The following is a 284,864-nucleotide window of genomic DNA, read 5'->3' as shown; positions in this document are numbered from 1 at the left end:
AGAGCTGCAGGATGGGATGGGCATGGAGCAGGATAGAGCTGCAGGATGGGATGGGCATGGAGCAGGGCAGAGCTGCAGGGTGGGATGGGCATGGAGCTGGGCAGAGCCGCAGGATGGTCCTGGAGCAGGGCAGAGCCACAGGACAGGCACAGAGCCCGGCGGAGCCGTGGGACGGGCACAGAGCCCGGCAGAGCCGCAGGATGGGCATGGAGCAGGGCATGGAGCAGGGCAGAGCCGCAGGATGGGCTGCAGCCTCTCCCGGCGCTCCCTCGCCTTGTCCTGGGTGCTGAGGGGGGCCCTCTCCTCTGCGGCCCCTCCCGCCGGGCGGGTCGGGTGGATGTGCCGCTTGCAGCGCCGTGAACATAATTTTATGCACTAATTTGTGTAATCATTAAAGAGTGGAGCAGGGCATTGTTCACATGAGTAATTACCTCTATATTCTAATAGCTCTAATTCATCCCTTTAGTGAGTTTCGTGTTTCAGTGACTCAGCCACGATTCACGCTTCGGGTCCTGTATTTTTTGAAGAAATGCCCGTTTCTCGCATGACTTGGTCGCCCTCTGCGCAGCTGATGACGTGACAGATCCTGACGAGCTCAGAGCACGCGGATGCCGACCTGGGAAGGTTTGCCAGTGTGGATCCGGGGCTCTGGGGCTGGCTGCATCCCACGGGGCGTTTGACTGGCTGGGATGCTGCGGAGAGCAGCTGCCAGCGGAAATTTGAACATGGAAAACTTGGCAGTTTGCTGAACTCTGGGTATTTTCCTTCTGACAAAAGGCAGTGTTGTATTTTTGTCGTGATTTTTGATACAAGAGGAAACATGGGGAAAAAAATTCTGCTGCGCAGGCTCTGGCTGCATTGATTCTCCATCCTCACACGTGCGTGTCTGTACAGTACACAGGGTGCAGGCAGGGGGGAAGGCGTGGGGAGCATCATTTTCTGCCTGATTTGCAGGATAACACGGGATATTTTCCCGACGGCACCGAAATTAATTTGAGGCAGAGCTGCCTGCTACCACCAAAGGTTTTGTTTCCCCCTTGGAAACATGGAGCAAAGTTGGTTCCTTGGCCAGTGAGAGCAGGGATGCTCTGCCCGAGGCTCCCGCCAGCGCTGGATGCTCATCCCTGTGGGATCAGCTGAGCGATGCAGATGAATGCACAAACATTGATTGTTTTGGAGACAATCCATAACTGCCAAATGAGATTAAACACCACCCAGGTCCCAGCAAAAAATAAAAGTAAATAGCAAAGAATAAAGAAAATGGGGCACGGCATTGGCAAATGGTCCTGGGGGACCAGCTAGCCGAGTATTAATCCCTGCCATCCCCATCCCTGGAGGATTTGGGAGCTCTCTGCTGCTGTTAATCGCAGCAGCCCTGCAGGGAAGGTAATGCAGCATTATCCGTGCTCTCCAGCTGTGGCTGGGGAGGAGGGAAGCAGCCGGCTTGGCCGAGCTTTGCCGTGTGTCAGTGAAAGATCAGGGATTAGCGTTAGGATTTCCTCGCTGGCTGGGCTGCTCTAATTCAGTGGTGGTGCTTTTCCCTAAATGCACTGACCTCGTGTGCCTGCTGCCGTACATGCCGTGCCCGGGAGAGGCTGGGGCAGATGGTGGGAAGGGGAGAGAGGCAGGAGCGGATGTTTGCCTGCAGTCCTTGGCCCCGCAGGAATTATTACTAAAAATGGTCACTGGTGATTAACCGGAGCAGTGCGCTGCTAAGGAATTGGTACGGGCTCTGGCTCGGGAAGTTTTTAAATCAAACTGGGAAACAGTTTTCCTGGAGAGCAGCAGAGTTCGGCAGGTTCAAAGGCAGAGTGCTGAGGGCAGCCCGGGCAGGGGGTGAGCAGGGGTCGTAGCACCTGCCAGGAGGGCTCTGAAGTGTCCCATGTGAGACAGAAAAAGCTGTGATCTCCTCGTGTCTGTGCACACCCTGTAAATCATAAGGACGCAGGAGCTGTGGCTGCCCCATCCATCCCTGGAAGTGTTCAAGGATGGGGCTTGGAACTACCTGGTCTAGTGGAAGGTGTCCCTGACCACGGCATGGGTGCAACTGGATGATCTTCAATATCGCTTCCAGCCCAAACCATTCCACGATCCTAGGGCTTGAGATTAAGTGTGGGCACCAGTGCCCAGCCCCGTGTGTGGCTGTCCCGGGGTGTCCCCACTGTGCCCCCACAGTGGCAGTGACAGAGATGGGCACAGGCAGTGACCCTGAGGACCACACCAGCAGCATCCCCGGGGCCGGTGTGACAACCGAGGGGCGGCCCTGCCCTCCGTGGGGCGCACATGACAGCGGCCGTTTTATGGGAAAAAAAAAAAAAAAAAAAGAAAAAAAAAAGAAAAAAAAAAAGTTGTGACGGAGATTACCAAAATAACAACAAAAAGCCGCTGGGCGCTGGCGGCGCGGGGCAGCTGCGGCACTCAAGGTGCCAAACAGAGATTAGCCCAGGCACGGCTGAGGACAAGGAGGTGGGAAGAGATAAGGGCACTTCCCGGCGTGCGGCCGCAGGGCCAAACACCAAACACAGCCCGGGGCTCGCTGTCCCTGCCCGGAGGAAGCTCCGAGCGGCTCCACGGCGTGTGCGGGGCCCGAGAGCCGCGGGGCTGCGGGGACAGCCGGGCTCGGGCTGGGCAGAGCGGCAATCCGCCCGCGCCGTGCCCCGGGGACAGCACACAGCCGCGGATTCACAGGGTGAACACGATTAGGGAGGATGGGGAAATCCCAGGGAGGCAGGAAGGGATTCCCATGGCAGCCGGGCTGAGGGGGGCCAGGGGGTGCAGGAGGGGCAGCAGGGAAGAGAGAGCTCGGGGGCACTGCAGGGAAGGGAGGGACCATGGCAGGGCGGTTTGCCATGGGAATGCTTTCACCAGGGAACGCTTAAAGCGTGGAGTGACCGCCAGGCTTTTCCTGCCTGGCGCTCGGGGAGCCCCGCCATGGTGAGAGCGGTGGGAGCTGGCACCCGGCTCCCAGCGGGCCCGGGGGTGTCCCTGCTGCCACAGCGGCGTGTGACCCTGGCACCGCAGCCCCTCTGCCCTGGGCATCCCCCTGGCTGCTCCGGCTTCCCTCCCTCCCTCCTCCTTACACATCACCGCAGCCACGCACCTCGGAGCTGGGGGCTAGAGCCAGGAAAGCAGGGCACAGACCGGGCCGTCCCTGCCGAGTCCCAGGGACAGCGCTCCGGCCCCTGGAGCAGCTCCTCGCTGCTTCCCCGCCGATCGCCGCCTGCCTCTCGGTGCTTCAGCCGAGCTGGCTGGTGTTTTCCTGCATCCTCTTTCCCTCTTTTGGAAAGCGAAGCGATGTTTCCCATGCGCTAATTACGAGCAGGCTCCGGCGCTCTCGGCAGCGGCAGCGCTCCCGCCGAGCCCCGGGCGGGCCGGGGATGGCCCTGGCCCGGCACGGGCAGGACGGGGCATCGCTGCCACCCTCGAGGGCGGGATGGACGCTGACTGTGGGCAGCCATCCGGCCAAAGCTTTTCCTATTCCTTTTCATTTCCCGTTCTCTTTTCCCATTCCTTTTCCCTTTTCCCATTCCTTTTCCCTTTCTATTCCCATTTCCATTTCCCTCTGCCTAGTTGTCTGTCCCTGCAGCACCTTCCGCCCTGTTTTGCTGCGGGTCAGGGATGCTCGTCCAGCAGGAGCTGGGCAGTGGGAGACCGTGGGATGCTCTCCTGAGGATGCTGGACCATCCCACGGTTCCTCCCAGCAGGCACACTCTTTTTCCACCCCTGATTCCCGCAGATATAATTCACTGTCTCTGTTTAGTGTCCCTGATCGCTTTGAGAGGGAATCGAGGCTGCAAAGAGAGAAACCAGAGAAGACAGAACTTGGGAAGCAGCTGAAGGGAAATTGCCTGCGGGGAGCACATTCTCAGCACCATCAGCACAGCTTATTTACACTCTCGAGGGCCCTCCAGCCCCACAGAACTGCGAAATTCAAAGCCTGCTGTGGCACTCGAGAGCATGAACAGAAAGGGGTTCCTGCAAAGCTGAAATATTTGGCCACAGTTTCTATTGTGAGCGGTGCAAGCACATGCTGGCCCAGCAGAACAGGAGCAGGGGCTGTCAGCAGGAGCTGACAGGGGGATCCGTGCTGCTGGCACTGGGCACAGCGTGGCTGTGGCACCGAGGGGCAGCTCCGGCGCTGGCCTGTCCCTGGGAGGCTTCCCGCAACCACCACCAGAGCTGGCACTGGAGGCAGGAGACACCCGCAGCATTCCCTTCCCTCCTAACGATGTGGGAAGCGCCGAGGGAGCAGGAGGGAAGGTCTGAGTTTGAACAGGCAGAAAGCGCAGCCTCGGGAGGGCGGTAAATGGGCCACAGGCTCCCGGTGCCCTAGAAATTCCCTGTGCCTGCACAGCGGGGTGGCTGCTGATGCTATCGCTGTCCCGGCTCCGTGACTAAGGGAGCTGCAAGGTATAAATTAAATAACACAACACTTCAAGCCGCCTGTTATGTGGGTTTGTCCTAAGCAGCGCTGCTTTAATTAAGATGGAGAGTTTACAAATCTAACCTTTGTTTATTCTGCTTTGGGGCATATATAATGTAAATATGTGTTTTCAAACACTGTGGCTTTTTAGACTTCCAGTTATAATTCTGGGTAAAGGAAGGTTCGTCAGGTTTGGCACGGACTTGCCCTTTCTAAATAGAGCTCCTGCGAGTCCTTGCCCCCGGGGACTCTCCCGGCTCTGGGCTGCGGGAGGTGTCGGGCTAAAGGAGGGGCTGGGAGGGCCCGGCCCGGCGCTGCCGAGAGGGAAGTGGGTTCCACTCCGTTTCCCTCTGGTCTGACTTAGCTGCGAGTCTTGCAGGTTTTGTTCCCGTGTCCCCTCTGGGAGCTCTAGCTGTGAAAACAAGAACAGAGTTTAGGCGGCTACGTGCTGGTCGGGATTTCTCCGATGAGTCAGTGATACGCTTGGGTAGTTTTCTTAGCCTTTAATTGAAGTGAGTGTGAGCCCTTAACAAAGAGCTCTCCCAAGTCTTCCTTAATAAGCGTTAACAAAAATAACCGAGCGGCCGGGAGGGAAACAACCAGGGGCGGCAGCGGTGTCCCCTGTCCCCGAACCAGGGGTTCCTCGGGGCTCTCCTGGGGCAGCGGTGGGGTCAGAACAGGGCAGGACGGGGCACGGGCTGCGCCGGGGTGATCCAGCTGATCCCGCACCACGGCTGGGAAAAACGTCCTGCATGAGCAGAGACCATCTCCGGGCGAGCCGGGCCGGTGGGGTGCTGCACTGGCAAACCCCCTTGGCTCCTTTTTTTGGTGTTTTTCTCAGTTAGGAGCTTCTGCGGAGCAAGGGCAATATTTTACAATTTCCAGCGCTGTGCATCAGCACGGAGCTCTGCTGTGGTGCAGACAGGAGGGTCAAACCAAGCAGGCTCCAGACTCCCTGGGGCAGACGGACCCTCGGAGCTGCAGGTGCTCCCAAGCAGGCTGGGCCACTCCAGGCAGCCAAGCCCACACGTAGTCACAAACTTCCCTCTGGGGTCACACGGCTGAGAAACTCTTTTTTGTTTCAAATGCAAACACATTTTGACATAACCACTTGACTCCGGTGCTGGAGTTTCAAGGAAAAAAGCCCGAGAGGCGTGAAAGAACCGCAGGCATCTCTCGGGACAGAACAAGGGCTGTTTTGCAATGCTCCGGGCAGGTGAAGAACCGCGCTGCAGGAGCCAGGTGCCCTGCCCACACTGAGCCAACAACACCACGGCTGAGCCGGCGGGCTGGGAGCCCGCTGCATGTGCCCTGGTCCCGGCTCTGTCCCCGCTGTCCCTCCTCCCCGCCGCGCCGAGCTGCCGCTCCGGGACCGGCCTTTGCGTTATCTGTAACGGGAGACAAGAAAAACCACGCGGGTGTCCCACACGGGAGGAAGTCACAGGGGCCAAATTTAGCCCTGCACGCCGCAGCCAGGGCGCCTCGGCCACTCCTTCCCGCCGAGGCCTCGGATGCTCAGCAGGGATCCAGGCCTGAGCAAAGAGGATTGACCAGAGCTGGGGAAAATAAATAATAAAGTGCTGTAAGCCTGTTCTCATCTCCCCAGCGGCAGGGAAGGCGAAGGCAGGGCAGGATTAAAACCCCCCTCCTGTGACAGCGTTAAACCTGCCACACTCAGGTGTCCAAGAAATGCTGGGTGTCCCTCAGCTGCCACCTGCGGCGGGGCACAGATGTGCCCCGCATCCCTCCCTGTCCCGGCAGCACCAGGGAGGCGCAAGGAGCCGTCCCTGGGCCCCGTCCTGCTGCCTGTCAGGGACGTGCTTGGTGTATGTAAACACGTAATTAACGGTACGTATGTATTTAATTGCTCGTGGCTACGATTTGCATGCATGTGCTGCGCCGAAGACGCCTCAGGTACGGGCGAATCCACTCAGCTGGCCCGGGGGAGGCGGCGGGGCTGCGCAGGGTCACGGCACCGCCCGAGCCCCCGCACGGCCCGGCCCGGCCCGGCCCGGGGGAGGCTGCCGGGGCCCCGGGCCGCGGGACAGGGCCCGGCCCGGCCCTCCTGGAGCCCGTCCAGGCGGGGTGCGAGGCAGGGCCGGCCCGGAGAGGCGGCAGCAGCCCGGAGGGCTGAGGGCGAGCCCCGGTGGGCTGGGGACGAGCCCGGCTGCGCCAAGGTGGCGGCGGCGCCGGGCGACCCCCGGGGCGGCCCCGAGTTCACACCCCCCCCCTCCGCCCCCGGCGCTGCCGCCCGCCCGCACCCGCGGGCGAAGCCGCCCCCCGCCGCCCCCGCGGCTCCCTCCCTCCCTGCCGGCGCGGCGGGCGGGGGCGGCGGGCGGGCGGGGAGGGGAGAAGGGGCGGGCGGGCGGCTCGGCGGCCCCGGGGCCGAGCCGGGGCGGGCGGCGGCGGCGGCCCCGGACACCTCGGCCGCTCCTCCATCTTCTCTCGCCACAGCTCGGCTTCCCCAGCCCGGGACCGGCCCATTGCCAGCCCCGCGGGGGGGGCGGCCGGCCCGCCGCGCCGCCCCGGCCCCGCCGCCCGCGCCGCCGCCTCGCCGCGCCGCCCCGGGCCCGCCGCCCGCCCCGCGGCGAGGGGAGCGGCGGGGGCGGCGCCGCGGCCGCCCGGGCCATCGCCGCCCCGCCGGGGCACCGCGCCGCCGCCTCCCCCCTCTGGGCCGCAGTGGTGCAGCCCGAGGTTAGCGGAAGCGGCCGCTCGGCGCTGCCATGTTGAGCCGCCGCCGCCGCCGCCGCTTTGTTGTCGGCTCCATGTAGCTGCGGCCCGGGGGAGGGAGCGACGGGGGGACCGCCCGCCGCAGCCGCCGCCGCCGCCGCCCGGGGCCGCGCCGCCCCCGCCATGGAGGCCAACTGGACCGCGTTCCTCTTTCAGGTGAGGCCCCGCGGCGGCGGCGCTGCCCGCGCCCCCCCTCTCTCCCTCCCTCCCTCACGGCCGCGGCCCCGCCGGTCCCCGCCGGGCCGGGCTGTCACTCAGCGCGGCCGCCCGGCCCCCGCCCGCCCCCGGCCCGGCCCGGCCCGGCCCGACCCGGCCCGCCGGGCAGCGCCTCACCGGCCCCGCGGCTCCGCTTCTCCCTCCTTCCCTCCTGCACTTTCTCCCTCCGCCGCCGCCCCGCAGCGCGCTCCCTTCCCGCTTTCATTACAAACCACCGATATTTATATTTATTTTTTATTTTTATTTTTTTCCCCGCAAAACATGAGATCGCGCTTTTTTTTTTTTTTTTGGTGTTTACTTGTTTTTCTCTCTCCCCTCGTACAAAGAGACAAACAACAACAGAAAAAAAACCACGAACAAAAAAAAAAAAAACCAACAAAAAAACAACCCCGAGCTTCCACCGGGCTCCAACAAAACCCCGATGGAACAAACGCCGTGTCTGGGAGAATAAATTAATCCCTCTTTAAACAGCCTGACTCAGGGCCGGCTGACGAGGGAGCTTGTTTTCTTTTAAAATAGGACGCGAGCGGGCCAGATTTCTGTAAAAACTGGCGAAATCCTAACGGGAATGGGGAGGAATAGGGACGGTGGAGCGTGCAACCCCTCCCTTTGCCAACTGAGTCACAATTTTCCCCCTTTCTGTCGGTGAAAGACTGACTTAAAAACATCGCTGTTTATGTAATTCCGAAGAAAATCCAATGTACCAGAAAAAAAACCTAAAAAAAAATCTTTGCCTGGCTTTTGTGAGCCTCGCGAACCCTTTCTCACCAGATTGTTTTCTCCTGGATTTTTTTTTTTTTTTTTGTGCTGGAAAACATAAAATGTGTGATTGCAGCAGCAGCGGAGGGAAAAAAAAAAAAAAAAAAAAAAAAGCGCCCAGCACATCACCTTTCTCAAGGTAAAATAATCCTCTTTGCACGTTCCCGGTGGCGGCCGCTCGCTTCCTCACTGTCCTCCTCGGAATTAAACCCAGACCCAACCCGTGACACGAGTTTGAAAACCTGAGTTGAATGAATAAATCCGCCAAGAGCGAGCACCATTCCTTTAGGGAGGAAAAATTCGTCCCTTGCAAGTACCAAGGGATGAGTCACTCGCTCGGGTTCTCTGCCTCGGAAAACACGCCGGGAATGTTCGGGGAGCCGGTACCGGGAGCTGGGCGCTGGGTTTTCCGCCTTTTCCTGAGGGATGCGGGTGATGCCATCGAGTTTGGCTGAGGTCTGGTGAATTATTTCTCACTCTAGTGGGCAGTTGTGATTCGCACGTAGGAAACTTCATGCTAAGAAGTTAATCTCCTTAGTTTAGGGCCATCTCCCTCCGAGCCGGGGCTGCTTTAGTGCCTTGCTGCCTCCCGGCTGAGCGTTTTCCAGGGGAAATTTTTCCTAGGCTGGCAGGACTGTATTGCAGCAGGCTGAGAAATGCCAAGTAATGCTTCAAGTACGTGTCCAGCTTCTTGCTGCTCGTCCGTGCTTTTCTGAAGGTGCTGAGTTTTGAAGTAGTGATGTCACACGCTGATTTAGGAGCCAGCTTTGCTGCTTTTAATTAAGGAGTCAGCAGTTCGCTTTCCGAACGTGCGACTCGGAAGCATCTTCATAAAACTGTGACGTGGAAATTTTCCTCTGATTTTTTTTTTTCTCGCTCTAAATAATAAAGCTTTCAGAGCTCCTGATAAATGCTGGATATTGTTTCTTGAGTGGTTTTGTTAGAATCAATGATTTGGGGTGCGAGCGTGCCAATGCACCCAGCAGAAAGCAGCACTGAGGTAGTCCTGATGTGACTTTCATTTTTCTTCATCCCATTCTCACAGCAGCACATCAGCCCTGATCCAGCTGATTAGTTAAAACTAGTTAAAAAGCGTGGATTTAAAGGCCTGTCCCCAGTGTCAGTTAAATAACAAATGGAAGTGACGGAATATTCACACTCGTTCTTCCTGGGGGGAGTGTTAAACCAAGTGTGCGTTCCAGCCGGGACAGGATTCCTAAGGGACAGTTTAATACGTGGAATATAAAGTTGTAATTTTTAGCCAAATGTTTTTAGAGGAAGTTTCGATGTCTTAATTTTAGTCCTGTGGCAGTGGGCTTGTGTGACTGTAAACCATTCCTTCCAAATAAAGTAGTTTTGATTGTTTTTAGGTGGCATTTTGATGAATTGTATCCCTTTCTAAAGAAACAATTGTGCTACTGAATAAGCAGTTCTTGTTTGCATCTTCTTAGTCCCAAAAATGCATAGTTGGAAAACCACTCTTAGGATGTGCTCGGGAAGCGAAAGTTGTATCTGTTAATGTGAGGAGGACTCATCCATCAGATGGAGTGTTCAAGATATGACTCATGCTAATTTGTTGCTCTCACATTAAGGCTGAAGCACAAAAATATTTTAGCCTCTGGCATTGGAAGTTCACAATGCCACATCCTACACTCCGGGTCATGAATTGCAGGGTTTTTTTGTTTACTGCCCCCCCAGGAAAGAAGGAATTAGTGACAGAACAAGGGGATTTTGCAGGAGACCCTGTCCCAGGCCATCAAAATATCTCCAGAATGTTGACTTGACGTTAACGCTGGGTGAAGTAAAACCGTGGTCGGAGCCTGCATAACTGCGCCTGCCAGAGGCGTGCAGCAGGTGCTGGCTTCCCTTCTCCAACGGAGAGTTAAAAAAAATGCTGCCTGATCCTTTTTTAAAAGGCTTTAACAGCCCTTGGAAACTGAGGAACACGGCTGGTGGCAGAGGGGCTGTGAGGAGGAGCACGGTGCTGTGAATAATGCTGGCTCCCTCGGAACAAGATAAGCAGACTTATATAAGCAGCAGCTCCATAGCCTGTCGCTTGATGAATATACATTGTTTTATGTCCACTGTCTCCATCAGATCTGTAGGAATAAGTGCATCATTACCTTGAAGTGCTGACGATTCTTTGAGGCTTAAAAATATCCATAAACTGCCTAAGTTTGAACCTTGTCCAAAGGATTTGGGCTCTCCATTATCCGATCTGCTAGCTCTGCCTTTGAAATTGTATCTCTGGAGCTATCATAAGGTGCTCTGCAGTGTCTTCTGGTGCAGCTTAACAACATTGTTTAATGCCAATTTGAAGTTGTAAAACATTTCAGAATTTTTTAAAGTTAAAATTGTGTTGAAGTGCGCAACTTGCTCAGTATTGTGTCGTCGGTGTGTATCACGCAACCTCTTATTTTCATGCAATGTAGAAGTGTCAAAACCTTTTTAAAAACATGGAAAATAAATGCTTGAAAGTCCACAATTGTCACTGAAGTCAGGGAAAAGTTTAATGGAGCTGCTGGGGCTTGTGCTGTGCCCTGATTTAGCAGCGTCGCCTCCAGGAGAGTTCTGGATGCAGCTCTTCAGCAGTTGCTCCCTGAAATAAAGCAGCCCCTCGGGCTGTTGTTTGAGGTGGCTGCTGTGGTCAGGCAGGTGTGCTAATATCCAGCCTACCTGTTGCATCCTGAGCCTCGGCACAGACGGATCTAAAAAGCAGATACAGATGGACAGCCTGGCCTGGCTCCTAATGATTCCCACAAGTTTTGTCTCCTGTTAGTGTCTGGAGTCCGGGCTTTCTCCTGTGAACTGTTTTCCTGTCAGATAGGCTTGGAGTGTTTGGGAGCTTGTATTCCTTCCCACGTGGGTTAGTGTTGGTATCCACCCATGGCTTTTATCCAAAGATCACCAGCATCACGCTCCCAAAAAGTGAGACTGGAGTGGTGCAGGAGCTGCCCCACAGCAAGGGAGAGATGCTCTGGGGGGCTGTAGTCCCTGCTGCGATCCAGGCAGGAAAAGCACCCAGGATACAACTAGGAAAAAGGCCCAAAGTGAGCTTCTAGAAATACTGGCTTGTCCAAAGGACGTGTTGAAATGGATTCCCATGGGAAGAGCATTAGCCTGAGTGTGCTTCCCAGTACTGTCCACCCCAACAGATGTAAAAGTAGACAGGTCAGGGTCGTGCACTGGCACAGTGTTTTATCCAGCTCTCACAGCTTTGAGTCATGTTACTTTGTGAGGAAAACCGTAGGAAAGGAGTCCTGGAAGGCTGCAGTACTGATGTAATGGGAATGCAAGTTTCCCCAAACTCAGCTTCAGGCCTGGCACACTGCGTTAATAACGAGCCTGATTCAAAACTAGTCTGATGAGACCGAGGCACATCTTGAATACAGATGCACTTAAACTGGCTTAAGGTGCTGGAGTGATTTATTTTAATGCTCCATTAGGCTGAATTGGTCTGTGTGGTTTCTAAACCACATTAAAATTGTATCTGCCAGGGTTTTGTCCCAGTCTAACTGGATGAGTTTTAATAACAGTGTTTCTGCCTTAGAATAACCACTCGTGGTGCAGCACAGCCCGTGGCAGGCAGGTTGCAGCTCAGCTGAGCGGTGCTGCCTGCAGGCCCCCCCTTCCCTTCCCTGTAGCTTCTGCCACACATTCTGTAGTTCAAAGTTAGTTGGTATTGGCTGCTTTCAGACAGCTTTCAGGGTTTATTCCCAACACCCCCGAACCGTGTTCTCCAGCATCTCTAGATGTCTCCCAGTGTGTATCGATCAGCTTCTCTTCCCAGCACAAAGTAGCTGCTGACGAAGAGAAAAAGGCTGTGCCGCTATTCTTGTTAGTTCTAGACGCGGAGAGCACAGTGGTCAGTGGATAAATGCATCAGGAACCTGCTAAATATAGAGATGTGGCTTTAGACAGCTCCCGATTCCAGTTGCTTTGGTTTCAGTGCTGGCACAGGGGTATGAACACACTGTTTAAATAAGACGCCTTATCGCATCCTGGCTCTCTGTGGCTGCGGTTCAATTCTCAGTGTGCATTAAGCTCAGCTTAAAGGTGGGGCCTTATTTTGCAACTCCTGTCAGTACCTTCATCCTCTCCAGAGATAGTCCTGATGTGCCATCTGATACGATCATTAGCAAAATGAGTTATCTGTTATGTAAAGATGAAATGATGTTATTAAAAGATCTGACAAGCACCTAGTTGTCTTCCATAAAAAGTTGCCCTCCAGAAACTTAATAATTCCTTGATTGTTGTGCTGTGTCCTACACTTACCACAGGGTCTGCATGGCCAGGGCGCTTACAGCATGAGCGGTTTATCTTGTCCAAAACCAGCATTATGTAACCTTCCCCTGTTGTTCCTTCCATGGCTTTTGGTCCAGAATGTGCTTCCCTGTCGTTTGTAAATGTTCTCACCGTGCCAGAGCAAGCACCCATCCAGAGAATTTAAGTGTGAATGTTTGGTTTTAGGCACACGAAGCCTCCCATCACCAACAGCAGGCAGCACAGAACAGTTTGTTGCCTCTCCTGAGCTCTGCTGTTGAGCCGCCCGATCAGAAGCCGATTCTGCCCTTACCAATAACGCAGAAACCTCAGCCTGCACCAGAAACATTAAAGGATGCTATTGTTGGGATTAAAAAGGAAAAACCTAAAACCTCCTTTGTGTGCACTTACTGCAGCAAAGCTTTCAGGGACAGCTACCATTTGAGGCGTCACGAGTCCTGCCACACAGGGATAAAGTTAGTGTCACGGCCAAAGAAAACTCCCACCACAATGGTGCCCCTTATCTCGACCATCGCTGGTGACAACAGCCGGAGTTCACTGGTTTCGACTATCGCAGGCATCCTGTCCACTGTCACTACGTCTTCCTCTGCCACCAACCCCAGCAGCAGCGCCGGCGCCACGGCCATGGCGGTGACGCAGACGGTGAAGAAGCCCAGCAAGCCCGTGAAGAAGAACCACGCTTGTGAGATGTGTGGGAAGGCCTTCAGGGACGTCTACCACCTCAACCGGCACAAGCTGTCCCACTCGGACGAGAAACCCTTCGAATGTCCCATTTGCAATCAGCGCTTCAAGAGAAAGGATCGCATGACCTACCACGTGAGGTCTCACGAAGGTGGCATCACGAAACCCTACACCTGCGGTGTTTGTGGAAAAGGCTTCTCAAGGTACCACGTAGCAAATCCCAGGCGTGCTCCGCCGTTGGCTTTTTGCGAGCAAGAAGGGTTAAGCTGTGGTAGTGAGGAGCTGGGAGAGCCAAACTTCAGAGGAGATTGGCGAGGGCATAAAGAGCCTCGTCTGCAGTTAGGGTGGGGGAGTGTCCATCTGAGCAAGGTTAACAGTGGCCAGAAGCGGTAACTTTTTTAGGAGAGTGGTTTGAAATGGTTTCTCAACCTCATCCAAGTCCCATATGATGTGTGTCTGTGTCACTGGGGGTGGGCACAGAGCCCCTTCACCAGCCTTTGCCATGGTCTGTGACCAAACGGGGCAGGGCAGGGAAACTGTCACCTGGTCTTACAGCAAGGTGGAGGGCACTGACAGCGCAGGGGGAGCTTGCAGTGCTGCCGGCGCTGTTTGCACCTGCGCTTGCAACAGAGAAAAACTTCAACCTTTAGAGCTGTTGCGCTGTCACCTTTACACAAGGTGTGACCAAACGTGCCATTTTCAGGTGTGTGAGGAGAACAGAGTTAAGCTTTAAACCGCAGAGTTAAGCTTTAAGCTGTGAGGTGTTGCAGGTGAAGCCCCTGGTAGGTGAGGGGAAGGGATTTATCCTGGCTGTCAGAGGGATGGGGGCTGCAGGGAGTGACCAGCTCGGTGTCACCAAGGTGTCCTGGCTCTGTGTTTGTAACAGTGTGCACTTTTCTCCTGTTCCTCTCTTTCTTGCAGGCCTGATCATTTAAGCTGTCACGTTAAACATGTTCACTCAACAGAGAGACCCTTCAAATGCCAAGTAAGGGCTAAAATGGTTCATTAAGAGCAATACCTTATTGTGTCAGTGGTACTCAGGTGAATCTTTCCACAGCTGTTTTTACTCCTGGACTTTTGAAAAGCAAGTTTAGGAGTAAAGCCGCATTTGCCACTACACCGGTGGTGGAGTTCTGGTGGAACTTTAAAAAGATACCGTGGTTGCTTTTTTAGGAAGATTAGAGGCTTTTTGCTTTCTTGGAGAACAGCATAGTTGCTCTGTTTTACCATATGCTTAACTTAGTAGTAGGATTGTAGCAGCATCCTCAGCTTAGTGCTCATTTCTGGGGTAATGTGTGCAGTGTGTTTCTCAGCATGTTCAAATGAAATGTCTTTCTCAGCACATCTATTTAAAATGGGTGGGAATGGTTGATTCTGGATCTGTTACTTTGCTGGAAGGGGAAAGCAAGTTGTCCTGAGTTGATGATTGAGTCTAGGAGAAATAATTTGATTGCCCTTGAACAATTAACTGTTTTGCTTGGAATATCCATGCTTATTCCAACCTGTTTTAGTGACTCATCTTATTAAATAGAAGCCTTGGGTAAAAAGAATAGTGTTAGGAAAAGGTTTTGTTTCCTTGTTCTGGATGGGAACAGAAGTAATTGAGCAGTGTAAGGTACCAAGTTCATATTTGTACAGTAAAATTACATTAGAAACCAACTTTGCCTATTGTAGGTGTTTTTTATAAGCTCCCTCTTGCACTGGTGGGTAAGGCAACCCATTGTTTTCAGAAAGTTCAGGCAGTGTAGAATATGATTTTTATCCTGATTCTCTCAGAAGCAAATTCCATTCTCAGTCTCTGCTGAGTAGTTTGATTTTTGTTTCTCTATAAATACAGGTAAAACTTAAAGTTGTCAATGCACTTAGGATACTGTTAGGACCTGCCAGGTAATGTGGGCTCCCAGAGGGCCTGTGGGTGATGCTGTGCTGCTCTGTCTGCCCCTCAAGTGTAACTTTGTCCTCCATCTAGACGTGCACTGCTGCCTTTGCCACCAAAGACAGACTGCGGACACACATGGTGCGCCATGAAGGAAAGGTATCGTGTAATATCTGTGGTAAACTTCTGAGTGCAGCATATATCACCAGCCACTTAAAGACACACGGGCAGAGCCAAAGTATCAACTGTAATACCTGTAAACAAGGCATCAATAAAAGTAGGTGAACGTTTTACAAACATTTCTAATAACAATGTGTTTGTGAAGGGAATTGCCTTTGATGACGTTAAACTCAGCTACTTGTCTGTCAGTCTGGGTGGTCACACCTCTTAAAAGTAGATCTTCAGTAACAGAATGTGCTTCAGCTCAAGAATTGGCATGTGTGGAGTTGGTTTGCTGCAAGACTGTGCTGTCATCCCTTGGGAATGCCCTGCAGTTCATGACAGTGACCCATCTCTTAAAGAAAAGAATTCCCAGGTTTTCTGACCTTTTAAGTTCAGTGCTACTTCCTGAAATGTGCAGGTCTAAAAGTCCAGCAGATAGTCTGGAGATTTTAGACTATTTAAGAACTGCTAAGATTTGCCAGGTTGCAGGTCTGAAGCCTCATCCAAAGCTCATCGAAATCAGGAGAAAGATTTCTCTGCTTTCTCTGAGCTTTGACCCTGGGGCTCAGTGTTTCCTCCCTCAGGCAGTAGCTGTCAAGAAAAGGATTTAAATCCAGCCCTGATAGGTTTTGGGCATTAATGGCATCTGACTGGTGTTGTGCAGGAGGTCAGATGAGATGTTTGTAATAGCTCCTTCTAGACTTAAACTCTGGACCTGGGAATGCCTAGCAAGCAAATGAAGACTTGACTTTCAATTTTCCCCTATTAAAATACCTGTAACTTAAGTTAACCCCTCATGGTTAGTAATATAAAACGCGTTTTCAGAGGAATAAAGAGGCAGAAGTAAGGAATGTCTTCGGAAACTTCGTCCTTAAAGCCTTTAAACTGTATTAATGTACAACATCTTTGCAGTTCCTGTTACTCCTGGATAATTTGAAGGTACTGGGAATGTCTGAAATGCCTGATTGTTGAGCTTAGTAGGAAATTTGGATGTGAAGTATTTTTCAAGGTATAGGGTTACAGCTCTGGCTTCCCAAGCCAGTTTGGTGGTGCTAAGCCAGTTCACGTGAGGCATTTTGAGCAGTTGTTAGAGGTGGAAATGATGAGCTGTACTGTGGCCAGAGAGTGGTGACAGGCTGTTCTCTGATGTAAGCTGCAAATTTTAAGTTATACTTGCAATGAAAAGTAAAAAGGCTTATTTTTATTGTTCATTCTTAAGCTGGAGCTAATGGTTAGAAAAAGTGGATTCAGTTTGAGTTCTAGAGACTAATTTGAGTCTTTAATTTCATTCTTCCTAAATACAAAGTAAATAATGACAAGAGAAGTCTGGTTTTGGCACTTAAAGTAGATATTCTTGACTTATGTTTTGGTTTTTAGTTCTTGGAAAAATAGTTTTATGAAGCACAGAATTAATGATACTGTTTTAAACATCTCCGTGATTTTGTTCTTGGAATCCTGTGAGATTCCACATGCTCTTTGTAGAAGTTGCCTTTGTGATCTCAGCAGAAAACAGAGTAACTTTTCAAGGTGAATTTGTGTTCTTACTTAATTGGCATAGCATGCATGAGTGAAGAGACCAGCAACCAGAAACAGCAACAGCAGCAGCAGCAGCAGCAACAACAACAACAACAGCAGCAGCAGCAGCAACAACAACAGCAGCAGCAGCAGCAGCAGCAACAGCAGCAACAGCAGCAGCAGCAGCAGCAGCACGTAACAAGTTGGCCTGGAAAGCAGGTAGAGACCCTGAGATTGTGGGAAGAGGCCGTCAAAGCCAGGAAGAAAGGTAAAACAAACCAATATTGACGTGGCTGGGTTTGTGAGATGGGAGTTCACAGTCATACAGGGAGTTTGAGGTGTCAGGAAGGATGTCTTACATGGCAGTTTCATTCTTAGAAGGCATAGCTAAGAGAGAACAGGAGGAAACAGGCCCAGAGAAGGGGGTGTTGAATGACCTGCTCATGACTTGCTCCCTTGGTCTCTGTGCTTGCCTGTGTCCCTACAGCCGGCAGTAGCAGAGGGAGCTTGTGTCTGCTCCAAGCAGGAGTGGGGGCTTTGACTTGCTTGTGGCTTTTAGCTGTGCTTGTGCTTATTTACCCTGTTCACCTGTCTGCACACACACACACACACACACACCCTCTGCCCTCCATCAGCACCTTGTGTGTGCTTTCTGTGTCTGTTCATCTTGTCTCCCCCAGTTTCTTCCATCTGCTCTATCATCATGACTTTGCATGAAGTTTTCTAGACCTCAGAGAACTTTCTCTCTCTGTGTTGCTTTGTTTCATTACAAAATGAGGTAATCAGTGATTCTGTTTCTCATCAGTGCTGGCTCACAGCTTACCTCTACCTGTGCTGCTGTAATTGAAGTGGGATTGCTGTTGTTGGTCATTGTGGCAGTTAGTATGGAACAGATTGCTTCAGTTTAGTGGTTTTAGGATACAGTAGTTTAAATTCTCCCATTCTGCTGCTTATTTGTTTCACAACACTTTGATTATTAATGCCCATCATGTGACTTCATGGATTACGTGTTTTAGAAGTTCTTAATGACCGCTACTTACTGTTTTTTGCTGGCTGTTTTTAGGAATGTTTTAGACTCACCTTATTTTTTCCTTTTCTCTCAATCTTCCTTTCAGTTCTTCAATCTGTTTTTGTTTTCTAGGTTCTTGTTTGTGTTTTAGGCTGCTTGCTTCCTTTCCCCTTGTTATGCCAGTAATTGAATTCTGTGATCAGACAGTGCAGAAACAGCTTATTCATGTTAAAATGCAGTGATAACAGAAACATTACATATCATCAGGCCACTAAATAGATAAAGCAAATTTTGTTGGATTTAGAAAATCACTGAGAATTATTTTCTGCTTGTTCTTTCCTATGACTTGTTTCCTTTTCCTTTCTCATTGAGAATGTTGAATATGCTTTAACAGAACAGTGGTTTGGGGCAGGAGGGGGATGAGGGAGGTGGGTGGGTGACAGTGGTGTCTCACACTGGTGCTTTTAGCTTAATTTAACTGGGGAAGGGGCAGGGGTGGGATGTGTCTTTGGGTGTGACTGTGCTTGAAGGTGAAGTTAGACCAGTCAGTGCCATGCTTGAGCTGCTCTTTCCATGCTGGTTCTCCTGTGCTAGTTCCACTTGTGGTGGCTTTACAACAAGATGGGATTTTTTTTTTTTTTTTGGTCTAGTACAATTTATTTTCACAATTTTTTTTTTTTTTTTACTCTTTCCCTTCCTCTCCACCCCTCCTAGCTATGGACTTTGAAGAACCAACAGTAACCCTTGAATGGGGCTAATGTTGCTTTCAAAGTTATATTTGTATTGCCCCAGAGGCAAAGTGGACTCTTTGCTCCTGGCTTACCTCTGACACGTGGGTGTAACTGAGCTTGGGGTCCTGCCCTACACATGTGGAAGCAGACACGGCTTAGTAACTCTGATGCAGAGTGTGTTTGCCCGTTTCTCTAGCAGCCAGCCCTTCCCGTTCCCTGCTCCCGGAGCCTCCCTCCCGGTGTGGGTAGCCGGCAGGTGGTGCTGATGGATGTGCAGTGATTCCCGTCCCCCCCGCGTCCCCGGCCCCGGCCTCCTGGGTCTCCCTTGCTCTGCACTTGAGTCCTGCTTGCTGCAAATCCCCCCAAACCCCCCAAACCAACATGGTGTGGAGCTGGAGCTTATGTGAAAGCTGAGGAGCTGATGGGGGTTGAGGGATGTGCTGCTGGGGTAGCCTTGAGGTAGATAGAGGTACTGTGAGCAGTGGAGCAGTTTAGTAGCAATAAGTAAGACTGAAATAAGCAGGTAAATATTGAAACGAGCTTTGCTTATCAGTCCCTAATAATGACTTTTTAAAACCTTCACAGAATGTCAGTTCACCTTTGAGAAGGCTATAGAGTACGTACCATTCGGTATGTACACTCTCTCCTCTATTTCTACTGTTCCTCTTGGGAGGATTTTTTTGATTGTACAGTACTGTTTTTATGAACATGGAAAAACCTTCTTGCTAAGACAACCTCACTTGACTTCTCAGGGAAAAAAAAAATACTCAATTGAAATGACCTGCATGAGAGTTTGTATTTCCTGTAGGCTATAGAATATTAACAGTTTTAACTTACTAATAATGCCTAAAGAAAATGATTCCAGAATTTGTACATGTTCTTGTTCGGTTTTTGGGTTTTTTGTTTTGTTTTGTTTTGTTTAAATCTTGTCCATGGTTTTTTTATGTGTTAAAAACTTTTTGTCTTTTTTATGTCTCATTTTTAGAAGCTGCTAACTTGTGCCAAACCTCCACTGCTGCTACTACGCCTGTGACTCTTACTACTCCATTCAATATAACGTCCTCTGTGGCTTCTGGGACTATCACAAACCCAGTCACAGTGGCAGCTGCAATGAGCATGAGAAGTCCAGTAAATGTATCAAGTGCAGTTAATATATCCAGTCCGATGAACTTAGGGCATCCTGTAACCATAACCAGTCCTCTGTCCATGACCTCTCCATTAACGCTCACCACCCCGGTGAACCTGCCCACCCCGGTGACCGCTCCAGTGAACATAGCGCACCCCGTCACCATCACGTCCCCCATGAACCTGCCCACCCCCATGACGCTGGCTGGTCCCCTCAACATAGCCATGAGACCAGTGGAGAGCATGCCTTTCCTGCCCCAGGCCTTGCCCACCTCTCCTCCCTGGTAAACAAGTTCTAAACAGTATTAAAAAGGATTAAAATGGAATCCTTACCAGCAGTTCTTTTTTGGGTTTTGTTTGGTTGGGTTTTTTTTTTTTGTTTTGTTTTGTTTTGTTTTGTTTTTTTTCTGTTGGGTTTTTTGTTTTGTTTTGTTTTAGTTAATAATAAATTCAGACTAAGACACTGGGGCAACACCATCAGAGACCACAATAGCATCTTCCCCTTGATTTGGCTCGCATGGTTCAGGCTTGAGTTTCACTGGAGCACTTCATTTAAAGTAAGTTTTACATTGTAGCTGACTGATGCTGAATTAGAGCAGATACTTATTTGCCAGAGTTAAAGAAAAAAAAGGAAAAAAAGACCAAAAAAAAAGGTAATTAAAAAAACCAGTTTTATGTTTTATCCCCTCAAATTATAACTTAGAAAATTATTTTAATCTAAACACTAGCGAAGACCCCTCTGTATCTGTGACAGGGTGGATGGCTCATTTTAACCTGCCAGGCAAGTCCACTGTTTCTGAGCTAGTGTAGAACCTTTGTCTGTGTTGATGTTTTGTTTTTTTTTTTTTTTAATGAGTAAATGCATTACAATGTTGTCATTTTTAAAAAAAATGCATTTTTGGAGAAAATATGCATTTTACCTTTGGGAATATGGTAATTTCAGGCAGCATTCCCTATGGGAAAGGTGATACCAGCTCTGATATGCAAAGCATATGATAACTTATCATTCTAACTTCAACATATAATAGGGATTGTGACCTGATATTTGGAGATGTAAATATTACCCAACATATTACCCTAAGGGAATAGAGCATTGTAGTCAACATTTTTTTAAAAAAACCTGTTATTGTTTGGTGAGAAACAGCCATGGCTGACAGAAGAGGAGTTGAAATGTATGTAAACATGGTCTCTGAACAGTCAGACCCCCATGGGACTCTTATCTAGGAGCAAAAGGAGTGCTTGGAAACTTAAGGAAAATTGCTTTAAGCTGGAAGATTCTGGAGGCCCTGGGTGTGATTTTTATGCCCTCTGCCTCCCAGTCAGAGCCTGCTGTTGTTTCAGCAGGGGACAGACGTGTTAGTTGTTCACTAGAAGTTTTGTCTTATATTAAATTGTATACAGTTTTTATTCTAACCACTAACTAGGTAGGATGCCCCTCCAGGACAAGCAGAGAGCGTCTTTTAATTTCTCCCCTATTTCTTAATCAAGTGTTGTGCAAATCTGTTCAACTTTGTAAATATTTGCAGACATCATCATTTTTACGTTATCCTTCTATTGTGTTAACACATTTCTATCAATTTGTGGGAGTTCTGGGGTGCTGAGCTGTCCAGCCCAGAACTGCTCATAAATGGTCACACATGTTTAAGCTACATGTGCTTTTTTTTCTTAACCTGTTTATCTGTACATAAAGTAGAAAGCAAAGTCTAGGAAAACAGATATACTTTTTAGACTATCATGTCACATATTCACATTTTTAAAACTTTGTTTAAAAAAAACCAACAAACCACCCTAAACCCAACCTCTACATTAAATAAAAAAAATAAAAAAAAGAGGAAAAAAAAAAAGAAATTACAGTTGAGATGTTTTTATCTTAATGAAGTTGAGAGCTCTGGAGATTAGCGTGTGCATTTTCACAGAGTGCTAGCAGGACTGCCCAGTCACACTGGACTGCTTCCGTTCCTCCCCGGCCGTGTCCGTGCGAGCAGTGATTGCCAGGCTGCTGGCTCAGGTGACAGGTATCTGTATCCTTACGTGAAACTGTTCTAGGGGCTTGGACTACATAGTAAAACAAAAACAAACAAAAAAAATAATAGAGCTTAGTGTAAAATAATTTTATAAATGATCTTTTGTACTTTAGGACATCAAATTGTACAACTTTTGTATATATAAAAGCTTAGGAACTTTCTGTTTAGCAGAAAGGAAACACATTCCTACACTTTTAATGTATATGTTTGTTATAATGTCCATGTAAACATATGCCCTATGTTTGTGCCTTTTAATTAGTTTGTCTCAATAAACAAAAATGTAGAGAAGAATATGTAGCTATGACTTTGTTACCACTGTTCTTACTCCAGGTGTGTAGAGGTCTTTGTTTTGGCCCTGTGTAGAGCCCGGCGTGCACGGCCAGCCCGCCAGCATGTCCCCAGCCCCGCTGCCCCGGCCCCGCTGCCACCTCCACACCGTCCTGCATGTTGGGACCTGTAGTTCCCCAGCCATCTCTGCCATCCCTGGCCACGACACCACCTCGCACCAGTCTCCCAAAGTAGGTACAGGGTCTGGGTAACCACAGTGATGACCCTTAGGTGAAATTTGGGTATCCCTGAGCTTAAAAAAAAAAAGAGAACAAAAGCATTAAAAGCCAATATGAAAATGTGTACTAGAAGTGGTTATCTATGAATTACTTACAATAAACAGGTGTGAGACTTAACTGTATGTTGTCAATTACTGCAGTATTGACAGTGGGTCCCTTGTACAGCCAGCTGTTATTTTTATCCCAGCAGTGTAGCAGTAGAATAAACACATTAAACACCGGCAAGGAAATTTTTCACCATGACAGAGGCTTCCCAAACCACTAACCACGGTGCTCTTAGCGTGGCGTAGGAAAAGGGCTGTTTCCTTTTTATTTTATGTTGGTTCTGCTCGACTGTACCTGGTTTATGTCCACAAAGCTGCATTAGCTAATTGTCGACCTGTTTCATTTGTACTTGGGTAAACATTTGCTTTGTACCGTGTATTAATGGGTCCGAGGTGTGCTCCTCTGCTGTCTCAGTGCGGACGTTGACTTCGCTCTGTAATGCCATCCTTGCAAATACATTAAGCTGTTTTTCTGACAAACAAAAGCTACCTGGTGCAGTAGTTTGTACGACGTGCATGCTCCCTGCTAATCCATGTCCGTGCCCGGCCGGGGATCCGCTGGCACCTCGCGCCGCAGCGCCGCCGAGTTCAGGCTCTGAGAAAATGGTGGACGTGAAGAACAGATGCTCCTGTTACACCGAGTTAGTTCCTATGCAGCTGATGCGCTTAGCCTAGTTTATTTCATGGAAACTTTTAAGCTGGATGGAATCCAACATCCAGGGAAGCCTATTGCTGCCGCTGGTTCGAGTGGGGTTTATATCGAGCCCATTCAGGTCTCCGATTGCACGGAGTTCAATAGGGGGTTTATTTTTTTCCTTCTGAAGTTTCCGTAAGCATTCAGCGTGAGGTGAATGGCTTAGACCGGCCGACAGCTTGAGAGCTGAATTTTGCCTTGGAAGGATGCGTGCTGTGGAAAGTCAGAGCAGTCAGATGGAGGGCACGGAAAGGCATCCTCCGGGCAAGGAGAGCGCGGGGAGGTGGCCACAGGGACGTAAGTATTGCAGCACAGCCAGCCATGCTGCCAGAAATGGGGTACAGGCTATAAAGGGGCTGGCTTTCTCTTTATCTGGAACACCCCAACACCTCCACAGAGTGTTCAGGGTGAAGAGAAATTTGGGATTCAACCTTTTTTTCAAACGTTACACCTGAGTATTGTAAATTGGGAAAGTTCTGTTCAGTCGTGATGGATCAGAGAGAAACACGTTTTAGTCTCAGCATACAAGTTTAATTCTATTAGCCATTGATACAGATAAAACACTTCTTTTTCCTCTTGCAACAATTTTTTCCTTAGAGAGGCAAAAGAAAGAAGCATTTCATGTGTTTGCATTTGTCCACAAGAGGTTTAAAGAAAACCACCCAGACCCCAGTAAGCTGTTGAGCTGCAGCAATCCCAGGTTACATAAAGGGGCCGGGGCTGCCGAGGATTAGCCGGGGCATTCCGGGTGCTGATAAGCCTCCAAGTTCTGCTCGCTCTTCCCTCACTTTTATTTTAGAAACAGCCACTCTGAGCCCTATCCTGAAAACTGCCTGGGGTTCATTTTCAAGGCTGTCAGGGTTAGATTACCACCAAAGAGAGAAAATTGGAATTTAAAGAATGCTCAGGTTGTTAAAGCATCGAGCACCGGGGTAGTTTTTATCTCAGGATCCGTGTACAGGAGCTGAGTTGTTGAGAAATGAATGACAGTTTCTCACTGCTGGGCCCTTCCAAAAACTCCTGCCCTGCTTCATTGGCAGCATAGTTTATCCATCTCAAAAATAGCTTTGACAGTAATTTTAAAAGGTAGCTATTAAAAGCTCTTCAAGTTTTTTATGCCATTGGGGTTTCAGTGCTTAAGTGGACCTTTTAACCAGTGCTTTTTAGGAGAAAAAGTGTAAGAATAAATCTCCTTGTCTCCTAACTGTCAGAGAATAAAACAAACCTGATCCTCTTCTACGTATTTGTATAATTCAGCATGTTTATACTTCTTGCTTATCTTTGGATTGTTCACTCACAGCTCCCAGCGCAGCAGCCGAGGGATGACAGAGGAACTACGTGCTAATTTTTATGTCAAAAATAGCTTTCACCTTTAAAGGCACACGCCTCAGTGGCTGTTTTCTAATTACAAAAGGAATGCCAAAGCTTCTCCCGCGAATCCATTTTACAGCTGTGTTCAGATTGGACTGTCAGCCCCTGCTTAAAATTGAGTGCTGAGGTCCTGACCTAGAAACAAACCTTTTTTGGTATTGCTTTGGAAAGAGTGTTTCAGTGCTGAGGAGCTGAGCCAGCCTGTCCAGCCAGCTCCCTCCACACGCCTGGCGACAGCCGCAGCCTCGCGTCCTTTCATCGGACTCTGCATCGCCCTGGAGGAGCCCAGATCAGGGCCACTGGGCAAGCCAGGCTTATGATCCTTACAAATAATACATTTTTTCTTGCTGTTCTTCAGGTTTCTGGGCTAGTCTAGTGGAATGTGTCCCTGCTCTGGTGGGGGTTTAGAGTGAGATGAGCTTTGAGTTTCCCTTCCAGCCCAAACCATTCCATGTTTTATGATTTTTAAAGTCCCATCTTTTTCTTTAGGGAAGCATCAGTGCTTTCTGAAAACCAGACATTTGGCATCTGCAGTTCAGACACAACCCTGTGCTTTCCTTGCAGAGCATTTACAATCACTGCCTCACAAACCGACCCATTTAGTAAAAAATAGGGCATTTTCAGGATGTGTGAAACCTTGCGTTTTCCAGAGAAGTCAGAAATATTCCTTTCACCTTTTCACCCAGTTGTTTTCACCAACTGTCAAGATGAAACCATTTCTGTTCTGTGTTTTCTGTGCAAAGTTTGTTTTTCAGGGAATTACCAATTTTGTTGGAATTGGCTGAATTAAATTCGCTATTTTTTAATTCTTCATAGTTGTGTATTTCTATGCCCATTTCTTTTTACTTCCTAGCATCATTAGCAGCTAAGACCCATATCAAAGGGATATAAAATCGCCTGTTTTCCCTGAAACAAGCCTGGATTAGGAGAAGATTGCAGCCACCAAAGCTCACAGCAAGGCGCTGTGCCTTGAAGAGTCGGATCTGCGCTAACTTGGGGAAGAGAATGATGAGGCACATGTTCAGTAGGCGCTGAAAACTGAAGGTTTGCCTCCAGTATTTCCACTCCTACTCTGTGTTCCCTGTCAGAGCCTTCCACATCTTTACCCAGGACTGCTCAGCTCCCAGACACAGATGAAACGATGGAGCAGGACGACTCTCAGCACGAAGAGCTGTCCTGTGAGAGCTCTGGACCATCCCACACCTGTGCTCAGGCTACAGCAGCCACAGCCATGCACCCGAGCAGTCTCTGGCTGTGGCAGGGTGCTGTGGGAGGCCCTGGTGCCCGGCGGTGTGGAGTTCTTCCTGCAGCATGTCTGGAAGGTTTGGAGAGCCTGGAGGGAAGTGGAGGCTCTGAGTGCTGCCGTTCAGTCTTGCTCTGTCTCTGTGGAATGGGAAGTGTCTGCCCTGTGTAAACGGGCTCCTGTAATTTGTAAGAGGAGATCGCTTCCCGTCCCGAGCTGTCAGCCAGAGCGTGCGATACAGGGACGGCTGTTTTCTGTCTGCTCCGAGTGATGCTTGCTTATAACCCGTCTGGGATGTTCAGCTGTGGGGCAGCAGGGCTGTCTCCCCTTCCTTAGCACGAGACTGGAGCTCCAGGCTCCAGAAGCCTGGGGCACTGCAAAGGTGTGCAAGAGGCTGAGAGCCAACCGGGAAATCTGGGATGGATCCATCCATCCATCCATCCATCCATCCATCCATCCATCCATCCATCCATCCATCCATCCATCCATCCTCGGGATGCTGTTCCCTTCACACACTGATCCCCACACCACTCAGGGCCAGAGGGGCTGACCCCATGGCTGGAGGCGCTGCGGAACCCTGGGGACAACGGGGGGGCCCCGAGATCCCCAGGACCCCGTCAGGGCTATCTCACCTCGGGGAGCGGCGGGGCCCGGGCGGTGCCGCCCCTCGAAGCCCCCGGCCCGGCCGAATCGAGCTCCGCGCTGCCCGCGGGGGGACGCCGGCCCGGGGGACACGCCAGTCCCGGGCGCCCCGCACGCCCCCCGGCCCCGCCGCCTCTCGGCGCGGCCCCGCTCCCCGCGCCCCCCCGGCCCGGCCCGGCCCCGGCCCCGGCCCCGCCGCGCCGCCCCCCGCTGCCGGGCACGGCCGCCCCCGCCCGCCCGCCACGTACGTCTCCCGTCCCGGCTCCTTTCCATGGTTCCCGGCGTGACTGGAGCCGCCCGCCGCCGCCCCCGCAGCGCGGCGCCGACCGCCGGTAAGGGGGGGGCGGGCCGGGGCTCTTTGTGCGCCGGGCCGGGCCGGGCCGGGGCCGGGCCGGGGCGGGCGGTGCCGCTCGGCCTGCGCGGGTCGGGCCCGGAGCCGCGCGGGCCCCGCCGGGGCTGGGGGGGAGCGGGGGCGCCGCCGGCTCGGCCTCCACCGGGGCCCGGGCGGAGCGGCGGCGGCGGGGCCGGGGCCGCGCCTGTTGCGGCCGCCCGGCCGCCGCTGCGGAGCCGGGCCGGAGCCGAGCGCTGGGGGCCGCAGCCCCGGCACGGCCCCGCCGCTCCTCCGGCCGCTCGGCTCCGCCGCGGGCCTGCGCGGGGCCCCGCGCCCGCCGCGCTCGGGAGGGTCCCGCGAGCGGAGCCCCCGGGGCGGCCGAGCCCAGCGGGCGGTGTGGGGCCAAGGGCCGTCCCGCGTGGGCCGAGGGCCATCCCCGTGTGTGGCCGAGGGCCGTCCCGCGTGGGGCCGGGCGCGGGCAGGCTGGCTCGGCCTGGGGCAGCACCCGCGTCCCGCTCAGCCCCGGAGCATCGCCGGTCCCCGAGCGCGACCCCTCCGTGCCACTGGGGCTTTGGATTTAGTAGCTTCCTGCTGCTGGACATCGTCCCCGTGCCCTGTGCCGCGTTCGTGGAGCGGCACACCCCGCCATCCCTGCCGGGTGGGCATCACTTGGTGCAGGAGCTGGCGGGGCCCTGGGGTGCCACAGCCCTGGTGGTCGCCTCCCGGGTGACCAGGGTCACTTGTGAGCCCCCGATCGGGTGCCCAGCTCAGCCGCACCTGTCATCCTCCGTGAGGATGGAGGGCACCATCCTGCCAGGCTGATCCTCACCTGGGGTTCCTGTCCAGCGCTGAAATTGCTGCCAGGGGGTTGTGGGCAGACAGCGATGGAGAAGGAGTCAAGTGCAAGTCACGGCTCAAAGCGGTGCTCTCCTGCACTGTCTCTCTCTTAGGCGGATTGGAAAGGCTCTTTTTTATTATTTTCTTAAAAAGCAGTGGAGTCGCACCTCCTCCTCACACCTCCTCCTGCTGCTGCCACTGACAACAAACACGGGGGCTGGAGCCGTGAGGATTTCCAGGGGGGAACCACCATCCTGGGCTGACCCCTGAGGCTGCCGCTGGGGCTTTGCTGGCGGGGCTGCCCTGCGGCTGGGGAAGCTGTGGCTTTCCTCACATCCTCCTCCTCCATCTCTAAGAACACAGGCTGGAGCGGCATCTGCTGCGCTGAGAAGCTTTTTGTGGTTTTCACAGAGGTTTTCCTGTGGAAGTGCTCAGCGGGAGTGCAGCACGGGGGCAATGAGACCCCAGGGGAGCCCTCTGGGAGCGCAGATTGCTGGTGCTGGGGTTGTGGGAAGCTTTTGGTGGTTGTCATGGCAGAGGAGACCCTGCCATCGCCTCCTGGTAGCTGTACCCCCGTGGCCTTTGCCCCTGTGTTACCCAGCCACGCCGTGGTGAGGCTGTGCCTGATGCTGGCAGGGCTTTGTGCACCAACCCCTGGCTGTCCACAGCCCTGGTGTCAGAGCCTCTGACAGCCAAAATTATTTCTGTCAAAGGTGCCCATCCTCTTCCCAGCCACAGAGTTCCTGGGAAAGTTCGAACTTTTCCAGCATTTTATTAAGAACCAGCTTTCAAATGAGAAGGAAATGAACGAAATCTGCCGACACCTGCCGGCGTTGGTGGCGTGGCTGAGGGGCTGTGCCGTGGCACCGGAGCTGTGGTGCCCGGGGAGCAGCACAGCCTGACGGGGGATGCTGGAGGTTACCTGCCTGCAGTAACACCCTCTGCAGGGGCACAGATGCTGGCATTGGGAGTGGGAGAGCCAGGAGGGCATCAGAGGGTCATTCATAGTCAGGGTCTGTGCCCTGAGGGTGAAATCCCAGGTGGGATGTGTGGGAAGGGGGCTCTACCTAACCCTGTGGGTGGGCTCACCTGTGGGGTGCTCGTGGTCAGAGCTGGGAGGCTTTGGGGCAGCACAAGGTGATGGTGATGATAATTGATAACTATAAAATAAGAAAAAACTTGAAATAATAGCACAGAGATGGGTCCCTCTTCTGTTGTGGTGGCAGCATCTCTGTCACCATGGCCAGGGGGTGGAGGGGCATTGGCTGGAGCCTCTCCTCTGCTCGGTGGCACTGCGGTGTGGGGACCGGCTTTTCCCGGGTCTGCTTTGCCTGTTCTGCCGGTTCCTGGGCCAGAACGGGAGCTGGATGGGCACAGCAGCGACCCAGACGGTCCCTGAATGGAGTGGGAAGCTGGAAGGAGAAAGCAACCCACCCAGCTGGGTGGAAAGCTGGCTGAAAACAACAGGAAATGAGAACAGGGGGAACATCTGGGTCCAGCTCTTGCACCACTTCCGACGGGCGCGGAGCAGCTGCTGCCTCCGGGCCGCGGCGGCTGCGGCTCCGCTCCTCCGGCTTGTCCCCACGGCTGCAGCCGCGGCTGTCCCGGCGCACCGGCACCGGCCGCCCCGGCCCTGGCCCGGGGTCCCCGGGGGTGCCGGGTGGGACGGGCTGCGGTGCCCCGTCCGCGCTGCCCCCGGCCCGCCCCGCCGGCCGCCTTTGATGCGGGTGAGTGGCAGGGCCATTGTGGCCTCTTTGTGCCTCCCTCGGTTCTCCAGGTCTGCACAAAACCTGCCATGGAAACCAGAGCCAGCCGCTGCCCCAGGAAACCCGCAGGCGCAATTAGGAGATGCAAATAGGAATGCAAATTCCTGCCTCGCCTTCCAGGGCTCGGAAAGTTGCCCCCGGGCCACCGATGTCCCCGGGCCACCGATGTGCCCGGGCCACTGAGTCCCCACCTGTGGGGATGGGGAAGGTGTCAGAGCGGGGCCGGGCAGGCAGAGAGAGCTGCAGTGAGCTGCTTTTGGGGTGCCTCAGGCCCTTTTCCGGTCTCCCCACGCTCGTGGTGGCAGGACCGGGGCATCTCGACCCGTGCTGAGCGGTGACTCATAGGTGACAATATGACATTGACATTTTTTCCATCCTCTCTGTTGCCCGGCGACGAACAAACAAACAAGTGTGTCTTCAAACCCACAGTAGCTGCCTTGCAGGGACTGTCCCCTGGCTGGGCCCAGGCCTGTCCCAGTCCCTGGGGTCTGCCTGGGTCTCTGGGGGTTGTTTTGGGGAGGTAGAACTGTCCCACACCCCTGCAGCCTGGCAGAGGCAAGGCAGGCTGCCCACTCGGCAGTGAGGACCCTCCACCGAAGCACACTGAGAATAGATGGGAAAGGAGATAAAGTCCACCCACAAATAACTCCAGGAAGCACAAACTCTCCAGGTCTGCCTTTCTAGGTGGCATTTATGAGCACGAGATGCTGTCTCTGCCTTGGTCCCCAGCGCAGTGTGTGTGTGTGGAGTGGGGATGATGGGGCTGAGGAGGATGGACAGCGGAGCAGTTAAGGGCAGATGCTGATCTGAGCCATTCCCCTCCCTGGAAGGAAGCAGTAAGGTTTTCTTTTCCATCTGCTGGAGGAGCCATAACTCAGAGCCAGGAGCTGAGACTGGCATGTGGAGGGCATCATCCACAGCAATAATCCGTGTGGGGAATGGCAGATCCTCTGTGCCCTGATCTGGGCCTAATCTACAGCTGTGCCACTTAAAACCAGGCCTTGTTGATGGCTTTTAGTTTTCCAAGCTGCAGCCCCTGGGTACTTTCCTATCGGCGGCTGGAGTGGTGTGGGATGTGCATCCCCATTAGTGGTACATTTTTCCAGCCCCAGCCTGCTTTTATTGCTGGGAAATGAGCTCTGAGTCCTGGAAGTGGTATTTCTTCCTTCTGCCTGACAGCTGGTCGATCCCTGGCCTGGCTCTCGCTTCCCCAGGGAAGGCACACGCCGGTGGGCACACAAACACTGCAGAGGGAGCCTGGCCCTGGCCTTGGCTCAGGAGAGCAGGGCTGAGCAGGGCAAACAGGGAGATCATCTCCAGCAGATGCAGAGAACGCCCCTGGAGCTCTCTGGGTCACTGGGAGCATGTGCTGGGCCCTAAGGCAGTGGTGGGGATGGGGGACAGTCTTTGGGGAGGATTCCCAGCTCCTGGAGCCTAAACTGTTCCTTCTAAACAGTTTGTGCCTTTTACCCTCCCTGGCTGGTGATTGCCACGATCAGCGCAGATCAGCTGGGATGGGGTGTATCTGAATTAGTCACGCAAACTTAAAATTGGTGAAAGAGGAGCAAGATGGGTTTTGAAGAAGAGCATGACCTGTTGTGGTGGCTGGGCCCAGCACATGGCTGTTGGCAAAGGGGGCAGAGCCACTGCTGGGGGTCTGGGTCCCTTTGCCACCCAGAACTGTGCTGGCACAGGAATGACTCTGCTGCTGAGGAGACCGAGAGTTTCTCTGAGCCTTGGCCTGGCTTCAAATCCAGGTTAGTGTCCCGTGTAATTTCTGTGATGTGCTGTGATGGAGCAAACCCAGCCTTCCTCCTTCCAGGGCTTTTCTCCGCCCCGCAATCTGGGCTGTGCCAGGACGCAGGAGCAGCCTGTGCTGGCTGGCAGGAGGGGCCTGACGTAGGGCCTTAATTAATACCTGTCCCTGGTGAGGTGTAGCCTTTCAAGCAGGTTCTCCTCTGCCGAGCAATGTCACCCAGCAGGAGGGAGGACAAAAGCCCGGTGCAATTCCAGTGTGACACTGCGTGCCCAGGACAGCGAGGGCGCACAGCGCTGGACTGTTGGCTCGGCACTTTCCTGGGATAGCTTGCCTCCGCCATATGGCTTAGTGACTCACGAAAAAACCCTCCTCTGTTTGTGTTTCATTAGTCCCCTTCTTCCCTGGCTCTTGGGGAGCGTGCTGCTGAGAGGCTCTGTGGGATGGGCTGGGCTGTGGCTGGTTCTGCCCTGAGGCTCATCCGGGGTGTCAGGGATGGATGAGTGAGCACAGGGTGGGCGGTGCGTGGCAGGTGGACATCAGGCAGTGACACTTTGTGCCCTCTATTACTGCTGTGGTGCAAGGGATGGGGGAAGCGAGGAGGAAGGCCCTTCTCCTCTCCCTGGGGACCCCGGAGGCTGGGGATGTGGTGAGGGAGGTGCCGGACCTTCCCACCACACACATGCCATGGAAACCCAGGGCCTTTCGTCCTCCCTGGCTGTGGTTTGGTCCCCGAGGGAAGGGGGATCACAGCAGCCGCTCTCTGATCACCTTTAAATCTTCTCAGCAGCCCCTCCGGCCAGGGGCCTGTCCTGGTGAATAATTCACCGTGTGCTGGCAGGGAGAGTTTTACTCCACTAATTTTGTTTCCATAGAAACTCGTGCGGTCTGTGCTCCAGAGCTCCGGGTGAATCAATACGGGATTTTTCCTTTGCACAGTGAGCGACAGCCCTTAAACCCTGATGGCAGGAGAGCAGCCCCAGAGAGGCTGGAGGCTGGGCCTGCTCTGCACAGCCTGTCCCTGCCTGTCCCTGCCTTTGTGGGGTGCCCAGGGCACAGTCCTGCAGAGATTCTCTGCACCAGCCTGGGGCAGGGTCAGCCCAGTCTCATCCCAGTCCGTTCCAGTATGTTCCTGCTATGCAGAGAGATGGAGGAGAAGGAAAAAGGCTCCCTTTTTCCCTTCTGTCCTTTAATTTCTGTGACCCTTGACCTATAATGGCAAATTAGCAATTGGAATCAGCCACACTAATTATCCAGGGAGTGGGGTTGGCCCTGCCCCCAGCCAGGTTCATGTTCCCCCACTCCCCTTTATTACTCACTGCCCAAACCTTACCCAAAAATTGCCCTGCAGAAAGTCCACCACACGCCCTGCCCTGAGCCCAATCCCCAGGGAATGCCGTGCACCTTTGTGTCCGCAGGAATTTTTATTTTCTTTCACTCCCAGCTGCTTCCCAGCTTTTGTGCCGAGCTGGGAGCACAAAGGGAGGAGAGGGATAAGCGGTTCAGGACGGGTTTGTGTGACATATGGCGCGAGGGCTTTGCGCGGTGGCTCTGGGGGGACAACAGCGGGCACTGGGGGCCTGAGCCTCCCTCCTGCCGGCCTTGGCATGGGTAAACTGAGGCAGGAAGCTTGGGATAGGCGTGGGGCTGTCCCATGGGACGGAGGTAGTGCTGGTTGCTGGTTGTGTGCGCCGTTCCAGCGCTCTGAGCTGATGGTTCAGCTGGGCCCTGTGTGTTTGATGTCGGCGGTGAAAGCCAGGGGAGGAAAGGTCACCGACACCAGCCACCTCCTGCAATAATCTTATATCAGCCTCTCTGCTTTGGGCAGCCTCGTGGATCTAATTTATTACACGTTGATGCAAGGTAGAGTTGAAGAGAGTCGCAGTTAAACCGTACAAAGGGATGCCGGGTCACTTTAATCGCTCACACTTGCTTGACCTATTTTTTTTTAATCCCTTCCTGGAAACCTTATTTCATGTTTGAATTCCCTCAACTATTTTAGGAATGTCGTCCTACCAAGATCAAATTACCTTCAATGAAACCAGTGCAAGGCGGCCTCGCAAGGCAGGCGACTTTTGGATGAGGATCTAGTGCTGCCTCATTAATGTGGGCTTAGTTCGGGGCGGGGGCTGCGCTCCTGACAGCAAACGTGTGAAAGCCCGGCCGGGGATTAGCGCTGCACAATGCCCGGCTTGGCACGGAGGGCTGGGGGCACCGGGATCCCGCTGCACCCCGGCACCGGCAGGGCAGGGGGGGTGCAGGGTGCAGCCCTGCCTGCCTCTCAGCTCAGAGTGTCCCCCCGGGTTTTAGCGGGGTGCTGTCGGTGGTTTAGGAGCCAGCTGCGTGCCGTGGAGGGCCACATCTGGCCGGCTCACAAAGGGTTCCCGTAAATCTGTCTGGAGGGAGAGCACCCAGCTCCGGTGGGAGTGCAGGGGGTGCCCCGAGGCAGCAGCTGCATCCCTTGAAGGTGGATCCTGAGTGTTCAGAGTGCTGCAGTGTCCGTGGGCTCCCAGTAAAGCAGGAGACCACCTGGGCAGGGGTTGGGATCACTCCGTGGCTCTCCCGGTTCCTCTGCACTTGCCCTCGGAGCCAAGAGGGGAATTTCCTGTTGCAGAGAGGCTGCACAGGTTCCCAAGCAGGGCTTACTTGTGCTCGCCTCCCTGATTGCTTTTGCTTTTGAAAAGGGCTTAAACCCAGCCATTTTAATACTCGGTAGAACAAGTATTAAAGGAGATCCTCAGGTGCTTATTTGTTTCCATGAAAAAGGATTTGCTTGGAGCAATTTTCCCAGGCTGTGGGCCCAGGAGGGGTGCACAGCATCCCCTGAGGCAGAGAGGAAGGTGACAAGGGGATTTAGGAGACACTGGTAGGGGCCCATCCTGCACATCCTTGGCATGTTTGGTGGTAGAGAATAGCATAATTTCTGTTCCTGATCATATACTTTTCATCCCAATTTCAGTCCTATTACAGTCACACCTGCAGCTGCTGAGCAGTCACGTTCCCAGACTTCTCGTTCCCACATTGAGCAATCCCCTTGCAGGGGCCTGGCTGCAGCAGAACTCAGCACATCTGCTCTGGACAGAGCCACTACTTCTAGTTTAACATCCTTGAATTTTGAGATTTCTTCCAAGAGTCTTCCCTCCAGGAACTGGGGGAGCTGTCAGCCCTTTTCTCCAAATAATCCTGTGCATGGAAATGCTTCTGCACGTCTGTTCTGCATCCCCAGCTGAGGCACCACAGGCCTGGGCTTGCAGCCACCACGGGATGAGTGCCCTGAGGGCTGGGGATTGCCAGGGAGACGGGGTGACACCAGTGGGGGACCCTGCCCTCGGTGGTGTCACCCCGTCCTGGCTGCAGAGGGGTCCGGGCTCCGGTGTGTTTTCAGGGGGATCCATGAGCACAGCGTGGCAATAGCAGGGGAGAAGGAGCTGGGCAGCGTTTGAGCAATCCCATCTGCTGTCTGAGCCACAGCAGACACTGGGGAAGGGAATATTCTGGTCTGCACTCGGTGCCAAGGCTCTTCCCTGAGCAGGGAGGGCTGTGAGCCATCAGTCCCAGTGCTTTTCCAGCTGCTGGCTCTCCAGTGGGGCTGTGCTCCTCCGTGCCGAGCCGAGCAACTGCTGCTCCCAGCACCACATTCCCGGTCAGACCCACCCCCGGCATTATCCAGCTGCTCTTCCTGGGCAGCTGAGGCCAGCAGCCTCTCCAGAGCTTGCCCTCGGGCTGCCCCTCCATGGAAAAGCCCATTTTTGGGAGGTACGAGTGCTGGACGAGAGCAGCCGTGCCCAGGCAGGATGCCAGGGGCACAGGAGGGTGTTCCTGCCAGGCTGTGAGCATTATCCCTCCCCAGGAGCCTGACTGAGGCCTTCTCCTGGCTCTGCTCTCCTCCTTGGCTCTGGCAAGGGTGGCTCTGAATTGTGCAAGTCACTGGCAGCTTGGGTGGCAGAAGAGCATGGTGAGCCCCTGGGCTGCCAGGAGGGAGCTGCCCCCCAAGGCCAGCTTGTGTTTGGTTGTGTTTTATGGGTTTGAGTGGTGAGCCAAGGGCAGGGGCTGCAGCCAGTGCCTGAGCACAGTGTGCATGCAGTGAGACAGCAGTCGTGGAGCTGTGTGGGAGAGTGTCCTGTGCTCTCCTGGCTAAGCAGTGACACCAAAATACAGCATTTTCAGTGCCAGCCCTGTCCCAGCATGCGGAGGCGCTTGGATAAAAGTTGGTGTGGTTGTGGCATTGTGGCACTGTGACAGCCTTCCTACCCAGTGCTGGCTCTGTGCCTGGCCCCAGCCTGGCACGGGATGTCACCTGTCACTTCCTCTGTGGCACAGATCAGTGCCAGGACAGCCACACCACTGCTGGATGCTGAGATGGCTCAGCTGAGGTGAGCCAGGACCAGGCACTGCTGGGACAGGAGGGTTTATCTGTGCTGCCAGGGCTGGTGGGGCACAGGGGCAGTGCCGGCCACACCAGTGTCCCTGCTCTCTGTGACCTGTGGGACGGGGACACGCAGACCAGGAGCTTGCAAAGCCTTTAAGCTCCTCCTGTGATGGGCGCAGCAGAAGGGTGAAGGATTATGCCTGTGCCTGGGTTTGGAGGATGAATAACAACATTCAGGTCCTTCTTCTGATAACAGGGGAGGAGCTGTTGTCAGGCAGATGCCAAGGAGTCATCCCAGGCTGGTTCTGCACGTGGGGCAGGAGGGCAGAGGGGCCCAGCCCCTGCCCCGAGCACCTGTGCCCGCCTGGGCTGCAGGCACACACCAAACTTCTTCTTTCCTTTTTGGGAGATCCAAAGGATTTTGCTTTCCCTGGCATCTCCCCAGCCCCTCACTGACATCACAGAAATAAGGGCCAGGAACAGGTTGAGCCCCTTCCCCAGCTGCCACCGGGATCCTGCTGCCCTCCCCACTGCTCACCTGAGCACTGCTGCAGGCAGCAGGAGCTGGGGAGGAGCTCAGGATACAGCTACCTGTTGGTCTTGGAAACCAGCTCCTGCCAACAGGGCCACTTGCTTTTCCCTGGATTTTAACTCATGATGATGTAGTGATTTGCATTTCTTTGGATTAGCAGCAGGACTTTGAAAAATGGGTTTTAAAGCCTTCAGGGCATGTGAACTGCCCTGGTCTGTGTGGCCCCTGCAAGCCCCAAAATTCCTGGGGTGTATCTCAGGGCAGGGAAGGTCCCAACACATTCCCTTGGGACTCTTTGAAGCCAGATGTGCAGCGGAGCCTTTCTGGTGTAAAATATCTTGCCCCATCCCTAATTTTGTTCATCTCCATGTCTCAGCACGTTGCTGTGCTCAGTGCCACTATCCAGCACTTCCAGGGAGCTGTCCCAGACTCTCAGGCAGTGTTGACTAACACCTCCCCTGAGTTGGTGTTGGCAACAGGGGGATTGCCAGTGCCTGGCACAGCCCTCGTGGTTACAGGGAAGCCTTTAAATACACACTCAAAGGTCAAATGCTGGGAGACAAAGATTCCCCAGCCCAGGTACTTTGGTTACTTTATGGAGATCTGGAGAATTCCAGCCTGATTTTGGGGAGTTATTGTGCTGTTTGAGGTTTATGGGCTGGCACAGCATTGCTGAGCCAATGGTTCTCCACAGAAACTCTCATATCCATCTGTGGATTGTGTGTGTGTATCCAGCATAAGCTGTGTTCCCGTGGGTGTCCAGGCTCTTGGAGTAGCCAAATCTTGTAAGGAGGTGTGTACCCTGTGAATGTGTTACAACTCAATTTAATACGTGACTAAACCAGCCATGCAATATTGCAATTAAAGTATAATTCCAGAGGTGTGAACAATGCTGGCTCTTCACTGGAATGAGTCAGGGGAGTGGAGGAGGAAGCGAGCAGCAGTGTTTTATTAATTGACTCCAGCGGATTTATTTGTCCTCAGTGAATAGAGCCGGGCAGAGCTGTCAGAATTGTTCCTGCTCTGCTCCATGCCTGGCTCCTGGCAAGCTGATCCTGGGGACTGAGAATTACTGGGATGGAGACAGTTCCTGGCTGAGTGACCAGTTAAATGGATATTATTAGTGAGCAGGAGCGAGCTGGGGGCTCCTGGTGCTGTTTGGAAACAGCCCCTTATGCCCGACAGTGATTCTGCTGCTGCTTTTCCCTGCGTCCTGTCCTGCCTGGGAGCAAATGCCACAGAAAGGTGGCACTGGATGGCCCCTGGCACTGTGCTCAGCCCGGGGACCAAGGTGCAACGACTGGTGTATCCAAATGCAAATGCTTCCAGGATTACAGAAAAGCCAGGGAAGGAGAGCAGAGTGTGCCTGGAGCAGGAATCATCCCTGTGATTCCTCTGGTCCCAGAGCAGTGCTGTCCCTGGGGATGAGGGTGGGGGTAAATTAGCAGCAGGGCAAAAAGTGAGCTTCTCCTTGATTTCCCCATGTATTGCAAGTGTGTTTTGTTCTCAGCAGCCTCTGGAAGCCCCTTGGAGCAGCTCGGGGCTGTGGCTGGCACAGGGGCCGAGCACTGGGGATGTGGCTGTCACACACAGTCTTGCTGGGCAGGGGAGAGCCCAGGTGACCTTCAGAGGTGACTGCTCCTCTTAATGGCCTGGAATCTGATTATACCATTTTGCTAAGAAATGTGCTTGGCACGTTCTTCTGCATTAAATACCATTTAGGGACAGTTATCCTGAACTCTCTGCCTGCCGCTTAGGAAAAAGCCTTTGAAAATGATATTATGGATCAAAAGTGTTCCTGGGGTAATTCTGTTTCAAACAGTGGAGTTAATCCAGAACTGAATTTGGCCCTGCATTTTCAAACGAGAAGCAGTAGCTGTATAATCTGTTTATGGTTTTAAAGTGAATGTTAATCTTGGATTTGGTAGCTTTTCCAAAAGGTCGATTTGCCGTGCTGCAGAGCATTTTAGCCCCCTGCCCTGACACTCTCTGAGCAGACTCCATGTTTTATTTTAAAGAGTAATTTTACTATGTTTATAAATACATGTCAAACCTGGAAACGTTAAATCTGGGCAGCCCTCAGCAGTGGAAGTAATGCCATTTTTCTTGCCTCACATTTTGCTGGTACAGCTCCTGGCACGGCACGTCCAGGCTCCGGCGTGCCAGGCCCGCTGCAGGGATGGCTCAGTCCCACGAGGATGTGGTGGGATGGGTGGAAGGGAACCGAATGTCCCCTGCTGAGACAGGGGATCCTCTGGGTGCCATCCCTGGGTGACTCTGTCCCCTTGGGTGACTCTGTCCCCTGGTGACTCTGTCCCCTGGTGACTCTGCCCGTGTCCCCTCTGCAGGTGGGAGGATGCAGCCGTGCGCCGGGGGCTGACGCGCGGAGCCGCCGGCCGCGGGGAGCGGGACCCCCGCCGCCCACCCATGGTCCCGGCTGGCAGCGGGGGCAGCCCCCCGTGAGGAGGGGCACGGGCACAGCCGGGACCGCGGGCACCGAGCCCCGCAGCCGCCCCGCCATGACGAGCCTCTTCCGCCGGAGCAGCAGCAACGGCGGCTCCCGCGGCGGCTCCTCCGCCCAGGAGCTCAACAACAGCCGCCCCGCCAGGCAGGTGCGGCGCCTGGAGTTCAACCAGGCCATGGAGGACTTCAAGACCATGTTCCCCAACATGGACTACGACATCATCGAGTGCGTCTTGAGAGCCAACAACGGCGCCGTGGACGCCACCATCGACCAGCTCCTGCAGATGAACCTGGACGGCAGCGGCTGTGACGACAGCTCGGACTCGGAGGACAGCATCCCCCCCGAGGTAACTGCCTGGGGCTCCCCTCTGTGGGCTCTGCCTTCCACAGCTGGCTCACCATCGGTCTCATCCTGCCTCCTCCTGCCCAGGCACGGTGCTACTCAACTGTTGCAGGCAGGCAGAGGTTTGAGTGCCTGGATCAGCTGGGCTGCTGCACCAAAGGTTCTCTTGGGCAGTGCTTCAGGCTCGAGCCAAGTGCTCTCCCCCCTCTCACTTCCCCCAAAAGCCAACAGAGACCCTTCTGCTGCTGTCAGAGAGACTCCCTGGGGCTGTGTGCACCAAGGGTAGGCTCAGCCACTCTCTTCCCTTGAAAGCAGTACCTCCAAACTCAACAAAAACCCCCCTGGGTGCAGGAGGCCCAGTGCCAGCAGGGTACCCCATCCTCCGCAGCACCATTCAGCCTGTGCCATCCCTGCTTTGCTGCTGCACGTGGGGCTCTGGCCCGCTGGGGAGCATTTCCCTGTCCTGCCCTCACCCCATCCTCTCACCCTGCAGATCTTGGAGCGGACCCTGGAGCCGGACAGCTCGGACGAGGAGCCCCCTCCTGTGTACTCCCCTCCTGCCTACGAGAGCCAGGCCTTGGGCAGCCGCTACCCCCGTGCCCCACCCACACCCCCGCCCAGGTGAGCCCCAGCCCCGTGCAGCTCCTGCTCCTGGGGCACCCTGTGCCAGCACCCGGGCTCAGGCTGCGGCAGCTGGCCCTGGCACGGCCGTCTGGCCCTGCTCCTTATAGGGTCCAGCGAGACAAAGCCAAGGGAGATGAATGAAGCTCACAGCTGGCTCAAAAATCCCTGTGAGGGTCTAAACCACCAACAGCTGAGGGGCCGGAAAGCCGCCCCAGCAGCGTGTGGAATGGCAAAAATCAGCTCCGGGGGCGGGGAGCGCTCGCTGCTGCTGCTGGAAAACACCAGGTGCTGGGCCAGCCCCACCCGGCTGCTCACCACACACCTCGGCTGGCTCACTTGGCCCCTGGCAGCACCGCTCTGGCCGTAGCTGTGGGGCTGTGGGACAGCAAGTGCGAGCCCTGGCACCTCTGTGCCAGCCCCTGCCCTCTGTGCAGGCTGGGTGTGACTCTGGGAGAAAGACGTTTGTCAGCTTCGTGGGCAAATCCCTGCAGTGCTGGGGCTCCCCCGGGCTGGTTTTTGGGAGTCTGAGTGAAACAGGGAGGAGAAAGAAAACCCTGCGTGCAGAGTTGCAGGGCAGGGCTTGAAATACAGCTCCCAAATATTCCAAACCCTCTGGGAAAGCTTTCACTCTCCAGAGCTGATGGTAAGGTTGGAGGTTCAGGGATGTGCTGGAGTTTCGTGGTTTCCACAGCTGGTGGAGCCGTGCAGGCCCTGCTGTGCCAGGCCCTGCTGTGCCAGGCCCTGTGCCACGCTGCCACAAGGGGTTGTGTTGGTGTTGGTGGGTTTCTCCTCAGCAGAGGTGCTGCCTGTGCTTGCCCCGCAGGACGGACGTGCCCAGCAGCACGGTGCACTACAGGAACTGGAACCCGCCGCTGCTGGGAAACCTCCCCGAGGACTTCCTGCGCATCCTGCCCCAGCAGACTGCCCCAGCTGGCACACAGGTGAGCTTGCCCACCCCTTCCAGCCTGCTCCGTGGGGTGGCATGCACACCATCGCAGTCCTCAGCCTCCCTGAGCTTGCAGCATCAGCACGCTGGAAGCATCTGGGTACCAGGTGTGGACTAACCCGAAAGTTTGGGAGCGTGTCCTGTTCAAGAGACTGAAGTGGGCAAGGTGTGACAGAGCTCTGAGCAAAGCTTTGGTATTTTTCCTGCATTATCCCGATGATTAGTGCCAGAAATGCCACTTGCCATAAGCGCCTAATATTTTCAATTATTTGAAAATCTTGCCCACTGTTCTGGTGAGGAGCAGCAGGACCAGTAATGCTCCTAAGGAGAGCAGCACTGCCAGGGCACTTGAGGGCTGCTGCAGTGGAATTTGGGTGGGAAACCTAGTACAAGCCAGAGGATTTCCCCCCAGGAAATCAGAGTCCACATGGTTGTTTTACGCCACAAAGTCTGGGTGCCAGCAGCAGGGCAGGCAATGAGCAGCATCCCATGGGCAACAAGCACCCCCAACACATGCTGGGCATCCTGCTCAGCTCCAGGCATGCCACGATTTGGGGCATCCCTTGGCCCTTTGCTAACACAGGAACCGCTAAATGGATCCAGCACCCTCCTGTCATGGAGAGGGCTGGGGGTGCTGCAGGCACCCTGCTCCTCGCTCTCGTTTCGTCTCCAAAGGCAGCCTGCCACGTTTTCATGAATGATTGCCCTGCAAGTTGAGCCTCACAGGCTCTATTACCTTTCTGGGAATAGGAGTGTGCCAATTCATTTGGGCTCAGGGGGAGGAGAGGAGCAGCTGCCCTTTTCTTTCCCCAGTAATTGTGTGCTTTTGCTTTTTATGGCTCTCTGGGAGCAGCTACAAATCAGATAAATATTGTAGGCAGGGATGAGGCTGTGCTGCAGCGTGTGGCTGTGCTGCTCCCCAGGTGTGAGGCGTGACGTGCCTCGTGCAGGGACGTTTGTCAGCAGGACACTGCAGGCTCTGCTCTTTGGAGATGGGAGATAAAGCAGCGGTGCTGCTGAGACCCTTCTTGTCCTTCTTGTACCTCCCACACCAGGTTCTGCTATGGCACAACCACATGGCTTAAAGTTAAAAGTCCCTGCCAGCCTGTGCTCTGCTAAAGGAGCTCCAAAAGGTTCCCACGTGGGATATCTGTCCCCTCTGCCCTGTCCCCCTTCCCAAGGGGCAGAGGCAGTGATGCCCTGTCCCCCTTTGTCCCCTTTGCCCCGGGCTGTTGGGCAGAGGAGGGAGGCACCCCTCTGGGAGCAGCAGCGGGTGCCCATCGGGGCTGGGGGAGCTGCGGTGTCGCAGAAGGGCAAAAGGCCGAGCTCAGCCCGAGGTGCTGCTGCAGGGGCCCCGAGAGCAGCGCCCAACGTTGCCTGTTTGCCTCCCCAGGGCTCCCCCGGCTGCCGGCAGCCCGTGCCCCGGGGGCTGGGGCCGCGGGGCTCGCTGGAGCAGGAGCGGCGCTGGAAGCAGTACCTGGAGGACGAGCGGATCGCGCTCTTCCTGCAGAACGAAGAGTTCATGAAGGAGCTCCAGAGGAACCGGGATTTCCTTCTCGCCCTGGAGAGAGGTGAAAGGGCCTTCAGAAACTTCTGCTTTTTGGGCGTGTGCCCTGCTGTGACTCTGGCTGCTGGCAGCAGTGCCCTGCCCGTGGGATCAGGGCTTGTGCCAAAGCAGAGCTGGTACAAGATGTGGCCAGGCTGGGGGCCGGTGGTCTGAGCTGCCCACACTGGTGGGCTGCTCCCTAGACTCCTGCTCTCCTCCCCCTGCCCAGCCCTCTGCAGCATCTCTGGCAGAGCCCAGCAGAATCCATAGCAAGAAGCTTTGGAAATGGCGTCTGAGCCCTCCCCAGCCCTGCCAATGGTGCTTTGCGGGGTCCTGGCAGCACTGTCACTGCAGGAGGCAGGAAAACCACGGGTGTGCTCGTCGTGTGCTTGTGGTGGGTGGGCAGTTCCTCCGCTGCTGCGGGCTCCCACCCAAGTGCTTGTGGTCACTGTGCAGAAGCAAAGCCCCAGCTCCCTCCCTTGCCAGCAGCCTGTCCCTCAGCAGCCATGGGCTGTGAGGGGAGAGGGGAGCAGAGCCATGTGCTCTGCCTCCAGGGTCTGATCGAGCGGGCGCTGCGCTTTTTGTGTTTCAGATCGATTGAAATATGAGTCAAAAAAATCCAAGTCGACTGGTGTTGCTGTCAGCAACGACTTTGGTTTCTCATCTGTATTATCAGGTAACTTCCAAGACATATGTCAGCATTGTCTCTCCACAGCAGGATCCCCCACAGCCCTGCATTCCCATCCTTCTGTCCAGCTGCCTCCAGAGTGGCTGTGGAGGGCGGTGGATCCCTCCCTGCTGCCCTCCCAGCACAGGAGAGGAGCTGGTGGGTCTCGAGGATGGGTGCTCCTGCCCTCCCCATGTGGAGGTGTTCCTGCATCCTGCCTCCATCCATCCCTGCCCTCCCTGCCTGGGCTGCAGCAGAGGATTGTGCCTGGAGGCATAATGACTGTTCTGGGTAATCCTGATTAACCTCGGAGCAGAGCAGCTGCCCAGAGTCAGAATTAGAACTGGTGTCTGTCGATGGCCCCACACAGGGTTGGGCGAGCCTGGGCAGCCTGGCAGGGCTCCAGCTGGGCTCACAGACCTGGGGAACAGGGACATGGCTCTGGGGTCTCTGGTTCCCTGACCCAGCTGGGCTTGCTCCTGATCCACTGGGTAGCATCATCCAATACCCAGAGCACAGTCAGAGCCCAGAGGAATTTGGAGCTGCTGACCCTGGAGGGAGGTGCTGGTGCTGGGACTGAGCACCTGCAAGGCTGTGCTGCCAGCCCACAGCTCTGCACCCCCAGGGGTTGTGTCCCCAGAGGTCCCCATCCAGAGCCAGCCCCACATGCCAGCACCCTCATCTCACCTGCTCTCCCCACTCTGCCGTTGGCTGATGCTGGAACTGGAGGTGATTTGTCACAGCCCCTCTCCAGGCAGGCAGGCACTCCCGGTGAGCAGCTGTTTGCCTTGCAGGTGAGGGAGCTCCCTCTGGAGCCAGCGAGGCCGGCGGGGCCGTGTCCGACGATGCCTTATTCCGGGACAAGCTCAAGCACATGGGGAAATGTGAGTGTGTGCAGGGCCCGTGCTGGCAGCCTGGCAGGGCTGGAGGGGACCTGGGAGTGGGGTGGGCAGGGGGAATGGCAGCAGTACCTGGCACTCTCCCAAACCCATCCTCTCTCCGAGAAGTCCCAGCCTGTTTTTCCCACCACAAACTAGAGCAAGGTCCTTGGGTGGCCCCAGCTGGGCTGCAGGCACCGGGGACACTGAGGGGGGGGCGTAAGGGAGGTCATGAAAATCCCAGAAAAAGGGGAAGACATGAGCACCTCCCACCAGGGACCAAGGTGTCCCTGTGTCCCTCTCAGATTCTGGGCATCACCACAGGGTGGTGGGTGCGGGTGGCGCTCACACCCTGCCTGTGCAGTTTTGGGAGAGGTTTTTGGGTGAGACCCTCACGCAGCTGCTTCCTTCCAGCCACGCGCAAGAAGCTGTTTGAACTCGCCAGAGCCTTCTCTGAGAAGACCAAGATGAGGAAATCAAAAAGAAAACACTTGCTGAAGCACCAGGTGTATCCTGAAAGGGGCTGTGGGGCTGGGGGGCCTCACTCAGGGGGCTCCCCAAGGGTTCCTCTGTGGCTGGAGCGTGGGCTGGGAAGGGTGGCTGTGGTCCATGGCCACATCCTGGCCCCAAAGTGGTTTTCCTTAGCGGAGGGTGCAGGATGGGGACAGCAGCTTCCACGGCAAATCTTCTGGATGATGTGGAAGGACATGCATATGGTAAGGAGTGCTGTGCCAGGCTGTGCTGGGTGTGCTGGGCTTGGCACAGCTGGCTCCCGTGGTGCCTGGCCCCACATCACCCCAGGGCTGGCTCAGGTGTGAACGCCTGACAGAAATACCCCTGTGGGCCAAAAGCCTCCATCCATATTCTGGGAGAAACTCCCCGAGTCCCCCTGAGAATTCTCTCTCTGAGCAAGGACACCCTGCCCTGGGGAAGGCTGGGCTGCCTTCCCTGGGCTCCTCCCCGGAGCTGGGACCGTGGTGCAGGGGTGCCCTGCTGTGGAGGTGGCTGCAGCCCCCGCCTGCCTCTGCCTTTCAGATGAAGAGTTCCAAGCACGGCGGCAGCAGCTCCGGGAGGAGGAGGAGACGCCGAAGGAAGGGCAGTAAACGGTGAGAGGCACCTGGGGATGGGTGGTCACTGGGGTGTGCATGACCCAGCCTGGCTGGAGGAAGAGCCACGTGCTTTAGGCTGAGTCCAGAGCGTGTCTGGGTGGGGACAAGCCCCATCAGTGGCCATGGGTGCCACGGCTGGGACAGCCCCGGGTGCTGTCACTGTGTGGCCGAGGCTGAGCACGTGCTGTTCTCTTCCCCTCCCTGCAGGTCCCAGCTCTGGGGTTTCTTGCTGGCGCAGGACGTGCTCAAGGCTTCATCAGGAGATGGCTGAAAAAGGAAAAACCCACCCAACAAACCACACAGATTTTGGCTGTTCCCCCTCTGCTGCTGTACTCCTCTGAAGTACAAGTATCGAAGTGAGGCACAATGTTTGCTTACCAGTGGTTTGAAAACAACTTTTCCTATTGAGAAGATCAGCCAAAAAGGGAAAAAAAAAGCAAAAAAAAAAAGCGGGCAGCTGCTGGGAGCGGCTGCGGAGGAGCCAGCGAGCTCAGGCTGGGGAGGGGCAGCCCCGCCTGCTCCCTCGGCCGGCGGCACGGGAGGAATGAAATCAGTCCTACTAACGAGGATCCAATCCCACGTGGGGCCTGCCTGGCCGGAGCACTCCTGAACATATCTGTAGTGGTCTGATGTAACTTCACTCTGCGCACACCAGAACAAAAACCACGTGAGAAAGGGAAGCTAACAGCCGTTGTCTATTATTGCTAGGAGTAATGAGCAGAGATTCAGATCAGGTAATAGTCAAATAATATAAATTGTTTATAAAGGAAAGGCCTTCTTTTCCTAGGCGTTTCACTTTGAATTAAACCTTTGCCTTCGGCATTGCTACAACTGCCTTGAAGTTGGGAAGCTTTGTGGGGCAGCACCAAGGGCTGGATCTCACACCAGTTTAACCCTCACTGATGGAGCAGGACATGTACCACCGGGTGTGGGGCGCTGGGGGTGCCTGGTGTGGTCCCTGGGAGCTCCAGGGGTGCCCCTGCTGTCGGTGAGAGGCAAAGCCCAAGCCAGGGGCTGGCAGGGCTGGTGGAGGTGTTTCCAGCACAGAGCTTGTACCAGGGCCCGCGGGCACTGCTGGGTTTGGTGCGGGGCAGGAGCAGAGCCCTTTCCTCGTGCCCGCAGCGCCGGAATCCTGCAGCTCTCGGAGATGCTGTCAGGCTAAAAATAATTACATAAACAAATTCCTTCGCTGTGTAAGTAATGAGTGACGAGCGTAAAGTCAGGATTCGCTACCGCCAGCACATTTTCTTCTCCCAACGCTCCCTGCCAAATGCAGGAGGTGGCTCTAGACGTGCCTGTTTCACTCCCTGGCTCCTGCCAACCAGCACAAATGTTGCAGGATTGGAGCTGTGAAGGCGGCAGACGCAGAAGCCCCAGCCATCAAACAGTCACGGAACTGTTTTCCCTGCCTCTCGGCAGGGTTTGGTAACAAAAGTCCCCCTTGCAGGCGCTGGCTCCCGGCAGGCTCCTCTTCAATCCCCACGGAGCCCATGTGCCTTTGAAGTGGACGCCAAGATTTCCTCTCCCGGCGGCGCTGCAGCTGCTGCACCTGTTGAGCGCTGCTGCCGTCCCCTCCAGCCGTGCTGGGGATCAGGGCATCCCGTGAGCTTCACTTTCCCTGGTTCCTGGCCAGGGCAGGGCTGTTTCCAGGTGTCTGGGGCTGCAGGGTCTGGGTGATGTCTCTGTAGCACAAATCTCTCCCACAGCACCGGCGCTCAGACAAGTTCTGGGGTGCCGAGGGCCAGGGCAGGTGCCGTGGGCTGGGAGCACCCTGGGATGCCAGCAAGCTTTGGGTTCCTAACATCAAAGCAGCAGAATTCCCAGCCCACCCAGCCCATACCAGTTTTGGTGTCCTCTCCTTTGCTTTTGAAGGACTGAAGGGCAATCCTGAGTCGAGGCAGCACCGTGACAGGTTAGAGCAGCCCCAAGCCACGCTGGCTGTCCCACACCATGGGCAGCAGCCCTGCTCCTGGTGCTGTGCACAACTGTCAGGAGGTGCTGCAAGGGCACAGAATGCCCCATCCTGCCCTGCCCTGCCCTGCCCTGCCCTGCCCTGCCCTGCCCTGCCCTGTCCAGGGTAGGATGTGGGTCTGGAGGAGCACCTGCCTCAGGGTGCAAGGGGCTAAGGGGGAATCGGGGAACAGAAAATCCTTTAGTCCCTGGGTGGGATTTCCATTCTGAGAGAGCTGAGGAGAAGGAGGGGCTCCTTCCCTGCCCTCGCTGGCCCTGGGGGCCCTGGGAGGCTGCTGTTACTCCCTCCCAGTCCAAAGCAGCTCTGCATATTTGGAAGAAAATCAAACTTGGAAGCGGATCAGGCTGTCACCGTTCCACGGTGGGCGGCGGTGCCAGCGCAGTTTCCATGAGCGCAGGAAGCACCAGCGACCGGGAGGGAAATTCTGGAATTCTGCTCTCCCGAGCCGGGGGCTGCTGGCCCCAGGGCTGGGCTGGGCTGGGCTGGTTTGGGTCCTGCTGGGGGGGCAGGGACGGGTTGAGCTTCCCTGGGGAGGCTGGCACAGAGCCACAGGCCAGTCCTGTGCACCGCTGGCAGCTGGGACAAAGAGGGGGACGCTGTCCCTCCGCCCAGGCTGCTCGATAAGAGACACCTGGGTCGCCTCTGTCAGCCAGCGTGGGCTGGTGGAGCAGCCCCAGGCCAGCAGCTGCCTCTGCTTTCTGCCTGAGCTCGTCCCCTCTGCTCCCACTGAGAGAGGGACAGCCAGGAAGGGTGGCCGGGGCTGGGAGCTGGGGAGGGGCCAGCACAGGTGGGTGCCAGCGCCCAGCCCTGCTGGCTCTGACCCTGCTGGAGTCCTGCCCCAAAAGCTCCATGGCCACCCAGGCCTGGCACAGGGCTCTGGGCACGGCTTGGCCACCACCACCCCCCAACAAGTGGCCCTTACACATCCCAGGCCAGGCACAGCCTCTGGGTGATGTCACACTGCAGCCAATATCCTGGAGGCACAAAGCAACATTTCAGTGGAGGTGGAGAGGGGTTTTTGTGTGCTGTGAAAAACAAAAATCAGGTCTATGGAGTGGAAAGGCCACAAACCCGGCTTGGGAGCCAAAATGCATTTCTTACATAAAAATGTACAATTCTCAGTGATGTTTGTATCATTTCTCTACAGAAGGGTTTCGAAAGAACAAAACAAACTGATCTGTGATGTTTGTGAGTGTGGCTATTTTAGAATTTATTTCCATGAGTGATTTTTTTCTTAAAGATGTTTAATAGTAATTCCTATAATAAAGTCCTGTTGTACTCTTAACACTGTATATTTGTTTTTAACACTGTGTATTTTTCTATTCTTTACAGGGGGGAAGAAGAAAGAAGGGGAGCTGGGGAGGGAAGGGGCAGCTCTGGCCCAGCTCCAGCTGTGCCCCTCAGATGCAAACGCCCCAATTCTGGTTTGCTGCTCCTGATGGGGCTGAAATTGTGTCCAGTGGTTCCCTCAGTAACCCAGGAGCCATCCCTGGGGAAGGAGCCCTGGGGGGCTGTGGCAGGGCCGGGGGGCACACGGAGCATCCCCCTCCCTTGCAGGTACAGCACAGAACCCCCCTGTCCTGTGCCAGCTTTCATTTCCCAGCAGGATCGCAGCTTTCCAGCTCGGGAACCTTCCCTGTGAAAGAAAACACTGGAAAAAGTCAAGGCATTCTTGCCTTAAACGTCCAGGCCGGCTGCCCTGGGGAGCGCGGGGCCTGCCCCGGCAGCTCCCTCTGGCACGGCCGCTCCGCTGGGGCTCTGCTGCCCGGCCGGGGATGGCGCTGGGCTCCGCCGGCCCCCGTGTGCCGTGGAGGCGTACTGCCCCCTTCCTTCGCCGGGCTGCAGCCGGGCAGCGGGCACGGGATGTGCTTTCCTTCCTTCCCTCTGCTCCAGTGCCCGGGAAAGGCTGCCAGCAGGGAGCATGGGGCTGCCGGGGCTGCACCCCGAGCGGAACGCACCCCGGGAGCCTCTGGGGCCGCTCTGCCTGCGGGGGCCGCCCGGGACGGGCTCCGGCCGTGGGGCAGCCCCCGGGCAGGGCGGGTGCGGATCGCACTGTCCATCCGCGCTGAGCCCGCTGTGCCTTGGTGTGGATCCCGCTGTCCCTGCGCTGATCCCGCTGTGGGGCTGTCTGTGGGGCTGTCTGTGAGGGGTGGCAGTGTCTGTGGGGGTATCTGTGAGGGGTGGCACTGTGAAGGTGGCACTGTGAGGGTGGCACTGTGAGGGGTGGCACTGTGGGGGTGTCTGTGAGGGACAGCAGTGTCTGTGAGGGGTGGCACTGTGAAGGTGGCACTGTGAGGGTGGCACTGTGAGGGGTGGCACTGTGGGGGTGTCTGTGAGGGACAGCAGTGTCTGTGAGGGGTGGCACTGTGAAGGTGGCACTGTGAGGGTGGCACTGTGGGGGTGTCTGTGAGGGACAGCAGTGGGACACGGCTGTGGGCCCAGCCATTCTGTGACACCGCACCAGCAAACAACAGAAGACGAGGCTGCCCCGAGCCGCGGGACTGCTGGCGTTGCCCGGGCGGGGGCCGAGGCTGCCGGGGCACCCCGGGGACGGTCGCGTCTGTCGCGACAGCGCCAAACGGATGGGAGCGACCCGGCTCGGCCATCGGCTGGCGCTGCCTGGGCACCTTCTCCCGCCGCCGCTCGGCACTCGGCCGCGTGCCCTGGCGGCCGCTCCGGTTCCGGTTCAGTTCCCGTTCCATTTCCGGTTCCGCTCCGGGTGCGCGGCAGCACCGGGCCGGGCTCCGGGGCCCGTCCGGCGGGGCCGCCATGGCCGCCACGGCCGGGAGCCGCACGCAGAAGATCGGGAGCGTGTTCAGCCGGTGCGGGGGGGTTCAGCCGGGCCGGTTCCCCGTTCTCCGTGAGCGCGGCCCGCTGAGCCCCCCCTGAGCCGCGTGTCGCCCGCAGGACACGGAACCTGGTGCGCATCGGGCTGCTGCGGAAGCCGCTGTGGCTGGACGTGTACGCCGCGTTCCCGCCGCTGCGGGAGCCCGTGTACCGCGTGCCGCGGCCGCGCTACGGTGGCGGGGACCCCATCGGCGCCGTGCTCTACCGGGAGGACACCGTGCGGGCGTGGGTGAACCGGGGGCGTTGGGTGAACCGGGGGTTTGGGGTAAATCGGGGGGGTTTATTGTTAATAAATCGGGGCCGTTTTGCGATAAATCAGGGTGGTTTTTTAAATAAACCGGGATGGGTTCTTTTTTTAATAAATTGGGGTGGTTTTTTAATAAATTAGGGTGGCGGTTTTTTTAAATAAATTAGGATGGTTTTGGGGATAAATTGGGGTGGGTTTTTAATAAATCAGGGTGGCTTTGGGGATAAATGGGGCTGTTTTTTCTGCCCTGCCCCGTGTTTCTAAGGGAGGTGGAGGCTGCTCTGACCCACGGCTGCTGTGATTAACCTGAATTCATTAACACAGTTTAAAAAGAAGCTCTGTGGAATCCCAGACAGGTTTGGGCTGCAAGGGACCCTGAAGGCCACCCAGTGCCACCCCTGCCATGGCAGGGACGCCTCCCACTGTCCCTCCAAGCCCATCCAGGCTGGCCTTGGGCCCTGCCAGGTGTTCATAAAGGCTCCTGAGAAAAGGAGGAACAGTTCTGTGCGTGCCCTGCTGCCCCCTCAGTGCTGTGACTCTGCTGCTGTCTGTTCACTCTTGACTGAGCTGCAAAATCTAAACAGTTTCCTTTTCTGGGCAGGAGGTTTTACAAAGTTTATGGCAATGGCCCCAAACCTTTCGACCTGACTCAGCTGAACTTCAAATCCACCTGCCAGAGGTAAGATGATAATCAAACCAGAAATGTTCCTGAGGCTGCCCCCTTCTCCCCTTCTGTCAGGGAACCAGAGCATCTCCTGTGAGTGTAAAAAAGCAGCTTTGCTACCCAGGTTTGTTGAGAAGTACAATGAACTGAAAGAAGAGGGGAAAATTGAAGAGGAGAGATTGTTTGAAGAAACAGGAAAAGCCCTTTTGGCCAGTGGGATCCTTTTACAGAGAAGAGGAGTAGACAAAGTGAGTATGAAATATCCACGGAATTCCTTGGTGGGTTGAGAAAACTCCACCCCCCGGCCCGCAGTGCTGAGTGGGTCTGAATGAAACCCTCAGCACGGCAGTCACACACCTGATGGTCTTAAAAGATGGTCTTTGCTGTGCAGAGAAAACTTTCCTCCTGGCCATGAACAGGTCTGGCACTTGGGGGCCAGAAAAGATGTTTTCCTGGAGATGAAACTGAGTAACCTTTCAAATAATCCACGGTGTATCTGTCTAAGGCATTTGGAACTTTGTGTATTTGCTGTTGTATCTGGAATTTTTCCATGTTTTAGCTGGAGGTCAGCAGCCTCTCTGGAAGTGTGGTGGCACTGTGTTGTGCCTCCACAACAGCAGGAATTAAACTCCTTTGGGACACACAGAGGGCTGCTGCTCCCCTTCAGAGGCGTTCCCCACCTGTTCCATGGGATCTTTGCTGTCCTTCCCTGCAGGGTGCTGCATCCAGGGACGCTGCCTCGCAGCCCCAGCTCCAGGCCGTGCTGGGGGAGCTGCAGGAGAAGAGGAAGGACGGGGAGGAGCAGCCACCAGAGCTGGCAGGGACACACAAGGAGAATCCCTGTCCCTCCTGACAGCCCTGTCACCTGCCAGGAGCCACCTCCAGCCTTCTTTGGGGACGTTGCCCTGAGGAACAGGGTCCTGGTGCCCTCCAGGCTCATCCATGGCACACGTGTTCCCCTCTGTCCAGCTCCACATTGATAAAGTCACAGAAAATCTTATTTCTTTTAGTATTCACAACTGTTTTCTGAAATCAAGTTGGAAAACACCGAGTGTAAAAGTGGAAAATTAAAACATTCTCTTTAAAAGCTGGAAGTTGTGCCTGTTCAGGTGTCTGGTGTGCAGTAGTGAAGATGTTTCCTGCTGGGGGAATGCAGATCCTGTTTGATGTGTTCCAGCAGCTGTCTGAAGTGCCATCTTTTTATAGCTGATTGAGGAAAACGGCTATTTATAGAAGTGCTATAATGAGCTCTTCCCATCCCATCATTTGCCTAAATTCAGAGCAGGATGAGTGGTGGTGCTACCAGAAAATTGGGAGCTTTGCAGTTGTTAGTGTCTCCTGATGAAATCGGCCACCTTGGAAGTGTGGAAATGGGATGTTACAGCTGTTTGCTGAGAGAAAGGTGACGCTGCTTGGGAAGAGTCACTGGAGCCCTGTCAGGGACAGGAATAACCACCAACCTTCCTGGGACTGGGAGGGAGTTCTGCCCTGCCTGCACATCCAGTGGCTGGCTGATCTCTTATTAAACACTTTGGCTCGGGCACTATGAAAAACAAGCAGTTTGTTTTGTGTCTTTCTTTGAGATTTTTGTTGTTTTTGTTCGTTTGTGATTCTTTAACATCCCGGCCTGGCACCACCCCCGCTCACAGCTGTGAATGATGTCCAGCCTCTCCCTCCTTGCCCAGTTTGGTGCTGCTGCTGCTGGGTGAGGTGCAGCAGAGCTCGGTGGCAGTGAAAAGCAGGGCGTGAAATGCCCCTGGTTTGGTTTCTGTGCCTTGCTTCGCTCCTGGCAGCGATGTGAGTGCAGCAGAATTGCTCCGTTACCCTTGGAAGGTCAAACTTTGCTCCCAGTTCTGCTCTTGCAGAAGAGCTAAACCCTCTCAGGGGTTTGTCACAAAGAGCAAAGAGCCCTCCTCTGTTTTAGCACTGATCTATTTCCAGGTCCAGCAATAACGTCGAGTTTAGAGCCCTCCGGTGCCCTGGGGTGTGCCCTGACCCAGCTGCTGTGCAGAGCACCCGAGGAGAAAGTTGGAATTGGTTTTGTTTTCTGTTGAAAAAAGTCAATCCCCTTGGATTTGCCCTCGGGGACAGCTGTGACCTGGGGGGATGAACTGAGGCCCCTCAGGGGCTTTTCCTGCCGGTGACCAGCTGGGGAGGTGATGGGGACCAGCTGCAGGTCGTTAATTACCATGGCCACAGCGATGGCCACAGGTGAGGGCGTTTTGGGGTGATTGCCTCGCGCCGAGGAGCCAAAGCCCGGCCGGGGAAGGGCAGGAGGCCGTGGCTGTGAGGAGCAGCCGGGGCTGGCAGGGTGCGGGTGCGCTCCACACCCTGCCCCGCTCCTGCCCCAGCGGTTCGTGCTGCCCTGCCGAGTTCACCCCGGGCTTCCGAGACAGGTACGTGGCCAAACGTGCGGGAGAACCTGGAAATGTGTGCGGGACGCTGTGTTTCCGTGGGGGGGAGAGAGAGTGGTGTCATGGTGTGAATGTGGGAATGCTCTGCTGGAAACTGCCGGGGCAGAGCCGGCCCTGGGCTGGGGTAGGGCAGGCTGTGGGTGATGGAGAAGTGGTTGGAACGTTCAGCGCCGTGGGTTTGCTGTGTCTGGTGGGTGCCGGGGATCCCACGGGGTCAGCGATGCGAGCTCTGGAGTATTTGGTGCAATTCGGACAAAACCATTGAAACCAGCGAGTCTGAACAGCGTTCGATGGGCGCGTTTGCCGGGCTGGAGGGCGATGCTGATGGTCGGGACCTGCTGCGACTGCGGGAATTTAATTAAGAAGTTGTGGGCAGTAGCCGGGGGGCGATTTGTCACTGTCGGGGCGTTTTCCCGGCAGCAGGAGCGGCCGGAGGGTCCCCGCAGCCCCCGGTCCCCCGGCGCTCCCCGCTAGGTGGGAGCCGCGCTCCGCTCCCGGCGCCGAGCGGCGGCCGCGGCCCCTCCCGAGCCCCGCGGGGCTCCACAGGCGAGGAAATCTGTGCGGGAGTCCCAGCTGCGAGTCCCGGCTTTCTCCGGGAAATATCTGAAAAGGCATCGCGGCTCCCCCTGGGAGGCAGCGGGGCGGGAGCTGCGGTGATGGAGAGCGCCGGGGTGCGGGATTGCTGCCCCGGGCAGGGCAAAGGCTGCTCCGGCAGCTCCAGGGCTGTGCCCCGAGCCGGGGGCGGCTCCTGCGGGCCGGTGATGTCCCCGCAGCCATCGGAACGCTCGTTCCTGCCCGCAGAGAGGTGGCGGCTGCCTGGCCGTGCCCAGCCCGGCCCGGTGACCTTTCCTGCGCCAATTCCCGACCTTCCTCCCGCGGGCTGCGGGGGCAGCTCCTCTCGCTGCCTGCCGGGCTATTTGCAGTCACTGAATGCCGGAGTATCGCTTACACGGAGCCCTGACTCCCGAGGCTCCAAAGGCAGCGGGCAGGGACACCTTCCACAGCCACGCTGAAGGCTCTCCAGGGCCAGGTCCCAAAAACTGGGCTGAGAGTTTCGGGGTGCAGAGCTGCCTGCCCTCTGGCAGAACGCAGGGGGTGACTGCAGGGGTCTCCCAGGGGTGCTGCTGCATTCCTCACACCGATGTTTCCCCAGACAGTGCAGAGGTGTCCTGCTGGAACAAACACCTCCAGTCCCACAGGTCAGGGCTGCAGAGCCGGGCTCTGAGCTTGGGCTCTGTTTTAACCCACGGGCAGCTGCTCCCAGAGCCCTGCTCAGCCTCTTCACGTGTTCCTGGGCCGTGGATTATCCACTGGTATGTGTTGAGGGCAGGAGAACTAAGGATTTAATAGGATCAGGTCTAATGTCTGGAGCGGCCAAAATAATTCATCAGCTTTGCTGGAAAAACAGGTGATGTGACCTTGCCAATGCCAAGCTTCACCGAGGCAGATAATAAAGGGTTTAGTGTTTAAAGAACATGGCTCCAAGTAAGATATAATATTGTTGGCATTGCCACTCTGTGGAATCCTCGGGGATTTGTCTCTGCCCAACCCTGCTGAACACACACATTTAGTCTTCAAACCTGCCCCGTTTTGAGCTTTGGAATATTCCAGAAATCTGTATCTGTTAGGAAAATGGCTGTGGAATCAGAGCAGGGTGCTGGCTCTGGTGTGCTGTGTTTCCCCACTGGACAGGGGATGGCACAGAAGCGGCTCCTGCTTTGCCAGACCTGGGCAGTGTCAGTTCTGCCACCTGCCTGGTTCTGGTTCTAAACTGGGGCTTTTTAACGAATTGGGTTTGGTGTTTCTTGTAGTGTTTTGCTTCTGCAGCACCAGCAATGTCCATGGCACAGAAATTCCTGCCCCGAGAGTTGTGGGCGGTGTGAGGTGCAGGGCAGGAGGATCAGAGCAAGCCAGTGAGAGCAGCAGGCTGAGCTCAGCTGTGGCTGGCGGAGCTGCTGCTGCTGTTTCCCCAGTAAATGTCGAGTCCTGGCAGGGCCTGAGCCCTGCTTGGTCAGTTCTGACCCAGGGAGGGCAGCCAGGCCCCTTTGGCCGGGTCAGCTGGTGGGGCTGAGTCCCCGAGGGACCCCGGCTGTGGGGTGAGCTCACTGTGGGCACAGCAGTGTGTTTAGTGAATGTTTAACCATCGTTCCAGGAGGGCCAGGCTGTGTGTGTCCCACAGCCCAGCCAGGCTGCCAGGGACTGCTTTGCTGCCAGGAGGGGAAGTGCTGCCCCAAGAAACCCCTGCAGCCCCTCCTGTGAGCTCCGGCCCCGGTGTCACTCCGGGAGCCAGGGTCACTCCCCGAGCCAGGGTCACTCCCCCGGTGTCACTCCGGGAGCCAGGGTCACTCCGGGAGCCAGGGTCACTCCCCAGCCGCTCCCCGGGGCCAGGGTCACTCCCCCAGCCGCTGCCCCGAGCCCGGGGTTTGCATTGTCCCCGGCCCCAGCAGTGATCCGGGCTGTCCCTGTGCCGGGGGTCCCGCAGGAGCCCGGTGGCTCAGCTGCCCTTGGCTCTGTGTGTCCCTGTGCTGCTGCTGCCTCTCTGCATATTGCAGGCTCATTCTGATGTGCGCTAATGCTATTATCCTCCAGAAATTGAAATCAAGTCTGAACCTATAATGTTTCACTGGGAGGGAATTGGGGTTATATATTCCTGTGTACAGCAGCATTCTATTTCAGTCATAGCATTTAATTATGATTGGTGTGTTAGTGCCCACCAGAGCATAACAAATTGTCATTATGTTATTCTGCTGAGTCTAATTTAATTGGCAAGTTGTCACAAAAGCAATTATCCATCATTTATTTTGTTGCCATAACCACATCTTGGAGAGCACCTGCTGTCTGAAGTGGAAAGGCTCTGCAGTCTCTTGGTCCTGGATTTCTTCCACTTGCTGACACAAAGACACCATTTCCTCCTCTTATTTAAAAACATGTTCCTGGTTTCCCAGCGTGGGCTGGGATGCTGGAGGGGATGCTCTGTGCAGGTAGAGCCCTGTTGGGACATCCTGGGGGGCTGTGACCCGGGGACACCTTGGGGACAGCCCAGGGCAGTGTCTGGGAGTGGTGCTCCGGTGTGGGAGCCTCTCCTCACTTCTGCAGAGCTGGGATGAACGGGCGAGAGGAAGGAAAGCTCTAAACGAGACGTTCCCTGCCTGGAGTAAATACAACTCTTGGTTTCTTGCAAATAATTTCGGGTGAAAACAGGGAGGGGGAAAAAGCCCCTGAGCTGCTGGTGGTTTGTTTGGTGTCTAAACACACAGAGGGGTTTGGAGGGGCAGAAGGGCTGCAGGCCCTCGGAGCCTGGCTGGTTCTGGAGCTGCTCAGCTGAGGAATAAACCCCCAGGTTTGGGGCTGGTGCTGTCCATGGGCAGCTGGGACAGCACGGGACACCCTGGGGCACCTCGGTCCCCTGGCTGCCCTTCCCTGGCTCCCGGGGCCGCTGGAATCCATCCCAGAGCCTGCCAGCCCGGGCTGCCCTCCACGGAGCAAGGCTCAGATAAGGCATCTCGGGGAGATTAGGAGCTGGCAGGGAAGATTAGTGGCTCTTTATAATCCAGCAGGCAAAGCAATCTCAGACTTCCCGAGACCAACCCCAAAGTGCTGATTTTCTCCTTCCTGAGACGGCACGTGGCTATGACCTGTTCACTTGTGAGATTTTGGAGATTGCATCCCAAAATCCTGCAAGGCTAATGCAGACTCATGAACTGAAAGCCTGTGACTCACTGTGATAAATGAGTAAATAAATGAAAATCTGTTCTGATGTCTGTATTTCTATGAGTTACTCCCCTCTCCGCCCTGTCTGTAATCTCTTCCCCTCTGGTAGTTCTGATTAGCTGCTAATGAGGAAAGATGATTTTGTAGTTAAAGCACAGAGAGAGGGTTTTGTTCCTAGTTCTGCTTTTTAAAAATTTTCCCTTCCATGCCTTGATTTTCCCAATCTGTGGGCCTGGATACTGTGGATTTAAGATGGTGTGAAGCTAAATTAACCCATATTTGCAAACCAGTTTGTTTCAAAGGGAGGGGTACAGTCACTTGGAAAGGAGGGATTGTCAATTTTCCCTCCTGGTGTTCCTGCTGAAGATGAGCACTGCCCCTGTCTCATTTCCCAGCAGTGACAGCCTGGAGCTGGCCAAGCTCTGTGCTCACAATCTCTGTCTCTGGGGGTCTGCAGGTGTCTCTGTGTCCCTCTCTGGTCACTGCCCAGGGCTGGAGCTTGTCCCTTTTCCCTGGGCTGGCTCTCAGCAGGGCTGGGAGCTGTGGGGCAGGGTTAAACCTGCAGCCATGCCAGCAGGTATTTGTGTGTCTGATTTATGGGTGAAATTCCCCGCCATGGAGGAGGCATCGTGGAAGGGCTGAGTGTGATAAATAACTCATTGTAATGTATTATTTAGCAAATTATAATGAAAAGCAGAAAATACACAGAGGGGAGCAGACAAATGCATTCCCCAGCTGGCAACTTACTGATGGTTTAGAGCCAGAAAATGGATATTTAAGAGCGTTTGGGAATTTCCATGGCTTCTCCTGGAGATAAATCACCTTTCTGCAGATGTATTTACTGGGTGTCCTGCTGCTGGGTTTGACCCTGGGGGAGGAAATCACCCCAAGAGCTGGGGAAAGGAGCGGACCCGAGCTCCGTGGCCTGCCATGAACCGGAGCTGCTCCCCAGGAGGGAAATCCCTGGATTCCCCTGGTCCCGCAGCTCCCGGCCGCTGGCAGCGGGGACGGGGACGGTCCCGGAGCAGCGGGTGTGTGCTCGGAGCGAGGCTGTGCTGGCTCTGCGGGGCATCCACCGGGGGTGTCCCTGCGGGGAGAGCGGGGGCGAACCCCAGCCTGCCCGGGCAGGGCTCTCCCGGCTCTCCAGCCTTCCCGGGCAGAGGTTTCCCGTTTCCCGGCCCTCCGTCCCGGCCGGTCCCGGTGCCGGTGCCGCGGTGGCACCAGGGGGTGCTGCCTGATCGCGCTCGGCGCTGCCACCGGCAGAGCAGCGAGAAGGTGACTCGGCTTTACCTGTTTGCTGGTTTTTTCGCTGTCGTTCCGGCTCGAGTGCTCCCGCGTCCTCCCCCGGCGGGACAGCGCTGTCGGGGCGGGTTTCCCGGGGCAGCATCCCGTGCGATGCTCCCTCTGCTCCTTGCTGTTGAGATATTTGAAAATCTGTGCTTTAGAGGGGGGAAAGCTCATCCCCGTGCGGATGAGCTCTGCCTGCCGGCCCGGGAGCACGGCAGGGCCGCTGCCTGGCGGGGCCGCATCCCCCGGGGCCATCCCGGGCGCTTTTCCCGGCGGAGCAGCTGCCCTGGCCGCGCTGCCCCGGGGCTCCGCAGGAAGCCCCAGACGCTTTTCCAGCCGAGCTGGAGCTGCCTTGGCAGGGGCCAGCGCGGGGTTTGAGCGCTGAATTTCCCGCTGGTGGCCAACCTGGGGCTTCCGAGGTGCCCTTTGGGCCGTGGGACCAGCGCGGTCCGTGGGCGCCAGGGCTGGATTATCCCGGCACCGAGCGTGGGGCTGTACGGAGGGGACAAGATAAGAGACTCGGAGAGAACTTGACTGGGTGACTAAGATAAATTCAGCGTGCTACAGGAAATCGAAATGTGAAATAAAGATCTCAAGCGAGTGAAATATTTAAAAAGGTGCAGAAGTTGGGTGTGCATGGGAGCCGTTCCGAGGCAGCCGCCGGGACCGGCCCTTATCAATCCATCACCGGCCTGGCTGGATTTTATAAAAGATAATAGGGTGGAGGGAGAATTGAAATAGAAACTATCCATTACCGGCGCCTGAATGACAGGTTCTCTGTGCAAAGTAAGATGATAATTAACAGCAGAGAGACTGAAAGTTTTCAGCTTTCTGCTGTTGTTTGTTTTCCTTCCTGGCACTGTGGGGCAGGGTGGGCACGTGGGGGGGCCCAGGGGGAATTTCTATAGTGCCACAGCCTCTTCTCCAGGTACTTTCCATGTGCTTTTTTGAGGGGCTCTCCAAAACAGCAGCTTTAAAAAAAATGTGCTTGATTTTGCAATTCCTTGGGTTAAAAAGGTTATTCGAGCTCCACCTTTTGCTGCTGATGGCTCTTTATTTTCTCCAGCCCCCAAAACCACAGCCAAGATGACCAGCCCTGCTCTGTGGGACACAGGGAGGGTTGGAAAAGCAAGTAGCATCTTCTTAATCCTTTTCTTTGCTCTGCCCCAACCCCCGTTTGCGATTCTCATGATGAAATCCTTGCGAACATCCTCAGGAGCCAGGTTGTGTTCCCTGCCTTTAAAACGTCCTTCAAAGCACAAAGGCTGGGTTGAAAACGTCTCCGAATGTTTTTCCTCCTGGCTCATTTAATTTGGAAGCAGCGGCAGGAGCGCTGCTGCCGTTGCTCCCAGGATTTGGGAATGTGAGATTGCGAGGCGAGGAGAGGAATTAGTGGGGCACTTGGAGTTGCAATAAGCGGAGATGGAGTGGATTGGAATGCTGGGGAGCTGTGAGCAGGCAGGGCAAGCCTGACAGGGAAATCATCTATGAAGGCTAATGGAAGACCTGAGAGAAAGGGAATGGCAAACTCAGGCTGGTGGTACTGGGAAGGAAATCGTCCTAATTTGCTTGTGTTTAGTAACCCGAGACATAATTAATGACATGAGAAGGGACGTTTGAAGAAATGCGTCTCGTGCCTGTTTTGCAAGGCTCCATCTCTGCTTGTGCTGCACGCAGTGTGATCCTACAGCTGGGCTCCAGAACTGCTGCAGGCTTGGTCAGCACCCCGAGCTGACTAAATCTGCATCCTCCAGGGCTCTGCCCCCTCTGGTGTCCCGGGAGCTCGGAGGCGTCGGGCAGGTCAGTGGGAGGGAGCTGGGTCAGTCTGTGACCTTCGTTCCTCCCTTCCCGGGAGGAATCCCGGCTGTTCCAGAGGGCTGGCAGTAGATGCTCTCTGATGTTGCTGTCAGCCCGAAGCGTTCTGTGGTTCTGTGACCTTGGAGCAGGCAGCGCCGGGCCCCAGCCTGTCTGGTGCTCCGCGAGGTGATGTGTGAACGCAGCCCCGCCATCTGCCCGTGGCTGAGAGGGCCCAACAGGTTGTCAGGCAGAACGCTGCAATGGGCTCATTTCTGAGATGAGGTGACTTAAAAACGCCCAAGGCAGAGGAAATGGACGCATCATTATTGTTATCTTCGTCTCTGCCCGCTGGAATGGGCTCCAGGACTGAGGGATCGGTGCAGATGTGTGGGGGGAGCTGCCCGGTGGCCTTCGGGGTTGGAAATGAGGCAGACAGGGCTGGTGCTGCTCCGACGCGTTAATTGGGCCCGTTAATTGGGCGGTAACCTTTGCACAACCTTTAGAAAACCCTCGGCTGTGCGGACCCACAGCCCTGGGTACAGAGCATCACTCGAGGTCAAGGTCCTTGGACTGGGGGGAGATGCGGGGGCCTGTCCGACCCGAAAACTTGTGTGACCCCTAAATTGTGCTTCCCCAAGTCGGTCTGGCTCCCTCCTGCTCCCCGGCAGAGCCAGGGCCGGGCAGGGGCCCCCGTTCCCCGGTGCTGGGCTCCTGGAGGGCAGGGCTGGGCTGGGCTGGCAGGAGCCGTGTGCCCCCCGTGCCCCCCGGCAGAGGATGCTCCCCTCCCTCGGCAGCCCCCTCGCCCTGGAATCAGTCCCAGCGCCCGCCGCCGCCAGATTGCCTTGTCCGTTCCAATGATCTTTAACTCCGCTTTTCCCCGAGCAATCAGAAGCGTTTTCTCTTCGTCCAGGTGGTCTTTTCCCATTTCGCTCTCCGCGGTCCCAGCACCCAGGGCAGTCACATCTCATCACGCCTTTTCTCGGGCCATTTGTAGCTGCAGCTTTTCCTGTTGCCATCAATTTAGCGGCGGCCTCTCCCCTGCTCCGCTCCCCCGTGCCCGCCGCGGCTTCTGGAACTCAACCTGGGGAGCCTCGGCAGCAGCAAATGCAAACCCCCTGCCCACCTGCTGCTCGTGCTCCCCAACTCCTTCTCCCTGAAAAAAGCTTCTTCCTAGAGACACTGTTGGAAGGCAGAGGCAAATGTGGATTTTTAGGAGAGACTTAGTGGCTGCTGAGGAGGTAAAGGCTGAGAACCTGCAGTAATACTGCTTTCCCAAGGGCTGAATAATAATAGTAATAAGTGGATATTAGGAAGGGATTCTCCCTGGCAGGGTGGGCAGGCCCTGGCACAGCTGCTCTGGGGCTGCCCCTGGATCCCTGGCAGTGCCCAAGGCCAGGCTGGACAGGGCTGGGAGCACCTGGGACAGGGGAAGGTGTCCCTGCCATGGCAGGGTGGCACTGGATGGGCTTTAATGTCCCTTCCAACCCAAACCATTGCATGATTCTGTGATAACAATAATGAGAATATATTCAATATCAGGCAGCATCCTTTGGCCACCTTTCCTCGTGTTCTGCCCTGCAAGCTCCCTCCTGCTCCCCTCTGAGCAAGGTGTCCCTGCTCATCCCTGGTGCTGGAGGTGATTTCTGCCCCCTCCCCATCCCAGGGGAGGATATCCCAGAGCCCCTTCTGCTCCCAGCCCCTTCTGAGCTCCATGCTCATTAAAACAGCAGCTTTTTTTCTGGTCCTCAGCTTACCCAGGCTTCACCCTGGACTGAAAATCATTGAGCAGCAGATTGCAAAACACAGGATTGTCTGTGCTGTGTATCAATAAAAAAGAAAAAATACCAGGATATGGGAATAAAAGATCACTTAATTGGGAGTGCATCCTGTCTCCCCTGCACTGAGCATCAACTCAGCAAAACACTTTAAGTGTGTGATTAAATATAAAGTGTCTCCTCAGCCCCTGGCTGTTCAGTGGAGCAGTTTAGCAGTGCTGAGGTGTTTGCTGAGCAGGGCTTTGCTGTCTCCCTGCTTTTCCTAGGGCACAAGAATTAAACCCACGTCGCTCTCGCCCATTAATAAGGCAGCAAGTAGCCACAGCAGCCCTTGTGCAGAGCAATCGAGCTCATCATTTTTCTATATAGGAGCAATTAAGCTGCACCAGGAGGCCTGTGTCTTTATATCATCACCTAATGGCAGTGCAGAACTATTCCAGGGGAGGAGAGGGGGGAAAAATCACATCCATATTTAATTGGTAAAGTTATCACCTTCGCTTCAGAGCCCGAACTTGCAGCCCTTTGGCCAAGTTCCAAGTCAGATCTATTTCCCCCGGCTGGGAAGCAGCAAAGTGTCCTTATATTGTGCTTCTGCAACAAAATAGCGTTTGAGAGCTCCTGAATGTGCTCCCAGCTGCAGTAAATAACTGATGGTCTCTGTTCTTTGCGGCAAATGAAGATATCTTTGAGCTGTTAGATTCCTTTCGGGTTTTTTTAAGGAAATTATTTGTCTTATTATTATTCTCCAGCCCCACACTTGCCTGTCAGATTAAATTTTTTATTGCACTAAACCGCAGAGCCATCTGGAGCCCCTCACATCCCAGAGCAGCCTGGCCCTTCCCTTCCCTTCCCAGCCCTCTGATTCCTCCCAGGCTCTTCGTTTTTGTGGTAAATCGTCCGTCCTGTTGTTCCCATCCAGGTGTCCCTGGGGGCCGATCCCTGGGGCTCTGTTTGTCACACCCCTGCCAGGCAGGTGGGGAGTGCCAGGCTCTGGCTCTCCTCGGCCAAATCCCTCCTTTTGCAGCTCCTGCATTTCCCCTGCCAGCCCCCAGGGCTCTGCTCGGGGATGGGGAGGGGGCAGAAATCACCTCCAGCACCAGGGATCAGCAGGGACACCTTGCTTGGAGGGGAGCAGGAGGGAGCTTGCAGGGCAGAACACGAGGATTAGGAAAGGTGGCCAAAGGATGCTGCCTGATATGGAATGTATTCTCATTATTGTTATCACAGAATCATGGAATGGTTTGGTTGGAAGGGCCTCAAAGCCCATCCAGTGCCACCCCTGCCAGGGTGGCCCCAGGGCTGAACTGGAGGCATTTCTGTCTTTGTGCCCTCCTCTCCTCCCCCCCCGGTGGAGCTGGGCATCCCCAGGTGCCCCCCTGTCCTCGGGGCTCCTGAGCCACCCGTGGGTGCCAGCAGAGCCCTGCCAGGGGCTGTCCCTGTCCCTGGTGGCAGCAGTGACAGTGACAGGCTCAAAGCCAGGGTGGCAGAGCAGTCTGGCCCTGGCTGCCTGACCCTGCTGGGGAGAGCAGCACAGGAGAGAGGGGCCCTGAGCAGCTGTCCCCACCTTGGCAGTGCCCTGTGGCAGGGGGTGCTGCCTGCCTGTGTTCTGGAGAGCCAGAGAAAAGAGAAAAAGGAGAGGGGAAATATCGATAACTTCCATCTCCTCCAGCCCAGTAACTAGTTTTTGACACTTCTCTGCCACTCCAGCTTCACAAAGCCCCAGCTCTCTGAAGATTAATTGATGTAGGCCACTCAACCTATTTTCAAATCCCTTTCAGTTACCATTTAAAACCTTCTGATTTATTTTTTTTGATAAAGTCACCGAGGCTTTTTATGGATTCTCAAATGATTGTCCAGCTTGACAAATTGGATTCTTAAAGCTGGTTCTTTCAAGAAAAGGATGTGGTTTGACAAGACAAGAAACAGCTCATCTTCGAGACAGGGGGATAAATAAAAAAATAAAATAAAATCCCATTCTTCCAGTCAGGTGTAGCTCAATGGGTGTCTTGCTCCTGGCTGATAATCTTATCTGGCAGTGATGGGAAGGGACCCACACAAAGGGGCCTGGCCGGGCTGCAGGGCTGATATGCTGCTGATTAATAGTTCTGTCCGGGCTGCAGAGCCGCGGCAAAGGTGATTAATGCCCGGGGGGACCGGCCCCGAGAGCCCTGCCCTCCCCTCCCTGCTCCTGCGTGCTGCTGGAGCGGCTCCTGCATCAGCCGGGCTGTCCTGACCCTGTGCTGCCTCTGTGGGGCTGTGTCTGTGTCCCCACCTGTGCTGCCCTTGTGGGGCTGTCCTGGCTGTCTGTGCCCCCCTGGCTGTGCAGGACCTGCGGTGTCACCTGGGCTCTGTGAAGGGTTGGCATCCCCAGGGCTGGGGCAGAGCAGCTGTGGGGATGAGCAGGGTGATGCTCTGGGCTTGTCACCCCAAACAGGGACAGGGCAGGATGGTGTCCCTGTCCCTGCAGGGCAGGGGGGGCAGGATGAGCTTCTCTGTCCCTCCCCCCCTCCCCATTCTGTGTCTGCCACACCTGCTCAGGGTCACTCAGTGTCCCTTGGAGAGCAGGGCCACCGTGGTGTCACCCTGCAGGGACCCCCTCAGTGCCACCAGCAGCCAGGGCACAGGTCGTGGCAGGCAGGGTGAGGTACAGCCCCTCTCAGTTTAAGAAATGCTTTTCATTTTTAATTGACTGCCTTCACTGCGAGCATTCCCCACCCGGCAGTTCCCTGAAGGATGGAAATGCATCCCAGCTCCTGCCTGCTCTCTGCTCTGAGCAGCTCTGGGTGATCCTTTAGATCTTATTATGGTTATTTATTATGATGTCCAGTCCGGTTCTGTAGCAGAGGGAGATCATTAACCTCTCCTGCAGTAAGGAGGGCTCTCCGTGTTGTTTTCAAAGCCATTAAAGCTTTGAAAATGCCTCTTTCTTATTTTTTTTTGAAGCTGGAGATCCTACAGGGCTGCATAACAAACTGCTGACACAGACTGGTGAGGGGAGGGAGCACAGACCCTCCTGCTGGGTCCCAGGAGCTGCAGGCTGCGCTGGGAGCAGCCAGGAGGGAGTTTTTGGTTTGTTGGATTTGGTTTGTTTGGGTGCTGGGCAGGTCCTGCTGGTGCTGAGGGAGGGGGAGAGGCTCTCAGGAGGGGAGGGAGATGCCACCTGGGGTCTGTCCCTGTGCCAGCAGCTCTTTGGGCTGGTCCAGGTGCACCACAGCAAATTCCCTGCTCCTCCACCAAGGCCCCAAACCCCATGGGCTGTTGGCACCTCGGGGTGCTGCTTTCCCTGCGCTGATTTTTGGGGGCTCCTTTCCCCCCGTGCCTTGGTGAGAGCCAGGAGCCTCCTGTACAGATTGCTGCTCTCAGAGGCTGCACATGGTCCCCTAATGTCTGGTTTTGGTCACTTGACATCTATTTATGGCCCCTGATGCCACGGCCAGGTGTTGTGCTGCTCGTGGGCAGCAGCTCTGTGCTCTCCTGGCTGGCTGAGGGCTCAGAGCGGGCTGGGTGAGGGCTCAGCTCCCTGGGAGCTCTAGTCAGTCCTGGGGGGAGTTCACCTGCAGAGGGATGGAAGCTGTGTGTCCCACCTGGGCAGGCCCTGCTGGAGGTGTGCATCCCCTCTGGAGCTGTTTTGCTCAGGACCTGGAGGGATCCTGGTTGAAATCCTGCCTGCAGCAGGAGGGACGCTCACGTCCCACAAAGTCACCTTGTCCCCGCCGTGCTCCTTCCCGCCCAGAAGCTGCTGCAATCAGATGTTCCCCATCTCCCTGTGAGCACAGGCCCCTCCAGCCTGATGGCTGCTGGTGACAAGGCCTGTGTGCATGTCCCAGTTTTTGGAAGCACATCGTGCTGCCCATATGGCTGGGGAAGAGAGGCTGCAGCCGGGATGGGATGCTGCTGATGAATCAGTGCTGCTGCCTGGCCTGTCTGTGCCTCTCAGAACCAAGAAGATGCTGTTCACAGAGCTCTTCTTGAAGTGCCATCACAGAGAGAAAAGTGTCCCTGGGTTAAAAAACAATGCAGCAGTTCCTTGTTGTTCCCTTCCCGGGTCTTCCAGGTGGAATCTGCCCCTGGGAACGCCAGGGTTGGTTTCCCCAGGTTTTCTCTGAGTGCCCTGCTCCTGCTCTGGCTGCACAAAGCTGCTCCTGTGGGGCTCCTGGGGCGGGTGAGTGTTGGCTTTGTGCTGCCCACACTGGGAATGAGGGGCTGCTCCCACCTCCCCAGCAGCTGTGGCTCCACTGCAGGCTCGTGGCACCCCCGGTGCCAGTGCCAGGAGCTCTGTCCCGTGCCAGAGAGTGAGTCCCAGCACAGCTTGGGCTGTCTCATCCCACCCTTGGCTGCAGCAGTGTTCTTGGCTCAGTCTGGCTGTGCAGGGACCCCAGGCTGGACCTTGTGGCAGCAGAGTGACCCCGTTTCTCCCCAGGAGCCTTCGGCCTCGGCCGCTGGGGCAGGTGGGCTGGGGCTCAGGGAGGGAAAGAACAGGAGCTGGGGAGCAGAAAGGAAACTAGGCCAGAAAATGCAGCAGATAGTTTGCAAAAGGATGATCCAAGCAGCTTTGATATGGATATGTTCCCTCCTGGAGAAGCTCTTTATCAGTGTCAGGAGATGACAAACGAGGAGGGGAAGTCACGGGGCTCCTGCAGCTGCAGCACCCAGGGAAGGCTGCAGGTACCAGCAGCTCCCACCCCAATTAATCACAGGAAAAGGGATTGTCTGCTCCTCTCAGAGCACCATACCTGAGCCAGGCCAGGGGAGGAAGAGGGAAATTGCATGTGGGCACTTTTGGGAACGATCCTCCCCCATCCTGGACAGCCCTGCTCGGCTGGCGGGTTTGGTGGGAAAGCTGGAGCTGCCCTTGGAGGAGCAGGGGAGGCAGCAGCAGCCAGGCAGGCACTGGGAGCTGGAACTGTCCCTGCAGGGGCTGCCAGAGCCAAGGGTGGCACAAACCAACAGGGCAGGTTAAAAAAGAAATTGAAAAAAGAGGAAAAATCAAACCAGAGTTTTTTACCATCACCTCGTCCTCTTTTTTTTTTTTTTGAAGAGCTCCCTTGAAGCCTTGTCTATATAAATGTTGAATTATATGGTTCTTTGACTCTTTACTAGAAATTGCTCTGAATTACTTTTTTTTATATAATCTGTTCCATTTCCAGCACTCTGCCATGTCTTGCAGAGGAATATCTGGAGCTGTTGACTGGCTCATTCTCCTGCTGCCAGGCAGCCTCTAATAAAGTTGCCCTCTGGTTCCACTGCAGGGCAGCAATCTGTAATGAAAATTTTATACGAGTGCTTGGGAAATGGAGTTGGAATCTGGGTTTCAAGCATGATTTCATAATACTCCAGGCATATATATATATATTTTTATATATATACATGCACGATGTTTGGGGATTTGGAAATAGAAGGGATCATTTCCCTACAATCATGTTTTCCTTAAACCCCTTCCTGATGGGATCAGTGGGAATGTTGGTGGTTCAGACCTCCCCTTGAAGCCCTCCTGAATTTGGGAACCAGAACTGCCCTGATGCTGTAACTTGAGTTGTTTGGACATGCACTCTCATGGAATATGGCTGGAGTCTTTGGAAGGGAAGCATCAGTGCTCGTCTCCCTCCATCCATGTTTGAATTCTCCTCACGGTGCTTTGGGCACTGTCCCTCAGTGGGGATCCTTCCCTGTCCCCTCTGTGTGTTCCCATGTGCTGGTCCTTCCCTGGGCCGTGGTTCCTGGTGGAATGGGTGCTGTCCCTCCCCCTGGAGATGTCACTGCCTCGGGGTGCAGGGTGACCTGGGCTGGACCTGGCAGTCTGTCCTTCCCACCTGCTGCTGCTTGAGTTTGGCACATCCACGCTGCACACGCAGCCCCAGCCCTCTCTGGGGCTGATCAATATTTCATGTGGAATTTACCGAGATTGACTTGAGGATGCGTTTAAAATTGGAGCTGTAGCCGTGGGTGGCAATTTCCGAGTGGCAGCAGAGCAGTTTGGTTATTTAGAGAGACGGAATTTTGCACATTTAAAACAATCCTGGGGCTGCCGCAGCCCCTCCTCCCCTGAGCTGTTGACTTTGCAATTGTTTTGTTTGCTGATGTTCAATGTTAATCACCCTGGCTGCTCCGCGGGCTCGGGCAGCTGCTGGTGATGGGTGCAGCTCCTGTGGGGTTTTGCTGAAGTGTTTTGGAGAGGGAGCCTGGTCCAGGGCAGCCTGGAGCTCTGCTCTGAGCTGGCTCGGGCTGTGGGGCAGTGAGGAGCCCTGTCAGCCCGTGGGCTGGAGCTGTACACCCGGGATCCACGGAAAATGAGAGTCCAGGGCTGCAGGCAGAGCCCCCTGCTCTTGGCTGTGCAAAAATCCATTGAGGTATAAAAATCCATTGAGGCTTTCTCCTGGGCAGGCACAGGACTGACCCCCAGCTCAGCCAGTCTCTGCAGGCCTCCTGAGGAGAAGGAAACTCCTGTCATTGTTCATATGGAGGGTAGAAAATATGTCCCTTCCTCCCCATTATCTAATTGTTCTACTAAGACTTGGCTCAATTTTAATCAGAAACCTTGAAAGCAGCTCGTTTCGTGTATGGAAAAGGAGCACGGCATACAGTAGTGACAGACTTGTTCATAAATATGAATGTTTTTACATTAAAGGAAAAAAAAAAGTGGGAATACTTTGCTAAATCCATGGGGGAGGTTCTGGGGCACCCATGGGTGAGACCTCAGCATCCAGCCCTGCGATGGCACAGGATGTTTTATTGAAAACTTTAATTTTGGTGATTTTCTGCTTGGCTCCAGACCCCAAAGGGCAGCCCCTCCAGCAGGATTTCCCCTCAGGCTGTTGGATGCCCCCCTCTGATGGCAGCAGGGCAGGAGCCCAGCTGCTCTGGGGGTCCTGGGGTGGCCTCTGGTGCCATCCTGCTCGGATCCCCCTGTCCCCTGGCACGGGCACACCCTTCCACACCCCCTCACTGCCCTGCCCCTTTGCTTCTGCTGGGTTTGACTCTCCCTCATCCTGCTGCTCCTTCTGGGAGGAGGCTGAGGCAGCTGGGGCTGTTACTGCAGAGCCAGGGTGCTGGAGATGGCTTTGGGATAAAGACATTATGGATGGGGATGGGGAGCAGGGCGGGCACACCCTGCTCCTGTACCTGAGCTGGCCCAGGCTGTGCTTGGCAGCACATCCCCCTGTGCTCATCCATTTCTGTGGGTGCCTTCAGGGGTGATGCCAGCCTGCCTGGCAGCTCTGTGCCCCTGGAAGAGCCAAACCAAATTAACTCCAAAAGTTCCATCTGGAATGGTGCTGCTTCCCAGCCCTGGCTCTGAGCGAGGGGAAGGCACTCCTGGGTGACCTGGGGGACCCAGGGCGAGCTGCTCCTGGTGGTTCAACCTGGTGGGATGGAGCTGAGCTCCTGTGCCATCCCAGGGCACCTGGCATGGCCTTGTGCCCACCCTGGGGGCCAGGATTGCTGCTTGTCCAGGAGAAATGCAAATATGGGACAATCAGCCTCTGCAGCAGCAAAGTGGGATGTGATGAAATCCAATCAGTTAATAACCCTTCACAGCACTGGGAGAATTGCAGATGAATGTGCTTTTAAATAACTTTTTTTTTTTTTTCCCTCACCAGAATTATTCCCCTGTGATTTTTCTGGGAAAAAAACCAAACCCTAATTTGGTTTGAGTCTGGCAGAAAGGGCCACTGGGTTCAGGGTCCAGAGCCAGGGGCTCTCAGCAGAGCTCTGCCATTGCATCCTCCTGCAGTTTTGGCTGCTGAAAGGGCACCTCCGTCCCTCGGGGGTCCCGGGGGTCCCAGCCCAGCCCAGCCCGGGCTGGGGGCTCTGCAGGAGCGGAGCAGCTCTGCAGACAGAGCTGATGAGCCCGAGGAAGAGGAGGCTGGGAGACCCGGATAGCAATCAAGGCTAATTTGTACATTTGCCATCCGGAGTAATTTCTTGCATTATTTTTCCCCTGCACGGTCGGCTCGGGGAGGGGGAGCAGAGCTCTCCCGAGCCTGATTAGGGCGGTGGGGACGCTGGCTGCGCTCCTGCGGGGCGGTGAGCCCTGCCCGGGGGCTGCAGCCCGGCACAGGCACATCCTCCTCCTCCTCCTCCTCCTCCTCCTCCTCCTCCTCCTCCTCCTCCTCCTCCTCCTGCCCTTCCAGCGGCTCTGCCGTGCCAGCCGGGCCGGGTCACAGCCCGTGTCCTCCCCTCCGGGCCCTGCTCGGGGATGCAGGAGGAGCGAGGGCATCTCCTGAGGTTTGTGTGCGGCTGCTGGGCGCTCCCTTGCCGTGCAGGGGCTGTGGAGCTGTGGTGCTGCCTGGAGAAAATACCATAGACTGGGGAAAAAATCTCACTTAAGTCTTTGCAAAGCCATAGATAATGCACTGTGAGGGTGAACAAGCAGGATGAAAAATAATTGCACTCCTATTTTTTCTCCAGCTTTTCTTATCAACGACTTTATCACCTTTGGTTTTATTTTACACCTTATTTAGACTTTACTGTAATCCCAGCTATTTCACCATTGACACCTCCTTAATACCTTGTCTAACACCTCTGACACCTCTGGCTAATGCTCAGGCCCTGCTCCGGCGCAGAGCGGGAGCAGAAAAGAGCTGGAACGGAGAGAGGGAAAAATTATTTACTGCCCGGGCAGTGTGAATAATAACCTCTGGGGAGGAGGTGGGGGCAGCGCTCGCTGTGCAGCTGAACTTTGCTGCGTGCCCCATCCGTCTCCATCCGCCCCTCCCGGGGCTGGGAGCGCTCGGCAGGAGGGGGAAGGCAGCGGATTTATCGGTCCTGGGAAACTGCAGCCTAGAAAGGCTCAACTTCGTGAGCTGGAGCGAATTAATTCCTCTCACCCGGACACCCTGTGCCGGGCTCAGAAATGTTCCTGAGCTGCGGGTGCTGCCGGTGTTGGTGGCTCTGGTGCCTGAGCATCCCCTGCTGCTCCGTGGGTCTGCTCGGTGCTGGGGCTGGGATTCACCCCTCCTGGGCAGCCCTGAGGGGGTTTGGGGCTAATTCTCCCTTGGTGGCCAGAGAAGGTGCCCCTGTTGGTGGGGATCCCTCCTTGGCTGTATTGTGAGTTTGTTTAACAGGTCTCAGGTGATCTGGAGATGGCAAAGGGGCTGCTGGGGCTGCTGCTGGGGTGGGCAGAGTCACAGAATCATGGAATGGTTTGGATGGGACCTTGGAGATCTCCCATTGCTGCCCTCTGCCACGGGCAGGGTCACCTTCCACTGCCCCAGGCTGCTCCAGGCCCCATCCAGCTCCTCTGGGCAGCCTGTGCCAGGACCTCCTCCCCCTCACAGGGAACAATCTCTGCTCAATACCTGACCCGCTGCTCTCCAGAAAGTTTGACTTTGCCCGGCCTGGCAGGGATTTCCCTGCAGCCCGTGCTGGGGACAGCTCAGCCCTTGGTGAGTTTCTCCTTTCCCTTTCTCCCCGAGCCCAAAGACCAGGGCTGCATCACCTAGATTTAACTCCCCATTACACAAACTGTATCTCTAAAGCGAGGGATATGGCAGCTTTATTATAAGTTTATTACATGCTAATTCAAGCAAATAAATTTGCTCCAGCTGTGGAGCAAAGGAGATTAATAACCTCGAAGATCACTTCGCTGCTTTGATGAGTTTCTTGAACAGAGTGGAGTATATTTAGGAAGAGCAACTAGATTAGTCAAAAAACCCCTTTAATTATTAGTGACACTGTGCAAACTGCTTCCTACGAGTGGAATACCAACTACTTAACTCCCTGACCTTATTATTCAAATAAACACTCCTTATTATAGCGACATGACTTGCTCATCAACACATCAGATCAGCTGCCTGGGTGGGGGTCTGGGGGTCCCCGCTGTGCCAGCCTCCAGCTGGGCTCTGTCAGGGGTGAAACGACCCAAAAGGCTTTAAAGGAGCTTCGTGTGCCACTCAGTGAGCAGAGAAGCTGCTGGAATGTTCTTGGCGCTTGCTGGGTTTTGTTCTGCGGTTCATTCGGATGTTTCTGGAAGTGTTTCAGCCTGGGTGTCCTGAGGTGCCTCAGCGTGGCTGATGTTTTTACCTGTGGTTTGTAGAGCGGCCCTGGAGGGGGCTGGGGGTTGTTCTTGTGGCTGATCCTCGTTACCCTCACGTTTAATGGAGTCTGGGGAAATTCTGCATTTTCTAGTTTGTCTTCATTGGTGGGAGGCTGGAGCTGGATGAGGAGTTTTCTGCCCCTTTCATAGAGAAAAAACAGGCTGAGAAGGGCTCTCAGGAATTATCACAGAATCATGAAGATGTGCCTGGGTCTTCCTTCCCTTCCTTCCCTTCCCTTCCTTCCCTCTGCTCCCGTTCTGGCTGCAGGCCCGGCTGGGTTCGGGGGATGCTCAGGGGATTTGGAGCCCAGGGCTGTCTCTGTGTGGGTCCCCAGGGTCTCTCAGCCGTCTGGGGGCACAGTGTGGGTCCAACCCGCTTGGAAAAGCAGCAAATCCAGAATATTCTCCTGCTCCTGTGCTTCCCGCTCCCCCGTCTCCCTCCTCTGCCTTCAAACAGTTTCTACTCTATGTAGAGCAAGCAAAAATGATGTGTTAAATACAGCCCGGGCTAAAGCTCTGAATCAAATCAATTCCTTTTTGATTCTCCGAGCTTTTGAATCCTCGGCCCTGCTGGAGGATTGTTAGCACAAGAATGGGGCTGAAGGAGCAATCCTTTCGCAGCGCTATTGACTCAATTATTTTGCCTCTTGATTTTGTATGAGCGGCCGGCGGATATTCTGATTGCTAATGGCAGAGCATTGTCGGAGCGGCCGGGCCGGGGCCGGGGCCCCGCCGCCTCCCCTGGCTCCGGTGGCACCGGCGGGGCGCGGAATGTGCGGGGAGAGCGGGATGTGCGGGATGTGCTGGGCACGGGATGTGCGGGATGTGCGGGATGTGCTGGGCACGGGATGCGCGGGATGTGCTGGGCACGGGATGCGCGGGATGTGCGGGATGTGCTGGGCACGGGATGTGCTGGGCACGGGATGTGCGGGATGTGCTGGGCGCGGGATGTGCGGGATGTGCTGGGCACGGGATGCGCGGGATGTGCGGGATGTGCTGGGCGCGGGATGTGCTGGGCACGGGATGTGCGGGATGTGCTGGACCGGGCTCCAGTGACCTTGCGGTGTCCGCCCGCTGCCGTGCCCGCTGCCGTGCCCGCTGCCGGGCAGTGCCGATCGATGGGCAGGCTGCATTTGCGCGGTGTCGCGGCTGTCACCGCTGACAGCTCGGCCGCCTGTCCCCCGGGCCGGTCCGTGCGGCTCCCGGGGGCGATGCTGCAGCCCCCCGGGTGTTCGCCCCCTTCAGCAGCTCAGCTCGGGGCTCCCGTGCCCGGTAACTCGGCCGCTGCGGGGCAAAGCAGGGCAGGGATGGGATCTGGCCTGGGCTCCACCTGCAGTCAGCAGAGTTGGGAGCCCAAAGCCCAGCCAGGCTCACTTTTTAATATCAAAAAAGAGGAATTCCCCACCCATCAAAAGGCTGTGAAAGGACCAAAAGGAAGCTCTTCGGATGTCGGGATGAAAGGGGCTGAGAGGAACAAACCGGTGCTTTGAAGAGGTAAAGCCCTGTACAGATCCTGAGCAGTTTTATTGGTGGCCAAAATGTATTGTGGGCTTAGAAAAGGCAAAAGCAGGAACTTTCTCCTGCTTTTTATTGTGGCTGATGTTTATGTCACAGAGGGACACCAGAGGGATGTCCTGAGTTCCGACAAGGCTCTTCCACTCAGACTGGAAAGAGACTTCAGTGTCACAAGGGAACAGAGTGATAGGACAAGGGGAATGTCTTCAAGCTGAAGGAAGGCAGATTCCGTTTGGATATGGGGAAGAAATTCTTCCCTGTGAGGGTGAGGAGGCCCCGGCACAGGTTCCAGAGGAGCTGGAAGTGCTCCAGGCCAGCTTGGATGCGTTTGGAGCAGCCTGGGACAGCGGAAGGTGTCCCTGCCCATGGCTGGGGGTGGCACTGGATGGTTTTTGGAGTTATTTCCGAGCCGGCCCATTGCGGATTCTCCGCTGGCTCTGTTTGCCAGCCCGGCCCCCGGGAGCTGCTCCGTGCCGATTGCAGCCGTTGCCGTGGAGGTAAAGAGCAGGAATCAGCCTCTGCTAATGCACAAACAGAGTCAAGTACCGGTGCCCTTTGCAAAGTGCTAATGAATTACAAGTGTCTCTCCTTACCCAGGCGCTGCCACCACCTCGTGACCGGCTGAAAGCTGCAGCCCCTCGACACGTGGAGCTGCTGGAATTGCTCATTTCTGATGGGATCTGATATAATTTAATGCAGGATGGTAAAGAGGGGAGGGTTTTTTTGAGGTGGGTTTCATCACCATCGGGGTTTTGGTGGTATCCGGGCTCGTGCCACCGCAGGGACTGGTACCCGGTGGAACAAATGAGTTTTAAACCCCTCTATTTTATTATTCTGGATTAATAATGAGGCGGCCCTTGTAAATAGCCGTGAAAGGGAGCGCTTAAGCTCATAATTAATAAATGCTGCCTTGGTTTCTGCTGCAGCCTCGAGCTGTGTGATGGGGGATGCACGGCTCTAACATGCTCACGTCCTCCAAGCATGTTAATAAATCCAGGATTTACTCCAGGGTTTTGGGACAGCCAGGACCTGTGGCTTGGGGTGCAGTAGAATCTGTGGGACAGGGCAGGGGCACAGGATGGGATGTGGCTCAGGGTGCAGGAGCTCAGCCCAAAGACCCCCAGGTGGGTGACACTACCCAACCCCAATGGCCCCAGCTGCCTCCTGCAGCTCATGGTTACAGCTCGGCCATAAATGTTTATGACAGGAGGGAGAGGAAGTAAATCACATTTATCTCCCTTGTTTTCTTTATCGGGGCACTAATTTGACAGGGAAGGGAAATTTTTGCTTATTTTACAACTCTGATTTCGGCTGCGATTTGATTTCGGTAGCTGGGAGGCAAACACAAAATCTTATTTTTGTTTCAGAGCTGGTATAAAAATTTACATTTTGACACCGACCCCCAGTCCCATTTCAGTGCTGCTACAGCGGGCCCGCGGGCTTTGCACAAAACACATCACCCACATATAATACACTCATAATTCACTAATGTTTGCTGAATGACAGGGTTAAGTGGCTGCTATTCCCGGCCTCCCACCACACTAATGTACTCCAGACCCGCGCTCCTTTTCTTCTGGATTGCAGTCAAATCGTTTCCTGCAGCCCTCGCAGTGGAAGCTCCTTCCACCCCGAACAAACATGACTTCCGAAATTATTTTCATTTGTTTTTCTAATCTAATTTTCCCCTCGGTGCTCCACTAATCATCAATCCCATTAAGGGCTTGATGTGTTGACTGCTTTGCAGAGAGCCCGTCCTGCATCCTGCCGTGCTGACCTTGACGGGCTGAGCCCCCCGGGACCCCGCAGGGGATGCAGCCCTCGGAGGGGCCGCAGCATCCCTCCATCCTGCCCTGCTCTCCCCAGGAAAGGCAAAAGGACTGATGAGTGATGAGTGCTCACAGCCGGGGGAGCTGGCTCCTCTCCAGGCCAAGTGCCAAAGGGAAACAGCCCCTGGTGGTACCGAGCTGCGAGGGGTCACTCCAGTGAGGAAAATACACGGCAGGGGTGTGGGGGACTGGGAATTTATCCAGCAGGACTGGGCCACCCCATGCCCCTCCTGGAAACAGGATCAGTGCTGCTGAGGGTGCCAAAGATGTGCCTGGCAGGGCCCAGCCCTGGGGCACTGGGCAGGGATGTGCTGGACGGGCAACAAGGTGATGAGTTTTGGGGTGATGGGGCTGATCTAACCCCCCAGGAATAAATATTCCACACCCCCCCCCAATGAAATGGACTCCATGGATCTGTTCAAAACAGTTTATTGTATTTTTTCGTCAGACAAACACATTGATTTCTGGACCACAGTAGAGGATGGAAACCTTTCACAAACTTATTTATTTGAAAATACAAATATAAAATTATACTTTCCACATCTGTGATGTGAGAGACCCCCATCCACATAGTATTTTACAACAGGGCTTCAGAAAGCCATACACAGAGACCTGAAAGATGCTTGATATATATAGATACATATATATATGTATATATATAAAAAAAAAGTCACTACCAAAGTTCTCATCAGTTCATACTAAAGTATAAAAGGAAGGGCTAGGCCTGCCACTGTGCCATAGTTTATTTAGGTACATTTATGACCACCTGAAATGCTCACTCGCATCCTAGTACTGATGGGAGTTCAGACCTCGTACGACAGAGAATGATGGGGGTGCTACCTACGACGGTCACGGACAGAGGAGCCCGGGGCTGGGGGACCCCTCTGGGCTGGGGGGACCCCTCTGGGCCTGGGGGACCCCTCTGGGCCGGGGGGACCTCGCTGGCCACCGGGCCCTGCTCGGACACCGAGCTCTCCACACAACACGGTCGGACTGCTGGGGGGGCTGACAACCCACCACGAGGATTTGCTTTCTCAGACTATGTTTTTTTTTTTTTCTTTTTAAAAATTATTATTATTATTATTATTATTTATTATTATTGTGGTTTTTCTTTTTGGTAATTTAATTACAGTATTAAAGTATTGCTTAGCTTACAGAATCTCCTCACGTAGTGTTCGCGCGGGGCCGGCTGGATTCTGTACGTAGGAAACTCTACAGTGTCTGTGCCCGTGTGTCTGCGAGGCATCCTGGCTCTTCTAACACTAACCTCACTTCTCTCCCTCTCTCTCAACTATGTCGCTTTGAAAAAAACAAACCAAACCACTAAAAAAAAGAATTCAGAAGATTCCACCCAAGAGACATCGCCATAGCGTAAAAGACAGCTATGAGTTAGTGTTGTTTCTTTTTTTTTTTTTTCTTTTTTTTTTTTTTTTTTCTTTTTTTTGTTTTTGTAAACAGTTTCATATGCAATATCATACAGAACCATGGCTGGCCTTCAGTAAAAATGTAGTAAACTATATTGCTTTATTATTGATTATGTTGCATTGAGTGAATGGCAGAAACGAAACAGGAAGGGACTTGTGGCTGGAGTCGCTAGCCCTCATTCACACTACAGATGAAAGCAGGGAAGAAAAGAAATCCCAACACCTTTCAGGTCGTTATCACCCACAATTACCCAATGATTTAACTAAGCCTAGCAAGATGAGTGACATTCACCAGCAGACGCTGCTGTACAATGGAAAAAAAAAATCAACTTACAGCAAAGAGAGCCATGCTACCTTAAAGTCCAAGCTACAAATTCAACTCAAAATGAACATTTATGAAGTGTAAGAAAAAATAAAAACCCCAAAGGACAGATCGGGCTTTGCCTTAACCAAGCCGATCCCGAGGGACTCGGGTGATTTATTTCAGGGGGATGTCCCCGGTGGTGGCAGGTCAGCCAACCTGCTGGAAATGGCTCCTGCTGCTCATCCCGGCTGCAGATCCCGAGCCAAAGGGCTCTGTCCCTCGGGCAGGGCGTCCTGAGAGGCCCTGGCTCTGTCCCTGCAGGGTCCCAGGCCAGGCTGGACACTGGGGACAGCGGGAGGTGACCCTGCCATGGCAGGGGTGGCACTGGACGGGCTCCAGGGTCCTTCCAACCCAGACCAGTCCACGGTTCCACCATCCTTGGCTCCCTCCTGGGCTTGAGTAAAACAAAGGTGGAGCTGAACCTTTGTGCTGAAAAATTTACAAAAAACCCCCAAACGAAGAAAAAGGAAAAAAAAAAAAAAAAAGTCCTTCAAAATTGATTTCTAGATGAGTGGGGGACTAACGTGAACCTTAGTCTAGGTAGCCACATCAAAACATCTTGGATTCCACGACATTTGTGCTATGGGCCACTGGGACTTCTCAAAAGGTATATAAACATCTAAAACATATTCACACAGATTAGCAATTTCTTCTGAGCATTCTTAAAAAAATATGTTTTTTTTTTTTTCTCTTAGTAAAATCGTTTTAATATACCGTGCCTCCCTCTTTTAAAAAATAAATTAAAAAAATCCAGTTTTGCATATCTAGCATTAGCATTTAAGGTAGTATGGCACATCCCCTTTCCAAAGTCATGGGTGGGGATCTACAAATGCCTTAAGAGTTTGCCAGCATTTTTAACATTGTGAGACCTTTGGTTAGTTGAAACCGCATCAGATCAACAAAAGAAAAATAATAAACAAGAGAAAAAAAAGCACAGAAAGAAAAAAGAGAAGAAAAAAAAACAAAAAAGGAAAACCTTCCCAAAATTATTAGCAATTTTTTTTTTCTTAAATAAGAGAAAGTTCTATCCTTACTGGTCCTAAATCTGAATAACTACATCTAAATTTTTAACCTTAATTACGATACACCTACCAATATGTACTAGAAGAGGAAGAGAGAAAGAGGGGGGGAAAAATTCACTACACTACCATCAGGACAGCACTCTTACAAGATAAGCCATTTTATACACTATTAACATACAACAATGATCAACAAAGAATATTCTATGAGGTGACAGGGAATGGAGAGGAAAACCAACTGGTAGTACAGTACATCATCAACATTGACAAAATAGCAATAAAAAATTCCCTGACGGCACACTGAATCGCAGGGAATTTGGTTCGTAGTATTTTTTTTTTTTTTACCTTTTTATTTTTTAAAGAATTCGGTTTTATTTCTTTTATTACTTGATCAAGTCTCAATATTTAAAAAGCGTCCAGCATTTTGCTTAAACCTGGTTGTTCTGAAATCAGAAAAAAACCTAAAATATTACATAAAAAGCATGATTCTTTTTTTTAAAAACAAGAAAAACAAGGTTTCTCCTTTCGGTTAGCAGTATGGTGCCTTGTTTTGTTAAAGATGCCTTGCTCTACCTTGTCTATTGAATGTCTACATTAGTCTACTTGTTAGTAAAATTTACAAAAATAGGAGTGCAGCAGCTCTTTTTAACAAATGTCGCATTCAGTGTCTTATACTGGCTGTACCTAAAGTACCAAATTTATAAACGTAACAATTTAAAAAAATATTAATAAAACTTGTCAATATTACGTTAAAAAAAGAAGAAATATATCCACACTACAGTATGTTCTTAATGCCACCTACCATGTTGTACTTCTAGTTTGCTGTTGCAGGCCTATTTACCAATATTAAAAAAATTAAATTAAAAAATATCCTTCATAAGTTTCCTCCCCCAACAGAGGACCATATATATAACAGCCAAATATTAAACATGTGCAAATAGGAAACTGTCAGTTTTTCCCCTACCAGTCACAGTGCAATGATGTTTTATACTTTATTTCTTTTAAATTCTGTTTACAACTACAATAAATTAAAATCTTCCGTTGCTTCTAGGGTGAAACTTGTAGCACTGAGGTATTCCCAAAAAAAAAAAAAAAGAAAAAAAAAAAGAAATCAAAACCAACCAAAGTTGCTTTCTAATTTGACAATACAGAAGGTGATGGGTAATAAAGGAAACCATGCAAGCTGGACGCTGCTCTGCCCACATGGGGTGCCCAGAGCAGCTGAAATGACTGGACAGCAAGTTGATCTAGTTTAAAACAATGACTAAAACAAAAAACCAACCCAAAATCCAAAAATAAAAACCAAAATAAAGGTGTGCTTTGAACCGTAAATGCGCTAAGTAGGAAAAATCGTAGCTTCTTGATCAGTTTTGGGAAAAGCACGTTTTAAATTAAAATAAGAATCCCACGAGACTGTTCCTTTGCAAGCTGTGCACGTGTGAGAGTGAACTGCTGGTGTGAACTGGGCGAGCTGGGAGGGTCCCACAGCACCACGGCCCCCCCGGCAGCCGCTCCCAAAGGCAACAACTTCCTTGTGTCTGCTCATCCATCTCCATAGAGAAACTGCCTTAGGCTGACTCCATCACAAAAATAGGTTTGTATTTCTCTTTCTTAATAGTTTCTATGTAGTTAATGGAATTGTATTTACAGCACTTTATTATTTTTTTCTTTTTTTTTTTTTCAGAATTCACAATTTCAAAAAACCTTATATCACCTCTTTCAACAAAAAAAAGCACTTATATAGAAAAAGGACGCGCAAAAAGTTTGTCGCCCTCGCCTTATTGCCGAAAATAGAGAGAATTAGAGTAACCAAGACGCCACAAAGGAAAAGAAGGGCCAGAGAACCTGCTGCTCCCCCCTCCCCGTGCCCTGCCCGAGGCTCCTGTCACCATCTCAGCATCCTTTAAGCAACAACAACTACGTAAAACAGAAGGGAGGAGGAGGAGGAGGAGGAGGGGAGGTGGGGAAGAAGAAGCAAAAGAAACCCCTTAATATAACAGTTACACTATGGTTAGGCTCTCGCTACATACACAAAGAATTGCGACTAGGTGGCTACGAGACTATGTCCAAAAGATGTGGGTTTGGAGAGGCTTAAAAAGAGGGGGGAACCCACCGAGAAAATAAAACCAACAAGAAATGGGTTTTATATACATACTTTTAAAAGCTGTTGTTTTTATAGTACAGCAGATTCATGAGATGATGAGAGAGATTTTAAACAACCCAAGTCCTTCGAGTGCCACCTCCAGTTTGCGTTGGCGGTGATGATGATGGTGGTGATGGTGATGATGATGTAGTGCTCAAAGTCTGATGAGATCACCCAACCGTGGGCTCCTTCAGAAACTTCGCCCTGTCTTGCCCGGACATCCAGAGAGACTCTGCGTGGGGAGAAGGTGGACAGGACACGGGAGAGGGACAGTTAATTGAGGTAAATTAGGAGTTTTAACCAAAAAGCCCCAAATTGTCTGCAAACGCTGCAGCCACAGCCTGCCCCATCCACCCCGAGGGAGGATGCAGAGGGCTGGAATGCTGAGGTGTTCCCAGGACAGCCACGGGAGAGGGGTCTCATGTATTCCCTGCTCTGATTTCCAGTTTAGGAACAGTAAAATGTGATTTATGGCCAGGACAAAAACGGCTCCTCAGGCATCTGTTATGCCATGAATTCACACAGCTTTGGTAAAATGGGTTTTCCCTGAAGTGCCTGGAAGGTGACAAGTTTTACCTGGGCACACTGAGGCAGCCAGGATTTATTTTATACAGGAGCTTCAGCCTCCAAGGCTCCGTCCCTGCCAGTGCTTAAAGCTGAGATATATGAGGTGTAAAAGAAATTTAAATATTTAGGGCACTGGCCCTGCAGGCAGCCGCTCACAGGGACGGGGGCCAGGACAGGATGGTCCCTGATGACCCCAAAGCCCATCCCCAAGCAGCTGTGCTGGGGTGAGGTCCCAGCAGCATCCTGCAGGGGTGTGGGCACTGCTCCCTGCCCCGGGAACTCAGCCAGGCCCTGCCCGGGGACGCGGGAGCAGCCGCTGCCGCCAGCGCTTCAAACCCAGCGCTCCTCCAGGAATTAATAACAAGGCTCATTTCCTCCTCTCCAAATCCATTTTAATTAGTAATGAGCAACATTAAAAGCACTTTGTTTTTAAGTCGCTAATGGCCGGAGCCCCAGCGCTGGCCGGTGAGCGATGGATGGCTGCAGCGATGGGCTGTGTGAGCGAGGAGTGATTACCCCTCAGGCTGGCAGGGCTCTGCAAAATTAGCCTGAGTGATGATGCTCTGCCCGGGCTCCAGCTGGCCTCGGGTACCACCTCACTATTCCAGAGGCTGACGGCCCAGCCAACGTGAAGGATTCTGACAAATTGATCTCAGAACGGGCCCTGCTACGTGCAAGTAATAGCTGGGATTAAGCAAGAGTGCTTATGGCACTTTTTTCTTTCCCATAAAAAACACTCCTTGGTGGAGCAAATCAATTGACAGAACAATTTCTGGTAATCTTGGGGGTGTGTGTGGAGATGAAGAGTAAATAGAAACCCCCTTTATCCACTAGTGTTTAGGTATAAATCTATTTTTATGTAGTTTAAAGTCTCTGAACGATTTCCACACTTCCCAGCCCCTTGACTAACTTTAATTCTAATTACACAGACTGATTTTTGAACATAAATGATGTGACATTGATCGTGTAATACCGGGCAAGAGGCAGGGAAATAAAATCTGTCCCATCCATCCCATCTGCCTGTCCGGGCTCAGAGCTCTGGAGGCAGACCCGTGCCATTTCATTGGGATAACTTCTGCTTTTCATGGCAATTTCCAATCTAGGCCATTCCCAGTGTTAAGAATATTTGTTTGCAAAGATGAATATGCCAAAGGCCAAATAATAATAAAAAATAAAAATTAAACATTTAATTAACTCGAGCTTAGTTCAAAGGGTAGGAAACTGGCAGCGATCCAGGGCTGCGGTGCTCAGGTAATGCCTTTAATTTAATTTGCTCAGGTTTAATTTTTTTTTAATCTTGATAATTGCTCTATGGTTACAAGTTACAATGTTATCTTTTAGCTGTAATATTTGGTACAGCACTTAATTAAGAATGATGGTTTCTCAGTAATAAAGCAGTGGGGCTCGGCTATGTTTAAAGCAGTGCTGGGAGCAGATCTCTGATCCCACTGGGATTCTGGCTGCTGGCACTGGGGGTGATTCCCCAAAGCTTCCTGGGCTTTCTGCCCCTTCAAATTATAGCATGAAGCATCATGAAGATGAAAAAGTGACTTTTGGTTTAGCTTTGGATCATTCTTCCAGTTTCCAGCCCGTGAGGTTGATTTGAGTAACACAAATCACAGAAAGGAATGATTAAAGGCCAAGGAAAGACGAAATGAAGATAAAAAATTGTTCACTTAAAGTAAATATAGGGGAGATGGTAGTTCAGCACAAAGTACAAATGGGATATACTGTAATACCTCCAAGTGAGATGGCAACCAACCAAGTGTAACGTTTCAATGGTATCCATTTGTAAAAGCCGTTGCAATCAAAGGTCCCTAAAATTGTACAATTGTTAAGTTCATCAGTGCTCTATACATGGGAACAGCTGATTATTAATTTTTGCCAAGAAATTATCAAAGGACTTGAAAGACTGTGTTGCCAGCATGAATAGGGATTTCCAAGAGCTGTTCTGGTCACCAGGTGTGCTCAGCCCTATGGTCACCTTTCCAAGACCATCATCTTCTCATTCCCCCAGGTGCAAAAATAAGCTTTGGGGTTCTCCCTTCTTTATTTTTAAACCAGGGTTAGTAAATGGACAGTGTTAAATAAATATATATGTCATAAAAGCTATGGGATTCTTTGCAGTTATTGGGGGAATTAAGAGGCTACCAATCTGCAAGTCAATTATAAAATGGTTCTTTGGGAAGTGTTAGTGCAGACAAATCTGGATACCCAGGCTCGGCCCTGGTGTCCTTTCACTTGAAAAACTGGGATGTTGCAGAGAAAAAAGTGCCCAAGTTTTCAAGCACAAACAGGTTTTTAGGTGAAAAATGGAAATAAGAGGTGTTTTAAGTGGTGAGAGGTGGCAGTTTGAACTGATGTAGCTCCTTGCAGAGCAGCAATATTCCGTATTTGTGCTAGAATTGATCCAGAGGGATTGTCAAGTCCGTGGTGTGACCACGGGAGGGGCAGGCCCGGGAGGGGAATCGAGCACACGGGCACAAAGCCAGGCAGAGGGCTCGTTTGTCTGCTTTGCAATTAAAAAAAAACAGTTCCAGGAGGTTTGTCTGCACCACACTCCTGCTCCCCCCATCCAATTCCATCGGGGAGGGAAGTTCTCCTCTGGCTTTGAGGGACCTTCGGGGGAGCCTCTGCACCTCCTGACTGTGCAGGAGATCAAACCAGCTCCTGGCTGCGCTCCCAGGGGCAGGAGCCCCCCTTGGGGGGTGCCAGGGCAGGCCAGCCCCATTCATGCTCACACACAGTGACACAGCCGCGTGCAGCCTGGCCAAGCCGATCTGTGCCCTCATTAGTGCCATCACAGCCCCGCGTTAGGAGGCACCCCGGGACCCCCGGCCCAGCGGGGCCCCTCGCTCCAACCTGCGGCTCTCGGGGCTGGGAGTGACCCCAAAGGTCAGCAAACAGGGGAGGGGGAGCAGGACACGGCCTGTCCCCCCAATGGGGTCCCACCAGCCGGATGAATGAGCTGATCTCGCCCCTTTAGGGGCAGCAGGGACTGTTGCTGCGCCTGCCACAAGGCGCAGCAGCCAGGAAGGGTAGTTGGGCTGATGGAAAGCCCACGTGGACAAGTGGGGATTTAAATCCCATAGTTATTAAATATTTCTCTTTGAGACAGCTCACGTCTGGCTGCAGACGGCTCCAAGGGAGAGTTTGCACCAAGAGATGTTCAGGTTGGGTATTAGGACAAAATTTCTTCGGTGCAAGAGTGATTAATCTCAAAATTTCTTCAGCGTAGCAGTGATTAATCACGGGGATGGGCTGCCCGGGGCAGTGGTGGAGTCCCCATCCCTGGAGACGCGGCTCTCACGGTTTGGTGCTGGCCCCCAGGGAAACACAACCTCCCTAAAAGGGCAGGTGGCCATTCGGGCCGGTTCTCGGGGCTGGCTGGACCTGGCGATCCTGAGGTGCTCCCACCCTCGCCGATCCCAGCGGGAACGCCCTGGCAATCGGGGATCGCTCCCAGCCCAGCCGGGCGGGTCGGGCACGGCTCGCAGGCAGCGGCGGCGAGGAGCCCCCCTGGCCCCGGGGTCCCACCGCCCCCAGACCCCCACCCCCCGAGCAGCAGGGGTACTTACGGCGATGCCGTGGCCGAAGCCCGAGCCCGGCTGCGGGCTGGCCGCGCTTATGTAGTTGCCCACGGCGGAGTCCTGGCTGGCCGTGCCGTAGAGATCCGCCACGGGCCCGGGGCTGTTGGCCCCGGGGAAGCCTCCGGGCCGCGCTGGGGTGGAGCCTGCCGGGGAAGCGGGTGCGCCAAAATTCGGTTGAGCACTGTAGCTATTCAAGACTGGTGTGCAGAGAATAAAGCTGGGTATGAGGCCAGACGCCGGGCATGCACCGGTATTACAAAGCCAAACACCAGAATAAACAGCCTAGGCCCAATTCTAACACTTAACCAAGGCCATGCGAGAGGAGAGCAAGTACTGGAGAAGAGTCAGCCCGGACTACTACGAAGCTTAGAGCTCCAAAAATATATATATGGATATATATTAAAAAAAAAAGAACAAAACAAAAAAAAGAACAATCATTCAACACACTACTGCAACCAGAGACTGGAGGTGCTCATTTTCACCAAATTATCACAAAATATAATAGGTATTTTTCAACATCTGACTTGATGCTCATGCAGTAGTAACAAGTTCTCTAGGTCTGGGCACGCCGAGACAGCATTCACATCCCATGCAAACTACAAAGGAACTAGTTTGAGACTACACATTGTGGTAATATTGATATTAAAATGTTGACAGCAAATAACTTGAATCACGTCTAGGAAAATCGTTTTTGGATCCATTCGATACTTTTGGAAAAAAACCCGCCCTTTTAGATCAGTAAGCTGTAGAAATAGTTCAGTAGTTGGTTTTTTTTTCTTTAAATGATATGGAATGGAACAGTTTGGATTTTTCTCTTTTAAATATGACCAAGGAGAGGGTTATTTTACTTAGTTTTTTTTTTTTTCCTTTTGATTTGGAGAGCGAAGACCTACCTTCGTCTCCAAAACCATGCTTGGGACATCAACCAAAATTATAAACAAATAAATAAAGATCAAAAGCAAAAAAAGAATTCCAGAGGGTGGATGACAACTCACCTCCTAATGTGGAAGTAAAAGAAAATTTAATTTTTTTCCTCCCTTAATTTTTTTTTTTTTTTTGAGAAAGAAAAACAATGTAAATAAGAATGATACTGAAGAAGAAATTTAGATATTAAAGCATGTTAGATGATCAGGCTTCTGGCATTCCTCACGGCTGCTCTTGGATGTAGAATTTATGAGGAAGAAGTTTCAATGTGAAAGAAAAGTCAGCGGACTGGGAGGAGCTGGATGGAGATGGCTGCAGGAAGCTGGAGCTACACCTGGGTGTAACCTGCAAGGTCCCTGGGGGCACAGGGAGCCTGCTCTGCCCCCCACACCGTGTCCCCACCGTGTCCCCACCGTGGGCAGCGCCAGGACACGACGGCCAGCGGGGCTGGACGTGGCCCAAGAGCAAGCACAGCCTGCCCCAAACGCCCTGGGCACCGACCCCATCACCTCCACCCCGCCCTTCCAGGCTGCCCCAGGCTACCTCAGCCTTTCCCTCTGGCTGCACCTTCCAGGACCTGCCCTGAGCCCCAGGGGGTTGTGAACTCCGGTGGCTGCAGTGACCTGTGCCGTGGGTCACAGCTGCGGGACCGAGCACAGGGCTCTCCTGGAGCCAGCCTGGAGCCAGCCCTGTGCTCTCAGCAAGGCCTGTGCTGGGCACAGGCTGCCCCTCTGCCACCCAGCCCCTGCCCTGCATCCCCAGCCGGGGATCCCCGCTCTCAGATGAACGAGCTGGTCAGCAGAAGCACAGCTGGCAGCTGGTGGCTCTGCGGGCACAGGGAAGGAAGGCAGCTCTGCACCGTGAATGATTCACCACAGCTCTGCACTGGTAGCAGGGGAGGGTAAGTAGGACATCTAAGCTAGCAAGTTCAAAGAAATAAGGCATGAGAGAGTAAACAGATTTTGGACTTCGCTGGCAAACAAAGAGCCTTTTTTTATTATTAAAGATTAAATGTCAAGATAACATTTGGCCTTCTCGCTTGTGAAGAAAAATATCCAGCTGAGATGTTCCAAAGCCCTTTATTACTACAAGCCAGCACTTTTCCCCCCTTTTCTTCCCTTTGGTTCAATAAAATGGATGTGAATTTTCCTGCCAAGTCACACAGAAAACCCAGTTGGCTGCTCCAAGTGACAGCAGGACCTGGCACGGCCAGGGGCATCCTGTTAGTAAAATACTCCTGCAAACCCCACAGCAGCTCCAGAAACCTCCAGAACAACCACCTGAGGAACCAGAGAGACTCTGTGCCCCCACACCCCACCCTGGCCACTCTCATTTGCATCTCTTTAAACTGGAGGTAAGGCTTTCACACCTGCAGGAAGAGCTGGCAGTGGGCTGGTTGTTCAGGTGGGGAAGGAAAAGGTAATTTTTCATCTGCTGACCGGGGTTCAGCATTCCACACTGCTCACAGGAGGGAGAGCAGGCATGCCAAAGGCTGCTCCACTGCCTGGGAAGTGCTGTGTGGAGGCTGGGATGCCCTGGCACCTCTCCATGTGGTGCCTGAAAAACTCCACAGAAAAAGCTGGAAGCTTTTCCAGAGCCAACACTTCGCTCCAGACCCTCCAAATGAAACAGAAAGCTCCCATAATTAGCAGGAGGCTCAGCAGCCTCAGGAAGCTGTATTTAAATTATTTGCTCAGCCATGGTTAGTTGCTAAGTGTTTGTCTTCTTCCAGGAGCTCAGGTGAGCTCACCTGGAGCCAGAGGCACCTTTAGCATCACAACAGCAAAGGGACCCTGAACCACTTCCCCAACAAGCAAATCCTGATGTGCTCTGGCAAGAACCACCTGGAAACAAAGGTTTGTTTTACACAAACCTGGAGCACCCTGACTCTAAAAGGAAGAAGGAACAATGCCTGCAATCCTCCAGACGCCAGATACTGCATCACTAAGAAAAGTTAACACCTTTTGGAAACCTGTGTCCTTATGACAAAATTCCTGGTGCTGGAGGTTGTCAGGAGTTGTCCAAGGCTGCTGTGAACTGTGGGCACTGCAGAGCACTGACATCAATTCCTTGCAGGCTGGAAGGAATTGGAGCCTTTCCCCTGGCCCCTAACATCCCACGGCAAGAACAGCAATTGGGGCAGATGTTTGGAAGCTTGTTGCTGCAGAGCTGCCAGGGGACTGTGCTGTCCATGGAGGGCAGGGAACACTGACTGTGACCTGCTGCCAGGAGAGGAGCAAAGCCTGACCTGCTGCCTGGTCCCAGCAGAGCCATGGGCTGAGCTGGCCAGGAATCCCCTGACTCTGGATCCATCAGACTGACTCAGCAGTGACTGAGGGCTGGCAGGGCCATCTGCTCCCCTTCCAAGAATTGCCAGCACTCAGGAAGTCCTGGCAGCCAAGGACTCATTTCAGGTCCCATTTCCCAACCAAGTGCACAGGAAGCCATCCTGCAGCAGGCAACTCCACAGCTCTGAGACTGTGCCTAAGCACCTCCAGCTCAAAGGCTTCCTTTATGAAAATTTGCAATCCCAAGCGTCCCCAGGAAGCCCTGTGATAGATCAAGGTCAGGAGAGATGTGGAAAAGATTAGATGTGCTTGTAAGTCACAGCCAACCCCCTTTTATCTTCAGCCCCAGCCATCCTCCACCCTCTGGACTACAGGAGCTCCTTCCTGTGCTGATGGAGATCAAGGGCCAGCAGCCAGGAGCTCTGGCAGCGATGGAACAGGGCAGGCTAACGTCTTGCCTGCTTCACTTTGAATTTGCTGGAGTTTTTCTTACAGAGAAGACTCTGAGCCTGTGAATTCTGATCAGCAGGTGAAGCCTGAGGGACAGGCTTTGGGGAGCCTCAGGCCCACTCTGCCCAGCGTCACAGTGGCTTGGGGAGCACTGAAAAGCAGTGAGGAGGGAATGTGAGATGGAATGATATCAAAAATGTGGGTTCATAAAGCAGCCCCAGCAGGTTTTTTCAATGGCAGTATTGGTGCTGGTGGAGTTGGGAGCTGCTGTGCAGGGCTGGCACAGCAAGAGCTGGACCTCTTCAGGCAGTGAGGCTTTATCTCAGCCCATCCTTCTGCAGAGCCTTTATCCCCATTTAACATGCGTGTGAGATGCTCCTCCACCTTCAGCCAAGTGCTTTGTGTCACGGAGCCAAGAGCTGGAAGCCAAAGCAGCCTGGCAGCCCAGGCTGAGGCAGGGCAGGAGGCAGGGATGTGTGTCTGGAGCCTTCTGCTGCCAACTGCCACGCTCACACAGACCCTGCTCACACCTTCACCTGTGATCAACCAGAAAGGGCAGAGCTGCAAGATAAACTCTCCCTCCACGAACTCTTGAGAAATTTCTAAGTCAAGATTCCTGCTGGCATTTGCTAACAAGGACCCCAAGGCTGCTGGGCCTGGGCAAAGCACGACAAGCTGGATGCTGGAATCCCACCCAAATAAACTCAACTCAGCCATGAGCGATGAAGAGGAAGAGGAAGGGAAAAGGAGAAGAGACGTGAGGATTTTGACATCACTGTCCTACAAGGGGAACTCACACGGTACTGGGATGACAGTCAGGTCCTTAGGGACCAGTAAATGGGATCTGATGACAAAAAACCCACTTAGGCACCACTGAAATATGCTGTATTGCAAAGGAAACAAACCAGGGGCAATCTGGACAGAGGACTGAGACAGACACTGCACGGGGATCACTGTCCCCTGCACACAGCCCACATGGAGCCTTGGTGACACCCTTCCCTCTCCTACAGCACCAAAAACCAAAGACTTAAACACCTTTGCAGGGGACTCATAACAAATATGAGTATTTTAAAATTTAAAAAAAATCCAGGGGAACAGTGCAGAATGTGTGTCTGCCTTCCCTGCCAGTGCTCAGGTGAGGAAATCCTCATGAGGGAAAGAAACCACCACAATTCCCTGGATTCCCTCTTTGAGCAGAGGCAGGATATTCCTTGTCCCTGGGAGCCATGCATGGGGGTAAGCAGCTCTGCAGGGACAGGGGAGCTTGGCAGTGTGGGGTTAAAGTAAGATTCACTGATTTTAGAAGTCTTTTCCAATATAAATGATTCTATGATTCTCATCAGAAATTCTTTTTTCACCTCCTGTCAAGCATATCCTACAACCAGAGCTGGACATCTCCAGCCCTTTTCTCCTTCAAGACCCTCCTTGTTCCTGCCTTGTCCCACTGCCCTCAGGGTGGATTCCTGCACAAACAGGTTTCTTCACAACTTGTTGATCCAGTGCTATAATTTCTGGATGACTCTCTCATCTGCCATAAACAGCCACGCACAATTTGGCAGGCATTTCTACCATCAATGTTTATGATAATAACTAAACGTGCTTGAAAGCAGCAGGAAATTTTCAATATAACTATCATTAAGACAAAATGCTTTAAATCAAAGCCATTACCCACCACCAAGACTCAAAGCTCACAAGATTAGTCTGTTTTTCTATCTTTATGAAAAATTCATAGAACATGCTGCAAACATCATCTTCCAGCTCGAAGGAGTAAATGATACAATAGCACTGAATGCTGCTGGCAGGGATGGGAGCAGGCAGGGCACGGGGCAGGGCACCGAGCAGCCCAGCTGGGACAGGGGACTGCCCCACAGCCTGCTGGCATTTCATTTCAAAGCCAGGTTGGAGCAACCTGGTGCAGTGGAAGGTGTCCCTGCCCCACAACATGGAGTTAGCTGGTCTCTAAGGTCCCTTCCAGCCCACCCTGCTCCAGGATTCTATGAATTTATGAATTTGAGTCACTTGGGTCCATTTACTGCTGGGTTTTCAGAGAAGACTGTCACAGAAGGAGTTTCACCTGTCCCCAAGCATTCCAGCCTGCTGAGCTGCCTCTGCAACCACCCAAGCACAGCCTCTGCAGAGGACACCGAGCAAAACCACAGCGAGTGGCAGGGGACAATCCCCCCTTCCCTGGGGACCCGAGTGTCCCGGGGGGAGCGCTGATGGCCACGCTGTCACACGCATGACTAACAGAGCAGCACTCCCAGCGTGACGCTGATACTTTAAATAACCAGCACAACTTCAGCACTGCATGCAGATCTTACATCATTAGTGCTCAGAGCCTTATAAATATAATTAGCAGCGCTGCACCCATGTTACAGATCGCTTGGCCAAAGCTAATTCTTTGTGCAGTCAGGGCTGAAGTTAATGGGAGTTTGTACCTTGCTTTTCAGAGCTGCTAACAACCAGAATGTCATTTACCCGGGACTGGATGTACAAATTAATGCCAGTCTGAAATAAGACATCGCTGCTCCTGGTTCTCAGTGGCCTATTCAGGCTGCAGGAGTGCACTGGCACAGCACTGGGAAATAAAAGCTGATATTCAGGCTCTTTTTCTCTATACCAATCACCTCACAGAGCTCCAAACCCCTTCCTTTGTGGTCAGGCTGAGCCGTGGAAGCATCGCTTCCTCGTGCCCGAGCTTTTAGAGCGTGGGTTCTGTGGGAGGCAGCGTGTGGCACACCTCGAACTCGGATCAATGCTCCAGCTCACAAACGTCTCTGAAATAATGAGCTGGAAACACACAGATATTCTGGAGAATAACCAGGTACAAACAGCTCCCAACTCGCCGGAAGCAAAAGTGGGAGACAAACCAGAAAAACAAACAACGCCGGCGTCACGACGAGAGCTGCCATGTCGTACATCTCTCATGGGGACCTGCATCCCTCTGCTCCTGCTCTTCCCAAGCAGACTTGAAAAGCAAACTCTCTCTCTAAGAACCCTGTGGCAGACACGGCTCCTCTGCGAGTGTGAAGAGCTCCAGATGACAGCTGGCTCAGCCCTGACTGGAAAATCAAAGGCGAGAGCTGTGCCTTCCCTGTCACCCCGACACGCTCCGTAATGGGGAGCAGCCAGGCTGCCCCGGGTTATCCCTCCCCTGCAGCTACACCGGCCCTGCACGGAAAAAGGAAAATACAACAACTGTCGGGCTCATCAGCAAAATAAGTGGTGATGAGGCTGAGACACACCGAGATCTGCCCTAACAAGGTACTATTTGTACGTTATTTTCTAGCTGCAGTCACACTTTCAAAGGTTGTTCTGCGGCTGCAGCCCCTTCGGAAACAGCTTCACACATCAGAATATCGCAGGGTAATGACAGCAAGCAGTGGGTGGTGAGCTCAGCAATTACGCTGGAAGTGAGTGGGAACCAGGAGGGAGGGCTGAGTGCTGCCCACCTTCCTGGAGCTGGGCACAACGGGGTGATAATGGCACCTGGGATCTTGTGGCAACTGCTCCTGCTGCAGCCTCAGTGTCCTCCCACCACGCTGCTCCCCCAGCCCAGCACGACACAAACCAACTGCTCAACTACCTGAGATGAGCCACGAGCAAGAGCTGGGCAGCTTCCACAAGCTTAGGCAAGATAAAAATCCACCTGGTGCAGGTGCTCCACAAACCCACTGCTGCATGCGAGCCCCTGCCTCTACTAAGTACTGCACTTAACACATCCAAGGCATCCACCACATCTGGAAGCTGCTGATGTGCACCAATCTGCAGAAGACACAAAATTCAGCGTGTTCAAGCCCAGCTGCTCTAATTCCTGCAGTTATGCAGCAGGACAAATAACTGCACTTTGCAGCTCAGCTGTAAGTTTTTGCCAGCGATCAATATTTATTGCCTAATCCCATTTTCCATAGCGTGTGTCAGTGGTGTCACTCGCGCGGGGCCGAGCGCGACGCGGAGGCCACACAAAGCTTGGCTTGTAGGAGCTGCAGCCAGGGAGCCAGCTCTTGTCACAGCCTCACAAAAGGATTTCCTCTCCAGCGACTCATCTTTAATCATTATAAAAGCACAGAAGTTTAATCCATTTTTGATGTAAGCGCTAATAGCTTTGTGTCCTTGAAGTTCAAAGTGGTCTTCGTGCATGTCGCTAATTAGCCGAGCAAGCAGCCATTCAGCTTCCTCTCATGTTTCTAATTAGATCCTTAACAACAAACAAATGTCGACCTTACAAAGGCTCTGCTACGATTCCCTCCATTAGTTAAACAGTTTGGGAGGGATGCGGTTCCTTGCATCCACAGCCCCCCCAGCAGAGGGTTCAGGGCTCTGGGCTGGGGTATTTGCCCTTTGGAGAGGCTCTGCCTTCCTGATGGTGTTTTCCAGGGGAGCCAAACAGCCCAGGGATGATGCAGGGAGCAGGTGACCACTCATCAGCCCCTGCCCCAGTCCCAGCTCTGTGCTGCTCCCCTGTCCCTCCCTGCAGGCACGGAATGTTGACCAGCTCAGCTGGACCTCACAAATAAACCAAAGAGGCAGATTAATGCTGTCCTATTAAGTCAATTTCCTAACTGGTTCCTGCCAATTTAACTGGTTTTACAGCTAATTTTAAATGTGATGTAATTAATGTTTACATACTCACAGAAAGGTTTGGACGAGACCTTAAAGCCCATCCTGTGCCACCCCCTGCCACGGCAGGGACACCTTCCACTGTCCCAGGGAGCTCAAAGCCCTGTCCAACCTGGTCTTGGACACTTCCAGGGATCCAGGGGGAGCCACAGCTTCTCTGGGCACTCTGTGCCAGGGCCTGCCCACCCTCACAGGGAAGAATTTCATCCTCATATCCAGGCTAAAGGTACTGTCATCTTTTGACTTCACATCAAATGCTTGGGGCCGCTCCTTACACCCTTTTTTGTCGATTTTTGTGTTTGTAACATACCGTGCTGGAGTCATTGCAGCAGCCCCCGCTTGTCCTTGCCTGCGCTCAGGTTTTTGGGCGAGTTTCTTGCTCCAGCCCTGGCATTTGTCCAAGGGGGATGAATGAGGATCTGTCAGCACCAGGAACTGCTGCTGCCGTGTTCCTGCCGGAGCCCTCGGCGGCCGCGGGCGCTCGCTGCGTCGCAGGCGCCGACCCCAGCGCTGCTCCTGCTGCCCGTGCCTGCACTCGGAGCTTTAACACTTATTACCACCCATCCAACTGGCAAACAAGGGCTAAAGCTCAGATGCTGGGCTACCACAGACCCCTCTGGAACCATTTTTCCATTTAAAATGAAGGAAGAGCTGAGCCAGGTGATGCCGGCGCCTCCACCTCACGCCGAGGAGCACGAGAGCTGCTGTTAATTCTACCATGGGCAACCACATCTGCATTAATTGTTTACCACAGCCCGGACAGGTCTTTTATTAATATTAATGAGTAAGAGGGAACAAAAGGCCCCTTTATTTTTAGCCTACTCTAATTGCGTAGTAATTACTCATCTACAAAACAAATGAGCCGAACTCCATTGCCATAGCAACAGCAACTCCGGCCTCCCACTGTACCACATTAACTGGCTATCACTCCTGTAATTTGAAATTGAAGCCTTTTGTACAATAAGAGACAATACAGGAGGAAAATTAAACCAAAAACGGGTCTTTGTTTTGCTGCATAATTCAAGTCATAGTAGCAGGAGGGCCTTGCCTGGGGGGCACCTTTCCACTGCTGATCCCACGGGCTGGGGGGATGCTCAGGAGCACAGGGAGGTTATCCAGGTAACAGAAAAGGCATCCAGCCTGCAAACCCCCAGTCCTGTGCAGCCATCCCCTCCTGTGGGAGGCTCTGTACCAGGCAAGCTGCTGCCCAGCACACAGTGCCTGGGGGAGAGCTGGTGGCACCAGCCACGCTGTGGGCAGCTGACACCCCGGTCAGGGTCAGGCACAGAGTTCTGGGCTCTCCTAACCCTCAGGAAATGCTCCCAAAGGCCTCAGCTGCGTGAGTTTATTATTTTTAAACAGCTCAGGTTTATTTACCTGCAGATCCATTTTGCACTCTCTGGCAACTCCTAACCCACTGTGCTTCTCGAGCTCACACGGAGCCAGATGCACACCAACATCTGCTGCAAGGAAACACTACTCTGCTCCTCTGGCAGCCTTCTATTTCAGAGAGAAGAGAGGGAGAAAAAACATCACTGTAATTATGTATTTACTTTTAAAGCATTTGGGGAGAGAATCAGCATGAAAATACTGACAGTAGTGTGTCAGTCCAAGGCGCGCTGCCTCACAGTTAGCAGTTGTTCCACTAATGGGTAACAGCCTGCAACTGCTGCTGGAGAGGCAAGTTACCCTCAGCCCTGGCAGTATTTTACCTGTTCAGGGATTAAAATTCACAGGACATCATCCTGTGCTGGAAGATCTCACGCACTGGAGAGCACGTGCTGAAACCCCACTTCAAGGTCTGCAACAACTTGTCTGCATCTTGTGGGGAGCAAAGCCTAATTACAACTGCCAGCAGCTCTGTCCCTCAGCTTCCACTGGGAGAAAGGGAATAAACATGGATAATTGGCTGTGGCAGGGCTCTGGAGGGTACCAAAGTTGTTCCAACCTCCTGCCATGTGCAGGGATACCTTCTACCATCCAGGCTGCTCCAAGCTCCTGGTCAATTCCAGGGATGGGGCAGCCACAGCTTCTCTGGACAACCTGTGCCTCCCCACCCTCACAGAGAAGAATTTCTCCCTAAATAAAACAGCATGATGAGCATTTCGAGGAGCATTTTCCCGTGGAAAATAATTCTCCTGGTGGAAAAGACTATTAAAAGTTACCGGCTAAGTTCGCTACAGATTAACTTCAACTGCACTTCAGAGGTGGTCACTAATTGCACTGGAGATGATTTATCAAGCACACAAGATTTTCTATTACAAAACTATTGATTAAAGCTGATGTATTTTAACCTCAATAGACTTCAGCCCAGTGCCCTGTCAAACACTGGCTGCTGTGGCCAAGGTCGAGCAGCAGCAGCACCAAATTGTTTCATATCTACTGAATTTTCTCCCTGGCACTGCAGGAAGAAGCTCAGTCCCCCATGGATCAAAAAAGATCCAAAAGTGGCATCCTACAGTAAAACAAGACCCAGGGTTTCTTCTGTCTGGAGTCTGCTCTGAAAAGGACTTGTGGGATTCCCATCCTGGAGCAGCACAGCACTTCTGAGCCAAACAGAAGAGATGCCTCTTTCACTGTTATTATTATTTTTTAAATTTGGGGTAGTAGACAGACAAGTAACTGTAGGGCTCCCAGTATGTCAGTAACAAGGCCAAAACCACCCATGGGAAGGTGGAGTGGCTCCTCCAGAGCATTCAGCACCCGGGGCTGCTGCGTGCCAAGCCTGGCTGACGGAATTCCAGTTTAAATCAGGACGATTTCCCTTGCTCCCAGCCCTCCCAAAGCCCCCCAGGGCGGGGTCCCTGCCTGGCCACCCGCCGTGCTCCCCAGCACGCGCTGCCTGTGCCAGGGGGATAAGCAAGGATAAAACCCAATGCAGCCATTAATTTCCCAATGCATCACCCGCCAGGCTCTGTCACGTAATTACTGGCGTTCCAGCGGAGTGAGAAATTCCAGCCCTTGCTGCTCCCAAGTGGTCCACTTGTTAGGTTCTGGCTTTTGTGATTACACAGCCTGGATTAAACTTTATGTACTTTTATAGAGGAAAATCAAAAAGGGAGAGCAATTCTACCAGAGACACCGAGCCACAAGGGAGTCCTCCCAGCGGGCTGCAGAAATCCCAAATTGGTTCATGGCTGGATCTTTGAAATGCTCCTCCTGACATCTCCAGGAGCCCATGGCAGCTCCTCTCCCCCCACACACACAGACCAACCACTGTCCCTCTTTTTATGGCCATTAATTTGCTAAACTGTGAGTAGATTAGATTTTGGAGCACCTTCCTTAGGTGTCAGACACGGTTTCCTCGACCCCATGCAATTTATTGCTCTGCTGAGTTTCAGGCACACTCCTGACTTCACCACGGGCCAGGGTGCATTGAACAACTCCCCGTTTCCCTGGAAAACTGAGATCCAAACGGAACCTTATCCCTGCCTTGGCACAGGGGTGTTCAGCTCCCTGGCAGCACCAGGGGCAGCTCAGCTCACCTTGCACCGTGTCAGCCACAGCGCTCGTTTGCTCGATTTACTCGATGTCCTATGAGAGGTAAGGAGCAGATACAAATCCTTAATTACACTGGAAAGCCCATTCTGGATATTTTATTTCCTTTGAAAGCCCCTGCTGCCTGAAGTGCATTAATGACTGCGTGGCTCTGCCCAGCAGAGCAGGGAGAGGCTCCCACCCAGCACAGCTGGCTTTGGGGATGGCCAGGGCTGGGGAGGAGCAGAGGGGTGACCACAGCAGAGAGGAGCTTTTCTGCTCCCGTCAGGGTGTTTTCTGACAAGCAGCAAACTAAACAACAAATAAACCAAAGCCTAATTCGGGATCTCAATTACCATCTGTTGGATTTACTGACTGCAGCGCCGTCCCTGCATTTTCCAAGTTTAGCACAGAAACCCAGGCAGGAGAAGCAAAGCCACTGCTGGCTCGTGGCACAGAGGATGAACTTGCCTCGAACTCCTCATGCTGATATTTATGAAATGTTAAATCTTCATTAAAAAATGTTCCCTTAAGCTGGGTGACATGGCAATGAGTACAACCCATCACTAGCTCGGAGTCTCTGTTGCATAATAAGATTTAAGGTTTATGACCTACAAACAATCGCTTGGTGGCTCAGGACAGGCTGCAGGGAGCCGCCTCACACACGGAATTACTGGATTCCCAAATGGAGTGATTTGCGTGTGGCACATCTGGTCTACGACCGCCAACGAATGAGTCTATGGGCTAATATGGACGAGTAACAGGCTGATGGAGAAACCATGATTGTAAAATGATTTGAAAAATATCTTAGGCTCTTCTGGATACAAAATAAAAATAAGAGAATACAGTTATAGTCAGTGTTTCAGCTCCTAGGGGGGGTTAATTTGAATTAAAAAAAAGGTCAGTTTTACTATCAGCATAAGAGCATGTGCGGGTTCTTGTACGGAGGGTGTAGGTTGCCTACAGCCGGCTTCAATTTAAACTTCCAGATAATGGGATTTAACGAATAGGGCTCTATGGATCCAAGCCATCAGCAGCTCTCTGCTGTGTTATCCCTACGCTTTCAATCAGACCAAGGCTCTGCTTTTATCTGCCACGCTCGTTCGCGTTGATGGTGCCTATAATATCAACTCGACAATGCATGTTCTACAACTACATCTACTGCTACCAGTACGACTACTACAGTGCATGCATTTAGTTCAGTCCCACAGATACATACACTCTAAGAACAGGCAAGGGGAGATGTGAAATGTTTTACGGGACGACAGGTGTTTTGTTTTTTAAGTAAGGGAAATTAATAAAAAACATCAAAAGAAAGAAAGTGTACAAAAAAATAGAGACATTTCTCAAGAGTTGATATGAGTCGTTTCTTGAACCGTTTCGTCCGAACAAGCAAAAAACATGCAACCAGCTGCTACTAACAAGAAGCTGGACACTGAGAGAGGATTAATAGGTGTGGACAAACCTTCCCGCTGAGAGCGCTCAGAAGAGTGTTTGAGAGGAGGTGTGCACGTCCGAGTGTAAGAGAGGCCGGAAAGTTTGCCTCAGAGACACCCTCTCTCACAGCAGCCCCAACCAAGCAAGAGAGAAAACAACAAAACATAACTGCTCACACTCACCATCAAGGTCAGTAGCTCACGTTACGAGATTTGTTATAGCTGGCAAGTATAAAGTCCAGTAAGGGGTTGTTGGGGCGCAGGGCTCAAAGGCAGCACTGGCAAGCCGGGACTGGGGCCCAAAATCCAGATGTGCCAGGGGTTGGGGTGGGGAGCGGCCCCCGGCGCCGTGGCACCGCGCTGTCCCGCTGCGCCGAGTGCCGCCGGCCGGCTCGGCGGGCTCAGCCTGCCCGAGGGAGCTGGGACAGGGCTGGACTCCTGCGGCCTTAGGGGTTTTGTCTCCAGTCCTCAGGGAGGAACAGTTGGTAGCAACAGGTTGGGAACTGGAAAAATCTCAGGCTAGTCAATGAACCAAAGAGGAAGGAACGAAAACCCTCTCCTGCCAAATTTTCCTCGTCTCGCTCTCCTGCCAGATGAACCCCTCCCATGTCAAATGCAAGAGAAAAATGTGCCCCCCCATGACTGTATTTTAAAAAAAGCATTTACACGACAAAAATGTTTTACACGTAAAACATGTCAGGTGGATTCAAAAGAAACGTGACACTGATAGTGAAGTTGTCTAGGAGGAGTTTGCAGCATTCAGACTTTTAACTTTGCTCGTTTTCCGTGGCTCAGGTCCCAATTCATTAAAAAAATACAAGAATGGGTGAGGTTGTCAAAACCAGTGGAGGGACCGGGCAGCACAGCCCCACCCGGAGTGAATGGCTGTGGCCAGACCTGTGTCTGCTGGAAGGACCTCAGCTATCCCCTCATCACTGGGATGTCAAACGGGGACGTGATTTATGCCGAGCAGCGCGGCCGCGCTCACCCTGCCGGCACGCGAGCAGCGACGCGGGACGGGAATTTATGGTGGCGCTGAGCACGGGGACAGGGACACGTCCCTTTCTGCTGGCTCTAGGACAGACCTGCCGTGACACAGAAGAACCTGTTTATCTAGCAAGGTCAGCTGGTGACACGCTGCCATAGAAAAAGAAGGGGTGAGGGCAGGGAGGAGGCCCCGAGCAGCACCTGCCCCCAGCAGGCTCCCTGCTGACTCAGCAAACATGCAGGTGTCCCAAGAGGAGGAATGTCACCCCAGGGACAAACCAAGGTGGTCAGTGCCCAGGGGCTTGGAGTGAGAGGGCTGCAGCTTCCTGGGGAGAACAAGACACGCACCTGAAGGTGGATGCTCTCTGAGAGTGCTCAGTCTCTGTGCTGGCACTGATGCCAGGAAGGTGGGGAAGAGCTGGCAGGACGGGGCCAGAGAGCTGCTGAAGAGGCAGCAGTGATGGGGACACTGATGACATGGACCGTCACCAATGCCTTCCAGGAACCTCCTGGCCAATGCTTGCTCTGTGCTGTGCTCCAGCAGCCCTGGGCAGAGCTCTCCCAGTGAGCTGGGGGTGGTGGGACGCGCCTGCCCGGGTGTTTCCCAGCTCTTTCCCATTTCCTGGCAGAAAGGGGCCAGTTCGGGCCAGCCGTGCTGTGCTCTGTGCTTTGGACCAGGCACGCGTGAAGGAGGGCTGTGCGAATTTGTGAAGGGAAAACAAAAACCCAACTGAAAAGGAAAGAAGGGAAAAAACCCCAGCCATTTTTCTTGTAATGAATCGGGCCCGTACACTGCAGCGCAAGATCGATCGGACTCCACTGCTCCTGGATACAATTCACTACCATTGCTGATGGAGTGGCAAACCCAGGATGTCCCTTCCAAAACCACCTTTGGATGGAGATGACTCTACAGAATCCCCCCCGTTCCCAGACCAGGCTTGGTGCAGATGTGAGTGGGGCCGGTGACAAACCCACCTTCCTCCTTGAGACCTCAGGGCTGGGGCGGGATGGGGGCTCTTTGGATTCGGTTTTGGGGTTTTTGCCAGTTTTGTGCATGCAGGCAATTTTGAGGCTTGAAAAGACATTTCCAAACACCATACTGCTCTTTAAACTTGCCAGAAAGGGTGTTGTTAATTTAGGGTTAGATTTAGTTTCGTATTGCAAGTTCAAATCAAAAAAACAAAAAAACTGAAAAAACAAATCAGAAAACCCAACAAAAGAGAAACCAAAAAACACTCAAATTAAAGACAAATGATTTTCAGGCACAGAATTGGTCAATGCTCAGTTCAGTTGTAATGGGCACCAAAAGCACTCCGATTAAAAAAAATAATAATAATAATAATCAGGGAAGCAACGTTAATCCAGCCAAACCCTCTGTGCCTTTCTAAGGGGCAACTCACCAGGTCTGTTTGCACGTAAAACAAAACCTGAAGGGCAAAACATGAGGAAGAGGCAGAAACAATGAGGTCTGTTTTCCTGGAAGCATATGCAAAAGCAATCTTGGGATTTGTTTGGGTTTGGGTTTTTTTTTTTTCCCCTCTTTGGGTTTGGTTTTCCCCTCTGTGCCAGGGCAGTAGGAGAAGCTGGGAGTTGGGGGATCCCTACAACCAGGCTGGCAAGTCACCCCTTAGGCGCTCTCTACATGCCACAGGATGGAACTGGTACAGAGAGTCCTTTGTAGCCTGCAAGCAGTGCCAGTTTGCATGGAACGGAGTTCTCCTGGTGTCTTTCTCTGGCCTCATGGCCCCAGGCTCTCCTCGAGACACAGCTGGGCCCGCGCCCACCTCCTCCTCCCTGCCGCGCTCGGGCTCTTCGGAGCGCCTGGTCAACCCCGGCACTGCCCGAAACGCCCCGAGCGCCCCAGCTCAGCCCCGAGCGAGCCGGGAGGCGCTGCCAGCCCCGTGCCCCTGGGGACACGCTGGCACGGGGGACACGGGGCTGGCAGCGCTCCGGGAGCCCACGGCTCACCGAGGGCTGCTCTGAACTCTGCCACCTGAGCAACGTGCTGATTCACATGTTGAACAAAATTTAAACCTAAGGCAGTAACGGCAATTGGCAACAATTCATTTCTTTATTTCCCTTAAGGGGAAAAAACAAAAGGAATAATTTTTCAGAAGGACAGAAGAAAAGCTTTGTGGTTCCTCCTGGAAGCAGAGGGGTTGGAGCAGGCAGGGATGAACTGTCAGCTGTGAGCCGGTGCCAGTGGCACAGTGATGCCAGCCCAAGGGACACGGCCCCTCACCACGGGGATGCCCGGTGCTGGCCATGGTGGAGGAGGTGACAGCGGCTCTGGGCACGGCGGGAGCACCCAGAGCTGCTGCCACCACCTCAACCCAACCCCAGCTTCCTGTGAGAAAACAAAACTTTTTTTCTGAAAACACAAATTAATCTTTTTTGGGGTGTCTTTTAGAGCCTTGAATTTAAACCAAACAAAGAAACAACACAATAAAGGAATAAAGGAAGAAACAAATTGGAATATCTACCCTGGTTTTGGCAGTTCTCACGCCAATCTCCTGCAGGTGCTCCAGCCCCCGTGGCCTCTGCTTGTAGTTTGGGTTTGGGTTGGGATTGATTACTTATTTTTTCTCTATTTTTTTTTTTTTTGTTTGTTTTGATTGATTGTTTTCAGGTCCCCAGGATAAGTGTGAGGAAAATCAGAGAAATGATGGAGAGCTGCAGCCACACAGAATACCGACAGAGCTTTTACCTGACCCTGCACTCTGAGGGTTTGCTCTTCCACGGGCCCCCCTACCTGATCCTCTTGCTGCCGCCACGGCTGCCGCTGCTACTGGTCCGTAAGCCGCTGCTGGGAAACCTGGCCGTGGAGAAAAGGAGAAGGGTAAAGACAGAGCCCAGCGGGCACCACGAGTCCCACGGGCACCCAGAGCTGCCAGCCTGGCTCTCGTGCCACCTGGGCACAGCCCAGCCCTGGCCAGTGCCCGCTGCTGGCACCAACCCCCTGGGCACAGGAGGAGCGGGGCTCCTGGCCCTGGAGCCAGGGAGGACAGGCTGGAGGCAGAGCCTGCAGCTCCCAGCTCCGGCAGGAACGGGCTCAGCCCGCTCCACAAACTACCAGGGAGCTCGCCTCCGGCCTCATCTGCAGGTGGGAATAACGGGCTGGTCTACAGACAAAGCAGGAATGGAACAGACGAGCAGGTCCTCGAGTCAAGATCACAAATTCACTGGGATCAAGCAGAAAACATTCAATGGAATGTGGGGGAAAGGAAGGAGGGAGGGAAGGAAGGAGGGAAGGAAAAGGAAGGAAGGAAAAGGAAGGAAAAGGAAGGAAAAGGAAGGAAAAAGCTCTTGAGAACAAACCAGCCGCAGATCAAGGAGCTTTATGACATCCCCCCTGCTCCAGGGAACCAAGCCCTCAGAGAGGAATGGAATGCTGCCAGCAAGATTGCTGATTTACTTAATTAACATTCAAAAGATCTGCCAGAGATTCTGACTTTCAATTTAAGTATTTTAAGAGGGCAATGGCAAAGTCCAGGCAATCAGCAAGATCCCCAAACCCCAAGGTCAATGACTCCAGGGAGGTTCCTGGTCCCTGGGAGCTCCAACTGCTCCTGCCACCCGACAGGACAAGCCTGGGGTGGCTACCACAATGGAACCTGGACCTTGAGCAGGCACCAGGACCACGATCACAGCTGCTTTGCAAGGTTGAGGAACCACAGGAGAGCAACCGAGGCACTGAGAAAGAGAAGAGAGCCCGAGAGCGAGAGAGAGCCCAGCACACTACAGCCCACTACCTTCAGCACTATGGCTCAGCTACAGCTCAGCTACCAGGCCAAGGAGCAGAGCACTAGGCTAGAATAACTTGAAGCTACTTAAAATATCAATCAAAAAAAGACATACTTGCATTTAAATATGGTAATAGGGCTGTTGGGGGGAAAAAAAACATAGCACAGGTAAATGTATGCAGAGGATTGCCAGGGTGGTGCACAGAGAGCAGCACTGCACAGCCAGCCCTGGTCCTCCTGGTGAACCTGTCAGTGGTAACTGCTCCAGCCTCCGTGGAGTGGGAGTGGGGGAAGCACCTGCACACTGGGGGATGCTATAACCAGTGCTGAACCTGAGTGTTAAACTCCCTCTCACTGGATGGAGCCATCAAGCCTGGCTGGGTCCCCCGACACATGATCGGGGCTGGAGTGAAAAGACTTTGGTGCTAAGAGTAAAACCACCCTCCAAAGAGCACGGAAAGCATCTGCAGGACAAGGGCTGAGGCTCTGGGGCTTCATTTCCATGCAGAGCCATGTCTGGGCCAAGCTCCGGGCCCTCCCACTGCGCTCAGGCAGGAGCAGAGCTGGCACTGTCCCCTGTCCCTCCCTGCCCACCACAGGGCCCAAGAGCAGCGTCCTCAGCGTTCCCATGGCACCTCCACGGCCAGCTGGCCACCCACAGATCTCATTTGGAGGCTCCAGGGGCTCCCTGAACCATCCACAGGGGACTGGAGGAGCTGTGGATTTTCCATGGAATAAAACGCCTCTGCCAAGACCAATCAAATACCCTTCAAATCACCAAGCATCCCCTGAGAACAGCACAAAAACAGGGCTGGAAAGTTTGTTTCTGTTGTTCAGCTGCCAGGGACACTCAGGATCTATTTGAAATGCAGGACAAAAAGTTTTGCCATGCAAAAGAAGAGCGAAATAACAAGGGTGGAGAAGGCGCTCCACGGAAAGAGCCCGAACAAAGGCCCCCTTATTGCATTCCACTGGACAGATGTGTGAAAAATTAATCCCTACGCCCCTGAAGAAAGCTTTTATCCCAGTTCTGAGATAAAAGCATCCCCGAGACACGGCACTCCAAACAGCTCAAGTGTGAGCGCTGCTCTGTCCGTGCGGGAGCGCCGCGGGAACGGGGCTGGCCAAGCCCCCCTCATTGTCAGGACTGGCCAAGCCCTCCTCACTGCCACGCTCCAGGATGGCCCCAGCCCTGCAGGACCTCAGCAATCCAGCCCACGGACAGCCCTGTGCCAGGCACCACGTCCACGGGCTGGCTCGGCTGGGAGCAGCTGCCCTGTCACTGCTGCTGAGCCACCAACGCTGCGTGACCTCCACCGCTGTGCCACCGCTGTGCCACCACTGTGCCACCACTGTGCCACCTCACTGTGCCACCACTGTGCCACCTCACTGTGCCACCTCACTGTGCCACCACTGTGCCACCACTGTGCCACTACTGTGCCACCTCACTGTGCCACCTCACTGTGCCACCTCACTGTGCCACCTCACTGTGCCACTACTGTGCCACTACTGTGCCACTACTGTGCCACCACTGTGCCACCTCACAGTGCCACCACTGTGCCACCACTGTGCCACCACTGTGCCTCCTGACCCCTCAGCAGAGCTGGGCAGCTGACACCTCCCCGCTCTGCCTGACAGGGATCCCAGCAAGGAGAACCTGTGGCCAGCAGAGTGTGAGAACAGGCCAAGTGTCACTGTTTTCCCCCAGCAATGCCTGGGAAGTGCAGGAATCTCCCCAGACAGCAGTGGCACCCCAGGAGCACAGAGGGCTGCCAGCAGCCTCCCAGCCCTTTCCAACAAGCAGCTCGGGGCTAACTGGGTGCCAGGAAGGGGTGCCTGGACAAGAGTGCCTCGAAGCCAAGGGGAGCACGGATGGCAGCACCCCTGGATCCCCCCCTGGACAATCAGGAGCACGGCCAGCACCAGCCCCACTCCCTCTGAGCCTTCTGAAGTCACCTGGAAAATCAAAAGGGTGGAGGGAGAGCTCAGCTCATTCCCAGTGTTTGTTTAAAGCCCCGATTCCTGCTCAAATGACCCCTGTGCTTTGTGTGCCCACTGCTCCCAGCTGCCCAGAGGAAACACAGCCCAGAGCCATTGCAAGGCCAGCAGTGCCCACTTTAAGCACTGCAATTAGAAGGTATTTTACAAGAAACGTTTTGCTCTGGGCTCACACACTGTCCAGGAAAGCCCTGAGGATTCACAGCAATTTCATGCTCTCTCATTGCTCAGAATGAGCCAAAATCAGCGTTCCAAGTGCAATTTTTCACAGATAAATTTTCCTGCTTCCTGCATCAATAGTTTCACTTTAAACAGTGAAGCAGTGAGGGAAGATGGACAGATCTGGGTTAAATTCTTTGCCCTGAGCTCCCAGACCCAGTCCATGGCTGTTGTCTCTCCAAGGCACAGGTGGGTTTGGGAGAAGGGGGATCCCAGGATGGCACAGCCCTGGAGCAGCACTTTGGGCTGGAGCACGCAGCCCCACTGCCTTGCTCTGGGCATTGCAGGGGGAGCCCAGGATTTAGCAGATTTCCAGGGGCTTTGTGAACAAACCTGGCAAGCACAACGCTGCCTGAGAAGGGCCAGTCTTCACATGGGCCTTAGGGGCTCACAGACCTCTGCCCTGCTCCATCTCCTGCTCTGGTGGGAACACTCCTTCTTAAATCACCCAGTTCTCCTGCCCTCCAGCCTGGGCTTGGCTACAAGGCAACCACAAGGGAAAAACCCAAGAACCATCTGCAGCCCTTCCTGCTGCCAGGACCCCCTTCCTGCAGCTCTGGCTCTAAGGGAAATCACTGACTCCTTCAGCCCTGCTCTCATCAGCCTTTGGAGACCCCAAATATCTGGCATCCTCAAAGCACACACAACTTATCCTCCACAACCAGTCAGACAACAGGAATCGACACAAAAAGGGGCACAAAGATAATGAAATTAGTCCTTACATCAGAAATACCATGCAAAGAATTTCTTCTTAATGGCCAAAGCACTGGGGCACCTGAGGTGGCATGCTCAGACTTCAGCAATGAGCACAGGGATTTAAAACAAGAAAATGGAAGCTGAGATGCCCAAATCACCACCTGGCTTCAGAAAATAGCCAAAATCATGGAACAGGCATGGAGAATCAAATAAAAGCCACCAGGAAACTGCACCTAAGAAGCAGCCTCCTTGCTCTGTGCTCATGGGGTGTTTGGAGTGCTCACACACAAGCAGCAGACTGCTCTGTGCAGGGTCTTTTGGGGGGCCCTGTGCTGAGGGCATCGAGCTCAGAGGTTCCTTCACTCCCCAGCACTTCACTCCTTACACCCCTGGTCTCCCCAGTAGCTGACCTGAACCTGACCAGAAGGGTCACTTGATCTCCCAGGAAAGAAGTGCAAAGGCTGGAATACGAATTCATGTGCAGGCTGAGCAGGGAGAGGAGCCAGGGGCTGATCCCCCTTTTCAGGCACAGTTCCCAGGGGCTGATCCCCCTTTGCAGGCACAGTTCCCAGGGGCTGATCCCCCCTTTGCAGGCACAGTTCCCAGGGGCTGATCCCCCTTTTCAGGCACAGTTCCCAGGGGCTGATCCCCCTTTGCAGGCACAGTTCCCAGGGGCTGATCCCCCTTTTCAGGCACAGTTCCCAGGGGCTGATCCCCCCTTTGCAGGCACAGTTCCCAGGGGCTGATCCCCCTTTGCAGGCACAGTTCCCAGGGGCTGATCCCCCTTTGCAGGCACAGTTCCCAGGGGCTGATCCCCCTTTGCAGGCACAGTTCCCAGCAGCTTTGATCAGCCCGAAAAGCTGCACCAGGCTCACAGCTGTCATTTCAGATGGGTTCTCGCTTGCATTATTCTTTCCATTAGGCTGTGTTATCCTCTTTGGAGGATCTTTCGGCTTCATTTCAAAAGTATCAGAGACTCAAAACCATGAAGCAGAAGAGCCTGGTAGTTTTTTTTGAAGGCAGGCAGGCGTGGGTCCAATTTACCGGGCAAAAATGTCGTCTTTAATGGTGAACACACACAAGGGAAAGCTCCATCCCAAAACAATCCCTTTATGTTTAAAACCTTCATCTTCCAGGCTCTGTCTCACACTCCCCCTCCCTTTCTATAAGGAAACACAAATGAGAAAGAAAAAAAACCTGCTACTACTTCAAGCTTGAGATGAAGAACTCAGTGCTGAATATTTAGAGAAGAACATACACCCAGAGAAATCAAATGTTCCCTGGAACTGATCAAAGATCGGGGTTCTACCACATCATTCACAACTCATTACCACTGTTTAGTAGCAATTAACTCCTTGGGATTTGATTGCAGACTCTATGAAGCTTCCTCAAAGTTTGCAGAGTCTACGAAGCTTTCTCCATCCACACCACAGCTGATGAACAGGACCCAGCAGAGCAGGGCAGAGCTCCAGGGAAACAGGACAGTACCTTCCTAAGGTTCTGATAACTCTATCAACACTTTCAGTATCTCCAAGCCTGCTCCACGTTCTCTACTGAAACAGACCCTGAAGTGCTTCCCTTTCTCTTTTTCCACTGTGTTACATCAACCTTGTTAAAATCTCTTCCAGCAAAGTAGGGAATTTCATCCAGAACACACCGTGCATGAGGGACCCAGAGCCCCTGCATCATCCAGGGCACAGCCTGGACCAGGTCTGTCCCATGTCTGATACCCCCCATGTCTGTTTGCAGATGGATCTTGTGCTGAGCAAATATTCCCATTCTGGAATTTCAACACAACAACAAATCCCAAATATAGTTCATTTAGAATTTGGCACTTCACTTTATGTACAGTAAATGACCCATTTTTCAGCTGTTGGGACTCTCAGGCTGTGATCCTTTTAGAATGAGAATGGTGCATTTCTGCCCAGTAATTACTTCATGCATCAGTGAGACAAAGCCTTGTTTGTCCCCAAATTATCATTCTGTGGCATTTCAAGTGCAATAACCCTTTAGCAGTTATTTCACTACACTGAAAACTGGGAAACTTCTCAAAGGCAAACAGTTTGTTTTAAAAAAAGCTACTTATTCAAAAAAACACAAACCAAGAAGCAGAAGCTGGTAGCTGATTTAGGTTATCAACATCCAATATCCAACCCAACCCTGCCCTCTGGCAGTTTGAAGCCATTCCTCCCTGTCCTGTCCCTCCAGGCCCTTGTTAATAGTGTCTCTCCATCTTTCCTGTAGGCTGCCCTGAAGCCTTCTCTGCTCCAGGATGAATAATTCCAATCCCCCCAGCCTTTCCCTGTAGGAGAGGTGCTCCATCCCCTTCATATCTTGGTGGCCTCCTTTGGACTTGCTACAACCCATTTTAAAGGCCAAAGCCAAACATTCATCACAGATTTTTAATCAACAAGTTAAGTACAAAGGGAAGGATGGCTGCGGGGGCAGGAACACCCAGGAGCTCACTGGCCCCAGTTCAGCAGCTCTGAATTTCTGCATTTCAGTCACCTGCTGCTGCATGAACAAGGGCAGGTTAGATGGAAGCACATTAAGGCACCTATTTGGAGTTCAGCACCGTGGCACTGATTTGCTTCAAGCCTCATTTCTGCTGCTCTGATGGTAGAGAAAATGAGCTGTTTGGTTAAGCTGCTTGTCTCAATTTTTATGAATGATCTAAACTATCTGGGTAAGTATTATTTAAAGACAGGTCCTTGATGATGAACAAAGGCATAAAAAGAACTCCTGTCTGGAGGCTAAAGCTGAAAAAATTCAACACAAAGAGGCAACTTCATAAAAGAGAAGGCAGTAAATCACAGGACAAGGTTATCAGAGGGTGGGGAACTCCTCACCACTCACGTGCAGCTCACCCAGCACAGCCATCACTTGCAGACAGGCACCTTCCCAGTGCCTCACTGGAGGAACTGCCACTGGGCATTCCATAATCCATGCTATGAAAGAGGTCACAGGAGAGGATTGGGATGCTGAGCCCAGAAATCTTCAAGGCATTGCTGCAGCAACTACCATCACTGCTCCTGGGCAGGGCAGGACGTGGAAGCTCCTCAATGGCCAGCTGGAAACCCTACTGCTAAAACATTCACATTTCAATGTTTCTGTGCTATAAGGAGACACTTCTTGTCCAATTCTTTGCAACCCCAGCCCCAGTTTTCAACAGCTTTAGTGAAGAGTTGTCTCTGCTGAGGCACAAGGCAGGGGAGCCATGGTGCTGGGACAGAATTCCTTAGGGCAGGATGGCCATTACCAGAGCACACTCCTCCTCCTGCAGGGTTATCCGTGTTTTCCTCCACACACCAGTGTTTGTGTTACGCCTCTTTACTCCTGTGAATAATTGCTCTCATTAACCCTCCTGGTCACTGCAGCTGTGGCCTGTTCTCAGCTGAATCCATCGCTCTGGAGCTGCAGCACCGCCCCAAAACACACAGACCTCTACAGACACCAGCAGCTTTGGTTCTTATTCCTTTTCTCTCCTCTCTGCCCCTTCAGGATAACTCATTTTCAGGGCAATGAACCTCAAGTTTTAAAGCCTCTAACACCAGGCACAGATCAGTGAGCAGCCGAGAACAGGACAATCAGTGTTCAAGTTCAACATTCGAGATGTTCTCATTTCTCAGTTATTCAAGTCATAAGGGGAGAAAAATCTAATGAAGGACCTGGGCAGTTTTGGGCATCAGCCAGACATGATATACAGCCAAACCTGCAGAGCAGCCTCATTCACAGTGAGAGGATGGGGCAGGAAAAGGGGACAGGCTCCACTGTCACTGGCCACGCTCTGCTGCCACCGACAGTGCTGGGAGCTGGACCATCAACACACACCAACAGCTTCTGTCTGGAAAATCTCACCCTAAATCTAACAATAAGGTTACTTTAAGGGGTAGGAGGAAATAGAAGGTGAAAAAAGCCTTTTGCACAATTCTCCGCAACATCAAAATCCACAGCTTTTCTCAGAAAAACTGTGCCTTAAAGGCAAAGGTGCTTCAGCTCTGCTCGGACTCAGAGAACAGCTCTAGAGACCATTTTTTCCTGCAAGAAAACACAATAAGCAGAACTTGAAGGAGAACCTTCTGTCTGGAGATTTATGGGCTCTGCTATATTAATTTCTCAGTTTGCTGTCTGCAGCTCCAGCTGCTCCTCCCTCCAGGGATGTGCCTGCAATGGGAAGGGCCCCTCCTCAGCAGAACCCCCAAAAGCTGAACGTGAACCCAGGTCCATATAAAGGCTTTGTGTGCAGGGCTGGAGGCTGGAACGGAGAGGTGGGAAGAGGTAACTCAGGCGGTTCCAAGAGATCCCAAATGCACTCTGTAAACAGTGATGCCATGCAGATGCAGGGATGTGTTTAGGTGGAAACAAGGCATGCAGGGGAGAGCAGAGCAGATTTAGGCAGTTAAGAAAGGGTTAGACAAAGGAGTGAGAAAAATCTCCAGCACTGTTCCACGTCTCTTGCTGTTACAAGGCTTAACTAACTGAACAATTTAAAATAGGTTTTACATTTCCTCCTCCTATTTTGCAGCTGCCACCAGGTCTTCCTCTTCTGAGCTTTACGTTTGATCATTCCAGTATCACGAGCACACAAACTTTGCTCCCATTAGTAAATGTTCTACAAGCCTCACACTTGTGTAACAGTGCTTGAAGAGTGCTTTACAGAGCTGACCCCTATTACTACAGACTTCCTCACTCCCTGTGGGTACAGAAGCCATGTGCAGGCAGCACTTTAAAATCCCTTCACCTCACCAGAGTAGGAAGCTGGGTGCTCCAGCACAGGGCAATGTCCTGGGGACACGAAGCATCACATGCCCCAGGCTGGGTGTTTTACACCACTGCCCGTGGGACAGAGGGAATGGCTGGCTTTTTGGGATGCTGCAATCACACCCTTTTCCACCCCCACTGCACTCCCCTTTGAGCTCATTAACCAAGGGGGAACCTGTGCATCAGAACTTGCACTGGGGCATCCTAAAGCCCAGACACAGGAACCTCCTTCCCTCTCCTTCTCCTCCTCTCAAGACACCACGACAAAGAAAGCACAACATAACAATTCCCCTTATCTTTGGCACCAGTTCCTTCTCCTCACCTGGAAAATTCCTATTTTCTAGTTCTTACCTCCTAGGTGAGCACCACACACAACTGTACACAGGATACCTCCCTGCCCACACTCATGGCTGAACACTGTGGGACTGGCACCAGGAAAGAAACTGAATTAAGCTCAACAGAAAGTTGGTTTAAATGCTCTCAGAGTAACAAACCCCATCAGTTTGAGACTCTGAACCATCCTGTGTTGCATTTCCACTGCCCCAGGCACTGCAGGAGCGTGACCCAAGGCTGAGCCCATGGCCTTTGCAGCACCAGTATTAATAAGCAAGTATATTTCCCTGAGCACTGCAAAGTTTGTGAAAATATTTGTTTTCCTCACCTCTCACCATATACAAAGGTCTTAATAAGGTTTAACAAACATACAAGCAAACAAACCCTTAATTAAAATAAATAATTTAAATTTCTAACCTGAAGGCTTCTACGAAACTTTGACAATCCCCAAACACTCAGGTGATGATGGAAGAAAATATAGCTGGGATAAAGGACAGTGCAGAACATCCCACCACAGTGGTGGAGGACCAGGGGGGATGCTGCAATTTCCTCTCCTCCCAGTTAGGAGTGCATTTTGTCTTTTTTTTTGTGTATAATTTTTGCTGTAAACACACCTTGCATGTAACTGTTCCTCTGCAGGTTCTTCAAACAGTGGGTCACATGTTTTGAGTGATGATTTTATTCTTTTATTCAACTGTCATTGGTACTGGTTATTTGGGGTGTCCAAACCAAAATATTAAAATTGCAAGCTAAGAGAGCAGCAACACAGCAGATCCGTTGTAAACAATTTATTATTATTTTCTACCTCAGTTACTTACAGGAAAAAAGTCATAAAAAAGAAAAAAAAGGAAAAAAAAAGAAAAAAAAAAAAAAGAAAAGCACAGATGGACTATTTACAAAAAAATGAGAAAATTCACAATAGCTGAAATGTTTGCAAATCATGCACACTAAGACAAATTCACAAAAGCAAAGCAATTCATAGCAAAAAACCCCAAACAAAATAATAAGAAGCCATACAGATTAAAAAAAGCTATTGCCTGCAGAAAAGTCAAAGGAAAACTACCCAAGTATTACATCAAGCATCTTTAATGAAATGAACAGCACAGCCATGGATTGTAGAGCCTTTGACACTGACATTTTAAACAAGTGGATTAACAAACATTAAAATGCATTACAGTTCTACTGTAAGCATGCACCATACTTCTCACAAACTTATCCAATGGGTAGCAACCCTTCAGGAAGAGCAGAATTTAAAGAGAATGGTGTTTTCTACCCAAAAGTCCAGATGTGGTCAGGTTAAACAAAGCCAATGGAGGGAGGTGTGCAGCTCTCCTGCCACGTGGTGCAGATGAGGAGGCGCAGTGTGATGCAGCTGAAGCAGGGAAAGCTTGGCCACAATTTAGGAAATTTGCCCATGATTTGCAAGCAAAGTTTGGAAGGAGAAGCAGCTGCAGGGAGTGTGCAGGACCATCGCTGGTCAGAGTTAGATCAAAGAATCAGAGAAACCCAGAATGGTTTGGGTTGGAAGGGACCTTAAAGCTCACCCAGTGCCACCCCTGCCATGGCAGGGACACCTCCCACTGTCCCAGGCTGCTCCAGCCCCTGCTCTGGCAGCGGGGCAGGAATTGCTGGGGGGGCAGCAGCTGCCTGAACCCCTCTCTTGGTGGCATCTCCCCCTGGCCCTGGTGTGATGGTGGCAGCTCCCAAAGAGCCCCAGGCCAGCGGGACAGGTGTGGGGCTGTGACACAGCCGGGTCCCCAGCCCGGCAGGGACAGGGGACGCCCCTCAGGGTGGGGCTAGTGCCACGGCTGGATGTCACCAGTCACTCTCTTTGGGGCTGGCTGTGAGACCAAACCAACCCAATCATCCTTCTCGCTGCGTTGATAAAACGATTTCTAAGAAGTTTGTGAGAAGTCATGCCTTCGGAACGCCCCTGACCCCATCCTTGTGAGTTACATTCCAAGTGGGCATTAAAAACTCATAACAAAGCAGAGGGAAAAAAAAATTAAAAAAAAAAAAAGCAAACTCAAAGCAGTGAGGATATGGAGCCTTTAAAAAAATAAAAATAAAATAAAAAGTCCAGTCAATCAAACCAGCCAGTAAGAGCAGCAATTTTTCAGTGGACATTGATATTAAACATGGACCACCCAGGCTTTCTCTGTCTCTCTCTCATTAGCACTGTAGTAAACCCCGATTAATTTGTTATGCATCTTTAAGAACTAGTTGATAAAAATTATGTCTTGTGAAATCGGCAAATAGTCTGCAAAGTGAAATAAGAACAGAAATTAATAGATTAAACTGAAAAGATAAGTCCCAGAAATAAAATAATAATAAAATAAAGAAGATACACAGAAAGGGAATGATTGCAATTAAATTAAAAAAAAAAGAGGCAATGTACTGCATGAGGAAGGGCTGGGAGGAATAATGGGAGAGGAGGAGATAGAGCAGTTGCCAAAGGGGTGTGTGCCTTGTCCCTGGAGCCAGCAGCTGTCCCATGCCATGGGCAACACTGGAGATGAGGGGGAGGACATGGGACAGCTCCTGAGGGACAGGGACAAGGGAACGGGAATGCAAATAGGTGGCAGAACTCCTGGGAGCAGCCCAGAGTGTGACTGAACGTTTTTCTGTGTATTTGGACTGAGGCTGCACCAGCAGTGCATCCAGGGCAGGAGCAGGGGAAGCTCTCGGACCCGGCACGCTCCTGCACAAACAGCCAAGTACTGCTCCCTCCAAATCACAACACTGAGGTCTGAAAGCTGGCACCTCACTCCTGCCCCGCTCCTGAAAGGCTCCCTGGTGCCAAGCTGTGCCCTGTGGCACTGCGCTCTCTGCCCCAAGCACTGCAGCAGTGGGGACAGCCCATCCTGCTGCTGCACCTTCCCCACACGGGCTGTGATTCTGGAGACCAGAGCCCCAAACCACCTGAGGAACTCCCAACAACTCTGGAAAGCTTCTGCTTGCTGCTGAGGAGTAACTGACCCGAGAGCCAGGGGAGAGGGGCAGAGCCCTGCGGCAGGGGAACTCAGCAAGGTGAGGCAGGGCCCTGAGCATCTCCTGCTGTGACCCACAGCTTTCTGGTGGGGACAACCCACCTGGATTTATTGTCATACTCAATCTCTGCAGGAGACTGAAAATAACTAGGCAGTAACTGGAAGTCCTGCTTTGGTAAAAACAGGCCCTGAATAAAAATACATCTAAGGAGGGGTCGAGCCCAAGGGTGCCTTTGCTGTCAGCGAGCAAACACGGTCGCTTTAGACATGTTTATAATTAATCTCATCTAACCTCTGCAGATTTTTGACATTAAACCTATCAAAGGAGTCTCTCCTTCAGTGCCTTTGTATGAATCAGCTGGCACATGGAACTGTGAGCAGTCAGAGCTGAGACAGCACACAAACACCTGCTGAAGCCTCCTCCTCACCTCCAGCTCCTGCCAGACCGGACTGTCCGGCTGGTTCCAGAGGAACCAGAGGTGCTGTCACCTGCATCTGGGGACAGCTGCCTTGTCCCCACCAGCACTGTGTCACCCCAGCAGCTCTGCCTGACACCCCAGTTGTTTCAGAGCTGGCCTGGTCCAGGTGGGAAGAGGTACCAGAGGTGGGAAGAGGTGGCTCAGCTTCCAGAAGAGCCCTGGCATTTGTGAATTCAAGCAAACCAACCCTCACAGGGCTGCTCCCCTCGGTGTTACCAGTCCTGCAAGAAACAGCCACACAATAACCCCGTCCCAAGGACGCTGCTCGTCCTACAGATGGCAACAATCTGTATTTTTCCAAAGCAGGGTCTCATCCTAATGACCTAGGGCTGCACACACGGCTCCACGTTTGCCCAGCGCGCTGCAGGTGTAGCCAAGCACTGTCACATCCTCACCTCCCTGTCAGGTGCTGGCTTCCCTCCTGCCCCTCCCTGCTCAGCCACAAACGGAGCAAAGCCACTGCTCCACTTGTCCCAGCTGCCTGGGAAAGCCCTGGGGTGAGAGGAAACCCTGAGCCCTGTGTGGTGCCGTCCCATTGCTGGGAAGGGCACACCTGGATGGGCTTCCTGGGACGCCCCATCCCTGGAAGTGCCCGAGGCCAGGCTGGACAGGGCTCCCAGCAGCCTGACCTCGTGGAAGGTGTCCCTGCTCACTGCAGGGGCTGCACCTTTGGAGGTCCCTTCCAGCCCAAACCATCCTGTCCTGCAGCTCCATCACCTGACTTCCCCCGAGGGCAGGGGGAACTGACCCACGCCCAGGGCCAGCAGCACACACCTGCTCCTGGGAGAGAGGGACCCCAGAGCTGGGAACCCCAGAGCTGGGAACCCCCAGAGCTGGGAACCCCAGAGCTGGGAACCCCAGAGCTGGGAGTGCCAGAGCTGGCAGCCCCAGAGCCAGGAGTGCCAGAGCTGGGAACCCCAGAGCTGGGAGCCCCAGAGCTGGGAGCCCCAGAGCCGGGAGCCCCAGAGCTGGGAGCCCCAGAGCTGGGAGCCCCAGAGCTGGGAGTGCCAGAGCTGGGAGCCCCAGAGCTGGCAGCCCCAGAGCCGGGAGCCCCAGAGCCGGGAACCCCAGAGCCGGGAGCCCCAGAGCTGGGAGCCCCAGAGCCGGGAGCCCCAGAGCTGGGAACCCCAGAGCTGGGAACCCCAGAGCTGGGAGCCCCAGAGCTGGGAGCCCCAGAGCCAGGAGCCCCAGAGCCAGCACCCCCAGAGCCAGCACCCCCAGAGCCGGGAGCCCCGAGGCAGCACAGCCACAGCAGGGTGGGGTTCACTTACCACAGGCCAGCACGGGGAGCAGTGTGCGGGTCCCTGTGTGCGTGTGCGTGTCTGTGTGCAGCTCTACGGAAGGAAAAGCCCATCAAAGGGAGGGTGATGGCCCTCCAGTGATCTCTCTTGCTTTTATGTTTTTAATTCAAGAAGCTTGTTTTCAAATAACCAGTACCAATTTATACGTTAGGAAAAAAATGCGTCGAAAATATGTCGCTATAAAAGTCTATCTTAAAATACTAAAAAAAAAAAAAAAATTGCCGTGTGTGAGATGCTCCCTGCAGACTTGCCTGTCTCAGCTTGCAGCTACAGACTTAAAAAAAAAAGGAAAAAAACCCAAAAAGACAAAAAAAAAAAAAAAAAAAAGAAGGAAAGAGGGGAAATAAAGCATATCTGCAAATGAAATGTACGTACCTGGGAACTGATAACTGTAACTTGGGGCAAATCCAGGATATCCTCGGCCATATGTTGCAACAAAATTCGGGTAACCTTGATCACAGAAATGCAAAAAAAAACAAAACAAAAAAAGAGAGAGAAGTTTGAGGATTAATGAAGGGTTTTTTTTTAAGGTTTTAGTTTGTTTATTTGTTTTTTAACACAATGCACAATGACAGGGAGGATGGGTGAGACCTAATTTTACGGAGGGTATTAAAAAATCAGATTTATTCTGCTCATGCCAAACTGCAGAGAGGTTTCATCATTATCCTGAATAGAAACATCTCGAGCTGGCCCAGCTCCGAGCAGGAGCCCTGTCACTCTGGTAATTAACATGCACTTTGGTGTCTGGAGCCCAAGGACTGTGCATACTTGTTAGCTGGAAGAGTAAATGCCAAATGCTAAGGCTAAACACATAACACGGGTTTGCTCTGACATTTGGAGAGCTTACAATGAATGTACTTTGCTTCAGAGCTATTGACAGTTGGAGATTAAGGTAGTAGTAATTCTTTATCCCGGGAGTGTGAAGGACAACAGTTAACACATCAAAGAGTTGGAGGCAGCAGCAGACACGAGCCAGGGAGTCAAAGAGCTTTTAATTTTTCAGGAAAGTAAAAGGAAGCTGCCCAAGGTGCTTCTGAAGGCCCCTTCTGAGGCAGAGCAGCCGACCTCGGGCAGCTTTGGGAGGTTCATTAGGAGAAAAGCTCACTCGAGAGCATTTTGTGAATAAAAACACCGCAGTGAAGGCACAAAGTGGAAACTCTGCTGGCTTCACTCTCCTGCCTGTGAAGGAATGTGCTGGATGTCCCAGTGATCCCTGGCCATGAGTGGGCTGGCAGCAGCCCTGGGGTCACACACTGTGCCGCCCCATTTTAACCTCCCCATAGCCATTCACTGCTCCCACAGTGGCTATTTGCTCTGACCTGGATGGCCAATGTCCCAAGGTGTCCTGTACACTCAGGGGGTTTCCTAAAATTCTAACCTCACATTGATCCTCAACATTTCCTCACTCAGTTTTCTTAAAAACAGGCACCACCCCGCACAAGTCCAGTGCACTGAACACTACAGAACGAGCCTCAGCACCAGCCCAGGCTTCTGCAAACCAAGAACCCATCAGGAAAAGTTCTCTCCCGCTGTCTGAAGTCGGTGGGAATCTTGGCAGCAGCTGGGCTGGAGCCCAGAACACGCTCAGCAGCCGAATGGCTCCTCTGGGGGGCTCCTCCCCTGCTTTTATTCATCCTGGAACACACTCATCCATCACTCAGCCGCTCTCCTGCTGCAGCAAGCCCCTCCATTTCCGATCAGATTTATACATACGTGCAGAGCACTATAAATCATCATCTAAAAGTGGGAGATAAAAATGCCTGGATGAATTCTGATGTGGGATTAGGCAGTGCCAGGGAAGGCAGCCCCGCGACGCCCGGACAGCGCGCGGCGCTCAGGGTGTGTACACACTGCTGAGCCCTCCTTCCACAGCTCAACAGCTGGATTCCCTCAGAAATTAATCACCTCTGTCATTAAGTCAGATCTTTCAGAGTTAAGCTTTACAAACCTTTTTTCCTTTTTCTTTTTTTTTAAGCAACACTATTGATAAATGGATTGTTTGCTAAGTAAGTAGCGCCATTAACACCACTGAAAAATCGTCCACTGCAGCCCCTCTCTCCTTGCCAGCAGGAGGAATTCAGTTTGCTATGCCTCAGACAGTTCTGAAGCAGATCTGCCAGCTCACAACTGTCAGGGCACAGTGCTGGGCAGCACCTGAGCTCTGCAGGTGTGGTACCTGTGGCCCCAGGCAGACCAGCCCGGTGGGGGATGGCAGCTGCCCAGGGCGCTTTGGATGCCACCTCTTCTGCTGCCTGCCCTGGCACGGTCCTGGCTCTGACCCCAGGGCAGCCCTGCTGTCCCTGGCCCAACCTGGCTGTGCCTGACAGCCCCAGCAGCAGCCAAGCTGCCCGGGGGCTCTGCTGGCACCGCCAGCACTCAGCGCTCTCAAAGTCAGGCAGATGAAATCATAAATTTATAATACAACATTACTTCAATTTTCCTCTTCATTTACTGCTGCAGTGCCCAGCTCTGCTCTAACAACTCGAAGCCTGATCCTCGTGGGGACACTGCCTGGCTGAATATCAATGGTGTTTAACACCATGCCTACATGGATGCTTCGTCAGGCCAAATGATGGCCGTGCTGACCGACCCAACATTCCCATCAGGTGCCATCCTCATCCTGCACTGGGCACTGAGAAGCTGATTTGCCTTGGTAGTCCTGGGGAGTGACCAACTCCTGGTGAGTAAACAAAAAATCCAAGTTTTGTTTGACTGGATCACATCCCTCAAAGCAAGATTGTCCTGTCCACGGAAGCAGAACTCAAACCAGCAGCCAAACCACTTTCACACCACTGCTTCTACCCAGCTCCTGTCTAGGCTGTGGAAATGTCTTTCCATTTTAAAATTTGCTAATGGGGTGGACAAAAGCTCATGGTCAATATGTAGGAATGCTGAGCACATAGGAGCCAGGGGACCCGTGCAAAATTAGCTCAAATGCTCCAGAAAATGCAAGGAAGCTGCTGTCTCCAAACGTTGCTCTGAGTTGCAGCAGTTACTCCATTGAACAGTGTCTGTTGGAAAAAGGAATGACTTTCTTTGAAGGGCACAAGCTTCTCTAATGCATGAGCTCAGCCCACCTAGACTGAGCGTGAGCAGGAACACAGAGCCCTGCCAGAGACCTTCCCAAATCCGTGTTCCCACCTCACATCACTCCAGCACTACAGGGTGCCAGCCTGGGGGCCAAGTGCTTCCACCTCTGGAGGGGTTGGCAAGCTAAAAGGAGCCCAATTCTAACATTAAACACCAGGATGCTGCCCACCACCAGGAGAAATGAGTGCTGCCAGCCCCAGCTCAAGGCAGGCAGCACAGGGTCACCTCCAGAGCTGTGTGTCACCATTGTGGTGACCCAGACACAGAGAGCAGCTTCAGACGAGAGGCGAGACAAAAACCATCTCCTCTTAATGTTGCTCCTCTGTTGCTCTCTTCTTTCCAAGTTTTCAGGCACAGACCTGAACAGAGCACAGAAAGCTTTGGGGCAGTGCTGTGACACCCACACACCCTTGGGTGACAGAGCTCCTGGTCTGCACCCCAGGGCCAGGTGCCAGTGGGAGGCTCCAGGCACAGAGAGAGTTTCCTGGTCACCAAACTGCTCCCACTCAGCCACACAGGGGACACACGGGCATCCAAGGGGTGGGGAGCAGCTCTGACTGCTGGCTGGGCTGACAGGGAGAGGAGTGGGACGGACTGACTGCTCCCCTCTCTGTGCAGAGAGGCTGGTGAAAGCCCTGCTCTCCCTGAGAGCAGCGTGTCCCAGCCCCAGCCCCAGCCAGCCCAGCAGAAGGCTCAGCCTGCCCCCGCTCTCCCAGTCAAAAAACCCTTCCAGAACACTTTAATTTTGCTCCAATCAACCAAATCATCACAGAAGCGGCTGCCTGCGCACCTTTAGACCCTGGCTGCTGCAGGCTCCTTGGGGAGGCTGTGATTAATGAAAAAGACCAACTTCCTTAATAGCTTTGGAGGGAGTCGCTCCCCGCTCCTTCCTTGGGGTTGTCTCGTGCGTTCGCTCCTCTGATTCCCTCCTCTGCCCAGGAACAGCAGCTGGAGAAGGTGACCTTGAGCAAGGATTTCTGGAAACAGGTACAAAAACCCTTCCAGAGCAGCCCCAGTTGCTCTGGCTCAGTCCAGCTGGGCAGGGAACAGAAGACACGGGGCAGACCTGACCTGGCCTCGTGAGTCCCCACAGAACAATCAGCAGTAGCAGTGATGGAAGTCTGTGTCTGATCATTTGATGGGTTAATTATGCCCCTCTTCCTGCAGGGATGGGCCCTGCAGCCTTTGAAACCGGGGCTTTCTGAGGGCCATCCAGCAGCTCTGCTCTCCTGTGCTGCAATCTCCTTGTTTAGCACTTAATTATTTAACACGGTGCCACAGTAGCAAGCAGGAACTTGGAAGATGAAAAACCAGCTCGAGTGGATAATGAAGCATCTGGCCTTCACCATGGATCAATCACCAATGCTCAGCCAGTGTCCCCAGTCTGAAATGCAGGGAGAGCAGTGCAGGACCGGCTGGAGCTGCACTGGCCCAGCTGACCCCACTGCAGCAGGACCAACAGGTGCCCCAGCTCTCCCTCTGTGCACTTCCATCACTGAGGGCTGCTTCCCTGAATTCTCACAGCTTGAGGGGATCCTTTTCCTGAGAGACAGCCTGGTGGGAAGGGACTCACACTGCACCCAGGGGCTGAATTTTCCCTTCAGGACACGGGTGGATCCAGCTCCATTCCCACTGTGCCCAGCTGCCAGGAAAAGGGCTGAGGCCACATGGTGGAGGGTGATGCCACGGATCTTTCTGGCTTCCCAGGGTGACCTGCACTCTCTCCTCCTGCAGCCAGCAGGACAGGCCAGCACAGTGGCACACAGACCTCCCTCCACACCCCACCTCGGGCAGCTCAGGTGGAAGAGGAGCAGCAGAAATCAAGTACATTGGCTCAGGCATGCTGGGAACACAGAGGTAACGAAATCACGGGCTGACTAGAGCAAGATAAATATTTTAAGCATAAAATGTGATTTCCAAACACTATGGGGCAGGGTGGCAGCGGAGCATGGGGACAGCAAAACAGATGATCAGCTGCAATAACCTGATTACACAGCCCAGAAATGGATCACCCCAGCCACACCAACAGAAGCACTATTAATTCTGAGATAAAGCAAACATGGCAGCAAGTTCTTCCTATCAAATCAAGCAGTGCCTGGTGTCAGACACCTCAGTGTAACAGCCTGATCCTGGCAGGACCTGGCTCCTCTGACCTGACACCCACCCCAGGGGCTCTGGGGTCCTCCAGCATCTCAGCCAGCCCCTGGATCTGCTCAGCAGAGCTCGGGGGAACCCAGATCCCAAGGCTGGGCATTGTGCTCAGCTTCTGGGATCATCTAAACCCAGGACAGGAAAGTCAAAGCACCCTGAAGGGGGACACTGGCCTGGGAAAGGCTCGCTGCTGCCTGGGGACACCTCCAGATTGCCCTCCCATTCCCATATGCTTCATGGACACAGGAGGTGACAACTGAGGGAAAGTCCAGGGTTACAAAGGGAGCAGAAAGTTTAAGATATATGGTGTTTTACAAAAAAAACCCCATTGGCAATGGACTAGCAGCGTTTTGGCCGAGAACAGAGTATCTGGGGTTGTCACATTATTTAGAAAGAATTATCTAGGCAGAAACAAATGAGAACCAATTATAACTAAATAGACCTCCTGCACAAATAGGAATTTGCCATTAAGTATCATTTATCCCATTTAATTAGTATTTTCTGGACACAATACTCAGGACTAAAATACCATTCCATCTCCTTGAAACTTGTAATTATTGTTGCGACCTGTCCTGCTACGCATCCCCCCACTTCCTCCATCCACGCCATTTAAGAACCAGCAAGATTTTCAATTATCTGTGCTGAACTGTCAAAGCTACCTTTAAAAGAAGGGGAATAATGTGTGACTCAATTCCTCTAAAAAAGGGGAGAGATCATTTTTAGTCAGAATGAACACACTGCATCTTTCATCATTCTATTTTTGCGAGTAAGAGTAAAACAGGCTATTTAAAACATCCATTTAAATGCAAATTTTTTATATTCCAGGCTGGGGGGGGGGGGAGTTAATCATTTACCACAGACAGGATTATTTTCTTCACTCCACCCCAGCTAAAGTTCCAGCCTGGCACCCACACAGGTGTGGGGATTTGCACTTACCCAACATTCCCATCCCTAGCATGAACGCGTCCATGGTGTACGGCAACCCACGTGCCCTTCCTCTCGTCCCTGGTGGAAACATCACTTCTTTAGGTTGTGCTTTCTTACATTCTACCTATTGAGCAGAAACACGTACAAATGAGATGCAAATGAATTCCATGTAAATGTCAAATGCAGAACTGATCTACTTAAGGGGGGGAGGTTTATTTTTAGCATCTGCCTCCCCACACCTCCTCCCGCTCAAAGGTGAACTTCCAGAACAGCGTAACCAGATTTGAAAGAGCAAACGTGTGTGTCTCTTTAACCACCCACTGCAGCCCCCAAAGATGACAGAAGTGCTGATTTAAGAAGTTCTGTGCTCCTGAAAGGGAGCCCAGCACTAGTGGGAGCGGGATGAATGGAGGGAGGGCTCCAGCACGGCTCCACCGCAATCGATAACAGAGAACGACTCCCAGTGATCATTACAAAAAGCTCCTTTTAAAATAGGAATAAAGAATCAATATTTCTACCCAGCAGAAAATTTCTGTAAACCCTATTAATAAAGGATCTGCATTCTTTCACTTTCAGTTACTCCTGCTGCCTCGGGAAGTTGCTCAATGCCACTGGAACCACGTGGTGATTCTGCCAATGCCCTGAGACAGCAGCCCAGCCCTGCTGCCAGGGGACACCCAGGGCCCCCAGCCAGCCTCCTTCTGCCAGGAAAAGGGAGACATTCAGCCCTTCTCCACGGTTTCTTGCTCAGGGACCGTCACCTCACCCCCCAGCAGGCAGCTCCTGCGCTCTCCTTGGCACTGGTGCTGCAGCTGCCCCAGCAGCAGCACTGGGGCTAACCGGGGCTGTCCCAGCCCATTCCTGGGGCTCCACAGCTCAGCCCACGTTCTGGGCAGGAGGGTGCTGTGCACTGCAGGGGCTGCAGGCTGAATCCACAGGTTAGGGCTTTGTGCCTCTAACTTTGGTCTGATTTTTAACCAGAGTGCCATTTCACAGGAGTTCCCCAGATGATTCCTCCAGTCAGGTGACGGGGGGAGCACCAGAAGTGTGCCATGTCCCTTCATTTCACAACCACATCTTTTGGGAGGGCCACTGCTCCCAGTGCCATGGCAGCACTGGCTACACCTCAGGGCCACTGGTGCTGCAGTCAGGATGATAAAACCCATCCAGCCTGGATGGATGGACAATTAACAGGGAAATGAAGTTTGGATTAGCACCCTTAGAAGCAAGAACCTGGTAATTAGCTTTTGCAGCCATAACCCAGCCCACTGCTGTTCTCAGAGCCTGGCACCACTTCTGATTTCCACCGCACACAGGGGTACAAAGGGATGGCAGTGAGCTGCAAAGGGGCTTTAACTGGGATTAAAGGGGAGGTAAAAGTCACCAGCAGGAAAGGAAAATAATTCCTAAGCCTCTGTAACCAAATATACCCCATGTGGAGGGCCAGAAGATTCTCTGTTATCCAGACAGACTCTCTCTCCATGGGAGGGATGACATGTGGGGTACAGGACTGGGAGCATGGCCCTGCTCTGCTGTCCTGGGAGAGAGACTGCCTGACCCCAGCCCTGCCAGCTCACCCCAGGGGACTGTCACACTGCCCAGGCACCTGGGCCACACCAAGAGGTGTTCTGGGAAGCTGCCCATGCACCATCCCATCAGCAAACTGGGACAATGTGGGCAGGAGTGAAGCACCCCAACACGGATACACTGGGGGCCTGCATGGTGCCTCTGCATCAACAGCAAAAGCAGAAAGAAAAGAGGCCTGGCTGCTCTTCTGCCAGAAGCCAGCCCTGTCCTTACAGGGAAGAGGATGGAGATGGCCAGAGCCATTCCAAAGCCACTGTTACCTCATGGGGAAAACCCTGGAGGGATGTCACACATGTGACAGGACACACATCGGGGCTCCTCCAAGAGGAAATGGAAATGGATTTGTGAGTCAGGGCTCAGCTCCATACTGAATTGCCCCTGAGAGTGCTTGATAAGGGTCTTTGTACACACATCTGGACCTCACTCAAACTTTCAATTCAGAGTTTCTGGGCATCTTAATAATTTCCAGATTTTTTCCACCTCCTCGTACAAGGATGTGCTACACTTTCAGCAGCCCAACAAAGAAAGGTTTAACTCTAAGGCTAAAAAAATAAAAAAAGAAAAGAAAAAAAAGTCAGGGAAACTAAAATTCACTATTTTTGTTTAGTCTAGTTTGGAGAATTAACCTTGCACTGGGGTACTCCTGGGTCAAGCAGAGCAGTCTCAGCCACGGGAACCCAGGAGGGCTGAGCTGGGGAGTGAAAAGCCTCTTATACCCAGCACAACAAAACAGGCTGTCAGCCCTCAGCCCAGGATGTCTCACAAACCCCTGGTTAACAGCTTTCCAGGGAAAGCAGGGCTATTTTGAGGAAAGCAGAATGCAAATATCCACAATGCACAAACCCCCACCGAGCCACCCAAAGACAAGGAGACTTTGTTGTGCCGGCCACGTGCGAGGGGCTCCCATCACCCTGGGGACAACGTGTCACTCACACCATGGCCAGCCACACCAGGCAGCAGCAGAGGGGTTTTCAGCCTATTTTAAAAAATGCATTGAGCTGTGGGTCTGTTGATTACCACACTACTGATCAGCTGCTGGGGCTTGGAATTAAAGGGTCTGGAACATATCCTGGCACAGGGCGCCCAGAGAAGCTGTGGCTGCCCCATCCCTGGAAATGCCCAATGCCCACAAAACCTGCAAAATCCCACCCTGAGAGGGAGGAAGAGCCACGGGTGCTGGGCAGTGTCACAGCCTGTTCTAGAACAGCCCAACATTGCAGTCAGCTGCTCAAGAGCCTGACCTGAGACCTTGACTCCAGGCTCAGCTCATCACCCCTCTCCCCAGCACTGTACCCAGGATGTGCCTGACTCCACCACACTGGGATCTAAGGGAAAGTATTTACTCCATCCCATTTCTTTCCCAGCTACTTTTACTCTTCCTTAGAAAAACAGGTGCCTCTTTGCAAAGCAGCCTGCTCCTGTCAGAGGAACAACTGTCTGAGGACAGCTCGTTTGGGTTTACTGTCCCCCTGCAATGTTTGGAGCATCTCTGCCCTCCCACGTAAATTCCAACTTCCATTTATTAAATACCTCGCTGGCATTTTCTTTTCACTGTCCTACTGCTCGTTTAATATTACATTTGACATTCTAAGCTTTATGGATGGCAACAGAAGCAGAATGGATGAGCTAAAAATAGCCTGCCAGGGAGGCTGGAGCTGGAAATAGGCTGGGGAGCAGCGGCCCCGCTGCCCTCTGCCTGCCCCTGCCTTGGGGACACGGCAGGAGAGGAGGGGGAGTGGGATGGGGCCAGCCCATGGAGCTGGGCACTGCCAGCTGAGCCACCTGGGCACGGGGACAGGGACACAGGCAGGGATGGGCACAGGGTGTGGGCAGGATGGGGACAGGGATGGGGACAGGGACACAGGCAGGGATGGGCACAGGGTGTGGGCAGGATGGGGACAGGGATGGGGACAGGGACACAGGCAGGGACGGGACAGGGATGTGGGCAGGATGGGGACAGGGATGGGGACAGGGACATAGTCAGGGACGGGACAGGGATGTGGGCAGGGATGGGGACACGGACACAGGCAGGGAGGGGACAGGGGCATGGGGACAGGGATGGGGACACAGACACAGGCAGGGAGGGGACAGGGGCATGGGCAGGGATGGGGATGAGGACAGGGTGTCCCAGTCCCAGCTCACTGAGCCACTGCAAACGCCATGGCCTCGGGCTGGGGCCATGAGAGCCAGTCCTCTCCGTGGCTCAGGGACACAGGGGGACAGGATGGCAGTGTGACACGACCCCAGCTGTGCCCCAGGCAGCTCTGTGTCGCTCCAGGCCAGCTGTGTGCCAGCCCCAGCTCGTGTCACACGCACACACGGCTCCCTGGCCCTGCAGGGGCTGGCATTCAGCTGCAGACACAGCTCAGGGTGATGACTCAGTCCCAAGACAGGATCATGTCTCATCCCCTGCTCGTGGGCTGCTTTCAGAATCAGGGCTGAGGGAGTGACACGGAGGGAACACTCGGAGATAGATGGTGGCACCCGGAGGGGGCACTGAGCGGGCACAGGACTGGGACGGGGACATTTTAATTGCCCAACAACAAACACCAACACTCCAAACGGTTTCTCCTGCTCTTTCTGATGTTCCTGGAGTGTTTTCACCCTGTCCATCCTCCCAAGAGCTCTGCTATTCCTCCCCTCCCAGGGGATGCCAAGAGCCAGGTGAGGCTTTTCCAGCCCACGGGGGCAGATGCAGGGATGAAGCACCAAACCCTGTCCCTGCCTGGGGCACAGCAGCACCTGCTGCTCCCCCTGCACCTCCCCAGAAAAGCCTCAACCTGTGGAGTGTGCCCTCCTGCTGTGGACAGGAAAATCCTGGAGGGGAGCTCTTCCCTCCCACCTGGCAATCCCTAAATTCACATCCCGAGTGTTTCTCATTTATTTCTAACTTGTCATTGGCTCTGTTGTGTGGGGGTGGTTGGGGTTTGTTCTGTTCCTTTGTTTTAAGGCGGAATAACAGCATTTAGAAATCACTTAAAGGCAATGAGGCTCCCCCCAGCCCAGGGGCACTCAGGTGGGACAGGCAGGAGAGCCCAGGGCAGGAGGGGCTGGGGGCAATAGGACAGGCAGAGTCCACATGAACTGGAGCGAGAGACTCCCCACAGGAGCAGGAGCACTGCCCCAGCCCTGCCCACCACCCCACCCCACACTTGGCCAAGGGGACCCTCACTTTTATTTCAGATGCATATTGCAGGGAGCAACAATATGAGGAATATTATTTCAGTGCCCTGGGAAAAATTAGCAAGTCAAATATTGAATCGGGCCTCCAGCATATGCCAAGGAGATTGCTTTGATCTTATCCACACTAAAAGCTCTATTATTAAATTTAAAGTCTGTGAACACATATCAGACTGATATACAATGCATATCTGAATACACATTTGAGAAGCAAAGGATGTTTTGACAAAGGGAAAAAGAATATTTTAGCCGAAAATATCAAAGTTACTGCAGCAATTGAAATACAAATGCCCCTTTTCATCTGGCTCAGGGCACCCCACAACCTGGGACCTGCCTGTCACTGAGGAGCAACTTCAGCTGAACTGACACCCTCCTGCAGCCCTCTGGTTCTCACACCCAACGCTGCTCTGGGGAGCTGCCTGGGCACACAGCAGGGCTGGGCAGTGCCCCAGGCTCACACCTGACCCCCAGCACCCTCCCAGAGGGATGTCCCCCCACCCCTGGGCAGGGCACACGCCAGGGAGGGGGGCTCAGAGCTCCCTGGCACCCACACAATGCCAGCACCAACACTCACCATTTTATTATTGATTTCGTGGAAATGAATTTCACAGACTTTTTCCACCACGTCTTCATTTTCAAAAGTTACGAAGCCAAATCCTATTTAATAAAGATAGAAAAAGGGGAGGGGGTAAGGAAAACATTAGTTAAGTGTAACAATTTCATTTTAATAAAGCATTATTTAGCCATTGGGACTTTGGAAAACTTCTGTAACAACACACATGTGTGGCTACACCTGCTGCTATGGAGCTGTTCCTGAGCTTATTGCAGCCTAATGGAGGGAAGAAGCATTGTCTGAGGGAAAATTAATATGGTTCTGTTCCAGCTCTTCCATAGGATTTAATGGAGAATTAAAACCTCCTTATGGATTTTTTGATCCATCCTGCAGAATTTAATGGATAGTTACACCCCAGTTACATGATGGCTCGGAAACTACAATAAGGCTGTATTTTCCTTTACACCTTATAGGTTTTTAAGAGCCATCTCTACAAAACCCAATTATATTTCTATGGAACCATATTGATTTCATCTCTTGTTTAATTCCATGGGACTTCTCCATTAGAGCTGACTCATTACATGACCCAAAAACCATAAAAATCTGGGAAGACAGAAGATGATTCCTCATTTACCCCTGGCAAGGAGAAAAACCCCAGTGCCTCCCAAACACAGAGCAGCTCTGTGTGTCGTGTGTGCTCTGGCTGCCGGGTCAGCCCCGCTCCGGAGGTGGTTATTTGTCCCTTTCTTCCTGAATTACTTCCTCTAATACCTCATCAGGACATCCTGAGGCCTCCAGGAACCCATTACACTTCAAGCCTCTGATCTAATCGTTCCTCTCTTCTCAGTGCCGCTTCAAAGAGCCGAGGCTTTGGGCTGTTCGGGCTGTTTGATGCCCGCTGCCCGCCCTGCTGGGGCTGCGCTGGAGGCACTGGCAGCCCTCCCTGCTCCCTGCTCCTGCCTCAACAAAATACCCCAGTCGGTGTGCCGAGAGGGCTCCGCGAGTTAACACCGACACTAATTACGCTAATGAAAGCTAAAGACTCTGAGAAGAGGCTGGAGCCCGTGCGCAGCCTGGGAAGCGCTGCAGACGGACAGGAGGACAGCCGCAGGGCAGCCCTGCCCTGGCTGCGGAGGAAAGGCCATTTCAGCTGAGCTCTGGGCAGCTCTCCTGGCAGGGCACGGTACCTGCGGCTGTGGGGAACGCTCCCATTCCCCTTCAGACCCTCTCACTGGGGAAAGATCAGCAGGGATGGTTTCCAGCCCTCCTCCAAGGCATCCCCACGGCACGCCAGGCTCAGCACCCTGCTCTGCTCTGCACCTACGGCAGGCAGCAGCTTGCATTTTTTTACATAACTCACGTCTTTCATTTGCCTTCTAAATGACTCCATTTAAATCTACCTTACACAGCCCTGCAGTTAAAGCTAGGATTTTTGTGGCTGAGCGCCTGAATCTGGCATCCCAGGCATCCCAGGGCTGGGAGCAAAGCGGGGCCGGACCGGAGGATGAGACGGCCGGGCTGGGGCTGCACGTCATTAATTGTTCGAGCACCAGCAACATCTTCATCATTAGCAGCTCATTAGCGAGTGCTGCAGTTGAGGATTCCTCTTTCAGCTTGCGTTAGGTCTCGGTGCCAGGATGGAGGGCAGAGGGAATTTAGGAGATTAGCCCGAATATGTGAACACCGCGAGGAAGCCGCCGCAGTCATTACGGGTCTGGACTGGAAACAAATCTCCCATTCTCATCCCACTCCATATGGCTTAAGCACAGGTTTATCAGAAATTATTTGTCTGATTAAATCAGATGGCCACCCAGCTTTCTGCATTTCCAGATTCTACAACAATAAAATAACAATCTGTAGGTGTTAGCAGGCATTGCAGGTTTCTGAAAGATCTGTGGCACTTGGTCAGAGTGGCCAGGAGAGGAAAAGGAGAGGAAAACCAGAGGTGACCTCTACCATGCCCAACACCTCCAACTCAGTGGGAGCAACCAGAGGATTCTCGCCTGCAGGCTCACAGGCACTTAAATTCCTCCCTGGGAGGGGGGAAAGGGTCTGGAGCAGCCTGGGACAGTGGAAGGTGTCCCTGCCATGGCAGGGGGCGGAATGGGCACCTTGTGGTTCCTTCCAACCCAAACCATTCCGTGATTCTTTTCCTGTTCCACTTTGTGGGTATCAAATTCCAACTTTTAATAACTGCACGCACACAAAGATCCCCCTGCACGCAGGGTCTTATTAGTTCCCATAATGAATACAAACTCATATTTAAATTACCAAAACTCTCAGAAACCTTCCTGGGCTAAATAGACAATTATTTCTTCTGAGAGGTACTAAGAGTCAACAAAAAACTGGTTCTCAGAAAGTGTATGGAAAAGATTAACCCAAAACAAAGGCGGCTGTTGAAAACGGTGACAGAAATAGGATTCTGGTTGTCAAGGAGCACACGTTTTAAAATGAAATTATACTGCATCCTTCTGAATGAAGCTATTATTGGAAGCTAACAAGCTCTATTTAAGAGATAAGCATTTAACAGAGTCAAACGGTTGGGTTTTTTATTCAAATGAATAAAACTGAATATTCATTTGAATAATCTTTTCTGTAAAAGAAAAGACAAAGAAGAGGCAGAAAAATAAAGTAAGAGGCAGAGATGCCCCAAACGAGAGGCTCTGAGCCAAGCACCAGCACTAAAGGAAGCTGAGACATGTATCCATGACCTTCAGGTGAAAAACCCTCCTCTGGAATCTCCTGGGAATGAGGAGTTCTTCCACTCCATTCATCTGCTGCAAAAGGAGTCAGCCCACTCCATTCATCTGCTGGTTCATGGGCACCAACAGGAACCAAAGTGATGCCAGCCCAGACACCTGACATCCAGTGGTGCAGGACACGTCCTCCAACACACTGCACACCAGACAGAAGAAGATTTCAGGGAGAATTTCTTCATGGAAAGGGTTGGAAGGGGCTGCCCAGGGGGGTTTGGAGCGCCCATCCCTGGAGGTGGCACTCAGGGCTGTGTGCTGGGGACAAGGTGGGAAGCAGGCACAGCTTGGACTCAGTGATCTTGGAGGTCTTTTCCAAGCCCAGTGATTCTGGGATTCTGTGAAAAGCCTCCTTTGATCCCAAGCCCTGTTCAGCCACCAAAGCTGCCCTGTGGGAAGGTGGCTCCAGAGGGTCAGCTCAGCAAGTCCTGCCACAGTATTCCAGAAATAAGACAAACATTGCTCAGAGAAAGGGACTGAAGCCATAAACAGATTAAAATACTGTAAAAGAAAAGTCAGAAGCCATAAATACTATTAAGAAGCCAGACTGAAGATACCAAATGTCAGGACTCTCATGCTCTGGATTTTGGTTTTTTTCCTGCACTAACCAACTACATTTCACACTTTTGTCATCACTTGAGAGTTTTTACGTCAAACTTGGTAAAATATAGCTGAGATGACGACACCAGGGCCATGAAATGCATCTCCTTTCCCTGGCTGGCAGCAGCATTCCCAGAGCCCCAGGTCTGGCTGCAGTGATCCGTGTCACAGCTGTGGCTGCACATGCAGGCACGTCACTGCCTGGCAGAATGACACCACAGCAGCTCACCCGGGTAAAGGTCTCACTGTCAAACCTCTGCTGGCCTTTCAACGAGCCAAACAAGGTGACTGCATCCCACAGCACAGAGGTTAAACCCAGGCTAATGCTGGGGTTAACCCTGGAGGCTCTGTTGGGCAGAGCAGGACCCTCCTCAGCCCCCAGGCAGAGCAATGCCACAGGTACAGCACCTCCCAAGCTGCCTGGAGCTCACCTGCTGATGTGGAGCGAGTCACTCAATCTCATCTGCTGCGCTGCCTGAGGCTGGGACAGCCTCCTCCTGCACTCACAGCAACCACAGAGCTCCTGAAAATATTCTGGGAACCAGGGGATCACCAGGGCTCTTTTGTCCTGCACAGCAATCCCAAAGAACGGGGCAGGGGCCGGGAGCAGGGAGAGGACAAAGGAGGAGATCTGCACACCCCTGTCACACCAACAGGGCTCTGCCTAAACCTGGCTCCTGCTGCTCAGCAAGAATCACCCCACAGTCCCTTGTGAGTGCAGGGGGAGCCCCCTCTCACCCAGAGTGCTCCACAGGACCCCCTGCTCCTGCCCCCCACCCATTCAGTGCTGGGATGGGTCCCTGGGGTCCCCGGGGTCCCCGCTGCCTCCAGCCCTGCCTGGGAGCTGCCCAAGGAGCGGCTGTGCTGACAGCTGGGACAGCCAGCCTGACACCTCCCAGCAGATTCATCAGGAAACAGCAGCTCAGGCTGGGCTCCCCCTCTCTGCCAGGGCTCTGGAGCTGACCTGCTCACCCACCTCTGCTCACTCCTCACATCTGAGCTACTTAAGCTCTGAAATGCAGAAAAGTCCAGTCCCGCTGTGGTATTATTTATGCACCTGCTTTCTTGTTTATACCCATAGTTTTGGCAGCTGGTCCTGTGAAAGGTAATAAAATGCCTTTCAAAAGTAAAAAAAAAATTAAAAATGAAGAAATGTGACCAGACAAGCCAGGCATAATAACATTAAAGCCCGTGTCAATTAATTTTTCCTCTTCTTGATAAACGAGCCCCATTCCATCCATTAATAATGAGGGAAGAAACAAGAAAAGTTGACACTAGTTTAATTTATTTTCTCAACTTGCCTGGTCATATTTCTCCCTGTTGCAAAGCTTTCCGGTGCTGCTGGGAATTGCAAGTGGCTCCCACACAGTCGATGCATAGATTGGTGTGAATCAATACCATTCCACTTTATTCACACATCCCTTGTAATCAGAGAGGAAAAAGTTCCTTAGTAAGCTCCCAGCCTGCCAAGCTGTCTTATAAAAATAATAATAATAATAAACTGCCAGGTGGGGGTAGGGAGGGGGATGTGAAACCAAGTCCTGCGATCACTGTCACCAAATCTTGTCTTTACAGGTGAACAGAACACCGAGCAGAGGGGACAGGACATTTTAATTACCCAGGAGACAGTAAACAATGGATGTTTTTAATTTCTGTCTGCAAAGGTACTACAAGTCATTACCCCCAGAGTCTGGGAATGGGGACCTGGGGGTTTAACCCTGTGTCAGGGAAAAGCCCTTCAATCCTCAGCCCCAGAACCCGACAGCCAGGACTTGAAAACTCAGCCCTGACTTTGCCACCTCCTTATGGTGTGCCTTTGGAGAAGTCACTTAAATATTCCCTGTGGTCTGCATCCCCCTCACTTCCTTGTCCCTTCCTCTGAGTTTTCATACCACAACTCAGCTTGTCAGAGCCAAACCCTGTCTAGGACAAAAGCTGACAGAAGCTGTTATTTCCTACTCTTCCAATTTCCTGTGCTGCAAACACACAGAAGGAAGGAAGGAGAGGTTCAGGTTTCCAAAGCAGCAGTTCTGCACACTCAGGGGACACAGCCATCACCTGAGACACACACCTCAGATTTTACCTCATCTCCAGCAAGGGTTTGCTGGGGAGACTGGTGAGCACACCTGAAGGCACCACCTGCTCCAAGGTGAACAGGATCTCACCTCACCCTTGTGATAACCAGACCAGGAGATGGAAGGGCAATATGAGGTTAAAACCTGTGGTCTAGGATGGAAAACATCCTCCCTCACCTGTAGCATGTGCTCTGCAGCCCTGCTGCTGGGACTGGAACCCACCAAGACACGACCTGCCTGCATGTGCACGGGGTGTTAACGCACACCTGGGGTGTGGGGCACAGCCAGGCTCTCCTGCAGACACAGACACCTATTTAAAGTGTCAGTAAACTCTCCATAAGAGGAGATAAATTCTCAGAATGAAATGAGCAGGTCAGCGAGGCCAGCCCCGCTCAGGCAGGGTGGTCAGGGCACAGCTGGACAAAGGGCACCTGCAAGATCCTCCTGTGCTTCTGCCTGGGAGAGCTGCAAGGCTCAGGCTGCTGCTCCTTCTCCCACGGCTGCGTGGCATTTCCACAGTGAGAATGCTCAGAAACGGGAAAAGGCACCTCGGGGTGAAACGGGGCAAAATCCACCCAAAGCGGCTCTGGGGAGGGATTTCCCTGAGGGGAGGATGCAGAACACAGGGACTTGTCCCCCTCTCCAATGAGCCATTCTGAGCCAAGGTCTCCAGGTCCAAAGGGCACCGGTCAGGGCTGGGATGGGGTCCCAGGCAGAGCCCTCGAGGGCAGGAGCAGCCAGGGACCCCCGCGCCCGTCACAGCCACGCTCGTGGCAGCACCACCTCAACTCCTGGTAATAAATCTTTCATGACAACAAACCTTCATTAAAATTTTATTTTATTAACGTTCTGAAATCAAACCTAAGCGCTGAGTACATAATGACTGAGACGCACACTACGCTGAGCTTACTAAATGCCACTTTTATCATATTGTTAATTAACAGAAACGATTAATGCGCTCGCAGATCATTTAGAAGCATTAGCAGTGACCTAAGAAAAATTGCAGGTACGTGTGATACATCTGCACTTTTCCATCAGAATTTTCTACACAGGAGGCCCTGAAGTTTGCTCCCAGTTCAGCTTCTCTCTGCTGGGGACGTCACAACGGGCACAGATTTGTCAGCAGCTCGGGGATTAAAGCATCAGGCTGGACTGGGAGCTACTGCAGGAGAAAGTTATCTCCACCTTTTCTTTTTCCTCACTGTTTGGGAGCAGCCCCACCCTCACAGCCTTTCACTGCTCCTTGTTATTCAGGTACAGATTTCCCAGCCTCCTAAGGAGCCAACAGTATGGAAATGCTGGGAATGCTGCTGGGTGGGAGAATACAGCAGACTCCAACAGGTTTCTTTCTGCTATCAGAGTACCCCAAGTATTTGTAAAATCCAGTTAATCCATCTACAACCAGAATGGGAACCTTGTGCTTCTGTCAATTCATTAGTGAGACCTACAGATTCTGGCAGCCAGGAGGGACAAAGGCCACCACCCTGGGTGCCAGTCAGCCCAGCCAGGCTCCCATCAGAAAATCAAGCCCCCGATGCTGCCTCAGCCACCGAGTGCCACGTCCTGCCATCTTTATCTGTTTGCCCACAGGCGTCAGATACTCTCTGCCTGTCAATTCCTCCACAGTTTATTACCAAATTTCTAAAATATTACATTTTTTATTATATCCAAATTCACTTTATTGCATTTGACAATACAGATAATCACATACCATATGCTCCAATGTTTCGAACCCAATGCATGTTGACAGCAGTTTTTATTCATGATGCATAATTCCATCCAGGGCTGACAAAGGCAGCACAGAACCCAGCCTGGTGTCAGGGTTTGGAGAGGGGGGGAAAATCCTTTTTTCCATTTCCTTTTCTTCCTTTTAACAACAGATTTACAAAACTGGGAGGAAAGATGCTTTGCTTTCTGAAGAAATAGGAAATTGGCTGAAAAGATGGGCTTATCAAAGAGATGTCTTCAAAATATTAATAACATGTGGGGGTTGGTTATTGTAATTATTTGCACATGAAACTTGCTGCTAATGGGGTGAGAGAAGCACAAGGGCTCATCAGGGGGGAGCAGAGGCTGGCACAGTGTGGGGGGCACGAGGCTGGACCCCCACTCCTGCACATCCTCCTGCCTGGCTGTGCTCACTCAGAGCTGAGACCAGCTCCTCTATCCCAGGTGAGAGTGGGAAGGCACACCTGGGATGGCTGGGGGAGAGCCCCCGTGTGCAAACCCGAGCAATTCCCCATCCCAACCTCGTATCCAGGCAATAGATTCAACAACTTGAGAGATGGCCACGCTGTGCAAACCAAACAGGATGCTACGTCTAAATTAAGCTGTAATGACCCGCTCCGAGCTCTTTATTAGCCAGGTAATGATCATTTAAGAGGAGGTTACTATCTTGAGCCAAGGGCACCTAATACCATTACTGAACTTGTTAAAACCTGCCAAGCAAGTCATTATTTCCAGCACTATTTCTTCTTCTCTTAACACAGCTTTCTGCCTCTCCCCTTGTGCTGCCCGGCCGTAAATCCCGGGATCAGGCAGGCTTGGTCACCCTTCCCCAGGAGCCTGAACTGACCACGAGCAGGCTGGGCATGAGACAGTAACTGCACAAACAGCAAGCACTGAAAAACTCTCACTGGGTGAGCTTTGAGGTCCCTTCCACCCCAAACCATCCTGAGATTCTCTGCTCACAGGATACTGAGGTGTTCTCCCACCTGTCCCTGTCACACCCCCCAGGAAAACAACACCTAATCCCTCACATCCCTCTCCAAGCTCCAGTCTTGCAAAGGCTCATACAAGGAAGAGAATAAAAAAGAGGGGGGAAAAAAGGGAAGAAGCCCAAAGCACACAGGCAGCTGCTCTGAGGCTCTGTGATGAGCTCCACTGGGCGCTGCTGGCACGCGGGATGCGCTCACTGAGCCTCTGCCCAGGAGCCCGGGGAGGGAGCAGAGCCTCCCCAGCATCCCAGCCTGGACAATGTTATGAATGACACCAGCAAGCTGCCAGCTCAGGAACTCATTACTGTCAAGGTAGAGCGTGGCTGGCTGCCAGGCCCCCAGCCCTCACGCTCGCTATGCCAGAACATCCACACACAATTTAATTGCATTATAATTTCAAAAGTGCTTTTCAAACTGGAAAAAGGCATTCACTGATTAACCAGCGAAGAGCAAAATTGTTTATGAAATTGAATACAAAAAGCTACAGAAATGTAATTGGGTTGTTCTAGCACCTAATTTTCAAGCCATTTTCCCACTTATTTAATCACGAGATACAAAAGGAACTAGTGAATTGACTTCATACTAATTAGATTACTCCCTGCGATACTCCAAGCCTATATTCCAACTGGTTGATAGTGCTGCTTTAAACAGAACAAAAAATGGAGCAACAGCTTGTCTGGGGCCATAATGCATTTGTTTCCCATCAACCCTCTCCTACTGGAGGGCCATAAAACCCAGGCCAAATTCCCCCTAACCTGCCATTGCCAGTCACCCAGAAAGCACTCACTTTCCCCAAAAGGAAAAAAGAAAATCATCTGCCAAATGATCCTGGCTGCTCCCAGGCACCAGCTCGGGGCTGCCCATCACAGTGATCACCCAGCTGGGGAGTCCCTCTGCAGCAGGGAGTGCCCACAGCTGGAATCAGCAGCACAGCAAAATGTCACAGTGCGGGAGGAGCTGGCTGTCCCCAGCAATGAACACTCAGGCTCCCCAGGCAGGGAAGAGCCAGTGAAGGGGAGCTCTGGTTCCCACTGCTGGGTGCAGGAAAAGCCCCACAGGCAGAGCTGAGCTCGGGGTCTGACCACATCATGCTGCCAACATCACTGGGGCTGCTCTGAACACGTGGTGCAAAGCCATCTCGAGATGGAAAATATGACTCCCTTTCCCAGCAGCAAACCAAGAGAGCAGCAGACAGCTTATTTTATTCTAAATCAAGTCACTAAATTAACAGAAATTTTATCAAGTCTCTGGCTTCCTGAAGAACAGTTTTTGAAGATCCATCTACGCCTGCTCCTTCTGGCAGAAGTTTTTTTAAAGCTGCCCAAGACCCACTCTGCACCTGATACAATCTGCTCACAGCTTTTCCACTAATTTTAAATGTTATTAGGTGCAACATAATTGATTATATAATCAAATGTGGAATGTACATTATCAAGATATTGTAGCACTTCACAGGCCATTTAATCAGCATATCTGGGACTGTGCCAAAATGAATTAGCCTGCATTAAATTTCAAGTACATATTATTGGTTGTATTTGTCTCCATGTTTAAGCAGGCGCTTGCTCTTACAAAAGAAATCTGAAATCCTTCAATTATAGAAATAGGTTATTAAAAAAAGTGCAAGTATTCTTTCCCAGAGCTGTCTCTTCTGCAACCAAGAGCCCAAAGCTGTCTTTTCTGTGACAAAGAGGGGGGACAACATGTGCCCACCCGCAATGGGGCATTTGTGGGTGCCTGATATGGGGAGGCTGCGAGGGGCAGACCCCCAGCCTGCCCCCATCCAGGCCCACCTCTGCCACATCTCAGCAATGGGCCAGTTTCAGGCTCTAAGGCACCAAAAGGCACCAGGAATCAGTGTCCCCTGGCTGGTGACAGGGCCATGCTTCACCTCCTGAGCCTGTGTCCCTGGAGCCGACCACTTCCCCCAAACTGAAAAGGGAATTAAAAGACAGATTTTAATTAAAAAATTAATTTTTAAAAATTCTGCTTGATTTCAGCAAGTGGAGGAGAAGCACGAGGCAGCTCAGTGGTGGAGGAAGGAGGCCAAAACCTGCCACTGCTCCTGCTCCTCTCCAAGCACCCGCCAAGCCCAGAACCTTCCCCTTGTCTGTGCTGCTGAAATTTAACCCCCCCACCATGGATTCCGGGGTGCAGCAGCTGCCAGGGGTGCCCCAGAGAAATGATGCATCTCCAGAAGTGACTTTGCAGGGGGAAATGTTTCCAGCAGCTCGCTCAAGGTGACTCCTGCCCACCTGGATCCTGCAGCAGAGGCAGCTCGGGGCTGGGGGCACAGAGCCCCCCCAGAACACACACAGCCCTGGGCTCCCTGGCTGCCAGCAGAGGTTACAGAGCCCTCCCTGCAAGCTGCAGAGCATGGAAGGCAGAGTGAAGGGCACTTTGCTGGGAGCAGGCAGGTGTCCTTCCCTCATTAACACTCCAGCACAGAAGATGAATGGGCAGGTAAGGGCCACGCGCAGGAGCTGCTGGCAGCTGTCACTGCAGTCCCCAGGCAGAGCACCCAGCCTGGGCTCCCCCCAGCAGGGCACCCCCTCCCCCTGGTGCCCCAGTGTGACACTGCCACAGCCTGGCCCCGCTGTGGGCAGGCACCAGCCCAAATTCACTCCGGTGAACGAGGGGGCACATCCTGCAGGTGTACCCCCATGGCCTGCAGCAAGCCCCCCATCCTCAGCAGTGCTCTTCCTCACTTTAGTGCTTCAGCTGCTGGATTGGCATCCCTCCCCAGCTGCTGCTGCTGCACCCACAACCCTCTGACACGCTTTCCTGCAGCTCTGCAGCCTGCATGGATCCCAGCCTCCCTGGGCTGCATCCCGAGGCACTGCCAGCCCTGCCTGGGAAGGACAGCACGGACGCCCTGCTGCCCAGCTGGCTCCATATAGCACAATGCAAAGGAACAACAAACCAGGCACCAAACAACAAAAAACTATTCAAGGAATTGAAATAATTGACTAGGGTCAAGGGAAATACCAGCAAAAATGAGCAGCTTAGCCTCAGGTTAAGCTAATCCCTTTGAGCTGTGCAGTATGACCCTCTGGGCTAAAACTTCAGCAGCACACAACATTCCTGGACATTATTAATATCCTTGGCCAGGGCTCCATCCCTGCTGCTCATGCACTGTATCAGCATTTGCCTAAGCAAACAATGCAGACTGCTGGGAGGGAGAGAGCCTGGCCAGGACAGATGCTTTGAATGCACACACGACTCGTTCCTCTGGATACAGATGTAAAGAGCAAAGGATTTGCTCAGCTATTCCTGGAAACCAGCTCCCACCACCACTGAGGGTGTGGGATAGAGCTTCAAACATCCCTGCAAATGCTGACCCAGCTCTCCCCCTGAGCATGGGCTGAGAACAAGAAAAAACTTCAAACTGCTCGGGTGTGTGTTCCCAGGAAAGCTCTGATAGAAGTACATGAGCTGGGGAAAACACCTTTTAATGTAAGCTTGAAGTCTGATTTTTGTCCAGGAGCACAGGTGAAGTGAGGTAATGCAGAATCACAGATTTTGTGATTGGGTTGGGTTGGCAGGGACCTTGAAGCCTGTCCCATTGCAGTCTCCTGCCAAGGGCAGGACACCTTCACTAGAGCAGGCTGCTCAGACCCCCATGCGCTGCCTCCAGCTGTCACAGCGGCTCCTCACGAACACCAGAGATGCTCCTGGCCCCAGCATCCATCCCAAGCTGCACACTCCTCCCCTGAAACAGGGCAAACAGACTTGCTTCTGCAGGAATAGCTCCAGACAGTCAGGAGTGATCAGACTGTACACATGTCCAGGGGCAAAGGCTGACAGAGGCCGTTAAAATGCATACATCAAATTTTAAACACGGCATAATTGTGTTTTATATGGCAGACACACATATCCTGACACCTGTTCACACAGAAAACCTGAATCCAGCCCTGAGACGTTCTGGGGAGCGGCTCCCTGTCTGTGCTGTGCTGTGCTGAGGAGGTGACCCCTGTGCAGGGCTGGGGCCAGCAGGCACAGCCCCTCTGTGAGCAGCCCCTGCCCAACCTGCCCATCACCCCCCTGGCACCCCACGAGCCCAGCACCACAGCTCTGCCCAGCCTGACAGAACTGAGGAGGGTTCTGCTCTCCCAGTGCCTGTCAGGGCAGCAGCTCAGCCCTGCCAGAGCACAGGACATCATCCATTTATGGAGCCCTTTGTGGATATTACCAACCTCCCATTGAAGTGACCAGAGTAAACCTAACAGATCTTAATCATTTTTTCCACTGCTGGAAGCCAGCAATAAAAAAAAAAAAAAAAAAGAAAAAAAAAAAAAGAAAAAAAAAAGCCACAAGTGTATTTTGGGAGCACTGTTGGAGAAATCCCATTGTTCTTTGCTGCATCAATAAAAGCAGTTTTGCTGTTTGATAGTATAAAGTGTTCGAGAACCAGATGCAACAAAGGAGAAGAATCACCCTGGGAAAGGAAACTTTTAATAGGGACCACACAGAGCAGAGTAGCTCTGTAAAAGGGATCTGCTGGGAAAGGAGAAGGAAAACAAGACTAAGACAAGCACAAAACCCAGAGCCCTTTGCTAATAATGACACCTAAATTTTAAAGTATCACATCTGAAATAGGCTTCCCGATGCTCCTCAGGTACAGCAGGTGCTTCCCTTCCTCTGCAGCCACTTTTCAAGACCATGCACAGACAGATGAGGTAAGAAGAGAGGGACTTTCTCTGCTGAGCCATCCCAAATCCATGATTTGTTATCACTTGTCTTCTGCCTGCCTGCGACAGCTACAGCCCTCCCTGCTGTGAAGGGCTCCTCTGAAATTGTCTCCCCTCCATCCGTCCCCGTCCCACCCAAGCACAAGCACCTTCCTCAGCTGTGCCCAGCCCCAGGACGCCAGGGGATCACAGGCTGCAGGATGGGGTGGACAAAGCCCCACGGATGGATGGGCTCCTGCCAGAGCTCCCCCCGAAGCGCAGCCACGCTGCTCTGTCATCTGCCGCCTTCGGAGGTGACCTTCTCCAGTGCCTCCTTCCTGCTCGAATCCATCCCAGCCACAATCCCAGGTGCACAGGCCCAGCAAAGCTTTATTAAAGCTTCCCTCTCCTCCCTGTGTTTTGGTGACATTGTTTTATGGATTTCCCCCCGCGCTCAACCTTTGTTCAAACCATCGGGGAAAACGCTGAAATCTTTATCCTTAAAAACAAAAGCGCCAGGAGCAGCAGTCACAGCAGGGGAAACGGGGAACTAATTACACACCCTGAGCCTTCCCCGGGGTGTTCTCACAGTGCCCAGCCCTCCAGCTCCGTGCCTGGGCTCGTCCCCAGGTGCCAGAGCAAGCCCAGACCCCAAAAAGCAGCCAAAGCCCGCGGATGAGCACGGACTGGCTCCTGACCCGAGCTGGGAACACGGGGGGCGGGGTGGGGGAGGCATTCCACGAGAATCCCCTTTGCCTGCCCGCTTTCAGAGCAGACAAAGAGCTCTCTGTGGAGGAGCAGTGTGTGTGAGATGACCTTTTCCCTGGTCCCTGCAGGCTCTGCAGAACAAAGCTGTGGCAGATCTCACCGCGGCTCGGGGCAGCGGGAAACGCGGCCGCTCCTTCGCTGCGCTCCAGCTCAGGAGGCAGGTCAGGGTTTTGGGGGGTTTGGCATTATTCTGCTGGGACAGTGAGCAGTGCTGCTGACCAGAAACCCTCTAGAGCCTGGGGCCCCATCCCAGCCTCACACGCTGCCTCCAGCCACAGGCTCAGCGTGCCTGCGCGCTCCGAGCTCTCAAGTGCCGCTCTCAGACTTCCTGGCTGGTTCAAATCCCACTCTGTAAAGGGTAAAGCAACCTACAGGGATCTGTGCACTCCCAGGGAGTAGGGACTGCTCGTGATGCAGCCTGAGCACAGAGAAACGCTCTGGCCAGGCTTCCTGCAGACAACTCCCCCAGCAGATTTACACTTGCTCAGGATTTACTGGGTCAGAGCAGGGCACTGCCAGGACAAGGGCTCCTTTGGACCAAGCCCCTCTTGTTTCGAGCTCTTGGGCTGCAGCTGCCACCAAAGTCAGTGAGCCCCATCTCCAAACTCTCCTCCACGAACCTACAGTCGTATTTAACTGCAGAGAGGACAAAGGAAATTTTGGGGCACAGCATACAAGAAAGCTGCTTGTCTCACCGTGAAATAAGGCCTGGCCATTCCCAGAAGGTTACTCAGTGGCATGGGAGAGGGGGGAGCCCCAGAGGAGCCATCCCCATTCTGGGGGGCAAGAGTCAAAAGGACCAGAGGACAAAGCTGCCAGACTCCCGCCCCATATTCCTGCTGGGCAGGACCTTCACGTCCCAACCCAGAAAGGGTCTATTTCCCCTGTTTGCAAAGCATTTGGGTGGAAGGACCTACAGTATCTGTGGAAGGAGAAAAGAAACCCCAACAAACTACAGCGCCGTGCAGCTCAGCACAAACCCTCAGCGCCAGTCACCGGGAACAGGCTATTTATAGCTGAGGATCATTAACTGTATTAAAAAAGTTTGATGTTCTCTAACAATCTGTGTCATTCTGAGGCTCTGGCCTTCCCCCTGACGCTGGCTGATAACTGGAGCAGTGGTGCTGAATAGAGGTAATTATACACCAGCTCAATAGGCTGAGCCCCGTGCCGAATGTGAGCGCGTCCTTTCCCCAGGGCTCTTGCTCAAATATTATTCCAGCTCCCACAGCCAACCACAGGAAGAACACTGCTATGGATACTCTCATAAAACTGCATAATTATGAATAATGCTTTGGTTTTGAACAAAATAAATCGCCACACATTAAAAAAGTGCTTATTCCAACCTGGTGCTGGAAGAGATTGAAATGCCAAGCGAAGCGAGGCATCCCACTCCTGAAACACTGACCCTCTCTGGTATTTACCTGCTTCTGCTGGCCACAGTGGCTACCTGGCTGTGGAGCAGGGCTGGGCTGGCAGGATCACTGCAGCGCCTGGAGCCCACCAGCCCTGGACAGAGGAGCTGGAGCAGAGGGGCTGAGAATGCCCTGGAACAGCGGGTCCTGTTATCACCCCCTTATCAGCCCCTGGGCAGCTATTCCAGCCCCACTCCAGACGTGGCACACTTGGTTCCCATCCAGCTCAAAGTTTATCAGCTTGTAAGAAATGTACAGCGAGGAAGCACAGATAACGTGTGGCTGATCCTTATCAGCAGGCACACAAAGCCCTTGTGATATGACACATCCAACACATGCCTTTAAAGACTTCATGTCTTGATCTGCTTCACGATGGCACTGGTGGGGCTGACACCTGCCTGCCACCACCCCTCCATCCCAGGATGGGAGATTTGCAGCTCTGGGGGGCTGCACTGCATTATTCCCATCCCCGCAGTGCCGAGGCACTGGAAATGATGCGGCCCCCGAGGTGCCTGCACGGCCACTGCTCCGGCTGGGCACGCTCGTGGAAGTGCCAAAACCATCTGTGGTCAGCTGTGTGAGCCAGGAAATCAGTGTGCAAGCAGCTGCTGTTGGATGATTTCCACACTCACCCAGCCCAGCCAGGCTGGTCAGCCCCAGGCTCGGTGCCCACCTGTGGGCAGAGCACCAGCAGGGCTGGGCACACCTGGGGCTCCATGGCCCGAACCCCAGTGGCAGGAACACACTGAGCCCGGGTTTGTGGGCTCTCTGTGCCTGGATCTGTGCACGCACCACAACCCCGTGGCTGCCACACCGACCCCGGGGGCAGCCAGGCTGCTCTCCCTGCCGAGCCTCGCCGTGCCTTCGAGCACCTTCCCTTCAAACTCTCAAGAACAAGGGCTCTCCTTCCCAACACTGCACACAGCCCTTGCTCCTCGAGCTGCCACCACAGCAGAGCAGTGGCCACAGCCCCTCCAGCCTGGCACAGCCTCATGGTGCCCTGTCCTCCCAGAGGAGGGAGCAGGGTCTGGGGGAAGGCGTGTGCTGGCCTTGCCTGCCCTACCCGAGCTGGGAAAGTGCCTTGGATATCACCCAGAGACTTTGCAATCCCCACATCTGCTCTGAGGTGGTTTTCCCAGCACATTTTCCTGGCAGATCCTCCCATCCCTGCTCCCTGTGCTGAGGAAGTTTTGGGTGATCCATCCCGTGGCTGCTGCCTCCCTCCCTGCTCTCTCCAGATAAACGCTGTGCTTTTTAAAGTTATCTTCTGCCCACAGCAGACACACACAGAGCAGCCTTTCTGCTGGCCACTGATGGGAACCTTCAACAGATCAGCAACAGAGATATTTCCACCTTTAAAATCAAGTTCAGAAAGACAGGTGGGGAAAGGGAAGAAAACATTCAGATAGTTGAGGTTTTCTGACTTTCTGGTAATTTTCCCATCTCCAACGCAACAATAGAAGGCTTGGGTGTTTTTTAACTAAAATCCAGCTTTAAATTCAATATTTTTTTTTCCTCCCAAAAAAATTTTCCCTAAAGAAGAGTTAAGTCTCACCAGAAAATGCAGGGAAGTTACTGCTGCCTATTTTTTGGAGGTCAGTACCTTCTTCACATGCACCAAATACATCCAACCCCAACACCCTGCCCAGGAGATAACCTGATGCTCAAGGCCAAGGTGAGCAATGCCTGTCCTCAACTAATCAGCAGGTAATTAGCTGGAAGAATTCAGAATGAAGCTGCAGATGAAGAGTAAACCTTCAGCCACTAAATTCCATCCTCAAATAATGAGACTTTATTTTAATTTCACAGTAATAATATTGCCCAGCAATCCCTCCTCTTATTTACCTCCAGGAAGGAACATTAGCATAAAAAGCATAATAAAAAATATCCAGCAAGCAGCTTTCACCAACTCCTGTGTATCACTCATCATTAAATTTGGGAATTAAGCCCTGCTAATGGACACAAACCATCATTTTGAGCGTGCAGGCAGTGTTAATATTTGAGTAAGCCAACAACAACAACAAAACAGAAGACTAATACATGCACGGTCATTCTTTCAAGCAGGGAGGATTCAGTTTTCATTTTCACAGAATACTAAACCAAATTTTAATTAGATTATACCAGAGCTTCCCTAATAAGTGCTTGCAAGGGGAACTCCATTGGGCAGAGACATGCTCTGCAGTGGAAGAGAACTTGCCAGTTAAGAGCCTTAATCACTCAAGAGCTTTGAGGTGGCATCCCTGCTTTCCTCACTGTGGCCACCTCACACTTTGCCAAGAGGCAGGCAGAGATGTTCAGCAATAAAAACTTCTCAGGAACAGGAGAGGCGAGCTTGACAAACAGCAGAGAGATCAGGAGAGAACAGCGAAGGAACAAAAACCTGTCAATACGTGAAAGACATCCTGTTCCTTCCCAGTGACCCAAAACACCAAGGTTTGCACTTCAAACCATCTCAGAGAACAGCCCCAAGGAACAGCTCGTCCACGGGGACCAGCACTGTCCCCACTGGGTCCCCTGAACGGCTCCTGAAGCCACTCTCACACTTGTGCAGCGGAGGGGAACATAAAACTGAGCCAAGAACAGCACAGAAGGTGAGGCTGTGGATGCAGCACCCCCTGATGTAAGGGCACACGAGCCAGGAAGGTCAGAGCTCCTCAGCAGGGCTGGGCTGGGCTGGGCTGGGCTGGGCTGAGCAGGGCTGGGCTGGGCTGGGCTGGGCTGAAGGGCAGTGTCCCACTGAGGGCTCTGAGCCCCTCCTGCAGCCCCCTCCCCAGACACCAGCACACTTCCCCAGGTCAGGGACAGCTCGAGGAGCTCCTAGAGCAGGTTTTGAGCTACATGAACATGCAGGGGGTCTTTCCCTGCTCTGGCACTCTGACCCGAGGCACAGCACTGCTCCCTCCCAGGGTGGCACCAGGGACCATCGCTGCAGCACAGCTCCACTGGGGCGCTGTGCAGGTGCAGAGTGCCCCAGCCCCTGCAGGGGATCAGGATTACCCAGTCCCTGAGGCTCCCCTGAGGATGAAGGCGCCCTCGCTCCCCGCCAGTGTCCCCAGGCTGACACCGAGGTTCCCAAACGCGATTGAGAAACGCCGCGGAGCTGCCAACAGCCCTGGCAAAGAGCAGAGCTGTGGGCACACAGAGCCAGCCCGTGGGCTGCTCTCACACAGGTCCCCCTCCAGCACCTCAGCCAGAGCACCCCAAAGCCACTGGTGGCTCTGAGTGCCCAGGCCGTGCAGGACCAGCAGCTGGGCAGGATGGAGCCAAGGCATGGGACAGCCCCAGGTTTCCATGCTCCCCTCTGGTTAAAACATTCCCACAGCCCATCTGACACAAGGTTTTCCAGCAGCAGAGGCCACATGCTGGACCACAGGGGACTCAGAGGGACCCAGACAGAACCAGGACCCAGTTTTGGTCCTGCTGAAGTTGGCCATGGGTGACACAGCACAATATCAGCTCCAGCTCTATGCACTGAGGACAGGCTGCCCTAAATAAAGCACATCCCCCCTCCATCAGCTGCACTTGTGACCAGTGGCCTTTTTAATATATTTCCCTTCCTTTATTTTTTCTTCCTTTCTACTTTTTACTCAACTGGCCCCCGTGTTTACAGCTCGCTGCAGCACAAATCCTTATTTCATGTCACCCACTGGCCCAAGCTGTCCCCACTCACTGTTTCTCCTAGACAAGTTAATAAGATGGAAGGCTCCCCGGGGGCCTCGAGCCAGCGAACATTATCACTTGGAAGCAAGGCAGAAATACTGACACATCGGAAATGACTTCAAGCCTATTAATTACCCTTTCTTCTCTGGCAGATCTTTGAGAGAGAGCTTGACAAATTGAAAGGCAGCAGAGAGCATCCTCCCCGTCCCAGGAGCCCCTACCCACGCCAACAACAGCAAAACACGCACCCCCCGAAAAATTGTTTGTTTTGCTATCAATTAAATCATCAAAAATTAGCTGAGACAGAGGCTGCCTGTCAGTGTCAGATCTCCCCTTCCTGTTTGTGCTCCCGTTTCCAGAGGCAAGATGCAAGTCACAGAACATGGAGCACTGGCACAGCTCTCCCACCCGGCAGGGGACATGGAAAATGCTGCTGCCCTGGGAAAGTTTGGAGCTTTCTGCTTCTGAATGCCAATGATCTCCATTCACACCACCCAACCCCTGCTGTAAAACCCCCTGAACGCCCTGCAGCCCCTCCCTCCAAATGTATTTTCAAATCCTTGCTGGCATAATTGATCCTAATTATTATAAGCATTAGATATTAAATGCATTCCTACATGCAATGTGGCTTCGACTGTGGGCTTTCAGCAAAGTCTATTGTATAAATAAATGACTGGATTTCTTATTCAAGAGCTTCAGATGTGACAGTATTAATTCTGATGCAAAGTAGCCACGCAAGTCGAGATAAAGTCACTACCTGCCACTATGGCTTTATTTTTAAGGTGATTTCCATAATTTCTGGTTCAAAAAAGAAAAAAAAAAACTTCCAAAATAACCGGAACAAAAATCTTTGGGCTGTTACCTAGAAAACTATCATTAAATCATTTGTTCAGTTTTTATTAGTATCATTGTAATTAAAGGGAATCATATTTCAAAAACATCTCTTCAACAGCACTTATCAAACCCCATCCCTGCAGCCTATCAATTAGGATTACAATAACCTCGCTCCCTTGTTGCCTTTGCCATTAGCATTTTGATTGAATGGCTGTTGAGAAGTGACTGGTACCAGAAGATTGTGTTCACAAAGTAACGTTTCTTTATTCGCTCCCATTGAAGCTTGTCTAGTTGTCTCCAGTTCCTACTCAAAAGAGACAAGACAGTTCCAAAAGCAGTAATTTTGATGCAGGATTATTTTTTTTTTCTTCTCAGCGAGGTGAGATAGATTGGGTTAGGCTGGACACAAATGCTATTCAATCACCTGCCAGCAGATGTGGGGGCTCTGACCTCAGTGCTCTCCAACCCCACACAGGTGTCAGGGCAGGACTGGCCACAGCCACGTGCCCAGCACCTGGGGAACACCCCCCAGCCTCTGCACACACCTCCCAAGAGATCCCATAAAGAATAATAATAATAATTTATAATGCCTGAACGACTTGGGGAAGTTTTCAGCTACGTTTATTGCTAATAGTATTGAATGTTAAATGTTAACAATTTATCAGCCAAGCCCTGGCACTTTGGGAGGGCAAGGGAGAGAGTTCTCCTGCCATAAGAATGGCACTAACCAAGGGCAGAGCAGCAGCAATGTCATCAGGAGGGGGATGGATGCATTCCACCACTGCATGAATTATAACAACCAGAGTTCATTAAATCCACCACGTTAAAATAAAAATTACCTGCCACGTCAGACAGTTCTATTTACTGATATTGCCACTGCTGATGTCCCCCCTGATAAATCACACTCCGTGGCACCACCAGCAGTTATCCAAAACCATCTCAGCTACCTGGACGTGCAGGGAACTCCAGCAGGGCAGGGCCACCCTACCGAAACATCCCACAGCCAAAGTTCAGCCTGACAGCCTCGAGGGGAAAATGAATGACCCCTGCAGGCTCCCAGTGAGGACAGTCACTGAGCAGGGCAGAACTCAGAAGGGATGAGGGCAATGCCCCAGCCTGCTGGCACTGACCCTGGCAGCAGCTCCACCCTGCAGAGCCGTGGTGGGCAGGGGTCAGTCCTGCCGTGCTTCCTCCCCTTCCTCAGCCTCCTCCATCCCAGCCCAGCTCCTGCACTCCTCGGGAAGCCTCCCCAGAGCCTCTCTTCTCCTCTCCTCTCCTCCAGCAGCTCCCTCTTTGCTGGCAGGCAGCCAGGAGTGTGTAATGGTGCCAGGTAGCAATTTCATTTTTAAAATGCTCTTATCAAAGATTTAAGGTGAAAGATAAGAAGAGCACACTACATCATCATAAAGGAAACATTGTATAAGGCATAGTATTTTACAAATCAAAACAGTTATCAAAATGAAAAGGTATGAATATAAAAACAAATGGAGCCTGTGCTGTGGAGAGGAGGGGAGGGAGCTCTGGGTTTGGGGAATTGATCAAATTTCAGGTTTTTCTTGACAAGTCTCAAAAGCCTGTGAAGAACGGGAGCAGCAACACTTCCACTGTCATTTTAAACCAGAAATAAAATGTCAGGTACATTTACAGAGAGCATATACACACACACTTATTTATATGCCTTTTCATATAAATAGATCTATAAATATAGATACATATTTTTCATACCATTACCCACGGCTGTTGGGTGCTTTTATCAAAGTCATCTGACCTGGAAAGCATCTGTTGTTAATACCACTGTTTTATTATTTATCAAATCCATTTCTTCATAGAATGACTAATTTCATACCCACAGCTGCTCCCATCTTCCCTCTGCAGCTGCTCCTTCCCCGGGCAGGTTTGCAGCCCCTCTCCAGCTCCCACACCCTCCTGCTGCTCCCAAACCCTCCTGAGCCACAGGGGCAGGGATGGAGCAGGCTCTGTGCTCCTGCCCTGCCAGGGAAGGAGCAGAACCAGGCCAAAGGGCCAGGGGAAAGCCCATGGGATACCACCAGGAGTGGGGGAGTGGGAAACAAATCCCACGCTTCCGTAATCTGACTTTTTTGTTTTCCTGCAATTGCATCCAGGCAGCACAAAAGCAAATATTTTCACCTCTTTATCAGTTTGGGTTTAGGGTGAGGAGGAACAGAGCTGCTAGAACACGAACAGAAATGGCAAAAGCCAAGCCCCCACCAAGACTTACAGCGATTTTAGCTCATCTGAGCTCCCCGTGAGCTGACAGGGGAATATTTGTTGCCACAAGGAAGCAAATTCTCCTGCCAGGCTGCTCCCTACGGATCCTGCCCTAATTTCCAGTGCTCTGCGGACACGTGTGGAGCACACGTGTGTTCATGTGTGACTCCTGCAAGGGGCAAGGAGGAAGATTTCATCCCCAGGGCATGGCTGTGACTGAAGTCACCCCTCAACCCCCACCTGCCTTACCCTGGGGTTGGCAACGGTCCCGGTGAGAGTCAATATGAAGAGACGGTTCTGTGGTCAAAGCGTGAGCCACAGAGCCAGCCTGCATCCACACCCAGCGCTCCCATTCCCACACCTGACCTGGGATTCCCTGGGATAACAGGGGGCTCCATTCCCAAACCCCTCCACAGGGGTTGGGAGCCAGCCAGGAGGGCTGAGGGGGGTCAGTGGCACTGGATCTGCTCACTCCTGATCTCCCCCCACAGCGGAGAACTCGGCAAGCTCTCAGAACCAGAAAGGTGTTTGAAAATGGGGAGCAATCTGTGAATTACTACTCTGGCTGAAGGTAGTTTTCTGGTCCAGAAAACACTCAATAAATTAAAAAGATAAAACCCACAACCCAAATGTGCCAACCTGCAGTTTTCTGAAAGAAGCAGTTTCTCAACTTATTCTATCGGATCCAGTGAAAAAAGTGCCAGATGTTCTTACTTCAGCTTATATATACAAAAAACATACAGGATAAGCAAAAATCACCCCATGCCAGGACATTTAATCAAACTAATTAAAGAAATCTTCCATTTCCACCCCCCTGACAGGTCCTCCTTTGGCAGCAGAGTCACTTGGAGCTTCTGCCCTGCACAAACAACCCTGGCAGCCGCAGCACCCTCTTGAGCACGTGCTCAGGTACCTGCCCAGGCACACCCACAGCTTGGATCAGCATCCCCCCACACTCCCAACACTTCAGTGTCCAGAAACAGAACCACACCAGGGATGTGAGGATGAGGAGAGCAAGTGGTGGAGCCTGCTCTGACGGAGGCTCAGGGGCAAAAGCTTCGTTACCAGCATTGTCTGTGTAACCTCTGTTTCTGCTGAATCTCAAGATTTTGGGATAGGGGATGTGTTATCTGTTTAAACAGATCACCAGGAGGCTTTTACATATGGCAATGACCTTGTACAATTCAAGGCTTCAGCAGCACTGGGCACAGCTGACAGAGAAGACTCGCTGTGGGGTGACAAACCAGCCCCTTTTCTGCAGCATCCTCCTCACCTGCCCTACAAAAACCCCAAAAGATTCATTACCAAACCCAACCAACAGAAAGCACAGGTGTGTGAAGAACAAAAGCACCCCCTGTGCAGGCTGGAGAGGACCTGCCCAGTCTGCTCCCTGTGACCCACAGGAGAAGGAGCCAACACACCAGGGAGGAGAGAGGCAGCATCTTTCCCTGTTTCCATAGCACATTTTTGGGCACGCTGTGAGAGCTGCCTCTTCTCTCAAGGTCACCAGGCTGATTTTAATTCTGCCTGTTGTATGCACACTGCCTGTCTATGGAAATGTTGCATTTTGTTCTCCTCCCGTTTCTGGCCTTTCCTCAATTAACATTTCCAAACAGTCCCACAAGGCTCAGAGTGCCCCCTGCTAATCACTTGGCTCCTGCATTCAGGAAGCAAAAGGGGTTGGGTAGATTCATAAACAAGAACTTAGTCGTGGCTTTTAGGGTTTCTTTCTGCTCAGAGATCACCAGGATTTGTGCTAATTTCTCTGTCACTCAAGCTGGCAGTGACAGTGACAGTGAGAAGGCAAACTGAGCTCGTACTGAATGACCTCACTCCTCAAGGCAGCCTCAGCTGGGCACACGACGTGGCGTCTCTAACACAAGCTCACCCCCTGCAAGAGTGACAGAACCATGATCATCATCCAGGAAACTTCAGAAATATTTGCACAACCCTCACGTTATGTTTCCTGAAGAGACCAGACTTTCCTGAGCGCTGCTGCAAGTGGAGCCTCTCCCCTCCTTCAGAGGAAGCATCCACAGCCATCTCTTCCAGGGGAGCTGCTCGCTCGTCCCCTCCTCTGGATGAATTCTCATGACGGGTACAAAATTAAGCAGTAAGGTCTGACAGACAGGACAGAGCTGGGCAATCCCTGCCAGCCTCGGGGGGCAGGATGGCTGTGACCACCCCAGAGGTTCCACACTCTGCGGGAGGAGCGTGGCCAGGAGCCTGGTGCTGCTCTGAGCTGGGGCGTGGGGCTCACTCTCACTCACACTGGCCTGGCTCTGGGGATTTTCACACTTCACCTCAGGTGCCCCTACACAGCACCCACAGGCACAGCCAGGAAATGAAAAGACAGGGGAGATGGATCCAAGAATTGGCAGTTTTTCCTTTTTGCTTTGTGTTTGTTAACCCTGAGAGCCGGGTGAGCCACGGGCACGGCGCTGCCCCAGGGGGACACTCAGAGCCCCCAGCCCTGATGACAGCCTAAGGGGGACAAACTGCTGCCAAACGGGAATATTGGGAAGTGGCCCCAGCCCTGGAAGCAGAGCAGCTCTCCTCATGCTGCTGCCATCCCAGCTCCCACTCTGGATCCCCAGCTAGAGGAGAACTGGTGACACGGAGCAGAGATGTCAGTGCTGCTCTGCAGCCGTGCAGCCGTTAATGTGTTTAAGAAATGAATATTTATAAGCTGGATGTAATATTAAAAACACACACATATAAAATATTAACACGGCACATGTCACTGCTGCAATCCAAACAGACAGGTGTGACTGATGGTGTTCACTGATAGGTGTGTAAACGGTAAATAATATTAACTAATGAATCTCTGCAGCCCTCACGTGAAGTTTAGAAGCAAATATTTGCTTAAAAATCTCTCCAAACCCCCTGTGTGTAGCTACTGCTTCCCTGATCCCCTGGAGGAGATCAGCACTCCTCAGCTGTGTCACAAGGGTTAAACTCTGCTGCCGCCCCAGTGCCCAGGATGGATTTCAGGGGAGGGAGCGCTGGAGCCCAGCGCAGCCCTGGCACTCCCTGGAGCCCCGTTTGAGAAGTGATCCGGCTGTCAGGGGAGCACCAGCCCGGCTCACCTCGGGGAGCAGTAACAGTAACCCTGCCTCATTTATCCTTGTGGCACACGCTCATCCAAAGCCCTTACAGCACTGATGCTTTGGAAAAGCATCACCGCCCTGCCTGTGGATGCTCTCCCCAGAGCTGTGGGGCAGAGCTGCAGGAACAGCTCTCCCTCAGCCCTGTCCTCCAAGAGCACAGCCTGGGAGCGGAGGGAAGGCTCCCTCCAAGCACTTCTAAGGATGCTCCGTGCTACAGCCAGGCTGCTGCCAAGAAAAGCTACACTCAAAATGACCAAATTAGGCAATTATTTCTATATATTTTAACTACTCTTTTCTCAAAACTGCCTGGGGATGTATTTTTAAATGCACATGACCTTGCTTGACTTGAGGGAGATGGCGATAAACAAATAATTGCAGTGACTTAATTATATTTATATCTCATCTATAAAAATGTCAATTATAACTTCAGAGATCAGCTCCAGAACGGAGGTTTTGGCAGCTGGACAGAACACAAAAGGCTATTTTTCTCCTCAGAAAAGCCTCCTCCTGTGCCAAGGCACAGCCAATATCTCCCTGACAGCATCACTCCTGACTCTCCCAAGAAACACAACCATTATTCCAAGTGCCTCCACCTGGACAACGACATCCCTGCCCTGAAATCTGCTGGATGGACACGGCACAGCCCTGGAGCCCAACCCTCCCCTTCCTCCCCGAGAGCAGAGCCCCTGCAAGGCTGGGAGAGCCCCAGTGCTCTGGGGTGTGGTTTTGGTGGCACGGGGGGCACCAACCTTTCAGCCTGAGTTCTGGGGGTTCAGATAAACCCCCACCCTTGGGCACACCACACGAGGGTACCAGCAGTGTCCTGGGGCCCCTCTGCAAGGGCCTGGGAGCCCAAGGGATGCTCACCCACCCTCCAGCCCCAGACACAGCCAGGTGCCAGCCAGCCCCTGCCTCACAAGCACAGGGAACAGAGAATCTCAAAGGCTGCAGGACCCGAGTGAGCGCCCGCAGAGCGCGGAGCAGGCAGCCTCCCTCCCTGGGGATGTCTGAACCCAACACCCAGGACGCTGTCTGTACCCTGCAGACAGCCTGCCTCGCATTCATTTTGTTTAGTTTTAAGATTAAAGGAGCCCAAATCACACGTTGTCACTTCCCTCCTCTCTCCACTGCCATCCTTAACTGTGCAAGAGGGTTAATTGATGTGAAAATAACTCTGGGGGCTGGATGGCTTTGAAAAACATATAGTATTACACTCAGCACCTGCAATTACAGCTTGGGGGGGCCACTCACTCCAAATCTTGGGCTTTTGGCGAGTCCAAGCCACGGGGCTGCTGTGCTGAGGGTCCTGGACAGCTCCTGAAGGCTGCAGGTGCCCACGAACGAGCACAGGCTGGGCAGGGATCGCCCTGGGCTGCCACCAAGGGCATCCCACTGAGGTGAGGAATCACTGGACCCCTTCTCCTGGCTCACCTCATGCTGGGATAGCCCAGGACAGCCCACTCTACCTGTGCCTCCCTCCCTGCTCCTCCTGGTGCTGGTGCTTTTGCTCAGCTCTGCTGGGAACAGCAAACCCTCTCCCAGCCCAAGGGCACGGCCCCCAGCCCAGCACATTGAAATGCTTCCTGGAGCTCCTCTCCATAATGAAGTTAGAAGGACATCATCATCCTGCCAGGCTCCCTCCACCCCCAAAGATCAATAACTAATGCTGAACTCCAGATTTTATCTGCACTTTGCAAGGGTAACAAAATAACACCACCCTCTTTTTTTCCCCTTTCTTTCCAATTACTGAATCCTTTCAAGATTGACCCAGTAATTTTCAGCTCTATGAAATTTTAAGCAGTGAAGAAAAGTGACAGAAGTGATCTGCCAGAACGTTGGGAGAACTTTTGTATGTGGTTTTTAGAAGACTGCAGGAATATAGTACAGAAGTAGAGGATGACCAACACTTTCTTTCCAATAAAAGAAGGCATCTAAATAAGCTGCCCCAGGGGTATTTGTTTATCAAGTGCTGTTTTTTTGTGTGCCCACTGTCACGCCAGAAGAACCCCTGGAAGGAGACATCCCAGTGATTCTAGGGATTGTCTTGCCTACAACACACCAAAACATAACCACTCCAATTCAACACAGATTTTGCAGCCTGCCTTTAATATGGCTAAACAGATCAGCATGAAATGCAAGAGCTGAGTCTCATTTTCCTTAGAGAACATCCAGGAATAGCTGGACATTAAAATACCCCTGGCAGAGACACAGCATGACTGGCCTGATGGCATTTCTAAGGTTATAGAATCATTAAGGCTGGAAAAGACCCCCAAGATCAAGTGCACCACAGGCACAAAGTGGTCCATGCCAGGCATGAAGTTTAATTTTGGGTGGGGTTTTCCAGCCAGGGTGAGCAGTTTTGAAAACCCCTCTTCCTCTGCCTGGCTCAATCCCTGCATTTCCACCGAGCAGCGCTGGTGCAGGTGAGTTACACACTCCCCAAACACACACACACGTGCCAGAATTATGTCAACAAACCCTCTCAATTTTCTTGCAAGGAAATTTATCTCTCCTTCTAGCAGTAGGGAGTGAATTTCAGTCCTTCTCCCTTCCCGTGCCCCGATGATTACTCCAGGCACAGACCGACGGCAGCAAACCACAGCGGATATTTTATCTGCCTTTCCTCCTTCCCCTGGCTAATTTGAAGATACAGATTGCAACCCACAAGTGGTTTTCAGAATTGCCATTAACACTGTTGCTGCACACTACTGCATTTTAAACGTGCTCCCAACACAATCAGAGTGCCACAATTTGTAAAATCTGGGGTGATTTTATCGGCGCTCGAGGCGGCAGAACTCCCTTCATCACCACAGCCCTGAGCCAGTTCATTAGGCTGATTAGCACCTGCTACCTGTGCAGAGCAGGAAGAAATGCCACAAAAGGCTGGATAAATTCGAGTGTGAAGATGAAGAGGACTCTTACTCTGCCTTTTGTACTTGATTTTCCCTCCCACCCGTGCCTGGCAGGGTAAGGGCGCGGAGCTCAGCCCCCTCCGTCCTTTGGCAGCGGTGTGGCCCCTCTTCCCTGCTCACAGAACTCTGGCTAATCCCAGCAAACAAGCAGCATTGCCCTTCACCCAGCAGTGGGTCAGCCTGTTCCCTGGGATACACACAGCCTCCCAAACAGAGCTGAGTCTCCTGAGTGCCACAGAACTCCTTTCTTCACCAGGAGAGGGACTCCAGCCCAACCCGTCCCCAGAGGGACAGACCTGGGTGCACAGCCTGACTCTGGGGCACAGGGGAGGTTGTGGGGTAACATCACCTCCCCCCAGGGGCTTTTGGATCCTGCTTTTGGTCCTTAGGTGCTTCTAGTTCCTCCCCACTTAGATCTCATCCAGGAGCTCACACTGGGATGCTAATGTGGAGCAAAATGTCATGGCTGGCATGTAGGAAAAACAAGTTATTAAAAAAATTAGCCAATAAATTCACAGAATTCCCAGGGGGTAAAAAAAGAGGATTATCTGTTGCCTCTCATCTTCAACACACATAGTGGGAAAAAAGCCCTTTGTGAAAAACCCAAAAGGTTTCACAGCAGCTAAGGTGCCCCCCAGAACTGCAGCCCTCATCTTCAGCAGACCTTCACTCCTGGTAAGCCAGTGGAAAGATGTTTTTGCACAAGGAATGCATCCTGTGGGGCTCATTACCCAGGCTCCAACCTGCAGGCTCCCCAAAGAGCCCAGAAATGCTGAAGCAGGGCTGCAGCAGGGCTGCTAGAGCAGAGCTCAGCACTCCCAGAGCACAGACACCAACACTTGCTGTGCCCTCCCGCCTGGGAAGTGCTTACAGCAGCACAGAGGCAGGGACAGAGCAGGGGTCACCTTGGCAACACCACACAGGCATCCTGCAGGAGGCACAGGAAGGGCTCACAGCCCTGCTCTGCTCTCCTGGCCCTGCAGAGCCTCCTGCCCACCCTGGGCAGGGCAGGCACAGGGAGCCGAGACCACAGGGAGCTTGGTGGGCAGGAGCAGAGCTCACAGGATTTGGGACACTTCAGCTCCACCTGTGTCAGAGGCCAAAGCTGCTGAGTGCCTGCCTAGCTGGGACCTGAGCCCCCCAGTGCCCCCAGAGCACAGGGCCATGGGGCCCTGGTGCCCAGCAGCAAAGCTCCACACCAGGCAGCTTTCAAATGCAACAAACACCGTGCTGGGATCCTGAATGGAGAGGAGCATTTATGGCCCTTCAAGGGGCATTTCATGGGGAAGGGTGGAGAATTCCCTGGGCATAAAAGGAAGTTGTCACGGGCTGAACTTTTCAACCTAAGCAAGAGCTTTGAAGAGGTCCCTGTTACAAATGGAAGGGCACTGGCTGCTCACACAGCCTCCCTGGCTGGAAGAGCTCATCTTCTTGAGCAAGGCTTTTGCTCGCTGCTGCTGAACTTTCCAGGGTACTACAATCCCTGACTTGGTCATTAGACTGACCAGGAAAGCTACTCCTAACAAGAAAATCCACGTGCATGGGGCATTCCATGCCAACCACCCCTCCTCTGCTACCTGCAGGACAGAGGATTTAGCACCATGGATTTGGCCACTGGCTAAATTCAGATCTCGCTGAATCTGGTTTCTGATCCCCCCTGCAGAAGCTGCCACACCCTGTGAGGTCAGAGCTCCCAGCCCCTCTTACCTCTATGCCTGTTGGTCGTCTTGTCAAACATGAGCATGGCATCCTCTACCTGCAAGACAAAGAGGGAGAGTTGAGCTTTAACACGGCTGGCAATAGACACACTGCACACCCCAGGGAGGGGGACAGGGCAGGAGCAGAACTCCCTGCTTCTGGCCAGGGGCAGCCTCTCCTCCTGCAAACCTCCTGCTTTCCCCCTCCCTGCCCTGGCTGACAGCTGATCCTGAAGCAGAGAAGTGACCAGTGAAATGCTGGCCCTAAACAGCCAAATATCTCAGCAGCTCTCCCACTCCACATCGATCCCTGGCCGTGCCTCGTCTCCCTTCTGTGGGGAGACCAGGAAGGGCCAAGGGAGGAAGTGTGGATGCAAACCAAGCCCATGACTCCTCCAAAGTTGGAGTCACTGTCTTGGCTGAGAATTAGGTTAAAAGAGGTATGAGCAGGGTAAAATCTGGTCAGCCAAGAAAGGTATTCAGAGGTTTTCAAAAGGGCTTTTGAAAAGCTGCAGGAAAGAGGGGAGAGGGAGGAGGGAGAAACTTTAATTCGCATCAGGCTCGGCATTTCCACTTCAGAAGAGAGATGACTGATGAAACGTATTGAAGTGCAACCAAATTGCTTTCAACTTTCATTAGGATTTGCATGATTTATTCCACCTCCATTTAATCTGTGCAGCCACACCTAAAATTTTGCACTTATTGCACAAGGATGTGGTGCTGGGGTTGACTTCCCAGCATTATCACACCTTGAGCTGCTGTTCTGAGGCTGCAGGACTGGGGGCAGGTGGGTCCCATGTCCCACTGGACATGGCCTGGGCAAGCTGTGAGATGAAATTACAGACTTGCAATTCCCTGCTGTAAACTCAGGGATGATGAAAACCTCTAACACTGAATTACAGGAAGTGTTGCAGGAAGGGAGAAGGACTTTAAAGAAAAGGTTTCATCCTCTAAAGACTCCACTGCTTGTCTGGGGTAGGGCTTTGGGATTTTTTGTTTGTTTGTTTGAAGTTTTTGGATTTTTTTTCCCCCACCAGTAATTTTTCTGTGCTTCCTTAGACTTGTACTCTGGCTTTCTATAAATCATTTATTTTAGCTAAGTGATTTACAATGCAGTTACATGCTCTCCTCATCTCACACAGCGCCACTAAAGGGTCCACCTGTCACCCCAAGTGTCCTCTTGGGCAACAGACAGACATCCAGCCTCTGTCTGTGAAAAATCCCTCAGCCTTGGCTGGGGAGAAAGAGTTCAGGAAGGTGCTGAAAACACAAGCTGGACCTCCCTGAGGTTCTGAAGGACTGTAATATGTTCCAGGAGATTGTAAAAAAATATAGTGCAGCAAAACCTTACATGATGCCTGAAATTCATCTGAAAACCTGTCTCTGCTTAAGTTGTTCTTAACTTTTTTAGTCAAAATGGTTTGCAGAAAGTGTCAGCAATGGCCTGAGAGGGTGCAGAAATGCAGGTCTCCTGATACCCATCTTGACTGAGACCCAAAGACGCTGATGCACTGAAAAACCCAAACTGCATTAAGCACAGAGCCCTCTGTCCTGCTGTCTGTCTTCCCTCCAAGGGGGAAAACTCACCAGGATGAGCAATGCCAGGAGGCAGATAAGGACCAGGCTGCCCTTCACCCTGCATGCTGCTTATCTCTGCTCCCGGGTTATGTTTGCTCAGCAATCTTTATTTTTCATTCTCACAGGTCTTGGCCTCACTGGAACCAAGAATTACACATTGCACCTGCTGCTGTTTCCTGGGGCATCAGAGCTCCCAGTGCCACCCTCTGTCCCCCCCAACCCCTGCTGCAGAAGGTTTAATATGGAATTTTCTCCCTCCAACCCCATGCCAGAGCCCCAAGAGCTCTTGGATGTGCAGGAGCACAGACCCAGCAGCCCAGGGAGGTGCCCTGTCCCCCCAGCCTGAGCGCAGGCTCTACTGTCCTGCCAAAATGACACCTCCTCCTGCAAGGGGACTGCAAAAAGGCTGCTGGGATGGTTAGGGAGAGAAGAGATGCTCCAGCATGGCCATGCCTCAGCCCCTGCAGGCAGCAGCAGCACCACAGAGCTCCTGTGCAGCCTCACTGTGCTCCTCCAAGGGCCATGGGGCAGAGAGGGGCTGGCCCTGGCACCAGCCCCAGCACTGCAGGCTGAGGGGCTCTGGGTGCAGCCTCCAGCCACACTGGGCTCTGCAGCTCCCTTCCCTTCTCCCACCTGCCCAACACACCCCCATCCTCTGGGCAAACAGGGCTTTGTGCCATGCCTACCAAGCCGGAATGATGATCTTGGCAGGGATCTTTTTTATGCAAATAAATCCCTATTAGCAGTAACAAGCACAGGCTGCAGGGCTAATCCAGGAGGGAGGTTCCTGGGGCCCCGAGGAGCACAGGCACCCTGCAGCGGGCACTGCCCCCCTCCAGCAGCACCAACTGCTGGGATCGGGGCCGGGCAGCGGCTCCTGGAAAAGGGTCAGCCCTGACACTCCACATATGAAACCTGCACGGGGGGAGCGCCTCTGCAGCTGAGTTCAGACGTGGCCCAAGTATGCCTTGAAGAAAAAATGATCAGTGGGGTGTTCTTTGAGCCAGCTGGTGCCCTTTCAACAATGCCTAATTGGTTATCTTTTCTCTTTCCTAAGGTCAGAACATTTTATCTCCGTCTCTGCCCTTTCTGTGCTTACCCCACCCTGCGTTATTTTTTAGGGCAGGCATTGTAGCAGAAGAATAGCCTCTCTCCTCCATAGTCCGGTGACACAATGAGACTTCTTGAAACCCCCTGAATAGATAAAGTGCAGCGGCAAAAGGAAAATTCTATTAACGCTTTGCAAAATAAAACATCTGAGAGCTGGTGAGACAAGCAGGAGAAGAAAATCAATGTGGAGAGGGCAGCGCGCTCAGAAAAACTTTTCACCGGTTGCAAAAAGGTGGCGAGGGTATGGGAGGGAGGGGGGAGAGAAACTTATTAATGCAGAAAACCCATCAATGGTATGGAAATCTGGCAGAACAGCAAGAACTCCAACTAGAAGAATTTGAATATACAAAGGGCTGAATAGAATGAGCAAACCACGCTGCCTCGCACACACAGCCCGTTTCTCACGGTGCTCTGGGAGGCAAACACAAGCGGCTTGTTCAAGTTTTCATCAAGGAGAAAGAAGGGACACAGCCAAGGTAACCGGCAGTAAACCCTGCACTGAGCAAATTGATCCCTGGTTCAGGGGAAAGGAAAAAAACCCAGCCCACAGCAGAGACCCGAGCGCGTTCAGGGGCTGTGGCTGCCCCGTTAACCCCCTCCTCCAGCCCCTGGCTCGCCCAGCGCTTTCAAGATGCTCAACTGCAGCTTTTCCAGGTCTCAGCTCAAAACACGCAGCTCACACTCTGCACACAAGAGGCAAGGAAGGTTTTTCCAGGGGTAGAAGCAGGACTGGAAGATGGAATTGCCACCTGCAAGGCTTGGCCATCGCCCACCACGTGCTGCTGGCTGGACCCCAGCCCCCAGGGAAGCCCTGGATGGCCCAGGACAGGAGGGGAGGCTGAGCCACCTCCACCCAGGGCACTGCAGGCAGCCCACACCAACCTCCTCACATGGAGGATGGCTCCAGATGGAGGCTCAAAGGAGCTGATTAATGCAGACTCCTTCTGAGCATCAAGTGAGAGTTACAAACTGAACAGTCTCAGGACTTGGGGTAACTAAAAAAAAGAAGAAAACAAAGACTTGCCAGTGAACACTGGTTACAAATGGACACTTAAGGCCCCCAGACTCCTCTGTCCCAGCACAGCCCATCCATACAGCCAATGCAGACCCAGTTTCTTACATAAAGCCTAACTAATGGGCTTCAGTTTATTTAACTTCTTTTTTTTTTCCGATCCACTTGGGGCTCTGAGAAAAGGAAGGGCTCTACCACTTCATTACTCACTGCCTGGAAGGAGGAATAGGGGAGAATAGGAGGAAAGAAAAAAAACCTGGAGGAGCCAAAGGCTTTAATAATCCTAACAGTTCCCAGGGTTATTTAAAATATGCCCAACCAGTTCACAAAAGGCTCCACGGAGATAAATGTATTTGATTTTCTTCCACTTTAATGGAGGCATACATTTAAAGCAACAAAACCAGGGTGACCTAAATAAAATGACTATTAATTGTACTCAGAAAGTCTCTGAATTTAATGCAAGTGATCTAGCCCAGCACAAGAACACACAGTATTCTCCAGTCATTCCTCCTACTTTCCTGGTTGGGATTTTCAGCTCCTCTTTTCCACAAGGAGCTGCTCAGCCCCAGCACAGCCCCAGTCACTCATGCTGTCACCAACAGGCTGAGTGCCCTCCAAAAGCCAGCACTGGTTCCAGAAGAATCTCTAGGGTGGTGCTGCAGAAACTGGAGCACTGTGCTGCCACTGAAAGCAGAAGGACAAAACCAATTTTTCTTCTGGAAAACTTTAAGCCTCATCCTGTATCTCTCCAACTGCACAATGCCAGCAGGACACAGAGCCAAGAGGAACCTCCTTGTGAAGCCAACCTTCCTGTACAGGGTGCCTGTGTGCACAGGAGCAACTCCCAGCACCACTCCACACCTCCACGTTCTGCTTCTTCCATTTGGGTCGAGTTTACTCACTGAGTAAAACTTCCACAATGAAGCCACCATCACTGACTGAAGGGATGCACAGCAGCCTCTGTGCCTCCCCATCCAGCCCAGGAAGGCTTTTCCTGATGCAAACCCCGAGTTTCCAACACACCCAGAGCAGGCTGAGGTGTTCCTGTGCTCTCCAAAGTGTTTTCCACACTCCCAAGCAGATCTGGCACTATGGTCTCCATCCCCTCAAGGTAAAGAAGAATTAGGGCAGAGAAATGGATTGACACCTGGAATGGATCACGGTGGCAATTCCAGCTGGGTTGGGGAGGGAAGGAATCAACTGGAGGACGACTCCCAGCCCCACTCAATTTGGCTGTGCCTCTCCTCCCTCCATCCCTGACTCCAGAACTTTACAGGTCTGTCACCTCTTCTGCTCTTCCAAGAAAAGTGTGCTGGATATTCTGGTCTAATTCCTCAAATTATTTGTCCACACCGCACAACTCCTCCAATATTTTGTTTTCTGAAGCAGAAAAACCTCTTAGCTGCCAGTGAACTGTCAGGTGCTGGTATTTGAAATGCGCATGTGAAATCCAACGAGCTCCTACAGATTTACAACCTCCCTCCACATAAATTAAGACAAATGCCTATTGCATGGCAGACAGTTTGAAATGGCTCCCCCACACCAGGCCTCTGGGCTTGATTACAACAGAATTAAACAGCAAAACAAATTATCCCCCCTCTTTCTGTCACACACATCCCCTCCTCCCAGCACAGCTCTCCTGCCCAGGGGCTCCCCAGTCCCCCTGACCATCACCCAGGTTCCTTCAGCAGGGTCCCAGCAGGGATGAGCACAGCAGACCCAACCCTGAGCGTGGCTGGTCCCTCTGCCACCACCCCACCAGGCTGCCCCTGCCCTGGCCAGCGCTCCAGGACTCCAGGCTGGGAGTGCCAGTCCACCTTCCCAAGGCAGCCCTGGCTCCAGCTCCCTGGGGAGGGATCCACCTCCCCTGGGTTCCCCGGGGGGCTGGGGGCACAGGGTGAGCTCCCTGGCTGAGCCCTCCCTCCCCAGGGTGCCCTGCTGATGGATTGTGCACCGCTAACAATCAATGCCATACTGTGCAAGCACAAATTCCAGGGCTGGCAATTTTTCCCCCCAGCAGTCAAGGCTTTAAAAAGTCTTCTTCAGCAATTATAGCTAATAAAACCACAATTTTATTCAACACACACATATCATTGTAACTAATTTTGCTCCATCAGGGCTGAAATTAAAACAGTCATTCAATCACGTTAATCTCGGGGCTTGCTCACCAGCCGTGCCATGGCAAAGAGCATCCCCAGAGCTTGCCAAAACGCACTGTGGCTACTGCTGGACTTCAAAATGTTCCTGCAAAACACCAACGTGTTACTCAACGCTTACTCCACCAAGGGGGATGTAAGAATGACTAATGCTCTCCAGAAAAAACAGCTTTCCACAGCAGGACAAATCAAACATGACTTCACAGACCATTTCTCATTAATTCCTTCTCTGGCATTAATAACAGGGGGCGTTGATGAAAGCAAAGCTCCCATCCCATTATAAACTACTGAGGACTCTTGGAGTGTTCCTTTACCTGCTGTCCTGCCTGAGAGCTTCCCTTGTGCCCCCAGATTTCCAGCACTGGGAGCTAACAACACCAACAGGGAACACAGGTTCTGGCAGAAAACCCCATCAAACCAAGGAACAGCTCAGAAACATGAAAACAGCTCTTTGCTCAGCCCCTGGGGCTGCAGCAGAGAAGGTGGTGAGAAGAGCAAGGGAAAGAAGGCAGCCAGTGGCATTAAGGCAACAACCTCCCCAGCAGCAGAATGTTGGGATGGATGAACCCCCGGGACATTTGTCCACAGGGGAGGATACACCCACACACCCAGGGACAGACACCGGGGTCCCTGCATGGAAAGGGACACAGAGCAAGCCTGGGAGGCAGCCCTGCCGAGGAAGGGACAGCTCATCTCCTCATCTCCCAGGGACAGACACCGGGGTCCCTGCATGGAAAGGGACACAGAGCAAGCCTGGGAGGCAGCCCTGCCGAGGAAGGGACAGCTCATCTCCTCATCTCCCAGGGACAGACACCGGGGTCCCTGCATGGAAAGGGACACAGAGCAAGCCTGGGAGGCAGCCTTGCCAAGGAAGGGACAGCTCATCTCCTCATCTCCCAGGAACAGCACCAGGAGCTCCAGGGATGCGTTCCACTATGGAAACCGAGCTGCAGACAGTACAGAGAGGCAGAGCTCCCCTCTCCAGCTGCAGGGCAGGGGTTTGCAGGCTGTGCTTTCAGGGAACAGCAGAGCTGCCTTGTCAGAGCCCAGCCTGGGCGGGGGTGACTGCAATCAAGTCCTGCAGCCAGGTCTAATTGTCCAGAACGATCCCTGCCCACGGCACAGGCTGCTCTCCCCTGGGTCCCCTTCGCTTGACAGGAAAATAGGCTCCAGAGCTGCATTTCTGAAATGGATTGAGAGAGGCAGGAGCCAGAGGGACATCCCTGTCCCCCTGCCCTTCTCCAGGCCAGCAGCGCTGCTGGGAACAACTTCCAGCCGCAGCCCAGTGCTCTGGGAGCCTGAGGGAATGGGGTACAGGGGTACACCCTGCAGCAAGGACCTGAGACAGCTCCTCGAGGTCACCACAGACACACAAACCCCAAGGACAGGTGAACAACCCCCAGGTCTGCTAGAGCCCTTCACCCATGGGGAACTGCCCCACAAACTGCAGACTCCACTGCAGGACAGCAGGGTCCTGCTGAGAGCGGGCAGGGAGGTGGCACTGCCCACAGGCCACAGCCTCAGGGTCCCTAGGGACAGCAGCAGGTCCCAGGGTGCCACCACCCAGGGCTTCCTGCATGCCTGGAACAGCTCTGGACGGTGACACAGACGGCACATGTCACACAAGCAAATCAAGGGCTCCTCCAGTGACACATTCTGAACCCATCAGTGTAACACACAGGCTGACCTGACCACAGACAGAGGTGCCACAGCAGCTAAACCCAGCCCTGCAATCTGAAACTGGGGTTAAATCAGGGAGCTCCTGCTGCCGCCCTTCCCAGAGAGGCTGGAACAGAATCCTGTTCCAAACATCTGCTGGAGAGGATCCAGCCTCCCTTACAAACACTTAATTCACCCTGCCTCAAAACATCCTTGTGTTTTACCCATCTAACAGACAAGGAAGAGGGTGGGACTAGAAGGGAAATTGAGTTCCAGGCGTTTTAGTGACCTGCACGTGGCCCCAGAGCCAGGCTCCATCCTGGAACTCTGCCTTGGCTCCCTGCTGGCACTGGGGGATCCCCCTCCCACACTCATCCTCCTCCAGCTCTTCACTGAGGCCCCATCTCCCTGCACACGTGCACAGACTGGGCATTATTTCCTGCAAACTTCCCCAACAACAGAACAACTTCTGGCAAGTGTTTCCTGGTGGGATCCACCACTGAATGCAGAGCCCAAGCTCCATCATCCTGCTCCACGTGCCCTCCCCACGGGCCTGAAGGAGCCAACACCAAATAAAAACCCGAGGCAAAGCCACACGAGGGGCACTTTTCAAATGCACACACAATTCTTTTAACTATTCTTTTGGGGCTGCTGGGTTGACAGGTTTAAGCTTCTGATGCTGAAAGGCTGGAGACCTTCTGCTCCTTGGAAAGCAAAGGCTGAGAGCTCCCTGCAAACCCATCACTCAGCTGAAGCTCCAACAGAGTCACCAGCACCAAAGGAGCCCCTTCCCCCCCTCAGGTGCTCTCAGGCCAGGTGGGCCATGCAGGGGCGTGCCAGGGGTGCCGTGGGGCAGGGCAGGACCCTCTCCTCCCCCTGGGCTGGCAGCACAGCAATGCCAGGCTGGAACACTGCTCCTTCAGCATTCCAGCCAGCCAGGTGCGAGGCGTTGGTGATTTTACTTTCACGGAACATTAGGCACCGTCAGCAGAAATAATTCTTCCTCCCTTCACAGGGCTCCTTTGCATATTAGCACTGCAAAGTTGCAATCTGTTTGCTTTTCCAAACACTGTTCAGAGATGCTGCCCACCAGGCCTGGCTGGAGCTGATCCTGAAGTGCCAGGGCTGCTCCAGCCCCAGCCAGAGGAGGGGCAGCCTCCTCTCCTGACGGGTTTGCCAGTTCCACTGCCTGCAAAGCCACATCTAAACAGGGGTGCTCCCTCCTGGCTGCAGTAAAGGGGACACTGCCATTTCATTTCATCACAGCACCAGCCTCTGTCCTGGCTCTGCTGCAGCCACAGCACTCAAGTCCAGAGGAGGCCACCAAGATGACCAGAGTGGGTTAGAAGGGATATGAGGCAGAAATTCCTCCCTCTGAGGGCGGTGAGGCACAGGGTGCCCAGAGATGCTGCGGTGTCCCATCCCTGGCAGTGCCCAAGGCCAGGCTGGACAGGGCTGGGAGCAGCCTGGGACGGTGGAAGGTGTCCCTGCCACGGCAGGGGTGGCACTGGATGGGCTTTAATGCCCCTCCCCACTCAAACCATCCTGGGATTCCACAAATAACCCGTGGGCTTGCCCTGAGTGCCTGAAGCCACACACAGAAACCCAGCTCAGAGCCTTCCCTGCTGCTGAGAACACAGAGAAAAACTCTATTCACAAGGAACCCGGGGTGTTTTCACAGATGCCTTTGCAGCAGTCCCAGGGCAGGCCAGGCTCAGGGACACAGATCTGATTAAGAGACATCCTGAGCAAAGTAACAGGATCGGGTTTAAAGAGCTTCCTGCTGCCCTTCCGTAAATACCTGCTGAATAAGTGTGAAGATAAGACAAGGATTGCATTACGAGGCTTCCTGATGCATGAAGGGCTTTTTTATTGCCCAGATTTGAAAAAAATAAAGGATGAACAATTGCCACAGCCAGCTCCAGCTAAAGGCTCAGCTGCAGAATCAAACTTCAGTTTATTAGCAAAGGAAAACTCATCTAAGTTCTCCTTGACTGTAATGAAAAAAAGTTTCATTTTATTTCCTGCTGGATCCTTTTCCCTTTTATTGTTCTTTTCATATACTGACTTGCATATTAAGGAATATTTTTCCAGGGCTGTTTGTTCTAAACAGAACTGTCCTCCCCTGTTTTTCAACCCCAAATCAAACACAGCTTATCTCTCTACATTTAGGGATTTTTTTAATTTATGGAGAAACCATTTGCAAACCAGACCCTTGCTGTGACAATGTTGATGATGCTGCACTCAAGAAGGTGCCTTTTTTTTGGCCAGGGGGTCCAAGCCCACCCTCCAACCCTGGTTTTGCAGCAGGTGGAGGATGGTGGCTGCAGCAGCTCTGCCTGTGCAGAACACTCCAAATCCTCCCCCCATGCAGCTGCTGACAGGGTGAGCGGTCAGAGAACTGTACCCTCATCAAACTCATTACTCTGATGACACACCACTTTTTACAGATGACTTTGAGGCTGCTGGAGCAGTCCCCCCACACAGACAGGCGCTCGCTCCAGCAGCTCGCAGCGCCCACGCACAGGAAGCACAATGATTCTCCCACTGCCACAAATTAATGATAAGAACAGGAGAAGACAAGTCCCTGGCTCTGCTTTCAGAACCTGCTTGGACAGACCAGAGCTATGCAACACTCAGAGCTTGGGATGTGGATTTCCCTGAGCTCAGAGCCCCAGCATATCCCCGCACCACCCACACCACAAGTTCGAGAGGAGAAATAACCAACACGAAGCACTTGCTCTGATTTCTGCTGCTCAGGGCTTTGGACTCTTCTTTACCTCTTAAAATACCCCAGTTAGTCTTGATGAGAGGGCAGGGGCCCAAAGCACTTGAGGGAATGATTCTCTTAAACCTGTTCAGGGCAGAAATCACCATTATGTTAAATCATCATTATGTGGCTGCAATCGCCGCCACAGCCCCGGCTTCCAGAACGGGGAGCAGGGGACACGAAATGCCACTGCCATCACTCAGCACCTGGGGACACTCGCTGCAGCCTGGCCCTTCCAGCCCAGCTCAATCAGGGCACTCAGACAGGAACACCAGTTTGGGCTGCCAAGATGGATTTTCAGGTACCACCTTGATTCTCTTCCCTGCAGCTCCACCTCTTCCCACTCTGGAGTCAGCCACAACAAATGCTGGGAAAGGCAATCCTCCAGGAGAGCAGGCTATTAAGGCTGATATAATATTCAAAAGAAGGCAATTAGTGGTGCTGCTGTGCTGGGCACAGCTCCTCTCCCCCTGCCCCGGGAGGCGTGTGCATCCCGCTCTGCCCGGGTCAGCCTGTTGGAGAGGGGCTGAGCGCCCAGGCACCACGGCTACTGCTGGCTAAATTGAGTTTTTACACGTGTCAACAACACCAAATCTCATCAGCCTGACAGAGCCTCGCTCAGGCATCTGAAACCAAGGTTCAGCTGCAATTTTTAATTACCCCTAGACGGCATGGGGATTACAGGGTAATCACTGGAGCCGGGATCCTGGAACCGCAGCGCTCCTCTTTTAAAGCCTGCCGAAGGAAAAACAAGGGCTGCTGTTCTGAGAGGGCTTTTTTGTTGTTGAAGTCAATTCAACCTCCTGCTCCTGACATCACCAAAGTTCTTTCTTTGTGAGAAAGAAGCAATTTTGTTTAGTTTATAAATGAAAATTTAGAAAAGAATCCTACTCCCCCACTCTTCTAATCTGTGTAACGAGGACTCAAGGCACAGGCAGAGAGGGAGAACTGTCTGTACAAACACAAGATGGTTGAATAACATTTCACACGTGAAAACGGCCCAGAGTTTTCCAAAGGTGCCATTTCCAGGTGTGCTGAACCTCTGGTGGCCACATGCAGGGGACATGTGTCTTTTCTCCTGCCTACTGCAGACTGCCCAGGTTCTGCCTCCCCAAACTGCTCCCGAGGGAAGCTCCCACCTTTTCACTCCTTTTTCTCCCCAGGCCCTGGAGAACAACCCTGCCCTCCCTCCTCCCTCTCCGCAGGGCCCAACAGCTGCCTTTGAAGGGTTTGTTTGAAACCTCTTGGCTTCAAACACTTTTTATTTCTTGCCCAAAAGCTATTTGAATGGATTATGTCCCAGTGATGAATCTCTCCTAGAAACGTGACAAGAGCCTCTTGAATCACGGCAAACAGGCTCGGTAAATCAAACAAACGGCAAAAACGGGCAAAGAGAGGATTTGGGTGTTAAGAATGAGGTGACAGGTCCACACATCAATCCCTCCTGACTGACAAGATGTCCTTCCAAGATGCGAGAGATATTTTTTAACTTTGCTTCCCTGACTCCACATTATTTCACAGAAATAACGCCAGATACAATAATTAAGCTGCGATCTTGGTGGATTGTTCACAATGATAATTCCACCTTTGTAATTCAGCTTCAAATAAACCCCCTTTGTTCTGTCTTATTACACAGATTCTGGTATCATTCAAGTATATTAACTGTAGCCTATTACTGTCACACAAAAATGCTCCCTGAGCCATAGCAAAAGGCTCCCCAGACAAAACTTTATGTCATGTTAATCCAAGCTTTAATAACGATGAGGATATATAACTGTATTCTAATTGTGCTTTGTGTTTCTGCACACAAAAATCAGAAAATATCAGAAATGACAGAGGCAGCCTTCCTCCAGTCCAGCACCAGCTCGTGGCCAGGATGGCTCTGCCTCCCTCCCTTCTCACAAAAACAGGAGCTAAATGCAGTGGGGAGCAATTCCAGCCAAATCCCAGCTCACGCCAAACTCCAGCCTAAGGCACAGAGGGAAAACTGGGCTGGTGGTGCTAAGTGCTGCGGCTGCTACTGCAACAGAAATTAATACCCTCTAAAATAGCACTTAAACAGGGATAATCAGTATTATGGAAATTGTACATGTTTAATTCTTGAGTGTCTGCTGAAAACATTGCGTGATGAAGGACTGTGGGAAGCGGAGCGTTCATTCTGGAGCCAAGGCTTAAAATAGGCAAAGGGAAAAGAAAGGGGGGAAAGAAAAGGAAAGAAAGAAAAATAACCTGGAAACGAGCAATGAAAAGACTCACAAATTCATAATTGGGCATTTCCAAGTGGTGGCTGCAAGCTGGGAAATGGATTTAGGAGAAAGTGGAAGGCTCTGTCGCGCCTGACAAGGCTGAGGCAAACGTTCTCTACAGTATTTTGCTTGTGCTTTTGCTAACCCAGTTTGAAGTGCACTAGAAATTAGATTTATCCCCTCCCATAAGTAAGGCCACAGCGCTGATCTCACACCCAGATCCACGGCAGGCTGGAGCAGCCAGATTCCAACCTTGCTGTTCAGCTGGAGGACACAGCCCTTTGGACTCCTCCTCATCTTCATCCTCTGCTCATTTCCTACTGCAATTTCCCCCCATCTTATTCCTGTAAAATTTTCTTCGGTGCAGTGTTCACCCAGTCAACAGAAGCAGCATGTGAAAGCAGTGAAGCTCCAAAGGAATGGGAGAACAAGTCTGATGGATTTACCTCAGAAACGCCCTAAAAGCCACCTTCTCCCAGCTCCTCTTTCCCTCAAACCCTGAAGTTCCACAGCTCACCACTTCCAAATCACAAGAGGCACTAAAAACCCACCAGATCTTCAATATAATGCAGCAAAGTATTCATTAACCTGCTGACACTGCAGCTTCTGGGCCCCATGTTTTGAGGGTGTTTCCTACAACATGTTTAAAAAATGAAAATGAACAGTCTTGTGTAAATCACAAGACTCCAGAAACTGGAGTATTTGGAAGGAAAAAAAAAATCCACTGAACAGCCTGAAACTCTTGATAAATCATGAAATTTGGCAGGACCCATCTGACAATGTTTATTTTTTTTCCCCCCAAAGTTGTACTATGCTCAACATTAGATCAAAACAGTTTTCTTTGGCAGACACAGGTTCTGCTCTGCACTCCCCTTCTCCCTAACACACCATATGGACTGTTCTTAATGAAATATATTTAGAGGGATAGTGAACCAGCTCAGCACTGGTGTAAGTGCTGCTTCTCTGCTAGTCAGGGACTAAAAAACATCATGTGTTTTTGGAACTATCACTTTTGATTTATAAGTCCTTAAAAGTGCAGTCAGTAAGCCCAGATTAAAATACCAAATAAAGCTTTAGTGATAGCAAACACACACACGCATACATATATAAAGTAAAATTGCCGCTATTTTTACAAATTGCCTTTAAGTAGCACAATATAAAGAGCCCAATGAAATGAGAAAAACTGGCTTGGACAGCTTCAATACAGAAAAGATAACGAGACAAGAATTTATTAAAAAGTGAGAGGTGTTTCATTCTGCAGGGAGACAGGAAAGGCATTTCCAGGATTTCTAATACGCTCCTAGGATGGGCACAATGCAAATATCTGCTGAGCTGGAAAGGAAAGCTGTACCATCACAGGGAGGCTGTCTGGGGAGTGAACTGAGGGCACATCTACGGGTGGATGGTCATGGGGCACTGGGGCCAAACCCCAGGGCAGGTCAGTTCAGCCTCCCTCCAAGCCATCTGCCTCCAGCAAGGCACTGGGCACCCAAACACACAAGGCTACAGCAGGTTCTGCTTTTAGAATGACCAACTCCTCTGCCCAGAGCCCAGCAACCACCTCGGGATTTCTACGGACTTAAAGGAAATCTGCCAGTAATCCCATCAGCAGCAACAAGGCTGCAGGCTCCACAGAGCAACAAATCTTTTAAGGAGCAAAGTGCTTTTATTCTGGGGGAAAAGATCTGTGTCAAGACACTTTCAGTTTTGCATTTCCTCTCCCCCTCTTCCTTCCTCCTCCTGGAGCAAGAGGCAGGACAGACAGGCATTATCTAAAAAAAATCTTGCAGCGTAATGTCAAGATCGATATGTTGACCTAACAAGTAATGCCAGCCTTAGTAGTGTCTTAATGATGTGATCATTATCTCCTTACCTGAGTGCAGCAGCACTTAGCACTGGGCCAGCAGGAAGGCTGAGGACTACCCCGTGCAAAAGAGCACAAACACACCCCCATATGCAGATTCCATGCATTTGGTGTCCCCAGGAAAAAAAAAAAGCTACCCACGCTCCTGGGCATCCACAGTGGGCTCAATTAAGCAGGCACAGCAGAACAGGTACTGCTACTGTAGAAGAGCTGCTGCTTCCCTCTGGGAAATGCAGCTCACAGCTCGTTTGTACCAAAGTCTGCCAGAGGAGTTTCAGTGGTGCAGGGATGCCTGGAACTCATCTGGAGCAGGGAGAGGGACAGTGGCTGCCTGAACACACCTGGACTGGATGACTCTGGGGGCTCTGCTCTCCTTCCTCCCATTCTTCTGGGAAACACTCAGTTAAAGACACACTCACTTGACAAATCCTATCTTCAACTGTTGTACCCAAGGCAGCTCAGAAGACTCACATTTCCCAGGAACACTGGGTCTGGGATGAAAGAGTCTTGGCCACATTTTAAAGTGTTTCCCTTTGTCCATCACAGACTGGTCAGTACCTGCCTGGCCCCCCACCACTGCTGGTGCCAGCTCTGCCCAGAGAAAACAATGTCCCCTCCTTGAAAGCAGGAGCAGAAAAAACCCATTTTCCACAGGCAGCCCCAGCAATGGCAGAGGCAGGACGATGAAAGCAGGGATCACAGAACCACAGAGTGGTTTGGGGTGCAAGATCATCTTATTTCCAACTTCCACTGCACCAGGGAGGCAGCCCCAAAGCTGGGGTTGGGATGCTGGGATCTGTCTGTCTCCAGGGAGAGGCCGAGCAGAGATGTCACAAAGACAAAGCACACCCAAACAAATTTCAAGACTGAAATATGTGATTTTTGGTCTAATTCCAAAACCCGCTACCTGGTGTGAAACACCTCTTTCAGTGGCTTGTTCTGGCTCTCCCTGGACAACAGCAGATAAAGAGGCAATTTATCATCCAGCTGAAGGCTGTGTGCCACACTGTCCTCCCCAAAGCTCCCTGCTTCGCAGGCTGACCTCCCTGCTCCACCCCGAGGTACCATAGCAACATGAAATTAGCACACACACAACTGCTAAATGAATAATTTACTGATTTCATAAGAACCTGACGTGCAATTTGTAGTTCTATTATCTTTTATATCCATGTCTTAACTCCTTTTGTAAAAAGGCTGCAATCAAGCTAAATAACATTTGAAAATCTAATAAGCACATCCAGATTGCGTGCTCTGGGGCGAGGGTGTGCAGCCTCGTGTGCCCTGATGTGCCAGCTCCCCGCTCACTGTGGGCTGTGCCCTGGTCCCTGCACTGGGCAGTGCCAGCACCCCCTTCCTCTCCTCCTCCCCAGTGATCCAGGCCCATCAAGGGAGCTCCAAGCAGATGCAGAAGTATCTCCATCCTCAGTCTCCCAGCTGGGATTGTTTCAGACCTGCAGCCAGGGAAGGGCAGTGCAGCTCCTCTGGCTGCAATGACAACCAGGTACAAAGCAGATCTGAAAAGGCCCCCCCAGCCCATCAGAGATGCCCTTCCAGTGACTCCCCCGTGTCGTGTCTCTCATTTAAAAGGTATTTATAAAGGCAGCATGACAAGAGATTCCCTCCCAGAGTTATTTACTTGGCTGGAACAGGCTGGGCTGCTGCTGTGACGTGTGGCAGGATGGGTCTCTCCTCTGGGGACACCTCACACACCCCAGGAGCTGGAGATGCTGTGGGTGCAGCTTCCCACCCTCCACACTGCTGAGAGAACTCGGCTGAGCATCCCCTGAGACTCTGCTGAGCAAACATGCCCAGAGAGCAGCACAGCTTTCCTTTGATTGCTTTGTTTTCCAGGCTCTATTCCTACCGGAGAGCTGCTCCTGAGGTTTAGAAATTAAGAGCAGAGCAGCTACTAAAACCAGCCTTTCTGAAGGAGGTGGAGATTTTCAAAGATAACTTCCCACGGGGGAGAGCAGGGGGAGGCAAACCTTGCCTCAGAGCCTGGCCTCACCTGCACCTCCCAAAAACTCCTCCCAGGTGCCTGGCAGCACAGCAGGGCACGGGCTGTGGTGCTGGCACAAACAACATCCCCCAAGAGTCCACGGGCATCCAACAGGCAAATCACTTGGAGATTGGATTTAAAAAAAAAAAGATGAAAGAAGGGGATAGCACAGTATTACTTATTGGTATATTACCTGGTACTTGTGACCTGAAACAAAGCCAGGGAGGAAACTCTCTTTCATTCCACAGGATTTGTAATGTGAGCAAAGGGGGGCAGGACCCAATCCCGGGCCAGTCTCACTGTGATCCCCAGGGATGCTCCAGAGCAGCAAAACAAAAGACTAAAACTTGTGTGGAGAGGGGCTGAAACGGGAGAATAGAATATGTCAAAGACTAAAAGCTGTTTAGCATAACAAAACTGGCCCAACAACGCTGCTCTCTGCCAGACTCCCTCATTTTCTGATCAGCTGTGAAAATCAGTCACCTGCTATAAGGGAAAGAACAGGAGCAGGGAATGAGAAACCAGCCCCCAAAAGCACAGAAGACCAAACGAAAACAACTAAGTAGGAAAAACTCCCAATGGTGACCTGAGACAGCAAAGCCTTCTGCAAACATCCTTACAAATAACATTAAGCCAATAAACCAAGCTGCACACCTCACACCGTGGTGAGCACAGATTTAACCAGTGGCAAGGAGAAAAAAGGGGAGACTTTGGCATTTGCATAAAAATGTTGTGCAGTTAAATGCATAAAAAGCTAAGCAAAAACCAGAACTGTGCTGAGCTGCACCGAACATACCTTGCTTGTGTGTTATTTTTACTAATACAGTTGGGACTAAAAACCAAAATGTGTCAGATTCCAGGAACACCGGAACAGGAGGAAAAAGAACAGTTCTGTTTAAAATCTCTCCTTCCTCTCCCTGTTTATTGTTCCCATCTCTGTTGCTGCCTCGAGCCCAGCTGGACAATAGCAAACAAAGGCTGGTTAAACCCTGTTCTTAGTGTTTTATTCCCCAAATGCCCATCACCTACCAGAGAGCAGAGATAAAAGTGAGGAGTTTGACCTGACCGTGCTCACAATGCAACTCCTTCCCCGTCTTCTGAACAACATAAAAAGGATGTCAGGAGAGCAGATGGATTGGAAGGGAATTTGGAAAACAACAATAACAACAACACAATGAAACCTGAGACCTAAAAGCCGTCTCCATCCAACTAAAGCTCCAGTCCCCCGGGATCACAGGCGGGCACCACGCGCTCCTGGCACCGGAGCAGGGCTCAGGCTGCCACAGACACCCCAGGGCCAGCCCAAAACCCAGCCCCAGCAGCTCCCTGGGGTGATGGGAGCACAGCATCCACCACAGACACGTGTGAGCACTCCACAAACAGCAGGGCAGGGCTGGAGGCAGTACTGAGAAGGAATCCTTCCCCGGGAGGGTGGGCAGGGTGGCACAGGGTGCCCGGAGCGGCTGCGGCTGCCCCTGGATCCCTGGCAGAGCCCAAGGCCAGGCTGGACAGGGCTGGGGGCTGCAGGAGGGGCTGCCCGAGCTCTGTGGTGCCAATTACCCAGGGCCCACGCTGGCAGCATGCTCTAATGAGCTCCCTCAGCACGGGGAAAAGGAATCCCCAGGAACATGGAGCAGCCTTGGCAATTACTGGGGGAAGGCCTCATGGGCACAGCAGTGTGCAGGAGAGTGGCTGCCACCAGGGCAGGAGAGTGGCTGCCACCAGGGCAGGAGAGCTGGCTGCCACCAGGGCAGGAGAGTGGCTGCCACCAGGGCAGCAGAGTGGCTGCCACCAGGGCAGGAGAGTGGCTGCCACCAGGGCAGGAGAGTGGCTGCCACCAGGGCAGGAGAGTGGCTGCCACCAGGGCAGCAGAGTGGCTGCCACCAGGGCAGGAGAGTGGCTGCCACCAGAGGCCACTTGACCACAGTCCCCTGGCTCTGCCCCTGCCCCACACTGCTGGGCACTGCTGGGCACTGCTGGCCCTGCCCTGCACAGGGCACAGCACTCCCCTGTCTTCCTGGACTGCTCCTAAACGCTGAGAGGCACAGAGGGGATTAGAGCAAAAGGTTAAATTGACACCGTGGTGGAGAGTGCCTCGGTTTGGAAGGGTTCAAGCAGCGTTTGCAGGGAGCAGGACTCAGCCATCACCCCCAGGGCTGGGTTGGTGTTGGCACCCTGCTCAGCCTGCAGAGCCCCCCGGCACCTCCCTCCTCTCCAGGGGCACAGCACAGCCCCTCCAGGGGCACAGCACAGCCCCTCCAGCGTCCTTCTGCCCCCTCCAGAGCTCAGCCCATTCCCGGAGGAGAAGCCTCTTACAGCTGCAGCACAGGCCTTCTGCATTTGGTTCTTCTCTGAACAAATAGCCAGAATCTTAAAAAGGCTTTCCAGCCGAATTCCTTGTGCATTTGATCACAAAGCACACCACACCACACGTGGAAGCAGCCCTGCTCCTGACCAGCAGAGCTGAGGTTGGTGGGGCAGAGGCTCCCAGAGCCCCTGGACCCTGGGGGCTGCCAGTTCCACCTGGGAGCACCTCCACCCCTCCAGCACATCTGTGTGCATCCTCCACCCTCACACAGCACACCTGGCCCTCCTGAGCATCACTGACCCACAGCAGGCTCTGCAGCACAGCACCAGCTGTGCCAGGAGAAGGAACCCCAGGAAACACAGGAAGTAAAGAACATTGTTAATGAAATATGCTCCAGTAATGGCCCAAACCACTGTGTTATACAAGAGATACACAGCAGAGTTTAAAGGAATTACTACATGGATTTAAAAAAAAAAATAAATTACATAATGGAATTCTTTCATTTAAGAAGCTTCTTTGCAAAAACCAATTTCTTGCTGCTTTGATTCAATTCAAGATGCTCCAGAACATCCGCACGCTGATCAAAACAAGATCTGGGGGTTTATAATCCTCAGAGATGCAGGGGATGGGGAAAGGGAGGGACATGCCACAGCCTGGGCTGTCTCAGCACACAGCACACTCCAGCCTGTTCTGTCCCTGCTCCAAGAACACCTTCCTGCCCAGCCAGCTCCTTCAGCTGGCACTCACGCTGCCACAACACACTGGGGTTAAATCTGCCTTCTCCAGCCAGAAATTACATTTCTGACAAGAAATCTATTTCTTGCAGGGCCAGCATCATCGCTGGAGAAGTGTCTTCATTAGAAGCTCATTTCATGCCAATGAAGGAACTTCCAGCACTATGTGATGCTTGAGAAGAAGATGCAAATCACGGCCTATTGCTCAGCATGTTTCTGAGTGCCAAACAATTCCAGCTTGTTTGACAACTCTTCCTTAAGATGAAGCTAAACTGCCCTTTTGTGCCAATTAAAGACTCACCAGAACACAGTCTGAACCTGCATTACTGTTTAATAAAAAGGGGAAGAAACAATTTTCTTCCCTTTTAAAAAAAATACAAACATCTTGCTAAGGACTCTTGTGACAGGAGGTCTTTTTGTTCATTAGGACTCCACAGCAATAACCATGATAAAAGACAGTTGTTTCTCTAGGGAGATCAGAAAATGATCCTCCTTCCAAAGCCCCCACATCCACACTGCAAGCATCTCCAAGCAGACAAGGGTCCCCAAACCCAGCACTCTGGAGGTGCCACTATTCTGAAATCAAAGCAAGACAAAGCCACCCACAGAGCCCAGTTCTTCCAGCCCTTCAGGGGAGGAACTCAGCAGCGAGGTGGAGGTTGGTGTGGGCTTTGGGGTTTTAATTATTGCTTATTTACACCCTGCACTCTTTAAGAGGATGGATCAGAAGTCCGACAGATCTGAAACAATAATAAAATTCTGGCCAGAACAATCCTGTGAGAAACCAAAGCAAAGCAAAGCAAAGGCAGGAGTCAGCAGAGCCTCTCTGTACCCCACCAGCAGCGGAGGCACTGCAGAGCTGCCTCCACAGAGGGCTTCTCACACGAAGCAGATTTAAGTGTCTTTGACATGCTGAGATAGTCTGTGCCTCACCGTGAGCACAGCTGATGATGCCAAGAGTGGTTTTTCTCTGCCACTTTATACAAGGTTATTTCCATTCCTTTTATTTTTCTAAATTGTTTCATTATGTTTGTCTAAAACACGTTCAGCGCCTTGGAAAAACAAAAGCAGGAACAAGAACAAATCAAGCCCCTCAATATGTTGCTCTGGAATTTAAAAGGAGGTGGGAGAGAGGAGAGCAGAGGCAGAAAGCAGCTGTCCAGCACGGAGCTGTGGCAGATGTGGAGCTCGCAAACCAGAGCTGGGCTTTATGGAACCGCCCCAAACAGGCACTGGGCAATGTCTCTGTGTGCCATGCACGTGCAGCTACTATACACAGGCCTCAATATACAAAAATTCCTTCCCTTTCAAGAAGTGCCCCATCTTGGGGAATGTTTGTTTTGATTTTCTTTTTCTGTCAATGAATTTTGCTCGTGGCAATGGTTTAAAGCTGGACAGATTCCACACAGAAGCTAACCAAAAGCATTTGTTTCTCAATAAAAGCCTCAATTGGGAACAGGCTATATAAAAAATAGTTTTAAAAGAAGGGGGGGGGGGGGGGGCAAGGAGAAAGAAAAAAGCCTTTACTTAGTCATGCAAGTCAAACACTGTAGAAGAAGAATGAAATATGAGTGTGAAGATCCTGGGAACACGGCACTGGAAGGGACGTTCTGTGTCTTACAGAGCTTCACTGTCTTAAGCAACAGTCTATGCTATTCCTTTCACTTACTGATAGTCTTAAACTTAATTTCAACCTCCAGGCTAAATCTATTAATCTTACTTCCTCTGGTTCCCTTGTTGATTCTGCTCCTCAGTCAAATAATCCTCTGCAGGTGCTGAACCCCAAGACACTTGGAGAGGCATCACCCCTCTCCTGCCAGCATAACTCAACTCTTCCAGCTTCCTCCCTTTTCCCTCAACCATATTAAAAGCTGTAACTTCCCCATTAGGATCAATTTCTGCTAATGATCAGATGGTGTAAAGGCAGCAGCACTTCCCCTCCTTTCCCAGAAACACCCGGGCCCTCGGCAGAGCCCGTTCCCCTTCACACTCCAATCCTCCTCACAGCTTCTCCTAAAGCTATTTCTTTTAACGAGTCCCTCACGGTGTTTTAGTCCATTAATTTATCACACTTTCCTATTTCAGCCTTCACTGTCATTTCCAGCTGCTCCTGTGAGACAGCTGGATCCTCCTCTGCTCGGCAGCTCCGCGTCCCCAGAGCCCCTGGCACAGGAACCAGCCAGTGCCCCAGACAGCCCCGGGCACTGCCCAGCCCTGCAGAGCTCCACGGACACTGCTCCCACTGAAACGCCTTCAGACCAGCAGAAGCCATAAAATAAACCCAAGTTCTTGTGTCTGCACCGTGCCCTCCCCTCGGAAAGCTCCAACGCAAGAGCTGCTCCCTGGCAGCCAAGTCTGAGCTGGGAAGCAAAACCCAACACTGAAATGTGAATGAAATGCAAAATGTAAACAAACAGACTCAACGACATAAAATAAAATTATCGAGTTTTTGGATGTGATCCAAACTTAATAGCACAGAAGGAAGTTTACATTGAACTTGGGGATTTTTAACCTCAAGTGTCTGTTTCATTAAAAAAAAAAACAGCTGCTGGCTACATATTCGTGCGGTACACTTTCACACAGCACACGCCCGCCTGCGAGGCTCCTGCGCTTCAATCCAAGTCAGACCAGCAGCAGGAGAGGGAAGGATCCCCCTCCTGAGGCTGCCTGCCCTCCCAAGGGACCCTGCCTCAGGGAAGGAAGGCTCTGACCCCTGGCACTGCCAGGTCTGCCTCTGGGTTTGGCTTTCAGCAAAAGCTTCTCCACCAAGAGGGCTCTCGGGCACTGGCACGGACCTGTGGATGTGGCACCTGGGGACATGGCTCAGGGGCGGCCTTGGCCCTGCCTGTGGCAGCTCCCAGCAGTGGAGAGAGCTCCCAGGAATGCCTTAACCCTTCCCTGCCCTCCTCCAGGGACACAGGCACCTCACGGACAGAGATCTGCTCCAAAATGGGTCATTTATTCCATACCCTTGTTATTTGCTGCAAAGTATAATGGAAAAAATTGACTGTTTGCTTGGTGCAATAGGGCATGACTCTTTACACAGAAATAATAGCTAAACAGTGATGGATTCTAAATCTCCATTACAGTGAAAGATTTGAAGGAGTAAAGCAGTTAGAAAAATAATTGGTTTTCTTGTTTAGCCTTAAAAAGCCTTTACACACCGCCAAATGGAGAAGACTTCTCACTTTATTTTGTTTTTTCTTTGAGGGGGGAGCGTTCCATTAACAAAGGGAATAAAAACAACCCCATCCTACTTAGGGGAAACGGGAGGCCTTGGACCTTCTCTGGGAATCCTGGAGGGCAGGGAAGCCCAGGAGAGGCAGGAGCACAGCCCCATCCCAGCAGGGCAGGGCACAGGAGGGTGAATGTGGCTCAGCACTCAGCCTTGGGCACCTGCTCCAGACAAGTCACCCTCAGCCAGGCACCTCACCTGGATGGGCAGAAGTGTCCCTCTGTCCTGGGGGAACAGGCAGAGCCTGAGACCTCAGGAGACAGAAGGGGAAGAGATGACTTATACCTAAAAATTAACCCTTCCAGCACCTCTCTTTCTACATCCAGGCTGGAAAACATTCCCCAGCTAACTGGAAATTGCATAACAATGATGAAAACCACAGAGGGCTTTTCGATAATGACAAAAAAGCAGGTGCTTATGGGTTCAGAACCCTCCAGGATCCCTCTGAATATTTCAAACACCAAAATGAGAGACTTTTTCATGTTTTCCAAAGGCAGAGACCTTTCCCCTGTGCCCAGTTCCTCTGAGGCAACTCTCTCAATTATTCAGCAGCTGGCTGATGAGGTTTGGTGGCGGCTGGTGGCACCCAGGGCGCGGGCTGGGGACACAGCTGCCCTGACATTTGCAGCGTCCCGGGGGAGCAGCTCTGAGAGCGCAGCCGGGTCGGGGTGACCCAGGGCACCCCACACTGCTCCAGGGCAGCTCTGCATACACAAGAGCAGCTGCTGGGAGCCTCCTTCCTGCAGGCTGCTCAGCAGGGACCAGCGGTGGGTGCCAGAGGGGGAGCAGCAGGTGCAAAGCACCTATTGAGGCCCCATTAATTTTTCAGGGATTCTCAGGCTTTGGCCTTTAAAAAACGCGGCAGGAGGAGGAAAGAGGAGAAAGAGACTCCAGGCAGGAGGAGAGTCTCTCCCCAGCAGCCCTCTCCTCATCAAACAGCTCTGTCAAAACAGAGAGATGAACAGAAGCTGATCTGAACTCCTCACATTCCCTAATTAGAAGGGAAAAGCCCCGGGCAGAGCTGGGAGGGAGCAGTGCCCCTCGCCGGTGCACGGGCTCACCACGGCACACACACAGGCAGAAGTTTCTCTCCCCGGTCCAATTTCTGGAAATTTATTCCAGTTGTAAACCATTAGGTGCCAATTTTTCAAATCAACCTTAAGATTCCATAGCAGTGGATGCCTAATAGACTCTGAAAAATCTTTTGCCATCTCGCAGCTGAGCAAACGTTACCTAAAAACATCTTAATAAGGCTCTTGCTATTCTTTCACCTGGCTGCTCACAAAAGGGGAGACAGTGAAAGGCAGCTCTGTGCCGGTGCTGAGGGGAGCAGCACTGCTGTGGGTGATCCATGCAGCTCCAGAGGGATGCAATCACCCCTCCATCACCCCAAGGACGGTGTGCTAACAGCAGCCAGAGCGGGGAGAAGTCCCCAGCCTTCCCTGCACAGCCCTGCCCTCCAGTCCTGACTAAAGAGGGGAAAAAGCCTCACCACTGTTTCTTTGGGGTGTAGGGGATGAGGGGGGCAGAGGGGCTGCCTCTGGGCTCTCAGCAGACTCACATGGTGGCTGCTCAGCTGTGAGTTACAGCCATCAATTACAGCCCAGTGAATTACAGAAAACCAAAATCAGCATCAGTTTAATCTTAATATTCCTGGCTGTGGATTTCAGCAGCTCAAGGTCATGCTGGGAGGGAGCAGAGCAGGGCTGTGAAGGTCAGCTCCAGCCTGAGGATGCCCCTCTCTCCAGAGCTCTCCTCCTCCAAGGGGCAGCTTGGCCAAAAGGTCCCCAAGTTTTCACTGTTTCTCAGGAAAGTTTTAGACCTGCCATATAAAAAATGTCCCATTATGCATGCTGGAAAGCTGGCCAGCAATAACCTCGGCTAGCTCAAAGGCCTGTGCTCAGGATGGAGGAAAAAGACCCAATATCCTATTCTACAGCTATCTGAAAATTTAAATTATACGTCTAATGCCCCTCATGATTTTTCTAGCTATCCCTGGGGCACCAGATACCCTGCATCTTCTTTATTTATGTTTAAATAAAACTAACTATTCCTCTGGGATTCCATAACAAATTCCTGCACACAACTTAAGGAAATAAACGTCTCATTCCAAAGCCCACCCCCAGGCTCAGCCTATCCTCCCTGCTTTGCATGCCCTTTATATCGAACTGCCTGGGAAAACAGTGCCAGGTGGGCCAGGGAAGGGTTTCAGCTTTCTTTTGTGGCCAGTTCTGATGGCTTTGCACACACACAGAGCTGCAGAACCGGGGCAGGAGCTCCTGAAGGCGCTCCCGCAGCAGCGCCACGGCCAAGCGCTCTCTGAAGAATGCACTCGCCCTGCTCTCAGCTCTGATCCAACTTTTATAACCGGGACTCAAAGCCCCAAAAGCAGGGGGAAAAAAAATTAGGCTTATAATGTTAATGCAGGCAGCTTTAGGCTCGGTGCTAATAGAACATGTCTGTGCTCAGGAGGAGCCGGAGCCGCGATAATCAACACTCGCACAATATCCACTTGACTGTGTGAATATCCCAACTCGGTGAGCAGCTTACAGGCATTACAAAGGCTGAGCTAGCGAGGGGAGAAAGGATTACCGAGGGCCACAGTTCATTCTACTTCTGCAAAAACAAACTATGACCTTGATTAAATTAATAATCAAACTTAACATTCCCGCTGAAGAGCTGCCGGAGAGATAACCGCCCGCGCCGCTCCGGCCCCCGTGGACAAACGGACACCCTCAGGCTTCCCAGCTCCAAAAAGCCTAAACAACCGCTTAGCAGGATTAATTTTTAATAACTCAGCACTTTGTTTTTATGTACTTATTAAAATTTAAGACACCGAGCCAGTGACCCCTGTAATTTTTCAATTGTTCCAAGCATGGAGCCTGGGCTGGGTAATTACGCTGGAACAGCTGCTGGAGACGACCTTGCCATCAGTGGGGAAAAGTGATGCAATCCTATCGGTTTGCTAAGCTCCAAACACTTCCTCTCCTCCTCCCTACCCCCTTATCATTTCAAATAAGTTCATGAGTTAATTACACAGAATAATTCAGAGGGTTATTTGGGAAAACAAACCCTCTTGATAGACTAATAAATGACAGCCGCAGCTACATGCACACGGGGTAGTTGCAAACTTCACCTTCACCAGGAAATATCCATTATTCCTGTGCCAGCCCTCCTCTCCAGTAAGGCTGAAGCAGGAGCAAGGAGTCAGTGGAACTCAGATCCAAACCTTTCCACATGGAAAGGTAGCAGAACTGTGGCTGCTGGCACTGGCTCCCAGCACTTGGGAAGGTTTCTGCAGAATTTTGTCAGGGTAAAAATAAAAGCTGGGCCTGCACAGCCCCAGCAGAAACCAAAGAGCTCCCTGCAGCCACTGCTGCAGGGGGGCTGAAGCATCTGGAAACAGCCACACATTCTCCAGAGGTATCAGCCTCCAGCAGCTTCTGCACTGTCATCAGGAAGAGGGAGAAAACAATTCCTAGAAAAACAGCTAGGAGGAATTTTCATTTCCAGGCAAAGAGAACACATCACTGAAACACAGGAAGAGCTGGAACATGAGAATGCAAAAGAACAGGCAATTATTGAATGCATAAATAACGTGTTGTGTGTCTATTTACCCATGTCACCTGGGGACGAGAACAGCAATGTGGGAGCCCTCCATGGAGCCTGCTCCCAGCCATCCCTGGCCAGCTGAATCCACAAAGACCACTGAGGAAAATGCTACAAATACAACTGGGCAATGGGAACAGGCAGCTCTGGGTACCAGCTCTGGGACTGAGCAGCAGCACAAGGCACTGCCCAGCAGCTGGCACCAGCACACTCAAATTACATCAAAGTTTCTTGCTCTCCACAAAAAAGCCTCATAAAAATCAAAAGTCCCCCACCAAGAGCTTGAAAGTGATGATTTCTAAAGCAATTAGCAGCCAGGCATTGAAGAGCCCAGTTCTGGGGAGCAGCCCTGTGCAAGGTGTGAGGCAGAGGAGGCAGAGGAGGCAGAGGAGGCAGGTCCTGCTCTGGCCTAGGACATGGAAGCATCCAGCCTGCCACATTCCCAGCTTCCTGCATTCCCAGCACAGGCAGCCACTGACAAGAAAATAAACTGCATCTGTTGGAAATATGCACAAAACAATTAAAGGTAAACTGAGCTTCCTTTGCAAAACCAAACAAAACACTGTGCTTACAATCCCCAGTGCATTCCTGGACACATTCTGAGACCAGCATTTCACAGTGAAACCTTTGCTGGAGCAAGCACCCAAAAGCAGGGAGGAGGTTTCTGCTGAAATCATTCCCACTCCCCCCCATCTGTGCACTTGGGAGCTAACTTGAAAAGATGAGGGGACCAAAAGGAACTTAACAGCCAAGTACTGCAACCACTGGTCTCAACCCCTGACTCTGAAGTCTTCCTTTACATCAGAGAGAAGAATCCCTTTCCTCACAGAAAGCTGCAAGCCCCACTTGCCCTCTGCAGACAGCAGTGGCCAAACACACAGCAGCACTGCAAAGGCCTCAGGGTCTGCTTCCACCAAAAACACCAACTGTCAAAGAGCACCACGAGCTGTTAGAGATTTCTATTAAAAATTAATCTGCACATGCTATTGTTACACAGAAAGCACCACCAGGTATAAACCCCAACAGGCAGGGCATGAGCACACTGGGGCTGGCAGTGAGTGCCCCCCGTGCCTGCCCTGCACTCCTCACCCAGCTCTGCAGCAGCCAAGCCAGTGGCCTTTCCTCTGTAGCTTCTTTTCTGAGCTATGCATTAGCAGATGTTCTTTTCTCTGTATTTTTTTTTTTTTGAGGGGTAGGAGCAGTAATAAAGCAGAACTAAGTACTTGCAGCATGCACACAGCAGCCCAGCACAGCTCCCGGGCTGCTGTGGAGGAACACGTGTGTTTGTACTGGAACAAAGGCACACAAATGTTTGGGTGGGTTTCTTGCCAGCATGCCTTGTTCAAAAGATGAAACCCTTCCAGCAGGGTGGGTTCTTAATTTCTTCACTGTCCTGCAGACGAATACACAGAGCAGAAACCCCTTGTGTCTGTTTGGTTTGCCCAGGTTTGTATGACGCCGAGCACTCAACATCCATCAGTGCTCCTCACACTTGGGGTCCCTACAGAACTCACAGGTACAGGATGTGCATTTGAATTTTAGGGTGCTGAATGTAACATTTGCAATGTTGTGTGAAGTATGAGGGGCAGAGGGGAGATGAGGTGAAGCTACAGTCAGTTATTTTCAAGTACTTCCAAGTAACTCTCCTGCAATTTGCAGTGGGAAACACTTTACCAGTGAACAGGTGCCCAGTGTCCCCCACAGCTCAAGTGGCTGTTAAAGAGGAGATGAGAGAGAAAAAAAGGCCTTGGTCTGCTTTTGAGAATGCAGCTGTAGAATTAAAGCAGAAAGGCTGAGCTCAGAGCACAGGAGGCTGATGCCAGAGCAAGGGGAGCCCGTCCATCATGGGCAGCACCCACCAGCTCCCAATCCTGGTTCCATCCCATGGCCAGAGGAGAGGTCTGGGCAGGCCAAAGCTCCTCTCAGACCCTCAGCACATCCCTGCAGTGATGCCAGAGAGCGTGGCTGCCCGGGTCACCTCTGCTGTCCCCACAGGCTCAGGCTGCCAGGGTGTGGCTGCTGACAACAAGGCAAAACACGAACCAGGGGACAAGCAAAAAGCACCTAAAGGCACTGAAATCCAGTCCCCAGCAAGGGGCTGAGTGCCAGGGCAGTGCCAGGCAGGGACTGAGGCACAGTCAGGCTCTCCTGGATGCAAGGACAGCACCAGGAATTCATTTAAATGCACTGAGCAGACAATTATCAACCCAAATACAGCAGCAATGAGGAGGACGGGCCGTATTTAAGAGATCTTGCTGTGTCCCACCCCACATCAAGGTTTTCCCACCCAAAAGCTGACTGAGGGCAGGATACTGTTGGGTGTATTTTGGGTGTCTCTCCCAAGCACCCCACCTTCCTGGCACAGGAGGTGTGAGCCTTTGGCAAGCCCGAGGCACAGGCAGGGCACAGACCTGGGCACGGCGCTGGGCTTAGCAGCTCTGACAAAGCAGGAAAGCTCTCTGTTTGCTTTAGGAAGGCTAGACAGATGTGACTCAGAGGAAAGAATGGCCAAATCTGGCCGGTGGCTCACCCCACAGAGCCAGCAGACCTGCAGCCAGCAGCAGGAGCGGCGAGCACAGCCCAGCCCCTGGCTGCCCTCCAGGGAAATTCATGGAAAGGCAGACACAGACAGGGGACACGGGGACACCACAGCGTGAACAGTGAAAAACAAGCCCCACCCTTCCTGCACCTGAGCTGCCCAGCAAGGTGATTTATTTGGGGAGCTTCTTAGACACCTCTAGGCTGGAATATGTTGGCACCCTCTTTACCTGGATGCAGCTCCCTGGAAGAGGAGACATCGTTACCTGCCTCTGGAAATCAGGACCTCCCCAGTCACACTCAACACCTCTACATCTCAAAACATGCCAAGACCCTTTCTGCACTCACAGCTAATATTCAGCCCTGCTCACACTCAAATAATGCTTTCCAACAGTGAAGGCAGTGACACTCCAGTCAGATTCCACAGGTGGGAAACTGAGACAGAGACTAAGTGACTTGCTCCAAGTCCCAAAGTAAAATCTGTGGCAGTGTTGAGACTTGAATCCAAATATTTTTTCTAGCTGCCAGGCACTTCCAAGCTCTCAGCTGGCCCCTGGGACCATTCCTCTTACCATCTGCACAAGTGAGGACAAACAAGCAAGTACCTTTTTTGCTTTGAGGCCGTGTAACAATGATGCATCGCTCCCCAAAGAATGCTTCCCAACCTTGAAATGACCAAAAGCTCCTCACCAGCTGCCTCACATACTTGTTCCTGCCTCCATTTATTCTGCAAAAAAAGCTGTATTCAAAAGACTCTTTTTTTTTCCAAATGCACTTGGAGACGACAGCTTAACTGTCAAAGGGATCAAGAGCAAAAGCTCCTGTACCTCCATTAAACTGTAACTGCTCAACAATTCTAGCAATCTGCTCTGAGGGCTCCTGACAAGGGGCACACATAAAACACTCAATCCCATATGCTTTTAAATCACCCAGAAGCAGCAGGTTTCTGTGACACTGCTCCTCCTCCTCTACTAACCAGATTTAAGTGGTAATTCCATAGGAAGGGTGATTATCACTAAAGTTTTAATGAGTTGCCATCTGCACCCTGCACTTCATAAAGGGACAGTGTTCCACTACCGTGCTGTCCAGGAACATAAAATGTGACAACAAAGCATCACAAGGTGATCTAAAAGCAATACTTCCCTTCCCTCAAAATGAATGCCTGAACTTGGCAAAGCAAAGGAAACGAGGACCGCATGTGGAGTCCTGGGGAACCGTGAGAAGGCTTTATTTAGCATCCCTGAGACTCATGGCTCTTGTTTGGCTGACACTGAACTTCAAAATACAATTATTAAGCATTAAGAACCACGATAAATCTCGTATGCCATCAGAGATGGAAACTGTGTACTGAGTTTGCAAAATATGCTCAGCAAACTGGCTACAGAAAATGCAATAATCCCTGGATAAGAGCCTCGCTCGGGTTTATGGCCAACCAAAGCAGACCCTTTTGTCCCTTTAAAGTTCACTAAGTCGTACATCACCCAGCCTGGCATGTTTGCTCCTGAAGTATCTGAACTGCTGCAGCTGTCTCGAAGGATTTAGAGAACCAGGAGCCAACAAGGAATTTTTCATTAGCAACGTGGAGAGCAGAAATCAATGGTCCCCTGTGGCCGTGTCATTTCAATGGGGAAGGGGAGGAGATGAAGGGAAAAGAAATTCTGACAATCCAGGGACTGCAGGCAGGCTGCCAAGCCATGGCACACCAGCTTCTCCTGCTTGTTTCAGCTCACAAATGATGTGCAGAGGAATTCTTCCCAATCAATTCCCTACCTGGAATGGAGCACCACAACAGCTCTGTGTGCTTATCCTGGTTTCATGCACGCACACTGTAACAGCAGGCACCAGGAAGAAGAGGAGCAGTTTTCTTTCCAGGAGAGCTGGCCAGAACTCAGTGTGGAAGGGCCCCAGGGTGCTCTAATCCACCTTGAGTGCATCCCACTGCTGACTCCCTGGAGCTGGAAATCACCTGGACTGTCCCAAGGGCACGTCCATCTGAACGGTGCCAGGCCCCCACCAGGCACAAGCGAGGGGCAGGAGAGGCAGGGCAGTGCAGCAGCCAAAGGCAAATCTCTTTACAGCCCAACCAATACAAAACTGTCAATTATTAGTAGTAATTCCTGCTTTCAAGGAAAAAGGAAAAGCAGATTACAGGGCTGTTTCCACTTCTGCACCAGGAGAAAGAGGAGGAAGAGAGGGGAACACTAAGCTTGGAGAAGAGCTTAAAACTCATCCAAGTGAGCAAGAGTCAATCCCCTCTTAGGATTACGTAAAACCTGTTGAGTGTTAATATATGCTACCTCCATTCTCCAAACAGTTTATGAACACTGTAATTTTCTTCACTAAAACACTGTCTAACAGCACCAATCCCCCTTTCTAATTATAGACGTCTCTTTATGCATGGTAATCTTTATACAATTAAACCCACTTAAAAGAATAAATGATTAAATAAAAAACTGTTTAAAGAAGACATAAGGTTGTGATAAAAAAAATGACAAAAGCACAAGAGATTGAAAACTAAAGTAGAAATTCCACCCTTAAGTGTGTACTACTTAGGGGAAGAGCAGCTTTGGCTTTCAAGTCTGAACTGGAAGCCCAAAGTTGAAACACTAAAATAGAATCAGTCTTCCATTAAAATAAAACCAAGCCTGAAAAGAACCCACCACTGCCCTTACAGGAGTTGTATGTGGAGAAACATTAATCTCTCCTCAACGTGCTCTCTGGAATAAAACCAGTTGGTTTCATTTCAAGTACAAGAAACTCCCTCACAAAGTCTTACTGAACTTCATGTCTAATTCAGGCAAAGGGGCCTTAAGGTACAAATGTATTGAGGAAGAGTCAGGATTTGCTGGAAGGCTGGAGCTGTGCCACTCTGACATCCCAGTCCCAGAACAGCCACAGGAGCCTTCTGAAACCACTGCTATTCCCAGGGGTGCTGGCTCTGCTGGCCAGCAGTGCCATCCATCAAAGCTTATCTATTCTGCTGATTATTTCCACTGCAGAAACACCAGCTATAGGTCAGGCCTGAACATGCAAGGGACCGTACAAGTAAAAACCAGAAATATCAACCCTGCCTGATAGGTCATAGAATTAAACTCAATATAGGCATGCAGATAACGAACAGAAAAGTCCTCAGTGCTGGACAGACACTCTCACAGGAAACAGTCCCTAGACACACTTCCTTTTTTAAAAAATGTATATAAAAAGATTGTAACTTTGTCCTGGGGCCCCATGTAATTAAGATTTAATTTGATTAAGTTTCAACTAGGAGCAGGGGTTTGGAAGGGAAGTGGTGGCACGAGGCCACCCACCCACAAGCTGGGCATTTCACAAGAGGCAGGAAGGGAGAAGGCACCCAAACTGCTGCCAGGCTCCCTGACAGCCTGAGGGTCCATGGCCCGAGGGCCAGCCCCAGGGCAGGGTCTGTGCCCACCGTGTGTGTGTATAAATACATCTGCATCTGTCTGAGAGGAGATGAGATGCAGACAGGCTGGAGCACTCGGGGGGGCACTGGGCTGCCAGGGCTATAAATAGATGGGTCTATTTTTAAGTTGACCATCGCTCAGCACAGCTGAACTTCCTCCCCTTCTGCTCCCTCTGTCACTGCTCTGGTTCACGTCCTTGCCCAGCTGCACAGGCAGTGCCAGGCTCCAGAGCAGAGCGGGCAGCACACACCTCCTGCAACTGCCTGGATAGCAGGGCTGCTCTCCCTGGGATCTCCTGCTGCTGCCAGCAGCCCCACCGAAGAGCAGCACAGCCCAGCCCAGCTCGGGGCAGGGCTGGGGCTCTCGCTGGAGGTCCCACAGCCTCACACAGCTGTGATGAACTCAGAATTCCCCCCTCTGTAACAGCGCTGCTGCCTGCTGCACAACCCCCGACAAAAGAGAAGGTCAGGTCTGTATTTTGGCAAAACTATTCCTAAGAGGGATTCCCCCCTCCACTCCATATTGTAGCGAATATTATATAAAACTTGAAAGGAATTCAACTCCAGCTTTTATTTACCACTGTGCATATGGGCCAATGGCTGTGGCAGGCGACCAAGTTTGCTGTCAGGCTGGCCAAGTTTGCTTTCAGCACTCCAGCACTGCTGTGTCTCGCTCAGGATGGTGAGGGCTGTGCTGCTCTGCCCGTCCAGCTGGAGGGCACCTCGGGAGGCCCTGGCACCCAGGTGCAGCCCCGCAAAGGACAGCACAGCATCGCTCCCCAGGTGCCCCCAGAGTGACAGTGCCACCCACGGCCTGCAGCACCCAGCAGGGCAAGAGCTGTGCGAGAAGAGACCCTGACGGGTCTGGGATTTCTCTTGGGATGCTGGATGCTTTTTAAAGAGGAATCTGACATTGACAGCTTATCCAGGCCAGTCCTGGGGACCTCCTCACAGAACCTTTATCTCCAGGGACCACTGAAATTGCAACAGAGCCCAAAAGCACCAGGGAGGGGCAACGCAGAACCTGCACAGCCTATGCTCTGCAGAGCCAACTCCCTTGGAAAAGGCACTACAAGAGCACTGGCAGCCCTTTGAGCTTCATATGGAAGGGCTACATGTGTAAGTGCAACAGACTCGAGGAGCAGCAGGGCCCTGTATTGCAAGGAGACTCACAGACTGCTCCGTTTCCAATTAAATCCTCCTGTTCTCGGAGCAGGACTGTGCCTCAGCAGGTAACTGGAGCCTCCCAAAGAGCTCTGGCACCACCCAGGCACCCTGCAGCTCAGCACTGAGATGCTCTGAAGCAAACAAATGCTCAGACACCACGTGCCATTCCAGACATTCACAGCCCAACTACGAGATGCCTTTTCCAGCAGCTCCCTCAAAAAGAAAGAGGGGGGAGCATCAGCATTCCTCCCTGATGGAGCTGATCCCACAGCTCTGTGGCAACCCAGCACTTCAGACATCACACACCAATAAATGACCTCTCCCACCTTGCACAGCACAGCGCTTCCCCCCTTCCCAAAGCTGCCACGTGTCTTGGCCTGGACAGGTTTAAAAAAACACAAAACCACCCCAACTAAAGAAAACCAACACTGACGACCTACTGGTAATGTTTTTAAGCCAAATTGTTTGCTAAATTGTTATGACCTTCCTCCTCCTCTCTCTCCCCTCCCAGTCATGAGCAATAGGAATTAAATTGATTCAGTCTATCAGTGTTCTGCATCTAAGTGATTAAATTCAGCCACTAGAAGAATCTGTTTTGTGCTGCACCGAGGAGGAGCAGCGCTGCCGTTGGAGCCAGCCGGGCCGCGGGAGGGAGGCAGGTAAAACAGACTTGGTCACTGTGCTGGCAGCAGTGGCACAATCTCCCCCCCGCCCCCCTTTCTAAGCTGGATCAGTTATTAGATTGCCACTGCAAGCAGCCTCGCAGGGCAGCCCTGGGCAGGAGCAGCACCACGCTGTGACCCGTGACATCCGTGACCGCTGCGTTATCCTTCCCTGGCACGCGCCAGAGGACAGGAGCACGCCAGCCCTGCTGACATCCCGGGCTGCTCCCCATCCCCGCTGCAGCCTGTCTCACACAGGAACAGTCCTAGTGCTGATTTATCCAGCCTGATGACCAGGCAGCATTCCTGGGAGACAGATGCCATGCTCTCCGGGCTAGTTCCGGCCCTCACAACCAGCTGACCATCTATTTTAAGCTGCTCAGCTGGGATTTCACTTTGGGACAACCGAGCTGAGGAGCCGAGGAGCCGTCTTCCTCCTTCCCTTTCTTGCATAGGCAATTAGAGGAATTAGAGAGGCTGGAGGATCTCACCCATCTGTGCAGCCCCTTGTGCAGAGGCTGCCAGGATGGTGGGAAGGAGGAGCAGGGGAGGCAGGGCTGCCATCTGCATCTGCTGAGCGATCCCTGAGCAGAGCAGAGGGAATCCATCCCACCCCAGCCCTCCCACAGCATCCTGCGCCTGTTCCAGCCTCTCCCTGCCCTGCAGAGCAGCCGTCCCTCTCTGTCCCAGGCATTCAGGGAGGGAGAACAAATGCACGGCAGAGAGGGAGTGCTGAAACAACTGCCTGCTCAGCCCGCATCCTCCAGCAGCTCCTGGCTGCCTGCATCCCTGGGACTTCTGGCACGGCCAGCGCTCTGACCTCCCCTGACCTCCCCAAACTGCATCAAAGGGCCTCATCTAAATAGGTCACTCCTGGCAGAGGGAGTAAAGTTCAGAGGAAGCTAAGAGACTTACCGGCTGCCTTAATCATCACACCCCCCTCCACCACCTCTGCTGGGAGAAAAGAGAAAAAAGAGGGGAAAAAAAAAAGAAAAAAAATTACATCCACAGTGGCAGAGACAAAATGCTACGGAAAAGAAAATTGGCATCTACGTACTGTGGTAGCTGAATTTTAAGCAGCACCAAGTCTGAGAACACATCTGGAAACACACATGCAAATTCTTCAGAGCTAAAAATAAACGTCTCTGCTGTGTATTACTCTCCAGAGTGAAAGTGCTAATATTAATTGAAGGGTTTTGTTTCATTTGGTTTATTTTATTTTTATTCAAGATCAAAGCTGATAAATCATTTTTTTAAAATCACATAGATTAAATTACCCAGATAATTTAAAGCATTATACTCTTAAATTAATATTACTTATCGCAAACTACCAATTTGCCCCAGGCAAACTACATTACCGACAGTTTCCCTTTGTTTTTGCAGTCAATATCCTTCACTTTGGAATCAAATGTCCTTCATGTCACCTCTGCAGAACGCCACTGCCTCTTTCCCCGTGTGTTTCCCAGGTTTAGGAGCAGCAAATACCAAATGAGCCACACTCCCAGGCTGGAGCTCCTCGGCTGCGGGCTCGGTGCTGATTTACATCAGCAGAAGCTGTTGCCCTGTTTTCCCCAGCAGCTCCTCGGAGGAAAGCTTACAAACTTAATTCCCTCTTTACATTTGCTTATTCAAGTTCCAGCTGCATCTCCCCCTAACGTCCCATTAGGGCTTTCCTTTTAATTACTTTTTCATGTCATCTGCGCCTTCCTTGCAAGGTCCTCTTTCGAGGAACTTGGCTCTCTCCCTGGCCCCTTTCACCGAGGATGTTTTGCTTCCTCCAGTCTCCCAGAAGCTTTCAGGCAGCCCCTGAGCCTCCACATTCCACACCCTGCCCGTGTCACCCTGGGCTCTGCCTGCTTCCCACGTGCCTGAGGTGACACCAAAGGGGACACAGGGCTGGGTGTGGAGCATTCAGCCTCCAGCACTGCACACCTGGCTGAGGGACAGCTCTGCGTGGCACACACTGTCCCTGGGACTGCCATAAACCACCGAGGGGAATGAAAACAAACTCCTTAATTGCAGGCAGGTGTGCAAAGCTGCTCCCTCTGCCCGTGCCTAACGCTCCCTGGAAACACCTTTAAAGAACAGCAAAGCCTTGGAGAGATGATGTCAGAGAGGCAATGGCCATTCCTGTGGCACACGGCAGCCAGGGAAACACCACACTCCTTCTCAGGGCCTACATTCATTTACACATTATACAGCCTGAAATATTTCTCCAAAGCTATGCTCATCTTTTTTGCAGTGCAATAGCCAGAAAAACATCTTTCTTCTCTGCTCTGCTTAAAGATCATCTCCACTACCAAGATGAAAGACTGGAATTAATGTCATCATCCACAGGAGAAATGAGTTTACTCACATGGTACAAGCCATCAGAAAAGTAAATTCACCCACAGATAGATGGCTGATAAATGACTACAAATTCAGGCCAATATCCTTCAGGTTTTACTACGCATCTCTGCAGAAGACAAGACAGATCAGCTTTTTGGACAGCTTGGAATATGTAAAGTGCTATATAAGTATTATTATTACCACCAGGCTGCTGAGGAAGTCTCCTGGATTTACCATCTGGGAAAAAGAACTGATTTAAACAGTCAGTGTGGGAAAGTCCTAAGAGCAGTTAAGTTTTCCCAAGTACCCTCCCCATCACTCACAGATGAGTTGCAAAATAGCAACTCTCCTTTTCTCATTTCGCCTTAGGTCCCAGGAGCTGGGGAGGATTAAGGACCCCAACAACTTCCAGCACTTAACAGGAGCAGGTCACTACAGGTCCTGCTCCTGCCCACCTGGCCCAGGGCACCGTGCCAGGAGGATCCAGCAGCAGAGGAGGCACATTTCCCTGTACAAACCACGGCGAGCATCACACCCCACCGCCCCCTCCTCCGTCTGCTGTTGGGTTTAAAGTGGATGGTTTGTTCTGCATTAATATTTCAGCAGCACTCTGAGCAAGGGAAGGGATTCCTGCCCGGGCTGTGGCACTCAGCAGCTGCACCTGGAGCTGCCCACGCTGCTGGGGCTGTGGCTGCCAGCACTCCAGCCCTGCCTGGGCAGCCACAAGAGCCAGGGATGGCACATGGACAGACAGACCCTTCACTCAGCTGAGACAGAACCTGCAATGGTCTGGGCTGGAAGGGACCCTGAAGATCCTGCTCCACTCCCTGCCATGGGCAGGGACACCTTCCACTGTCCCGGGTGCTCCAAGTCCTGTCCAAGCTGGCCCTGGGCACTGCCAGGGATCCAGGGGCAGCCACAGCTGCTCTGGGCACCTGTGCTAGGGCCTCACCACTCTCACAGGGAAGAATCTCTTCCTAAAGATTTCTCCCAGCCCACACTGTTCAAAATCAAGAGTCCAACTCAGCTCGTGTAGGTAAGCCCAGCTCGAGTGCTGCTGACAGCTGGACCACATTCCCTCACACCCTCTGTGTGCAAACCAACTCCAGTTACCTCTAATTCTCTTATTTTTAGAGCCCTTCCCTGACTGCAAAGGCCAAGGCAGAACTGCACAGGGCAGCAGCATTTTCACCCAGCATTGCCACTGTGACAGGGCTGGACAGCCCCTGATGCACGAGCTGCCCTGGCCTGTTTGCACAGCTCCACCCCAATTTGATTTACACCATGTAAACACAGGTCAGACGCGAGCCTCCAGCCCCAAAGGATGCATTATCTCAGCCTGCACCTTCTGTACCTTTTACAGAGCAAGTTTTTAGGTCAAGGGATAGTAAGTATCTAAACCTCTCCACTTAAACTGCAAAGAAATGGAAAACACGACCTGCGAGTCAACCAAAACTCACTTCCCACCAGGAACCTGCATCCTAATTATTGATGAACACAGTGCAGCTCTGGCATTACAGAAGTTCTCAGTTATCCCTCTCAGCCCTTCTGAGGGTGGCAATAACCAACATTTAGTGCTTATTTACTTCAGAAACATGACTGCAAACTGCTAAAGATGCATCTGCTGATGCCAGCAAGGCGTTTAAGCCTGGCTGGCACAAAGACCCCACAGCTCCAAGGGCACTCTCAGGGAGGCAGAGCACTAAGGTGAGAAGTTTTTGTCCCTTCATTTGCTTTTGCCATCCTGGGTATTGAATCTCTGCAGCTCTTCTTTTTGACAGGATGGGCAGTTCTCTTTTTTGACTGTTTTCTGAAAGTACGGGAGAGAGAGGCAGAGAGTTTCAAACCATCCAAAAATGGTAGAATTTGTGTTACACTTAAACAAACCTCTGGCTCCAGCTGCCTGGAACTCAGAATCAGGATCTGCTCTGTATAATCGGACAATGTCTGATTTTTGTTCCTTCTCTTTTGTTTTCCTTCTCAGAGGTTTATTTTTGAAAGAGGACTGTGTAGCAGGGCCTCTTCCATTTCAGGGAAAGTAAACAGAACCCTTTGCAGGGAGGATCAGGGATGGAGGAACAAAGCCAGCTAGACTAAACTGTGTGAAGGTGAATTTATTTGTCATCATTTGCTCTCACAGCAGCACTGTGACTTTGATCAAGGTCGCAGCAAGGTGCTGCACGCAGCCAGCTCACCCCCTGCAACAGCCTGCAGCTACAGCAGCAAGGGGAAAGCCACACCATTAGTCCCAGATTTTGGACAGAGACCTGAATAAGACCAAAATAACACAGCAAATCAGTGCCACGTCTGCAGAGCTGAACTCCTAAGCCCAGCACAGGCATAACTCCATCCTTCCCTTTATCCCTGAGCTCATCACAGCCACGCCAGCTCAAAACATCCCCCTCCCCCAGGACCCATCTACCTGAACCCAGCTACACCTGCAGCAGGGCCCAGCCCTGAAGGAGCCTCTCCAGGGCAGAAAGAACCAGGTCACCACACACAGCCCACCACAGCACTCCTAGCACCAACATCCAGGTGCAAAGCACCCACAGGCACAAAGGATTTGGGGGGATCTCTCTAGAACCTATCTGGCTTTCTCATTTGGAATAGTTAAGGGCTGTGCTGCTTCCAAGAGCAAGGTTTCTAAGAAAGTTTATGTGCTATACCAAGACTAATACCTGGGCACAGACATGCTCTTAAAGAGAAGAAATAGCAGGGGGAACTCTTAAAACTAGACTTGGGAAAACTGATGGAAGTCTCCTCAGTGAGAGGAGTAGACCTTGCCAGAGCTGGGTTTGCCCAGAGCATTCAGGAATAGGAAATTAGAGGGGCAGGAGAGAGGCCAACCACTCCTTCAGCCCAGTGGGGATAAAAGGCAAGCATGATAAATATTGAAGTTCTTGCTTATTAGGAAATACTTGGCAAAACCTGTGAAGCCTGAAGGGGGTGTTCAAGAGAAGTGTATTTGGTGTTATGGGAAAGTTAATGAGATGCTGTAACCATATCATATATGCAAAACTAGGTGAGGCCCCTGTGGGCCATTATAAACTGCAGGAAACTTTATGGACACTATAATGCATTATTTTTAATGATTCCCTTGCCTGCTTCAGGCCTTGGACACCAAGAAGAGCTTGCCTGGCTTCCTGGTGTTGTTTTAGCAATGACACCTTGCTTGTTGCTACATTTCTGGGTTACTTTAATGAGAAATAATTGGGTTACTTTCCCAGATTCCACAAAGCCCAGGCACAGTGAACCAACACAGAAGAAGTCACTGCTGTGTGGCAGCCTCTTCACACCCTCTGCCTTCCCAAGGGTTACCTCTGCTGCTTAACCATTCATCTACAAATGTGCCCACAGAAACACCGGCACTCGTGCGAGTTCAAGTCTGCACTGTCATCATCCATCTCCAGGGAGAGCCAGGCCACAGAAATAACCAGCTGCAACATCACAACGATTGCCCCTGCAGGAGATGCATATAATGAAAATTGAAAGCTGCAGGATGAACTTCTTACATACTTGTCCTTTTGGTTTATTCATCAGAAATAATTATCTGCGCTCGCATTCACAGGAGCACATACTTTATGATGTACATCAAAATTTAATGGATTTTTAATAATACTGTAACTACAGCAGAAGCACAAAAAAGGACAGCCATTAAACCATATGTGCTGTGTTGGTGGGTAAGTGGTGTTGAGCAAACAACAACACGGAGCCACAGTTTAGCAGCAACCACGGGAAAAAGGACTGCTCCTTCCAGCATCTGAAATGGGAGCGAGCTCTCATCCTGTGTGTTTAGCTTAAAGGCTCCTCAGCAACAGGAACAAATAAGCAAACCCAGGTTCTGAGTCTCAGGACCCTGCAGGTGGTACCCCTGGCTTTTGACAAGCACGCAAACACCCCAAAACTCAGTTTCTCCACCCCTGCAACGAGAGAAGAAACACAAGTACACCCCATGACGGCAGCAGGGGAACCTGCTTGTGCCAATTAAAGAACTCCCAGGATTCCACCAATCTATTGATGTTATTCCATAAGCATCAGCAGAAATTGTTGCTCCAGCAGGAGAGACTGACACTCTAAACACTCTCCTCAGCAGCCAGGCTGAGCTAACGAGTCGGTGTGAAGCATCACCATGTCACCAGTACTTGGACTGGCATCTATTTATAGCCCAAGAAATTATATACGTGGTGTCCCCACCAACAGTGACACATCTTCATTCAGGCATGAGTCACCTATTCACAAGCACGTTTCCAAAAATAAATCCTATTTACCAGAATTAAATTCCACACGTTCGGGGAGAAATCGTCTCCTTAAAAAAAGCCAGGCATGTTAGAAAAGCAAACAAGAGCAAAGAGGCACCGGAGCCCTCAGCCTGCAGGTCCCCATGCTCCGAGGGATCGGGCTGAGGCTGGAAATGTTTAAGATCCACCAATGCAGACAGTCATGGCTGTCATTACAGAGCCCTGCCAAGGTCACCAGAGCGCTGCCGGCCAAACGGAATATCCAGAATATTCCTGGCACCTCACGCCTTGCAGGACCAGGGAGTATATTGCAGTTATTAGAGAGAACAGACAGAGGCAGCGCCAAGTAATCCCAGAAAATGTAGTGTTAAATAGAGGGTTCAAACCACAAAGCTGTTGATGGGGAATGTTAAAAACGTCAGCGTGGCTGAAAGACATTTGCCAGCGGTGGGAGTCAAGTAGCGAGCTACTGTTCAGCAGATGCAATAAAAATCTGAGGGTACTCGGGTAATGGGACCAACAGTACAGTTGTTGATACAAATTATACCCAGAAAGCAGAGAAATAAATGGCTAAATAAATAAATAATGCAAAAATGGAACAAGTTCAAACTTCTTTTATAGTAATAGTCTCCAGTTGAGCATAATCACCAAAGCTATAGTGATAAGATTGCCAAAACTAGACAAACATCTGTGAGATGAATTCATCTCAGAGGGGAAGCCAACAGCTTGTTATCATTAAAGAGGCAATGCTCTCTCTGCGTTTGAACTGCAGGCGCCTTGTTACTGCGTTTGCCGAGGCAATTGCACCAGATGTTGGCAGCTTTCTTCAGATGGATGACAAGCACCTGCTGCTGGGGAAATTAAATGCTCGTCGGCCTCCTCTCCTTCAGGGGAGGGTGGGCCGGCAGGGGAAGGGGGGAGTGGTGCCGGCTGACCCTCTGAAATAAACCTATTTATGCAAAGTGACAGTAAGTGCTGGTTTGCCAGGCGGTGAAACAGAGTGGAAATTCATTGGATCCCTTCCATTGCCCCCGGTGAAATCTGCTCCCACCCTCCCAGCCCTGACAATTAACGTGGCACAGATCTGAACTCGCTAAACCACTCAGCAGAGTGAGAGATCCAACACGGGCACCTTCACCTGCAGAGCCAGCACTGCTCACTGCCCACAAAGGGGGCACAGCCGCCGGGCTCTGGGCACCCTCCGTACCCAGCACGGGCTCTGGGCACCCCCTGGTCCCCACAAACACCCAGCAGCAGCTGCCAGCCCCCCCACTTCAGGTGCACACAGCCACCACAGCCTGCCAGGCCAGCAGGAGAATAAACAGAGGCTCCAGGAGGAATCCTGCCCACGCTCCTGTGTGGTGGAATTTAAGATCTCAGTCTCCAGGAACACGGCTGCAAATGTGCCCCCCTATCCCCACCACATACACTGCAGATGCCTCACTTGGAGCAGCAGCAAATGGAACAAGGGCTAAATGGTTAACTAAAATGGTTTTTTAAGCGTTTTTTAAAAAGAAAACATAGAGCAGCTTCTTCCCTGACAGAGTTCTGAGTGCTTTCCTCTTTCTGGGAAAGAAAAATGCAAGATGTTAACTCCCCTTATACCTGCAATCATTTCTTTATGACATATCCAACAGTCTCCAGAGTGCCACGGAGCTGACACCACAGCCAGAGGCTCATTCTGTGCCAAGCAGGACCACTCCAGCACCACTGTGCCCTGGGCAGGGGGTGAGCACTCTGTGCTCATTCCTGCTCACCCCAAACCCCTGGGCATGTCCCAAACACACACACCTGTTTGATCTAAACTGGCCACATGCATTTTGGGTGCCCTTCAGATTAGGAGGCACTTAATCCTCATTCTGCTTAGATTATCTTAATTGGCTCTTCATTTGAGCTACTTTGCCCTTGTCCTGGTTTCTGCAGTTATATTTATAAATACACATACTGTACCACTGTCTCCCTCCCTGGGCTGTCAGCTACCACCAGGACTGGCAATTATTGATAGGACTGATGTGATTCATGCTCGGCCACCCCTCCATTTCTACCCAAACATGTGCAGGCACTTTCTTCCCCCCTAAGAAAATAATAATAAGGTGTTCCTAACAGAGAGAGACACGTGTATGATGGGCATCAAATGAATTTCATATTCTACACCTGCAGAATTAAGTTTAATTAAACTGGTTTCACCTCAATTTTCCACATGTGAGCAAAACTCAGGTATTTCATCCCTAGGACTGATCAATATGGCCATTCATTTCCACGTGGAAAAAGCATTACTGCATCTGCTCCCAGTAACATGTGCTCTTTTTTCTCCACACTTGGAACAGTTTCTAGAAGTTCCTCCTGGGCACCTGTAAAAGCCCTTTTCTTTGTGGCCCAGCTCAGCTGCATTTGGAACTCGGTCAGGTCTCCCAGCCACCGCTCAGTGCCAGGGTGTCCCTGATGGGGGATGATGGCACTGGTCCAAGGCTGACTCCCCAGTCAACTGGGATTTATTTAACCAGCTCCCCTGGGCTGTGAGCCTCCCCAAACCTGTGAGCAGGGAGGAGAGTGCAGGGTTCAATTACACCGTGCCAGGTTTAAGTGACTGCTGCTGTTTTCTCATCAGAGAACCAGTGCTAAACCACACGTTTCCTTTTCCCAAAGCCCCCCAGTGCAGCTCCTCAAAGAGCAGCAGTGCCCTGCAGGCATGGCAGGAGCAGCATCTGCACCCAGAAATAACTCTGGGAGGCTTCCAGACAAGTGCCAAAGTGGAATCTGATGCAATTTCACAGCAGATATTGAAAATGTCCATCAGATATTTTGCCTGGTGCCCAGTGCAGGGGATTGGCACCACCACCCCCTGCCTTCAGCCCAGCTTGCTGGGGCAGAGCTCAGCCAGACCCACGGGCCCACGAGGGGTGCAGAGATGCCACCCCAGCAAACCCAAATCATCTCCTTCCAGGGAAGTCCTGCATCTGCAACCCCCCTGACTGGGGCTGAACCCAGGATTGCTCCAGGGATAAAAACCAAATAGGATTAACTCAATTTGGTAGGGATTTTATATAGCCTATTGCATTTGTATGAAATAAAAGCAGGGGTGAAAAACAAAATTGACTTCCTTGGGGTCTCAGAAAGGATACAAATAATTTCCACGGGTTTGGCTCAGTTGTAAAACTGACTAAGACACACACACACAAAAATTCACACACATGTTGGAGGAGGAAAGCTGAGTAATTTCATGTAACTCTTCTCTCCCCAAACACAGCCCCTGAATAATGATGGATTTCACTCATCTCCCACAGGCTGTGGTGCTACAGCATGAAGCCTCCTCAGCACTTCATCAACCAGAGGAAAGGAAATAAAACTGAACGTCAAACTTCTGCTGGGCTCTGATACTGCCCTCGTGCCCACAAATCCTGCCTTAACATTTCCTCCTTTCACAAAACCCAGGTAGAAACCAACATCTAATTTATAACAAAACCACTTCCACAAAGCATGTGGCTTATCCCAGAGCACCTCAAAACTGACTTCCTGTGTACGGCTTCGCACTGGCAGGATGCAAACAGCGGCTGCTTTTTATGCTTTTTAAGCAACGATCAAGTTTCTCAGTTTGCTTAAAAAAAAAAAAAAAGCATGTGTGGGAGGGAGAAGAAATAATAAGTGCTTTAGGCCGTGAGGGACCCCTATATCCCAAATGCCCCATCACATGCCAAAGCTGAGATTTAAAGGAACATTCATTATACTCTGGCACATCACGGGCACAGCATGGAAACAGGGCCATGTGGAAGCAGTGGAACTTTAAAGCACGAGCACAGGGCAGAGGCGTGGAGGAGGCAGCTGCTGCTCCTGCCACACAACAGCCCCTGAAAACTCTGCTTTTCCTTGTCCCAGCGCTATCAGGAGCTGCAAACAATGACGTGTTTGTTTATTGCTGGCTCCGGTTCAAGGAGATGAGGCGATCCAAACTAAGCCAAGGTGCCTGCAGATAACTCAGAAACAAGAACAGGATGAGCTCTGAGCTGGCCCACAGCAGGCCTAGAGCTTGCAGTGACTCTGGAAGGGAACACTGAGGGCAGCAGAGGTAAAAAAAGCCACCACATTCTCTGTTTTACTGCTTATTACAAATGTTTAGGGAACTCTGGCTATTACAGACTACAATGCAAATAAGAGCCCAAATTTATCCCTTCATTTCATAAAACATAATCAATTCCCAAGTACTGAACTGGGAAATACAGTGCTGAAAAATGTGAAAGGCTAGCAATCTGTCAAAGTGAAAAATGACTTTTCTGCACAGCAAATGCTTTAAGGACAGCCCATCCATGTCTCCTATTGACCGTTAAATCTACATATCAATGTCCAGCCGGGGTGACAATACAATTCCAACCCTCTGCCAAGGCTAAATTAACTAAGCTTTCACTTTCATACAAGCAGAATTCTTGCACCTCCTGACTCTGGCCTTAGCCCCAGCTCCACACAGCCTTCCAAATCCCCCCGAAATGAACCCACGGTGACAAAACCACCTTTTCTCATGCTAACAACTTTATTGTACAAACATCTTCAGAGGCCATACTCGAGGTCTCAGGGAAAAGTAAACCACTGGAGTGCTTAATACCACGGCAGTGTATTAACTCATTCACACCCAGGCAGCCTGGCCAAACAAGGAGGAGTTCCCTCTCCTGTCCTCCTGATTTATATTTTCACAGCTGTCAGGGAGGAGAGCACGGAGTGATTTCTGTAAACCACGAGATTAGGCTGAAATCCTCGGTGTGGATCCCTCCTCCTTCCCTCCTGACACACTGACACTGAAAGCAGAGGCACTGCACTACAAAGGGTATTTTTCCAAAGGTGAGACTGGTTGCTATTTGCACCAGGGTCCGTGCTGTAATGCAGGGCATGGTACCAGCAAAGGAGGAAATTCTCATTCTCACCTTCCAGGTGTGCCTGGAGCCAGGACAGGTGTGAGGAGGCACCTCCCCTCTCTTAACTGACACTAGACACCAAGTCAGGTTACAGAAGGAAGAGATGAGAAAACTACATATTTTCAAAAGCTCAACAGAAAAAAAAGCCCATCTCAGAATTCAGATATTATTATTATTATTATTATTATTATTCCACTGGTCTGTTCTGCGTCTCACAAGAAATAACAAGTGACTGTACAAAACATTTCAAATCCACAGAAGTAATTCAGAAATCCTGTCTTGTCTCAAAATTTCCAAATCTTAAAAAGCCATTCCTGAGCAAACAACACTATTCCAAGTGAAGCTGAAAGGTGGCTACAATAGGTCTGAGGGACCTCACAGCAAGCCAGGGCAGAACACAAAATTCATGCATGCTGGCTGGTCCAATTTCCCCATGAAATTTAAATAAAAAACAAGTGCCAGAGCCACCTTTCCCTAAAAGTCACTTTAGGATTACTGTGAAAGGGAAATTGAAGAGCCCATGCTCTCAGACTGAAAGTAAAACATCTGGGATCACCACCACCAGCACTGACTGCTCCTCCAGCAGCCTGAAACAGCAATATGGAAAAGTATTGTTTGTCCACAAAACTACTTCACACATCTCCTTCAAGCATCACCAATCTGGTTCCAAAAAGGATACATTCAAATTTGTGTTCTCTCCTACACCAGAAAATGTGATTTTTCTCCAAGAACAGTCCAACATGGGCTGATCTAATAGCTCAGGACAAGTGGAACATACCTTCACCAGAACTGTTCCCACCCTGCTGGAAGGACACAGCGGCCTTTTCCTTGCCAGCACGGTTCCCACCACGACTCATCACAGTAAGAAGGTTTTTGCTCAGAGTTCTGTTCCCATAATTGGGCCTGAACACGTTACCTGGAGCCCATTACCCCATCAATTAATGCCTGCACGCAATCATGGGATCCATCAGCTGTCAGGGCTGGCTCAGCCCCACCACGGGGGAACCAAAGGGTTAAAATCCCATGTCAAACAGCAAGTCCTGGCTCTGGACCAGAAGGGACATGGGAACCAGGGCAGCTGAGTTATAAAGGCCTTATTGTAGCAGCCCACTGGATTGGAAATGACTTGTAGGCCTAATGAAACAAAACTTTGGCAGTAAAACAGAATGAAAGGAATGAGACAATAAAAGAGAGGAACAAAGGGAGCAGAGTTGTTTCAGCTTAGGAAAATAAGCTCACTTTGTTGTTGGGAAAAGCCAAAGCCGATTAGGATAAACCAATGACTAGGCATAAGTCTTCCAAACTAATTACACAGTTGGCCATGTGAAGGGGAATTGCACAAGCCAGGGCTGGGCTGCTCCTGCAGGAGCTCTGTGCAGGGAGCAGCACCTGGGCACACCTGGGCACACCTGAGCCCTGCCTGCCCTGGGCACTGCTGCAGCCCCAGGGCAGCACAGGCAGGTCTGAGACCCCACGGCACTCAGAGCTGTCCTCTGCTGCTCACAGGGCTCCAGGTGAGGCTTGAGGAGTCTGTTGCAGTTTTTTTTTCCTTTTACAAATGATGCCTGATGCCTTAAATGCTCCAACACGTCCCAGTCTCAGAGCTCCACACTTCCTGCCCCTCCAGCCAGCCAGGACCAGGCAGCTCTGCAGCCCCAGCCCTGCCCACAGCAGTACCAGGGCTCCCAGAGGGGAGCAATGCCAGCCCCACCGAGCCCCCCTGGCTCTCCTCAGCCCCAACACTTCTCCTTTCAGCTCTCTCCAAGCCTGGTCTCAGCAGCTTTTCACAGCCAGCACAAGGGCAATGCTGCAGAGCCCTGTGGGTCAACATGGAAACTGGATTTGTTTTGTTTGTAGCAACGTTTGAAGTATCTTTGACTGAAATAGGAGAGGATCCAGCAAACAACTGCATTAGACTGTCAGGATCAGGAGTAACGTAATGGCTCTTTCCCTTCTTCTTCTGTTTGTAATGCTTATGGCTTAGTTTGGTGCTCTCCCAGCTCAGCCTTCTCATGTCCTCCATGGACTCTGCTCCCTGACATGACTGGAAGGAGAACCCTTCCCCTCCTCAGCACCCAGACTCCACCAAGCCTCTCTGGGGAGCCCCACAAGTGCAGGTGCACAGGGCCAGCCCCAGCAGCTCTAAGCACTCCCAAAGCTGTTCACTGCGCTGTTCTGTGCTCGTTCTGGGACGGCTTTTGGCTTCACCAAGGTCATTCTTCCCAGTTTTCCTCCACAGCTTACAGCAGCTAAGGATGCCCACCTCCCCAAAAGGAAATCTGTGACTCCCAGGCTTTTTCAGAAAGGAAAAATAATCACTGTGAGAAATCTTACAAGCTAAGTGTCAGGAATTATCATTGCCACATTCTTTGGTACTGTATCATCAGGCACTTTCACTGGTGGGTTTACTAATTAAATATTGTATTATTACTACTACAGTTTACAGGTGGGTTTACTAAATCTTTTCCTTTTCTTGGAGACAAAGGTTCTGGCACTGGCTTTTCAAAAAGCTACAGTTTCAAATTCAACACTTTACCCCTTCCTGCCAACTCCAGTCCCACGAGTGAGCCCACCTGGCCCGAGCTGGTGGCTGCTGTCCCCACATCCTGTGTTCTGAGAGCCACCTCCCGTCCCCACACAGCCCCCCTGGCTGCAGAGCTGCTCTCCACAGCAAGCACAGACAGGATTGCAGGAACTGCAATTTCTTCCACGCTGATAAAGAAGCTCAGCATTTCAAAGAGCAAATCACCTGAGATGCTCTTATCAAACACGGGCGGCTCCTCACTCTTTAATTGTCTAATGCAATTTGCTTTATTTTAAGGAAGCTCTGAGCAAAGGCAGAGCTGGCCAATGGATGTGGATGACTGGTAATGGCCTGATGGCAGAGCCAGGCTGAGTGCTGAGCACAGGCCTTGCCTCACAGGGCTGCACCCCAGCAGGGGAGCCCTGGAGGGGCAGGGAAGGGGGAGAGACAAGGACTGACTCCTGCAAGGTCCTGCAGCACCAGCCCTGGGTCCTGTGTCTGAACGCAGCATCCCACTGTCCACAGCAGGGTAACAAGTCTCCTAACTCAGCTGAACCAAACCTCCCCATTTCTAAGGGTCATTGACCACCTCCCGACAGCCAGAGCCTGGGGAGAATCACCCCAAAACACCCCAAACCAAACAGTCCCAGCTGATACAGAGCAGCAGCGCGGGGAGAACCCAACACCTGCACCAAGGTCAGCTCACGGTCACACAGCCCAGCAGGGTCTGCTCCAAGCAGCACCAGCTTCACTCACTGCACACCAGCTGGAGCAGGGACTGTGTCACCTGCAGTGACGGGGACCAAGCCCTGCCAGCCTGGCTCCTGCAGGAGCTCAGCCTCACAGGGACAGCCCCAGCTGGGCTGACACAGCAATGGGCTCCTACCTTGACCCCAACTTGGGCAATTTTCAGCTCCTTAAATGTTTTAGCCTGCAAAATTAAGACACTTGAAGGAAAAAAACCCACTTGATTTTTCCAAAGTACTGCCTTTGGGAAGGCAAACCTCTGCTAAGCCGTCTCAAGAATGGCAGAGCATGAAAGCAGAACCAAAGTGTCCCGAATCCCCCGTCACTCCCCAGACACAGCCTGGCTGCTGCATTCTCAGGGACTGTAAAACTGCAAGCATGAAACTACCAGATGGTGAAATTAAAAAGACTATATTAAGACAACATCCAGACAATATGCAAAGCACTTATATTGAAACTATTATTAACTTGAAAAATACAGGTTAGTGGAGTTCTGCAATTAGAAGTAACTACAGAAGAAACATCCAAAAGCTCATGTAATCCTTTAATAAAAGGCTCAGCAGGCTGTAAACATCCTGCCGGAATCGAAGATTATTATTGAAAATAAAATGACTGGTTTGCAAAACAACTATCAATCCAGCACAGGAACCATTTATAAACTCGCCTCCTCAGCCCCCAATGAAATCCTGCCTGGCTCAGGGCAGATAAAAGAAACATAAACTGACTCCAAGGAATGGGAGCTGCTTTGCTCTGGGATACCCTGCTGCGTCCCCACACAATCTCGCAGCTAAAGCACCAATTGCTGCACTCAGAGGACAGGAATGAGCTGCTGGGCTGGGATCCCTGGAGCTGGAAGCCGTGGAGCCCCGAGGCAGTGGGGCTGGCAGAAGGGGCTGCCACAAACTGCTCTCAGAGCAGGCAGCTCTGTGAGCTCATCCCCCGTGGCACTCCTGAACAACTGTCCAGAGCCCGGGAACTCCATGGAAGTCAGTGTCACCAAGCACCAGACAAAGCTGGACAGTGGGGCTTGAGCTGTTACATCACAGCAAAGACTATTCTGGCAAGGTTCAGATCTCCTCCTCTACACAAACTTGTTTGTTTTGGGGTTTTGGTCAGGGGTTCTTTTGCTGTGGGGTGGTTTTTTTGTTTTTTTTTTTTTGTAATTTTTTATTTTTCAATGATGCCAGCATTCTACACATACTTGCAGAAGGATTTTCTAGAAAGAAATTAAGTGGATATTCTAGTGACTTCCACATTGCTCTTGCTTTTCACGTGGTTCCTTCAGGCATTTTCACAAATTAATGAGCTCTCCAATACGTCTATCTGCCCTTTCTGCCACTGGAATCGGGGCTAACAGAAGGCTGATTTTATGGAGAAGACAACTGTGTAATCATTCAGCTAAGGGTCAGACCCTTCCTGAGCAGACACAGATTCACCTCCCAGTGATGCTTTTTTCTTTAGTGGAAGTAAACAGTGTTGGCAGTGTTGTACACACACAAGCAACAAACAGAAAAGGAATCCCAGAGGCTTCAAGAAATGACACAGAAAGGCAAAAACTTGGCCCTCCTTTGAGCTCAGTCCTCAATGCACTTTTGTTTTTCAAAACACACTTCAAAAAGAAAGGGAAGAAAGAACAACTATGCAGTGCTCACTTGGGCAGAACTTACCTTACCAAACTGTTCAAAGTATTGCTTCACGTCCTCCACTACTGTATTAGCCGATAATCCACCTACAAATATTTTCTTTGTTCTTGTGACCATCTGTAAGAAATTACAAGACAAGCATATGGTTTAACCAGATTATTTCAAACAATATGTGGAAAAAAGAAATATTCTTCAGATCCCATCCCTAACCCAGATAATGAGAATACCTCTTTACAAAAGCAATTTCAATTCGATTTGATTAGATACTTCTTTCTCCGTCTTGTTTTGTTTTTATTTGAGAGATGGCTGAGTAAAGGCTCTCAATAACAACTCTAGCCCCCGGATATTTTTTTTTAATAAATGATTTTTATTGTGCTTCTCAATGCAAATAAAAGTGAAAAAGGAGTCCAAGCATTGTATCCTCATAGCTACTGTCTCAAAGCTCAGAGCAGCCCCAAACCCTCCCAGCACAGAACAAATTAATCATCACCCCTGTCCCCACAGCCTGCACATCAACCAGGGCAGATACTCCCCTCAATCAGCTCCAATCACACCTTGCACAGCCTCACTTTTTCTGTTGGGTTTTCTTAAAAGTTAGGAAGAAAAAGAGAAGAGGAGAAAAAAATGTGTAAAAATTCAATTATTTTTTCCTGGCTGCAATCTAGGGCTCCAAAATTGAAGCCCAAGCATATATTTTTCTGTAGAAAATTGTCATTTACAAATAAAGAATTGGCTAAAGCCGACTTGTAACTAAAGGATTTTGCAGGGCTGTCAAGAGCCCTCTGCCTGCCAGCATCTGATTTAAGATCAGGCCAAGCTTCTGTTGTCATACAAAAGAGGGAGGAAAGCAATTATTCTAAAGCAGTATTTGAAATTATCATCATTTTTATATTTGACCAAGAAAGAAAGAAAAAGAGAGCTACTGCTTTTAGAAGCAAGATTGAAGGTTATAGGGAAAAAAAAAAAAGACCACTTTGTTTCAATAGCTTCAGTCAAAGAAAATATTGGTAATGACAAGCAAATTCACAACATTTTAATGCCCAGAGATGCGTTGCGAGCTGGGAAATGGTTTCAGAAATCAGCTCTTTGGTACCAAAGCAAAGCACAAAATTAAGTCTGCTTCTACAATCCACATTTCCCTGAAGAGACTCTTCAATTGCTTTGCTCCCACCTTCCCCCCAGCACCAGGACAGAAAATGCACAGCCTGACGTGCCTCTACGGCAGGCTCTGCTGCCTCCCTTCCACCTGTGGCACCAGGCAGCACGGCCTCACCTGGCCAAGGCAAGGAGCCCGGGCAGGGGGGCAGGGGTGGGCACAGGACATGGGCAGGAGGGGAGGGGGGGGCACAGGACACGGGCAGGAGGGACATGGGCGGCTGGGACCAGGAGCAGGATGCTGGGACCAGGAGCAGGATGCTGGGACCAGGAGCAGGCTGCCGGGACCAGGTGAAGGGGACACCCCTGAGCACAGAGCCAGGCTGGCCAGCCACGCTCAGCTGGGGCTCACAGCCCCTGCACAGGAGCTGCCCTGGCCCGTTTCCCCGCCTGCCCCTCTGCCAGGTGAGCTGCTCCCCACACCTGGCAGCTCTGTGCTGCTGTGGCCTGACCACTCTGCAGCACCAGATCCCGTGTGGCACTGGGAGCAGATGGAAACAGCCCCTGCCCCCTGCTCCAACAGCACATCCTCACTCAGCAGTCACGCAGAGACAGGGCCAGGCTTCCCCAGAGCACATGGCTCTGGGAGCAGAGCAGGGCACTGGACACACGGCCTGCACACCTGGGCACACCCTGCCACCGAATTCCCCCAGTGAGACTCACTGAGGATCTCTGTCTTTCCTGGGAGTAAATTCAGGATCTGCTCTCTGGAGGTTGCTCACAACGGGGACATCCCCAAAGCAGTGGTGTCACAGAAGCCCTGGTGGGTTTGGACCCTCTGCCAGCAGCCCCACCTGCCCTCTCCTGGCTGCAACAGTGGCTTTGGGTAATGGGAGCGATTTGTGCGCCTCAATCACAAGCTCATGTTTTATTAAGGACTCCAGGAGGTCTGGGCACTCTGAAACCACAATACTTGCAGCTCTGTGTCTTTGGATTTCATGTGCAGTGTAATATATCCACCCCTGGCTGCTGCAGGGCTCTGCACACCGTGGCTACCAGAGGGTTTTGGAGGGTCTGTGTACTGAAGGTGTCTCTCTCTCGCTGCAGAAGGACTCGAGGAGAGGCAGAGCCGAGCTGGTGTGAGCCCCTTTAATTGTGAGCATCACAGAACTGCTCTGTTTGTGTACGGTGCTGGTGCTGAGTTATCAAAACACATGTGACTACTCCTGCCAGGAGGCATTCAAGGTTACATTCTCTTTACTGGCTTGGCTTTTGAAAAATATAATCGCCTTTGTGCTCTGAAACTGAGCAAACACTTCAGGAGGTGCAGGAGCAGGAAGGAAACCTTCCCTGCTTTAGCCAGGCAAGTCTGCTGAGCTTATGCCATTTGGTGCAAGGTTATGGCCGTAATTAGATCAGTTTGGGGCGTATCAGGTAAATCTCTAACCACAGGCTGAAGATGCAGCCTCTGGGAAGGAAAGCCTGGTCCCACTCGAACATGTCAATACAAATGTGAGCTAAACCCAGCCTAGCCAATGAAATGAAGAAATGAGGTTTTGCAGAGCTGGGGGCTCCAGCTCCAAACCCCTGAACATCCCTCACACTCACACAGTAACACTGCTCATCATCTTCTGTGGTTCTTCCCTCCCCACCAAAACTGTCTTATTATCCTGATAACTATTAAAAATGAAAAAAGAAGATTTTAAGCTTATGAAATATTTTGCAGGATTCCCAGAATTTCAAAATCTCAAGCAATGTGTATCCACCATTCCTTCTAGATGAGTCAAGGCCTGGTCTACATTCAACAAAGAAGTTACATATTTAACTTCAGGGTAATGGCTTTTAGTATCATTTCCCAACCATTCCTTACACAGCCTTTTAGCTGTCCCCTGCCTCCAGTTTTAGTGCAGAGCTCCTGGCTGAGGATGGTGAGGGTGGAAAGGATGAGTGCTGACACCCAGCTGGCACAGAGAGGAGCCCGAGTGTGCCACTGGCAGGCCATGCTGGGAAGTAAAATCCATGAAAATCCCAAAGCAGGAGACAGAGACACACACCCAGCACATGGGGCTCAAGGAACACCCTGGGAACCTGTGCTGAACCCAGCTCTGGCACACTCCAGTGTGGAATTCATCAAGGTTTGCATCCTCAACTTCTCAGTGTAGTGGAAGCGGACTAGAGTACTAATAGTGAATCTGCATCACAAATTGCTGAAATTAGCATTAATTTCAGATTAAACTAATTATGCATATGTAACTGTTTTCCAGAGCACTCTCCTCTCTCTCCTACAACAGCGTGGGCAGGGGTGCACATATATCCCAGCCTGCTCACCTCATCTGCAGTTTGGCATTCCATCATTTCTAGTGTATCCACCTTCTAAATAGGTTTATAATTGGAAAAACCAGCTTTGGTGTCTGTGCTGAACTGCATTTTATACCCCATTGTGCTGTACATTCAAACTACAGCATTACTTCTAATTAAAAACAACAATAATTCATGTAACAGGGGAAGCGATCTTGTTAACAGAACTGCCAGGCTTCTTTGGCAGAGCACACACCATAAGAATTCTCCAGGTTTTTTTTTTCGTTTTTTGCCTCTGGGATGCCCCTAGGAAGTTCCAAAAAGCTATTAAAAACTCAACTGAAATGTGATGCAAAGACAGGAGGGAAAAGGCAGTATTTAGTGAAAGCTGCCAAGCTGTGTGTGCTCACAGAGAACACCCAGAACCATCCCACCTCCAGGTGTTCCTGCACAGGGGATGGAGGTGCTGATCTGGGCACGGGGCTCCCCCCAGCCCAGCTGCACTGCAGCCAGGGCAGAGCAATCCCTCCAAGGCAGCTGGCTTTAGGTGCCACGTACAGCACGCTCGAGTATTCAAAATAGGATTTCAGCAAGACTTAAACGGAGCAAATACCTTGTGCCTGACCCTGTGTAAGCTCTGCCATCCTGCCAGAACTGCTGGGGCTACAGAGGGTACAAGGGAATGAAAGGGCCCTTTAATCCAAACACACTCCCAGGGGGTAAAGCAGCTCCCCGATTTCTGGGAAAATACACACGGGTTGTGTTCTCCCAACCCTTTCAGAAACCAAACCTGGTCCCTGCTGTATTCCTGGATTTTGGCCGCCTTGGGTTCTGCTGCTCCTGCTGGGAGGGTTTTGGTGCATTTCCCCCCCTCGTGGCTGTGGCATCGGCAGGAGGCAGAACACACAAACTGATTTTTCCAAGACAGATTGAACTGGCAGCAATTGCCAAAACCATCCTTGGAGTTTCACAAGCAAACCTGGCCAGGGGCCAAGCAAAGCCCTTCCTGGTCCATCTTCCCAACTGCTGCTGGGTTTAACTCCCTGATGTGCCCCCCTTGGGAGGAGCAGCCCCTCACTCACCCACCTGCAGGCACAGTCAGGTGATGACAGCCTGCCCCAGGAAGGGGCTGTTCCCAAAAGAAGGGTTTGCTGCCCAGGTCTGGTGTCCCATACGCCCCCTGAGCCACCCCCAGCTCTCCAGGCACCTTTACCTGCACCACCACACCGAGCTCCCTGCAGGGGAGATCCAAGCCTGAAAATTAGCCCCAGCTGTGAGAGCTCAGCAGGTCTTTTCAGCAAAATCTGCCTGCAAGCTTCGTATCAAAAGAACCAGTAAAATTCACCAGAGCCAGGGCTCCCCCCTCCAGAGCCCAGGAATAGCTCCTGGCCCGACAGCCTCGCTGTAACCAGTTATATCACATCCCTGAGGGCTGCTCCCACCTCCTGTGCTCCAGTTAACTCTTTTACAGGTTACAGAAGCACAGACAGGAGCAGGGAGCAGAGCAAACCTATTTAAATCCCCCTGGTTGCTTCAGCTCCTCCTGCATGGTATGGTAGGGAGGTAACTAAATATTCACTGAGTGCAGACAACTTATCCAACCTGCCTGCCTGATTACTGTTCAGCAGTGCTTAAAAACTGCATTAATAACTTTAAATGAAGATAATTATTTTTAAATTAATACATCTCGGGGCCACAAATGGAGAGCACTGCCCAACGTGACTGGGAGGGGGATTTCTGCAATGCCCAAGTAATGAGGGACAAAGGCCCCAGTGGGAAGCAATTAAGCCTCTGGTCCTCAATCTACAGGCTACTGGCAAAACTTCACCTTGTGCAGGCAGAGAGAGAGGGAGGGGAAGGAAGGGGGAGATGGCATTCTGCCCAGGGACCTCCCTTTGGAAGCCCTGCCAGCAGCCCTCAGTGGGAACACAGATGAACTGACCATTCCCACTGCACCAGCTCCTCACCTCTGTTACACCACCTTCCCCGAGGAAACACCATATGCCATGGCCAAAATACCACCAGAAAACCTTCATCCTCCAACAGGACACAAAACTGTGACAGCCAACGTTTCCAAGGGCACGTTCAAGGTCGAGCTGTAGCACGGCTCTAAAGGTGGAGAAGGATGGACTGAAGTGGGAACCAACCCATCAGCCTCCCAAAACACAGCCCCAGCCCTGATTCTTTCACCTGGATCAAGAGAAGGAGAAGGCCCTGGCTGTGCCTGCTCTCCCAGGCCAGGAGGGCTGTGCAGGACAGCAGTGAGAGCAGGAAGCTGGGCCAGGACAGACGGACAGACCTGCTGACATGCCCAGCCTGCCCCAGGGTGAGTGACAAAAGGCTCCTGCGAAGCTCAGGCCAAGTCCTGTAACTCAGTGTTCAATAAAACCAGGGACACAGCCTGAACTGGAGAGGAAAAGGATTCTGCCAGAGTTTGTAAATTCTTCCAGCTCCAAACACTGAGGCCAGTCCAAAGAAATTCATTGCCTCTACAGTGCAGAGAGCATGACATAATTTAAATGCTTCTAAGTTAGTATCAACTAATTTTTCATGATAACCCTCTAAAATCAGTGATGGGAGCTCTCTGTTAAGATTCTAGATAATCTGCTAAAACAAGAAAAATTCACACAGGAAGGAATAAGAAATGTGTGAAGCAATTTACCTCCTTCCCAACACACTCCAGATGATTTCTCTGAAAAGAACAAATGGAAACTTTAACCCTTAGCCTTGATTAATTTCATCTACATACTCTAGCTGCACATGGCAATCAGTTACTGATGAGCAGGTTTGACTTCATCTGCTGAGTCAAGCCCATGGAGCTGCAAGGCTCTGCACAAGGCTGAGCTTTCCCTCTGAGGCGAGACCACTAAAATCTTGCAAAATGCCCAGATTTACCTATTACTGCTGCTGAAACACTTGCACAGCTTCATGAAATGCTGTGTTTGCTTTTACCCTTTCCCCCCCACACAAATGGGCTGGTGAATTACAGGAATTGCAGCACTCCCCCTCCAGCTCACCAAGGGGAGATGCTCCCCTTGCCAGGGAGGGAGCCCACCAGCCATTATTAAACCAACATCCTTGTCACTCCAGAGCAGATCAAATAACCCTTGACTGGGAATAAAAGGGCCCTTGAGGAGCTGCACCACAAACCAAGAGTGGAAGCAAGGCAAGAGAAAACATCCATGCTTTTTCCGAAGGAAGGCAGCGTCTCACAGCTCCAAGAGCTCGTCTCCCTGTGTGATGTTTACTCACTCAGTGACCACAGGGCAAGTCATTTCAGTCTGCACAGCACTGCCTATCAAAGAGTCTTGGGAGAAGCTCAGCTGGAGACTGCAGGGCTCAGCATCTAAGCACACATTTGAACTCACAGCATTTGGGGAAGCCTCATTAGGTTGAGTGCGTTGCACAATCGAGTGCTATGTGCCTTGATTTCCACAAAAAGAACAGAAATATATCCCCACAGCTCAATGGAGCCTGTGAGGTTTCACTCATTAAATGCCTAACCCGCTGAAAGTCTGATTTGAAGATGCTGGAATAGTGCAAGACATTGTTACTGACATTATTGTTATTAAAGGAAGAATAAAAAAATATTGTTCCTAGCTAGGAAGGCCATATCAAACTACCAAGCAAAAGATAAATCAGCCAAGGTCTCCAAAAAAAGACATTATTTCTCCTTTACTCCAACATCTTAATGCGCGTGACTTTTTTTGTACTAGAAATATATTTCTATAAATCCTCCTCTACAGAAAGCTTTGCTTTCAGAAGGGGGAAAGTAGCAGATAAAATACTGCCCATCAAAATGAACTCAAGTCTCTAGTAACATAACTAAATGTGCAACGTTACAGATGCTTTATGGCCACAATGTCGGATCCATTTAGATCATTTTTACAAACCCGGCAAGAAATCTCTCCCCAGCACTGGAAACCACGCCACCAGGTCTGGGAGCAACTGTTTATTCAAACAGAGATGCCACCAGGGAGCAACAGCATCTCCCCACCAGAGCTTGGAGGGCTCATTTCTCAGCCACGTGCCATCAGGACTGAGAGCCAGGGATGGCAGGCTGGAAGAGGAGCTGGTCACCACAGAGGGGCCCTGCTCTCGTGCCTAAAGCCGACACATCCCCGGCTCCTGCCCCTGATGTCCTGCTGAGAACGAGGAGTGCAGGCACACTGTGACACCACCAGCCCCAGGTGCTGCCCACGGCGCCACCCACAGCAGCAGGGCCAGCAGGGCCATGGCACAGCTGCCTCCTGCCCCACAGCAGCCCATGGCTCTCTCCAGCACACACCTGGGGACACACACAGAGTCATTCCCGTGTCATGTCGGTCCCTGCCACCGGCCCATGCTGAAGTCACGCTCTGTCTGGAGTTCTGCTCTCCAAGCCCACCAGCCAGTCATACCCAACATCAAAAGATTTATTACCCACAGTGATAACTGCCCCATGCTGCTTTGTTTGTTAATTGTGACTGGCTTTGCCCTCAGAAGGGCAGGAGCCTAATAAATCAGTTATCTCCAGGAAGAATTTATTTAAAGCTGTTAACACTGCAACCCCGAGCACTTGGCAGGAGGTTCAGCAGAAGGGATGTGGTTGTGCCTGGCGTTTGGGGCAGGACACACTCAGCAGCCAGGGGAAGGAAACCAGCTCTGAAAAACACCTTGACGGGTTCAGGTCTGCCTGCCCAGCTCAGCAGGCCACCTCTCGTGCTCCTTTCCCACAGGGAGCTGTGCCAGGACAGCCAGCACTGTCACCACAGGCATGGGCTCCCCACAGCAGCTCAGGGACTTCCCCGGACAGGAGGGACCTGAGCCCCTGCCAGCCTGGGAGCCCAGCCCCAGCCCCAGCAGGCACAGCCAAGCTCTGTGCTACCAACCAAGCTGTGCACACCAACAGCAGATCCTCAGGATGCCCCTCCACAGCTCCTGCCCAAGGGGGGCAGCTCAGAAGTGCTGTGTAGGCACTGGACTGGCTCACAGAGCAACTCCAGCAACGACGGAGAGACTCATTCTTACCTGATCTATAATGCCAACAGGTCTCTAACAATAATGATGTTACTGAGAGAATAAACACTTGGCTGGATGTACGCTCCTTCCCCATCTTCCCCAGCACAAGAACTCTGCCAGTATCAAAGCCTATCACAGCTCAATACACTCACAGACTTTCAAGTACCTAGATCATTACAACGCTGCCAAAAATGTCACATAAAAAGGCCAAGTCACTGAGATGACTGGATTTCCAGGTCTGGCAGGACATGAAAAGCTGGGACAACTTCCCATGAACAGGCACTTGTGCAGAGTGACTCCAGCCAAGAGTGAGCACTGTTAACATCTGCCTGCTGCCCGCCGCAGGGCTGAGCTCCTGAGGCTGTGTCAGGAGCAGCGCTGCAGGCAGCAGAGCACCTCCAGATAAAATAGTGCCAGCAGGGCTCCTTCCAGAGCCAGGGGTGCTCAGGGGTGCTGCAGGAACAAACCCAGCCCAGCCTGACCCCCCAGCTGCACACCACCACTGCCCATCTGGAGATTTCGTTCCTCCTGAGAGCTGCAAGACCTGTACCTACAGTGGGAATTTTAATTTAAGTCTAGAAGCCCTGTGCCTTGACTTGGACAGACAGACACGGGACTAAAACACTTGTAAGGACCTAGGAACCATCGACAAGCCACACACACAGTGCTGTGCATCAGAACAGCTCACAGAGGTTAACAATCAAACCCTTCATCCCACCTCTTCAGCCTCGCACCTCCAACGTGACGTACAGCAGGTAAGCGAGCTGTCCAGACTGAATTACACAGAGGGAATGTTTGCCTTTTCCATGGAGACTGACTCACCAAAACAAGATCTCCAGGAGCTGTACCTGCAGCCCCATGAGGACAGCACCAGGAGCTGCAGGGCCCCAGAGACCTTCCCTGCCTCTCTGACAGCGACGGGCTCCCCACCAGAGCCGGCCGCTCCTGCAGCCCCACAGCTCTGCCCAAGGAAACGTGTGCCAGCTCTGGCAGGCTGCTGAGGGGTCCTCTGCAGCAGATTGGAAAATTTGAGGTTCTCCACACAGCTGCAGCTCAGCAATCCTTCATCCACTGTTAAATCACAGACCACATGCTGAGAGTTAAAGACTTATACAGGACTCCAGGGACTAATCGAGGAATGATTTCAGCTTCTAACTGTGCTCTAACCAGGCACTTAGGATGCAAAGCACAAGTTTGTGATACTATTGTGCACTGCATCAAAATGACTTTTGATACATTTTTGCAAATTACTAATAAGGAAAAGAGAAAAAACCACATCACCCTGGTGTTTAACATAATTCTTCCCCTCTGTCCCCTATCCTTATTTTCACATTCGTGACAAACAGCCTCTATCTTCAATTAGGCTTGTTTTATGCATGCATGAAGCCCCCAAAATATGAAAGAGCTTTTATGCAACACCAGATTATCTAATGTGCACATATTTTGCAAAAGAGCACTTTTTAAATACCTAGTCACAGAGAAGGGGAAAAAAAACCCCATTCCATTCAGGAGGAGAGAAAGGGAGAGGAGGAAAAAAACCACATAAAAGCTGCAAAAAAAGAAAGTGAATGCATTTGTATATTAAGCAATCAAGGGCTGTCACACACTGAAAACACAAAGCACTGAAGTTTAAGTGGGCACACACCAAGGGCCTTACCATGGGACACACTTTTCAGCAGCACAGAAAGCACTCCCTTATCAACCCAGCACAGTATGAAGCAGGATCTCTGCCTATTAAAAAAAAAAACCCAGAGAAATAACTTCTCTTGACAGCCTGACAGCTGACATTCTTAACTGAAAAAACCAAGTGCCAAGAATTATCAGGCCTGGCTTTTCTCTCCCTGATAGATGACAGAGCAAAAAACAACAACGGCCACACACATCTCATAAATCACAACTTTTATTGAATGCCTCGCCACATAATAGCAACAGTCAAACTGAATAAAGAGGCTTTTCAGTGCGTGTCTGTAAAATACTGGGGGAGCACCGAGATCATTCCCAGCACCAAGAGCCTCTCCCAGGTCGAGCAGGTATTAATACCAGTGTCACTGTATTTCTTACAGAGCTACCTGGAGAGTTCAGAGGGATTTTCTCTCTTATTGCTTCGTTAAGAAGCACAAAAGAATGCAGAGACGAAAAGCAGAAATTCTGTGCAGGGACAGAGGTCGAAGGAAAGGCCAAAAGCTCTGCACAGGTGAGCAAAGGAGCCCAGGCACCAGCAGCAGGGTAGAACTGAGACTCTGGGATAAGTCACCTGCAGACACACAACCAGCTGTGCCTGGGGTTTTCCCTCTGAAGCAGCAGGAATCTGCCTGCAGGCTCTTGGGAGCTGAGCACACAGGTGAGACCCGAGCACACGGGTGAGACCCGAGCACACGGGTGAGACCCGAGCACACGGGCAGCAGGTCAGGGGAAAGCAAAGGTGGGAGCCCCATCAAGGGAAATTCTTGTGATCTCCCACGACCACAGTGACACCAGCACAGTCTGATCAGCCTGGATATACAGCACTAATGCTCCTTTGTTCACTTTTCAGCACTCACTGACTGGCTCCATTAAGATACTAATAGTAAAAATAACAGAAATAATAATAATGATATCATCTACTTTTATCTGAAATAGTGAAATATCAATAGTACCTTTCATCTAAATAGTTTAGAGGCACTGCACTTTTTGATTTCCAGACAGTCCTAAAAATGCATTTAATCTCCCCTGTTATAGGAAAATTTCTAATACAATCTTTCCAGCACATAAACTAAAGAAAGCAGAGGGACATTTATATATTAAATCAATTACCAGAACTTCCCTTCCCTTCACCCAAGCTAATTAAAATTTCATGTGCTTCATACCAATAACTGTGTAGAGGATCACAGCTGGTGTTTTCAAAGTCAAATAAAATAAAAATACAAGGGGATCTTGGTCTGCAACCCTACTGCTGCAAGACAAAAATAGATACTCTGCTCTTAGTGAAATCCAAGTCAGTGCAAATTTGATACCTAACTCCTTTGAAACTTTAAACTTGAGCATAATTTCAGAGCGCCTCAGCCCACTAGACCAGAGCCTGCAATTTTCAGCAGATTAAGGAGTCTCTGAGGAGACCTGGCCAGGTCTGGGCAAGTCACTTGAGCTCCAGGGCTCTCGAGTTTTGTTTCTTTCTCAAATCAGCACCGAAGTGGCCGAACACACAGGAGTCCCAAGCGTTTGCTCAGCAGAGTCTGGCAGAAGGCTCTGCCCAGGGCTTTGCAGGGAGCACAGGTCCAGCTGGCCCTGGGCACACCCAGGGGCACCCTGGCCACTTGCAAGGCTCTGGCAGCCTGGCCACAACCCAGGGACCTGACCTGCAGTACCAGGACAGCAGCCAGGCTGACAGAGCAGTGACAGGGCCACTGTGACACAGGAGGCGGCTGTGACAAGGGAGCAGTGATTTTGGGGTTCTCCTGCCCCCCTGCCCCTGGTGTGTGCCCAGCAGCCTCCCCGGAGAGCCCTCAGCTGGGATGCTGAACAAGCTCCCTGTGCTTCAACCCAGAGGCCCTGACCTCGCATTTTACTGAGTGCAAGCCCCTTCCTGCATCTGTTTCCAATATTGTCTTTTTTGGGAAAACAGGCTGAGCATATGTTCCCGAGCTGCTGCCCACACGGTGGGTGGGTGTTACAATCAACTTCTGTGCACGGGCTCCCCCCGTGTCTGACTACCCACAGCAAGGCTTGGCCCGCTCCTTCTGCTGCTCAGATCAAAGGAGGGAAGCCACCACCAAAGTTAATGGAACAACATCCAAGCCTAGGCTGAGCCCAAGTTCCTGAGTGAGCCGGCTCTCCCTCCATGAGTCCCAAAGTCAGGACCAGGCACGGTGACACTGCCAGGGCCGGGCTGCCACCAGCACCCTGCAGCCAGAGCCCCACTGAACCCACCCTGGAGCCACAAAGAGCCCTGCTGAGAAGGGCTGCTACTGCTGGGGAGGGGGTGGGGACTTTGTTTCCAATATCCATCTGCTCCTGCTGCTGCTCTGAATGTAAAATCACACTTGTGAATCTGTGACATCCTGCCTGGTTGCTGTGGCAATGGCTATGCCGTCACCAAAGGCCAGTCCCTTCCTTTGGGAAGGAGCGGCAGCAAAGATCATGCGCTCACTTAAGTGCTGCTCTCCAGCAGCCAACCACCCAACCAGCCCAGAGAAGGGGAGAAGAATTCAGGGGGGAAAATGCCAACCAGAGCGGATTTGCCTCTAAACCAAATGTTGTCTAAGTTTCTCAGGAAGGCATTAGCATTTCTTTGATTTCCAGTGTTTTTTCTTTGTTCCATTAAAAACTACAAATCCACCATTAATGAAAATTCAGAGACGTCTGTGTTCACTGAGCGTGCAGCCATAAACACCAGCGTGGATTGTATTATTTCTAATCTGCTTCATGGGGAAGAAGACATAGATTTGTCTGAAGTGCTGCATCATTCTTTCCATACAAGGGCCCCATTACCAGACTATACTTATTTGCAAGTCAAATGACAATGCCACTATTTGAATACATTTTCAAGCCCAAAAACCCAAGCCAGTGCTCTGGCTCTCCAGAGCTAACTCGATCTGACAGCCATAGCATTGATGCCTGCCAGTGCTGATTGACTGGTGGGATATATTTAGGCACAGGAGGGGAGAAAGGGGGAAGGGAGCAGGCGAGTTCCTGAATTCAAGTATACTGTTAGTAACCAAAAATAACAAGCACTGATTCAGCTCCATGGCTCAGAATGGCCTCAGCTCCATCACAGAGAATCCAGCTAATGGAGAATTTACTACCACAGGGGCAATGCCAAAAAACACACACAAAAAACTCGTCAGAGCAATTAGGGCGTCTGTGCCCTGGGTTTACGAGAAATACAATGAAACGATCATTTCCCCTTTGCATCCATCTTCTAAAATTGCTTAAATAAAGAAGAAAAGACTGAATTGGAAGGCAAACAATTTTCTTCCTTTTTCAGCAAGGGACAAACAGTTATTGTGCACACAGGTGTGTGTGTATCTCCATACTCCACACAGCTATTATGTGCTCTCATGCCCTTTCAACTCCCATCCTTGTTCAAAACACTACTCTGGGAGGGAAAGTGCCACTAGCTTAGGGGAAAAGACCCTCTCCAGCATTAGAGGACAACATGCCAAGTGTATTTGAAGAGCTGGATTCAATCTTTCCTGCCCCTTCTCTGAAGTGCTATGCTGAACCCTGGGAAGTGAACAGTATTTACACATGGAAATCAAAAACACACAGAGACAAAATATCCCTGATATATCTGGAGTTCAGAAGGAGGGAAAAATAAAGCCTGTTTGTTTGTTTTACTCAACTCTACAGGCATCCAGGATGTCACCTGGAGCTGTTCTTGGGCTGCTGCAGGACCTGGCAGATACACTCTGGGTCCCCTCACACCAACACCCAGGCGAGGGGCAAACAGAAAAGCAGCCCAGAAGCCATTCCAAAAGGATGTGCAATGTGATCCCAGCAATGAGATGTGAGCCACTTCCCTCCAGGCCTCCAGGGCCACCAGCCCAGTGCTGGAAAGGACTTGCCAGGCAGGGCACGGGGCTCTGAAGGGTTTGCATTTGCTCCTGCTGATGCCCAAAAATCCACAGACAGCTTCAAGGGGCAGACAGGCAAAGGAAAAGGCTTGTAAAAGCTGGGAGAGATTATGTGACTACCTGCCCCAGCAGCTACAGGAGGTCTAAATACCTGAGATTCCAGGTAAGCACCTTACCAGCAACACCCCACATCCTCCCTGGAATGAAAGTCAGACAAGGAAAACAGAAGCCAAAAGCCTTATCCTTTAACACAAAGTGCATTTCTCAAGCCAAAAAACCCAGCCCAGCTTGTTATGTTTTCAGAACAGTGATGCAGCCTTAAAATTTTAAGGTTTTGTTTAAGAAAAGAGAACCTTTAAGTGTAAGCGGAATCAGGCACCAGAACCTTAATTTATCAATTAGACGCCATCTGTGGATTGTGTTCCTTGGAATAATTGTTAGATTTGACAATGCACTGCTGCTTTACAAAGTTTCTGCCAGCCTTGCTACCATTTAATTAAATTTCTGCACTTAACTTTGATTGCACTGAAAGCACTGCTGGTTTCTGCCGATCGAGTCCCTTAGCCACCTGCTGTGTTAGAACTAACCATGTTTCCACAGTTGTATCAAAAATTATGGGTTTTATTTTTAGTCTTTGTCTTTTCTCAGTCTTCACCAAAAGGAAAAATAATAGTAATAAAACCCCCAATGATTCTGGCGTGCTGAAGCCGTAATACCCAACGTGGAAAGCAGCAGCAACTTTCATGTCTCCTAACAAAAGCCAGACGCTTCCCTTTTTGTCTTCCAGCGCAGAACAAGTGTCAGGGCATGATGGCTTAATGCTCCACGTTTTGCTTAAACAAAATGAGCTTCCTGTACCTCCTCATTATATTTGTATACATCTCTTGTATTTATATGGAGGGATAAAGGCAAACACACCAGTCATTTACATACATAAATATTGCACACGCAAATAACAAGCAAGCTGTCATTCTCGCTTTAGCCCACAGCACAGTTGGGGAAATAGAACTTCAATAATGTCAAATTAGCAGAGTGAAGAGCCCTAAAAGCCTACAAATATCATCAAGCATCCAAGCTGCTGCTGTGAGTAACCTCAGCGTGAGGAGGAGCCAGGCTGCCAGACCCCCACCCAGGGCCAGAGCTCCCGGGACATCCTGGCGTGCCCGCCCCAAAGTTCTCCTTCCCAGGCCTGGGCTCCACCTGGGGACACACACCTGACTGCTGCCTCTGCTCTGCTTGGGCTCCAGGCAGCCCTGCCCTGGCACAGCAGGGTCAGGCACTGCCCAGGGCTGAAATGGCATTTGCGGGGATTCGTTTGGTGAAGGTTCACAAAAATGAATTTAAAATTGCAGGAAACCTGGGCTAGGTATGCCCACTATCTCAGCTATGGTGACTGCTGTGTCAGCCTCCCTCTCTCTTCCCTTTCTAATTTCTTTTCTGTTGTATGGGACAGATAAAAACTGCAAGGACTGAGGCAGGTGGAAACGGGTTCTCCTCCCACCCTTGCGACTGTGAAATAGCAAAAAGATGTTCCTCAACCCAGATTAAGTAGTTTGTGCTAAATCAATGTGTGTGAGGTATTTTTGCATCCTTCACTCTAAGTGGTGCCATAGTACAAAAATGTATTTTGCCCACTAGAGCTAAAAAAAAAAAAGATTTAACAGCAAAAGAAACTCAAAGGCAGTAAGAACAGGACAGTGTCTATGTAGGGGCTACAATTTTGGGCAATCTGATGGCATGCCAAGAGAGGTCAGAGAAATGAACAAGAGCCTGCTTCTGGGCTCTGCTTAGGCCAAGGAGAGCCAGTCATTTAGATATTCAAATTATTTTCATAATCCTTCATAGAAGGTTACGAAATATTTATTAGCAACCTGTGGGGCTGACCAGACTGCTCCAAGGAAAATACAGATTTAGGCAATTTCCTAAAGTGGGCATTCTACAGCCAGCCAGCCTAGAGCAACTCTTCCATGCCAATATAAGGCATGAATAGGTTTTATGATGCATTTTATAGAAAATTACAGCTGCATAATTAAGCCTGAGCAGCAACCCTGGAGTTGCTCCCTCTGATGAGGAAACTCAGCTGATGCAGTGCCAGGAGGTGCCCGTGCTGCCCCTCCATCCCCAGGCTCAGAGGGATGGAGGATGCTGTGCCTGCCTCAGGCTGGAGAGAGGTTCTGCTCCACACAAACTGTATTTTGTCCTCTGCAAAGCTGTGCCCCACCTGGACCTTTACACAAACCTGTTCTCTCAAGAGGAGAATGTATCAAAGGCTTTTATCAACCACAGCCATACAAGAGCTGTCCTGGGGAACACCTCGTTTCCAGGACTGCAATCTGAATTAACTCATCACTTTTAATAATCTGGTGTGGCCAAAGTCAGCAGGGGACTGAGGTATTCCTGCACACAAATCAACTCAGGGCTCACTCTGGGCACTGAGCTCTGTCCTCCACCCAGACTCACCAGGGCCAGACTTGGAATCTGGATCTGGGCTGGAGCTGAGCTCTCCCCTCTGGACCTGACACCTTCCTGCTCTGCCCTCCCAGGGAACCTACATCACCTCACTGCTGCCCAGACCTGCCACCAGAACTCTGCTTTAGACGAAAACATGCTGAAACAGGCTTTAAAACCCTCAAATATCACAAGTCTGATTCCAGTCGGGCAAATTCCTCCCGCTGTGTTCACGCTGTGCCCCTGGGCAGCTGGCTCCCTCTGACTGAGAGCCAGGGCTTCCAGAGGTATTAGGGGTCAATTACATTACAAGGAGGTATAGGAAAAGAAAAGACACTTCTTGGTCTGCAGTTCTGCCATAAATTAACTTTTAATACGGAACAGAATGTCACATTTGCTTCTCCCCATAATCTAAAAATTTCTCCTTATGCAGCACCAATAAGGAGGGCTTTTAAAAATTAAAAAGACCTGAAAACCACACAAGGGTGTATTTCATGGCTATAAAAAAGCATTTAAAATGTAGAGTTAAAAAGGTGCTTCAAGTGTCTTCATCAAAGGCGGTTGAAAATGGAAGGAAAATAGGATTTTAAAAATGCCCATTTTCTTTAAAATCAGCTTCGTGAGTCAGAGCACACAAAACCTTTTTGCTGCTCTGAGGATCCTGAACGTAAATCCAGCCAGCAATGCAGCCAGTTTGTTTGTTGGGAGTAACAGTGCAATTATCAGTGACGTGCACAGCCTTTTCTGCCATTTTTGTGTGCATTTCTGTGACAATTGCCAGCTCTCCCCAACACCCCAGGAGCTCTAGGAAAGAAGCCCCAAATTCAAAGCTAATCAGAGAACACCTTTTCAAGGGAGGCTTTATTCATCTCCCCTCCCAAAATCCTTCTCCCTCCCATCCTGATTTTGTTAAAAACCACAGAAGATGGCTGAGCACGATCTGGTACCTGGGAACTTGCACCTTTTCACCAAAGCACACCTGAGCAGTCTGACCCATGCAGCAGTGCTGCGGATGCAGTGCTTGCTGAAGCACCAAGTGACACATGCTGCTACCCAGCACAGCCCTGCAGGGCTTCTTCCCTTCCTTTATTACTCCCTGTTAGTCAACCACCAAGTTTGCTTCCCAAGTTTCTGCAACAACTCTTAAGTCCCACCCTTCAGCTCCCTGATTTTTGATCACATCCTCCAAGCATCTCAGACCTTTACCACCAAACCTCAAACCAAGATTCCAGCTGTAAATCAAGCAGAACAAGCTCTGATTTACCTCTCACCTTAAACCAACAGGATATTACAACAAAAATATCCTGGTCTGGTTGCCAGAAGGAAGCAAAGCATCCATGTTACAATTAGCATATGCAAATCAGCATATGCTACCGCCCAGCCCTTCCCTCCCTCAAACTGAGCAAAGTACAACTGAGCAGTGCTGAAATGCAAATTACCCAGAAGAGAGTTTGGGGACGTGGAGGAAACATAAGGACTTGGTGTCTGGATGCATTCCAACGAGAGTAGCTGCAAACTAAAACAACACTCGAGAATATGTGAGGAAGCTTTTATTAAAACAAGAATCTGCTCTCTTTAGTTAATAGTGGGAATGATGCAATTACTAGAGAGCCAGGATACCCTCAGGCCCCAAATTCTATTCTAACTACAGAGAAGGGAGCAGGCAGGAAGCAGAACTGTTCTGCGGGTTCCTGGAGCAGCTGGTGGCCCAAGGGCAGGGGACACTGGCCCAGGCTGAGGGTGGGCTCAGGGCACAGAGCAGAGAGCAGCCACAGCCCCCACACAGCCACCCTGCCCACCAGGGACACCGGGCTCACCCTCTGCTGCCAGCCCAGATGTGCCCAGCACCAGCTCACCCATCACACACAGACCCAGCTATGGGCCCAACAGCTCCCACAGCCCACGGCTCCCAAAATGCCATGGAGGGCTGGATTAACGACAGGAGAGACTCTGCTGAACCCTCTCTGCTTTTGAGAGAATCCAGGTAAGATCTGGAGCAGAAGGGCTGTCCAAGGAAATGGTGAATCCAGGATACCTCATGCATTAAATGTAATAGTAACCATAATTTCTGACCTACAGTGAAATGAATTTGCAAATGACTAGTAACACACAAAATGGAAAGAGAGGGCCTCACTGACTGCTAATCCTCACTAAATAATTACATTTACATATAAATGTAAACACACATACAAACCTACATCAATAAAAAGCTGTTAACAATACAACTGTAAAGCTCTGCAATTTCTTTTAAGAACTTAAGTCCAATTCCATGTTGAAGGAAAAGACTGAATGCTGTAGGATATGTAATACAAACAGTGCAGAGAGTATCACTCTGTCAAGATTAACACATACTTTTTCTTCCCTTTATAAATCATTTGTGTATTGAGACATGCAGCTAAATCAGCTAAGTACAGATCTAATTAAAGAACCTGGAAACTGATTACTGCACTATGGAACACATCAAGGGGTTTTCCTTCCCTTTTTTTCTTTTTTTTGAAGAAAGATCTGGTCTGAAATCTTATCAGTCCCACACATGCCAGAATTAGTCCCTGCCTTTGTGTCAGAGGAAACTGTATCGAGAAATCATCAAGCAGAACTCATGGCTGAGATTAACAGAATGCAGCTGTCTTCATCTGCCAGATTATATTCTGTGCTTCCACTATCAGCAGACAAACTGCAGGTGTAGAGCTCCTCGAGGCCAGACACTAAGAACTAAAATACAAATACAAGTGGTTGAACTGAAAGAAGTTCCTGCCTCACCAAGGACTCAAGTGAAAGGCTCTGGAATGCTTTTACTTCACGAGTATTAACTACTGAATAATAAATCTATTTGCCACAGCACCAACTTATGCTGAAGGACTGGAAATAAACACTGCAGAAAGGCTTCTCTCACACCTTCCCCTGGAGCCAGCCCTGGTGACAGATGAGGTTCAGCAGCAGAGATCAATGGGATCCACAGCCCGGCCAGATAAAACCCCTCCTTCACCCTACCTCTGCTCTTACCTACAGCACTGGGGCAAAGAACCCATTTGCTCCCAATCAAGGGGAAAAACGAATGGGTTTAGGGCCCCTCATTCCTCAGATGCCTCCGATTCATCTGTCCTGACTGGCTTCACACAAAAGCTGCTGCTGCTGATGGCCATTAGGTCAGACACGCTTTAACACCATCCACTGCTATTTTAAAACATGTTGATGCTGCTCTGAAATAGCATTTTACTCTTACACCCTAATCATTGTTATGGCTTCTGACAGGTTTTAAATACAATAGTATTAACTGCAATTAATTCATTTGGAATTAATGCGAATATTGCAGGCACTTCAGCAGGATCTCTGCTGCAATTCACCACTCATTATTGCACCATTATTTTTTAAGTGTTATCCATAAAGCAGGCTGCCAGGGCATTTGCATTTAGGTGACAGAAGTAGGAACAGAGAGGAACAATAAATTAGCACAAAAATTAAGCAGAAGGAGCGGGAGAATTACACTGTCTGACGTTTTAATATTCCTCATGACTCTGACTCCCAGTCTGGCAGAGCCAGGGGAGCAGGCTGTGCACCCTTCCCTCCCCGCATGCCCTGAGCCCAAAGCAATGGCTGTGCAGGCTCACCCTTCCACGTTTTACTTTTTTACATGCTCACACTCCTGCCCCAGTGCCCTGCATCCCCCACACCATCCCCCCAGCTGGCTGCAAGATCAGCCCTCGGCAGACAGAAAATAGACAGGTTATTTCCAGCAGAGCCATTAAAAACTGCCAGTATGTCCGGAAGGTAGGGCAGAAATAAAGCATTATTAGACCATTAAACGGGGTGCCCAGCAGCACTCCTCCCTCGGCAGGAAAAACCTCTTTGGTGCAGTTAGCAGCTGGTTTTAGAGCATTAATGACCTCAGGTGAAAACAAACTGGTCATTAAAACCACGCTTTAAGGGGATTAGCTAGCACCAGAACATACAAGTTACTTAAACTGAAGTAGTTCCATATGGTTAATTTATAATTTCCAAGGTATTAATCAGTGAAATTCTGATGGTTCCTAGATAAAGTGTGCAAGGGGGAGATTCACCCGGCTCCTCAGAGCAATCTGAACTGCAAGCAGTGCTGGCAGAACAGTTTCATTTCTCAATTTGCTGGCTAAACTGAAAACAAAACAGAACCAAAAAACCAGAAGGACGAATTTGCCTATGATTAAACAAACATGTTTTCATTTTGGCAAAACTTAAAAGGAAAGGAAAAAAAAAAAAAAAAAAGAAAAATTTCATTTTGAGTCAGTCCACATCTTGTTTCAACTCCGAGCGGAAATACACTGCAGGTTTTTTAGTTTATTTAACCCCTTTTAAACCTTTTGCCTCTCAGGGCCACTTTTAAACACAGAGAATGCAGAAGGGAAAAAATGGAAGTTTGTTGAAGATCTCAATGCACAGGTGTGAGGGAGCAGAGGTGGATGCTCAGCAGCATCCAGCCCCTTGGAGCGTGGGTTAGGAAATCCATCCTAACAGCTCAGTCCCAGCCCTGGCTCACTGGGACAGCAGGTTTTACACTGTTTAGTGTCACTACTGATAGCCAAAGATAAGGGATCTCAGACATTCAGATAGCCAATAAACACACAGATGTTAGAGCAGGACCAAAGTGATTCACACAGCCTGGTCAGCAGCCAAACAAAACCACCGAGGAAGGGCAGGCACATGCCCACCCACCACGAGAAGGGAGAAAAGACACCCCTGGAAAGTAAAGAAAACAAGCTGTAGCTCATTGAGAGACTGAATCCATTTAAATTACAAATACACTGCTAAATACAAACTCCCCAGAACCTAAAGTCGTTTTTAAAACTGTTCTTTTTATCACTGAAACCTTGGGGGAAATTTTAGAAGCTCATTTCATCCTCGTAACACAATGACTCCTCCACAGTGCAATACTTTATTAAGATGATTGTATAGGGCTCTGCAGAGAACCAACAACAGGCTGGAGACTTCAATTGGTTCCACAGAACAACAGCATTAGCAAATAAAACACCCTAAAGTTCTCTTTGGCTGAATCTTCACTGGGAAATGTACCTCTCAGTCTAGGAAATGCACTTTTCTCCTCTGAATTCCCCGGGACCTCCAACCCACCCCAAGCCCACTGCCTGCACAGGGGACACGGCTCCAAAGGCTGCTCCAAAGCAAGGCTCCCTCCTGACAGTCAAGAGATACAAAAAATGTTTCTAAGTTAACAAGTTTTCCCACTAAAGCAACGCAATTTCAGGATCCAAAGGGAGGATCTATGGAGGCAACAAACATCCCCGATGTCCTCCCCACCAGGGATGGGGCTGAAGACGAGCACAAACACTGACCAAAGCCTCCTGCACAATTCCAGACCTGTCTTCTTTCCGTCTGCTCAAGAACAACATTTGTTTTAATCTCTTTGTCAAAACAAAAATGAAACAAAAAGCCAACCAAACAAGCAACAACAACAAAACCGTTCCAAGAATGCAGAAGGGCAGAAATCCAAACCTAGTTTAGCTCAAAACTCTACTTTCCTAAAGGCTGAACTACGCACTTATTTGAGAAGAGGGCTAAGCTCTTTCCAAGGTCATTTCAAGGTTTTCATACCAGCGAGGGAAGAATTATTTACATGTGACAGTGCATCCCGTGTATTCAGTTGGGAAGGCAAATATGGGTTTAATAAATAAAATTTATAAAAACCAAAGCAGAGGACAAAACCCTGCCTCAATGCACCCATTTCTGCAGCGAAATGGGAGTACAGGATGTCCCTGTCCCAAGAAGGTGTTGTGCCAACATCCCTTAGAGCTACATCAAATATAATTTTCAAACCAATTAGCTCAAAAAGCATCAACACCAAAGCAATGCCTTCCACATTCTAATTACTAGGCCATCCTATTCAATTCTTAATGAGAGGAGAGACAAAGGCAGTATATGTATTAGGGTCTACTTCAAGAATTCTTTTTCTTTTAGCAAACAGATCCTCTTTTGTTCTGGTTAAACACCAATTACTCCGTTCTCTCTAACATGCAAATCAGCTGAAAATAGGGCATGATGTATCTCGATCCTGCACCACTACAAGTTTGAATGAAGGGGGAAAATAAAGCAACCCTCTAGGGGCTTTCAATTCCAAGTACTTTGTACTCTGATAAAGCTCTTTTGAAAGAGCTTTTTGTATTATCTACCGCGGTTCCCATAAGCAGTGATTTTGCCATTATGCCAAAAGAAATAGCACATTTAAGGTGTACAATATAAGCAAGGAAAGGAAAAGTAGCCAACAAAGCTGTTTACATGTAGCTTTGAGTTGTTACGTCCCCACTGCAAACAGCAAAACTCGGGAGCATTATGAGCATCACGGCACAGAGGGAAGGGTTCCAGCAGGAAGGGAAGGGGATGCTGGAGGGTTTGTCACTTTTTTTACCTCCTGAGCACCCTGGGGAGGGCTCAGTCCCTGTCAGTCAGGTGTGGGCTCAGCCCTCTATCACCCTCACCGACTGCATCTGACCCTAAGAGGTTTAAGAGAAGCCTCTGCTATTTTCAGGGAGATCTTAGAGCAGCCTGCTGGTACACGGGGCTTACAAGGAATTCTACAGCAAAAGATGTGGTTTTAAAACTGGGAAAGTGCAGATCTCTGTAAGGTGACCTAAGGGCAGCTGTGTTTAGGAGTGCAAACTGTGCCACACAGTGTCACTGACACGACCAGGGAGTCGGGGGGACAAAGGGAACCCCTCCCCACAGCACATGTACCACGGGGCAGTGGCGGTGCCAGACTCCCAGCACAGAAAGGGCTGGAGGAACTTCTGGCTAGAAACATCCTCCCTAGGTGAAAAGCCAAGGAGCAGTCTCAGGGTGGCTGTCCTTGCTGGAAATGCCAGGAACAGCCTCGAAATCTGCAGCAGGAGGCCAAGCTCGGAGGGGGAAGCAGCAGCTTGAACAGACCATCCCACACCCCATCCTCTGCCCTGGGCACAGCCACAGAGCACACACAGGTTACACACACACAGGTTACACACACACAGGTTACACACACACAGGTTACACTGAGCACAGCCATAGAGCACACACACACAGGTTACACACACACAGGTTACACTGAACACAGCCACAGAGCACACACACACACAGGTTACACACACACACAGGTTACACCGAGCACAGCCACAGAGCACACACACACACAGGTTACACACACACAGAGGTTACACCGAGCACAGCCACAGAGCACACACACACACAGGTTACACACACAGAGCACACACACACACAGGTTACACTGAGCACAGCCACAGAGCACACACACACAGGTTACACTGAGCACAGCCACAGAGCACACACACACAGGTTACACACACACACACACAGGTTACACCGAGCACAGCCACAGAGCACACACACACACAGGTTACACACACACAGGTTACACACACACAGGTTACACACACACAGGTTACACACACACACACACAGGTTACACACACACACACACAGGTTACACACACACAGGTTACACTGAGCACAGCCACAGAGCACACACACACACAGGTTACACACACAGAGCACACACACACACAGGTTACACTGAGCACAGCCACAGAGCACACACACACAGGTTACACACACACACACACACACACACACACAGGTTACACCGAGCACAGCCACAGAGCACACACACACACAGGTTACACACACACAGGTTACACACACACAGGTTACACACACACAGGTTACACCGAGCACAGCCACAGAGCACACACACACACAGGAACACACCTGTTGTGAAGTCTGCAGATATATGGGTCTGAGAGAAACAAGTCTACATAAAAAATGACATATTGCCAGCCCTGCAGCCAACGAGGATACAGAATTTGCTGGCTACGATCAAGGTATCTAGTGAGTGCTTGCACTACAGAAATCATTTTGCAATTGAATGTTCTATATCAAAGTGTAATTCAATTTATATAATGCATTAAATATACTTAACATAAATCACACACACGCTAATACTTACATTATACACACTCAATCACCTCTGGTCTTGTTTTAATATATAGACAGATAAAATACATAAAAATAGCTCATTTCAAGGAGATGGACCCTAGAGTATTTCACATTTCTAAATTCAGCCAAAAACCACAGTGCATTAGTCTCTTCTGCCAAACATTATATACAATCTTCCAAAAAAGTTTTCATCTGGTTTGTTGGCCTTTAATATATTTTTGATTTATGACATTTTGAAACATTTTCCCTTCTGCAGCTCAAGAGGAAAAAAGCATTCTTCTGATTCCAGATTCAGGATTTCTTTAAAGAGAAACCAAAAGTAATAAATCTGAAGTGTCATGCTGCTACTGTATCACACGAGCGAGAAGTATTACAGCATGTGTTGACTGCAGCCTCCAAGCAAAAACTGTATTAAGTAACAGGATTTTCTTACATTACACATTCTTTTTCTTGCCCAAAGCGTGCGTTTCACACAGATGTTCCTCATACACCAATATTATACACGTGCAGCAAGTGGCTGTAGCTCAGGGTCTCTCCCCTCTCCTCACACCAAGTGGTGAGGACATGGGAACCTCATTTGGGAAGCACTAACAGCTCATCTCGTGTGTCCACACCAACCCAACCTCCCCAGCAAGCTCTTCCTTGTCCAGTTTCTGCCCAAACTCGCTACAAGTCCAGGAGCCCAAGGCAAAGGTGTGGGAGCAGCAGGGCATAACCAGTCCCTTTTCAAAGGGACAGAAATGTGGAATCCCAGAATGGGTCAGGCTGGAAGGGAGCACAGGGGCTCACCTGGTGCCACCTCCCAGCCAGGGCCATCCCAGAGCACAGGATTGCAGCCAGACAGTTCTGGAATGCCTCCAGTGAGGGAGACTCCACACCCTCAACTGTGTCAAACATCAGCTGCACTAAGTATAGCACTCGTTTTTCGGGGTCACTATTAAGGGGAAGGAGGGTAGCCTGAGAGAAGCCTGAAAATGGAAGGAAAAATGAGCAATAATGCATTTAATGTAATAAAAATGGAAGTTAGTCTAGCGAGCCCATAGACACCAGGTTCAGTTTACCACTGAGCACTAAGGATAACTGCAGGGCACTGTAAATGTTCATTCCTGTGCATTAATTGCTGTTAGAGTCATAGTTTAGTATATTATACCAGCCTCAGCTTGCTCTAATTCCTTATCCCATTTGCTTTGGCCAGGATGATTAAAAAAAGAGAGGAGAAAAAAATAAAAAGGAGAAAATGCTTTTAATGATTATCCAAGGGAGTATGTGAAAAGGCATTACTAAATGTTCTGCAAGGCACAAGGACAGTCCTGAAGGCATCCTGCGCAAGGCACGGGCACAGCCCAGGTGGAGCTGGGGAGGGAGAGCCTCGTCCCGCACCCCACGGCTCAGGATGTCAGGCCAGGAGCTGCAAAGCAGCCTCACGGAGGCACAGGCAGGCACATGTTCCGTGGCAGTGCCAGGGAGCAGAGCCCTGCGCCCCGTGGGACACACTCCTGCACCCCCAGCTCCCCTGCCCCGAGACGCGCTCCTACACGCACGGCCAGCGCCCGGGGGAAGCGGCACGGGAGGCAGCCGGGCTCTGCCACCCTGCCAGGAGCCGGCAACGCTGCAGCTCCCCGGGAGCAGGGCACGCTGCAAGCCTGGCTGCTCAGAAAGGCTCTGCAGAGCTACCAAACGCCCTGACACGGATCCAGAATGCACGCAGAAACAATGGCAATTAGGCCCCAAAATGAGCGCTTGGATTTAAAAACAACAAACAAACAGAAAAGCCCGCACAAAAACAAACCGCACACGCGTACACAAAACCATCCAGAGAATCAGATACAGGCAGAGCAGATCCTATCAGCCCTGGCTTCCTCTGTGATTGACACCGGTCAAGTCTCACCATGTTCCTGGAGAGGAAATACATGACCTCCAGAATTAAAAAAGGCAGGTACAGAGATGCTAGGGAAACTGCTTTGTAAAAACAAAGAAGAAGAAAGCAGAGGTGAGAGCCAGCTCCATTCCACCCACGAGCCACGAACACCAATCCATCAGAGCTGCCATGGCTGCGACAAATCCCTGTGCCAAACGCCAGCCAGCGAGGTTCTCATTACCAAATAATTGAAAAGCAAAGCTTTGCCACCTTCTCCTCTGCCTGGGAGGCTGGCCCTGGCACTCGCAGACCTGCCTCCCCAGAGGGTTTGGGGCATGCCTTTATTTGCATGAGTTTTCAGCAGAACAGGAACCCTGTGCCCACAGGTCAGGGCGCACACGTGGCGCGGTGCCAGCGGGCAGCAGCGCAGCTCAGGGCAGGAGAAAGAACTGACGTTTCCAGCAACCTTCATACCTAGGCTGATGCACATAATTATACAGATTACTTAATAAGTGCATTATAGATACATTTACCTACACCCTAATCATTAGGAATCAGAAAAGAGCTAAATAAAGGCAAGTAAAAGCTCTTACAAAGCCATAAGTTAAGTCACAACTCCGGAGAGAAGTTTGCTACCTCAAGACTAGAATTACAATGCACATTCATTTTGTATCCTTTTATATGAATGATATCTCTAACCACTTTATGATGTTAAATAACACACAGCTGCAGGATTTAATGAGCTGCAGCAACAGGGAAAAGCTGTACAAGGAAGTAAAAAGAAAAGATAGGGAAGCATCTGATTTTCAAGTGAAAGTTAGTGAAATGAAACAGCAATGAAGCAAGCATTGCACGGGGAAATTGTTCAAGATGTTAGGGTCTTCTGAGGTAAAAGCTCTGGGAAAACAGAGCCACAAAGGAAGCAGATTCACTCACTGATGGTTAAAACCAAGAGGGTTTCTGGACTTCAGTAAAGGATGATGTCTTAGTTAAAGAACTGATAAAAGTTTCAGAACCCAGCTTCATCACTGACCTCCTGGGGGTCCCCAGGCAAATTTCTTCACCTTCCCCTGGATTTCATCTCTCTCTCTTCCAAAGAAAGATGATCTTACTGATCTCTATCCCCAAAACATTTCCTGCCCATTCTATTTACCTTCAAAATCTTTTCCCCTTTGCAAGCTGACCTATGAACAGAACCTATGCCTAGCAGCTGACCACACCAGGTAAAGAAGGGAATGAAAAGTCAACAAAATGAGTTAAAAATGATCCTTAGGTTTAATCTCAGCGAGTTTTTTTGACAAACAGACTATCAACAGAATATTCTATAATAAATCAACAAGTTGCATCAGTGCTCAGCAGCATTACTGGACCGAATCCTCATTAATGGTCTCATTTCCAGTATCTCGCTCAGGCACAGCTCAGGCCCTGCAAGAGCTGGAAACCCCAGCATCCACCCTCTAAAGTCATTACTCAACAACAAACGAGCACTATATTTAGAACTTTTTCCATGAAGTAGCAGTATCCAAGGGCCATTGAGCCAAGAGGCACTCAAAGGTTAAACAAGCTGACCATGCTCTGCTCCCACCCAGGCTCCTTGCGCAGGTTACACGCCAGTGCTCTCACAGAGCCACCTCAGTCTGATAAAGTATCTTTGATCCAAGCAGCGAGATACTGAACCAAAATTATCCCCTCTCTGTTGCCTGTACCCAGGCAGTGACCTTACAATTACAGGAGCACACATCCACAATTACTTTGACTTAATTTAAAAGGCTTTGCTACAAAGATTCATTCAACGCATTAAACAATCGAGAAAAACCCCATAAACCCCCTACTTTGTTTTCTCTCAGCTACTTCAGTCGGTATTTCAGCTTCTCAAGCTGCTCTGAACAACACACATTCTTCATTCTTTGATTTTGCTCATATTTTAGGAAACTACTGTTAGATCATGTAGAGATTTAGATTTCATTCTCTGCAAGCAAGTGTGGCGCAGCTACAGAAACAAGCAGAGAGCAACTCATAGCTCCACTGGAGTTATATGTAGCCCTCAGGAAATTAAAACTACTTCTAGCACCAGTCACCAGGAGGGTTTGAAAACTGGAACTTGCAGCTCCTTCACACAAAACCCACCATGGAGCTAAAAGAGCAGTGAGGCTGTGGGAGGACTGCGCTGCCCTGAGCAGCCCCAGCGTGGGAGAAGGGCAGAACCCATCACACTTCACAGGGTGCTGCAAGGACAAGTGCCCTGTGCATCACTGCTCTGCCTCCACAGGGATCAGGCCTTGCTACTCCTCTTCCAGAGACGGCACAGGGCTCGAACTGTGTGCATAAAGCTCTTCTGCATCCTGCAATAACCAGCATAAAGACACCTCAAAGCTCGAGATAAATGCACACCAGTGCCACAGCAGCTGCAGCCTGCTCAACACAAGTGACAGATAAACCAGTCTCATCACATTAACAGAAAAACATCCACCTTGCAAAGCAGCCTGAGCTAGAAAAGCAGCCTGGATAAGCACTAACGTCAGTGTCTTGCACTGCTGTGCTTCCTCCCAAGCTCTTACGAAACATGACCAGCGGGGCTGGAAGACTCACATCCAAGGACAAAGAATCAGCAGGCATGTAAGCACCAATATTTATGTAATGTATGTCATGTTCACAGCCACAATGAAATCATTGTCTTCCAAGGGGGTTGGTATGTTTGGAGCATTTGTTTGTTATTTCTGAAGATGCAGGAGGCAAAGCAGTTAAAAATAAAGAGGTCACTGCATGCAAAATTAATCTTTAACTGCCTACACTGCTTTAAATGACTTGTAAGGATTATGGTGCACTCCCCAAGCTGTGAGTACCTTTGTTAACAAACAACTCCTCCAGAGGAGGTGGAGGGCAGACCAGTAACATAACTCAGCTGGCAAGTTTTATCCCTTTTCTTTACTCCCAGTGGCCACTCTTTCACTGGTTTCCTTTGGTGGGAGCTCTGCCCCCATGCTGCAAAGAACACAAGGACAGCTGGGCTCCAGGAGATGCTCTCAACACTGGCATGACAAGCAGACAAGACAGAGCCTTACCAGTTTCACAGCCTTGCCTAAACCCATGCTTAAAATGGAAGGAACAGGCATTAATTAATATTACTGCCATGAGCAGGCAACAGAGCCTTTTAAAACACAACCCTTGACAACTAGAGTTGTTAAATACTCAGCACCATGTCATGCGCAACCTGAGTTTAATGCTACACAGAGTCCAGCCCCAAAGAAGCCATACAGCAGAGGTGTGGTTCTTTCCCTTTGTAGCAAGAGATGGTTGTTTAGCAGTAGTTACTAGCAAAAGAAGGAACTTCAGACTTAAGTTACCAAGATGCATCACAAAACTCCAAAAAGAACTAAAAAATTCCAAAGAGGAGTCACCCAGCTCACATTCGTGACCGGCAGTATAAATCCACAGCAGACAGCCTGGAGAACCCTCTTAAAGGGAGGTATTCTAAATATATATTAATATAAACACAGCAGCCTGAGTCTCAGAGGTGATCCCTGGATGGCCCTGGCAGCTCTGCCCAAGTGCCACGGCTCAGTTTACCCATCTGAGGAGCTGAACCAGCACCTTCCCATCTCCCACGCCTTCTCAAGACTCCTGTCTCTGCAAGCACTTCTGAACCAGGACAACCCTCTCTCCCTGTCACCTCTGCGAGCACAAAAGAGACAAAGCAGACAACTGCTGCCAGAGACACCAATTCAGAGCAGCCTCATCACAGATGCAACAGTTGGAGCCTGGTTTGCTTCCTGAGACAAGCACTATGGATAGATACAACCACCCATTCTGTTCACCAAGCGCCTAAACCAAGCCAGATTTTGAAGAAAGCAACAGAAGTCTCTGAACTCCAAAGAATTTCAAATTTCAAGCATACAGCCCTCTAGTATCAGCATAGCTTTCTTTAGCTGGCATGACATTAACTGCATTGATTTCCATCTAAAGAATGAAGGTTCAGCAACAGCCTAAAGCTGCCATTGCAAGGAACAAGAGAGAAACTATTCCCCAAGTGATCCTGCCTAGGGGCAAGCAGGGGAGTATCTGTATCCACAGGATTAATGAACAAAATTAAGAACTTGCAGGAAGACTATTAGAGACAGCAGAGGCAGGTACAGTGAAATGCACATGAAAGCCCCAAAGCTGTCCCACCTTGGGCCCCAAAGGCACACCAGCAACAAGACAGCAGAAAGCTGCCTCAAGGGGACAGACTGCAATTCTCAGGGAAACAAACAGCAGTGAGATGTCACAGGCTTTGTTACCACACACACACAGCTGGTTCTCAGGAACAACTCAAGAGGCATCACCATCCTCTGAAGGAGGGGCCAGGGACTGCCAAAGCCAAGGAATGAGGCCACCAGGACCTGCACAGATAATCTTCTGCAGACGGAAAGTAATTTCAGAGTGCCTAGTGGGGAAAGGAACACACCCCACTGTGTGCGAGGCTGCACAGGAGCACCTCTGCAGCCCCCTGGCACCTCTGCATGCCAGCAGGGCAGCAGCACACAGGATACAACTCACCCACTTGAAAGAAGCAGGTTTAGTCACGGGTGTGCTCTATCAGCAGACTGACTCCAACTTCCTGTCAAGTGTGTCTCCCAGCAGTGCCCTAGCCTGGCTGTCATGTTTTGAAGTGCTGAAATCCATTTGCTCAGGCCAGGTAACACAAATGCTGGAGCCCCTGCTTGGCCCAGCCCCGGCTCCCTTCCAGCAGCCGCTGCCTGAACTCGCCAGGCTGTCACAGCTCATTAGGGTCACCGTAACGAGATCAGCAGCCTGGCTGCGGTGACCACAGCTTGGTCAAGCAGGCTCAGCGTGCTGTCCTCATCCCAGGAAGAGCAGGCTTTGGATGAGACACAAAATGGAGGCCTGAGAATACAAGTTTAGGCTCATTAACCTGGAATGCAGCAGAGCAACCATGGCACCAGACCTGGCCTGCCCAGGAGAGCCAGGTTTGCTCTCACCCTGCAGCACATGCTGGTCAATGCCAGGCCAGGTAAGGAGGGACGGGGAAAGCACTCAATGCTAGGTGTTTCACAAGTATTTCAGAATAAAAATACCATTTTCTGTGGCTTCACAACAAGCAGAACCATTGCTCTTCCCAGTCCTTTGTTACACATCACAAATGCATAGTGAGTATTAAATACACGTGAAGAAAAAGCATTTGCTTAATGAGAACACACTGCAGTTCAGGACAAGGAGAAGTCTGACTTGAGTGTACTCAGTTCACTTTTTCCTCTCATTTCTGCTCCTCTTGGCTTACCCCTATACATCAGCTTCTAGACAGCCAGGAATAGTTTCCATTGTATTTCCTCATAAATTCTGCTTTGATCATTCAGATAAACATTTGTTGCCTTTCCCCTGAAACAAGCATAAACTTTTCCATTCCTGCTCATACCAGACCCAAATGTCTGACAAACAAAGACAAAAAATAGAAAATATTTATATACCTAGGAGTAGGTACGGCTCCTTGCAGCCATGGGCAATGCAGTAACAGGGGTTACATCAGAAATTTAAGGAGGCAAGCTATAGCTTGAAATGAGCATGGAAGCCCAACATAACTCAAGATGAAATGGAAATCACCCTCTGACTAAGAGGTTTAACCAAGATTAAAATGGCAAAATGAAAAAAAAAAAAAAAAAAAGCATTGCTCAGCTAATCTGGCAACTCTCTTCAAGTCCCATCACATCTGCACTGGCACATCTGGACACACCACTCGAGCCAGGGGAGCTAAGGCTAGATAAAAGCAGATACAGGTGGAAAAAAAGTCCACGTGTAAGAAGACTTGCTGTGTTGAGGTCAAGCACAGATTGAACACACAATGCTGGGAGGACCACTCTCCTCTCTGTAAAAGGGACATTTCCATAACTAACGTTTGACAAGAGTGCTTTGCTTGTTAGAAGATGACAAAAGGTTGGCTCCTTTTGATCCTTCCCTTCATCCTCCTGAAGAGAATTTTGTAAGTAGTTTTCTTTGGTGAGCCAGAGACCTGGCTGTGATCCACATTCCTAGATGTCAGTGCACGGACTCGTGCCCTCAACAGGACTCTGTAAGATCCCAGGTGGGTACAGAGGAGAAGGACTCTGCAGGATACTCAGATTTCTCATCAAGGTTGTAGGTAAAATAATAATAATAATAATAGATGCCTTGTTTTCTGCTTCCTTCAAGCAATGTTTCCTATGGCTATTGGCAAGTTGAACAGCTTTGTTCTCCTGGGATTACCCACAAGTCCTCCTTGCAGCAGGCAGAGCTGGAGCCTGTAATCATTAACATCTAATCCAGCAGCCCATCTAATGAGAGATAATGGGGAAAATGAACCCAGGGAGGGCAGGCAAAGAGCAACGGCAGAGGGGAGGGCAAGGCTCCAAAACATTTGCTCAAAAGAAGCTCCAGAGTAAACTCTGAGCAAACGGGTATCACTGAGCACCTCTATGCATGAGATGCTACTAAATGAAGGGTAAGAGACACGTTCACACACGCTCCCTGCCTGCTTTCCTGACAATTCAACAAACATCAGAAAATTCATGTTTCACAAGTCAGCACCCAAATTTGAACCAAACAGGTGTTTGGAGCCTTAAAACAACCGAGTTACTAAATTTTTTTGAAAGATGCGTCTTCAGAAATGAGGAGCTTGGTCATGTGAACAAATTAGTGGCAGTGGAGGTGCCTTAACGTGGTGCAGCACATGCCCACTGTGGTGAACACACGGGGCTGTGGTTGTTCAACAGCAAGCTGCAGACCCAATCATATTTTTCTTACTCTGCTTTTTGGACAAACACTCAGGTTCTAGAGCCACAGAGGGACAATTCCATCTCCTGTACTCATCAAGGGCGTGGTGTTGGAAGATGAGATTTCCCAGGAACTGTTCCACCAGCCAAGGTCCCCTCACCCCCTCCACAGCCCATGGAAGTGGGAACATCGGAGTTCTCATCTCCTCCTGCCCCGAGGTTTTCTGCTCTGTCCTGCACAAGGAAACACAGGGGGAATAATTCCCCAAGCCTGGGGACACGAGGCAGAGGGACCCATGCCTGCTCCTCCTGCAGGCTGCTGTTCTTCTTCCACTGAAGAACTGAGCCCAGCCCCAAATTCAGTCATTCCTCACAAGTTATGGACCAGCAGCCACATCAGGGCTAACTGGTAAGGGAAACAAGATGGTGGCAACACCTGAAGGTAACAATTTTAAAGGTTTTATCATCTTTAAGTCTACACAGAACTTGCCATTTCTCTGGAGACCCCAATACCCTCTTCAGCAGGCAGAAAATCCCATTCTACACCTCCTGAGCCACCCCTCACACAGGTGTGGGTTTATCTCCCCTGCCTTTTGGAGAGCAATGGAGCCAAGAGGGCTCCAAGCACGGGGTGCCGGTGCCAGGGCCCCCCAAGGTGGGACTGAGCCCCAGCAGGGCTGCTCCCAGGGGCTCTGCCGTGGCAGGGGGCTCCCACCACCCAACACAGGCTCCCTGCTGCCAAAGCACTGCCTCAGATGTTCGTTACTTTACAGCCAATTAATGAACTTGGATTTATGGGAACGTAAAAAATTCAAACGAGGAAACTTCACAAAGCTCAGATAGTGTTTAAATTTACATCCAGTATGTTTGGAACATGTCAATAAAATATTTACCATTACATTGTGCCTCTCCCAACTGTTGTGTTTTCCTCTTGGCAGAGGTTAAAATGCCTCCCCCTCACCATCCTGCGTGTTATAGATACGCTCTCAGAGCTGAATGCCAGTGGGGAGCAGCAAATTTGGATCAGGAACATACTCTTTAAATTAAGCTTTCACAGAACAATTCAGATTAGGAGAGCAAGACTAAGTGTTTAATCTTCCCCTGCAATTCTTGACAACGTTCCTTTAGGGCAAAGAGAAGTGCACAGCAAATCACTTTTTCTAGTAAGCATTTCCATCACCAAAACCAATTCGGGACATGGAAACCCGACTGCTGAAATCAGAATCCAGCTTAAGAGTAATGGAAATACCTATCGATGCAAACCACCTGCACCTCTGAGCAGCATTCCAGGCTTGGCTGGGAACACTCAGCCACAACAGCCTGCTGCTGGAATGCTAAACACCCCCTGGAGAAGGAGCAGGGCACAGACCTGCAGCGCACCCCCAGCATCAGCCTCCTTCTCCAAAATGCCCCTCAAAAAAAGCCTGAAACCATCCTGCATGCATGCTAAAAAACCAAAGTACAAAAATAGACCAGATTACACACACGAGCATACACACATGCACAAAACCAGAAAATCCCATTCATTCATGCGGGCTTTTAATCCTAAAGGATCCCACTTGCTTTCCAAAGTGAATAAACGTATCGGATGCAGCATGATCAGAGCTACACAATCACCCCCAGAGCAAAACACAACACTGCTTTAATGAGAAACCAAACAACCAGAAAGAAAAGACACAGAGGAAGAATTTCAAGGAGGCAGATTATTCTACTGAAAGTAAAGTGAGGAAGAGAAGAGGCAGTCTGAGTTTTCAGTGCAGGGTCCCCTCACACCTTAGGCTCACACTTCAGTGGCACCAGAATTAATACTCTTCACTTCTCTCTGGCTGATGTCACCGGGAGATGTGCAAAAGGAAAAGGAGGACAAGTATCAACCTCTTTCACCATCACATCTCCCAGCCTTGGCAGGCTGTGGGAGGAGACAGATCTCCTGATTGACTTCTCTGAAATAAGGTTTCTGCCTCTCTCCTTCCCCACGAGTGCCCCATTCAGAAGGAATTCCCCTTACAGACTTAAAAAAAAAAATCTGCCTGATATGACTAGAACTTCATTTTCTTTGAGCAATTTTCCTGCAAGAAAATAATAATAATATGGGAGTGTCCTGCTGAGGTTAACCACTAATGCAGGGAAATAAGACAGAAGGCAAATGGTGCAAACCCACTTTGAATTCCAATCAGAAGCTGGAGGAGTATTAGCTGTCACACAGCCCGTGCCTCTCACACTCTCCTTCCCTTTTTAAACTGCTACCAGAAGAGAGCTACAAGCTTTTACTATTCTACATATGGCTTCAAATACATATGTAACAAAGCCTGAAAAATGAGAGGCAGATGAGCTGCCTTAGCCCAGAGGTAGGAGGTTAAAATGACCTCAAATCATAAAGTCTAGTACAATATTTAATCTTTGAAAGTAGAAATGTTTTTTAAAAGTCAGTATCGATCAGCCCTCGCTGCCAGCCGCCCTCCTGCTGCAATGGAGGCACTTTGCTGAGAAGCAAAGCCAGTGATCAAAGGCTTCTCTATGGCAGAGGAGGAGAGCACTGCTTGTGCAGACCTGATTTACAGAAGTCAACACAAGAGAAACATCACCCAGGTTCTCCTGGCAGAAAAGAAAATGTTCGTTTTACGGGGCAGGGAGGAAGATTTGATTGAGTCTCCTCCACCTCACGCTGGGTAGGGCTGGATCTCCTCGTGCTAGCAGTGTGTGCAGGAGCCCTGCTCTGGCTGAGCTCTGCTGGTGAGCCGGTGCTGTGCTGGAGCAAGAGCAGCGCAGTCACTCTGCTGAGGCGGCTGCAGACGGGCAGGAGCAGAGAGGAGAGGGCACTGAGGCTCAGAGGGGGCTCTCACTGCGCTGCCACCCAGCCCTCCCCTGAAGATCACACTCAATCGCTCCTCACATTTCATTAAAACAAGATCAAGAGATTCCTTCCAGTAAGAACCTCCCTTCAAATTTCATTAACAAGAGATGTCCTTTAGGCTGCAACTTGTTCAACAATATTCCCCTCCGGATCCAGGAGGCAAACTTTTCTGCTCTGGACTACACTGGCTCGTGTATCAAGGCACATCCTTAAGCAGCTGAGCAGGATCCCAAAGCTCGTGTGACACAGAGCTCTGGCACAGTCACAGGCAACATCTCAGCAGAGACCTTGTCCTTCCTGGACCCTTGCATAAGGGCTCCAAATCCCAAGGTCACTCATGTTTAGATGTTGGCAAACATTCAGATCTCCCAGCAAAACAGGATTTCAGTAAACATGTAGTTCAAGCATCCATTCTTAAACAAGGGAAAAGCCATAAAAAACAGCGAGCAGAGAAGAAGTTATTTGCTTAACATCACCCACAGAAGGCAGCAGCTCTTGGACGCTGCAGGGCTGCCTGCCACAGCACTGCCCAGCCACGTTCCACCCCCGGGAGGTGCAGCTCAGAGTCTCTGAACTTTCTCAACATCAGGGCACATTTGAAATTTCACAGGCTGGGCTTCCACAATTCAGCCACTTGGTTACATCTGCTGCCAGTCTTCAGCAGCTCTGAAATGAGGGTCCCCAAGGCACCCCCAGCCCCAGCAGCATCCAGGCATCACCCCGCACCACCAGCGTTCCTCCATGGAACTCCTCCAGGAAGCCAACACGCATTATCCCCTCACAGAGGGACTCTCTCAGTGCAATAGCTGGCTGTGCCAAAAGCACTACACAAGACAAGGGGCCTGGAACTACAGCCACCACCCCAAGGGACCTCAGCCACAGGGAAAGAGGACTTGGCAGTGCCTGGAAAAGAGAATGCATCATGTTTTCCAACAGCAGTCCTGCTGGCTTAGGAAGCAAGTTTTTATCTGGAGGATGGCAGCTGCAACGTTTCAAGAGGCAAAGGAGTGACAGTGATGGCATTAGAGCTACATTGCCTCACAAACTTTACACTCTGTCACAGGGAGGAGACTGGAAGGACAGAAAACAACATCAACACGCGCTTCAGATTCATTTTTCAGGGGAAGCAAGCTTCCTCTCCCCTCAGTATCACCCAAATACATCAAAGTGATGGAAATCATATTATGATAGATAGATCAGTCACTATGATATATATGTTTATCACGGAAGTAGCTAATTGCAAACATTCTCCTCTCTACCCTTAACTTCCACTCCTGGATCAACAAGGCTCTGCTAAAACCTGAAATGACATCAGGAGATGTCCTAAACAACCCCTCAAAACAAACAAACAAAAAAACATGTGAATCAAAGTACATACAACTTCTCCCAATCCCAACATCTCCATACACTCTCAGCTCTTTACCGCAATATTTTAGAACTCCCTCCCCTTTTCCTGCATTATGGATCAAAATGCCTATAATATTTTCCTCTGGGGCACAGGGATGTGAGCTGCGTGCGTGTCAAATGGCATTTAAGGACACTTTCATCAGCAGTGCTGCTCTCCCCGTGTCAGAGCAGCAGCACAGAGGGGCAGGTAGGCAGAGCAGCGGTCCCTCCTCTCCAGCTCCGGGAAGCTCAGGGGAGGGCAGACAAGATAAACAGAGACAGGAAAGCACTGGAGTCAGGCAGAGGACACATGGCACGCAGCTCCTGCAGGAGGAGGAGCTGAGCAGAGCCTGGATGCCCGGCACAGCAGGCTGACCGCCGCCTCCAGCTGCTCCGGCCCACCTTTGACAAGCCAGCCCTCCCTGCTGGGTTAAAGCAGGCACCAAGCCCAGCCTGGGCATCCCTGGAGCGCTGCCCAAACCCTCCCGGAGCTCTGGCAGCCGCAGGCTGTGCCCACTCCCTGGGGAGCCTGGGCAGCGCCCAGCACCCTCTGTTCTGGGGGAACAGTTCCTCATCTGCAGCCTGACCCAGCTCCACAAACACACACACAAGCCCAGAGCAGCATGCTGAGTGAAGGGAGAGCACGCTGCAGCTCCTTAGCACAACCCAAAGCTGTCACTACACTGCATTACCCCGCACAGCTGTCACAGCCAAGCTTTCCCAAGGATATAAAAACACCTACCAAAAATACAGAGCTGCACAAACTTACTCCCATGCTGAATTTCTTCCTCCTGCATGGCAACTTGCACAAAGACAACATAAACTCCTGAATACGGGCGGCTGAAGGTAGCAGGCAGCAGGACAGGAATATTTTTTATTGTCTAAAATCCTGCACTGGTCAGTAGAAGCTTAAAATAACCCCAGTCTTCTGCCCTGCTCAGTGCCCTTGCAAATGGAGGCTAAATGACCTCGTGTTTTCTCCCAAGAGATGGGTGAGGCTGGCCAGAAACACCAGCTGGACCCTTCAAAGACAGCAAAGACAACACAGCTTGCAAAATGTAATTTCTGCATCAACTTCAAGGCTCAGCCATTCCCTCAGCTATCAGACAGGGAAGTAAGGTCAACCTGGGGATGCCCAAGCTATTCTGCTGTGCATTAGAACATTTCAGCTTCAACAATCCGTGCTGGAATTTTAGTGAATAATGTTACGGAGCATGAATTTATAGGTGAGGGGGAGGGAGAGAAGGTGGTTTGTTTGAATCCAGCCACAGCACTGCTCTCAAGCTCCAGCAGCAGTGACTTCCAGCTGGTCCCTCTCAGAGCAGAAAGCAGCTTTTTGGTTTCAATTTGACTATTCCTGAACTTCACAGTATTGTGCTGCTGTCACAGTCAGTAACAGAGCTGAAAAGGAAACAAGAGACCACTGGATGCTCTGCAGCAGGCCCACCACAGCTCTGATTAGCTCAAGCCATCATGATGAAGTCTGTTTAACTCAACTTAGATTTCAAAACCAGGCACTCCTTTAAATACAGCTCCAACATCAATTGCCAGGCTCTGTCACCCACCTGCCCAGCCCTGTGCCTTGGTCTCCTCCATCCATGGGACAGGCAGGGATGTTTCCCATGGAGGGCTCAGGGACTGCACACTGCTTTGGAAATTCAAGACACTACACGTGCAGTGCAGCTCCATCTCTTAACCCACCCCCTCAGGTTATTCTGGGGCTCACAGCACCCACCTCAGCAATATCCACCCTCCTGTGCAGGGGGTCCTGCCCATGGCAGGGCTTGGGACTGCTCCAGGAATAATCCCAACTCTGACTTCCCTGTCTGTGCTGTGCTTCTGTGGCAAGGCTCAACAATCCTCGTCTCCCAAGATAAAGCTCCTGACTCCAAACATTTATTTCCTTGCGCTTTTGTAATGACTCCAGGAGGTCAAGGGAGGACCATCAGAGCACCAGCATTCCTCTGGTCTCTGGCACTTACTCCTCAGCAGCTTAATCATCACTGGCATATGTAAATGGCTGCAGCTCTGGCCTAGAGACTTCCTGTCAGAGCTGCCTTCCTCCTCAGTGAGCAAAGGGCTTCATCTGAGCAAAAGCTGGAACAGACACCCTGCACCACAGAGAGCCGACCTCCACAAGAGCTACAGCCACCTGATGGAAAACAGCAGCTCATACACCACCAATTCACTACTGCCCCCGGCTGAGGTGACATCAGCCAGGCTACAGGGACACCACAAGAACCCGACCACATCTGCCCAGCAGGACATCCAGTGGATTAATTTACCAAATCCTCCAGGGACTCCTCAGAGGCCTGAAACCACCTCCAGGTGAGCAAGTTGCTATGGAAAACCACACAGCACCTGTTTTTACCTAACAATAAGCATTATTCGTACCTTTCCCATGGAAGCTAGGAACAGCCCAAAAGCAAGAAATTAACACTGGAGCATTCCTTGGACGTGAGAGGCAACACCAAAAGCAGGGAGAGAGACAGAGAGCAACAGTGCAAGCTTAAAGCATGGAAAACTCTCACTGTAGCAACCGGATAATACAAAAAAGCACCAAACCTCACTGAAACATGGACATACGTTTTTAGAAGCAGAATTCATTCAGCCAAGATTTTAAAAAAAGAACAAGCTATCCCTTGAAACCAAACATTTTCTATTTTCCACAACCTCCTAAAAAACGTATTGCTTTACAGATAATTCAGACCTGTAACAAACTCCTTTTTAAACAGAAAACAGCAAGAACAAAAAATATGTGGATTATTTGTATAGTTTTTCCCCCCTTTTCAACTGCAGTTTTACTCTCTTGTCCCTCCTAAACCAGCTGTAGAAATTAAAAGCACAGCTTAGCAGAACACCGCTCCTCTCTCAGCAGGGCTGGCAGTGCTTCCCAGAGGTGCCTGCAAAGAGAATTCAGGTGGCAGGGAGCAGAGACTGCTCCCTGCACATCCCTGCCCCAGACCCTCTGGAAACAGACCCTCTGGCACACCCAGAGGCTGAGCCCAGCAGCCCAGGCACCCCCACACCCAGCCCTGACGGTGCTGGGGACATGGGCGATGCTGAGCCCGTGCCACCCGCGGGCAGGAGCTGCCGCCAGGGCCAGACACAGCCCTGGCTGCCTGTCCCCAGCCCCCAGGCTGGCACTGACAGCCCAGCAGCATGGCCAGCTCCACGGGGGCCATCCCAGCCCCCCGAGTGCCCACGGGCTCCCAGGAGTGCCCAGCACAGAGCCAGCTGCCAGCCAGCGCCACCGACCCTCCAGCACAGCCCCACGCTGCTCTGCCCTCCTTGGCTTCATCTGTATTTTAAGAAGAAACATTTATGGTAAGTATAAGGATCTCAATGACAATGGGAACAGACTCCAGCTGGCAGGAAAGCCAGGCTGTGACTGAACGCCACCACTGGCTCTGGCAGCTCCACACAGCCACATGGTGGGCTCCAGGGTGGGAATGTCTGACTGGGACTCTGGATCCCTGCACCCCTCTGCGTGTCTGTGCACACACTCCAGCCCAGCTCCCAGCAACAGGCCCTCACTTGACAGGGAAGCAGTAAAACCTGACTCCTGACAGGCAGGATTCAATAGGCAGCCTCGAAGAAAGGCACGTCACTCAGGTGGATCTGCCCCAAATGGCCATTTTTAACATGTGGAAATAAAGAGACATCTAGAAGAGCTGGTAATTGTCCCCAGAACCCAAAACACCACTACAGCTGAGAGAAACTCAACCACAGCCACAGAATAATCATCAGCCCCAAGTCAAATTGTTATTCTCCTCCCCCACAACACGCAGGCTAAGTGCCCCCACAAGAGCATTTAGCAGAGCCCTGTATTTGGCAAGTCAGCAAGCAGCCCTGCTCCAGCTCGATAGCTTCACTCTCCAGACGTGTTCCAAAGGTTCTCTTACTCATCCTGGCACACACAGCCCTCCTGCCCAAGCCAGAGCTCCAGGAGGAAAAAAATACTCTTCCATGATGTGCTTCCCCACCCTAACTTCACCAGCATATCCCCCTGAAAAGGGATTTGCAGGATTTGCAAAGTGCCTTTTTTCAGGTTGTTTTCCCCCTGGAGGAAAAGCAAGAGCTGGCAAGGGTGGGAAGAGAGCAGGTCCTGAACCCAAATTGCTGTAATTCTGTTCCCAGCCCTGCCATCACCTCCCCTGGGTCACTCAGAGCACATCCATGGGTTTCCTCCCAGAGAGGGATGTGCACACCCAGCACCCTCCAGGCCACAGGCACACAGCTGAGGGCTGTAATAATCCTGGCAGGAGCTCAACCAACTCCTGCCACCGGCCTTGGACAAAAGACACTGCAGAAAATGGGCTGGGACCTTCCTCACAGACAAGTTTAAGCACATGGCTGGACCAACGTCACTGGAACAGCTCAAGAGCTTGAATTCTGCACACACAAACCCTGGAAAAATGGGAATTGTTTGGTACTTAGGGGGTGGGAGGGCATAACAGCAGTTCCCATCTCACTCCCAACAGAAGTTTTATTATTTCTGTCAATGTCATCAGATTTGAGTCAAATATCCAAAGGCATATTTACATGAAATGAATGGACTGGAAAAAGCAGAATTCAAATGCTCTTTTAAATAAGCATGAGAAGTACCTGTGTAAAGATTTCAAGGCTCCATCATGACACTATCCAACAGAGACGAGGGAACAAATGTTAATCTAACACAAGATGTATGCACAGCATAAATCTCCACATTCATTGTGCAGAGACAATAACATCTTCCCACAGCTTATAACAGTATTTAAAATTCATTTATGTAAATTACAATAGCATACATATGATAAAATAGTTAAAGCAGAATGTGCCCTTTGCTCAAAACAAAAGGACTGACAAAAAAGGTATTTTTAATAGTAATAAAAAATATCTATTTGTCGTTTAACTTATTTTAAAGTATGTGCTCTCAATCATACACTATTAGTTTCCCCAACTTATTGTGAAGCCAAAGGCAACAATACCCTGTTATGGAAGCAACAACCAAAATCACCGTGTCAGGAAAAAAAAAAGGAAGACAGGCATTAAGCAGGCAGTCAAGTTTGATTAATAGCAGGAATGAAGGAAAAGCCTGTGATTATTTGAATTGGGAAGAGAGAAGTCCAGTAGTGAAGACAGAGCATTTAGAGCCTTCCCATAAGGACAGAGAGCATCTGGGCCCAGGGAAAAAAATCATTTTAAAACTAATGTATGGCTCACCTTGTGGTTAGGCCACAGGGCAGCAGAGCCCTGACACAAGCCAGAGAGTGAAGAAGGGACTTTACTGTGAGACTCCATTCAGCTGTGTTTAAAATGGAAAACAGACAAAGCTGCAGAGATAATGCCAAGCTGTATCTGGTTCCAATGAATCTCTGAGCTCTACAGTCAGGTATTACCTTACACACACTTACCCTGCACTTGGAAATAGCAGCATCACATAATTAGAGCAGGGCACGTGGGCCAAGGATGCTGGAACAGGCAGGACAGCCCTTCCAGCCACCTCCCCAGGAACCCTCCCGTGGCAGCCCCAGCTGGGCAGAGCGCTGACTGCAGCTTCTGATGGCTCTGGAGGCAGTGGCAGGAAGCACAAGAACCTCAGACAAGCCCAGGTCCTCGCTAACCTTTCTCCCAAGCCCCCTCTCTGCAGAGCACACCCAGTCATGCAGCACCTTCCCTTCCTCCCACTGCTGCTGAGGACAGATTGGCATGGGGCAGATTAATAATGACAATTACGCTCACCAGATGCTATGGAGACGTGTCTGAGTCACCAGACATGCTCAAAGACAAACACGTTTCCTGAAGTACCAGCTGAGGGAACATAATCAGAACTACAAGTACAAGAAGAGAATTAGTACAGCACAGAAGGGCAAATACTGGACCTACTTAGAACACAGTGTTATTTTTTTTCCAAGAGAAATTAAAACATAAAGTTAGTATTCTCACTCTCTGGGCAATGTTCAGTCAATTTTCTCCCCTCTGTCCTAACCATTAAATAAACTACAGGTTTCAACAATGCTCCAGTTTTGGTTCCAAGGTCTCAGTTCCCTTCTACATCCTAACACAGAAAGGGAGCCCGGAGAAGGAGCAATCTATTTCACAATATTTTATCATCAAACATAATTGGGATTAAAAGCAGTTTTTATGGAAGCTCTCAAGCAGCCTTATCAAATGTGACATTTCAGGCCAGATTTCTCAAAAGCACTTCACAACAGAATCCTTGAGAAGTGAGATTAATTGTTACTCTATCCATTAAACAGATAAGAAACTGAGGCATGGAGATTCTCATCCCAAAAGTATCTACAGACAGAGACAGGACTACTCAGAAAAAGAATTTTAAAAGAAGGAATAAAAGAAATCCAAGATTTTCTTTCAGTGGAGCCACCACATCAACCAACGCAGAAGTTGCTTTCATTTCAGTTTTCTTATGCTTAGGAATTCTACTTATTTTGGAAAAATAATTATTATCACTCATTTTACCAAACTGCAAAGCAGCTATATAAAGAAAAGGGGCTTTTCTTCCTAGTACACCTCAATTCCCAAACAACTCATCCTCCACCAACACTGAGCACAGCAAGTGCCTCTGCACCAACTCCTCTAGCAGGGGGCTGCAGCTACTGAGGCTCAGGGGGAAGCAGGTCTGCTCCCTTCTCCCCCCAGGATGCTCCTGCCTGGCTGCACCTTTCCACACCTACACCTGGAAGCCCCAAGTGGGACAGACAGGAGCGTTGGACCAGAGCACACGGACCGGAAAGATTTGCTGGCCTTCCTCCCAGTGCTGAGGGATAAGAAGGTCAAGTAGATGTTTGATTTGTGCTCCCAGGTACCAAGCCCAGCACAGGGACACTCCTCACGCTGCCCAAGTGCTGGAACAGCAGCTGCTTCAGAGCAGAGGAGCTGCAGCACGGGAGGCTTAGAAAGCCACACCAAACTCACTCATCTGCCCCCAGAAGCGCTGGCAGAGGTTTGTTTAGCACAGCGTGCAGCAGGATACATGTGCCCACATGAATGCCTGAATTAGAAAAAATTAAGCATTCATATGCATACCCATCTATTCTTAATGCCTCTTCCTTCCCTGATTACATGTTCCAAATGAAGGCAACAGAGGGAAGAAAAACTTAGAGAAAAATTAATCAATCAGCTACTTGAGCCTTTTAGGCTTTCACAAATAATCAAGTGATGGTGGCAAAGTATCGTGGAGCATCTCCCCCATTATCCCAGGGTGGGGACTCAGCTCAGCATGGTGATGAGCTGAGGGCACTGCAGGGCAGGCAGCAGCCCTGCTCGGGGAAATTCCAGCAGCAGGGAGCAGAGGGAGCAGCTCCCAGCCAGGCTGGAGGTGTATTTCTATGCAAACACACACACACCCACTGCCACTTCTGATTTGGAAAAAGGAGCACAGGGGATAACAATCCCAGAGGAGTGAATGCACAGACAAGGCAGCCCAGAGTGCTGCCTGTGCTCACCTGTGTGATGGAGAGGGAGTTTTTATATGGGCAGACAGAGACAGGACAAGGGGCAGCGGCTTCACACTGAGAGAAGGCAGGGTTAGATGGGATATTGGAAAGAAATTCCTCCCTGTGAGGGTGGGGACACCCTGATACAGGCTGCACACAGAAGCTGTGGCTGCCCTAGCCCTGGAAATATTCCAGCCAGATAGGACAGGGTCCTGAGCAACCTGATGTAGCAAGCGGAGGCAGAGGGTTGGAACTGGGTGATCTTTAATAAAGCCCCTTCCATCCCAAGCCTTTTCAGGATTCTGTGAAGTACAAACTCTTCTGCAGGAGTTCTCACAGCCCCCTTTTTCCCATCTCAGATGGGGGATGAATAGGAGACAGCCCACTAGCAAGCAGAGAGGCTCCAGGGAGCCACAACTTCTGTCTGTTATTTGTCCCCATCCCCAGGGTGAGATCCCACAGCATCCAAGCCTCCACCCCTGCACAGCACCCCTCAGCTGGCCAAGAACATAACAAGCTGCACATGCTGGTTCATGGGAGCTGCTGCTCCATGATGAGGCAGAAATGGGATAACTTCCATCAGTACATTAAATTGGACTTTGTCATGGCATAAGTTGACTTAAAGTGGCTTTAATGGTTATGGAAAAATACTCCCTCCCTCAAACACATGCAAGGCTGATCAGACCAATAGAACTGTGCTCGTAATGCTGCTTATTTCACTTAAAGCCTTATTACAGCACCACAGGGCTGATTGGCTTCAGAGAGGGATGGCTTTACAGCATTTAAAAGGTCTTGTGTTTAATTAAATTAGCTGCACCTGTATATATTATGTGCAATAAATCAACTATAATTTGCTAGCATAGGCAGCTATTACTCTTCCCTGTGTTATTTATTGCTCAGCACCATTAGGGTGAAGGCTTTTCTAGGATACACTAAGAAATGGCAGTTTAGGGACCAAAAGCTATAACTCATTTCGTTTTCCCTCTCCCTTTTCAGTGGTGTCAATCACATTTCTTGTACACTTGAACAAACACAAATATGTAAGAGATTCTGGCACCTATTATGTGTGTGTTCATACATATATTTATAGATAAAATAAAATTAATGTTCCCCACACATCCTGGTCTTGACTTTCATTTGCACAGATCTACTAGCAAAATGACAGAGCACAGAAAGCACATAAATAAAAATAAATAAATAAAATTAAACAAACAAAATAAAACAATAGTGCTGGATTCTTGCTCCTTGATGCTACACAGCAGTGATGCTGTGGTACTCCAGCTATGCCACACACCATCCCCGAATAAAATTTAGAGACTTGCTCACCCAGGAATCACAGACTGCAATCCACCCCTGTGGCAAACAGCAGCAGTGACTGTATTACCAGCACTTTGTGATTTATTTTGGGCTTTTTTAGCCATTCAGACACGCTACTGGATTTTGCACAGCTTGGCTCACTGTTAAGATCATGATGGCATTATCAGCTCTGCTCCACAGTTAACTCACAGAAGAGTTTAGGGAGCACCAGCTACTGGTGTGTGAGGCTTCCAAAGAAACTGGACAGATCAATCCTCCCCCCCCCAGCTACCCCTGCCTCCCTCCCAGCAAATAAATAATTTAAAGTAGTGAAATTAAATCAAAGGAGGGAGTAAACCACTCCAGGAGCTCAGAGCCCTGCCTTGGTCCAGCACGCTCCCAAAGCGGCCACACAGAGCAGTCTGGGCACTGCACTCTGCTCTTCAGGGCTTTATTTTTCATTTTTCAAACAGCTGCTACAACACACTCATGTTCACCAATGCATTAAAGATCCTCCCTGCAATATTTTTCAGCTGTTTAACTGGCACGGAATGTCATGCAGGAGCTAATGCAAGGGAAGCTGTCCCAGGGAATGCAGAAGTAATCCAAGGGCTTGATGTGGCTGCTCAACCATGTCCTCTTGAACCACACCTATTCTGTGACTTCTACTTTGTTCCTAGACTCAGGTCTGAAATAACAGAGCCAAATCCACACAGGCTCTGACCCTGGGCAATCCTCCTGCCTCCCTCCCCACAACACCTTTGGAAAAAACCTCTGGAGTAGCAAAGAAGAGCCGTGGGAATGGCTCCAGGCTGGTGCAGGAGCAGGAAGCCCAGGCAGTGGATGCCTCAGAGGGCAGAGCAGTGAACTCCGAGGCACGCACAGCACACAAAGCCAGGCGGAGGCAACACTACAGTAAGAGAACTATTAATAAAAATTAAAAGGACATTCAGGAGTATTACGAGCCAGATTGGGAGCTGGCACTGGATGGGGCTCAGGGAGGCCTGACATTAAACCCAAAAGAGATTATGTAACCTAAGCTGTCCAGTGATCATCTGTTCCTCTGGTGTGGCTTTAAAGCGGCAGCGGGGCTGGCACCGGCTCCAGCAGCCACCCACAGGGACCACTCAGTGGTGTCCCTGTGACTCCTGACAGGGGCACTGCCACCCTGTGTGCACCAGCAGCACGCCCCACAGAGCCCAGAGCAGGGGCAGGCCCCGGGCAGCTGGGCTCTGCCAGCTGAGCACGATCCCTGCTGCACATCCCTGCAGCGAGCACTGGCAGGGCAGAGCTGTGCCCTGCACACAGCAGCAGCTCCCAGCCAGATGGACTGCAGGAAAAACCCTCCTCATTTCATCAGAACACTTCAGCCAAGGCAATGTGCTCCAGCTCCTGACCTGCCAAGCAAGGGGCTGCAGAGGGTCTGCCCGGCTCTCCAGAGGACCAACACCTAGGGAGGGACAGTGCCCATCAGCTAACAGCATCCTCCTCAGAAAGGCTCTTCCTTCCCTCCTGTTTGCTCACGGTCTGAGATAAACTACTACTCTACATGAAGCCATCAGAAAAGCCCACCAGCCTTCAGTGAGACTTACCCAGCCAGAGAATTGAAGAAGGCCTGATGGGCAAAGGGTGGCTGGCTCGGGTGGACAGGAGGGAACCCAGAGCGGCCGTGCACAGCCTGCCAGGACACTGGGAGCAGCCACCGGAGCATCAGCCTCCTGTCCTCAACTCTCCTGACTGTGCTAACCATGGGACACAAATTTTCATCAGCCCTGCTTCATTTTAAACACTCTGCAAAGTCTACAGCTCACAGGAACAGCCCCCCAGCAGAACACAGAGGGGGAGGAAGCACATTTACAACAAAAAAACAAAAAACAAAAAACAAGCAACTACCACACACATTCAGAACAATTTCAGAAGGCTGATGTCGACACACACTGCCCAGGACTGCACTAACCAAGGTGAGCAGTGCAAAGCTGTGCCAGCACAGCTCTCTGAACATCCCCTTGCCCAGCTGTGACCTCCACAGCTCATTTTGGCCAGAAAGGTCAGTGGTATCACAGCTCCTCATCCATCAAGCCTGAAGAGCAATAACTTTGTCACCTCTGAGAATGAGCCACGCGGGTGCTCCAAACCCACTTTGTTGGTTACGTCAGAGGCTGGGAGATGCTGCCTGAATCCTGGCAGAATGGCAGGAAACAAAAGTGGTCTCAGCATGAGCAGGGACTTGATTATCTGCAATTAGCAAATCGATGATTCTTCAAGACGCTGATTTAGGCCAGCACTTCTTATTAGCAACAGCCAAGGAAAGCACAAGGGCAAATTGCATCAGAGCCAAGCCTAGCTCCCAAATATTGTTTCATTTAAAAATTAATATATAATCCTGCAGGAACGCAGATACACACAGACAGCAGCATCGCTTCCATGAGGTACGTGCTGAACCCAACCAAGTCCCCACCACCACGGAAACAAGCAATGACATTATTTTGCTCCAAATACATGAGTACCTTGGGTAATCAGATGTTAACAGCCCACTGTGGAGGGCACACACTCATTTTAGTGACTGTGCTGGGGTTATAGGTCTGCACCCTCCCTGCAGGTGGAAAAGCCCAGTGAAGTCCCTGGGAAGGCACCCACTGGGTTTGGATGAGGCTCTTCTGCTTTTAAACACTTGATCTAATTTTGTCTTGTAACATTACACAAGAACACAGCTGTATATTTAGTCTCAGAGTTAAACCATTAATTTGCAACTTACAATTTAGCAATACTCCCCGTTATAATGCCATTACATGGGTTATGTTCACTTTCTATCTGAAAGTTTAAACACAACAGGTCTCAAACAGCTTAAAATTAAACCACTGTGCCCATTTGAGATCAGTCACCACAACAGGTATGGTATAAAATACACAACAGCAGACAGCTTCGATATACATTTTACTTTCATTTGTCTGAGATGTTTGTGCCAAGAATCCACTTGAGCCTGCTCTTCACTCGATTAGGGAGAAAAATTTGTTTTTAAAATGATTAAAAGCGTAACACTGCCCAGTGTCATGTCCCCTCCAATAATCTTCAATTTGTGGGACTGTCTTTGAAACTGTAGCAGAGCACTTTTACCACTCACAGCATGTATTTTTCATTTAGTAATCCCTACACTTCCAGAGGGGTTACTGGAAGGAAAAAAAGATACCATTAACCCATTGATTTTAAAAAGAAAACCAACAAAAAAGCCCAACATTAAGCTATTTTAAGGGACAATCAGACAGGCTCGAACCCTAAAGAAAAATTATGATTTATACACTAAAAAAACTGTAAGAAAGAAAATTTAAAAGGCCAAGTGGGATTCCAACACATTGCCCAGTGCACAAACACCTCAGGACACTGTCAGAGCTTGGAGCAGACCCACTGGACCCTGCTGTGCTCAGAGGTGCTGAGCTCTGCTTTTATGGAGACAAAAGGATGGGCTCCTGCGTGCCTTCCCTCCACAAACCCAGATAAATTCCAGCCCCGAAGTACAGGAAATTAAAACAGAATAATAGACTAAGAAAAATGCTTCCAGCAGGCAAGGAAATCCTGACCCAGAGCTCGTGCCCTGCAAAGAGTTAAAGCCTCAGCCCCAGCCAGCCCTGCTGATCTTAGTGCAGCTGCTACCTGCAGCCACGGCCCCTCAGTAGCAACACACAAGGGGAAAGTGCAATTTTGAGCTTCTCTTTTCATCTCTATGGTGACAAAAAGCTCTGCAGAGGGAAATCAGGGTGCCTTCCACTCAAAAGGTTTCTCATTTTCAATGACTGCCTTTCACAATATTTTAATTAAATCTCTGGTGGGGAAGATTTAAAGGGAAAAAAAAAATCTGATTGTGGGGCTCATTTACAACAGCAGAGCAAAAAAGGGGGGAAAATGTATTTTAAGAATTTTTAAAATAGAAAGATTCTCTGGTTGAAGAATTAAGAATAAATCTACCAGCTGCAAAGTTTTACAAAACCAGCATGTGAAGGGGCCAGGAAGTCTTTCTATAACAAAAACATTTTCTTGCATGTAACGTGTCTCTGGAATTTGAGGAGAGGCTGCAGGACCACCCAGCAAAGGGCCCTTTCCCACGGGGCTGAGCACAGGCCAGGCACCCACGGGGTTCTGGAATGCCCCTCTGTCCCCCTGCAGCACAGCCACCAGCACAGCCTGCTCAGAGCCAGGGATGGGGCAGCCCCCAGGGCTGTGGAGGCTGCAGGATAAAAGCAAAGCACGGTGTTCATCTGTGTTTTCACAAGTCGCAGTTCACCGCTACCAACAAAACACAGAACGGCCATGAGCTGCCAGGAAGGGGCAGGTCCATTCCATGAACCCCCAGGCACAGGACAGTGGGCACCGAGCAGGACCTGCTCCAGCAGGACACCCCAGACACCACGGCGTGCCCAGCTGAGGAACACCTCTGCCCCAGATGGAAAAGCCCATCTCATGGGAAAGGGCTGGGGGCACCAGAGGGGCACGGGGACGCGGTACCACAGAGCACAGGCAGAAAAGCAGCACCTGGCTGAGCACAGGAGGAGCAGGAGGCTGGGCAGTCCTACCCAAGGCCACCAGAAGTGCCACAGACACAGGGCTTGCCCAGGATGCCCATTTCACTCCAAGGCAGCAGCATCCAGCTGGAGAGTGGGGAAATGATGACTCTGCAATTAGAGCCTCCACACGGCGCCAAGAGAGTCAAGTGTGTTAATAAACGTAAAGCTCTGGACAAAGCACTTGGCCTCTCATCCAAGCTCTGTTGTATAATGTGGGAATAATACCCCTACTTCACCTAATAGAATTGCCAAAATAACACATTCCTCCTGCAAGGTGTGCTGAACTCCCTCGAAAGCAGCGCTGTAACAGCGCAGAGTTTTCAAGTATCCTGACAAGAGGCCAAGTGCATCGTTACTTTCATTTTTCAAGTTAACACAATACTGAAGTAAAAAGTCCAACTAGACATGGGAAAAGAAATATTCTGATCCTCTATTTAAAATAAAAGCAAGGTGCAGGGGGCTGCAGTGACACCCGAGCCTGGATCCTCCAAATCCCAGAGTGGTGCCTTTGTCACCGTGCTCAACAGGGAGCACAAGGGATTCAGCCAGGCTGGCCACTTATCCAGCATATGCCCCCTGGCTGGAAATTGCTATTCTGGCAGCACCCAATCTTTAACGACTTCTGGACTAGTCTGTGTTTGATTTCAGGGCAAAGGCCATGCCCAGAGGGAGACCCCGCAAGAAACTCCTCCCTCCAGCTCTCAGGTCATTCTTAAGGCCATCTGAAAGACCACAACAAAATGGTTTACTGCTCACACAGGCTAAATATCAAGAGCTCTAACATGAAATACAACCTCTTTTCAAAGCCACCAACAGGCAAAAAGTCTGTTCTTGAAAATAAAACACTGGTCAGGAGTGGGATCATTCAGGACCAAAGGTTTTTTTTAAATTGATGCAAACAGAACTGCCTATTTTTTGTGCAAATTATTAATTTTCCTAAAATCATAATCACTGCCGCAAGTCGAGCTACCTCTGTACGCAAAACCCTTTCCACGTACATATTTTCCTGGGGGAAAAAAGGCTTATCCCCACAAAGGAGTATGAAATAAATTGCTTTACTGAAGGTTAATAATATCCTGTCGCCGTGGTAAAAGACTCAATTACAAAACCTTCAGAAGAGCTCCCAAGGAACTCATCTGCCTGCAGTGACAGAGGCTTAAATAGCCAAAATACACAGAAAGGCTAAGCACTTCCCAAAAGAGAGGAAAAGGGGAAAAAGATGGGGGGGTTAAGTAAAAAACCTGGAAATTGGACACTCAAGGTTATAAAAAAAACCCAAACACACACAACCACAGTTCCTCTCTGCACACACGATTCTCTATAATCTCAGCAAGAATTATGGCCTAGGGAGACCAACACTAATTTTAGTATCAGATTTATTATGCAGCAGGGAGCAGAAATCAGTCAGGCCCGTCTCTCGGTCCTAATGGGCAGAACTGGCTCACGCTCCAGGAAGGCTCTGCTGAAGAATAGCTCAGGCCTGGTGAAAAACAAAGCCCCTGGGGCTCCCCGAAGCACAAACACGCTGCGTTTCTTAGAAGCCACAATAAAACACAATGATATTCCTCATTTCTGCAGCGCTGCTGCCAGAGGAGCCCAAAGCCCAGCACCCGGCACTCCCAGCAGGGCCACCGTGGGCACGGCTGGGACCAGAGCCTGGCAGGACTGTCCCTGCTGCCCAGCCTGCCCGGGCACTGCGGGGCTGGAACCAGGACTGTCCCTGCTGCCCAGCCTGCCTGGGCACTGTGGGGCTGGGACCAGGACTGTCCCTGCTGCCCAGCCTGCCCGGGCACTGTGGGGCTGGGACCAGGACTGTCCCTGCTGCCCAGCCTGCCTGGGCACTGTGGGGCTGGGACCAGGACTGTCCCTGCTGCCCAGCCTGCCCGGGCACTGTGGGGCTGGAACCAGGACTGTCCCTGCTGCCCAGCCTGCCTGGGCACTGTGGGGCTGGAACCAGGACTGTCCCTGCTGCCCAGCCTGCCCAGGCACTGTGGGGCTGGGACCAGGACTGTCCCTGCTGCCTGGGCATTACAAGGATGGAACCAGGACTGTCCCTGCTGCCTGGGCATTACAAGGATGGAACCAGGACTGTCCCTGCTGCCTGGGCATTACAAGGATGGAACCAGGACTGTCCCTGCTGCCCGGGCACAGCCTCAGTACAGGGAAGGGCAGGGATGTGCCAGGGATGCAGGGCTGGAACCCTGTAGCAGGGATGTACCAGGGCTGGAACCTCAGCCACAGGGGAAGGCAGAGGTTGAGGCACAGAGCACTCACAACCAGAGCTCCAGCCCAATCCTGCCTCTCCTCCCCATGCCCACAGCAGAGCCCCAGCTGCCCAGCACACCTCTGTGCACTGCAGCACTGCTGTGTACCCTCACACACACAGAGCTTCCCCCAGAAAGGCACCGTGTTCCCCCTTTCTCACCCCATACCACGGGAGCTCACCACAGGTTTGGACGCTCCAGGCAGACGTCACAGGGCATCCTGTTCAGTCTGCTCTTACCCCTCCGTCTTAAACATTTCCTAGCCTTCCCTGCGTCTGCCTGTGCCCCACCCAGAGCACCACTCACGCCACTCTGAAGAGGCTTCACCTGCCCAGTAAAGCCAGGCCTATCCTCACCAACTGTTTGTAATAAGCCAGTACTAGTTACAAAAGCCTTTTGCAGAGGGTTTCACCGCTGACTCACTCCCATCTCCAATGATGCAACACCCAGGCCCTTTCCACACATGGCTCATCCACTCGTGGGGACTGCAGCTCCTCACCCAGCGCTGCCCACAGCACAGCCAGGACACCCCAGCCCCCCAAACCCTGCATGTCCCCTCCTCCCCAGCACCTGGGAACACACAGCCCAGCAAGGCAGCCCCAGCACACTTCATGTTTGGAATAACCCTCCTCTAAGGCACCAGCCATTCCCTGTTCCAAATACTGCAGAACACGTGAGCAGCACTTCTGTTTTGCACATCCATAAAACAAGGGTGATGACAATCACTTACCTCATCTCTGTGTGGTAAGAACAAGGGGCACATTTAAACTAGTTTAAGTCATTTCAGCACACAAGTCTTTAGTGAAAGTAGGATGGTGATGTCTCCAGCAATGTACATACCACAGATTACCAACTAACATTTTGAATAAAACTTTTCCAAGAATCAGTTTTTCACTCACAGCTCACTCAGCTCAAGACCAGAAACTTTCAAACCATCACTATCTCACTTTATTTTCACATAGCGGACAGGCAGGCACACGCCTCCAAAAACTGCACTGCCTATTCTCTGTCTATCTAGGCACTTTGCTAGCAGATTTCTGGTTTTGTTTTTGAAATGCCCTTGGAGCATACTAAGCAACTCAGAAGCTTTGCTTTGAGCTGCTCTAACAGAAGTTAGTGGAATATGTCCTGCTAACTCCAACACAAACACAACCATCACTAAAAAATGAAGAAAAGCCCATCAAAAACATGCATGATCAGGTCTGTTTTTCACTTGGTCCTAATACAGTGCAAGAGTAAATAAAAAAGCAGGCTTACAAATTTTGGACTCCCCTGAATCTATTGTCCTGCTTTAAAATACTCTTTTGCCTCAAAACTTCAGGAAAAAAAGCATGACCAGTCTCCTGCTAAACAAATGCCTCCCCCACCCCAAAAATCACCCCCAAAGCATTACCTTCTTATGGCTCAGAGCAGCCCTGGACCACGGTGGACTGCCCACGAGGAGACCACAGCAGCTCTGGCTCCTACCAGCTCCTCCACTGACTACCTTCACCAGAGCCCGTGACTGCAATCAAACCTGGGGCCTGATAATTGGTTTCAGGTGAGGACACACCTGCCTAATGAGCAGCACAGCAGGGGAGCAACGGACAGGAGAGCAGGTTAACTCAAATCACCTGTGCCCAGTCCTGGGCTCACCAGCAGTGCCAAATGCAGACTGCACACGCTGATCCTGCACTGCTTCAGCTGCCCAACCACCAAACCACCTCTTGCTTCCTCCTCTGCCTCCTCACAGCCGAGAGCACATTTTCACCTGCATAACCAGCACCAATAATCAGCCAAGAAATTCAGGACTTGCTCTCTGATCTCTGTTCCACCTCAAGAAGTGCTTGGCAGCATCCGTTTGTCTGCCTTGATCCAACAATCTCCAGTTCTCAGGAATGTGAGACAAGCAGGTGCTGCTGCCCTTCTCTCAGCTGGAGCCAATTTAGAGCATTTCAAGGAAACACACCAAGGCACTCCATCAACGACCAAGGGCTGCACCTGCCCAAGACCCCTAAGAACATTACGAAGCAGCAAAATTTGTCTGACCATGTCCATGTAAGAAGTTTACCCTGCCCCTGCATTCCTTCAGCTGCAACCAGGATGAAATAAGATTCATGAGTAAGGCGTTCTGCAACAATACTTGTCCTCTCCTACCTGCTTCTCTCCCCACCACTTCCAAGTGAATTGACTCTTTATGTTACTTTCCACACACCGCAAGAGATCAGGATTACACAGCACCAGCTGAATTATGTTCTGCTCACACTATCATCAGCTTCATGCCTTCAGATGACAGTGATGGGGACTGTAAAGGCACGAAGACAGATAATCACTGCTTATGTCTGCAATTACAGTTCCAATAAAGCTTCTTCATGGCTCTTTAGCACTAAAGCTTTTGGACTGGTAACTGAATTGTTTTCATATTTTTTTAATATTCCCTATTTTGTTCTTTTCCTATTGCATACACATGCTTAACTGAGAGAGAAGACAAATGCCTCTACTAAAATATCCACTGGAAATACCTACAAAAAAAGGTCCAGAAATCTAAACTGACTTCTTATGACTACCACAAAATCAAAGCCATGCTCACAAAACTTTGGGGGAATCATAAATGCGGAAGACTTTCAACTATCATTGTATTTGATCGGGAAGATTAATGACATAGTGGATGTGACCAGATGAAAAAGAGAGGGGAAAAAATAAAACTCACACAGGACAATCACAATTCCCTCCTCATACATAAATTGCCAGGCATGTCACACAGAGCCTGCTGCTTCGATCCCAGTTCCTGGGATTACATGAGGCAGGAGTTTAGAGCACAAAAGGTGCTGTGGCAGGAGATCCCCACTGCCATGCACCCCTGGGGTCCCAGGTGGGCTGGAAATGCCCCTAGGCAGGCAGGGGGGTAATAGAGGCTCAGGATGCTGGGGCAGCCTGTCCCCAGAGCTCTGCAAAAACATCAGGACAGGATCCCCATCTGCACAGGACAGGGACACCACAGCACCATCCCTCCCAGCTGCTCCCACGGGCACCCAGAGGGGAGCAGGCATGGCCTGTGGCTCCCCCAGAGGAGCCAGCCAGCCCCCAGAGGAGTGCCTGGCATGGCTGAGCACCCGGCATGGCTACAGGGAAGAGCAGCCAAGGCTTATCTGGAGGCAGAGGCTCCCAGGACACCTGCAGTTCAGCATGCTGCCCCTTCTGTTCTGTTACTGAGGGCAGCCCTCTGAGCCCACCACAGTCCTCTGGCAGGCTCCCCCCTTGCCCCCAGCACTGTGCCCCAGCCCCCAGACCAGCATGAGCCATAATTCACCCCACCAGCCCCTTTCACATGCTGTGGCTGTGCATCCTTATCTTGCTTCCCCTCTCCGGAGCTCGGAAGTGCCGGCGCACGCAGGAACCTCAGCAGTTACAGCCCCTGCCCGAACCAGAGCGCTGCCACTCCAGTCAGGGCCTCCCTCACCCAGTCTACAGCCAAAAGCCGTTAAAAACAACAAAAAACCCAGGTTAACCCCTCAAAGACAAGTCCCATAAAGAGCTGGCAGCGTGCAGTGCTGCTCTGCCTCCCACGCTTCCTCCCCAGCCCAGGGATGCTGCCAACATCCCCTCAGACAGAGCAGCCCTTCACTGCCGCCCCAAACCGGGCGCAGGAGGCGGCTGCGCTCTCTGCCACGCTGACATCTCTGCATAATCCCCTGCTGCCCTTTTTCCTCTGAGCCTTCATCTCCAGCCTCAATGGCAGCATCGGTACCAGGCCCACCAGGGCCTTGGTTGGTTCCTACATGCTGTGCCAAGACCACCAGAGTCTGACCAACAGCCACTCTGCTTCCTCAGCTCTCAACCCCAGCCAACAGCGGGCCTGGGACATTGCCACAGCAGGTTTAGGAGGGCTTTTTTCACCAGGCAGTGTTTGAAGAGGGAACAGTTACATGTGTGGAGTGCGTTCAACAGGCCACCCATCCAGGGCTGGAGACTCAGAGCTGACCTACAGAAAGTGACTCGGGGGGAAGATGAGATGTCTGGTGCAAATCAATCAAAACAACCCCAAGCACTTTACAGTAGAGATTTTGTGAGGAGAGGGAACTCCTGCTGCAAGAAGCCAACAGTTTTTGCTGTAGTGGTCTCAGGGCTTGCTCAGTACTCCCAGGAGAGAGCTCTCAGGGATCCTGAGGACATGGCAGAGAACAAGACCTGACACCACCCAACAGTGCTGGTAGCAGTCCCAGACCAAAAGGTGGGGCAATACCCCCATCCTCAGAAAATTCCTATTGTATTTCCCATCTCAGCACTACCTTTGGATTTCTTTTCAATGCTTTCTGTTCCCTCCCACAATTCATTGAACAGACCATGCTGCCATAGGCTCTGTAGGTCTGCCAAATACAACAGCAGAAGTAGGTGAATTTCACCAGCAAGGAAACACCTTTACACTCATTCACAGCACTTTGCAAACCTTTGGCAAAAGGATAAATGCTCCGTGTACATGTGGAGCCCTGCACACAGCTAGGGTTGGAGCAGGGAAATCACACCAACACAGCTCTGAACAGAAATGACTGATAACACAGCCAAAAGGATAACAAAACAGGAGCCTCACTCGTTCAGCAAGCACTGCAGAAGAATCCCTGGCAACATCCCCTTCACCAACACCTTCTTCCAGCAGTGCAACAACCACCAAACCTGCCAGTGCTGAGGGCTTGCAGCTGGCAAGCTTTTACCATAAGCCAGGCCCCTGAGTTGAGCAACATCTCCCAGTCCAGTGGGATTCATGGAGAGTAGCTCCTTGCAACCTCTTTTCACACCACACCACATTACCCTTTGGGCAGATTCCTGAACAGCGCTCATCCAGCAATTGGTTAAAGCCTCCCTAGACTCCCTATCCAGCAGGCATTCTCGTTACACCAGCATTCAAGAAGCTGAAAGTCTTGTCTGCACTTCACAGTCGCTATTTAAATAAATCCTAACTTCAAAACACTTCTTCACCCTGTGCTCCTCACCTTCTCTTTGATGCAAAACTGACCCACAGAACAACGTCAAGATGAGCTCTGAGTCAGGCATACTAAAACACTGATTAAAACAGCACAGCACACGTTTGGGAGCACTACAGAGGAATTCTGTACCCTCTGGGCCATGCCAGCACTCCCAGGGACCCAGCCCAGAGCCAGGAGGGCTGGAGCTGCACCAGGACCAGGAGCCTTGCCCAGCCCCATCTCAGTTGTGTGGCACATATGAAGGAAAATAAAACCAGGGGGACTTAACAACTTCAAACCCTGGGAACTACTTAATTCACCAGATATTAGTTTCTTTCCCCCACCCCACCATTTCTCCCTCCCACCTGCCAGGCCACCTCATTACTGTCACTCTGCATCAGTTCTTGCTACAGCAGTTTTCTTGGACCTTTGCCCCTTCAGTCAGCTTGAAACCTCTTCCCTATTGTACATCAGAGTCAATGGGAAATTAATGCAAGTCTTTGCTGGGGGAGGGCAGGGCAGAAGCACTTTCTGCTGCTGTCAATACTTTTTTTCCTTCACCCTTCCTGCCACCTACACTTCACCCACATATTAAGGAGCCTTGTCTGCATCTCACTGTGCTCGCTGAGGTCTCTGGGACTATTCTCATGTGCAGAATTGCATAAGCCTTAGCAGGGTCCCACTTTATAATACAAAGTTCCCAATCTTAATTTAAGCCTACTCAGTCACAACAATACACCCAGCTGCAGATGTCCCAGCACAGGGAATGACTGAGCAGGGGAGAACAACTTCCCAACATTCTTCAGATTTTCTCTGCACTCAAAAAATAGAAGAAATACTTTCAACAGGAGAGCAGTAAAATGCCAGAGTTTAGAAGTAACCTATTAATACCGCATGCTGATCCCGCTACAAAGTTTCACAGTAACTTTCAAATTAGTCAGCAAACCACAATTTCTACAGCAATAATATTGTAAAAATCACAGGCCACGTTGAACACGACTCCCATAGTTTACAGAATTATTCCAGTGACTAAGGCAAACAGAACCTGTGATTTCAGGGCTAGAGACTACATTAAGCTGCAATAATGACTTTTTCTTTTTTAAGTCTGATGCTACACTGACCTTGTAATCAGTTTTTTGAGGAAACAGCAGAATAGTATTTTCTTGTGAGTGAGATCCTCCAGTGGAGGGGGGAATATGAGAGAGATAGAACTGCCTATGTGAAGGAGAAGTGATGGAACTGACCATATACAAAGTACTGTCAAATACACAAAGTAATCTTTTAATCTTTCCTGCTACGGGCTTCACAGTTCAACAAAGCATTTAATAATGTGCTTTGAGCCCATGCTGATTCAGCAAAGCACTTACCCACATGCTTATGCCAACTTAAGTATATGCTTAAGTGCTTTCACACAATAGGGGCAGAGAAGACTCAGGCCCTGAGATAAACCATTTTCTGAACAAGCTGTTTTTCCCTAAGATGACTGACTATTTACAGCTTCTCTTCACTTCATAGCATGACCCAAAATGCATTTGAAGAGAACACTTAAGTACAACTGAAAAGTCGAATAACTATCAGGAACAGCAAGACAGAGCTTAATAAGCTCAAGATACAGCTTAATGAACTAGAATTGTTCTTTGCTCCTTCTCAGCACAACATATACCTTGATGCACACACCCCACCTTGCCCTGTTTCAGTGGCTCTCCTCTAAAAATAAGTTCCAAGTTGCCTTTAATGCTCTGGATTTCACAACATTTATGAGACTATCACCAGAGTCAACAGGCTAAAAAAAGAATCCATTAGCATTAACTGGCCTGTCACTGGCAGTGACAAATAAATGAATTTGATGGTTTTAGATCAGTCATTAGTAGACCTACCCCCGGGCTGATAAAGGCTCAGCACTTTGCAGAGGAGATGTACTCAATCTGGAAGCAGAGGGGATGCACAGGGGTGTTAGCATGCTGCTCTCCTTCCATTTCCCTGACCTCTCTGCCTCAGAACCTTTCCCGGTATTTACAAGTGCACAAAAGTCGCCTGGTAGATGCCATTAAAAATAATCCAGCAATTCAGGAAAACACAGGCAATGCAGAACCTCCTTTTTAAAAAAATCCCTTGTTAGACAGTGTTCAATTTTAATTTTTAGTTAGCAGTATGTCAGAGGGAAGGAAAGTGCATTAGGACCATTCCTAACATGAAAGACATCCTTAGGCAATGAGAATGGAAATACAGATATTTTAACAAGCACAAGACAGTCTGTGGGGATTCAGGACAACATGAACAATCTACCTGAGTGATTGGGGAGAAGAAATACATGTTTACATCTCCAAAATACAACAGTTACAAAAATCCAGCTCAGCTCCTGTCTCTGATGGAACTCCCTGCACAGCCCCTTCTTCCTCTGGCTGTGACATCCAAGGATAGAGGTCACCCTCTGCCCCAGCCACAGCACAGAGAGCACAAACCCAGCCCAAAGACAAGGGTTCCTAAACCCTGATCCTCCACTGCCTGGGGCCGGGTGCACTCAGACTCTGAAACTTTTCCACTGGACCATCCAGTGCCCGAGGGAAGCAGATCCCCAGAGCTTACCCTGGACAAGGGATCCACGTCGAGGTTGGTTGAACAAGACACACAAACAGTGGCTGTGGACCACCCAAAGAAATCCCCCACACCATCTGGGAAGGGCTTCGCACTACTCTGCACACAGATGGTACCATGATTATCATCAAGCTACTCATCTATGCCTGATGCCAAGATCAGGAAATACTTCCTCTCCTACTCCACCCAGACCTGCAAATGCAGGGGAATCTAAAAAGAATTTTTAAAAATCATTGGGAAAAGGTCTGACCTTGCTGCTCTTTACAGCCTGGTGGGGAAGGAAGGGTGGCAGGAAAGGAAAAAAGCTGAGTTCTGCTGCTGTGTCCAGTTCACTCTTTTGAGGAAAAAAAAAAAAAAAAAAAAAGGAACTTCAAAGTCTACCTAACACCTAAAATAAGATGGAAAGTAGTAGGATTAACCTGGAGGAGTTTACAGGCAGAAGCAGGGGAGAAAACAAACAAAACTCTTGATTTTCCAGGTCCGTCATTTGCTTTGGAATAAAATCTCTCCCTGCTACACTGGCTGAGGCTTATCAGACAGCCAAGGGACGCAGACACCCCACCCACAGCTAACTTAATTGGAATCAGACATCCAAATCCACTGGTTAGCTTTAAAACACAATCCCAGGTTAGCCTGGGTGTTATCCCCAGAGGGCATGCCCTCCATTTGCTGCTCTGGAGCAGGCAGCTTCACAGTCTCACACCAAAGGAGAGATGCTGACACTGCCTCCTGCCCCAGAAGGACCAGATGTGCCCAACTGCTCGGAGCCCCCGTGCCCAGGCAGACAGGAGACCAGCTGGCCACGGGCACCGGGGGGCCAGGACAGCCCTGCACCTCTGTGATAAGCCTCCTCCCACCTAGCAGAGCAGGTAACATCAGAAATGGCAGGCTATGTGTAATAGTAAATCAATTATTGTGGTCTCCAGTGTTCAAAAGGGGGTACAAAACCACTGCCCCCCCATCACTGCTGCGTTTTAAGGACTTTTTAAGTCAACAGAGTTACAAATGATCTCCTGTTACAGAGTGCCTTCCAGCACTGGAAGCAAGACAGATTTTTATCAAGGAACAGCAGCCCCGAGGAAGGAGACATATATTCACCAGAAGCCCAAGGAGTTAAACCCTGCAGCAGATTTCCTGAAACAATAGCTTCAAGTGGTGCTGGCCTTCCCAAGGAGAGCAGGATTACACATCCCGGTAATCCAGGGGAGGCAATCAGGAGGATTTCTGCAGGGTCATTCTAAGGAAACCAGGGAAGAATGCTGGGCTGTTACAACCTGCCACTGCTGGCTCAGGAGCCAATTTGCATCACCGGAGAGGTGTCAAACCGCGGGGCTGCGGTTTAAGAAGCCTGAAAAAAAGCCCTGAAAAAAAGCGTTTCACTGGGCTGGGGTTTGAAAAGGCAGGGCTGGGCAACTCCAGTGGATCAGGAGGGGGGGAACAAGTGAGTGTGGGCTGGGAAAGGCAGGGGCAAAGCTCAGCTGTAAGGACAGGGATGGATGGATGGATGGATGGATGGATGGATGGATGGATGGATGGATGGATGGATGGATGGATGGATGGATGGATGGATGGATGGATGGATGGATGGATGGAGAAGGGGGAATGCACCCCCAGCTTTGCTTCACCCCAGCCCCCATCACTGCCAGGAAAAGCACAGGAAAAAGAAAAAAACCCAAACAAACCCCCATTTTGCTAAACATACCAGGAAGGAAGATTACTCAGGGAAAAAAAACGAAAACAAAACAAAAAACAAATTCTCCCCTTGCACCTAGAGAGAGACAGAGACATTTCATTAAATGCCATTAATCTCCACAGACCCAAGCATTAGCTAGTTAATTAGACTAAAGTACAGTCACATTTTAACGCTGAGTATTCGGTATTCAACTGGGATAAACGAACAACTAAAGTCCAAAACCTTAATTCAGTATCTAATTAAAAAACAGAAAACAAAATATTCGGATTATGAAATGCTTGCCAGAATAATACATCATAATTGATGTAAAATCTGCTCTTTATTGCATCTGATTTTCTCCAGTCTCCAAATCAGGCTGTTTTCAATCTTCAGATTTTTTTCAAGTGCCCCGTAGAAATCCCAACACTTTAGAAAGGACAACGGTGTAAAAAGCAGCAACAGACACTGCTGACCTCTCCAGAGAGAGAGAGAGCTCCTGCTAAGAGTGGAATTTGATGTCCATTCCAGCATTTGCTCCATACTTGAAAGATGTCTGTTACCAAAAACCAAGGGGAAAAAAACCCCTACGTGTAGAAAAACAAAATCCCCTTTGTCAATACAACCTGATTTTGCATTCTTTAACACAAAAAAATTTAACTCACTAATATGCTCGACATAAAACATGTCCTCGTTTTTTTAATTGTTAGAGAAGAAATCACATGGGACAGCTTAACAGCTCTGTTGTACCCATTACAAACTTCTCCAAATAACACTGTAGAAACAGATAACTGGCACTGAAGACAGTTTAAAATGTAAATTAACCTTTAAAAGGTATTGGGAAGGGGGATAGGCACATCAAGCTCAAGATCAAAATTCTGTTAACTTTAAATTGTATATTACAGATGGCATCAATCCAACAACATAATCCAGAAGCCACAAGCCCCACACACTATAAACTCTTTGCTCAGTGCAGAAGCAAGCCAGGCACACTATTATTCACCAATTAGTAATTAGATATGTCCTAGGAAGAAAAGAACCTCTAAACATTTGCCTACATTAGTCTGGTTTAAAATTCTGCGAGTAGGCTGTTGGGGTTTGTTCTCTTTTTTTTTTTTAAGAGCTCCCCAGCACCTCTTCCTGTGCTATGCCTGGGGATTTGAAATGACACAGGCTTTTTCCTAGATGCCTATTTTGTGCAATACTTAACATCATGGTTCAACACACCCAGTCACACTGCTTGCTTTCATGAGGAGCTATATGCAATAACAGCTCAGGCTGCTGGTCAGGTAGCTTCCCACCACCAACTTTAAACCACTTTTCCTTATTGACTTGCATGCACAACTTTGTAGCCTTTTTCTCCCATTTTTACCAGAAGACTGAAGTTACCCAAGATGACAAGTGTATACACAAGTGCCATACATCAGTTAAATTAAGTTTTTCCAATAGACTCTCAAAAACAAATTAAAATAAAGTCAATTGCAAAAGTTTTCTTTCAGCCTCTGGCTTTCAAAATTCACACCCTGCAAGTCTGGCTTTGAAACTGATTTGTTTTCATTAGGCACAACCTAAAGAGCAACAACCACTTGTATTCCAGGGGCAGCTCCTGCAGGAGAAATGGCACCCAGTGGCATTTGGAGGGAGCGCAGGGGCAGAAGCGCCCATGTCCCCGCAGGGTCCCCCCACCAGGCCACTGCTCTGGCCAGCCTGACCAGCTGGACACTCACAGCTGGACACTCACAGCTGGACACTCACAGCTCACTGCTCCCCTGCTCTTACAGAACAACACCCAGCAGCCCCCAGAGCTCGGAGCCTCACCAGGAACTTGCCAGGCGAGCCTTACACGCAACTCCGCACACATCTCTTGAGTTACACAAAAGAAAATTTGCAAACAATGAAGGCAGAGATAGATCCCCATCCATCACAACCACAGAACTGAAAGCTCAGCTCAAAACAAGCCTGAAGCCTGCACTTCATCCAAAGACTGTTCATAAAGCCAGCAGAGTGCCCAGAGCGGCCGCCCGGGCGCGGGGCTGCGGCGGCGGCAGCACCGGCACCGCTCCTGCTGCCCAGCCCGACCCAGCGGCTCTGCACGGACACGGAGCAGCCTCCTGGGCCTCAGCCACACACTGACCCCCCCAGCAGCAGCTTTAAAAGCTTTCATTGCCAATTCCCCGGCTGAAACCCGAACTGCCTGGCAACAATGATTCTCTGTGTGCCTGAAATCCTATTATCGATCCTCCTACTTACCTTGGGCTGTGCTCGTCGGGGAAACGCAACTTTAGGGTCAATCTGAGGAAAAAGAAAGGGGAAATCAACAGGGTAGCTTTGGTTGTCATTTCACATTATTTTGATTTTAAATCACTGAATTATTAATCCCTCATTTCTCAGGCTTGCAATTCAGCACACCGGGTCATCCAGAGCTACTCTGGAAATGATAGGTCACAGTCTGGGTTTGTCTGGGGAGTTTGGCAGGGCTGGGGAGATAGGAAGACAGGAAGAAAACATCTCTCCTGCACTTCTCCTCCATCATCTTCTGGGCAGCAATCCCTGTGGGTGCTCAGGGAGCTCTGCATCAGTGTCTGGGTGCTGCCTCTACCACCAAAACTGCGTGTTGAGGATTACCCACATGCTCTAGAGGTTGCACAGAAAGAGGGCCAGCATTCCTGACCAACATCTTAACTTGGTGGCTTTGGCACCTGCCCCTTCCTGCACTTGGGTTTGGGGTTACTTCTTTTTTTCTGCTTTGTTTTGCTAACTGACAAGCAACACCATATAAAAAAGGAAAGCCAAAAGCAAAGTCAAATTATTCACATTTCAATTATTAAAACTGAAACATCTGAAGGACTAGAGTCTCCTCCATAGTAATACGCCAAACTGATCTGATTTACCCACTCTCAAAGAAAATATGTGAGCAATGGAAAACTCCAAAGGAGCATTTCTGGGATGGGGCGGGAAGGGAGGAGAGTAAGCTACAAACGAGTTTCATGTGTGTGAAATATACATGCACTGAACTCAAAAGTAAACAACTTCCTAAAAAAGGTTTTCCATTAAGGAATTACTTGAACTATCCGTGTATGAAGCACATCACCACAGACAAAAAGAAAGGGAAGGAAAAAAAAAAACCCTGCCCTGTTTTAAGATGCAGCGTTGGCTCCCCTTGCACTGCATGAATTAGCACGTCCCCTCTGCATTCCAAAATGCTAATTCTGCAACCTCACACAACTTCCACGGGGGTCATCTCTAAAAAGGGACTCCTCTCTGCCATTCAAAACTGCATGAAACCAAAAAGGCACCACCGCAGACACAAAGAAATGGCACCCAGTGGTGTTTGGAGGGAGCAGGCAGGCAGAAGGCTGGATGTAAACAAAAACATCAGACCTTTCAACAGCAGCTCCCCTAAATGGCAATAAAACGCCCGTGCGCTGCTGGCTTCACTGCTGGCTCTCAGCAGCACCTGCACGCAGACATCGTCTACAAAAAGGGTCTGGAAAAGGATGTTCTGAAGAACTGGATCCTACCTGAACTGTGCAACCTGCAACTGCTTTCAGTGCTGTCCTTGCCTCTACAACCAACTGCTGCCACTAACGCTGGCAGTGGTAAGCATATTCAGAAGGATGGGCTTTTTAGAGTTTAGGACTGGCTTTTGTTGTGTTTCTCCCCCCTGAAGCAAACCCTGATGAACAAGAGGAGATATTTCCATTTGGTATTGTTATTCCTGTGGTGATAAATATTCCTGTCACTGCTAAATAACCACGGGTCTCTCCTAAAAAGCAGTTTTACTCAATAATTTGTCAAAATGGGAAATACCGCAGACATTTGATGTGCAACTGATAAACTGATTTGCCTCTATCAGGTACAAATATTGTATCTTTTTTAGGACACACCTGAGAAATGAGCGATTACATGCCATTTTATTGTTCAAAAAGCATAAAAAGTAAAATTATTTATCTAGAGAGCTAACCTTTTCATAGAGATTAACATTATCTACAAATATATTCAGCACTGACTAGGCATTTGTCTACTGGGGAAATACAACAGGTACGGATTTTCCACAGCGATACCCAAAGGTGGAAAAATATGCACTTTTCTATGTTTGCTCCAAAACTACAGGTTTTCCCACCAAAGAACACCAGGCCCACCAGAGGGACATCACTGCAAAGTCCTGCTGGTAAAAAGCTGGGAGAGCCATTAAACTCCAAAGCAACACATTCATTTTTGAAGGTCAGTTCAAAGAGCATGGAGTCCCTTGCACCACAGCGACAGATTTTCTAAAAGAACTGAATTTTCCTTCCCAAAACCTTTTGCATAAACACCACCAGCCTTTGAAAACAAACACTAGCAACGAATGTGGCAAATCCATACCTTTTGCATAACCCTGTCAACTATTTAAACAACAACCAAAAAGGAAAAAAAAAAAAACAAAAACAAAAAACCAAAGTTCTACCAAAAAAAAAATTAGTTAGTTAGGTACAATTCTACTTACTGTATCTACAAGTCCTCTAGGAAATGACTATAATACTATTTCTGATATGAATGGCCATTACCTAAACAAAGCTTTTAACGTAACTGTAAACAAGAGCGACGTTTCCATGCCAATACCCAACCGATCTGCCTCCTGTGCTGAACGTTGAAACAGAGTCAAATGCCTTGTTATACTGCACAACAGTTACTACAATACTCTACAAATACACGCCTGAAAGGATCTGCCTGCCTCTGTGCTTCACTTTTAGGCTGCATTACTGATTCTAAGGTCAGTTTTGTATTTGGATTGATTCAATCATTATCACACAACCAAAACGGAGGCAGATTTGCCCCGGTGAGGCTCTTTACCCCTCCCCCAGAGAAGAGCAAATTAATACATTGCAGGGACTAGACTGTGATACAAGAAAAAAGCTGGGGGAGGACCTAATTATAGTCAGAAATATGACAGGGTGTCCTCCCATGATTTTTTTTTTTTAAACTCTCGTTCAAGATACTGTTTGCCTTTGTTCTTCTTATCTAAATTTATCTTTAAAAACACATAGAGAATATAGCTGTACATGAAAAGTCTGGTGAGTTTAATTTCAGGAGCACAGTTGAATCAGTTATCTTACCATATCTGATTAAACCCAAAATCAAATTATTAAGGCATGTGAAAGCATGGGCTTCGTGTTCAGGCAAGCCCAGCAGAATCTGTAGGTTGAATTAAAACACTAGATTCCACCTGCTTCTACAAGAGCTTTAGGCTTTTTGTTTCCATATAAATTACATTTTTAAAAAAACATATCCTCACATTTGCTCCCTGCTTCTCCCTTCCTTCATTGAACTATAATCTCGCACACACAGGCACCCGTGAGATGTTGCAGCACCGAGACAGGATTGCTCCTAACACCACGCTCAGGTTAAAATAAACCCCTTAAGCCCCAGAACACAGCCTGTAAACCCCAGTGACAGTAGGGAGCACGCTCGATCTGCCCAGCACAATGTCTCTGCAGACAGCTCCCTTCCCAAAACACAGCCCCCTCCAGAGCCAGCAGCACCAGAGCACTGATGACCTCTACCAGTGTCCTTCCCCACTCCCCTCCCAGCCCCGTCGAGGCTCAAAACTACAACGAAGTAGGGGACAAAAACTTCATCTTTTTGCTTGGCCTTGGTCACAGGGAGAAAACAGGGCCCAGAGCTGCACTTGCCCGATACCTTTTGTTTGACCCAACACTGAAAGCACCATATTAGGACAGGGGGCAAACTCAGGTACAGAATTTTTGTTTTAAAAACCCCCCAAAAATGTAATGTTGATTTAAAAAAAAAATAATAAAAATCAGCTGCATCTCACAAGCATTTTTTCCCTTATATTATGCACTGGAGACTGAGCACAGCAAAAAGCTCTGGAGAAACAACAACACATTAAGACTTGTGCTTCTCTACCACATCCACTCTCCAGCTCTTGCAGAGCTTCCCATAAATTACCGCGTGCATTTCGCCGGGGCCCTGCCATCACAGGTGAGGGGACCTCTCCAAAAAATGACTTTGGGAAATGACACGAGCAGCAGCTTTCTCGGTTTGACAGTAAGTCACTCCCACCTTGAAACGCGCTCAACAATACATAAATAATCAATCAAAAGAATCACAAAGTTCCCTGCAGAAAGCATGCCGCAGCCTAACACAAAAAAAAGTTGGATTTTACTCCACAGCTTTTTCAATGTCACCGCTCAATAAAATATAAGGCCGGGGGAGGAGCCAGCGGTCGGTATGGGTGAATTCCGATTTCAAAAAAAAAAAAAAAAAAAAAGTTACCGCTTTTGATAAGTTAAAAAGCAGCGTCTATAAAAATATAAAGGAAAAGCCGAGCCAGGCAAGGTCCCGGTTCAATGACAGCCTGGCACCGCCCGCGGCACCGGCCCGAGCGGGGCTCGGAGCGGCCGGGTCGCGTCCCCGGCGTGCGGGAAGGGCGGCGGGCAGCCCCCGCAGCACCTACCGTCTTGGAGTCCAGCTCGTGGTGCGGCTGGGCCAGGACTTTGTCTACACTCGCCGGATCCGCGAACGTAACGAACCCGAAGCCTCTGCGAGAGACAAAGAGCGAGGGGATGGCGGGGGGGGGATGTGGTGATGAGAATTAGAGCCAAAGGGAGAAGTCATAAAAATAAACCGCTGGGTCCCCCTCCTTCCTCTGCCCTCCCCCGAAGCCTCCGGGAGCAGGGGGCGGCCGGCTCCGACCCCCGGCCCCTCTCCGGCTCCACCGGCCGCTTTGTTTCCTGCTCCGGGCTGGAGGGATGCGGGCGGGGAGAGCCCTCCCGCAGCGCCCCACGCGTGCGGGGGGATGCGGGGGTGGGATTTTGGGCCGGCACTGGGGGCTGCGGGTCCACCCGCCCCGACCGCAACTCGCGAAGTTTGTCAGCCCGAGCGGGGTGGGCGGCGGTTTTACCTGGAGCGCTTGGTGGTGGGGTCCCGCATGACCATACACTCCCTAATTTCTCCGAATTTGCTAAAATAGTCTCTAAGGCTGTCTGCGGAGAGAGAGCAGAGAGGGAGAGGAGGGTCAGGGATGGGGGGGCGCGGGCAGGGCCCGGCCGGCGGGACGCGGCCCACGCGGGGCGGGACACGCGTGGGGAGGGGGCGGCGGGCGGGGGTTACCTGGTGAGGTTTGCCAGCTGAGGCCGCCGATGAACATCTTGCTGGAGGGAGAGAGCAGAGCGGAGTTGAGCGCCGGTGCGGGATCGGCCATTTTGACGGGGCAGCTCCCGGCGGGGCGGAGGGGCGCGGAGCGGAGCGGCGCGGAGCGGGGCGGGCCCGCCTGACCGCCCCTCGCCGCCGCGCTCCGCGCCCCCGCCGCCCCGCCGACTTACCCGGGGTCGTGCTGCGCCTCTCCGGGGCTCCCCGAGGTAGCCTGGCTCCCGTCCGCCTCCATGGCCGCGCCGAGCGAGAGCCCCTTAGAGAACCCCCCCCGCCCGCCCAACCCGCCCCCCCCGGCCCGGCTCCGGCTCGGTTCGCTCCGCTTGCTTTGCCCCTTTTTCCCTTCCCCCCCTCCTCCTCCTCCTCCTCCTCCTCCCTCCGCTACCGGAGGATCTCACTGGAGAGGCGCTGGGGCAGCAGCCAGATCCGTCACACGTGGGATCGGCTTAGCTCAGCGCCGCGCCGGCGCTCCCTCCCCCCGCCGCCATCCTCCCCTCCCTCCATCCCGCCCCTCCCTCGCGGGGGCGGGGCCTCCGCCGGCGCGTGGCCCTCTGTGACGTCACCGTGACGTCACCGCGCCCTCCCCGCGCAGCTCCCGCCCCGCCCCCCCCGTCCCTCAGGCGTGTCCGCGACGCCCGGGACTGTCCTCATGGAACTGGACCCTGGGACTGTCCTCATGGGACTGTACCCCGGCAGTGTCCTCATGGAACTGGACCCCGGGACTGTCCTCATGGGACTGTACCCCGGCAGTGTCCTCATGGAACTGGACCCCGGGACTGTCCTCATGGGACTGTACCCCGGCAGTGTCCTCATGGAACTGGACCCCGGGACTGTCTCCTGGGACTGTCCTCATGGGACTGTATCCCGGGACTGTCCCCCGGGACTGTCCTCATGGGATTGTCCTCCCGGGACTGTCCCCCCGAGCCCCTCACACCCGGCCCGGGTCCCCCGACCCTCATGAGGGGTGGCTTTGGCTGAAATTGGCTGTTCCTGCCGGCCCCCTGTTCCACTCCCCACCCCGCACAGCCCAGCCGGGCGTCAGGGGAGAATTCCGGGGGCTGGGAAGTGCCTGCTGGGTGTCCAGGAGAGGAAAATTAAATTTTAGCGACTTGGGAAGAATTTGGGCGTTACTGAGAGGTGTCATACCCTCACCACACCTGGACATCGCACCCATGCTGCCCTTGGCACCGCCCGGACCCTGCGGGCACCCCGGGTTTAAACCGCAGCTTTCTGGGGTGCCTCAGAGGAAGAGGCTGGGGCCGGGGCTCCTGCAGCTCCTGCCCCGCCGAGCGCCCGTGTCCCTGTGTCACCGTGTCCTGGGGCTCCTCCATATCCCAGTGCCCTTGCAGGCCTCCAGCATCCCCGCTGTCCCCTCACCCCGGTGTTCTCATGTCCTGGTATCCCCTCATCCCAAGGCTCCAGCAGCACCACTCGGCCCCTCAGGCACTGCCCAGCCAGCCTTTCCGCTCAGCTCCTGCATTTGCCACTCGGTGTTTGACCAGTGCTTTGCGGGATGGGGCTACCAGGTATTGGTGTAATTATCTACAGCAATCAGGTTTGTCTAAATTAAGGAGTATGGGCTACCCGCCCAGCAGGACTGAGCCACATTGCCCTACATTTTCAGAGACATCCGTGGATTTTGAGTTCCTCCACCTATCCAGCTCCGGGTGCCTCCCAACCAAAGACCTCCCAGCTCAGCAGCAAAACCTGCAAGAGCTGTTTTGGGGTTGCCAACTATTTCCAGCTCAGGGATTATAATATTTTCACTGGGGCTGGGGGCAGTATGTGGATCTACTTTACAGCAGGGACTAATGAACAAGGTGCGAATGAGTGGATGTGCGCGGGGCTGGGAGGTCAGGCCCACTGGAGAAACACCCCTCTTCATGCTGTGATGCTGACCACTGTAAAATGGGATACAATTCCCTTTATTTGGTTTGTTTTGCCATGAAGTGCTGAACTCTGGCTCAGCAGTGGGATAGGCTGTGCTCCGCCAGAGCAGGCAGGGAAAAGGGGCTGACCCGGCCCTGCCCCAGCAGGATGAGCAGCACCAGTGCGCAAAGGAAATGGATGGGGGGGGATTAAAGAACAGTCTTTTTCTCCCCCTTTGAGCTTCCTTTAGATCTTAGCTATTTCTTGTAATAATCACTGGGAAATTACTAGTCAGGAGAGCGGTTCCTGGGGTTATATTACCCCTTTAATCTCTCTGGCACCGGTGCAGAATTTTAAAGGGGTTCCAGAATGAACAAGCACAAGACAGATTTTGCTGATGGACAGAAGGAACTTCAGTGCAGCTGTTTATGGCTCAGAAAGAAATTTTGATTGCTATATATTAAAAGGAAATCTCCACTGCTATCCCTTCCATCAGCAAACGTTACAGGTCAAACGGCTTTGGGAAGACTTTATCAGTACATTCTTTCTCCACCTCCCTCAGAGCTGAGGCTGGGTTAATGGGAGTGACCAGTTTCAATCTGTTCAGTTGGTTTTGCTCTTTCTGAGCACTCTGCTGTCACAGCAGAAGCCAAACCCACAGCACCAGGGATGCTCTGGGGACACACCGGGCACCTGAAGCCTGGGGTGACAAACCAGGAGCTGCTGTCCTGCTCCTTTGGCAGCAGTTGACAGCACTCAGCCCCAAAGGTGCTGCTCCAGCCCCCATCCCAGATTTTCCTCCAGTCCACTGAGAGTTTGCAGGCTTGCCCTCTGCTCTCCTCCTCTCCAACCTCTAATGTTCATGCTAAAAATCCAAAGTCCCAGTGGAATTTGGGTAGTAGCTAATGAACTGCAAAGCTGACATCTATAAGTGCCGGCCAGGGATAACATTCTCCCTAGCTGCACAATTAAAAGTTGAAGCATTTAGTCCAATAACAAGGAAAGTTACTGCTATTGATTGGAACCAGCCCAGATCCTCCATGGTGGCTCTGCAGGACACAGGAATTTGGGACAATTGCATCTGCCCACATACCCGCATAGCCCCTACTCTTGTTAGCAGGTTTTAGCCTCACCAATTTCCTTTCAATTTTTACAACTCCCATTTCATATCAGAGACTGAGATGCAGAGTTTTGTTAAGATGAGCATTTATAAGGCCAAAGTGACATGAGACCCCAAATCTCCTTGGAGATACATGGGCCCTGAGAGCCTGATTTCTGAAACAAAGGGATCTTGGGCTCCTAAACCAGCCGGGTATGGATTGGGAATGCTGTTCCAGGAACAGAAGGTGCAGGTCCCAGTTTCCCAGGCTGCAGCCGTGTTCTTTGGACATCCCATCTTTGCCGTGCAGCGATGCCGAGGGGCTGCATCCACCTCACGGTGCCTGGAGAATGAGTTCATCTATCTGGGGCTGTAGAAATCTGCATTTATGTGTTGTATGCTCTATAAATCCGGTGTCATAATAAAAAGGATCTAAATCTTTACTGAATAATTCATTTTCACGCATAGGGAAGGAATAATGACCTATATTACATTCCATCTATCATTTAGCAGGTTGTGGAGATTGATCGGCCGGTGGGTTTCGAGTCCCCGGTGAGGAGCAGGGCCCTGCCGGCTGCCCAACTGTGGCTTCACCTGACAAACATTATTTAGACAGAATTCCAGGGGGTGATATGCTGGGGAGCTGCCAGGAAGTCAAAGATCATTGGAAATGCAGAATATGTCATTGCTAACAATTGATCTTCTTGGTGCGTCTCTGCCTCGGGCATTACCCCAGTGCCTGCAGCACCCACAGAGCCACACCAGGAGAGGGGCTGTGCCAGCCCTGCCTTGGAGGAGACCCAGCACAGGGGAGGGAAGAGATGTTTCCGGGGTCTGTAGTGTCTGGTCAGGGCTGTCTAGGTACCATCCACATCTTCAAAGAGCTGAGCAAAGACTTCCTGTGTGTCCCTGGGGTTCACAACAGAGGACAGGCTTTTAAGTGCACAGCACTCAGCAGCAAATTTCAGCAGAGTGCAGACTTAGGGCGTTGGATATTTTTCATTTAATTTTAGGCTGCCCATCCATTAACGTCACCTGTGTTTCCTCGTGGTGAGCACTACACCTCTTCCCATGTTGCTTGTCCCTCTGTTTCCACCTGCTCCATCAGCTGAAAGGAAACCACCAAACCCAACAACCATGAGCGCTGCCCAGCCCTGGGGCTCTCAGCAGCCCAGGGCCAGGCAGGAAAACAAACAAAAACCACTGAGTCTGGCTGCGCAGGAGGGAGTGACTTAAAAACACAGCAGCCAGTCCCTAAACAGGAATAGGTTATCCCAGAACCAGTAATTTTAGGTAAGCAGTACTGGTTCACACCTGGTGCAAATGTGGCTCTATATTTTGGGTAGACACTGGAGTTTTTCCCTGTCAAGTTCCAGATCTGCATCAAATTATTTCAGCATTTGCTAATGAAGACATTACACTGACCTTATTAAAAACATCGTGATTTTCATCTTAACTGAGAAAACAGCATTTTTTTCAACTGTTTCAAAAGAAGAATAAAACCCAAATATTATCAGGCCCATCTTTCATATGATAAGGGAGGAGGGGGAAGCTCTGCAAGGAAAGATTTCAAAGCCTGCTTTGTTTTCATCAGCTTTGAAATCAACAGACAGCCCTGAGAATTCTGTTTTTCAGAACCACAGTGTTTAATTCTATTTACTACTTCCAGGCAATTCTATATATACACACAGCGAAAAACCCAAGCAGCTCACTTTAAACAAATCCTCCTGCTTTTTTCAGATGTGTCATTCCTCCTGCGGGTAGGATTGCAGGATACAGATCAATTAAGTTACAGCCAAAAACAAAGCAGTGAGGAGAGGAAGGGGAAGAGGAGGGTTTGTGCTGTCCCTGGGCAGCTCTCCCTGCTGGATCTGGGGTGGGTCACTGTCCTGTGGGCACCTTGGCTTCACCTGAAGGAGGGGGTTAGTGGGGAATTTTCCAAAGACTTCTATTGTCTGATAGAGCAGCTGGAAATCCAGCCTCTCACTCCTGTGCTTGGACAGATCCAAGCACCCCGAGTTACCCCTTGTGTTGTCTCTCACCCTGGGGTGGACAGAGTTATGCCAGAAATCCCATTTCCTTCCCTCTCCTGAAACCAAGCCATCTACCTTATTTCTCTCCCTGATTAATTTTTACCAAAGCCCTTTAAGAGCCTCTGATAAACTGCTCCCAAAGTCCAAACTAATATTATTAACTATGAATCTTCTCCTATAAATAATTCCCAGAAGTAGATCAATGCTACCACTGAGTCAATGGATTCACTGGAACCATTTCTTCCTGTTACTCTTGGATTTTTTTCTCCCTGTCGCCACTAATCAATTATGATGATAAAACTACCCTGGAACACCCCAAAAATAAAGATAAACAGTGTGTATTATCGGAGGCTGGGGCTGTGTACGATGTTGAAGATGCGTTACCTTCTCTGAGCCACATTTGTTTTCCTCTACAGACAGTCAAGGGGAAAAAAAAAAGGAGGCCCAGTAAATGAATGGTCTGGTGTAACACAGCATTAATTCCCTGACCTTCCGCATTGAGTGACTAAGAATCTCAATCTCAATTATTCCTTTCATGACGGAATCTAAAATAGACACAGCAAGTCCTCACATTCTTGCTCAAAAGCAGGAGAGGTGGAATGAGACGAGTCAGCCCGATCACACTGAAACCACATCCATTATCAGTTCCATGTCATTCAAAAAAAAATTGACTGCAGGAGAAAGCAAGAACATCCAAGGAGAATTATTGCAAAACATGTGCTGGCAGGATCTGGATAAATACAGACACATTTATATATGCACATGCATTTAAAATTCACAAGTGTGGAGCTGAATCAGGGGTAGGAAAAACAAGTCACTCCCCAGAGGACACCATTGCTCTAAATTAACAAGAGGCAGATCAGAATTGATGAAAACACCCTGAGAGGTTGATAAGCAAAGCTCCCACTCTGTAGATTGTGGGGATCACTCACATTTTGAAGTTTGGGCTTTCCTGCACCTCTGGCATGATGGAAATGGCAAACCCATCATTTCCTGTCTGACTTTAGAGTTAACTACTTTGTTTGCTCCTTTCCAGTTAATCAAATAATTCTTATTGCTGATACAGCAAATTCCATGACCATTAAGTTCACACCAAAGGACACACAGAGCAAGAAAGTTTCCATGGGGCTTTAGACTATCTTGGCACAGATCTTCAATCGGCACAAAATCCTCACACACTACCACTTATATATTCGCTAAAGATCACCCCTTCATCCATGGATCTTTGAAGGTATTTTCCTTCAAATAAGGACAAAACAGACCCACCTGTGGGATGCTGTCCGTGTCAGGAGCTGTTGTCCAGCCATGCCTGGCTGTGTGCAGGCAGGAGCCTCACTCCCTGCCCATAGGGCTGTCTCCCTGGGCTTACCTTTAATGCAATTCTCCAGCTTTCCATGTCATTCACTGATTTTCCAGCAGCAGATGTGGCTCGAGTTCCTCGGTTTCCCTTTCCGGCCAGGGCCTGGCACAGCACGTGGCAAGGCTGCAGCTAGCCCGGGAGACAAGGAGTCACACACAGCCTCTGGCCACATCCTAAATTCCAGCATTGTACGTCAGGAAGAAATGTGCCTGGGAAATGTAGCTGTAACTACATTAAAGCACCATAATTCAATTCTAACCACATCATTACGGAGGTGCAGATCAGATAAGCACGGAGAGCGAGGGAGCTGGGCTGTGCCGGCTGCGGGAGCCGTGTCCCGTCGCTCGGGCATGCTTGGGGCTGGGAGAGCATCGCACTCCTTCCTGCGGGGATGTCCCACACGTTTAAACCGCAAACCCACCTCTCCAGGGGTCATCCTGCCCTCCCTCCCCCTGCTCCGACCCAGGGTCACCCCTGCAGCCCAGAGGCAGACCCTGCATCCCTCCCCTGAGAGGGTATTTTGATGCACACCGGCCCTTACCTCGATCCAACACCCTCCTTCCCGCACCCGAGAGGCTTCGCCAGGGCAGTGCTGGTGAGCACGGGGAGCACTGCAGCCCCTGGCTGAGCTGCTGCCCTGACACCCCTCCAGTGCCTGCACTGCCCAGGGATCTCTGGCCTCCCCATGAGAGGAATGGGGGTGAGGAGGAGCTGCTGGGGCCATGGCAGCCTCCCCTGGAGTCACCCATCTGCTGCCATCCAACATCAGCAATGCTCAGGGCATCACTTACTTGGCCACAGTCACACCCAACCACTACATCTGGCCATGGACTGGAAACCGTTCTTTGAGTTAGTATCTCCTACCAGGAAAGTGCTTCTCCCATATTTAAGAGATTCCTCAGCTTTAAGCACCTTCTCCCACTAGATTTAAAGTACTGATATACTGACTGTCAAGGTCCTGGATCCCTGGTCTGACTTTTGGGCAGCCATGAGATTAACTCTTCTGTTCCAAATCATTTTAAGGAGAGGTTAATGCTGAACTTGTGCTTCTGCCTTTGCTGAATCAGGGCTTTGCCAACTTCCTGGTTTATTTATTTGGCTTTCTGTGATTGCTGAGCCGGGATGGCAAGGATCCTACCTTGAACCTCCCCTGGGACCTCTTGTGATGAAAAGCAAAGCCTGCAAATACTGTGGAGTCTCTGCTGCATTAGGAGAGGAGTTTCATGAAGATTCATGTCTTTCATATTGTTCTATGAAATTAAAGAGCAGAGGAAAATGACTTTCGAGGAAGTGAAGATGTACTGCAGCAATTTAGTTGTAAACATAATTAAGCAACTGGCCCTGACATACCCGTCCTTTCTTGGCCAAAATTCAGCTGGAATTTCCATTGATGTCAAGATCAAGCTATGCAAATAATTAGAACGAGCTTTGTCAGGAGAGTAAGATCCAAAAGAGATGTTGGATGACAAGGTCTGTAACAATGCTCCCCTCCTTCCTTCTGAGCTGGATCCAGATCTTTAGGTCCTTCATTTCCCTTCCAGGCTCATCCACCTGCCTAAGGCTCACACTGAGAACTGTATGAAAACCTGTGTGAGGCCCAGCTGACAGCCCAGCAGAAGAGGTTTCCAGGCTCCAGACACTGAAGGAAGAAAGGCTGGGAACCCACATGGAGCTCGGCGTTGTAATGAAGTCACTCTGCCACTTCAGACTTACCCAAATTACATTGATGGGTTAATTTTGCACTGAAGGCTCTCAGCTGGGCCAGGCATCATCTCCCTCCCCTGTGCCTCCATGCCAGATTGGGCACCACATGTTGTCCTGGAGGTGGCACCCAGCCAGGTCAGACTGGCACTGGTGCCTGTGTGTGCTCTGTGTGACTGCCACAGCCCTGAGGGGGCATCCCTGCTCCACCTGGAGCCTCTGTGCTCCCAGTGTGGGTCAGAGCCTGGAGATGGGGGCGAGCAGGACCAAACATTTAACTGCCTGAAATAAGAACTGGGCACTCAACACTTGTTTGTCATAGCTTGCTTACAAACGGGCACAATTACAAACGTGCAATTTCTAAGTGCAAATACACTTACAGACTGGTTATAATGAAGCAAAAGCAAACTGCTCTTAAGCTGAGCTGAGAGCCCTGGGCTTTGGCAGTGATATTTAGAGCTTTCCCAAGTCCCTGGGTGTGGAGTGGTTTTCTAAAATTGCTGGGTTTTTAGTTTTTGTTTAAAGTAAATGTATAGTCTTTGAAGCTCCAAGGAAAGAACTTGAAAAATGTGACCTCTAGAGTTTTGATACTGGGTGACAAATAAAAAGAATCCAAAGGACAATCCCCTTAAAAATATACATGGCTATCATTTAGTGAGCAGAGATAGGAAACAAGGATGATGTGTTTTCCTTCGAGGCCAGGATTGACAGCAGCCTCTTACATTATCCTTAAACTATTAGTGGGATAACACAGTACCAGCAAATGTCTCCTGCATGCACCATTGCTTGCCCAAGTTTGCAGAAGCAGGTGCTGAGCTGGGGCTGCCTGGGCTGAGCCAGCAGCCATGCCCAGCCCACGGTCCACCAGCACTCCAGGAGGTGACATTTGCCTCGCTGGCACTTGGGAGCACTTCAACTTCACCTTTGCAAATGAAACTCTCTGCATCATTGGGGAACCATGCCAGGAGGCCCTCAAGAGCCCAGCAGCTATTCTTCCTGCTATTTCATACTAGGGTGCTCTTTCAAGGGAAGGAAAACCTTGGGGAAACTGAAAAATACTTAGCTGGAGTGGGCAGAGGCTCCTGGATGTGTTCTTCCTGGCTGAGGCCATTTTGGATTGATGCAGCACTAAAGCTCTGTCTCTCGTGGGGTATTACTGGATGCACCATCAGAACAGCACTGCTTCAGTGAGGATGGAGTGTGTAACATCACTTACACTGCACGTAACTTCTTGCAGTCATTCCCCCTCCCCTCTTTTCTCACCTCCTTGTGTGGCTGCAGTTCACCACAGATGGGACTGCTGGTCTGAATCAGCTCAGGGACAGTGTTTTGCTGTTCTGTACCAACAACAACAACAAAATAAAATTCAAACCAACACAAACTTAGCTGAGAAAGTAATAAGAAGGCAAACTCAATTACTGTTTCATCTGGCATTATTGTTGCTTTGCTGCTCTTTGTCAGGGACTTCTTCCAAGCAAAATTGGAGAGATTATCTTGTCTAGATGTTATGAAGTAGCTAATCCCTTCCGCAAGTGGAGGAGAGCCAAACGCTTCGTGTTGGGCAAGTGGAAGTGTAAATACGGTGACAAAGTGCTGCCACTGCTCCCTGGCTCCAGGGGCCGCCTTTTCCCAGGGCTTTGCTCACTCCACATCTGCACAAGTCACGAGGATTTCCTCAAGATCTCCCAAAAGATTTCCTCTTTCCTGTCCCAAAAGCTGCCTGGAGCAGGTGTATTTGGCACATCATCTCCTCTACTGCTGTGGGGAGCAAGAGGGGAAAGGTATTTTTAGAAGAGAGGAAGGCCGTTGTTTAATGTCACAGTGCTGGTGAGATCACGCCGTCCCTCATCCTGGCCTCATCCCACCCCCAGCTCTTCCCGGTGTCACCACTGGGCTGAGCAGCTGTGGCAGCCCAAGGTGTGACCCCAGAACTACACTGCCTGCCCCAGGGACCCCGCTGTGGGGTCCCTGCAGAGCTCCTTGAGCAGAGCTGAGGATGAGGATGCTCTGGCCTTCCTCCAGCCACCCTGCAGCAGGGCCTGGAGTAGGGACCTCAGAAAGCAACAGGAGATGAAAAATTACCCACCTGTCATATGTTTACTGGATTTTATATGGCACACAGAGAATTTGCCAGGGCCATTATCTCAGT

At 51.1% G+C, this 284,864-nt stretch overlaps 4 protein-coding genes across 10 annotated transcripts; 3 read left to right on the top strand and 1 right to left on the bottom strand.

The window, feature by feature from the left end:
* The first annotated feature begins 7,004 nt into the window (after positions 1-7,004).
* On the top strand, positions 7,005-22,527 carry VEZF1 (vascular endothelial zinc finger 1). The gene is made up of 7 exons (XM_084219013.1): positions 7,005-7,309; positions 12,599-13,296; positions 14,015-14,078; positions 15,063-15,246; positions 16,690-16,914; positions 18,972-19,016; positions 19,372-22,527. The coding sequence occupies exons 1-7, from the start codon at positions 7,277-7,279 to the stop codon at positions 19,797-19,799; spliced, it is 1,677 nt and encodes a 558-aa protein (XP_084075139.1). The 5' UTR covers positions 7,005-7,276; the 3' UTR covers positions 19,800-22,527.
* Positions 22,528-26,315: 3,788 nt separating this feature from the next.
* On the top strand, positions 26,316-45,093 carry CUEDC1 (CUE domain containing 1). The gene is made up of 11 exons (XM_084219018.1): positions 26,316-26,427; positions 38,035-38,496; positions 38,986-39,113; positions 39,940-40,057; positions 41,456-41,633; positions 42,201-42,284; positions 43,070-43,159; positions 43,568-43,661; positions 43,811-43,869; positions 44,189-44,259; positions 44,470-45,093. Exons 2-10 carry the CDS (start codon positions 38,206-38,208, stop codon positions 44,254-44,256), a joined length of 1,110 nt encoding a protein of 369 aa, XP_084075144.1. The 5' UTR covers positions 26,316-26,427; positions 38,035-38,205; the 3' UTR covers positions 44,257-44,259; positions 44,470-45,093.
* Positions 45,094-48,898: 3,805 nt separating this feature from the next.
* Positions 48,899-51,098, top strand: MRPS23 (mitochondrial ribosomal protein S23). The gene is made up of 5 exons (XM_084219032.1): positions 48,899-49,056; positions 49,142-49,306; positions 49,930-50,007; positions 50,117-50,240; positions 50,708-51,098. The coding sequence occupies exons 1-5, from the start codon at positions 49,004-49,006 to the stop codon at positions 50,843-50,845; spliced, it is 558 nt and encodes a 185-aa protein (XP_084075158.1). The 5' UTR covers positions 48,899-49,003; the 3' UTR covers positions 50,846-51,098.
* Positions 51,099-74,977: 23,879 nt separating this feature from the next.
* MSI2 (musashi RNA binding protein 2) lies at positions 74,978-274,906 on the bottom strand. 7 transcript variants are annotated; one of them, XM_084219021.1, is made up of 15 exons: positions 274,827-274,906; positions 274,615-274,655; positions 274,406-274,487; positions 273,959-274,043; positions 269,752-269,793; positions 205,558-205,650; positions 155,095-155,143; positions 125,669-125,751; positions 120,337-120,451; positions 114,535-114,609; positions 100,392-100,454; positions 99,040-99,066; positions 83,446-83,654; positions 81,607-81,684; positions 74,978-79,532 (listed from the first exon to the last, which is right to left on the bottom strand). In XM_084219021.1, exons 1-14 carry the CDS (start codon positions 274,886-274,888, stop codon positions 81,643-81,645), a joined length of 1,068 nt encoding a protein of 355 aa, XP_084075147.1. In that variant the 5' UTR covers positions 274,889-274,906; the 3' UTR covers positions 74,978-79,532; positions 81,607-81,642. The 7 variants fall into 7 exon arrangements, with proteins under 7 accessions (XP_084075147.1, XP_084075149.1, XP_084075145.1 ...); XM_084219023.1 differs by having other exon boundaries at positions 83,446-83,600; XM_084219019.1 differs by lacking the exon at positions 99,040-99,066 and having other exon boundaries at positions 100,347-100,454.
* Positions 274,907-284,864: the final 9,958 nt, after the last annotated feature.

This window comes from Fringilla coelebs (genome assembly GCF_963513975.1).
Source record: "Fringilla coelebs genome assembly, chromosome: 20".
Lineage (NCBI taxonomy): Eukaryota > Metazoa > Chordata > Aves > Passeriformes > Fringillidae > Fringilla > Fringilla coelebs.
The sequence above is the reverse complement of the archived record's forward strand: the minus strand, read 5'-3'. Positions and strand labels throughout refer to the sequence as shown.

What these genes read in the sequence shown, in the direction of transcription:
- VEZF1 (XM_084219013.1), top strand. Translation starts at nt 7,277, where the DNA reads ATGGAGGCCAACTGGACCGCGTTCCTCTTTCAG. An exon ending in TGTGGAAAAGGCTTCTCAAG is followed by an intron (nt 13,297 to 14,014) that starts GTACCACGTAGC and finishes TCTTTCTTGCAG; the next exon opens with GCCTGATCATTTAAGCTGTC. An exon ending in AGAGACCCTTCAAATGCCAA is followed by an intron (nt 14,079 to 15,062) that starts GTAAGGGCTAAA and finishes TCCTCCATCTAG; the next exon opens with ACGTGCACTGCTGCCTTTGC.
- CUEDC1 (XM_084219018.1), top strand. Translation starts at nt 38,206, where the DNA reads ATGACGAGCCTCTTCCGCCGGAGCAGCAGCAACGGCGGCTCCCGCGGC. An exon ending in CCTTCTCGCCCTGGAGAGAG is followed by an intron (nt 41,634 to 42,200) that starts GTGAAAGGGCCT and finishes TTTGTGTTTCAG; the next exon opens with ATCGATTGAAATATGAGTCA. An exon ending in TGTGGAAGGACATGCATATG is followed by an intron (nt 43,870 to 44,188) that starts GTAAGGAGTGCT and finishes TCTGCCTTTCAG; the next exon opens with ATGAAGAGTTCCAAGCACGG.
- MRPS23 (XM_084219032.1), top strand. Translation starts at nt 49,004, where the DNA reads ATGGCCGCCACGGCCGGGAGCCGCACGCAGAAGATCGGGAGCGTGTTC. An exon ending in CGGGAGGACACCGTGCGGGC is followed by an intron (nt 49,307 to 49,929) that starts GTGGGTGAACCG and finishes TTTTCTGGGCAG; the next exon opens with GAGGTTTTACAAAGTTTATG. An exon ending in TTCAAATCCACCTGCCAGAG is followed by an intron (nt 50,008 to 50,116) that starts GTAAGATGATAA and finishes TTTGCTACCCAG; the next exon opens with GTTTGTTGAGAAGTACAATG.
- MSI2 (XM_084219019.1), bottom strand. Translation starts at nt 274,888, where the DNA reads ATGGAGGCGGACGGGAGCCAGGCTACCTCGGGGAGCCCCGGAGAGGCG. An exon ending in GAGGCGCAGCACGACCCCGG is followed by an intron (nt 274,656 to 274,826) that starts GTAAGTCGGCGG and finishes CTCTCCCTCCAG; the next exon opens with CAAGATGTTCATCGGCGGCC. An exon ending in ACGAAATCAATAATAAAATG is followed by an intron (nt 120,452 to 125,668) that starts GTGAGTGTTGGT and finishes TCTGCTCAATAG; the next exon opens with GTAGAATGTAAGAAAGCACA.